Here is a 288,358-nt window from a genome sequence, read left to right as displayed (position 1 = left end):
GACGCCCTTCTCCACAGCAGAGCCTATCGCACTGTACAATGAGTGGGGAGGAACGCCCCCTCCCCTCCTGATAATACTTGTCTATGGACGAACACTGTGAGAGAGAGGGAGCGTTCCTCCCCGCTCATACTGCACAGTGCTATAGGCGCTGCTGTGGAGAAGGACGTTCTTGACTGACTGTCAGGAACACCCTTCTGACCAGCACCTAAAGCTCTTTACCTGGGGCACAGATCGGGAAAGCCGATAGTGCACTGAATTCAGCGCACTGTCGGCTTTCCAGCAGTATATAACACCACATGTGCCCAAATCCATGAAAGGTCCTCTTTAAATACTGTAAAACGCTTACACATTAGGCATCCCTGTGTCCAAAAATGTCCGCTCTACACATCTATAAAAATATTTTTTCCCATTCTGTAAATGTCATAGCGGGGGGAAAAAAGTCAAGGGGAAAAAGTAGAGTGCCAAAACGCTGGTTTTTGTTTTGTTTTTTTTTTTCAATGCTTTGCCTCTGATAACAATTTGAATAAAAAGTGATCAAAACAATAGCAATTCCCCAAAATGGTATAACTGAAAAGTACACCCAACCCCACAAAAAAAAGACACCCTATGCATCCCCATACATGGAAATATATAAAAAAAAAAGTTACGCTTGTCAGAATATGGCGCAGTTTTGGATTTTTAAAGGGGAAAAATGTAAATAAAACCATATAAATTTGTTATCCTCAGTATTGTACTGAGACATACAGTAGAATACAGGTGACATGTCACTTTGGCTGCACAGTGAATGCTGTAAAAATGAATCCCGTAAGAAAATCGCACAAATGCATTTTTTTTCTTCAAATCCCCCCATTCTGAATATTTTTCCAGCTTCCCAGTACATTGTACAGAATAATAAATGGCGGCATCACAAACAAAAATTTGTCCCACAAAGATGAAGACCTCATATGGCCTTGAGAGCGGAGAAATAAAAAAGTTGTGGATTTGGAAAGGGGGGGGGAAGAGTCAAAAATGAAAAATTAAAAAATCAAAAAATGCCATCAGCAGGAAGGGGTTAAAGGGGTTTTCCGTTTTTGCCTGGACAACACCTTTTAATATACAGACTACCCTTCGTCTTGATAGTGTTAAACCCCCTTTAACGTTTTTTTTCCTCGTCTAGAAACGAGCTGTAATGTTATGCTGTGCATGTAAATTCAAGATATAATTTATTCTCCAATAATTAGTTTACGATGTTGCTATTTAAATGGTGCGATGTTTAGTTATTTTTAGTTTAGATAGGGGTTACCGACTGCTAAGACCATTATGTGAGAAGAATTTATATATACGGTATATGCATATTGTATGATTTCTGATCCTATAAAATATTAGAAATGTGAAGCAGACCTCCCCTTTTAAATGAAACCAGTCAGCAAGTTTTGGACACTAAACCACCAACCAATATGTCCTTTTGCACTGGTGGTGGGGTTTTTTGTTGTTTTTTTTTGCCTCTAACATTCGGATAGAAGATGCTGTCCATGTCGGGCTCCTCTTCGGTGCTTCTGTGGGAAAGTCTTAGTCAGTACAACTGTTTTCTTTCTCTCTGACTTCAGTAAAAGGAAAATGTTCGTTGTTGTACCGTGTTAGCCAGTGGGTTGGAAATATAACTATGAACTATTCAACCAATTCCATCCCACCATCAACCTGACGCTCAATCACTCCTTCTCGGAAATAAACTTCCTAGACACAGTCATCAAGATGCAGGACAACAAAATTGAGACATCACTGTATCGGAAGCCGATTGACCGACCAACCTACCTAGGATGGGATAGCTTTCATCCGAAACACATAAAGAACTCCATTGTATACAGCCAGGCCATCGCATATGTTCTAACCCTGCAGATAGAGAAGAACACCTCGGAGTCCTCAGAGACACATTCTTGAGGCAGGGTTACCATCCAAGAACAATTGATAACCAAATCACCAGAGCCACTAGGATACCAAGATCGGAGTTATTAAGATACAACACCAAAAAGGAGAACAATCGAGTGCCCCTGGTTGTCACATATAACCCACACCTGGAGACGCTGAGAGGTATCACACGCAAACTACATCCACTACTGCAAAAAGACAACTGTCTAACATCCATATTTCCAGGTCCCCCTCTCCTATGCTACAGACAGCCACCAAACCTCAGGAATATGGTGGTCAGTAGCTCATTATCATCCCCAACTAACACAGGAACATTTCCATGTGGAAATAAGAGGTGAAAAACCTGCCCCCACATACTGACCACTGACAGGATAGAGATACCAAACTCGAACAAGGAATATAAAATTCCAGGTGCCTTCACCTGCAGCACTTCCAATGTAGTGTATTTAATTATGTGTACCAAATGTTCCACTGATAATCTGTATGTTGGAGAGATCGGACAGCAGCTTAGAACGTGTATGAACTCACATCGCCATACAATTAAAGAACAAAGGATTGACCTTCCTGTGTCAAAACATTTTTGCAGTGGGGATCACAACATTACCAATGACATGAAAATTCTGGTTTTGAGAGGGAATTTCAGATCAAAGAGAGAACGGCGTATACATGAGTATAAGTTCATGACACTGCTTCAGACACTAGTGTGGACTTAATGCATCACAGGGGTTCATGTCTTTTTACAGTAACCTGTGAACTGATAAGGACCTGTAAGTGTTTACATTGTCTCTACCAATTACTAACAACCCCCCCCCCCCTTCCTCCTGAACTCTAACACCTTTTGCGCCTGCTCTGTATATATATATATATATATATATATATATATGCATCCTTCAAAAATGTTTTTAAATTTACTTTGAGAAAGGAGCCAAGCGTTCCGAAACGTTAGCCATTTGTCATCATTATGAGTTAGCCATTAAAAAGGTATCAACTACTGAAGATTGCCAAGTTTTCGTGTTTTTTATATCTCTAACTTCAGGAATAGGAGTCTGCAGTGTGGCTTTATGGATCAAGTACTTGATGTTAATGTTATTTTATGAGCTCTTTCCTTATGCATATTTCTTTTTTGTAGTGCTCCTTGCAAAATGTATTTTCTCAGTTTGGTCCTCTCTACTCAATGAAGCTGTTACCAAATGCTAGTGTGGCAGAGCCAGGTTACTATGCTGTCATCAAATACTTCTCATCCCAAAGTGCCAAGAGTGCACAGGCCACATGTGACAAGAAGAATCTTTTCCAGGATACTCCTGTGAAGGTAAATTGGTGGTGGTTTACACTCTGACACTCTTCACTCCTACATAATCATCTCATGGTTGTTATATATTTAGAATATTATATCTGACATGATAAATGTTAGGCACAGTTCACATCTGTGTTCGGTAATCCGTTCGGGAAGTCTGCATGGGGGCCCCCTCCCGAATGGAATATCGACCATATTGACGAGCGGTGAGCAGTGAAAGCACATGGACCCCATAGACTATAATGGGTCTCCGCACGAGTCATGCGGAGAGGAAAGTAGCTCATGAAGTTCTTTCTTTCCGCATGTTCCGTGCGGAAAGCACATGGACCCTATTATATTCTATTGGGTCCATGTGCTTTCAAAAGCTCATCCCTTGACAATGCGTCCAGTAGTCCATTCGGGGGGTCCTCATGCAGACTCCCCGAAAGGATTATTGAACGTAGATGTGAACCAGACCTTCTATATATACACAGTATTTTTAGAGATAGAGATATTTCTATATATATATATAATCATAACAGCATATAGTTTGCAATCCATAGAAAGCCTGTACATCAACCTGTAGTCTAAGGATCTGCAGTAAAGAAGATTGCAAATTCCACCTTCTTCCTAGAATGATCTAGCATGTAATGCAAATATTTACCTATAGTTACCTATACATATATAGATGTAGTTTGCAAAAATGCTGAGCACTTGTATAAATGCATTACATTTATTTTCTCAATTCCTGGATTTCTGGTCTGAATTATAATCCAGAGCGCCATTCACTATTCTGATGGCTGTCATTAAAACGTGTTAACGAGTTTGTTGACAGACTCCCCAACAGTTTACCTAAGTCCCTGTAGTAGCTCATTTGCATATCCATGAAACACATTTATTAATTAATGTAGTGTAGAGGGGTACTTTGTTTTTCCCCAAATCAGCTCACTGGTGTAAATATCTCTTCTCAGAATCGGATCACCAGAGCTAGTTCTGTCTAGACAGCTCAGCTAAATATTTGCAATGCTGAGAGCTTTGGGCTGTTTAGCCTGCAGAACTGTGAATGCAGCTCTGGAGTATAATGCCAGCTATTACTGAAGATCAGTGCATGATAAGTAATGTTGTATTGCTCTGCATTTAAACAGAGTAGCGAGTGCAACACTTGAGTATAATACAGGACCAGTACAGGTTAAGAAATGTAATTTACGGAAGTCTGCTTTTTCCTGTACGTAGGTGCAAATGTGCGTCAAGCAAAAAGGATTTCCATATAAGTCTCTGGAACTGTACAGCCACAAATGTCAGGAGCTGGCCAACTACTACCTGGGGTTTAATGGCTGGTCCAAAAGGATAATTGCTGTGAGTAATTGCTAACCTACTTGTATTATACAGGCAACTCATTTATATGAATGGACATTGTAATGCTTGGGTTTCTCTGCTTCCGATACTGCAAGGTCTCCACTGCTTGCTGGTGGTCAGTTGTTAGTTTAGTACTTCACAATCTACTTTCCTGTCTGCATAACGTGCGGAGATCTCTTGGCAAGCATACAGACTCCATTATAGTCTATGGGGTCCGTGTGCTTTCACTGCATACCGCTTGCAAATGCGTTCGGTAGTCCATTCGGGGGTTCCCATGCAGACTCCGCGAACGGATTACCAAACGCAGATGTGAACTAAGGGTAAGCCCTACAATTCTCATCCATTTTATTTACATGGTCTAGTTCAGATCTGCATGGCTTTGAGTGCTGTCCCCAGTATGTGGAATTTTCTACTGTTTGACATTATACATTAGTTAGTATCTATTAGTACTAGTATCTATTTATTTTTGTTCCTTTTTTATTTATGCAGATTTTGCTGTGTTTCTTTCGATGGCTCGGAATTGATACATTAGAAAGAAGTACAAGTCCTTCCTATATATTTACCATTCATTTTAAGTCCACTGCTGGATTGGGCTCAAAAACAAGTTCTGCAAAAGAAAAATCTTCACTGAAACTTCATGGGGGGGTTAAGACTGTTATTTCCTATTTCAGTCTTGATCCATTTCCCCACTGTAGCAAGTTGCATCTGCATTAAGAATATCCAGCCTTTTAATAATTCATGTGTTCCACAGAAGGTCTCATGTGCCAGAAATGAAATCTACACTAGTCAGGGCCCAAATTAAATGTAGGTCAATCTCGTTTTCTGGTGTGGTGTGAAATGCAGTTTATTGTGGATCACTTACTGACCGGGGATGTGATCCTGCATCTTTATTTATATTTCCCTTGCCAATACAAAATCCTGGTCCTCTATACAAAATGAATCTGCCAGAAACTGGAGAGATACAGGCTGCATACCACTACTCTAGCAAAATCATCTAATACAGGCAGAGGTCACAAATGCATTTTATTTCATGGGGTTAGTGGAATATGTGCATGGAGAGCTGTTGATGTGGATCCCATCCACATAGCAATGCATTCTAAAAAGGATATCTGGAGATGTTATCCAGCTTTTCTAGGCTCTCAAAGGACTAGTATGCCTTTTTTATGCAGTCATAATCCTTCATTCCAATATTGCAATACAGTTATGAAAATTTGCCACTTAGGTGGATAACAACTGACTTTATTGGTTGTTTTTCAGCTTTTCCAAAATTTTTTGAAGTTAGTGATACGAGGATGTATATGAACTAGTGATGCTCGTCCATTGCTCCATACAGCTCCCCAGGTCTACATTCTATTGACTGAGCCCCCATCAGTCTACATTTATCACTTACCTAGTGTTTCTGGCTTGACTACCCTGTCCGTGTGTGGATGGAGAAATTGAGTAAATGCAGAATAATTTCTTTTTTTTTTTTTTTATGTTCAGCTACAGAATATCTCTGGCTTGGATGATGACTCTGAGGAAGAATCAGAAAAACATCAGACAAAACTAAGATACTTATGTGTTGTGGAAGTGACCATTCCTCAACATGGAGTTAGCAGCAGAGGTGTTGGAGTTGCAGAAGCAAGAATTGAGAAACCGAATGGTTAGTGTTAATAATTGTGGACTGTATACATAGAAATTCTTTTTGATATCTGGGATTGGGGTTAAAGGAAGTCTGCCACCAGTGAAATACCGTATTTTCCGGACTATAAGGCGCACATAAAAACCTACGATTTCCTCAGAAATCGTAAGTGCCGCTTCCATACATACATAAAAGGCACCGTAAAAGTTATATTAAACAACCCCCCCGTTTTAAAATAAAACCCTGAAACAGAATGTGAAACTTACCGAACGGTGCAGGGTGGGCGGGCATTCAGGCCTCCTCTTCCTCCGATGTTCCGTCCTCCTCCTCCGGCGCTCGCGAACTGATAATGGCCTGGGCGCATGCGCAGTATCATAGTGCTTCTACTACGGCTACTGCGCATGCGCCCAGGCCATTATCAGTTCGCGAGCGCCGGAGGAGGAGGAGGGAACATCGGAGGAAGAGGAGGCCTGAATGCCCGCCCACCCTGCACCGTTCGGTAAGTTTCACATTCTGTTTCAGGGTTTTATTTTAAAACGGGGGGGGGTAGTTTAATATAACTTTTACGGTGGGGCTCTATCAGCATGATTTTGCTGATAGAGCCCCTTTAACTCCTCGCCTGCCGAGCGCTTCCAATAGAAGCGGCTGGCACGTGGGGGGTTAAGCGGCCGCTGGCAAAGTCTGCGTGCCGCCGCTTTCAATAACATATAAGGCGCACCGGACTGCGGCTTATAGTCCGGTGCGCCCTATATATGAACCGAGATGGACTATAAGGCGCTCATGGGCAATGCGCCTTATAGTCCAGTGCGCCTTATAGTTCGTAAAATACGGTAGGTTACAGTGGTTGTCTGTGTAAACATTTTATATTTTAAATTGGTTGGGGGAGGGGAAAAATATCATACACTCCCCCGCCCCCTTTATAATTGCAGATTGCTGAATTTTTTTTAAAACCATAACTAAAATAAATAAAATGTGTTTCAGGGATATGCAAATGAGCTACAACAGCATATCAGAGCCTAGATGGGCTTCTTTCCCAAGGCTGCCTTCCACAGTGCCTTGAAAAATTATTCATATCATTTGAACTGCCGTTTAGGCGCTCTCCATCCAATCTGGCTGAGCTTAAGCTGTTTTGCAAAGAAGAATTGGCAAAAATCTCAGTCTCAAGATGCACAAAAGAAAACCCATAAGACTTGCACCACAAGGTGGCTCTACAAAGTCTTGATATGCCGAAGCTAAAGACTTTTTCACGTCATGTCTGTTTGTTTGATTAAAATTTTCATTCCAGTTCACAATTATCTGCTACTTTGTGTTGGCTATCATTTAAAATCTCATTAAAATACATTTAATTTTGTGGTTGTAAGTTGAAAGTTCAAGGGGGTATGAATACTTTTGCAAGGCACTGTTGATGTTCTGTTGATGTCTTAGTAATTGTATTCAATACAGCAAATGACTGTGATTCCAGATAGATAGATGGATAGTTGTGCTGTAGCTTGTGTTAAGTGGTTTAAGTCACACTTGTAGCTTTATAATTGCAGGTGGCTCCATTGTATTTATGTATGTATGTATGTATGTATGTATTTTTCAGATCCACTGGAATTGATATCAAAGTCTGGGAAAGCACAGAAGTATTGTGAGCAAAGGGCTGTGTCTAATGCCTTCCAGAAGATCCTGTTGGTTGTTTTTGGTAATGATTATTACATTCCTTTTTAGATCTTTAACATTGTATAATTTTAATTAGGTTCTCAATAAAGAAATTGATGGCTTATCACTAAATTATACCACTAATGCCCAATATATGGGTTCTAGTGTAGGCACAGTGACCCCAGCACCAGTCACTTGAATAGAGTGACTGCAGTGCTGGAAAGTACTGGGCCCATTGTCTCTTCTTGTCATTTCCCAGAGATCATATGGTTGTCCTTTAAAAGGAGCCTGTCACCTGGTTGATTCGTATTTAAACAAGGCTCTATTCAGATCACTTTTTTTTTTTTTTTTTTCTCAGATGGAGAAAAACTGCCCTATCCCTGGGCTCTCCTGCATGTAAACCCTTTTTCCTCATGACATGACAATTTGGAGTGACTAAACTGCCCTCAGTTACCCAGATACCTCATTTACATATTGTTAAAAAGAAAATCTCAGTGACTGAGGCACATGTTATCATAGGAAGAATGTTGTTACATTCACCCTGGTGACAGACTCCCTGTAAATCTCCATATAACCCATGTTGTAGCTATGACGTCAGTCCTTACTGTTAATGTTAGAAGTATTAAGAGGGCTCCCTTGAGGGAATTTATTTTTTTCCACATTGGTAATGGAAGGGTATTGCCCCACTCTTCTTGGTACCTGTGAGACATGAGAAGGCTATGAAGTTACATTATTAACCCTGACCAGAAACTAGTACAATTGCACAGCTTTTATGTGTCTGTCTTTCACTTTAGATGGTGGTAAAGTTGCTGTTGAATATGTTCCGTGTGAAGATGATACAGTGGACTGTCTAACAGAAGAAGAACTTCAAGGGCTTATTCAGGTATGAAAGTGTATCACATCTTCTGTATTCATCATTAAAATACTTATGTTTTTACCTGTGTCATAATGATTTATGTCCTGTATGCACAGCAGCATGGAATAGAAGTCAAAGCATCAAATACAACTGTAGCTCAGATGAGGTGAACTCCTAGCTTCATAATCACTTTTAATGGCTCAAACATGGCTGTGTCAATAAGCCCATAATCTGACTGTGACTGTTCCATGTTACCTGTGAATCACTTAAACATTGCTTTAGCTTAATTCGTGTCGTCTTCTCTGCCCATTTTGTAATTCAACGTTTCCTAATTGTTGTACGTGTTCTGTGTTGCAGGTAAATGATTTCACTTGGACTCCACTGGATCCAGGAGATGAAGATGAAGAAGACTGGGCAGAACTCACCTTTCATGAGGACAGTTTGGTAGATTTATAAGTGTTTCACCTTTCCATAATTTATTATAACTTTTTTTTTTTTTAACAAAGTAATTTTTCTTGAAATTTTTACTAAAGAATGTGGTACAAACAAATAGACACATACAATATGAAATATTAATCCAAGCAACAATGAAATGTATCAAACAAAGGAGAGAATGGGGGGGAGATAAGGGCAGGGAGTCACAGACCAAGAAGGATACAGTAGGAGTTCCAAGACGACCCATAATTTATTTTTGTAATTTGTATTTACGTTAAAAGTGTAATATTGTTTTGTAAAATGTATTTTTGTGCAATTTTTTTTTGTCTTCTTAATAAAATAATACATTCTACTCCTTGATTGTAGAAGTCAGTGTACTGGCAGAAGCTACAGAAACTACCTGTCCCATCGTGTCTTGCCAGGCAGTACATAGCTAGGTATCACCGATTCACCTAAATAAATCGGATGTTGGAGAGCCACATATGCTTGCTTTAAAGGGATTCTATCTATGCTATTTTTTATGTCCTTAACATGTAGGATTAGCCTTAAGAAAGGGTATTCTTCTCCTATCTTTAGATGTCTTCTCTGCGCCGCCATTCGGTTGAAATCCCGGTTTTCTTGTGTATGCAAATGAGTTCTCTCACAGGACTGGGAGCGGTCCCCTGTGCTCAAACAGCACTGGGGGCATCCCCAATGATGCGAGAGAACTCTCCAGCGCCGCCTCTATCTTCACCTGGAACGGCCTTTCCCTGCGTCGTCTTCCGGTGCTGGCTTCAAACTTCTAGGCATGCGCTGTCGGCTCTGCCATCAGGCCTTGGGCAGAGCAGACTGCACATGCCCATGGTAATTTTCCTGTGGCCGCTTACCCAGTAAACTGGTGCAAGTGGCCATTTTCTTGTGGCTGCTTTCACATTAAGCTGGGGTAAGCGGACACAAGAAAATGACTGTGGGCATGCGCAACCAGCTCTGCCCGAGGCCCAACGGCAGAGCCGACTGCGCATGCCTAGACGTTTGAAACAAGGGCCGGGAGAAGCCATTCCAGGTGAAGATAGAGGCGGTGCTGGAGAGATCTCTCGCAGCATTGGAGACTCCCCCAGTGCTGTGAGAGAACTCTTTCATACAGAAAAAAAAACAGGATTTCTACCGAACAGCGGTGTGGAGGAGGCATCTAAAGGTAGGAGAATAATAGCCTTTTTTAAAGGGGCTCTATCACTGGGAAAAGTCATTTTTATCTAAACACATGCTTGCATAGGCTTTAGAAAGTCTATTCCACACTTACCTTTTGTATGTAGATTGCTTCAGTGGTCTCTGAATAAGTCCGTTTTTATTCATATGCTAATGAGCCTCCAGCCAGTACAGGAAGTTCCCAGCAGCCTCCTCTCTCCCATTATCTTCTATGTGTGTGAAGCAAACAGGAAGCGAGTCATCAGCAGCAGCAGGAGCCGTCTCCCATAGAAGACAATAGGAGAGGTGTGCACCTTCTATCGTGCACTAGTCTAATTAGCATATGAATATAAACGGACTTATTCAGAAACCAGTGAGGCAATCTATATACTAAAGGTAAGTGTGAAATAGACTTTCTAAGGGCTATGCAAAGGTGTGATTAGTTAAAAATGACTTTTCCTATTGATAGAGCCCCTATTCCTACGTGTTAGGGACAAAAAAATAACATTTTATTGATAGAATCCCTTTAAGCGCAGGAAAGGCTGTAGACCAGACCTGGGCAATGTGCGGCCCGCGGGCCACATCCGGCCTTCTGACTACTTCTATTTGGCCCGCATAGCTTGTGGCAGTTCGTTCAAGGACCTGAGATGATGTCATAACAGCTTATCACCAGGATAGGCTGTGACTCGTTAGTGGGCGGAGCCACACGGGACTGTGTGCTTGCTGCTGGCAATGGAGGCTGCTGGATGATAGAGAGAAGAGACAGCATGTGTGAGCAAGAGGGGGGAACTAGGGGCAGATGTAGGGGGGCAGTTACACTGACTGCACATGGAGGGGGGACATTAAACTAGGGGGGTCATTCCACATCAAGTGATCCAAATAGGAATATTTTTTTTACCTGACGTCTTTAGATTTTTTTTATCTTTATTTTTTATGAATTACAACTTAAGTTAATTACAAATAAAAAGTTTTGAATTTTTTTCTTCATCAGTTAATTTTTTATAGACTTCTAAAGTTTTGAAAAAGTGTGAATTTTGGCCTGGTATGGCTTTACATTTTTTAACATATCTTGGGCTAGAATTAAGATAAATAGGTGGGAGAAGCATCATTTTTCTCAGAGCGGTACCGGCTTTCATTTGATATGTCACAAGACGATGTTTCTTTATATTTTGTTTTGGAGAAATCAAATTCAAAATTTTGATGCGCAATTGTGAAAAAAACGTATGTTTTAAAATTGTAAAAAAAAATGCATTTGTGTTACTTGTGTTCTTGGTTATATTTGTACAGGTTTTCAACTTGGGACCAAATTGGGATCAATTTTTATTTATTTTTTTAAGCCTTGAATCATCTGATTTTATGTTTGTGTGGCTTCTTCCTTTTTTCTTTTCAAATTACAACTTGCTGAATTCAACATTTATATGCAACAATAAAAAAACATAAAAAACAAATACTGTAAGTGCCAGAACAAATACATCTTATCATCAGAACACAGCTTGTTCAGCATTTTCAACCTGAATGCATTGAACAAACCGAAAGAAAAACGCTGCTCATATCCTCAAGTGCGATTTTCTAAATAGTCTCATCCTAATTATATGTTAACAAGAGTACAAGAACCAATATTCATAACACCTATTTCTACATGTAACAATTGTTTTTTTTATTATATCACTAAACATGTAATTTATTAAGAAAAATAGTCCAGTAGATAAATCCTCATTCTATAAAATATGAACTAATCAAACAATTAATAGGACATTTTTAAACTACTGGCCTTTTATCATCAATTTGTCCTTTCTAGTGAGTGAAATGTAATCTTGTCCATAAGCGCTTACTAGCAATGGCCATTTCCTTTTGTGTCAAAGAGTATGTACGGCCTGTCATGGTGTTAGGCTCCACCTGAGTTAATATCTCATTTTTGTTGACTTGTAAAATGTCTGGTTTTCTTGGATACACAAAGGATGGTGCTGGACCAGAAGGATGCAAAAAAGTCAATTTTATGTCTTCATTTTCACAATCTTTGGAGAGTACAGTAGCCAGCCACCAGCGCCGATCATATTCACAGGTCACATAACCAGTTATGTCATCCATTGCCAATCTTGTGCCGCCTTCTACCACTTCATGGACTTCACTGTCCACAGGCTGAACAGATCTGAATTCAAGATTTTCGGAATGACACTGTAATAGTTATAGTTTAAAATATTATCCCATCGCGATCCCAACTTGAATTTTGGTACAGATGTGGCTAAGGGCATAGCAGGCCCATGTGCATTTTTTTGAAATTTTTAAATAAAACGTTTTTTTCGGAAATGCGTTTTAAAATTTTGCGTTTGCGTTCACATGGGTAAAATATCAACAAAGATACTCTTGTGACATATTAGGTGAAAGCCTGTATAGTTCTGAGTAGAATGGCGTTTATTTTGTTTCTCTATCTTTTTTCTAGCCTAAGTTATGAGGAGAAATGTAAAGGCAGGCAACACAGAAATTCACACTTTTTCTGAACTTTGAAAATCAATTAAAAATCCAAAAAAATTTCTAGAATTTTTTTTTCTTCACATTTTGCATTCTCTGACACACTATTACCAAATAACAAAATCTCAAAAGAATTAAAAATATAGAGGGAAAAATCATTGGTTCACTTGACACGGAATGACCCAGGGGGCAAATGGAGGGTGATATTTAAACTGGGGCAGCTGGAGGAGGATTTTAAACCATGGGGGATAGCTGGAGGGGGACATGTCTGCCTCTAGTTGCCCCCAGTTTAATGTCCCCCTCCAACTATCCCCACTGTTTAAAGTAGCCCCTCCAGCTGCTCCAGTTTAATGCCCCCTCTAGTTTCTGCTAGTTTATACTGGGGCACCAGGAGAGGGACTTAATACTGTGGGACATTTGGAGGGGAACATTATAATGTGGAGACATATAATGTGCGGGTGACTTTAGGAGGATTATACTTTGTGGGGGCACTTGAAAAGATGATTGAGAATGGGTGGAGTCAGCGTAGAAGTGGGTGGAGCTAAATTTGCCACGGCGTGCATGGCCCTCTAGAATAGTTACAATTTCTCATGTGGCCTCATGGGAAAATTTAATTGCCCACCCCTGCTGTATACTGTGCTTTATGCAGCAACATGCGTGTCACAGGCAATGTGCAAACTAGTGCACTGAGTTGTTGCTATTCAATGGATGAAGCACATTCTGCCTGATTATTGTATCAGTATAATCAACAGTGATGTACAGACATAATTACAGGTGAGGAATCATATGGTAAAGCTAGTTTTATTGGCATTTCCTTTAAGCTACTGTGTGTCCCTGACTATAAAGTACGAGTCTCAGACACAGCTGGTAAGCGTCGGTGCCCTGTCTTTGCTTATCCTTTGTCGCATATAGTGATTTCTGAAATATGTACTCTTGCAGTAGGAGTGTACATATGTTTTACTTCAGATATGTAGCTTCACCTCTTGTTGTTGATACTTTAATGAATTCACAAATTCTGCATCTTATTATTTTATTTTACAATGTACAAAGACCTTTAAGAGACAAGGCAAAATACATCAAGAACAAATATTCTTTGGTCCGTGTATGTAACAGTAACATCACATAATTTCCAATTTTCCCCAAGCAATGAATGATAAAATGCAGCACATTTTTAGGTAACTTGTAAAAAGGCAGCCATTTTCAGTATTCATTTCATGATTCATTTAAACCATACAGTTGCTCTCCACAAACCTTCGGCACTTCATCACTTTTAGGTAAGTCTCCACCTTGTGCATGTCTTTCTTGAAGCAGGACAGGAGACCATAATTTTTAATCCGTGCCTCATCATCAGTGTCAGGATGGGGGTCAAACTTGTCGTAGGTGAAAGTCAGTAGGCCGTAATTGCGTGCGTTTCCGTCATCTAGTTCCTGATGGTACCAAAAAGATGGCTCATTACATTGAAAATAAGTCCATACTGTTGCCGTTAGATAAAAAATATATATAATTTTTTTTTTTTTGCCGTAAAGACAAATTCAGCCACATTTGGAATTAGAATATTGGCTTATTGGAGGACACAACTGAATTTTAAGGGGTTTTTCAATTGCAGGGTTTCTGATGCTTGTTTCTAATAAAGACTGATCAAGAAACTGTTCTAGTCCTCATCTGGTCTCAGCAACTGAAACCAATATGCAGAGAGGGAGAGAAGACAATATAGGTGGCCATGGACAGAGTCATAGGCTGACCACTAGAGCTAGACATAGAGGTGGTCTGTAACCTAGACAACAAGTGTAAACACTGAAGAGGCCTAATGAGCAGTATTTGGCAAAGAGACCAACATAGATGAAGCAATGTCATGGAAACACTTGTTAGCTTAAACTACATGTTGATGTAGGATGCTGGAGACTGGGAATACCTGGTTTAAGGAATTAAATAGACCCATAAGTAAGAAATATTGAAAAGAAAGTTGAAATGTGAGCTTACTTTTATCTAGAGCAGGTTAGATTTCTTTGGCAACGTCAGCTCTGATTTCAAAATATTGTATGTTTTTGACATCCCCAATATGGATGGGGGATGACTTTTTAATATGATTTATAGCTTTAATCTTGTATGCGGTTGGAAGGTCTACATACAGCAAGAACCTTTCATGCTTCTGAAGAATGCAAGTTTATAATCAACAAATGTTAGATTTCCTGCCATCTCAACTTTTAGTGGAAGGGCTCAACTTTGTGTATTTTATTAAAAATGGTAAGTTGGAAATTTGAGAAAAATTTGGTAAATTTGAAGTTTCTGAATCTGGTCAATTGTGAAATATGCAATATCTGATAGCTTGGCAATTGGATAAGGGTTGGAAGGTGCTGAGGAAGATATTTTTTTGAATTTTCTCCTTTAATAGTTTACTTTAACTCCTTTAGTAATCGCAACTTCATTCTTTAGATGCCACATGGTACCAGAGCGAGCAGACTTCTTTTCCCCAATCTAATGAAGACACCCCCCCCATTCCTTGGTCTGTCTGTAGTATAGGTCATTAGGCTGTGCCAGAGGCTTGGCCTTAAACAGGGTGTCAGTTTGATGCAGACAGAATAATACACTGAATTGTATTATGTGAGCAATTAAAAGATCATAAAATCAAGTGACATATAAGACAACTCTGAAAATAAGCCACTGTTGAAGTTCATTCAAAAAAATGTCTAGGCAACACATAAAATAAATAGAATACAGCAGGACAGATACAGCAGATGCTTCATTAGGGAATGCAGAGAACACTGAAAGAATCGGGCACTGACTTTATATCTGTATAATAGCACTACGGGTTGTCTACTGGTAGTTCTGGGCTTTCACACATAGTTCGGGTAGTCTCGCTAGCATGACTCCGTTACGGCTGCTTCCATTCACCGAAGCCAGCCAACTACTACACTTAGCTAAGAGGAACGCTGCAGCAATAGCACGGGACCTAACTGGTGACATGACTTTGAGTGACGCAGATCTATGCGTGTCATTCACCATTGGCCTTTGCAGACTCCAAATTGTTTTGGGTGTAAAGGGGTCTGGTGAGTGGATTGTTCTCCATGACAAAAAGAAGGCATCTCCTGAAATAAACCCTAACCCATCTTTCAGAGCGAAAAAAAAAAGAACCTATCTTACTTTGGAGAAACACTGTTCTGGGGGGTTATTTTTGAAGAAATGTTGTGGAAATTAGGGTTGCAGATTTGATATATATTTATTTTATTCCCCCCCCCCCCCCCAGTTGTTTTGTGGAGGATTCTGGTTTATCTATCATGCAAAAAGCTGAACAATTCATTTATTGCAGGTCAAAATTATTGGTCATAAGTAACTTATATGGGTGTTACACTCTCAAATGATGGGTCGTGGAAACCGTTTTGGTTGTAAACTTTGTGAAAAGCTTCCCCCCCCTCTCCTTGTGGCACTATATGTGGAGCCCTGGTGTTTTACAGTACCTGCACAGTGGATAATTCCATCTTCACATTGCAGAAAAAAATCCACAGCAGAAAAGCTGCGTCTTCAAAAATGCTAGCATTTTTTTAAAAATTGCAGCATGTCAATTATACCTGTGGAAATGCAGGTATAATAAGGGCAGGAAGTCTCTTTTTTATTTATTTATTTTGCGCAACTTGGTGCCTTAGCCTCAAAGTATTATTCTTTATATTAAAAGTTGAAACGCATATAAAGTAAATTGGGGGGGTTTGCAGCAATTTCATTTGAGTACTCCAAACGGACTACATGGGCTGGCATTGAGTGAGTGAGGTGGGACTGTTTTGGATTTTAAAAAATAAAGGATTATTCACTTTTTCAATATAGTTTGCATTTTATGCATGATGCTAATAATAAATTCTATACTTTACAGCATTCCTTGAGCCATGATGAAGGATTTCCCAGAAAACTGCAACAAGATTAGATGTCATTTTATAGTAGGGAAAGCAAACTGCTGCCTGAAACCCGCTCTGCAAAGCAGCAAATAAAAATAAAATCTAGTCTTGGAAAAAAAAATCTGGAATACTTTACCCACCACTACATAAAGAGTCTTTGAGGCAGCAATAGCATTAGGGGTTCTTTAGCAGTGGAAACATTTTTCAGGGGCTTCATGCAGCAATGTGGTTGGGAATGGCTGCGTTTACAGGCTCTTCATTTTTTCCTACAGTTTCTAGTTATCACTTGCACTTGCTAACCAGAAGAGGTCAGTCTTCAGTCATACAGAATGTTTTAGCTTACCCTCATGAGAGCATACAGGCCTTCCTCCAGGTCTCTCAGTTTCTCATAGACCGCATTCCCAAACACTTGGTTAGTAAACAGTTTATTCAGCGATTGCACTGGTGTCATCCAAGACTGAATGAGGGTGAGGGAGAATCGGAGGAGGTCCATGTCCTGTAATAAGTGGAACATGGTTGTGTGGTTATGGTGGGAGACTACCCAACATTCACATTGTTTAGATACATATGCAGCAGAGTAAACAACTTACTGATTTCTGGTGGGTGTTGTCCTTGTCAGTTGGGGCTGGAATGGTTTCTGAGTAGCAGAACATTGCGTAGGAGTTTTTATTTGAGTATCTCTTATCTTCACGGATGAAGGTTCGTTCCTAGAAGACAGCAGCAAAATATTCAAGAGGGCAATAAACCAGAACGATGTCAGAAGTAGCTTACAGTTGTGGGGTCTAGGACAGCTTTATGGTCCTATTAAGCATGATCCATGTTTGACACTTTTTTCTATTTTCTTATTGTATAACAATTACAATGGTAACTTAATTTATGTATAAAGAAGCAAAGAACTTGAAGGGATTTACCCAGGGGCATAACTATATTAAAATGTTTACAATTTTTAAGATTTCCTCTAATCCTCTTAGGGCTCGTTCACACGAGACAAGAGGGGGCGGATTTTGGCGCTGAATCCACGTCAGAATCCGCCTCCTCACAATAGAGGTCTATGCGGACCGCTAGCTTACTTTTTTCCGTGAATGGTATGTTCCCGCTGATGGAAAAAAGATGTGAGTTGCCCTTTCTTCAGGCGGATTCTGATTTTTTTTGGTATTTTGTCTCCCCAAAAATGTAATGAAAAGGAATCATAAAAACAGACATGCCACAAAATGGTTTAAATTAAAGGGGTTCTATCATTGTGCATGTCTCTCCTGTTCGGCCACAGGCTGACGGACATGCTCAGTCGGTGCTTTTGAACGAAGAGAAGAGCATGAGAGAAGAAGCGGAGAAGAACATGATGGCCGTCACTGGAGAGTTTTCAAGCACACTGAGGACACCCCCAGTTCTGTTTGAGCGCTGGGGACGCCCCCACTGCTGCAAGAAAACTCATTTGCATAAGGAAGAAAGAAGAAATTTCTAAGGAAAGGTGACGCGGATCAGAATAATAAGGGTAAGAGAAGAATAGCCTTTCTTAAGGCTATTCCTATGTGCATATACTTTAAAAAGGGATTCTAGTGATAGAATCCCTTTAAAACTACAATTTGCACAGCTCCATATACAAAAATCTAAAAAGAAAATGTCAGACTATGGCAAGGAAAACAAATTTTGATTTTCTCTTTCAGTTTTAAAAAAAAAAAAAAAAACACCTAAAAACTATATATGATCACTATGACTGTACTGATCAACAGAATGCAGATAATTCTGTCACTTTGACTACACAACGAATGGCGTAAAAACAAAACCTGTAGGGAAGTGGTGCAGCTGCTGTTATTTTTGTTTTCTATATTTTCATACATATGGTTGACAGTAAAAAAATAAATAAATTGGCCAGGTTCTGAAAGGGTTAACGACAGCTGCTGTCAAAGAAAATGTTACATACATTTGCATAGTTTTTAAGCCTCATTTCAAGATAAACTTTTGGTTTTCTGTGTATTTTGGCAGTGTTGTTTGTTTAGCACACAAAACACTATAAAGAAGTGATATGTTAACTTCTTTATGTATGTACAGCACAAATAGAAATCATTGGACAGTGTTGGTGTGTTTTAGCATGTAATATACACCAAAATACACATGTAGAATTGCTGTAAGGCAGGGTTCACACTCCGTTGGATTCAGTTATGAAGCTATCCGTTTAACCCCTTAGAGACACAGCCCAAAAGTGACTTAAGGACCAGGCCTCTTTTTTCAAATCTGACAGGTGTCACTTTAAATGGCGATAACTTTGAGACGCTTTAACTTACACAAGTGATTCTGAGATTGTTTTTTCGTAACACATTGTACTTCATGTCAGTAGTAAATTTTCGTTGATATGTTTTGTCTTTAATTATGAAAAAATAGGAAATTTGGTGAAAATTTTGAAAAAAATGCAGTTTTCAAACTTTGAAATTGCAAGCCTTTCAAATAGAAAGTCATACTACCCGAATTTTTTCATAAATATAATTAACCATGTCTCTGATTTATGTAGCAATCAAATTTTAAGCACCCTTTCATTTTTTTCAGATATTATAAGGCTTACAAGTCAAGCAGTAATTTTCCAAATTTTCAAGAAAATTTCCAAAACACATTTTTCAAGGGACCAGTTCAGTTCTGAAGGGAACTTGAAAGGCCTCTCTAATAAAACCCCCCAAAAGTCACCCCATTCTAAAAACTGCACTCCTGAAAGAATCTAAAACAGCAGTTAGAAAGTTTCTTAACCCTTTCAGCATTTCACAACAATTAAAACAAAATGGAGGTCAAATTTACATTTTTCAATTTCTGTCACTAATATATTCATTTAGCCCTAGAATTTACACATTTACTAAGGTTTAAAGGAGAAACTGCACCCCACATTTTGTTACACAATTTCTCCCGAACACGACAATACCCCATATGTGCTGGTACCCTAATATACGGGCACACGGTCGCTCTCAGAGCGGATGGAGCACTAATTGGATTTTGTAGGCCAGATTTTGCTAGAATATTTTTCAGGCGCCATGCCCCGATTGCAAAGCCCCCAAGGTGCCAAAACAGTGGAAAACCCCAAAATGTCACCCCATTTTGGAAACTAGACCCCTCAAGGAATTTATCAAGGGGTATAGTGAGCACTTGGACCCTACAGGTGTTTCACAGATTTTTTTACCATTGAGATGTGAAAATGAAAAATTACTTTTTTTTATAATAAAATGTCACTGTAGCCCCAAATTTTTCATCTTCACAAAGGGTTAAAGGAGAAACTGCACCCCACATTTTGTTACACAATTTCTCCTGAACACGACAATACCCCGTATGTGCTGGTACCCTAATGTACGGGCACACGGTCGCTCTCAGAACGGATGGAGCGCTAATTGGATTTTGTAGGCCAGATTTTACTAGAATACTTTTCAGGCACCATGTCCCTTTTGCAGAGCCCCCAATGTGCCAAAACAGTGGAAACCCCCAAAATGTCACCCCATTTTGGAAACTATACCCCTCAAGGAATTTACCAAGGGGTTTAGTGAGCCCTTTGACCCTACAGGAGTGTAACAGAATTGGCCCAACAAAAGGAAAAGTGACATTTTTTGCTATAAAATGTAGCTTTAACCCCAAATTATGCATTTCCACAAGGGGTTAAAAAAGAAAATGCACCCCACAAATTGTCAAGCACTTTGCCCCAACTACAGAAATGCCCCACATGTGGATGTAAAGTGATGTATGGGCACACTGTAAAGTCCGGAGCTGAAGGATCGCTATTGGGATTTTGGAGGGCAAATTTAGCTGAAATCTGTTTCAGGCACCATGTTGCATTTGGAGAGCCCCTGAAGTGCTAGAACAGTGGAACCCCCCCCCCCCCCCCCCCAAAACGACCCCATTTTGAAAACTAGACCCCTCAAGGAATTTATCAAGGGGTTTAGTGAGCACTTGGACCCTACAGGTGTTTCACAGATTTTTTTACCATTGAGATGTGAAAATGAAAAATTACTTTTTTTCCAATAAATCGTCCATTTAGCGCCATATTTTTAATTTTTGCAAGTAGTTAGAGAATTAAGAGCCCCCCACAGTTTGTTACACAATTTCCCCTGAACACGGCAATACCCCATATGGGATCATAATCTGCTGTATGGGTACATGTTGGGGCTCAGAATGGAAAGAGGGCTATTTGGATTTTGGAGGGCATATATTGCTGGAATAGTTTTGAGGTGCCATGTCGCATTTGCTGAGCCCCTAAAGTATCAATACAATAGAAACCCCTCAAAAGTGACCCCATTTTAGAAACTACACCCGTCAAGGAATGTATCAAGTGGTATTATGATTTTGAGACTAAAAATGCTTCCCAAAAATTGAAATTTTTAAAGAAATATGCCATTTCGGTGCCCAATGCATTGCACCCACTTTGTGTTGTCAGAGACCTGCACTCCTAAAACTATTAAGTGGGCGATCCCGAGGGGCAAAAAAATTATATATGTGGGTGTAAACTGCTGCTTGGGCGCACAGCAGGGCTCAGAAGGGAAGGAGCACTGCACTTTTTAGCTTTTGGGGTACAGATTTAGAGGGACTTCCTGGGCGCCATGTTGTTTTTGCAGAGCCCTGGAGGTGCCAGTAAACTGGAATTCCCCAAGAAGTGACCCCATTTTGTAGGGGAAATTTTAGAGTCTCTGCAAAAGTGCCATGGCATCCAAAAACCAAACCGTCTAAGTCTGTGCTCCAAAAACCAAATAACCTTCTTCCCTTCTGTGTCTGGCTGGGCCCTAATATCAGTTTATACCCACATATGACATTACGTACGTTATCCGGGGTACACCAGTGTCATATATGTGCCCTAATATCAGTTTATACTCACATATGACATTACCCCGGTTACACCAGTGTCATACATGTGGCATAAACTGCAGTTTGGGCACACAGCAGGGGGCAGAAGGGAAGGAGCGCGATGCGGCTTTTGGAGTACAGATTCAGATGTTTGGTATCTAGACGCCATGTCATGTTTGTAGAGCCTGTAAGGTACCAGAAAAGTGGATTCCCCAAAGGAGTGACCGCAGTTTGAAAACTGCACCCCTAAAAGAATTTATCAGGGGGTGTAGTGTAGTATTAGTATCCCGGACGTGACTGCACAGCGGATGGCGAAGAGGGAATATATAAGCGGTGCGGAGAACATTGCAGACACCAAATTCCCTACTGTACCCCCAGTAGCTCCTATGATTGGGGGAGTCACACTGGGATCACTTTGGGGGTCACTTCTGGTATATTTTCCCTCATAAGCTGTAAATATAGGGTGTCCCCTGATATTCGCTTGCACAGCTTATACATTCCCTGCCTGCCGCACCCAGTTGTGTTCTAATGATTTGGCGATTTTGCGTGATTTTGTCTTCACATTGGTAGAGGCTATATTTTCTTTATTTTTCTGCTGACGTGGCCATATAAGGGCTTGTTGTTTGCGGGATGCGATGTATTTTGTAATGACACCATCTTGGGGTGCCTAAAACTTACTGATTACATTTTATTAACTCTTTTTTTGCTGGATTTAAAAGAGAAAAAATCAATTCTGGTATTGAGTTTTACCTTTTACATTTTTCGCCATGCAGCGTACAGTATAAGTAACATGTGACCTTTATTCTGCGGGTTGGTACGGTTACGGCAATACCTCATTTATGTTATTTTTTTATGCGATACTAAGTCTGCAGAACAAAAACACATTTGGGGACATAAATCAGTGATTTTTGCATCGCCATCTTCTGAGAGGCGTAACATTTTTATTTTTCGCTTGACAGTGTTGGTTGAGGGCTTATTTTTTGCGGGACAACCTGTGCATTTTATTGGTACTATTTTGGGGTGCATATGACTTTTTGATCACTTTATAGCACATTTTGTAAGGTGAGATGGCGAAAAATCAGTACTTCCGGCGGGTTTTTTCCGTTATTTTTTACCGCCGTTCACTGTGTACATTAAATATTGTTTCAGTTTTGTTGTACAGGTTGTTACGGACGCGACAATACCAAATATGTATTGTTTTTGTTAATTTTTTGTGTTTTTTTTACATAATTCATTTTTTATAGAAAAAAGGGATTTTTGGGACTTTATAACTTTATTAATTGTTTTCAAATACTTTATTTTTTTTTTTACACTTTTTTTTTTACTTGTTCTTGTGTCCCTATGGGACACATGGATCAGTGAAGATTGCATCACTGATTCTCTACTCTAGACTGAGACACAGGCTGCAGTGACAGCCTGCACGTGTCTCACTCTAGACACAGGAAGTGAGCTGTGCGGACGGGACAGCTCACTTCCAGAAGACGCCGGGAGCATCACCAGGTAAGTGAGTGCTCAGGGCTGTCTGGGGTCACTAACCAGACCCCAGACTACGTATTACAGATACCGGCACCCCCCGATCTCGGTCCGGGGGGTGCCGGCGGGGGGGGGGGGGGAGAGATCGCGGCACCCTTTGTTTGCGGTGGTCATGTTTGACCATCGCAATCAAAGGGTTAAAACCTCCGATCGGTAAAAGTACCGACCGGAGGTTATGGAAAAGGGTGATAGCTGTCAGTAACAGCTATCACTCAGTTCCGATTCCGCCCGCTCAGCTAGTGAGCGGGCGGAATCACCATGACGTAATATTACTTCATGGTGCGCGAAGTACCTCGCGTCCATGACGTAATAGTACGTCAAAGGTCGCTAAGGGGTTAAAAAAACAAAACCTCATAACTATCATAATGGACACAAATGGACAGTAACTGATGGCTATCAGTTACTGTCTGTTATGTCTGTTGCCCATAGACTTCAATAATAATGGACATTTTTTTTTCTAACGGACAGAAAAGTCCTGCATGTAGGATTTTTTTGTCCACTGGTCAAAAATGGACTTGGGTGTAAACGGACACAGATGGACACAAAATAAAATCTCACTGAAATTAATGAAAATTTTAACGGATTTCTGACGGTTCAGCTAGTGTCTGTTGCTAAAATCTTGTAACGGACACTGCTGGCAGTCACCAATGGTAGTGTGAACGCTTCCTAAATAACTAACCCATCACTGCTTCCAATACTAAATATTGGAAGTAAACATTACTTTTTTGCAATTAGCTACAATCCTTAAATTGACCCTCTAGGATTCCCTTACTAAGGCTCCTTTGCTTCAATAAATTTGCAGCAAATACTTGATGATCAACTTTTTTTCCTTGCTAATGGTTTATTGGGTGATAGATTGATGTTTAAACATAGGTCTACCTGGAGAGGCCGAGCTTCAGGGGAAAGGAGAAAGCAGAAGCCTAAAGCAATGAGGAGAAAGTCTGGAAAAAATCCTCTATCTCCGACTCTATGAGCTAAAAGGTAGTCAACAATGAGGAAAGTAAACCGCAGGTAGTGGTCACTGACTAGCATTTATTTTTGAGGATTGCTGCTTTAACAATGCAAATTGTAGAGTACTTACATAGTCTCTGTATGTATCTGCCACCACCTGGTGAATATACTGTGCCCTGATGACGGCATTATTGAGTAGACTGGCCAGGGGTATCTGGGGAAAAGCACTGAAACCCGGTGGGCTTTGAAGGCACACGATGAGCAACAATCCAAGAGAGGAGCATAGTCCTAGAAATAAAAGGCAATGGATGTTACCATGAGATTAAATCAAATAACCCCTGGGCTGTTCTTGGTATTTCAGCTTAACCCCTTTCTCTTAAATAGAACTAAGCTTCAATTCCAGAACAAGCCATGGACAAGAGTTGACACTTGTTTCTAGAAGACAGCAGCCATGTTTTTCTAGCAGTGCCGCAAAATTCTACCTGAAGACATACCTGAAGCCATCACTTGCTGTTTTTGGGCAGTTGCTGTAGAGGTCTGGAGGTCTTCTTGAGTGTGAGGACTCGGTCAGGTTTTAGCCATTTTATATAGGTGAAGTGATTAATAGGCATAATGTTTCTATGACGGTCAGGTCACAACTGGTACACGTATGAAATATTTCTCATGTGACAATTTAATATGGATAAAACAGTGTGACATTTCTCTCCGAACAAACATCTATATGGATTGACCTGTAATAGTAATTCTTTAAAGCTCATATTACCGGTTGGATTATATCATTGATAGAGAGTAGGCTTTGGATGAATACTATGTGGACAATCGACTAAGAATCGCTCATTCCAGAGTGATCTATTAATGCATTAAGTGACACCTATATGTTGGGTATTAAATAGGCAGATATCCATCTGGCCTTTGACTACACATCCGCTCTGAATATTAAAGAAGGGGACAGACGTACAGGGAAAAACATAGATGCTGCAGGAGACCTTACTCTCACCCCAAACCTATTTGTTGTTGACAAGCCTCCGTGTACTGCTCTCACACTTTACTATTCATTTTTTTTATTGTGTTTTATTTTGTAATTGATCCATTAGAATATAAAACTATTAGGCTGAGGCCGCATGTTGCGGAAACGCAGCTTTTTTGTTTTGCAGATTTTGCTGTTTGGGTTTTTTTTTTTATTCAAAGAAGAATGGCTACAAAAGTAATATGAAATATATAGGATGGTCTTATACTTTTATGTTCTGCTCAATCCACTTCTACATTTCAGTAAGAAAACCGCAGCAAAATATGCAAGAAAAAAAAAGCTGCCTCGTGGGGCCTCGACATAAATGTTTGGTGACTCTTTTCATTCTCCTTTCCCAACTTCTTTTTATTCTCTGGCGACATAGATAAGTGAGGGCTTATTCTTGAGTGTCCCATTGTACTTTTTTTTTTTTTTTTTATGTAGATTGTGAGCCCATATAGGGCTCACAATGTACATGTTTTTTCCTATCGGTATGTCTTTGTAGAATGAGAGGAAATCCCTGCAAACACAGGGAGAACATACAAACTCCTTGCAGATGCTGTTCCTGGCAGGATTCGAACCCAGGACTCCAGCGCTGCAGTGCTAACCACTGAGCCACCGTGTTGCCTCAGTCTATTTGTACTTTCATTTGGCACCATGGTACTATTTGAGGTATATATGCTTTGATAAGATTTATAAAGGTTTTTTGTCGATGTGGCCAAAATACATTGCATTTTATATATACTGTGCGTGATATATCTCTCTATATTATAAAAATGAATTCTTGTCCGTCCGTCCGTCCCTCCCTCCGTCCCTCCATCCGTCCCTCCCTCCGTCCGTCCGTCCCTCCGTCCCTCCCTCTGTCCCTCCGTCCCTCCCTCCCCTTACAGCCTTCACGGAAGGAAGAACAGAGCCTTTCCCATCTTACGCGGCGCCACAGAGATCCTTATCTAGACGGATCTTCTACTCTCCCAGCTGCCGGCGGTTCAGATTCCAGGTTGCTGACACAGTCTCAGGGACTAACTCGCAAGAGTTCGGGCGACCTTAGCCAGGTCGTCCCTAGACCAGGGTGCCTTCCACTATCTTATCAAAAGATGAGGTCTCCCCGAGGTGGATCTGATGGCCACCTCAAGCAGCACCGTAATAGAGGTACACTGCTCCCCTGTCCGGGAGGACAGTCCTCTGGTGCTGTATGCCCTGTCAATACCTGGGAGGTACAAACGGAAGAGTGTTTACCCTCCTCGACGGATGATTCTGAAGGTGTTGACGAAACTCAGGCAGGACCAGAGCTTGGCAAGGAGCACGCCATTCTGGTCAAAAAGGGCATGGTTCACCGTCTTCACCCCCATGAGGCGGAGGAACAACTGGAGGCTTCCAGCAGTGCAAAATCTGGTAATCCAGAACAGTCGGCCATATCAAGGCCTGGACAGATTCAACCTCACTGCCTGGAGGTCAGCCAGCCTGTAGCTGGCGAAAGAGGATTATCCCAAGGAGTGCTAAGAACTTTGGCGCACTCAAGAGCGGAGTCAACTAACCAGAGCTATCGGAGGGTCACCCGGATTTTCCAGAACTGGAGTTCAAGTAACCAGCGCGACCCTAATAGAAATGCAGTCTTGGAGTTCCTACAAGATGGCCTGGAGAAGGGGCTGGCACCTGCCACCCTAAAGGTCCAAGTCTCAGCTCTGTCCGCTCTCTTGGAGACCAGGTTAGCACTAGATCCTCTGATTAAGCAATTTTTAAGAGGGGCTACTAGACTTCGTCCTCAAGTGCAGCCGCCGGTCCCTAGTTGGGACCTAGCCGCAGTTTTACATGGGCTTTGTGTGCCCCCCTTCGAGCCCCTATCTGAGGTGGATTTGAAGTACCTAACATACAAAATAACTTTCCTCCTGGCAATAACCTCCGCCAAGAGGGTCGGTGAGCTTCAGGCCTTAGCAGTCTCTGAGCCATTTATAACCTTCTTTCCAGACAGAGTACAACTGAGGTTGTCCCAGGATTTTTGCCAAAGGTACCCACTCCTCAGAATATCAACCAGGCAATTGTCTTACCAGCCTTTTTTCCCTCTCCCACCTCGGAGTGGAAGGAGAGGATGCACAAGTTGGACTTGGTGAGAGCCTTGCAGATATATCTAGAGCACACTGCGTCCTTTCGGAAATCGGAGAATTGCTGATCAACGTGTTCGGCCACACTAAAGGTACCAAAGCATCCAAACCAACTCTATCAAGATGGATTAGAGAAGCCATTATCTGCTCCCTACGTGCTCAGGACCTCCCGGTACCAGACCTTATCCGTGCCCATGCTACCCGAGCAGTAGCAACATCATGGGCCGAGAGACGTTCCCTTTCCTTGGAGCAGATATGTGCAGCGGCTTCTTGGAGTTCTCAGCTAACTTTCGCCAAGCATTATAGACTTGAGTGGCGAACAGTGGAGTCCACAGCATTTGGACACTCGGTGTTGGCATCAGCCTGCTAGAATCACCCGCCCTAGGGTAAAGTGATACTTGCTAAATCCCCAGTTGTGCTGCTGTTGGCGTAGGGGGAACGAAAGATTGTGAATGACAATCTGTTTTCCCTTAGCCCAAACAGCAGCACAAGGCTCCCTCCCTATGCTGTATTTGTACTTTACGTATACTATGTCAGATTACTCCTGTAAAATATATGTCAAAACTGTACTTGTTACTAACACAAAGGGGAGTTGGTCTTCCGACCTCTTATAGGGGTTGATTGCTGTTAGGTAATTAAATATTCCACCTGTCCTAACAGCTCATAGGGGCAGGAATATCCCCAGTTGTGCTGCTGTTTGGGCTAAGTGAAAACAGATTGTCATTCACAATCTTTCGTTCAGACCGAGCCTTCTGAGTTTTTTCTTTGTATCAATCATGGCAGTAAACCCTGTGCATTGGGATTATATGAAGGCGATATTGCTTCAGTGGGTTAAACCACAAACTCATTTAGTAAACACTTACAGCAACAAACAGATGGGTCCTTGACCTGAAAGTTTTATAATTGGATTTTACATAAAAGAAGCATTTCCACATAATTTTATTGTTATTTTATTCTTATGTATTTATTACACGCTCATGTCTATACAGCAGGGAGCTTATTCACAGCACCATATTAATTCAAGAGCAAACAACTTTTTCTTCCTTGATCCGGTGCCAGTATTTTCTGCACTTTGCACAAGGTTTATTAATATGTTACTGGTAACACATCTGCACAATCCATTTGCTTTCCTCTAAATGCGAATGATGCCATAAATATAATAGAATAAAGTATACCAAGAGATTAACTTTATTAACAAAGCTTTAGGTCTATAGTCTGCGCCCTACGGCTATCAAATGGTGTTGAAGCGATTTCCAGCCTGCCATGACAGTTTGTGCTGCAGTTTCATTCCCACTCAAAAGTCATTGGTTCTAGATCACTGCAATGGCTATGACATTGTAAAGGGGTTCCCGTCCTTCATTATATGGCTTATGTATTGTATAAATGGAGTCTACACCACTAAAATAGCTTTTAAACCACATATATGATGTTATAGGAGCTGTGGGATTGGTAAATCTTGCTGCCAAGAAAATCAACTTTTGATCTATATGAGAATGATCTATTTGGTGCACCTAAGTGTTGCTGTGTCTGTAGTTCACCTGGCATGGACTGTACACTGTGACATAAAAAGGTATGCTGACTATGCCACTAACCTCCCCTATAGCTGCATATAGGTGGCTCAGTAGTGATAGCCTAATCTTCCATAAACTGTCATTGAGATAAAAACCCTGTAAAGTTTCTTCCACTTTGATCCCATCGCCTTTCAGTTTGGCGCTCTGTGTCAAATTTAGATGTGTTTTGAGCTACCTAAAACTTCCTCTTCTCACACAGTACTCAGCACAGGGACTAGGATGGACATGGTCAAAGTAAAGTGGCTACCATGCTTTACTAACCCTTGAGGTCTGTTTACTTTGGGCATTGATTGCCACATTTCCCATGCCTTTGACAACCCATTTCAAAATTTCCTGATGGGCATTCTGTGTTAGTAAAGGATTTCTTTACTAGAGTCCACTATCGGTTAGTCAGAGTTCATAGTGGCTAAAGGGAGCACCTCTGGAGGACCCATCAGATCTGTATATTACACTGACCGACCACTGATATCAATGGGGCACCATTTAGTGGCACCACAGAAGAACTGAGCACCCCTGGCAGGTTTCTTTGCCATTTACTTCTGATACAAATAGGACAACCTGTGATCAGTCTGTTTTCCGTGGAGACTTTTAAAAAACGGATTGTCAAAAGCAGAGAACCTTCTTAAGATGGATTTCCCCTTTAAGCAATTGTAATATCGATACAAGCAAAATATGTGAACATAACAAATATATATATAGTACAGACAGGATTTTCATAGGTGGTACATGTAAAAGATTATACATTCCTAAAGCTTAATACACATCAGTCGCACCTAACCCAAGGGGTAGAGATAAAGCAGGACAAGATCTCACTGGTCTTCTCTTGGAATGATCTGGTGGATCACTAACAAAGTAATCTGTTTCTGCTGTAGGTTTGTGAGATTTCATTGCTGTGCAATGTTCACATTCAGGGTTTGGATTCCAACCAGAGCATTGTGGTCTTGTGGAGTATTTCTGATTCTTGGTGACTGGTAACCCACCATTTAGCTATGTCCAACACTGTATCTCTCCTACTCAAGGCACGGGTGCTCTCCCTCCATCGTCTTAGCTGCAAGGACTCGTACATTTTGGATGTCCTCATAGGTCGCTGTCTGATATGCCTCTAGCCCCTGTTTAATAGAGAAAACATTCTTGGTTACACATACTACATATGTCTGCAGCAAATAATATGACGTAGCACGGGTGTAGACAACCGTTAGCACTCTAGTAGTCGTATAACTACAACTCACAGTGTGAATACTTGGTTGCTATTCTTGGAACTCCCAAGGAGGTGAATTAACCCCTTAAGGACCAGGCCATTTTTTGGTTTCGCATTTTCGTTTTTCCCTCCTCACATTTCAAGAGCCATAACTTTTTCATTTTTCAGTTCACAGAGTCACATGATAGCTTATTGTTTGCGGGACAAATTGTACTTTGTAATGGCACCATTCAATATGCTGTGCAATGTACTGGGAAGCTGGAAAAAAATTCAGAATGAGGCGCAATTGGAGAAAAAATGCATTTGCGCCATTTTCTTATGGGTTTAATTTTTACAGCATTCACTGTTTGGTACAAATGACATGTTACCTGTGTTCTACGTGTCAGTACAAACGCGGTGATACCAAATTTATATAGTATTTGAAATTTTTTGATACTTTTAAAAAAATGATAAACTTTGCAAAATAGAAAAAAAAATTTGTGTCATCATGTTCTAACACCTGTAACTTTTTCATATTTCCATGTATGGAGCTGGTTGTGGTGTCTTTTTATGCGGGACAAGATGACATTTCTATTGATACCATTTGGGGAAAGATCCGATGGTTTGATCACTTTTTATTCAATTTTTTATAGGAGGCAAAGTGTTGAAAAAAACGCTTTTTGGCTGTTTTTATTTTTTTTGCCGCTACGCCGTTCGCAGTACGGGATAAATGTTTTAATATTCTAATAGTTCAGGCATTTTGGAGCGCAGGGATACCTAATATGTTTATGTTTAATGTTCTTTAATTACTTTTATAGCTGATCTAGGGAAAGGGGGGTGATTTGAACTTTTATATTTTTTTTTATTTTTTTAATACTTTTAAAAACTTTTTTTTTTCTTCTGTTACATTTATGATCAGACCCCTTAGGTACCTTGAAACCTAGGGAGTCTGATCGCTCATACTATTCACTGCAATACTACAGTATTGCAGTGAATAGGAAAATCGCAGCACTTCTATTAGACGATGCCTCTGGCATCGTCTAATAGATCTAGTGCAGAGACAAGCCTGGAAGCCTTCAATAGGCTTCCGGCTGTCATAGCAACCGATCACCGCCCTCTTGTGACGTTCAGGAGGGCGGCGATCGGCAAAACATGGTGGCACCCATGCCGCCGGCGCCGTTTACACACTGCGGTCACGTTTGACCGCAGTGTGTAAAGGGTTAACAGCAGCGATCGGCTCGGGCACCGACCGCTGCTGTTAGTGGCAGGTCCTGGCTGTATTATACAGCCGGCATCTGCCGTGTATGGAGCGAGCTCAGCGTGTGAGCTCGCTCCATACATCCCCATGCGACCCATGACGTACAGTTACGTCAAGGGTCGCTAAGGGGTTAAGCTCGTGTGATACTGACATTATTTTGGTATATACGTTTTTTCATGGTTATGTTTTGGCTGCCATATGCAGGTATCGGCAGTGGATTTTACTGCAAATCTGCATGTATTACATAAAACTAAATACTTTGGATAATGCTGCATGAATAGCGGAGTCCTCCAGGGGCCGAATTATTAACCCCCCTTTTTCTGATTGTTATAACTTGGCCATCATGATATTTTACTGTATTCTTACATTTAAACTAGGGCTGTTTCACACGACTGTGATCAGGTTCAGAAATACAGTCCATGTGTTGGCCATATTTCCCTTTCCAACCGCACATTGTATGAATAGAACTATTTTTATTTATTTTTTTGCATGCTTGTATTGCGCGTTCAGGGTAGACATTCAGCAACAGATGAAAAGAAGTATATCCAGCTGTCTTTTGGTAGTGTGCCATGTTTCCCCGAAAGTAGGACACCCCCGAAAGTAAGGCATGTGGGGGGGGGGGGTTCTGTTGAATTGCGGAATATAAGGAACCCCCCGAAAATAAGGCATGTCCGGCAGTGGTGGGCAGGGCTTAGCAGAACTTTGGGGCAGGGCTTAGCAGAGCTTTTGTGGGCGGGGCTTAGCAATCCCCACTTCACTGACACAGAAGCAGCTCTGTGTGCACAGCAAAGCTGGCTGCCTCTGCTGTTGTGTCCACTGTCCCAGCTCATTCCAGAGGCAGCAGCTGGCTTTCCTGTGCACACGGAGCTGCTGCTGTGTCAGTGAAGTCGGGATCGCTAAGCCCTGCCCCCGAAGCCTCGCTAAACCCCGCCTACCACTGCTGGGACAAACAGCAGCACCAGCGCTGCTAGGAAGATGGGAAAGGTAAGTATGATACCTTCCCCCCTCCCTCCCCTACACTACCTACAACCGGCAGTCATGCCGGCGCTCCACTAAGGAAGTGTCGGCATGACTGCCGGTTGTAATAAGACATCCCCCGAAAATAACACAGGTCCTATATTTAGGGCGACAATTTAATATAAGACACTGTCTTATTTTCAGGGAAACACGGTATGTATACAATCGTAGCATTAATGTATAGTGCTGAAGTATAATACCTACCTCATATGTATGGTCCTCGATCTTCAAACTGCGTTTTTTGTTCTGTAACATAAGTAAAATTAGTATTATTAGTGCTGACTATAGACTATAACATGTTGGATTATCATCATCTATACTGTTTGGGAATGATATTGTCTCAATAGTGGATGGCCTGTTGAGTATCTCATCTGTTTATAATTTAAAGGGGTTCATGACTTTATCATTGGTAGTCATTGTGAGGGGCATCCTACAGAAAAATGAAGGTTCGATAGCTCTCCTGTACTTATATAAGCAGTAAGTGCCTAAGGTCCTTTAGTAGAGAAGTCTTGGAAGATGGATTCTAATCAAACACTTAAGATAAGTCCCTCTATGCGGTTTGATCACTCATACAATATGCTACAATACGTCTTTGTTATTAGACTTCTATCTTCTGTCAATACAACCAATCAATGCTTTGACATTAAAGGCAACTTCATGTTTTTTTCTGATCTGAATTTAGCTTATTGTAGAACATCATGGTTATCTAAGGTATATTCTGTATTTTTCAGTAAATTATTGAATGGGATGTCAAATTAAGCAGTTGTATACCATTATCCATATTTGACTTACCATCTTTCTTAGGAGTGTTATGGGTATCACTAAAAAGAGCACAATGAGGATTGTCTGAATCACTATGATGGCATCTTTCATTGTATTTCTTGACTTTGCAGTTTCTATGTTCCCATAACCTGCGAATAAAGCATTTTTATTTTTCATTTTTGTTCTCTGTTTATAACTTTGCTATATTCTGGTTTTCTCTACTGCAGTGAAGGTGACCAAAGCCCAATCCCATAAATATAAAACAGCAGACACTGCTACTAGGTATCACCACGCCATTCAATATTAGCACTGTATTAGAAGCAAGGGATACTGGGACCTATAGTAGAATAGGGGACAGATGTGGTCACATGGATGCTCCGCTGAGAAATCTCCTATTACATGATTGGTCTAGAAGAGAGTAGGAACTGATGAGATGGATAGAATCCAGTGATCATTGTCCTTAGCTCAGTTTCCCAGATAAGATTTCATTATTTTCTTTATTTTTGCACAATGTAAGCACAAGAATGAGCTGCAATAGTCAACAATGGCATTGGAAAAGGGCGGCTCTGTCTCTGAACTATTAGCCAATCCTATATATATATATATATATATATATATATATATATATATATATATATGTGTGTGTGTTTTGGTGACTTGGATATAACATGTATAATGAAGATGATATGCAAAAAATATTTTATTGGGAGCCAAATGTTACTTTGTAGAGGCATATGGGGAAAACAGACTTTTGAAGAAACATTCAGCAGAATTCTGATAATTTTCTTGATAGTTTCAAGCAGTCCCCATCATGTGCCTTACATGTACCCATCCACAGCCTCCTACTAATATGAGATTGAACCGAGTTATTTTCGATTAAAATAGGAAACTGCTAGACCTTGAAGCGCTGTTTTCACCGTCACTGGGTAAACCCACAAACCTGCAAAAATAGCTAAACATTTATTTTTGGCGGGCAGTTTCCAAAACCATCATGTGGTGTCTATCTTGACAGTAGAAAAACAAGGTTTGTGTTTCTGAATGTACCTCCTAAAATCCTCAAAACAAAGGGGCCCTTCTGCTTTAAGAATCCCATAACTCTGAGCTATGCTGATGGAAGCTCCATTATTATCCTTACCAGTGGCGTAACTACCACCATAGCAGCGGTAGCAGCTGCCACAGGGCCCGGGACATTAGGGGCCCGGTGACAGCTGCTACCGCTGCTATCATTATTCTCGGAGGTCTTTTCGGACCCCCGAGTATAATGATCGGGGCCCCCTGTTGGTGGAATACTTTCCACCAACAGTGGGCCCCGAAGCTGCAGCAACGGCTGAGACACAGGAGCTGCAGCTCTGGCTCCTGTCAGCGCTTCAGGACGCTCCCCCTCTCTCCCCCCTCCCTTTCTCTGCTGTCCTCTGCCCACCAATGAGAGGAGGAGGCGGGGCTTATCCCTGCCGTCCAGCACAGAAGAGAAGAGGAAGAAGCTGCTCTAGGAAAATGAAACTGAAGCTACACAGGTACGTACTGGGGTTACTTATTACTATCAGGCATTTGGGGGGATTACTTGTGTTTTAGTAACTCCATGTGCCTCATAGTAATAGCAGTTAACCCCATCATCTCCCTCACATTAACCCCTGTTTGCCTCACCATAAGAGTTACTGATATGTGAGACATTTGGGGGTAATAGTAATGAAGATACTTTATTATTACCTCCATGTCTCTCACATATCAGTAACTCTTATGTGAGGTACACAAAGGTTAATGTGAGGGAGATGATGGGATTAACTGCTATTAATATGAGGCACATGGAGTTACTAAATTGTAATGCACAGGACCAGATTTTTTTTTATCCACAATTTGTCCTGGTATAGCGGTCAGCGGTGACAGTATTTAGTCCTGTAGGGGCCACTAAGGGACATAATACTGTGTGCAGGGGGCCACTATTGGGCATAATACTGTGTGCAGGGGCCACTAAGGGACATAATACTGTGTGCAGGGGCCACTATGGGACATAATAGAGCGCGCAGGAATGCGTAGGAGGGACTCGGTCGAGATCTTCGGTGTCGGGGGGGCCCCATGTCAAAAGTTCGCCACGGGGCCCCGCCATTCCTAGTTACGCCACTGATCCTTACTTATATAGTGCCATCATATTCCACAGTGCTTTACAGATATTGTCAGTCACTGTCCCATATAGGGCTCACCATCTACATTCCCTATCAGTATGTCTTTGGTGTGTGGGAGGAATCCCACGCAAACACTGGGAGAACATACAAACTTCTTGCAGATGTTGCCTTTGGCAGAATTTGAACCCAGGACTCCAGTACTGCAAGGCTGCAGTGCTAACCACTGAGCCACCGTGCTGCCCATTGCTTTAATGCTCATGGATCCCACCAATGCAATCTGCTGTCATGTCTCCACTGTTAATTTCGTAATTAGGCACATCCTCTGCCCTCCATGTGCTGTCATTTCTCTGGGCTGTTGTAGATTTGTGCTAGAATTTTCACCAGTATCAGATGTAAATTATAGTATTCTTTTTCTTGCCACAGTCCCTCCAGCTAAACTCCACCCCTGATTCGCTCACATACCAGAATATAGTCATAGGAACGCAAATGCTCCAAAAATTACAGATTTTGGTGTAGAAACAGCCATGTGCCAAAATGTAAGAATTTTATTGTATGTTTTATGCTATAAACCTTTCACCAAGAAAACCAGTGAAATACAATGTAAGGGCTCGTTCACATCAGCGTTGTGAACTCCGTTCTGCAGGTTTCCGTTTCCTGCCTAAAACAGAGGCAGGAGACGGAAACCTGCAGGAGTCTCTCTCACCCATTCATTTGAATGGGTGAGAGAGATGTCCGGCCGTGAGCGGCGGTGAGCGTTTTATGCTCTCCGCCGCGAAACCAGGTTTTATAATCCGGACACAGAGTCGGACATGCAGTACTCTGTGTCCGGATAAAAAAAATCCAGTTTCGCGGCGGAGAGCATAAAACGCTCACCGCCGCTCACGGCCGGACCCGGTCTGTGCTTTCCATTTTCAGGCATGCAGAATACTGAAAGCACAGAACGGAAAGAAGAACGCAGGTGTGAACCTAGCGTAAATCTGAAATAAATTGAAATGCTGCAGAGATTAAAATCCGCTGTGCACTGTACACTGTCACTGTCAGTGGTGTAACTAGGAATGGCAGGGACCCGTGGCGAACTTTTGACATGGGGCACCCCCTTGGCCGACCATTCCTCCTCCCCACATTCCTGCTTGCACTATTATGCGCCATAGTGGCCCTTGCACACAGTATTATGCCCCATAATGGCCCCTGCACACAGTATTATTTCCCCTTGTGGCCTTTGCAAACAGTATTACACCCCATAGTGTCCCCTGCACAAAGTATTATGCCCCATTGTGGACTCCCATGAACAACTGTTATACTCAGGGGTGTTTTCAGACCCCTGAGTATATTAATCAGAGACCCAGAGAATGATACAAACATAAAAAACACTGTTACTTACCTATCTCTGGCTCCGGTGTGGTCCCTGCTTACAGGACATCATACAAGTAGACCTGAAGCCTGCCTGGAGCCAGGACAGGTATATAAATAGAGCTTGTTACTGGATGGAGTTACTCCAGACCGTAACAGCCTATTAAAAAAAAAAAAAATTACAGCGGCAGTGGCTGTCGCCAGGCCCCCTAATGATCCAGGCCCTATGGCAGCCACTACCGCTGCTACCCCAACTGTTACGCCCCTGGTCAATGTATAATATTGATGATTTTAATGTGCTTGTAAACTAAAAGTTTTTTGTTTTTTTTCCATGTATTAGGCCTGGCCATTTTTAACTGAAATCAGAAACACGATTGATAGAACATTTTACTTTACGATTATATTAGGAGACTACTTATTTTATAAGTGACTCTCCCTATTAATATGACCCGCCATACTGCTAAATTTTGACTTAGATTATTATCCACATATATGCAATCTTTACTATATAACGTACAGTTACTGACATACATTTTAGTCTTTGGCAGTGTGATACAAGATGGCATGGATACAAAATAATAAAAATAATTGATGTGAGGAAATCTATAGCAATTAATTCAGCTCATTTTTTATTTTTTATTTTTTTTTTTGTAATTGGTTGCCCGGCTCCAATATAGAAATGTATGTTTTTTAAAGATACATTTCTAATCCACCAAAGTGTCTATTTTCTTGTTATTATGAAAGATACAGAATAAATTAAGATCACATAAACCATACAACTTTTATGGCTGTATGACTGCTATAAAGAACAGGAAACTGACTTGTTATATCACCTATGATATGTTTGTTTGGCAGGACATGGCTGGTGTAGAGACAGTAAGAATATAGTTATTAGCTAGTTAGTTGAGGCCAGTGGTTGGCTGTATCAGTCACGTGAACGATGTACATGACATTGTTGCTACAGGGCTGGAATGGACAAGCAGTGGGGACATTAGCCTTATGTACTCTCCATATACAATACATGTAATAGCCCCCATAGAAGGTGTCTGATAACATTCACATTGTGCACTTACCCAATATCATCAGCTCTGTTCCGCAAGTTGTCTGCTTTAACCCGCTACTTGTATTATAGTTACAGAAGTAGATTCCAGTGTCTTTTTTTTGCACATCTTTAATGGTCATCCGGTTTTCTTGAAGAATAATGCGAGGCTCTGGTTCTACATAACTTAACAGGGAGCCATTTTGATGTCCACGATACCAGGAGACTGTACAGCCTTCATGGGATTTCCATACACAACCACAATGTATATTCACAGTCCGACCTTTTTTTACAGCAACAAAGCGAGGGTTCTGTAGCACCATACCTAGAATAACAAAGTAGGACTCCATTAAACAGCATTGCTAGTATTTGCGATGAATCACCTGGTGAGGCTTATTATACTGAAGGAATAATGTATATTACAATTATATCTCTAGAATATTCTTACGCTAGGTTCACACCTGCATTCGCATTTCCTTTCGGAGCGTCTGCCTGGGGACCCTTTGAATGGAAACCTAATTCACTTAAAAAAGCAGTTACCCTTGGAAATCCATGGACCCCATAGACTGTAATGGGGTCTGCTGGAAAGAGCGGACAAATGCAGACAGAGGAGTCCTGCTTGCAGGAATTTTCTCTCCATATTTTCTCAAGTGTAATGGGAACGGAATCCCAAAATGGAGACTGAGCTCTAAGGTGAACCTAGCCTTATTATGTCACATACTGAATGGTAAGGAATCTAATGACGCACAATAAACCCACTGGAATTATGAGCAATGCCTGAAATAACACTATACAGGAAATAAATATTGTAGTAGGCTATATGTACACTTGCTGCTTTTAGAACTATTTTAAGGCATGGTTTTGCATGAAAAAAAAAAAAATCTAAAAGTTGCAAGTGAATAACCTCATACATAAATTAGATGTGTACAAACATATATATCACATGACGCAGAGGTAGATATATAGACAATGACCCAGATTTACTAATGCTTAACCTGTAAACTTAGAAAGGCAGTCTGAAAGTAATCCAGATTTATCACAAAGGTGCATTTTGGTGCGTTATGAAGCTTTGTGTGGCGTAAAACAGCTGTCACCTCTGCCACTATCCTGGGACACTTGTAACATCGTGTCCTAGGACATGCTATATGCGTCTCCCTCCATATAAGAGTTTATGCTAAATAGATAAGAGTAGATATGAGATAGATGTATAGAATATTAGATAGGAGATAAATATGAGTTAGATAGATATTAAATAGATAAATGGGAGAATTAGGGATGAAATTGGTATTTAATAGATGAGTAGGAGATTGATTGATATAAAATAGATATACCATAAGAGAGATATGAGAAAGACAGGTTGATATTTCGGTATTTGATAGCTAAATAGGAGATGAGATTGAAAGATAGGCATTAGATAAATAAGTATATGTGAACTAGAAATGTAATAGATATATTGCAGATAGAACAATATGCAGTAGCTATAAGTTAGACATTAGTTAGATGTAAGAGCTAGATAGATATAAGCTCGACATGAGATGGTTAGATGGGGAGATGGATAGATATTAGATAAATAAGTGACAAATCTCTGAAATTATCAAATGGATAGATAGACATAAACAGGAGATAGGTAGATGTGAGCATAGATCAATATTTATCATTATTTTTGTTTATTCATATAGCACCATTAGTTCCATGGTGCTTTACATTTGGGGGTTACATACAATACACAAAATATACAGGTAGATATAATACTAACAGTGATCAACTGACACAGTGGGGTAGAGTTCCCTGCCCACGAGGGCTTACAATCTATGAGGGAAGAGGGATAGAGACAGAAGGTGAGGGGAGAGGCTGTACAGATGGCGGTGTGGTGACAATAGTGTTATTGGAGGTTGTAGGCCTTCCTGAATAGGCGAGTCTTCAGGGCCTTCTTGAAGTCTGTGATTGTTGGGGTCAGTCTTATGTGTCTTGGTAGGGAGTTCCAGAGTATGGAATATTTAACAGATTTATAGGAGTTAGATAAATATGAGGTAGATACAATATAAATATTAGATATGGCAGTTAAATAGATATAAGGTACATAAGAGATGTGTAGAAAAATGGATGGATATTAGAAAATAGGAGATAGATATGAGATAGAAAGATTAGATCATAAAGTTGTTGGAAAAAGGTATATGTGATAGAGATCAAATTATATAGATATATAGGAGACAGATAAGGGTTACATTATCAGACAGGTGTTAGACACATTGTATATATATATGAAGATATATAAATATAAGTGATATAAGTGATATCTTCATTGCCAGAAAGCACATTGATGTTCTATTTCACTTATATTTTTAACCAGTCATAAAATACCTAATTGGAAACTTCTTTATGCAAACTACTATTAATCTGGAAAGCATGTTCAATGTGCATTGTAAGAATAGAATCAAAGCCTAATGCTGGAATCACATGTGCACTTTATGACGTCAAAGCCAGAAATATAGTAATGTGCAAAAGTTATAGGCACATGTTAAACAATACTGCAAAGAAGAATGCTTTCATAAAAGAAGTGTTAATATGGTAGTTTATTTTTGTCAAATTACAGAATGAATTAAATGAGCAAAAGGGAAATCTAGATCACATCAATATTCAGTATGGCCATCCTTTATTGTCAAAACAGCATCAATTCTTCTAGGCACACTTACACACAGTTTTTGAAGGGATGCGACAGGGAGGTACCTGGAGAAATAAGCCCAGATCTTCTATAGATGTAAGTTTGCTCAAATCCTTCTCTCTCTTCACATAATCCCAGACAGACTGAATGATGATCGAGGTTCAGTGGGGGCCAGATCATCACTTCCTAGACTCTTCCAAGTGGTGGCTACCACAACTATTGATGTGATTTTAGATTTCTCATTTGTCCATTAACTTCATTTTGTTATGTGATAAAAATAAACTATTAACACTTCTATGTTTTACGTATTGGAGCATTGGTACTTGGTACAGTATTTTTCCACTCTTGCCTAAAACCTTTGCACAGTGCTGGAAATACAAAGAGGGAAAAGAAAAATGAAAAGATGTATTTGTAGCCATTTTTTTTAACTCAGATGGTTGGAGAAGGAGAGAAAAGTCGGCTAAATCTGCAAAGATTAGTAGGACAGTCCGACTGTCTAATGTACGAGGGGCCTCCTGACTTCCCTTGAAATGATGTTGTCAGGGAAAAGAAGAATGAAGCATCTTGAATTTCAGTGTCCAATCTTCTTGTTCTCCCCTTAAAGAGGAGTCTGTCAGCTAGTTACTTCACTCTTCAAATGGAAAATAGATGTTCTATGGAACTAAGCATGAACAGAGGAGCGGAAGGGGAAGATGGAGCAACTCAGAGGCTGCTTGATAGATCCAATCACATGACCCGGGGTTGGGTTGGGGTTGAGGATGCAACTGTAAAAACCCTGGTGAACCTGTTTAATTTCAATGTATCATTAGAATTGCTGGTGTTTGTTGGATTATACAGAACTGTCTATCCCATACCACTAAAGGGAGCTAAGGAGTTTACTGTATATTGATTTCTAGTTAATCCAATGCAGTAAGCTCCTAAATTTCCCCTAGTGGAAAGGCACCAGAATTCCCCAACATTAATTAATTAAAGTTAATGAAAAATGTACCTGGTTTTTCCGTACTGTTATTTCCTGTACAACATCCCTGGTCTGCAAACAGAAGAAAAAGTTGATGTTAAAGGAACACAAAACATAGGTCTAAGGTAGAGTTCGCACTACTGTTGGATTCCGTTCAGAAGGTGTCCATTTAAAAAATTAAAAAAAATAAAAAATTAAAAAAATGGACACCTATCATAACTGACACAAACGGACAGTTACTGATGGCTATCAGTTACTGTCCATTGCCCATAGACTTCAATGTTAAAAGAAACTAACGGAGACTTGCTGTCCGTTTTTTTCAAATGCATGTAGGATATTTTTGCCCGCTTGAAAAAACGGATACGGGTGTAAACGGACACAAACGGACACTAATGAAGACCAATGGACACAAGATAAAATCCCATTAAAATGAATGGAAATTTCAGACAGACGAGCTAGGGTCCATTGCTAAAATCTTTTACAGACAATAGCCACGGACACTGCTGACGGAAACCAACAGTAGTGTGAACACCCCCTTACTCTTGGAAACCAATGATATATGGGTTGACTTCACAGGAATATCATATTTAGCTAACATTTACATGAGTCATCCATTGGGGATAACCATTAAAAGATATTTCTGCAGTTAGTGGAAAGTCCAGTGTCATGGGGCAGATTTACTAATCCAGTCTCATATGTAGACTGCGCACACTGAAGAAGAGACAGTCTGAAAATGTGCCAGATTTATCACAGTGGCTCATGCTGGTTGAGAAACTGAGTGGCTCCTTATACTGTCTAGCCTAAAGCTGGCCATTCACATTAGATATTGGACTGATAATGTGGCATATTTTAGACTGTCTGATATCGGTTTGTCACACACAAATCTACAACAGTCTGACTCATACAATAACCAAAAATCTGTCGTGGTGGATTTTTTGCCGCTGTGATAGATCAGAACAACAGACAGAAAGATGTCAGTGTGAATTTAGCCTAACTTAAAGCTTAGGAATGCAAATGTCTTTACTTTCTATCACTAAATTGGAGAAGCTTGTGAAATTAGATCACAGAGGGACATTTTCCACTTATCAGGAAAAAGAAACCTATATATAGGCTAAAACATAACTTTCATTTAAATAAATGGCCAAAATGATCTACCCCATGTTGGTGTATTATACACCAACAAATATGGAAAAAGTGTATATGCACATATATCCATATTAATAACCTGATACGGTATGTATTAAAGAAGTCCTGTTAGGATGGAGACTCTATCATAGGAGAGTCTTGGTCTGTCACCTCAATCCAAAGTCACTACAATAAATATATATTATCAATGACCAAGATGGGGATCATGTAGTCTCTCTATTTGTTAATAAACTTGTATACATGGGAATAATTGCTGATTATAATTAGAATGTGGACATCAATATTAGTCCATAGTCCACAGTCAAAGTGATTCCTTCTAAATATACTTATTGTTATTATTTGTATCTTCTTTGGTGTAGAATACACCACCAGGGTGGATATTTTGGGCTTTTTTTAAATAATTTATCTTAATAAAAGTTCTGTTTTAGCCTATATATAGGATCTGTAACTTGTAAAATTAGATGGCAAGTTTTCTAGGTACGGTATGAAAGAACGACAGTGTATCTTTATGTCTTCCATTGAACACCATGTTAAGGTTAAATGGACTTTGCCACAAACATAACCATATTTACATTTGTAGACAATTAAAAGTTGAACTTGCAGAGTTTTAAAGATTTTTAGTGGTAACAACATGATTTCCTTTTTTTTTTTTTTTTTTTTTTTCCCCAGCAGGATTCTCTTTACAAGCAGGCAGTGATAACCCATCCACAATAAGCAAATCTAACTAGAGCTGGAGCATGGCAAGCTTCTGCATTCTTTCCATTAGTGACCTATCAAGACAACAGATGTCACCATTGAGATAGCTGGAGAAAAATCTATAAACTGAATTTTTTTTAAATTACTTATATTTGCAAAAATGTTTCATTTTCATTTGTCTACAAATGTAACAATTGTTATGATCATGGACATAGCCCTTTAATTAACAATATAATGTTGCATAAAGTTTGCAAATGTGCTGTTTTAACTGTAATGATCTGACATATAGCATGTGTATAGTGGAGCTGCCTCTATTTTTCTGGTAGTCCAAAATTTGTGGTCAAATATTTTCAAAAATAATGGAGAGATTCTCTCAGAGATACAATTGTTAAATTCTGCAATGTGAATGAATTTGAGTCACTTTATGGGGCAACACGGTGGCTCAGTGGTTCGCACTACAGCCTTGCAGCGCTAGAGTCCTGGGTTTGAATCCCACCAGGTACAACATCTGCAAGGAATTTGTATGTTCTCCCCATGTTGCGTGGATTTCCTCCCATTCTACAAAGACATACTGATAGGGGGGAAAAAATGTACATTGTGACCCCTATATGGGACTCATAATCTGCGAAAAAAAAAGAATTTCAGTCACTTGGAAAGACAGTAGAGCTCCCAGGCATATCTATTGCAATCCTACTATGATCTGTACAAAACAGAACTACAATATTGATGCAAGTCTTGTTACAGGTTTCAAATGGCTGGACAACTTCCTGATATAGTGAACCAGTCTGAGATCACCATAAAATTCTGTTTTCTGTTGAGTAAAAATGTGGACAGCCTGGCTCTTGTTCCATACATACATGGAGGAAAATGGTGCTGAATTTAGTGTGGAATCCACATCAGATTCAGTGCTGAAACAAAAGCCTCCCATTGACTTCAATGGGTCCTTTTTTTTCCAGAACAGAAAAAGGAACCCAATGAAGTCAATGGGAGGCTTTTTTTAGAGCGTTGGATCTGATGCGGATTCCACACCAAATTCAGTGCCATTTTCCTCCGTGTGAATGCACCCTTAGGCTGAGGCCCCACGTTGCGGAAATGCAGCTGTTTTTGTTAGATTTTGTTCAGGTTTTTTTGAGCCAAAGTCAGGAGAGAATTGTGCAGAAGGGAGAAGTATAAGAAGCTTCCTATATATTTCTCATTCCTTTTGTGGTCACTCGTAGGTTTGGCTCAAAAAAACGCAGCAAAATCTGCAACAAAAGAAGCTGCGTTTCTGCAAATTGGAGCCTCAGCCTTACAAGGATATTTCTGCAGCATGTGCATTCATTTTGGCAAGCCCTATGGAGATATATGGGTCATTTGCAGGCATTTCAACAACAAATCTGCCCCATGGGAACAATGCCCTTAAAGCTGCGGAATTGTACCTGAACACAAGTTGACATGAATAAGTGCTTTAAGGTTTACTATGTGTTCTTTGTATTTTAGGTATTAAGATACTGGTTTATCTAGCTCCTGCAAATCTAATGCTCACATATAGAAATCTCTTATCTTTCTTCAGCTTATAGAAACTGGAGTCAAACTGAGATCCACTTTTTAAGGCATTGTCCACTTTTATTACCATTTTCCATCTTATATAGAAAGAAAATCTAGCTACATTCTTAATTCTGCTGATTGTTATTGGAAATAGCCAAAACGTTTGTACATAGACAATCTTGACAACATAACGGAGCTTCCATAATTTGGGGTGACAGTCAGAAAATCCGAATACTATAAGACTACACTTCCCAAAATAAATATTACCAGGGCTAGTTCGATGTAGATATTGAACAAGATGGAATATTGGGAGAATTCAGCTCAGAATTGTAAATGCAGCTCTGGAATATAAAAGCAGTCTACAAATGAGGATTGCTACAAGATAGTAATATAGTAATTACCACTTTAGGCTGTGGTCCCACATTGTGGAAACACAGCTTTTTTTGAGCCAAAGCCAGCAGTGACCTTGGAAAGTAATGGGAAATATAATGGAAGTTTTATATGTTTCCTTTCTATTAAATCCACTCCTGACTTTGGCTCAAAAAAACACAAAAAATGTAGCATTTTCTCAATGTGGGACCTTAATCTTAGGCTATGACCCCATGTTGCGGAAAGGTAGCTTTTTTGTTGCAGATTTTGTTGCGGTTTTTTGAGCCAAAGCCAAGAGTGGATTGAGGAAAATGTGGAAGCATAAGTATTTCCTAGATATTCTCTATTCCTTTTGTAGCCATTCTTGGCTTTCACTAAAAAAACGCAACGCAACAAAATCTGCAACAAAAAAAGCTGCATTTCTATTTATATCCATATCCATATTAAAATGTAAGGTATAATACTATGAACTTGTCCTAAAACATCCCTTACTGAAAATTGCAAAAATTTGCCCAATGTCCTCCTGCCCAGCAATAAACATGTATATTAATTGTAGACATGTTTATGTCCCGTTGCGCTGTCAGACTTCGAGATATGGCCCCCCCTTCTGCTTCCTCTTTCACACAGATGTGCAGGAAAAAGGTATTTTCACAGAAAATTCACTATATGAGCGTGTAAACAAGACGGTTCTATGCAAACCGGTCTCACACAAAAGAAAGAATTTCTCCCCCAAAAAACAACATTTAACAATAGGATTTTTAAAAATACTTTTATAGTTTTTAGGGATTTATTTGCTTGCAGCACAGTTAGTTTTACTTTGGGGTCTAAAGATGGTATACGTGCTTTCTGGTGTACAGAATATCCAGACATATGATTTTAGTAGAATAGTAAATAACAAGTTACTTGTTCTATAGATTTCATTATAAATCGTTATCAGATTTCACCTACCTAATAGCAGGGCAGCTATGCAGAGAGCGCACAGTACGATCTCTCTCGTAGTCATCTTCAGACATAAAGCAATAACACAAACACTATGCACAGCGGATCTTGGGAGCAGACAGATTCTCATGAGGGTGGGCTAGGGGGCATTATGCAAATAGTCCAGGGCAGGGGCTTCCTCTCAGTAACTGATGGCCCATCAGAAACCAAGTCAATTTACCTAGAGGTATCTGAGCAGAACAGATTCCTTCAAGCACAGGTCTTCTTATGTAACAATTATATATTGAAAGTGTTGTATATTAGTGCCACGGAAATATTAGCAATATTATCAGCTACCTTATAATGTACCGGACAAATTCTAAGAATCGCTGAGTTTTCCTGTGTCATGGTCACTTAACAGTTACTTCAGTGGTGGTTTTCTGCAGAATTTTACAGTTGTATTGTAACATCTCTGCCTGTTCGGGCCCCTGCGCCACCCTCTGCCGTGCGCATACCTGCTCTTACTGTACCTGTTGCTTATACTATTATACCTGACCTTTGGCTTTTCTCATTGACTATTCTCTTTACTCCGATTTGGCACTGCATCGCTCTCCTGTTACCGAACCCTGGCTAGCTGACCTCCCTTTGTTGTTGTTCGTCTTGTCTGCGTTTTGTGTTTCACGTATTCAGGGAGGGTTTGTCCTCGTGGTTGTCGCCTATTACCTAGGATAGGGCCTGGCAATAGGAAGGGAAAGCGGGGGGCTTCAGCTTAGGGCTCACTGTCTCTTGTGCCCCTCCCAGGGTTTAACTGTTCTGGGAATTGCTGTCTTAGCAATTCCATTACATAATAACAAGCCCAAAAACCTACATCCATTGCTTCCCTACAGACAGCATGGATCCTATTCAGTGCTTTGCAGCCAAGTTGGAAGGTTTGACCGGCCTGGTAGCTGAGCTTGCTAAACAGGTTCAGACCCTAACTGAGGCTGCTGCATCATCCCCAGCTGTTTTGGCACCTTACAAGGTCAAGATGTTACTCCCAGATCGTTTCTCAGGGGACCGTGAAAAATTTGAGACGTTCAGGGAGTCTTGTCGCTTGTATTTTCGGATTAATCCACATGTGACGCAGGCCCAAATGGTGGGAGTGGTTATATCTCTGCTACAGGGGGACCCACAAGCTTGGGCCCTTAAACTCCCTGCTGAGGCTGAGGAGTGGGTTGATGTGGAAAATTTTTTTAAGTCCCTGGGCTCTATCTATGCTGAGCCAGACCACATTGCGCTTGCGGAATCTCAACTCCTCACCATGCGGCAGGGAAAACGCTCTGCAGAGGAGTATTGCGCAGAGTTCCGTAAGTACAGTGTAACTGCAGGTTGGTGTGAGTCAGCGCTAAAGGCTCACTTTAAAAAAGGTTTGTGTGACCGTGTTAAGGAGCTCTGGGTTGGTCACCCAGATCCCCCGACACTTGAGAAAGCCATGACTTTGGCGGTCCGTATTGACCGCAAGATCCGAGAAAATTTAAAAGAGAGAGTAGGGTCTGTTGCTTCCAAGTTTTCTGTCTCTTCCTCTCTCTCCTCTGAAAAACCTACCTTTCCTCCCATCACTTCTGGTGAGGAACCCATGCAACTGGGAGCTATGGACACCAAGACACGACGAGAGCATCGTCTCAGGAATAACCTGTGCCTGTACTGTGGTTCCTCTGGTCATGTCATCCGAGACTGCTCTATCAGACCCTTGTCACCTGCGAAAAGACTTCAGTGCCTGAGTGGTAATCAGAAGAACCACTCAGGCAACCAGGTATTTGGGGGGAATAACAATAAGATGTTGTTATCTGTGTCTCTGTCCTCTGGAGACAGATCTGTTTCTGGCAAGGCCCTAGTTGACCCTGGGTCTGCAGCAAATTTTGTTAAATATTCAGTTGTTGAATCTTTGGGCATTGAGCTTTTGCCACTGGACTCGCCTATGTCTGTTACTGGAGCGGATTCTACTCCACTGGCCAGGGGTAAAGTCAGTTTTAAAACCCCCTTGATCTCTTTGCAAGTGGGTTCTTCACATTCAGAGGTCATAAGCCTTTTTGTTATGGAGAATCTCTCTGCTGATGTTATTTTGGGGTTCCCCTGGCTGAAGCTCCATAACCCTATTTTGGATTGGGGTAAAAAGGAGTTGGTAAAGTGGGGAGATCAGTGCTCATCCCACTGTATTGCTTTACATTCTGTAGATTGTGTCAGTGAGGAGAAGGTCTCAGCTACCAAAAGTTGGGAGCGCCCCTCCGGTATTAAAACCTGGTGGTATCAGAAACGCCGGATGAATAAAAAATGTTTGCCTGGTTCTCAAGCATCTGTGGTTCAAGCAAAACCAAAATACAAGGCAGGGAAAACTCAGAATCCCTCTAGAGCTGGTTTGTCTGGTGAGGGTCCGGTGGCCCCTCATAAAAGGGGGGTACTGTAACATCTCTGCCTGTTCGGGCCCCTGCGCCACCCTCTGCCGTGCGCATACCTGCTCTTACTGTACCTGTTGCTTATACTATTATACCTGACCTTTGGCTTTTCTCATTGACTATTCTCTTTACTCCGATTTGGCACTGCATCGCTCTCCTGTTACCGAACCCTGGCTAGCTGACCTCCCTTTGTTGTTGTTCGTCTTGTCTGCGTTTTGTGTTTCACGTATTCAGGGAGGGTTTGTCCTCGTGGTTGTCGCCTATTACCTAGGATAGGGCCTGGCAATAGGAAGGGAAAGCGGGGGGCTTCAGCTTAGGGCTCACTGTCTCTTGTGCCCCTCCCAGGGTTTAACCGTTCTGGGAATTGCTGTCTTAGCAATTCCATTACATGTATCATATAGGAAAGCTTGTAATAGGATTAGTTCTGAGCATGGCCCTTGATCCAAATACTGGGGCCCCAGTGGAGGGTAAAGGGGCAGACATGCAGAAGTAACTTTATTCCAGCAAGTGGTGAGATTACTGCCACAGAGCGGCACAGAACATGAGGGACATCTCCAATGAAGGAACAACCTTCGTTCCAGTGGTCCCAAGCAAAGCTGGTACAAGTCTGGATGCGGATCACCACTCTTTACAGCCTTAACCAGATTTCAGGCACTAGTATGGCTTATTGGCTTGCTTGCTGCACTTGGCAAGGCAGTCAGGTATAACTTTCTATTGCTCACTGCATATTAGTCTACAGAGTATAAGGCAGACCCATAAAGACATTTAGACTTCCATAAACATTGCTAGACACTCGGCATGTTCAGTGCCCACTGCCCACCTCATAATGTAGTAAAATCTATCTTAATTCAAGTGCTGGTTCTATTTATTGGGCATTTGGATATCACATACATTGTACAGGGCAGTTATACTGATATAAGTACAGCCTCATTATAAGACTGGTTTCACACACAGTATTTTGCTGAATACAGCATGGGGGTATTTACTAAGACTGGAGTTCTATACAGCAGTCTTAATCCATTCCTCTGTTGGCACAAACTGTCCCTGAATTATCATGAGGTTTTGGCCTCTTAATAACTCAGACACCTTTCAATGCAACAGAATGAAATCTATGTGTGTCAGAAACTAGTGTAGACTTCAGGTATAACTCATTCCGGCTCATTCTCAAGCTTTTTGGCAAGAGTGACAGTAAAATTGTCAGGCCAACGGGTCTCTCTACTAGCCCACCTTGCTCATCTTTATGGCATTTTTAAGTACATTTTATTATTATTTTTTTGCATTTGTTTTGTGAAGCCAGATATTATTAGTGAAATATAAGGTGTGCTTTGGTGGATTTTTTTCCCCACAATCTTCCATGTCTGGGTATATTTTAATTAGATCTTATAGAATACCATGAAGATGTTCAAAAATGCTGATATATAAAAGTGTTTGTGAACCAGAACTCAGCGGATCAACCCAGCCCTGCAGATAGGTTTAGGGCCCTTTCACACGGGGCAAAATGGCGCTGTTTATGGCACTGAATTTACCACTAGAGATGACCAAGTAGTATTCGATCAAATACTACTATTGGATCGAATACTCGTATCGGTCGAATACCACGCGGGAAAAATCCCATTGAATTCAATGCAAAAACCTCCTCGTGCTCCTCGTCCTGCTACTTCCGGAACTTGGAGGATCCAAGGTGTCGAACTTTGGTTTCCATGGAAACTGGAACAACGTTCCTGTTTTTTCCCATAGACTATAATAGTATTCGATATTCGAACGAATACTACTCGCTCATCTCTATTTACCACGCTTAAAAAAATTCATCCCATTGATTTCAATGGCTGCCGCCCTCTTTTTTCTACAATACAGTAAATTCCGTGCGTAGAAAAAAGCGAGTGGCACCCATTGAAATCAATGTGATGCGTTTTATACACATGGTAAATTCAGCGCCATAAACAGTGTCATTATGCCCCGTGTGAAAGGGCCCTTAGGCTGCCAGAATCAAACACTTGTCCCCTTTGTGAATTGCTGCCTCCATTGCTAAGACATTGCTGTTTTAGCCAATGACCTTTTGGGAACTAGTGTGATGGCATTGCTCTGAAGCAGTGAATTCCCTCATTGCTCCAAACAGCTCATCTGCATAATGACAAAACAATTCAACCCTGAGTGATTCAGGTGACCCTAACCTATCTATCTGCAGGGCAGGATTGCAATGACAGACTCCTATCTCATGAATGATTTTTTTGCTGTTCCAAAAAAAAAAGAAAAAAAATCCATGGATCAGTGAAGTACATCTTTAATAGTCTCAGCAATGCAAGGACCAGGAAAATAAACGCGCACAGATAAGGTGATGCTGGAAAATAAAGAAGACGACATCTTTTTTTGCAGACCAAAAAAAAATTAAACATTGGATGGCACACGAGATTGGACACGGAGATCAAAAACGGAAATACACTGGGATATATAATATCCTTTTTTTTTTTAGCCCTCGAAACGAATTACTCGTGTGAAAGCCGCCTACAGTAAATGTGTTATTTACAGACATATCAATGGAATCTGTTTTACTAAAGACGGTGTGTTCCAGAGATTACAACCACGAAAAATAAAGAGAAATACAGATCAGCCAAATTAAATCATTAGATAAGCATCGCGCCTATTTTTTGAACATTGTCATGGTACTGTATCTACATTATATGGATCACAGATTTATATTGCCATTTGTATAGAAGTCTTATTGCTTTAGCAGGTGCTGCTTGGCATTGTGCACCACTATTTATACATAAGTGTACCTCCAGTTATAAAGACTGTTTCATAAATTCATAGTACAGGTGTATATAAGAAACTTTTTAATATATCTTATTAAAGAAATATATTTTCTTCTCCACATTCAGGCAAGTAGAAAAGGGGGGGGGGGGGTAGAAAAGTCACTCCAATAATTGCTATTGTTATACTCTGCTATTCCCAACATTGTAATACTGCAAGGTTAGCAGATAAGCTGGCAGGAGAATCCTACCTAATGTAGCCCTAGAATATATATGATATATAATCTACTTATTTATAATGTAAGTGCTATTAAATAATTTTTTGTGATTTAATGTTATTTTCTTTATATTGACAAGCTTTCAAGTGATTTTTAACAATAATATTAAACCATTTTCAGTAATGCACAGTTTTGCATTTTTCTTCTTTCAGGCAGAACTGTTTGTCCCGATACATGATGTTTTATTGAATACTGTGAGCCATTTACTATGGGTTAGAGGAAGTGATACTGACATTAGTGTAATTTTACATAGGACAAATGCAATTTAAGCTGTGCTTAAATATTGAATAGCAATGGGGCACCTCTACCCCAGGCTTCCTATACACATTCTAGCTGGGTCATGCATTTGGATGAGATATAGGCAGAGCTATATTCATGATTCCATGTATCCAGGGATTAGACAGGATGAATTTAGTAAACATGGCCTTATAAGGTGAACATGGAAATATCTTGGATCCTGGCAGTGTTTGTCAAATGTTTTTGTTATAAAATAGATGTATTTAGTTATAGAGAAATGTTCTAATTGAATAATGTCTGTAAAGAATACCCCCCCCCCCCCCAACTGCAAGACGGACCGAATGTATTTCGCACTATGTGGCAACTTTAGTCCCATCTACCTCCACTTTGATTCTGCCCATTCTTATCTATTACTCTTTGTGCCCCCCCCCCCTTCCCCAACAGTATAACACCCCTATACCCTGGCATTGTTTGTCCCCACATTATAATGTGTCACTCCAGGTGCACCTACAGTACAAAGTCCTTCTCCTGGTCTACCCACAGTTTAATATCCCCCTCTAGCTGCCACCAGTATAAAGTCCCATTTCAGTTGCACCCACAGTATAAAGTCCCTCTGCTGGTGCACCCATAGTATAATGTCCCCCTCCATCTGCCTCCACAGTTTAATGTCCTCCTCTAGCTGCCACCAGTATAAAGTCCCATTTCAGCTGCACCCACAGTATAAAGTCCCTCTGCTGGTGCACCCATAGTATATTGTCCCCCTCCATCTGCCTCCACAGTTTAATGTCCTCCTCTAGCTGCCTCCACAGTATAAAGCCCCCTGCTGTTGTCCTCACAGTACAAAGTCCTTCTCCATGTCCCCCCACAGTATCATACAAACATTAAAAAAAAAAACAAGTAATACTCACCTGTCCCTGTCCCTCTGCTATTCATATCTGGTCTTAGAGGCTTCAGAGAGCAGAAAGTGCAATGTACAGTAAGTGACGTCACTACATCGCACCCGCTGTGCCCAGAGCAGAGACAGGGGTTGAATAGTGAAGTAGGGAGTGGAACCAGATGAGTTGAAGTCAGGACTTATTCCTGCTGAATGGGACATCACCTGGAATCTGGGCTGGTTGGAAGGTATGGTAAATTGTTTGTTGTTTTGTGCCATGTACACATGTATACAGTACTGTGCAAAAGAAGGAGGCAGGTGAGGAAAAAAATGCTGCAAAGCAAGAATTCACTCAACTCAAACATAATAGGGTTAATAGTTTATTTTTGTAAATTAACAAAATGAATGGGAGTCTGTCAGCAGGAAAATTGTTATCAAACTAAGGACAGTACCTTGTAGGGTGGCCTCTACGCTGTTCTAAGATACCTGTTATTATTCTGCAATGCAGCTCCATTTTCATAAAAATCAGGATTTTATTCTATATAAATCAGCTGAAAGGGGCTTTAGGGGAGTTTCTTCTCTTGTTGGGGTTCACTCTCTGCTAGAGATAATATCTCCAGCTCTTCCCCCACTGCTTGAATTTCCCACTTTGTCTCACATTGTCCATCATTAGGGGCATTTAAAGCAAAGAGCAAAGTCACGATGGGAGAAGAAACGTACCTAAAGGCCTTTCCAGCTAATCTGCATAACATTAATCCAATGACTTTCATGAAAATGGAGCTGGAATGTTATATAAGAAAGGCATAGTAGCGGCCCTACAAGGTACTAGATCTACTAGGTACTAGGTCATTAGATTACTACCAATTTTCCTGCTGACAGACACCTTTTAAATGAATGAATAAAAGAGTAATCTAACTCACATCAATATTTGGAAGTGATGATCTGGCCCCCCACAGAGCACTGAGCTCAGCTTCATCCAGTCTGTCTGAGTTCCGTCAAGAGACAGAAGGATTTGATCAAGCCTATATCCACAGAGAATCAGTACTTAGTTCTCCAAAATGTTTAGAACAATGTCGTTGCCAAGTTCCTTGAAATACTGTGTGCAAGACAACATGATATACAAATGTGAAGAACAATCCTTTGATGTCACTATCAGTTAGGTAGCTAATCCTAGCAGATCATTTCTACGGGACCCGTTTTATGCTGAGGTCTCATGTTGCAGAAAGGCAGCTTCTTTTGTTGCAGATTTTGCTGCATTTTTTTGAGTCAAACCTAGGAGTGGCTAAAAAAGGAATGGGGAATATATAGGAAGTTCCTATACTTCTGCCATCTGCTCAATCCACTCCTGACTTTGGCTCAAAAAACTGCAACAAAATCTGTACCAAAAAAAGCTGCGTTTCTGCAACATGAGACCTCAGTCTAAATTAGGTTGTCTGGGGAGTTAAATTGACCTTTGTTCCATCACTAGTTTCTTCATACTGGACTAGGGGGCTCTGGGGCAGTTCCGATCCCAGGTCAGGTGACCATAAGCAGATCCGGATCACTCTGCATTCTCCCTTCTCTCCTTATTTATTTGTGCTATGGGGCTGACTGACTATAGTAAAGCTAGGCCACGAGCGAAGAGGCAGTATGATCTGGGAAACAGAACATGGTTCTGATGACAAGACCTGGGGTCGAAAATCACTCTGGAACCCCCTGGTCCAGCATGAAGAAACTGAAGAAAGGAAGGAAAATTTAACCCCCTGGCCAACCCTTTTATTGTATCTATGTTGGCCCCCTGCTGCCTGGGACTGACAATATGGCTTTACGGAATAATGATTTAAAATTTTGTCTTTTGTTATTTTAAATAAAATATGTTATCCATTTTTTTCTTCAAAAACTACATAGAAAAGACATTGATTGAAAGTCTTGATATATAACGTCATTATTATATTGATTTATTAACATTTGTTAGGTGGTTGTTACTGATTTCTGTGAAAATGGTGAGTTTGCTACAATGTATTAAATTTGAAGTCCACAGAGCATTACCTACCATTGCCTAACCTAGTTATGTAATGAAGATGAATTATTGTATAATGTAAAATACTACATCTGTTCTATATACTCTGCTCAGGAAATGCAGTGTCTTTGGATTGCAGAGCTCCCGATTTATAAGAGTCAGTGACAGACCAGAACTGTCCATCAGCTTCCTCCACTGAAAAAACAGTGCATTTGGGTATCTAGAGTATGTGCAGTATGAGGAGGCCACTGGACCAGACTGGTCATCTGTTCCCATTACAAAATAGGATCTGTGTGCAGTCTGAGGAGGAGGCAGTACTTCTGAATGGGAGACAGTAACACTACATTTATTACAGTTATTTTGGGTGCCTGACATGCTACTTGTGCTCTCTGTCAGACAAGGGGGCGTGATTCAGAGCTCCAATCAGAGGCATCCAGTGTCAGAGCTCAGAATCACACCCCTTGTCTGCTCCTGCCTGACACCGCCCTCCTGACATAATAGAGAATAAATAACTTATCAGGCACCAAAACTAACTGCACTTGTTGCTCTCCTTTCATCTGCCTTTCTATAAGACTGCCAAGCCTCTTGTTGGTCAACTGTCCCAGGAAGATATACATCAAAAATAACACGCTACCAGCTTTCCAATGAATAATTTATTAGAATTTGTATAATATACAAGAATTAATCTCTATGATTTCATTTCCTTTATTTACGCTTCCAGCACTAGACAGGAATATGTACAGGCATACGATGTGAACTTATATAGCACTGGAATTTACTTTACATACATTGAAATGTAAACATACGGTTAATAAATTGCTATAGGCATCACAAATTGCACAGAGTGGCTTATAAATTATTCACTTAAGACTTGGCTGTGCAAGTTAGTGTCGCTAGTTTTCCTCATATTATCTACAGTAAGTTTAAGAAATGTTGGCAGCCAGACTGAGGCCTGGTCCACATCTGCGTTCGGTATTCTGTTTGTGGAGTCCGCATGGGGACTCCCTGAACGGAATACTGAACGCACTGACAAGCGGTGAGCAATGAGAACACACGGACCCCATAAACTATAATGGGGTCCATGTGTTTTCTGTGCTGTGTCTGCACGAGTCATGCGGGGAGGACGGAAGTTCATGAAGTTCTTTTCTCTCCGCATGACTCATGTGGACACAGCACAGAAAACACATGGACCCCATTATAGTCTATGGGGTCCGCGTGCTTTCATAAGCTCACCACTTGTCAATGCGTTCAGTATTCCGTTTGAGGGGTCCGCATGCGGACTCCCCGAATGGAATACAGAACGTAGATGAGAACCAGGCCTAATTCCAAAGTTAATATATATTCCTTGTGATAGCTGTATTATTGCTTAACTGATGAAATTTATGGTAAAATGTTAAGCTAGTGTCCCATTTATTGGTTGAAACTTTCCCCAAGTTTAAGGTTGAGGAATTAGTATTGAATATTACCAGGATGAATGTTGGATGTTCCTGCCTTTGTGGCCTGTATTCAAGATGTAGGGAAGTGACATACAGAAGACTAACAGAGGGGAGGAGAAAGGGAGCAAAAATGAGACTGGGTATATGAGAGTAGGTGACTGGGTGACGAAAATGAATTCTCTATAGGTTATAATAGGAAAAGCAGGTGTAGTGCATAAACCTAGGACTAGGAAGTAGGGCTCTCATCTGTACGCTGCCTTATGTAAGTAGTTTAATACCCTAGCATGAAGATTGCACAACTACTAAGCAGAAGCTTGACACATTGGGACATGGCATTGTGTTGGGGATGTCGCATCCAGTATAAATATAATATAAATAATCTGAATATTTCACAGTTCAGCAGCCACATATACTGACATTTTTGTCCACTTATAGATCTGTTATAATGGATGAATGACACTCAGTCCTTCCAATATGACAGATTTTTTTTTCTGAAATTAAAAAAAAAAAAAAAAACAAAGTTAAAAAAGTGAAACCAAATTTTAAGAGCTTGAAAGACATCACAGATAAATTGATATTTAAAAGCATAGAAATCTCCTTTTTCAAGGAGGAAAAATAAAAGTTGGATGTAAACTACTTTCTCAGTATCTGTCTTGCTACTGTTGTAATGGACATCTATAGTTCTTCTGTAGTTCTTGATGTTTCATAATGCTCAGAGTGGATACAGGCTCTTCATATGAACTACAGTATATCCATCTTTCTTGCTTGTAGTGTTGGCCAAGACTTCAGCATATGGGGCCGAGGGTAAGACTTGCGAGTTCTATACTAGGCCTTCATCAATCATAAGAAACCAAAATCATACTGGTAATCCCTTAGTACTCTGGCACCTTCTTGTTCATGGAACATGAATTACTGCCACTACCAGACCTTGATACCAAAGGACAGATAAACTTCTGCAGACGACTGTTTCAGAGATGTAACGTTCAGCTCTTTACCAATGTCACTTTCTGGTATGAGATGAGAACAGGGAACAAAAAAACCAAATGTTGGCCAAGCTACTGTGTCCAAGCTGGGGAATTACCAGAAACATGCATGATACTTTGGCGTTAGTCAATGATTCTGGTAAGTGCTAATTCAGTTTGCGCATCTTCAGCCCAAAGCCTTGGCAGAACATGCCAGCAGGAAGCGTACAAGCCACACAAAGCAATTACCAAATAACCAGCCACTGATAAAGGGATTGCATTTTGCTTCTTTAACATTTTAAATTTGGTTTATTTAATAATATATCTATTGGGAATCTCAATATGTGTCATCCTACTTGGAGCCGTCATACTTTTCAGTGCAGCACTGCTCACTGCCTTTGCCTTAAGGTTGCCATGTTAGGGCTCTGAGACGCTGAGACAACTAGAGTGCTGCCTCATTCTCCAATTCTGAATAATGTCGGTGCATTTAAACCTTGCATTGAGACTACCCCGGGGTCTGATACTGATTTTACTTAGGTTTGTGTTCTATGATATTACCTGTTTATCTCCAGATTTCCTGGTACTGATATTTGGCTTGTTCTTCTGGGTCTTTCCTTTGTTCCTGATTTAACTATTTCTGTGACCTTCTGGATTTGACCCAGCTTGTTACACTCTGCTCTAGGTTTGCTGGTCTGGTATTTGTCTGCACGTACATCTATTTTCTTACACTAGCTTTGCTCTGACAACCTAGATCCCTGCCATAAACCATAAAGATAAGAACCTGGGTCCTGTGAATTGTTTACATGTTTATACTAATAAGCCTCTTCTCCTCATCCCCCTCCCTCCTGAAATCCTATCCCTATGTGTCCTGTTGTACGTAAATATGCAGCCTTCAGAAATTGTTCTTAGTTATATCTGAAGAAGAAACCAAAGAGCTTCGAAACGTTATATTCTGTCATCATTATGAGTTAGCCATTAAGGTATCATCTACTGAAGACTATCAAGTTTTTTGTTTTTTTATATTTCATACCCACTGGCTAACACGGTACAAAAACAAACATTTTCTTCTTTATATTTATACAATTTGTCATCAATCCTGACACGACTGGTTTAGTTAATACTTGTTTCCTCATGTAATACCAATTCTGGATTATCTTTTCTTCCTCTGTTATCCCCCCCAAATTTTTGCATATTTTTTTGGCTGATAACTATAGGAGCCACTATGGGATATTATACTTTGTAAATAGACAAGATACTGTGAGGAGGGCTGCCTTGGGACATTATGCTGTATCGAGGTCACTATGGAACATTATACTGTATGAAGGGGCCACTATGGGACATTATGCTATGTGGAGGGCTGCTTTGAGACATTATACTCTATGGAGGTCACTATGGAACATTATACTGTGCACTATGGGACATTATTCTGAAAGGGGCTTTTCAGGAATTGGACAACCTCCAGAGAGGCCAGGGGCAGGTGGCGGTGGCTAAAGTCACTAGCACTTACTATATGGGGGATTGTAAAGGGGGCACTTACCACATGTATCTTGTGTAAGTAAAAGAGGAAGAAAACTGTCAGACAATAAGGAGGCAATATACAGTGTGTCTGAGTAAAGCGGGGGTTTAAAGCCATGTGGGAGCCTATAAAGAGAGCTTTATACTATGTGGGTACTGATAAAGGGGGCGTTATACCATATGGAGATAAGGAAAGGGGGTACTACTGTATACCGTGTGGGGGCAGGGGGAAGCCCAGTCTTTGCTAGTTATACCCGTGCTATGGGGAATACAATTATTTACTAAAACAAGCACATTAGGAGCGGTATTAGGCCCCCTTTAAATGGGTTTCAAGTTTTAAACAGCCTGTTGTCTTTATTAGTTGCTAATGGATATGACTATGAATACAGGTACTTTCTATGATGTGGCAATAGCCAGAAAACTCAGCCATGAATACCATGTTGTTGTCTGGTTATCAGCCAGGAACACTGTATATATGAGCAGATAACCTGTCCACAATATGGAAATTATGGCTGGGTTTCAGAAAAAAGTTCTTGCAGTCATGGTCATATCCATTGTTAAGTGATCATAACAAAACAATGTCACCATTAAAATGATTTTTTAAATTAATTTAATTTGCAAATATAAATACTTTTAATTGTCTATAGATATGGTTATGTTCATGGGAAAAATCCTTTAACTCTTAAGGGCCCGTTGACACGGACACAGAGGGGGCGGATTATGGCGTGGAATCCACGTCATAATCCGTGCCCTCACAATGGTGGTCTATGGAGACTACTCGCGATCCTTTTTCCGTGAGTGGCAACATGCCGGACTAGACCCATTCATTTTGGGCCTACTCCGGAGCAGGATGCCGCAACTGACAGTCGCGGCAAATGTATTTTGGTCCCGATTTTGACGCGGCTTCCCGTGTCAAAATCAGGACCAAAATACTCTATTATGCGCACGTGTATACTAAGCCTTAGACTATGAATGGAGCTTGGAGTTGTGTATCATTATACTGAAGTTCTAAGCAGAAGCATAACTCCTGGGCCCCAATGCAAAAACTATATTCTCTATTTTGTTGGCAACTGTCTACTTCCACATGAATAACACACCCCAATGGAGAGACAACAGCTCTGCATAGTTTGACTCTATTGACTCATTTCACTATAACAGTGGATTTGATTTTTCGATATGAAAATACAAATAAATATCCAAATATATGTTTGAAACAGTCAACAGACCTGTTGACTAACACACCACTTGCAGCTTTGTTGTTATAGGGGGCGTTCACATTTCAGGGGGCGTTCAGTTCCTAGGACTAAGACCCGGCAGGTGGACATGGGCGCAAGTGTGAACGCCCTAATGTTGCACATTATTCTCACATTAGATTTCTGTATAGAGGCCAAAAGCAGATATCAATGCATGTTGGGAAATTTCAGATCTGAAGCCTACGTATGCAGTGACAAATGCAATGAACACATCCCTGTGGAATCTGTAATGTGGCGGCCTGCAAATATTAACATAAAATAGTGTTTTGCACAGCAGATTTTCTTTTCTGATGTTCTCAGACTTCTCTGTTTGTTATTAAATGCCTCACATTTCCCTCTGGGGGTTACAGCCATGCAGATGAGGTCTGCAAACAAGAAGCTAGAATCATCTGAAGATCTGCGTTTCATTTTTTATGCTTTACAACAGCGAGAGCAACCAGACCCCACCAAAACATCAAAGCAGCCATCATCCAAAATCATGCTCTGAGCACTCACATTGTTTCCACTGTATGATACCAACGTCAAGGCTTATTACTAGAATGGAAAAAGGAAAGTACAGGCTCAATGATGACAGGTGTGGCTGTATGCAATGCTTGATCATTTTCCATAAACACCGTAAATTAGGCAAATAATGTGTATAAATATACGTATATACGTCTGCACTGACCGTGTCAGGCTGGATAATGTCCATCCTTGAACACCATTTAGAGTCATTTAACTCATAGGTCAACAATGGTGTGATCTATGAGTTAATATATATTTACAGTGGTTAGATTTCTGTTTTTGTGACACCATGCTCAAACTATAAAGTTCTGCCATCTTCGGACCCAGCTAGTGCAGGTAGACAGAATTTAGGCATTATCCCAATTAACAATTGCCTATCTTCAGGATTGGTGATAAGTGTCTGACTGCTGAGACTGCTATTGATCATGTGAACAGGTTTCCCATGTACCCACCTGGTGAATAGATCACATCACTGCACCTCCTTTCAGACTCTATGCAACTGCTGGAGATACCAGAGTACAACAACCATCAATCCATTGTAATAAGGGACATTGGAACAAACCCTGTCCTTGTGATTTGTGGGGATCCAGATAGTGAGGCCCCCCAGCAATCAGACACTTATCACCTATCACGAGAATAGATGGCATGGTCGGACAACCCCTTTAATTTTTTGTCCTGGCATGGCATTTGGAGCGATGTTTCTGAAAAACCTGAACTTAGTCCCTTATAAAGATATATGAAGAAACCATTCAGCACATAATGTTTGAGCTAATAAAAAGAAGGTATTAAAAGTCAGAAAAAAAATTTCTCTCGATAAAATATATAGTAGCCCCCTAGTGCTCTTCACATGCCCTCAATTTCATTACAATGCAGTAGAACAACATCCTATAAGAAGACACCTTCACTATATATTATGGGTATCTTTTACTTATGCTGTTTTGTGACGTTTTTCCAAATCAGGTGACAGCTGCATGTTGGAGGGGGAAGGGGGAAGGTTAGAGTTGCCATATTTGCATTATTTTTTATGCACATGTATTTTTGCTAACTGTTGTCAGGTGAAAAATATGTCATTTATTAAATATGTTACACAACCTTGAACACTATACTGTATTCAGTGCAGGGCCTGAGAGGATGGTAAAGGACAGGAACGCCAGTAAGTGGATTTGGGAGTCAGGTCTTGCACAAAACATAGCACTGTGTGTCAGATTTGCTTGAGATGTTCCTTTAGAGATATTGTATGGTAAACCAATGATGGCCATCTCTGCATTGGAAAACATTATCCCATTGGGTGCTGTATAGAAGTATAGGGCAACTGTCAAAAATATTAATATATAAATAATAAATTAAAAATAAATAATTTTTCCTGTACAAAGACACCTACAGGTGCATATTTTTAAATAGGTATGATATGTATAGGTTGGATGTCACATTCAGAGGGGAAAAAAATAAAATTTTAGTGCTAAATTTGAATAAAAGGAACATTTGAGATATAAAATGTAAACCGTTCCTTTCTGTCTGTCACCTACAGCACCCCTTATATTAAGCTGCTATTTCTACATAAACATATATTCTCCTCCAGTTTACTGCTGATATAAAATGGAAGCCCTTCCTCATTTCTTCAATTGTATGGCTACACATTTGACTCCCTTACATCACTGCTGCGTGAAAATCTGTTGCTTGAATGTGGACGCTGTGTTCCATTGGTTCCTCCTTCTTCGAGATATTGTCCATAGGCAGAGTTTATTCTATCTGCTACCAAACCTTCTGTCTCTGGAGGGGCGTCAGCCGTTGCGTCGAAATCCTGGCTGTGACGGTAGACATAGGAAGCATGCTTTACTGAACGCTTCAGGAGATGCCTACGGAAAGCCCTTTGGATTTTGATGGCACAAACTTCTTCCTGTTTTCTTTTTAAAGTGGTAGTGATAGGTTCATAAGACACTTTAGAAGGGTTGGCTGCCATAAATTTCTCTTCCATTGAGGCTTTTAGAGCATCCATTTCTCCCGAATCCCCCAACACTTCTTTAGTCAGTGCAAATAAAATGTCCAAGCAGTGTATCTTATCTCCAGTTACCATTGGAAGGTCCAGAGTAATCAGCTTAATTTTGTTGGGTTTTGGAATTCTTAAGGGGTCTTGTAAGGTATCTACAAAGTCTGACATTCTGCTATATTCAACAAACTGAGTTGCATCAGGATCAAATTTCTCCCACGTTTCGTAAAACATCTCAAAATCATCCTCACACAAGGGTTCACCGCTTTCTTCTGTGGCCACATTGAAGTTCTCCAAGATAATAGCAATGTACATATTAACGACAATCAAAAAGGAGACTATGATATAGCTACAGAAGAAGATAATGCCCATAGATGGATTTCCACAGTCTCCACGGACAGCTGTTCCAGGGTTCTCCGCATGAGGATCACAATCTGGTGGGCCACTGTTTAGAATTGGATTCAGAAGTCCATCCCATCCAGCTGAGGTGGTAATCTCAAACAAGCAAATAATACTATTCCCAAATGTCTCAAAGTTAAACATATCATCAATGCCAGATTCCTTCTTCACATAGGCAAAGTTAGACATTCCAAATATGGAGTAGATGAACATAACTAAGAACAAGAGCAGACCAATATTGAATAGGGCCGGGAGGGACATCATCAGGGCAAAAAGAAGCGTTCGGATTCCCTTAGCCCCTTTAATGAGACGTAGAACTCTTCCAATTCTGGCAAGTCGGATCACTCTGAAAAGTGTTGGTGAGACAAAGTACTCTGCTATGAGATCGGAGAGGACAATGCCTAGAAAGAAACAAAACCAGTCACAAGGAAATATTGACTTTATTATAAGCGATTCTTTAGTCTTCCCCCATTAAAACTCAATCCCTCAGTATATGCGTGTCAGACACTTGACAATTTTCTTTTTCTTACTGGGGTTTAGTCATCTATATTGCATTAATATGCACGTGCTATAATAGAAGTCAACCCTTTGTATAAAACCAATAAAAAGATATTTGAATAGAAAAATTTCACCGTAATAAATTGTAATAAAATAATAATCCCCATCCTGAAATGTTTAGTAAATAATATCAAAAATTCAAAGATAACACACATATTTAATATTGAAACGCCCATAATGACCCGATATAATACAACCCTAATATTAATTTCCCTGCACAGTGAACCACCTAAAAAAAAAAGCCTGTGTAGACGCATCAGTTTGTTTTAGCAGATCTGTTAATGGATCTTTTAACTGGATGGCAACAACATGATGTAAATGTAGCCTAATACATTATCCCTGTGTCATTCACCGCTGATGTTAAAGTCCAACTTTATATACTGTATAAGATTACAATTCATGTACTGATACTTACCAGCTATAGAAATGATGACCACCACAAAATCAAAAATATTCCATCCAATAGTGAAGAAGTAATATCTCAGAGCGAACATTTTAAGGACACATTCGGTAGTGAAGATGACAATAAACACCAGGTTGATCTGGAAGAGTATATTTACTTTCTCTTGACTTTGGTCATCTGTCTCAACCATCATTGTAATCATGTTGAGGCAAATCAAGATCATAATAAAAATGTCAAAGGCTTGCTTGGAGATAAAGTCGAAGACAAGTCCTTGTATCGGATTCTAGATCACGTAGACAGAAAGCGGAAAAGGTAAAAACATAAAGTAAGTAAAGAAGGTAAAGGAAGCATATAACTCAAACATTACTTGTCCCATGTGTTATATATGGTGTGCAAAGAAATCCATATTTTGCAAATACTGATAAGAAATTTGAATACGCAGAGACATTTAGATTTACAATAGTCTTACAAAGAAAGAAGCAGAGTGGTGCACTTACTGATACCACAGAAGGTGCTATCCAAAAGCAGACTTAGCATCTAGAGTGCAAGATCCATCAGCAGGGGTGGAAAAGGGTTTTCCCACAAACAAAATATAAGAGTGCGAGTATCTTGTGTGCTCCCCATTAGAATGGAGAAATGGTTGTGGGAGTGAGTGTGTTGCCACTCCATTCATTTCTGTGGGACAGCCTGTGATAGTCAATTCTTGTAATTGTTTTCTCTTCAACAGTCCTATAGAGAAAAATGGAGTGGCAACCAGGACAGTGGGGCAGATTTACTAGGATCTAGGTAGGTTTTAGCACTTTTCTCTCCACATGATTCGTGCGGAAACCAAATCACACGAACCTCTTTATAGTCTATGGATGACCGCTTTTTAATGTGTATAGGTTTCTGCTCAGGGGGTCCCCAAGTGGACTCCTTGAACAGAAACCGGAGTGCTAATGTGAAGCGGGCCTGACAAAAAATACGCTACAATTTAGCACAATTTTTGGGCAACTTAAGTCCTGCTCACTTGTTGGAAAATGCACAGAAACTCTCAGGATATGTGTAAGGCATTTACGTCACTTTTGTAAATTGTTTTCCTCTCTGGGGGACCTGCATGTCACCACATAACATAGACAGCCCACTGGCGATGTATAGGAATAAATCACTTGTATAGGGGGTTGAAGCCTCTGGTAAACTTACTTGTAATAACATAAGATTTTCCCAAACACTTAACCCTTTTAACATTAGCTTTGGCTGATGGTCTATTTTACCTCTGGTCTAGGGATTGGTTTCACCGGCTTCTTTGAACCCAGTTTTTTCATGGCATTGTAGTATTTTTTCTGCTCCTCAGTCATGAAGATATCTTTTCCTCCAAAGTATAAGAGAAAGACATGTTTGTTATTTGTAGTTTTGTACATTTCATATAAATCCAGTCGTCATTCACTGGATACTATTTTATATTAGCACTTTTGTAGCATTACATTTATATAATACTTATCTTTTTCTTTTGCTGGTTGAAATTGTCTATGATGACACCAATGAAAAGGTTTAAAGTGAAGAAAGACCCGAAAATGATGAATATCACAAAGTACAGATACATGTACAGGTTGATTTCATACTGGGGTTGTTCCTCAACCTTTAACATAGAAGGAACAATAATCAGTTATTACACGAGGAGATACTGCATATACTGTATGTTTGATAGAAGGGACAATAATCAGTTATTATATGAGGAGATACTGCATATACTGTATGTTTGATAGAACAATAATCAGATATTATATGATACATTCTGTTCATCTATTGTAAAGGCCATAATCATAGGTGGGCTTTCCTTTATTTACTTACATTCCTTGAGTCCACAGCCGCATACATGATATCCATCCAACCTTTAAATGTCGCCTACATAGAGAAACAAAAAGTATTTAAGATATAAAAATGGGAATTAGGAAATTAAAAAAATAGGGCAAGATTCACACTTTCCCATTCGTATGGCAGCACTGCTCCTATAATAAGAGACAAGTGTCGAACATGATAGTTTTACTAAACAGATTGTCCTTTAGGCTAAGGCCCCACAGGATGTCCCGCAGTAAAAAGGTGCTGCGGGAAAAAACGAGGCAGCAACGCACACAAGGTCTCACAGCGATTTAGACAAAAAGCTTGCAGAGGTTTCCTCTTCAGACTTTCTGTTCAATGATACCTAAGGGGAAACCGCCGGCGTTTCCATAAGTATAATTGACATACTGCGATTTCCAAAAACAGTTTTGGAAATTGTGGCGTGTCCCTAGAATCCCATCCACTTTGCTCTGACTGTAAAACGCTGAGATTTTTCCCACGGGCATTTATGTTCCGTGGAGCCTTGACTTTAGGCCGGGACCACACGTTGTGAAAATACCTCAGTTTGGCCGTGGTATTTTACAGCACCTGCAAACTGGATGGGATTCAGTCTAATCTCATCCACACATTGCAGAAAAATATCCACAGCAGAAATGTTGTGGTTGCAAATTGTAGCAAGTTAATTATATCTAGGAAAACGCCGGTATTTTCCATATAGGTATACTAAATAATAACTTTGTGGAATTTCTGTGTAAAGCGCATTGGAAAATTCCAAGATGTGTTTCCACCGCAGTCTTTTCCGTATCGCTTTGTGGCTGTGGCTCGCTACGTGCAGCCTTAACCTAAGAGAGTTTTCACTGTATCTGTAAGATTTGGAGAGGTTGCTGAAAAAAATGTAAAAGGTTGTAGAAGCAATGAGCAGGCACCGCACCCTTTTAAAAAAGTTAAGTGAAAGTTGTATGTATGCAAATGGGGAGACCTCTGAGAAGCTTAATGGGACCTGTGACATTGAAAACGTAGTCTTAGGGGGAATTCACACGTAGTAAAGTGGAGTGCAATCTGGCACGTATACGCATGTCAGCAATTTGTGCGTTCAAAAAGATCCCATTGATTTCAATGGAAGTTACGAAAGTATACGCCGCGTAATTTTGCGCCCGTAATTTTACGTGCCAGATTGCGCTGCACTTTACTACGTGTGAATTCCCCCTTACACTGGGTTCACACCAGCATCTGGACTGCATTATCAGGTTTCCATCTTCTGCATGCAGAAGATGGAAACCTGTCATGCAGAGTCTGGCTGTGAGCGCCGGTGAGCATTTTATGCTCTCCGCGGCTAAACCGTTTTTTTTTAAAAACCGGACACAGAGTACTGCATGTCCGACTCTTTGTCCGGTTTAAAACAAACGGTTTCGCCGCGGAGAGCATAAAACGCTCACCGGTGCTTACGGCCGGACACTTTTCAATCCCATTCAAATGAATGGGTTTGAAAAGATGCCGGCAGGTTTCCGTCTCCTGCCCAGTTTTGTGCAGGAAACGGAAACCTGAAGAACAGAGTGCTGGGCGCAGATGTGAATGAGCCCTTACCTGTAGGCAGCATCTAATAGAGCAGGAGGAGCTGAGCAAAGTAATACATATAGTTTTGTTGGACAAGATTTAGTACAATTCTTATGCATGGAGTCTCTTATATATTATTATTATCTTATTACTAATATAAAGCCAGCTACATTATCAGCTACAGCCCATGAACAAGAGTAATGTTATTGTTGTAGACAGTACAGAACTTACAGCCTTCCATAGACAAATGTTTCTTGGTTATACCATGGATATGTATCTTAAAGTAATAGTAAGTTTCTCACCACTTGCAATAGTGACAAATATCCAAGACCCACATTGTCAAAATTCACTTTGACATTAACCCATCGCACTTCTTCAGTGTAATTTAAAGCCATGCAGTCTGAGCGATTGTTCACCACAGAAATATCAAAAAGTTCCGAAGTTGTTGTGTTGATACATCGATAATATTTTCCAGCAAACAGGTTGACTCCCATTATACTGAAGATCAACCAGAAGATTAGACAAACCAGCAGCACATTCATGATGGAAGGAATGGCGCCCACCAAGGCATTGACCACAACCTTAAAGACACAGAAGAGAGAGAAAGTCATAGTCACCACTATGTTCTTAAGGAATTCACGGCTCAGATAATTGCTGTGTGGTGTGAAATTAGCATGAAGTACTGTGTATACTTACCCTCATGCCCTCAAATCTAGACAATGCTCTTAGTGGTCTGAGAGCTCTCAATGTTCTTAGGGACTTGATGGCGCCAAGTTCAGAATAACCCAACCAGTTGGCAGTCAAACTGATCAAAGACACCTACAAATAAGTTATATATATTATTTTTCAAAAGACAACAAGCCATCAGGAAGGCAAACAATGAATGTATCACTACTTGCTTTATTATTTACATATACTCTAATTCTAGAGTTACAGACATACAGTTAAAGTTGGGGGTATTTAATGTTTGGCACATGGAGGTTCCATAGTGTACCCAGCAATACAAAATACAGAAGGATAGGGTAGTGCAAAAATGCAGTAACTTTCTTTAAATATACAATAATCTAGCGACATACATAAATTAATACATTTTAGCATGTCTAGATAGTTTCAGTCAGCAATGCTGCTCATATTGTCTTGAGAACATTAAAACATAAAGCGCATTACAATGTAAGCTAATAAGATCAGGGACATGGGAGGATGACACCCATCTTAATTTATTCACTTCATTGCTTACACTGCGTTTCCATAACCACAGCCTGGTGATGAGTTTATCTCCTTGGTCTACAAGTGACATAGCTCCCTGCTCTCAGGGGGGAGGGGGGCTGAGTGTACGGGAGCGAGCTTGTATTTCTGAGCTGTTTATCTCTCTACACCACACAAGTGACTGTAGCTCCTTGCTCTCAGATAGGGGAGCTGAGTGCTCCGTGCTTGTATTTCTGAACTCTTTATCTTCTGCTCTCCCAGTTATCAGTCGGTTAATTGAATTTGGCTGATAACGGCGGAGATTTGGAGTCCGCTACCTCTGTATGTAAACACAGACCTAAAATGGAGTTTATTGCAAACTGACTCAAATCCAGCTCTGCTACATCAGCTTCATATTGTGCATCTTCCAGTGCTACTGTGCTAATTTATTTACAACCATCCCTCATTACTGACTGCAAACATACTGCTATGAAGAGAAATAGCAGAGCTTTGCCTGGGAAACAGCAAGTGAAACCCCGCCCACCAATGTACCGAGAAAACCAGGCAATGAAGAGGCCAAGCCAGTTGGGAATACCCCTTTAAGCTTTTCATAAAGGATTATAGTATTTACACTACAAATAATCACAGATATCTCAAGATTAAGGATTTGCTATATCAATCGCCATACAGTAAAATGATTTGCGCTAGATTAAAGAGGACCTTTCACGTCCTCGGGCACATGTGGTGTAATACACGACTAGAAAGCCGACAGTGCACTGAATTCAGTGCACTATTGGCTTTCCTGTTCTGTTCCCCCAGTGAAGAGCTATCAGTGCCGTTAACGTAGCTCTTCAGTATCAAAAGGGCATTTCTGACAGTCTGTCAGGAGTGCTCCTTCTCACGGTAGCATCTATTGTGCTGTACTGTGAGAGAGGGTGTTCCTTACCGCCCAGCGATGATGCTGATACTGCTTGTCCATAGACTAGTACTGGGGGCACGTTCCTCACCACTCAGCATCATCGCTGGGCGGTAAGGAAAGCCCCCTCTAGCAGTATAGCGCAATAGACGCTACTGTGAGGAAGGGCGTTCCTGATAGACTGTCTGAAATGCCCTTCTAACACTGAAGAGCGACAATAACGGCACCGATAGCTCTTCAGTGGGGGCACAGAACAGGAAAGCTGATTCAGTGCATTGTTGGCTTTCTAGTGGTGTATTACACTGCATATGCCCAAGGATGTGAAAGGTCCTCTTTAAATTGTGAGCGGGACATATAAATAGGCTTAATGCCCAGCTAATAAACTGCTGGGAGTCTTGGACACGTTGCGCCTATAATGTCAGTAACTACATGAGCAATTCTATTTTAGTAGACATCTGCCAGTCACCTTCACGCAGGGTTTCACTGCACATCGGCCATATTTGTTCTGTTACACTAGAATGATAACCTCCTCCCATCACAACATACATGGCAATTTCACATCCAAAATAAATAATTACATTTTACAATTGTAATAGGACATGTTTTTTCCACAACTCACAGTATTTTATTGATGTGATATGATTGGATTAATGTCTTACTGATCAATCTATGTGTATCTGTTGAGTGTGTGTATATATGTATGTATATATGTATCTATCACTATCGACCATGTATCTACTACTGTTCATTCTAAGCTCTTATTGAAATACTTACATCCACAATGAGGAAATCCAGCCAGCACCAAGCATTGGTGAAATAGACTTTGAAGCCATAGGCCACCCACTTCAACAACATTTCGATCACAAATATGTAGCTGAAGACTTTATCAGCATATTCTAATATAGTTTTGATAACTCTTCTTTGCTCAATGTAAATATCCTCAAAAGCCTGTAAATATAAAGAAGTATTTGAGTTTAGTTGGGAGGTGTCACTTATGATTCAATGGTCCTTGAATAAATCAGCACATGCTTTCCTAATCCCTTCAAGGCAAAAAGAAAAATCTGAGTAGTTACCAAGGCTCCGCTACTGAGCAGGATCATGAAGATAATGAAAGTTTCAAACCAGTTATGTTCAACTATCTTGAAACAGGTCTTCCGAATGTTCCACCAAAGCTTTCCCTTATCAGTTTTGATGTCAACGTAGAGACATGGAAATCTTTTCACGCAAGCTGAAAAATAGAAGAATATTTATCAATATAGATAGATGTATCCCAATTTAGACAGATGTCTTATGACTAGAGATGAGCGAACACTAAAATGTTCGAGGTTCGAAATTCGATTCGAACAGCCGCTCAATGTTCGTGTGTTCGAACGGGTTTCGAACCCCATTATAGTCTATGGGGAACAGATACTCGTTAAGGGGGAAACCCAAATCCGTGTCTGGAGGGTCACCAAGTCCACTATGACACCCCAGGAAATGATGCCAACACCTCTGGAATGACACTGGGACAGCAGGGGAAGCATGTCTGGGGGCATCTAACACACCAAAGACCCTCTATTACCCCAACATCACAGCCTAACAACTACATACTTTACACACTCAATACCACCTCTCTGACAGTAGGAAAACACCTTGAAACATGTGTATTTGGCACTTGCAGTGAGGAGAGCTTGTCACCAGCAGTGAATTTGGCCCTTGTAGTAAGTTGAGGTTGGCACCATCATTTGTTTTGAAAATCAGGGTGGATTGAGCCTCTAAACAGCCAAGTTTTGGGAAATTCATGGTGGAGGGAGCCTCTAAAAAACCCAGTTTGGACCAATTCATGGTGGAGGGAGCCTCTAAACAGCCCAGTTTGGGCAAATTCATGGTGGAGGGAGCCTCTAAAAACCCCAGTTTGGACCAATTCATGGTGGAGGGAGCCTCTAAAAAACCCAGTTTGGACCAATTCATGGTGGAGGGAGCCTCTAACCAGCCCAGTTTGGGCAAATTCATGGTGGAGGGAGCCTCTAAAAAACCCAGTTTGGACCAATTCATGGTGGAGGGAGCCTCTAACCAGCCCAGTTTGGGCAAATTCATGGTGGAGGGAGCCTCTAAAAAACCCAGTTTGGACCAATTCATGGTGGAGGGAGCCTCTAACCAGCCCAGTTTGGGCAAATTCATGGTGGAGGGAGCCTCTAAAAAACCCAGTTTGGGCAAATTCATGGTGGAGGGAGCCTCTAAACAGCCCAGTTTGGGCAAATTCATGGTGGAGGGAGCCTCTAACCAGCCCAGTTTGGACCAATTAATGGTGGAGGGAGCCTCTAACCAGCCCAGTTTGGGCAAATTCATGGTGGAGGGAGCCTCTAAACAGCCCAGTTTGGACCAATTCATGGTGGAGGGAGCCTCTAAAAAACCCAGTTTGGACCAATTCATGGTGGAGGGAGCCTCTAAACAGCCCAGTTTGGGCAAATTCATGGTGGAGGGAGCCTCTAACCAGCCCAGTTTGGACCAATTCATGGTGGAGGGAGCCTCTAACCAGCCCAGTTTGGGCAAATTCATGGTGGAGGGAGCCTCTAAACAGCCCAGTTTGGACCAATTCATGGTGGAGGGAGCCTCTAAAAAACCCAGTTTGGACCAATTCATGGTGGAGGGAGCCTCTAAACAGCCCAGTTTGGGCAAATTCATGGTGGAGGGAGCCTCTAACCAGCCCAGTTTGGACCAATTAATGGTGGAGGGAGCCTCTAAACAGCCAAGTTTTGGGAAATTCATGGTGGAGGGAGCCTCTAACCAGCCCAGTTTGGACCAATTCATGGTGGAGGGAGCCTCTAAACAGCCCAGTTTGGGCAAATTCATGGTGGAGGGAGCCTCTAACCAGCCCAGTTTGGGCAAATTCATGGTGGAGGGAGCCTCTAACCAGCCCAGTTTGGACCAATTAATGGTGGAGGGAGCCTCTAAACAGCCAAGTTTGGACCAATTCATGGTGGAGGGAGCCTCTAACCAGCCCAGTTTGGGCAAATTCATGGTGGAGGGAGCCTCTAAACAGCCCAGTTTGGGCACATTCATGGTGGAGGGAGCCTCTAACCAGCCCAGTTTGGACCAATTAATGGTGGAGGGAGCCGCTAAACAGCCCAGTTTGGACCAATTCATGGTGGAGGGAGCCTCTAAAAACCCCAGTTTGGACCAATTCATGGTGGAGGGAGCCTCTAAAAAACCCAGTTTGGACCAATTCATGGTGGAGGGAGCCTCTAACCAGCCCAGTTTGGACCAATTAATGGTGGAGGGAGCCTCTAACCAGCCCAGTTTGGACCAATTAATGGTGGAGGGAGCCGCTAAACAGCCCAGTTTGGACCAATTCATGGTGGAGGGAGCCTCTAACCAGCCCAGTTTGGGCAAATTCATGGTGGAGGGAGCCTCTAAACAGCCCAGTTTGGGCACATTCATGGTGGAGGGAGCCTCTAACCAGCCCAGTTTGGACCAATTAATGGTGGAGGGAGCCGCTAAACAGCCCAGTTTGGACCAATTCATGGTGGAGGGAGCCTCTAAAAACCCCAGTTTGGACCAATTCATGGTGGAGGGAGCCTCTAAAAAACCCAGTTTGGACCAATTCATGGTGGAGGGAGCCTCTAACCAGCCCAGTTTGGACCAATTAATGGTGGAGGGAGCCTCTAACCAGCCCAGTTTGGACCAATTAATGGTGGAGGGAGCCGCTAAACAGCCCAGTTTGGACCAATTCATGGTGGAGGGAGCCTCTAAACAGCCAAGTTTGGACCAATTAATGGTGGAGGGAGCCTCTAAACAGCCAAGTTTGGACCAATTAATGGTGGAGGGAGCCGCTAAACAGCCCAGTTTGGACCAATTCATGGTGGAGGGAGCCTCTAACCAGCCCAGTTTGGACCAATTAATGGTGGAGGGAGCCTCTAAACAGCCAAGTTTGGACCAATTAATGGTGGAGGGAGCCTCTAACCAGCCCAGTTTGGACCAATTAATGGTGGAGGGAGCCTCTAAACAGCCAAGTTTGGACCAATTAATGGTGGAGGGAGCCGCTAAACAGCCCAGTTTGGACCAATTAATGGTGGAGGGAGCCTCTAAACAGCCAAGTTTTGGGAAATTCATGGTGGAGGGAGCCTCTAACCAGCCCAGTTTGGACCAATTCATGGTGGAGGGAGCCTCTAAACAGCCCAGTTTGGGCAAATTCATGGTGGAGGGAGCCTCTAAACAGCCAAGTTTGGACCAATTAATGGTGGAGGGAGCCGCTAAACAGCCCAGTTTGGACCAATTAATGGTGGAGGGAGCCTCTAAACAGCCAAGTTTTGGGAAATTCATGGTGGAGGGAGCCTCTAACCAGCCCAGTTTGGACCAATTCATGGTGGAGGGAGCCTCTAAACAGCCCAGTTTGGGCAAATTCATGGTGGAGGGAGCCTCTAACCAGCCCAGTTTGGGCAAATTCATGGTGGAGGGAGCCTCTAACCAGCCCAGTTTGGACCAATTAATGGTGGAGGGAGCCTCTAAACAGCCAAGTTTGGACCAATTCATGGTGGAGGGAGCCTCTAAAAACCCCAGTTTGGACCAATTCATGGTGGAGGGAGCCTCTAACCAGCCCAGTTTGGGCAAATTAATGGTGGAGGGAGCCTCTAACCAGCCCAGTTTGGACCAATTAATGGTGGAGGGAGCCTCTAAACAGCCAAGTTTGGACCAATTAATGGTGGAGGGAGCCGCTAAACAGCCCAGTTTGGACCAATTCATGGTGGAGGGAGCCTCTAACCAGCCCAGTTTGGACCAATTAATGGTGGAGGGAGCCTCTAAACAGCCAAGTTTGGACCAATTAATGGTGGAGGGAGCCTCTAACCAGCCCAGTTTGGACCAATTAATGGTGGAGGGAGCCTCTAAACAGCCAAGTTTGGACCAATTAATGGTGGAGGGAGCCGCTAAACAGCCCAGTTTGGACCAATTCATGGTGGAGGGAGCCTCTAAAAACCCCAGTTTGGACCAATTCATGGTGGAGGGAGCCTCTAAACAGCCCAGTTTGGGCAAATTCATGGTGGAGGGAGCCTCTAACCAGCAGAGTTGGTGGAAATCAGGGTGGAGGGAGCCTCTAACCAGCAGAGTTGGGGGAAATCAGGGTGGAGGGAGCCTAGTATTAGCAGAATTGTGCAACGCTTATGGTGGATGAGTATGAGGATGCGGAGGAATTGGAGAGGTTGAGTACAGACATGGAGTTTCATGTTGGGGTGCTTTACACAGGTGGGCACAAAAATGACGGCTCTACCCAGTGGTGGTTCATTTTTATCAAAGTGAGCCGGTCGGCACTCTCAGCTGACAGACGGGTGCGCTTGTCAGTGATGATGCCACCGGCTGCACTGAACACCCTCTCAGATAGGACGCTGGCGGCAGGACAGGACAGCACCTCCAAGGCATATAGGGCAAGTTCAAGCCACAGGTCCAACTTCGACACCCAATACGTGTAGGGCGCAGAGGGGTTGGAGAGGACAGGGCTGTGGTCGGAAAGGTATTCCCGCAACATGCGCCTATACTTCTCACGCCTGGTGACACTAGGACCCTCCGTGGCGGCACTTTGGCGAGGGGGTGCCATCAAGGTGTCCCAGACCTTAGACAGTGTGCCCCTCGTTTGTGTGGACCGGTGAGAACTTGGTTGCCTACTGGAGGAACTGCCCTCCCTGCCGCCAACGTCACATGCTGGAAACATCTCCATCATATTCTGCACCAATTGCCTGTGGCAAGCATTGATGCGATTGGCCCTCCCCTCTACCGGAATAAAAGACGAGATGTTGTTTTTATACCGGGGGTCAAGGATAGCAAAGATCCAGTACTGGTTGTCCTCCATGATTTTGACAATACGCTTGTCGGTTGTAAAGCACCCCAACATGAACTCAGCCATGTCTGCCACAGTGTTAGTTGGCATGACTCCTCTGGCCCCACCGGAAAGTTCAATCTCCATTTCCTCCTCATCCTCCATGTCTACCCATCCGCGCTGCAACAATGGGACGATTCGAAGTTGCCCGGAAGCCTCCTGTATCACCATCACATCATCGGACAACTCTTCTTCCTCCTCCTCCTCCTCCTCCATTAAACGCAGTGAAGCGGACAGATGTGTGGACCTACTCTCCAGCTGTGACGGATCGGATGCTATCCCTAACTCCTCTGTGTGATCTGAGTTATCCCTGATGTCAATCAGGGATTCTCTCAGAACACACAAGAGCGGGATTGTAAGGCTCACCATCGCATCCTCAGAGCTCACCCTCCTTGTGGACTCCTCAAAGACCCGTAGGATGTCACAAAGGTCTCTCATCCATGGCCACTCATGGATGTGAAACTGAGGCAGCTGACTTTGTGGCACCCTAGGGTTTTGTAGCTGGTATTCCATCAAAGGTCTCTGCTGCTCAACCACTCTATTCAACATCTGAAACGTTGAGTTCCAGCGTGTGGGGACGTCGCACAAAAGCCGGTGTTGTGGCACATGCAGGCGTTGCTGGAGAGATTTTAAGCTAGCAGCGGCTACTGTCGACTTGCGAAAGTGGGCGCACATGCGCCGCACTTTCACCAGTAGCTCTGGAACATTGGGGTAGCTCTTTAGGAAACGTTGCACCACTAGGTTGAAGACGTGGGCCAGGCATGGAACATGTTGGAGTCCGGCAAGCTCCAGAGCTGCTACCAGGTTCCGGCCGTTATCACAAACGACCATGCCTGGGCCCAGGTGCAGCGGCTCAAACCATATTGCCGTCTCATCGAGGAGGGCATCCCTCACCTCGGAGGCAGTGTGCTGTCTGTCCCCCAAGCTGATCAGCTTCAGCACAGCCTGCTGACGTCTACCAACGCCAGTGCTGCAACGTTTCCAACTCGTAGCTGGGGTCAATCTAACAGCGGAGGAGGAGGCGGTGGCGGAGGAGGAGGCGGTGGCGGAGGAGGAGGCGGTAGAGGAGGAGGAGGAGGGGGGTGTTCTTCTCGTGTCCCTGCCAGGAATGTTAGGCGGGGAGACGAGGTACACCGGGCCAGTTTGGGAAGCAGTCCCAGCCTCAACTACATTCACCCAGTGTGCCGTCAGTGAAATGTAGCGTCCCTGTCCGCATGCACTTGTCCACGCGTCGGTGGTCAAGTGGACCTTTGTGCAAAGCGCGGAACTAAGGGCCCGCCTGATGTTGAGTGACACGTGCTGGTGCAAGGCGGGGACGGCACACCGGGAGAAGTAGTGACGGCTAGGGACGGCATAGCGAGGTGCCGCAGTTGCCATCAGGTCCAGGAAGGCGGGAGTTTCAACAAGCCGGAACGCCAACATCTCCTGGGCCAGCAGTTTAGCGATGTTGGCGTTCAAGGCTTGCGCGTGTGGGTGGTTAGCAGTGTATTTCTGCCGCCGCTCCAATGTCTGAGAGATGGTGGGTTGTTGTAAAGAAACGCCTGATGGTGCCTTTGATGGTGCAGGAGAAGGAGATAAGACAGGACCAGGGGAGGATGAGGTAGAAGTCAACAAAGTGGCGGAGGCAGATGAAGTGGTGTCCTGGCTCGTCCTCTGGAGTGCATCGCCAGCACAGTCAGCAGTGGCAGTGGCAGAGGCAGAGGCAGTGGCAGAGGCAGTGGCAGTGGCGTGAACGGCAGGCGGCCTTTGTCCTGCCGTTGCTGCCTGCCACTGATTCCAGTGCTTGGATTCCAAATGACGGCGCATTGAAGTGGTGGACAGGTTGCTCTTCTCAGAGCCCCTAATCAATTTCGAGAGGCAAATTGTGCAGACAACACTATATCTGTCCTCGGCGCATTCCTTGAAAAAACTCGACACCTTCGAGAAACGTGCCCTCGAGGTGGGAGTTTTTCAGGGCTGGGTACGAACTGGAACATCTTGGGAGATTCCGGGTGTGGCCTGGCTTCGCCTAAGCTGCTGACCTCTGCCTCTGCCTCTAGCTACCCTTTTTGGTGCTGCACCTGCCTCAACATCCACACTACTTTCCCCGCTTGACATCCCCCCTGTCCAGGTCGGGTCAGTGTCCTCATCATCCACCACTTCCTCTTCCAACTCCTGTCTCATCTCCTCCTCCCGCACAATGCGCCGGTCAACTGGATGCCCTGACGGCAACTGCGTCACATCATCGTCGATGAGGGTGGGTTGCTGGTCATCCACCACCAAATCGAACGGAGATGGAGGAGACTCTAGTGTTTGAGCATCTGGACACAGATGCTCCTCTGTTAGGTTCATGGAATCGTGACGTGGAGAGGCAGGTTGAGGGACAATGAAAGGAGCGGAGAACAGCTCTGGGGAGCAGGGACAGTTTGGGTTATTGTTCTGTAAAGCTTCGGAATTTTGGGAGGAAGGAAGACAAGACTGTTGGGTAATAGGAGGAGAGGAGGCAGAGTCTGACTGGCTGCTGGACAATGTGCTGTAAGCGTTCTCTGACAGCCATTGCAAGACCTGTTCCTGGTTCTCGGGCCTACTAAGGTTTGTACCCTGCAGTTTAGTTAATGTGGCAAGCAACCCTGGCACTGTGGAGTGGCGCAATGCTTGCTGCCCCACAGGAGTAGGCACGGGACGCCCTGTGGCTTCACTGCTACCTTGCTCCCCAGAACCATTCCCCCGACCTCGCCCACGGCCTCGTCCACGTCCCTTTCCGGGAGCCTTGCGCATTTTGAATTCCTAGTTAGAAATTGGCACTGTATACCAGTAGTAAAAATTGTGGGTGCACGTAACCCCAATATATTCTTTGAATTACCAGTCAGAAACTGGCACTATATGGCAGTAGCAAGAAATGAGGGTATTTGTATTCCCAATATATTCTTTGAATTCCCAGTCAGACAATGGCACTGTATACCAGTAGTAAAAATTGTGGGTGCACGTAACCCCAATATATTCTTTGAATTCCCAGTCAGACACTGGCACTATATGGCAGTAGCAAGAAATGAGGGTATTTGTATTCCCAATATATTCTTTGAATTCCCAGTCAGACAATGGCACTGTATACCAGTAGTAAAAATTGTGGGTGCACGTAACCACAATATATTCTTTGAATTACCAGTCAGAAACTGGCACTATATGGCAGTAGCAAGAAATGAGGGTATTTATAACCCCAATATATTCTTTGAATTCCCAGTCAGACAATGGCACTGTATACCAGTAGTAAAAATTGTGGGTGCACGTAACCCCAATATATTCTTTGAATTACCAGTCAGAAACTGGCACTATATGGCAGTAGCAAGAAATGAGGGTATTTGTATTCCCAATATATTCTTTGAATTCCCAGTCAGACAATGGCACTGTATACCAGTAGTAAAAATTGTGGGTGCACGTAACCCCAATATATTCTTTGAATTCCCAGTCAGACACTGGCACTATATGGCAGTAGCAAGAAATGAGGGTATTTGTATTCCCAATATATTCTTTGAATTCCCAGTCAGACAATGGCACTGTATACCAGTAGTAAAAATTGTGGGTGCACGTAACCACAATATATTCTTTGAATTACCAGTCAGAAACTGGCACTATATGGCAGTAGCAAGAAATGAGGGTATTTGTATTCCCAATATATTCTTTGAATTCCCAGTCAGACAATGGCACTGTATACCAGTAGTAAAAATTGTGGGTGCACGTAACCCCAATATATTCTTTGAATTCCCAGTCAGACAATGGCACTGTATACCAGTAGTAAAAATTGTGGGTGCACGTAACCACAATATATTCTTTGAATTACCAGTCAGAAACTGGCACTATATGGCAGTAGCAAGAAATGAGGGTATTTATAACCCCAATATATTCTTTGAATTCCCAGTCAGACAATGGCACTGTATACCAGTAGTAAAAATTGTGGGTGCACGTAACCCCAATATATTCTTTGAATTCCCAGTCAGACACTGGCACTATATGGCAGTAGCAAGAAATGAGGGTATTTGTATTCCCAATATATTCTTTGAATTCCCAGTCAGACAATGGCACTGTATACCAGTAGTAAAAATTGTGGGTGCACGTAACCACAATATATTCTTTGAATTACCAGTCAGAAACTGGCACTATATGGCAGTAGCAAGAAATGAGGGTATTTGTATTCCCAATATATTCTTTGAATTCCCAGTCAGACAATGGCACTGTATACCAGTAGTAAAAATTGTGGGTGCACGTAACCCCAATATATTCTTTGAATTCCCAGTCAGACACTGGCACTATATGGCAGTAGCAAGAAATGAGGGTATTTGTATTCCCAATATATTCTTTGAATTCCCAGTCAGACAATGGCACTGTATACCAGTAGTAAAAATTGTGGGTGCACGTAACCCCAATATATTCTTTGAATTCCCAGTCAGACACTGGCACTATATGGCAGTAGCAAGAAATGAGGGTATTTGTATTCCCAATATATTCTTTGAATTCCCAGTCAGACAATGGCACTGTATACCAGTAGTAAAAATTGTGGGTGCACGTAACCACAATATATTCTTTGAATTACCAGTCAGAAACTGGCACTATATGGCAGTAGCAAGAAATGAGGGTATTTATAACCCCAATATATTCTTTGAATTCCCAGTCAGACAATGGCACTGTATACCAGTAGTAAAAATTGTGGGTGCACGTAACCCCAATATATTCTTTGAATTACCAGTCAGAAACTGGCACTATATGGCAGTAGCAAGAAATGAGGGTATTTGTATTCCCAATATATTCTTTGAATTCCCAGTCAGACAATGGCACTGTATACCAGTAGTAAAAATTGTGGGTGCACGTAACCCCAATATATTCTTTGAATTCCCAGTCAGACACTGGCACTATATGGCAGTAGCAAGAAATGTGGGTATTTGTATTCCCAATATATTCTTTGAATTCCCAGTCAGACAATGGCACTGTATACCAGTAGTAAAAATTGTGGGTGCACGTAACCACAATATATTCTTTGAATTACCAGTCAGAAACTGGCACTATATGGCAGTAGCAAAAATAGTGGGTGTATATAGCCCCAATTCTATTGCTAGGGGACTTGCAGGGTATTTCTGGGGTGAAGGTGGGGGGGCACACCGTTGGAACGGGTATCGGGGGTATATATCGGGTATACGGGAATACACTGACAGTGTATTCCATTCAGGATCCTGGGAAAGCTGGGTTGCGGCGATTGAGCCCGTCAGTGCCACGTTACACTGACAAGCTTCTCCCTGGAATTTAGCTCTTATAAGAGCTGTTGGTTGTCTTCTCCTTCCTATCCTAGCCTGTCCCTGCCTACCCAGAATCTAACCCCTAGCTAGCTGGACGGAAACCTCCGTCCTCGGTGAATTGCAAGCTCAGAATGACGCGAACCTGGGCGGCGCTGTTCTTTTAAATTAGAGGTCACATGTTTTCGGCAGCCAATGGGTTTTGCCTACTTTTCTCAACGTCACCGGTGTCGTAGTTCCTGTCCCACCTACCCTGTGCTGTTATTGGAGCAAAAAAGGCGCCAGGGAAGGTGGGAGGGGAATCGAGTAATGGCGCACTTTACCACGCGGTGTTCGATTCGATTCGAACATGCCGAACAGCCTAATATCCGATCGAACATGAGTTCGATAGAACACTGTTCGCTCATCTCTACTTATGACTATATCAGGTGGAAATACAGATCAAGTGAGATTTGTGATAAAAGTCTATATATACAGTATATATCCTGCTGATTCCTTAACGATACAAGGTCTTAAATTTGGTGTTATCGCTGTCACAATACTGGTCACTGGAAGTTCAATATGGCATCTCTTGGCAAAGAACTCTCTGAGGATATGAAAAATTGTTCCTGTACATAAAGATGGCCTAGGCTATAGGAAGAATGCCAAGACCCTGAAACTGAGCTGCAGTGCGGTGGCCAAGACCTTACAGCGTTTTAACAAGACAGGTCTCATCCTGATAGACCAAAGAAGTTATCGCTCGTGCTCAGCTTCCTATTCAGAGGTTGTCCTTGCAAAATCGACGTGTGAGGCATACATTGCTGCAGAAGTTAAAGAGGTTAGTGAAATTTCACAGCACACACAGGTATAAGTCTTCATATATCCAGACAAAAATGCATTCTAAAACACTATATCCTTGCACAAAGTCGGGTACCCTCATTACCCTGACATCTTTTGCCTTTTTCATATCATATTTCATTTATGTTGATATTTCAGATTTGCATCTCTCTAAGAAATTGAAATTTATATTATACTATATATGAGGAATAGCATCCCCAAACATAGACTTAAAGGGGTATTCCCACGTCGCATACTTACCCGTCTTCGTTCCTCTAAAATCTTCTGTCTTCCGGCTTTGTCTCGTCATTGGTGGGCGGGGTCACATATGCAAAGCCAAGCGACGAGATGCCGCCGGCCCTGCGTGCGCGCTCATACACCAGTCTACCCTTCACAATGCGAATACAGACCCGACACCCTGCGGGTCTGTATTAGCATTGTGAAGGCTAGACTGGTGTATGAGCTTGCACGCAGGGCCGGCGGCATCTCGCCGCTTGGCTTTGCATATGTGACCCCGGAGCGGAACAGCATCGCTTCTGCCGCTGCTGTCTTCATGCAGGGCAGAAGCATAGCGATGTGCCTGTGCCGGCGTCTAACAGTCCCCATCATCCGCCTATTACAGCGGATGCCGGGGAGTTAGATGCCAGCACAGGTGAAGCCAGCAACATCACTATGCTTCTGCCCTGCATGAAGCCAGCAGCGGCAGAAGCGATGCTGTTATTCCGCTCCTCCGCCCCCCCGCCCCGGAATAGCAGCATCGCTTCTGCCGCGGCTGTCTTCATGCAGGGCAGGCACATAGCAATGTTGCTGGCTTCACCTGTCCCCCAAAGGGTAAACTACCCCCCCTCCAGGCTCGCTCCCGTGTACTTAGCCCCTCCTCCCTCCCCCCTGAGAGCAGCAGATACATCACTTGACTCAGGAGCAGCTAGGTCAGGGCTGTGGCCACAAAACAATGAATAAAGTAAGATAGTGGCCAAACAAAGCAGTTTTGCTGAAGCAGTGTATTTAGGAAAAGTCACATTCACATTTACAAGCATTATAGATAGGATCCTTGTGACGGGACAACCCCTTTAATCCAATAGTTCCATCGTTTTATTTTTATTCATTTTAAGGCAAAATTTGGACTAGTTAAGTATATTAACCCCTTCCCGCTCTTCACGATGACGTCGCTTTAAGCACGGACCCAGGACTAACCAATGGAATTGGAAAATACTCTGACTCTGGTGGCTTATTCCCTCAGATGTCATGATCAATAGTGATCATAGCAACTGAGCGGTTCAGGGGTAAGATAGTCCCCACCCTGCCATGATGAGATCACAGAGTCCAATGAGTTTCCATGGTAGCTAGGAGGTCCCAGGTTCAAGTTCCCTTGTGGGACAGGAAAAAAGTTTAAAAAGTTAAAATAAAGTATAAATAAATTTTAAAAAATTCCCATGTTTGTCCGCACTATCCAAAAATAGTGTTATTTATCTCGTATGGTGAGTGCCAAAAAAAATAATATATATATTGCATTATGTATGTTTGTCACTTCTCTTCCCACCAAAATAATAGTAAAAAGTGATCAAAAAATCATACATACCAAAAATTGGTACCAATAAAATGTACAATAATCACTGTAATGATAGAGTTGCATTTTTTTTTTTTCAAATGGACCCCTCGGAAAAAACGTTAATCAAAACATTATATGTACCCCAAAGTGGGGATACAAATAGAAGTACAACTGGTCATGCAAAGAACAAGCCATTAGATAGTTTTTTTATGTCAACAAAAAAAAAAAAAGTTATGAATTTTTGAAAGTGGGGAAGGAAAATATGAAAAAAGTTGCCGAGTGTTTAGATTCAAACTACCACCATTATCTTTATATACATATAAGAAACAAGAAAAACAGCAGATGGCACAGCTTGTACTTCCCCAATGAAACATATAATAGGAGCAAATATTAACCATCAGTCAGTATCCTCGGAATATGGATAAATATTCAAAGAGCCAAAGGGAACGATGGAGGTGCACAACTTCAGGTCCGACGAAGGGTGGAGCCAAAAGGGAATGATCCGATTGGACAATGTCCGTTACCTAAACCCTACCATGGGAGAAAGGTGAAAGTGAAAGGGGCATGTTATATACTGTTGCAAATCTGATTGGCTATCCCTTTAAGTGACCTTATGGTATAGATCTGATTGGTTGTCTTTCCAGGCTGACACATGTTGTTTCTGATCAAGTGTAATTATAGTTTTGTATTTAAGACCTGTTGCCCGGAGTCCGTGTTATTGCATTTTAGGCTTGAAGAAGCGTGACTGTGAACGCGAAACGGCTGTTGCCTCTTTTTGCCAATAGTGCTATCACTCCCTCCCTTTGGATTTCATTTATGTTTGTACCTAATAAAGGATTTTTTAAAGAAAAGAGAAGACGAATGTCGTCCTTTGGAAAATGAATGGTGAGTGCTCACCCATTTCTATCTTTTCATGGATTTATCTTTATATACACATGTGGACATAATTGTTGGTACCCTTCGTTTAAAGAGGTATTCCCACGTCGCATACTCACCAGTCTTCGATGCTGTAAAGTCTTCTTTCTTCCGGCTTTGTTGTGTCATTGGTGGGCGGGGTTACATATGCAAAGTCGGCGGCGAGAAGTCACCGCTTCTATGCTGCTGGCCCTGCATGTACGCTCCTGATGCAGCTAGGCATCGAACGTACAGCCTTCACAATGCAATACAGACCTGGCATCTGCTGTAATAGAGAGGCAGATGCCGGGGAGTGTAGACGTCGGCACAGGTGCCTGCAACATCACTACGCTCCTGCCCTGCATGAAGCCAGCAGCGGCAGGAGTGATGCTGCTATTCCGCTCCTCCGCCCCCCCTCCCCCTCCCCTCCAGAATAGCAGCATCGCTCCTGCCGCTGCTGGCTTCATGCAGGGCAGGAGCGTAGCGATGTTGCAGGCATCTGTGCCGGCGTCTACACTCCCCGGCATCCGCCTCTCTATTACAGCGGATGCCGGGTCTGTATTGGCGGCCCCTCCCCCCCCAAAATGTAATCAACCCCCCCCCTCCAGGCTCGCTCCCGTGCACTTAGCCCCTCCTCCCTCCCACCTGAGAGCAGCAGATACATCACTTGACTTTTGACCAGATAAGTCACGGGATGTGTCAACAGAGAAATGAATAAAGTAAGATAGTGGAGAAACAAAGCTGTTTTGCTGAAGCAATGTATTTAGGAAAAGTCTTACATTCACATTATCAAGCAGTATAGATAGGACCCTTGTGATGGGACAACCCCGTTAATGAAAGGAAAAACCCATAATGGTCACAGAAATAACTTGAATCTGACAAAAGTAATAACATAAAAAATCCTATGAAAATGAACAAATGAGTCAGATATTACTTTTGGCTTCAACAGAATTAAAAAAAAATAAAACTCATGAAACAGGCCTGGACAGAAATGATGGTTCCCTTAACTTAATATTTTGTTGCACAACCTTTTGATGCAATCGTTGCGATCATACGATTCCTGTAACTGCCAATGAGACTTCTGTACCTCTCAGCAGGTATTCTGGCCCACTCCTCATGAGCAAACTGCTCCAGTTGTCTTGGGTTTGAAGGGTGCCTTTTCCAGACGGCATGTTTCAGCTCCTTCCAAAGATGCTCAATAGGATTTAGGTCAGGGCTCATAGAAGGCCACTTCAGAATAGACCAATGTTTTGGGTCATTATACTGTTGTATGACCTGCGACTGGGATCAAGATTTCTGACACTAGGCAACACATTTCTCTTTAGAATCCCTTGATAGTCTTGAGATTTCATTGTACCCTGCACAGATTCAAGACACCCTGTGCCAGATGCAGCAAAGCAGCCCCAGAACATAACAGAGCCTCCTCCATGTTTCATAGTAGGGAAATTGTTCTTTTCAAGATATGCTTTATTTTTCTGTCTATGAACATAGAGCTGATGTGCCTTGCCAAAACGTTTGATATTCGTCTCATCTATCCAAAGGACATTCTCCCAGAAGCTTTATGGCTTCGTCAACATGTAGTTTGGTTATTATTACTTTTTTCATATTCAAGTTATTTCTGTGACCATTGTGGGTTTTTCTTTCATTAAACTAGGATTACCAACAATTTTGTCCACGTGTGTATCTCTGCATATCAGCCAGTAAGTGCATTAGGGCAAATCTAGTGTGTCAGATTTGATTAACAGACCAAAATAAAGAATTAAAAAAAAAAAATCTAAACAATTTGGGAGTTATTAGCTATTTGTAGGATGTGCTCCTAGGTCAACAAACTTGTACAGTAAAAAAAAAAATATATATTGGACAGAAATTAGAAAGATGCCATATTTATTACTTGGTCATTACTTTTTTCGTTAGGCGGTCAACCACTATTTTCTGAGTTACGCTGGTACTAGCGTTCCCTGGAGACATGAAACTGCATTGCTGTGTAAATCCTCTTGTAAGATAAAAACCCATTACAGAGATAAGAGTCTGTAAATGTGCTAGTTTCTCTTCTCTTTTCTGGAAGGCTGTGTTCACCTGTTCATTGAAGCATATAAAAATATTCCACCAACCCTGACAAACTTATCACCAGAAGTATCCGACATACAGCTGCCAAGAGGAACTAAAAAATCAAGTTCTGTTAACTTACATACAGTAAAAATTATACGTATTTATATTTAATTAAACTGCACCTCTATCTCTTTACTATATATATATATATATATATATATATATATTTATATACTGTATATAGTTAGATTAATATAAATATTAATATGTGCGCCTCCAGCATTGTGTACATACTGTACTTTTAATAGACAGCACAGTGTACGGCCATAACCTTGGGGGTACTTTGATGTAATTATTTCAGTATAGTACTTGGTTTAGGAGTGGTGCAATGATAAACACTACCATAGGAGTCATTGTATTGATCTTTGACTTCAGGCACCCTTTACCTTCAGTCCTCTGTCAGAAACAAGTGCAATTAGGTTCAATAGGTATTTATTGAGAAGCATGATAACTAGAGATGAGCGAACAGTGAAATGTTTGACGTTCGATTTGAGTAGCCGCTCAATACTCGACTGTTCGATCGAACATCGAACCCCATTATAGTCTATAGGGAATAAATACTCGTTTAGGGGGAAACCACTATTCGACTCAGGAGGGTCACCAAGTCCACTATGACACCCCAGGAAATGATGCCAACACCCTGGAATGCAACTGGGACAGCAGGGGAAGCATGTCTGGGGGCATCTAAAATGCCCAAGTCACTGTATTACGTTGGGATCCCTGTCAGCTTGTGATATTCTGGTCCGATCTTAGACTCCGCCTCCTTACAGACGAGCCTCTGGCAGAACCAGCGTTGATTGGCCGAATGCTGTACACTGTATGGCATTTGGCCAATCAACGCTGGTCAATGCATTCCTATGGGAAAAAGTCAGCTCGCGCATATCGCAAGCTGAAAGGGATCCCGACCAGATAGAGCCCCAAAGAACTGTGTGAGTGACATTCCCACCTAAATAAAAGTAATCCCTAGCTAATCCTGCCTGTACATCTATCCCTGTCTCACAGTCACATAGTTCACAGTCTCATATGAACCGGATATTAAATCCACTGTTCGTATAAATTGGAGGTCACCTGAATTAGCCAGCCAATTACATTTTCACCTGGTGTTCGACTCGAATCGAACATCTGATCGAATGTGTATTCAATCGAACGCTGTTTGCTCATCTCTAATGGTAAACTATCATGAAACATTATACAGACATATGAAGGTCCTAAAGAGAACAAATGCCAGTTTTGTAGGTAACAGGAAAGAAAAGGGAGGGAATTACACCAAACAGATGAACAGAGAAAGGGAAAGATGGAGAGGAAATGGGAATCAGGGAAATCCAGTGGCCACTTATCCTGGTAGAGATAGCGGGAAAGAGAGGACAAGAGGAAAGTAAGGAAAAGAGAAAAGAGAAGATATAGAAGCTCTTAAATCCAGCTCGCCCCTAGGCATTAGACAAGTAGCAGCCCATCGCCAGAGGCCTACACCTCAAAGCCCTGGGAAAAACAATGCATTCCAAGGCATCCAAGTAGTGTTAACAGCAGCTTCACTAGTATTGCGTCCACAACCAACTCTTCCATATGTCTAATATGGTTCAATGCTGCCAGCCACATGGCCAAGTCGGGTGCCTCCCCCCCAACCTCCATAATAGGGGAATAAACTGACAGGTCACCATCAGGAAATGTCTCAGAAAATCCTTCTTGATTATTGACAATGGATGGTAAAACAGACAGAATCATCCCCATTTGCAATGTTCTCCACACAAGACAGAGGGGAAACAAACAGCAGGCCTTCCTGATATGAGTGACAAAATGGGAATTATAATGTAAGGTCCCATTTCCATCATTACTTGTAGACTCCCTCACTTCTATGTATACTAGGTTCACAAAGAAGTCTATATAAAAGCTGTATACTGTCCTCTGAATTCTATGTTTCTCATAGGTCAGATCACACGCATTTCAGGAGTGGAGTATCAAATTAGCAAAATATACCTTCTGTAAAGCATTCTTCTGGGCCCTCCTCTTCCTTATGTTCAAAGGCTTCTTCCTCTTCCTCTGGCTCCGGAGGTCTATAATCTGCTGTACTACACACTGAAGAGCCATCATCAAATCTCCTCTAAAGGAAGAAGAACATAAATGACATGAACAAATCTTAAATGGGTATTCCAGTTATAACAGGTTATTGCCCATCTGGATCTCTCTGATGGAGGTCCCACATCTCCTCTCCTCCCATGTTGCAAGACCACAGCCAAAGCTGAAGATTTGCTACAGTTGTATCCAGTCTAGATAATCCTTTGCCTGACCTTGAGACTGATATATTTTACCTACACTGATACATTAACAAACTACTGGAAGTGGTTGTCTGGGATTTACCTTTTCATAGCCGCCTGGTTCATGTAGAATAAAAAGACTTTGCAATATAACATTTATAATTCCTTTGGACACCCATACATTACACAGAAAAACTTCCCACTATGGCTATGTCACATCAGCTGCAGCAGGGAAAGTCTCTGTGCAGTGTACAGGTGTATAGTCTCTGTGCAGTGTACAGATGTAAGTCTCTCTGCAGTGTACAGGTGTACAGTCTCTCTGCAGTGTAGAGGTGTAAGTCTCTCTGCAGTGTACAGGTGTATAGTCTCTGTGCAGTGTACAGGTGTAAGTCTCTCTGCAGTGTACAGTCTTTTTGCAGTGTTCAGGTGTTGTGTACTTTGCACAGACAATGAGGGAGGGCTGGTGGGAAAACATGAGTGCTGTTGCAATGCTTACATGTACTAGGGCACATTTCATTTGTCGTTGGGGGGGAGTAGAATATTTTATTACAAAGTCTTCTTATTTTTCCTATTTTTTTATTCTTGTACAATTGCTTTAGTATACTGTAATTCAGGAGGGGTAATGTCTCTCATTATGGAGAAACTGGTACAGGGACCTATAAGACCATGCAAACCCTGCTGTGAATTCTGGATAAAGAATATGCATATAAGACATTTTTGGCAAAAAAGAGGAATTTGCTCCTAGCACTGCAGGATGGGGACCTCTTCCATCTGGAGCAGTAATACTGTCTTTGGCTATTATTTCCAGATTATGCCCTTAGGTTTCTTTGAAAACCAGGTATTAATCTATAGGGAGCTACCTTATAATAGATGGCGGTAGAAACAAATTCCTCTTTTTCACCAATGAGGTCTTATTTGCAAATTCCTTACCCTAATACATTGTATACAACTATATCAAGCTTTAAGAAGTATGAATGTGAACAGGAATATTCACAGACAGCAAGTGAAGATGTTGAAGTTGCATTTCATTGTACGTAAATTAAATTATTACACGTTTTCTCTTCATGGAAAGTTGCTACTTGGTCCATAGTCATGATCTTAGACAACCTTTTTTCCTCTCTGACCTGCATTATTGACACTGCCCATGATCACAGACCAGACACTGTACATATCACAACTTACGTTGCTCTTCAAGAAGAGGTTCTTTCCTCACCATATGCCATCACTGACAAAAGGAACCATTATGAACTGTCCATGAGTCCACTTTTCTATAGCTATAATATATCCTGTATACATGCTATAAATGCATAATATATCAAATTACCAATGCCATAAGTATTATATGTGCAATAATAAAGATGCCACTAGCATAAATCTTGGCCTGTAGAGTGGACTCTTACCTTGGGCTTTATTGCCATCTCCTCAAACTCTGACTGAGTGCTGATCTCATCTGTATCAGGGACCTCCAGATCTGACTCTTCGGATGCTATGGGCACTTCTATCCTATAGTGCGGGTTGTTAATCAGATTGATATGATCTAACTCAGTCATGATGTATCGTGGCTTTTTCACCAGGCCATCAACAACCGGGCTTTCAGGCTTGGGTTCCTCTTCAGTCTCTATGTGGTTAAGAGCAAAACTCTCTTTATTTACATCCTCATTATTACCCTCATCTTCCTCCTTATTCTTATCTTTCTTCTTAAAGGGTGACAAGGAGAGAGCAGTTTTCTTCACAAAATCAATGCCTCTAGTGATTCTCCCTATGGCAATCTGTAGGTTATTCATCTCCCCGTCATCATCAGAGGCTGTGAGGTTATCAGCACTAAAGGAGCTCAGCAACAAAGCCAAGAACAGGTTCAACACCTAGAAACAGAACCAAAGGCGACGTAGAATTAACAGTTACCATAATGTAAAATGGATCAATATAACATTCTGTCCAACTAGACACTATATAGCAGCACTAACACTTCTGGCCTCCAGATGAACCTATATGCATTTATTGGAATACTTTGAATGATGTATTAATTTAGAATTCATAGGGAACCTGTCAACTCAATTTAAACACCATCAGTGCCCCATAGGACATTTTTTGTATTGTCCAGCAGTGTCCTTATTATGGCCAAGTGCATTCTTATGTAAAATAAAGTTTTTGAGTTAAGAAGGTCCAGAGTTAATGGAGGAAGTCAAGCTCCCCATATCCCAAGTCTGAAGGACCTAGTTTACATAACGAATAAAAGTAATTTTTGGATGATGTAAGAACCGTCCTCCAACAATAAAAATGTTATTCCATATGGGAATTAAGTCCAGGTCAAATGATAAAGAGCTAATAGGAGAAGTTAACCTCTGCATACCCAACCTGGTGACTTGCCTGACCTGGCAGTTGTGGTGAAGGGCTGAAGGACAACAGTCACAACCGAGGGACTGTGATTGGGCATGGAAAGTTTGACTTCTAACCTGAGATCTCCATCATCTTATTTATGCATTATCTCCAAATAGAGACTTATCAAGCACAATGAATAGAGCATCACTGAAAATGTATGAGGTGACTAGCTGGTCCATGCGTTGTGTCTGATATTGCATTTCAACTCCATGTAAGGTTGAGGCCCCACGTTGTGGAAATGCAGATTTTTTTGTTGCAGCTTTTGGTGTAGTTTTTTTTTTTTGAGCCAATGCCAGGAGTGGATTAAGCAGAAGAGAGAAGTATAAGAGCTTCCTATATATTTTACATTCCTTTTGCAGCAAAATCTGAAAAAAAAGCTGTGTTTCCATAACATGGGGCCTCAACATAATACTGAGAGACCAAACAGAGCCCATGAACAAGCATAGTGCATTTTTTTTTTAGTTTTTTTTTTTTTTATATAATCTTAGACAATGTGACAAGACTATATTTCCTTGTGATTTATGTATGGACTGCTGGCCACAAGGAGATATCATAGAAGACTTAACTAGTACAACTGATATTTGATGCAGAGACTTAAATAGCTCCTTTATATAAGTATGTCGTCTCCCCATTTCTGCAATATCTGCATTATACTCTTGGGCACCTTCCTCCAGTTTGCTATTTTCTATGCGGGCAGGATTACCTTGCTACTTGAGTTGCTTCCCTTAAATCCTATTATAACTTTAGAGCAATGCTGGAGGAAATGTCTGGGAACTTAGAATAGAGCTTAACTAATGGTTTGTCCAGCTGCCAAGGTTTTACTATTGCGCTCTCAGGTCTGTTGGAACCTGGGATCCTGCACATCAATTCTCAGCAAACAGTCAGTTCCCGACATCTTTAGTTGTATACAGATGACCAAACTGTCATAAATGATATATTCTCATTCTCAAGTGCTATATAGAATCATCATAATGTATTGTACATAGACATAGAGACCTTTATCCTACAATGTTGAAAAATTGCAATAAGGTTAAGTGGATATTGTCACTCTTTAGGAAGAGACCACCATATAGGTGTGTGGAGACTTATCAAGCCATTTGCGCTCCACTGTGAGGGATCATGGGAAGAATATGCAAATCTGTCTTCCATGAAGTTAATATAGGGAGACAGTGCCTCAGTCATGCAGCCCACAAGGGGGCCCTTAATAAGTCATAGTCAAGCTTTCTGTGTGGTTGGTCGGTCTCTGTGCCCAATGAGTGTTGGGTTCAGGGGCTACTGATCCCTCTACAATCTCTATAACAATGCTGTTGCTTCTTTGTGCCCTCCATATGACTAGGCTTCTAACATACGAACTATGAAGAACTGCTACAGGAATTCTTGTGATTTTGGACAAAGTCCTTCTTTCTGTTGTCTATAGATAGTCTTTATAAAGGTAGCAATGTATTGATCTATGTGTGATGACACATGGTCTATAAACATGTGTATTGTGGACTTGCATGGTGTGAAACATCATATTCTCCACTTAATGTAATGGTTGTATGAGAGTTGTTATGGAACATGGCAAAATTATTTCAATCTATGATATAAAAACCTCTGAGTATATTAACGGTGCAGTATAGCACGGTAAAGGCTTACATGCAGTAATAAATACATATAACTCACCACTAAGTTACCGACCACCATGACCATCATGAATACAACGAGACACATGGCTTGTCCCGCCACCTCCATACAGTCCCACATGGTCTCGATCCACTCCCCACACAATATTCGGAAAACAATGAGGAAGGAGTGAAAGAAATCATGCATGTGCCACCGTGGAAGAACGCAGTCCGAGTTGATCTTGCAAACACATTCTTTATAGCTCTTCCCAAAGAGTTGCATTCCCACCACAGCAAAGATGAAGACAATGATGGCCAAGACCAGTGTGAGGTTCCCAAGGGCACCCACCGAATTACCAATAATTTTGATGAGCATGTTCAATGTTGGCCATGATTTTGCAAGCTTGAAAACCCTAAGCTAGAAGGATAAAACATAAGGAAATTATTATAAATCAGAATAAACATATTCATAATGAATGAAAGCGCTTTATGCTAATGATACAAGCCTAAACCAGCCCAGGAAATAAGGAGCAAAGCATGTTCATTTATTAACATAATAAGAAAAGGTCATGGTCAGCCTTAACACCGTGTTGTTTTATTGGTCCATTATTGTGCGGTATATACTGTAATTTCATTATAGCAGTTGGTGCTAAGTCTACTTCAGGCACAATGCTTATATAGACATGATGTTAAGAGATACAAATCTGTTTGGCCAAAGCTGAAACTAGGGTAATATTACTAAAAAAATAAATATTTGTGGCTTGCGTTGCGTTATTGTATTCCAATCCCAGAACAAAGATCTCTGTCAATGGTCATCTTTACCTCCTCATTTCAATTAACTCATTGATATCCCTAGTCACTCCTCTTGTTTTCTATGGAACCATTAGCTTAGTACATTAAATCTAATAAGCAGGATAGAGCCTTCAAGATCAATAGGGGTGATAGGGGTGAAGAAAAGAAAATCTGCTTTTATTCGGATAATGTTTTGATCTTTAATCTTATTCAATGTCCCTTTTGGAGGTGATGGGTATATTCTGGAGTTGGTATCTACTATGGAGAAATCTTTCACATGTTCCCTGGTTGAAACCATAACTGATTTAGGGCTGAAATTTGGGTCTCAAGGAACTTAAACCTAAGGATAATTGTAACTAGTTCCCAGCTCATGCCGTACTATTATGTCAGCGGTGGGAACTTGTTCCCATGAACTAATGTAATATTACATCATGAAGATGGTGTGGGCTCAGGAGTTTAACCAGAGCCATCGGGAGCGGATGCCGGCTGTGACACATAGCTGATATTTTCCTGTAATGATGAAAACACCTTAGATACCACTATCAGTAATGAATGTGGTATCTCTGTGGTATCTTTACATGTCCCCCCCCCCCATTGGAACCCCTACAATGCGATCATTGCCTATGCTATAAGTGTAATACTCTATAAGCATAATGTAGATGTAAAAATGTTGTAAAGTATGAAATAAAACATAAAACAATAAATAACAATGATAAAAAAGGCCATGCTTGGTATGGGTGCATCGGTAATAATTCATACTACATAAATAGAATGTTATTATTCCCTAAAGGTGAATGCTGCAAAAAATAAAAATTGTTGTTTTTTGGCTACATTGTCTCAAAATAAATAAATAAAATAAAATGCGTAAAAGATGATAAAGAAAATCACATATAACTCAAAATGGTACCAATAGAAACAACAGATGTTACTATAAAAAAGCATTTGCACATCTCAAATGAAAAATAATAAGAAAAAATTACTAAAAGGTGATCAAAAAGTTTCCAAAAATGATGGAATACAAAATTACAACTCGCAAAAAAAATAAAGCCTCATATGTCTCTCAACATTAAAGGGGCTCTATCATTGGGAAAAGTCATTTTTAAAGGGATTCTACCACTAAAACACATTTTTTTCTAGTTACCACGTCGGAATAGCCTTTAAAAAGGCTATTCGTCTCTTACCTGTGGAAGTGCTCTCCGCCGCGCCGTTCGTTCAAAATACCGGTTTGTGCCGGTATGCTAATTAGTTCTCTCGCAGCGATGGGGGCGCCCCCATCGCAGGAGCAGCGATGGGGGCGTCCCCATTGCAGCTCGAAAACCGACCGCAGCGCCGCCTCTCTGGTCTTCGGTGTCCTCCCCTTGCTTCTTCAGCGTACTGTTGGACGCCTGCGCAGTACGCTCTGTTCGGCGAAGATTGCCGAACGTACTGCGCATGCGCGAAATTGCGGTGCCCGCACTATGGCTGGGGCCGCAATTTCGCACATGCGCAGTACGTTCGGCAATCTTCGCCGAACAGAGCGTACTGCGCAGGCGTCCGACAGTACGCTGAAGAAGCAAGGGGAGGACACCGAAGATCAGAGAGGCGGCGCTGCGGTCGGTTTTCGAGCTGCAATGGGGACGCCCCCATCGCTGCGAGAGAACTAATTAGCATACCGGTACAAACCGGTATTTTGAACGAACGGCGCGGCGGAGAGCACTTACACAGGTAAGAGACGAATAGCCTTTTTAAAGGCTATTCCGACGTGGTAACTAGAAAAAAATGTGTTTTAGTGGTAGAATCCCTTTAACTAAGCACATACTTGCAGAGCCTTTAGAAAGGCTATTCCACACCTACCTTTTGTATGTTAATCCCGACAGTAGTTTTTGAATGAGCCCGATTTTATCCATATGCTAGTTAGCCTCCAGCGGGCACCGGAAGTCTCAACGAGCTCTGTCTCTCTGCTGTGTGTGCAGCACAGGCTGCTGCTGCCGACTCATCAAAGACATTTTTAACTAATCACATCCTTGCATAGCCTTTAGAAAGGCTATTCCACACCTACCTTTTGTATGTTAATTGCTTCAGTGGTTTTTGAATAAGTCCGTTTTCTTTCATATGCTAATTAGCCTCTAGCCAGCACAGGAAGTTCACAGCAGCACTCATCTCTGCTATTCTCTCCTATCTGTTTGTGCAAGCAGGAAGTCACCATCATCATCATCAGCAGCAGCCTGTGCTGTATACACCCATAGGAAAAAATAGCAAAGAGGGTGCACAATGGTGCACCAAAAGTCTAATTAGCATGTGAATAAAAACAGACTTATTCAAAAACCACTGAGGTGATTTACATACTAAAGGTAGGTGTGGAATAGCCTTTCTAAGGGCTGTGCAAGGATGTGCTTAGTTAAAAATGACTTTTCTCAATGATAGAGCCCCTTTAATTCCTGAACAACCAGGAGAGCTGAAATTAGCGACCTTGTAGGCCCCAGGAAGAGACTCGTGACATCACTTGCCCTTCCCTGAGGCCGTTGATTGGTCTCAGTTGTAACATGTGGCAGGAACTTCTGCTACATGTCAGCACGGATCGAGAAGATAGGACTGCGCAGGGAGGCACTGGAGCACCGTGGAAAGGTGAGTGTGATTATTTTATTTTTTACAATGCCCCGTTTGATCTAATAAATGGGTTGTTCATTTCTGCCTGTACAATCACTTTAAATATGAAACTAGGCCATGTCCATAATGGGTTAAATATTCAGTCTCCCTTAAGATTAGATGAAATTAAATTGACTTCCAGAAGTTAACCAATGAAAGAGAACTATAGGGGGTGGGATACATTTACAGAGTCAATATGAGTTAGGATAGCTTTAATAAAAATGATTATCCTCCCACATATCCTTCAAGTTCTGACTCAATGACCTATTTGGATCCCGGGAAATATTTTAGTTTTAACTTCTCTGGCAAGGGAAAAGGCCTAGATCTAAATATAGATTTATTACATATCCTGTGTTGGAGGGAGGTTTAGCACCTCCTAATTTTAGGTTGTATTATTTAGCCGCTCAATCTACTTTTTATATAGAATGGAGTAATGACCCGTTTTCTTGCTATCTCATTCATCTCGCTACAGATTTCAGGCTTGATGGGTAAAGTTGAGTTTTTAGAGTCAAGTCACCTTATAAAAATCTCTCAATTGTTGCTGTTCAAATGCATAGGATTTGGTAGGCGACCAAAGAATTAAAAGGTATAAAGAGACAATTCAATAGGAATAATATAGATTTGGCTGAGTTGGGAGAATTCAATGCTTCAGGCTTTTGTTATTGTATTTCACAACTTTTTGTTGATGGAGCTTGTCTTTACGGTAAAAGCAGTGCGACTATGGACTATGGTAAAGGATGATAACCTGTAGACGCCTGGATGCCCTTCTTGAAAGTAAGAATATCAGAGCATATCAGAGGTTAATGGAGCTAGAAATCTGGAACAGGATCTTGATGCAAAGACTTGATCCAAATGCCATATTTCGAGTTGCGAAGGAATTTTTTTCCAACCTCATGGAGGGTTTTGCCTTCCTTTGAATCAACCGGTTAGGTTTATAGGTTGGACTTAAAGGACGTGTCTTTATTCAACCTTATGAACTATGTTATTATGTTACTCAATGGTTAGTTATAAATAGATGGATGGGTTTGAGGTCAACATCTAAATGCCCAAAAGGTTATTTAGATAACACATATCTTTCTCCTTCATACTGGAGATGCAATAAATTATGACATTATTGGAAACTGATTCTAGATCAGTTGTCAGCAACCTTCGGCTCTCCAGCTGCTGTGAAACTACAACTCCCAGCATGCTCCATTCACGTCCATAGCATTTCCAAGAACAGCAGAGCAAGTATGCATGCTGGGAGTTGTAGTTTTACAACAGCTGAGGGTTACTGACCCCTGATTTAGATTATATTAATTGGATATATAAAACAAATTTGATTGATCCACAACAGTTTATTATGTGTGATAGTAACAGTTAGTAATATTCCAAGAGATATGTGAGTAGAGGAGCTTCTGGGGTGGGAGGGGGTGGTTGACTGGTTGGATTTTTGCATTGAAATTCTTTGTGTGTTTTTGAACTGAAATACAAGGCATTAAACAAAAAGGGGAAAAAACCCCACAAACATTTCATATTGGGTTCATAACCTACCAGACGGAAGGAACGTAACACAGACAGGCCTTCCACATTGGCCAGCCCAAGTTCCACCAAGCTCAGGGTGACTATTATGCTATCAAAGATGTTCCATCCAACCTGGAAGTAGTAATATGGATCCAAGGCAATGACCTTGAAGAACATTTCAGCTGCGAAAATTCCAGTGAAAACCTGTAAAAGAAGTGTAGTGATGGGCAATGGGTGATATGGTGGCAGGATTTATAAAACTTAATAAACATTATTAGATTTTAGGATTGATTTTAAAATCCGATTTATGATAATTTTCCAATCCATCCTGATCGTGAAATTTGCTCGATCGCCGATCGGGATCCGATCTTCCCTGATCCCGAATCTTGAGATTTCAAAATCCAATTTCTAATCATTTTCCAACCGATCATGAAATTTTCTTGATCGCTCAACCCTAATTATTAGGGTACAGGCACATGGTCATGTACATTGTCAGTGTTCTAGCTGTGACTTTCATGCCTAGCACAATGACATTCATTTGTATGGCACCATACACATAGCTGTGTATTACCAAGGGCCAGTGTATCCATGTAAAATATATATAGGAAATATAGCAGAAAAATGTTTTTTGTAACCTAAATCAGACCAATAGACCTTAGCAAAAAAACCAAAATGGTCTTTTTTCATTTACTTTAGGTTGCAATTCAAAGGAAGGAAACAAAATTGAAGCTCACCAAAAAGCCTGGATATTTTTATTTTTATACAGGTATGTATATGGATATTTTCTAAAGAAGCATTTGACAGAAATTCTTTATAGCTTTGTTTACTGTGCAATCTATAATCTGGCCACTAGAGGGCTAAGTGGGCTAAACTTCTCTTTGCTGAGCTCATGAAGACAAGACTGAGCAGCAATATGAGACTTTGGCCACAGCTAAAAGGCGCATTAGGTCGCACAGCATGAAGAACACAGTGTTGCTGTCATTTAATGAGTGTCAGTGCAACGCAAAAAATAATACACTTGTGATGCAAAAGTTTTGCGAGAGTCAAAATATGCATGAATTTTTGGTGTTACATCTTACAAGACCGCTAACACAGCTAACACACCCAGGGCCTTGGCATTTTTGCGGTTTGCATTGTTGAGGTAGAGGATAAATATGCCTCTCCCCTATGCAATCCTAACCCACCTGTTGAATTACACCTGTTGCAATACAACAGTAATCCACCTTGTGGTTCCCAGGGGTCAGTGGCGTAACTAGGAATGGCGGGGCCCCGTGGCGAACTTTTGACATGGACCCCCCTCTTCCTGACCGACACCGAAGACCTTGACCGACCGACCCCCCCCCCCTCCCACGCCGCATTCCTGCGCGCTCTATTATGTCCCTCAGTGGCCCCTGCACACAGTATTACGCCCCACTGTGGCCCCTGCACACAGGATTATGCCCCATAATGAACACCCATGAACAATTATTATACTCTGGGGTATTTTCAGACCCCAGAGTATAAGAATCGGAGACCGAGGGGAGATACAGACATAAAAAAAAAAGTTACTTACCTGTCTACGGCTCCGCTGCAGTCTTTGGTGGTGTTGGCCATCTTTAATAACGTACGGATGTCATATGACATTTCATGCCCTCCCTCCATCTGCCCCCAGTTTCATGTCCTCCCTCCATCTGCCCCCAGTTTCATGCACCCCTCATCTCTACCCCCATTTTCATGTCCTCCCCTCCATCTCTGCCCCTAGGTTACTGTTGCTCCTCAATTGCTCCACACCACACATACATACATACACACTCACACACAGACACACACTCTCCATTCTGCATCTCACATCCCCCTCCCCTTCAGTACAATACAATACACAGAGCACTCCCTGACTACTATTAGACAGTCATTAGTAACAGCAATTGCAGGCAAGTCTGAATACAAACAATGTGTGGAGTACTGATCCATCTACTGACACTGACCTCCCCCTCCTCCTAATACACAGATATCAGGACACTGACCTCCCCCTCCTCCTCATACACAGATATCAGGACACTGACCTCCCCCTCCTCCTCATACACAGATATCAGGACACTGTCCTCTCCCCTCCTCCAGACCAAACATATATACACACTCACACACAGACACACACACACTCCATTCTGCATCTCACATTACCCCTCCCGCTCCGTACCTAGCACCACATCTCTCCTTCTCTTCATCTCTTGCAGGACTGCACGGGCTATAAAGACACACCCACCTAGTCATGTGACGGATGACGTCACACAAGGTCCTTTATCTACAGGTCCTACAAGCTTTTCCCCGATCTTATCGCAGTTACAACAGTTTGTCTGTGATAAGAGCGGGGGTAGCAGCCAGGGGTAGCTGTCACCAGTCCCCTAATGTCCCGGGCCCTGTGGCAGCTGCCTCTGCTGCTATGGTGGTAGTTACGCCACTGCCAGGGGTGTAGTTATAGGGGGTTCAGAGGTCCCTAGCTCCTGGGTCCTAGAACTTAAAGAGGTCCAAAAGGTCCCTCTGCCACATAAAATACTGTATACCATTATTCTGAATGGTACATGTCAGATAGGGGCCCCCTAACTCATACTAAGAGTCACGGAATGCAGTGCTACCTACTGAATCTACAGCATACTAGACAGAAAGCTCAGACTGACCCACCAGGGTACTGGTGAATCCACTGGGGAGCCCTGTGCCTTTACCTATCCCTATTCCTGCCCATGGCTTCCTCCAATTCCTCTTCAGCCTTCACGGGTCCTCATGCGCCGTACATTACATTGGAATATGATGTACGGCACATAGGCCCCCTGAAGGGTGAAGAGGAGGCAGAGAAGGCAGGAACATGGATCAGTAAGTGAATAGCACAGGGTTGGAGGCAGCCAGTTCTCTCCGCTTCTTCCATCTGATTGTATCTTTAACTGGGTAGAAGTGGCTCCCAATCCAGTTCTGCAACTGGTAGTGCAGGAAACCACAGGACTGTGGTCTACAAGTTGCATGGGATAAGAAATAAGTATCGGTACTTACATGTCTGCTCTCCGGTCCTGATCCTTCCTGCTCCAGGTGCACTGTTGTGTCGCCATGTGCGCCTGAAGCAGGAAGCAGAGAAACAGGGGGGACCTGGGAGCAGGAAGGTAAGTGATGAGCGAATTCTGCTGTACAGTGGTCCATTCAGTGGGCTCACCATACAGTTGTCCATTCCCTTGTCCCCCCCACCTCCATTCTTTCAAAAAAGGCCATCATGTTGCCCTGTATCACCAATAAAATCCATAATATCATTCATTTTGACACCCTCTACCCCCAATGATTTTATCATTAAACAATGGGCACTTACCAGGTTTCCCACATTAAGCACAGCCTCAAACTGTTCAGACATTGGATAATGTTCCATAGCCATGAAGAGTGTGTTGAGAACAATACAAATAGTAATCCCAAGGTCCACAAAAGGATCCATGACCACAAACCGTACACACTCCTTGAACTGTACCCAGAGTTTACAGCAGTCCCAAATCAAAACAGTATTGGCAAACTTGTACCACCAAGGCGGACATTTCTGCTGAGCTTCTTCTAGTTCTGCAGGAAGGAAGACATTGAGATAGATTAACAACATATAAATAGATACCTGATGTGAACATTGTGTGTGTCAACAGATTATTTCCCAAGTTTTTCCTTACTAATTGTTCTTAGAGGGGTCTGGGTGAAGTATACAGTCCTATGAAAAAGTTTGGGTACCCCTATTAATCTTAATCATTTTTAGTTCTAAATATTTTGGTGTTTGCAACAGCCATTTCAGTTCCATATATCTAATAACTGATGGACACAGTAATATTTCAGGATTGAAATGAGGTTTATTGTATTAACAGAAAATGTGCAATATGCATTAAACCAAAATTTGACCGGTGCAAAAGTATGGGCACCTCAACAGAAAAGTGACATTAATATTTAGTAGATCCTCCTTTTGCAAAGATAACATCCTCTAATCGCTTCCTGTAGCTTTTAATCAGTTCCTGGATCCTGGATGAAGGTATTTTGGACCATTCCTCTTTACAAAACAATACAAGTTCAGTTAAGTTTGATGGTCGCCGAGCATGGACAGTCCGCTCTCAAATGATCTGAAAACAAAGATTGTTCAACATAGTTGTTCAGGGGAAAGATACAAAAAGTTGTCTCAGAGATTTAACCTGTCAGTTTCCACTGTGAGGAACATAGTAAGGTAATGGAAGACCACAGGGACAGTTTTTGTTAAGCCCAGAAGTGGCAGGCCAAGATAAATATCAGAAAAGCAGAGAAGAAGAATGGTGAGAACAGTCAAGGACAATCCACAGATCACCTCCAAAGAGCTGCAGCATCATCTTGCTGCAGATGGTGTCACTGTGCATCAGCCAACAATACAGCGCACTTTGCACAAGGAGAAGCTGTATGGGAGAGTGATGAGAAAGAAGCCGTTTCTGCAAGCATGCCACAAACAGAGTCGCCTGAGGTATGCAAAAGCACATTTGGACAAGGCAGCTTCATTTTGGAAGAAGGTCCTGTGGACTGATGAAACAAAGATTGAGTTGTTTGGTCATACAAAAAGGCGTTATGCATGGCGTCCAAAAAAAACAGCATTCCAAGAAAAACACTTGCTACCCACTGTAAAATTTGGTGGAGGTTCCATCATGCTTTGGGGCTGTCTGGCCAATGCCGGCACCGGGAATCTTGTTAAAGTTGAGGGTCGCATGGATTCCACTCAGTATCAGCAGATTCTTGAGAATATTGTTCAAGAATCAGTGACGAAGTTGAAGTTATGCCGGGGATGGATATTTCAGCAAGACAATGATCCAAAACACCGCTCCAAATCGACTCAGGCATTCATGCAGAGGAACAATTACAATGTTCTGGAATGGCCATCTCAGTCCCCAGACCTGAATATCATTGAACATCTGTGGGATGATTTGAAGCGGGCTGTCCATACTCGGCGACCATCAAACTTAACTGAACTTGAATTGTTTTGTAAAGAGGAATGGTCCAAAATACCTTCATCCAGGATCCAGGAACTGATTAAAAGCTACAGGAAGCGACTAGAGGCTGTTATCTGTGCAAAAGGAGGATCTACTAAATATTAATGTCACTTTTCTGTTGAGGTGCCCATACTTTTGCACCGGTCAAATTTTGGTTTAATGCATGTTACACATTTTCTGTTAGTACAATAAACCTCATTTCAATCCTGAAATATTACTGTGTCCATTGGTTATTAGATATATCAAACTGAAATGGCTGTGGTAAACACCAAAATATTTAGAACTAAAAATGATTAAGATTAATAGGGGTGCCCAAACTTTTTCATAGGACTGTAGTTGTGAGAGCTGCTATAGGGATTCATGTAGGGGTTCGTATTACAATTCTTTAGATCTCACCAATTGGAGTTATTAAAACTGTCCTGTATTTAAAGAGGTATTTCAGTAATTACATGTTTTCTACTATCCACAGGATAGGAGATCAGTGATCAGTGGGAGTCCAACAACTGGAACCCCAAGTGATCACGAGTATAGGGGTGTGCCTTGTATGTATGGAGCTTTTATTCAGCTCTATGGGACTGCTGAAGACAAATTGTGCGCCAATCCATAGTTTAATATAATACCCATAAGTATATGGTTGTTGCATGAGATTAAAGGGTTAGTACAGTTATCGAAGAACATGGCTGATTCTTATAAAAGCATTGCCACACCCGTCTACAGGTTGTTTCTGGTATTGCAGCTCAGAGCCATTAAAGTGAATCGGGCTAAACTGCAGTACCGCATACATTCAGTGGACAGTTGTGGCAAGCAGACATGTTTCTCTATACCTGAACAACCCCTTTATTACCACCAAACTTTCTATCAGTCTTGAATTAAAATGAGTTGAAACTGCATTACCAGACACAGGCTAAGGACACAAGGGGGCAGTGATTCTAGATTGTTTATAGATCTATGATGACCTCTTTCAATGACCTCTGCAAACCAAAGATTGGTACAACCAAATTACTGGATATCAGAAGCAAAGAAATACTTGACACACACAGGGAGGTTTGGCTTTTTGGTGATAGGTTATTCTTCCACAGTTATCTTGGGTACAGAAAGAGTTAATCCCAATCCATTTCATGTATGACAAACCATGATTTACAAACTGTATATGTAGTGCGAAATGCCATAGGGATATTGCGACCACTCTATATTGTGTGTGTATATATATATATATATATATATATATATATATATATATATATATATATAATATTATTTATATTTTGCTATAACAAAGTCTTACATTTTGCCTCAAGTCATATTTGTGCTAACATTTGCTACTTTTTCCTTATGTGGTGTTGAATATGTTTGTTTCCAAAAAGTCAACGTATTGTAGTAATGATACCTTTGTAGGTATATTTGCTCCTTCATAAGGCAGTTTACTATTTTTTCCTCTACTTTTTCCCTACGGACAGAGACAAATCTGTCAAATCTACCTACTCTAAAGACAGAAAATAGTGCAAACAGCAGGTATAGAGGCTATTTTCGGTCCTTCTGACAGCCTATAGTGTGACCTTTCACATAAATTTGGCGCAATTCACTCCAACAGAGTAATTGCCCCTAAATTTCTAGGTATAAGACAGCAGTGTGTTAAATACCTTCCCATTGCACAGACCTTCTATCATGGCTTCGGAGACAACACTAACAGAACTGCCTGTTCTCTTTTCCATTTTTGGTTCCTCCAAATACACCTTATGTTTCTTCTCCTGATCAGTCTTTACTGAGCTGGCCTGTGAATGAGAAGACATGTTCTTATATGGACACTCAAAATCACAAGTATCTAGATACCCTATATACAAATCTGTAGTAAATAAAATATATACCTCTCTACATAGTCCAGTATTATTAGCTCTGACTGGACAATGTCAGACCCCCACCCCAAACTGGTAATACCCACTGTCAATTTATTCAGAAACAGAGGAATAACAGAGGAACGGCATAAACGAAGATAAAAAGTTTCAGAATTATTCTGAATGCAAGTATTTATTAAATCTCATTTTAAGTGAGCTGACGTGTTCTCTCTACGGTTCTATGTCCCAATACATGATTATTATCTCTGCACCCCCTATCACTACACCCCTGCTGAGACACAGAGCCAATGACAGCTTTCCCCAACTAGAAAGTGCTAGTCAATAAACTATTTCCACAAATAGGGACACTTAATTTTCCCTAACACTGAAATTTCCCCACTGTATGACTATTAAAGGATTATCTTATCTTATCTTAATGGGACTCACATCTTCTTCTACAGGACCAACCGTCTCTATCACCACTCGAGGTATCACTCGTCCATTGCAGTCCAACTTCTCTTTGTCATCTTCAGCTAGATCTAGTTCTGTTGATTTTTTTAATTCTTCGTTGACAAGTCCCACAGAGGCCATGCTGGCTTTCTGAAACAGAAAATATTAATATGGACGCTAGATATCAATGTATGCAAGGTAAAGTAACATAGATTAGTACAAAGACTGTTTAAGACCCCCACTAGAGATGAGCGAACACTAAAATGTTCGATGTTCGAAATTCGATTCGAACAGCCGCTCAATGTTCGTGTGTTCGAACGGGTTTCGAACCCCATTATAGTCTATGGGGAACAGATACTCGTTAAGGGGGAAACCCAAATCCGTGTCTGGAGGGTCACCAAGTCCACTATGACACCCCAGGAAATGATGCCAACACCTCTGGAATGACACTGGGACAGCAGGGGAAGCATGTCTGGGGGCATCTAACACACCAAAGACCCTCTATTACCCCAACATCACAGCCTAACAACTACACACTTTACACATTCCAAAAAACCTCTATCAAAGTGGGAAAATACCTGGAAACCTTCTTTACTCCCCAAATGGATGGACACAAACCCCAATTTAAGCTCAACAAACAGTAACAACCACCCCTTTAAATCACGTTCCCCATGACAACCACGGATGGAATAGACAATGGGAAATCCAAAAGCCCTCACCCTTAACTGTCATTTTGAGTGTGTGTGTGTGTGTGTGTGTGTGTGTGTGTGATGTGGTCAGACCTTCCAAAATTCACTTTTCTAGCCCTTAACATGAGCCCTTCCAAACAAAGTTACAGGACCTTAAGCTGAGCTACCAGCAGAGATTGAGGCCCTTGGCATGAGTAGAGCCTTGCACCAGCAGTGTTTTTGGCACTTAGGGTGAGTTGAGCCTTGTACCAGCGTGTGTCCCTTAACATCAGGTGGGCCCTAAGTTCTGCGCTTTGCACAAAAGTTCCACATTAACTAGGCTGAATGGTACAAAGATTAGTAGGCCCGAGAACCAGGAACAGGTCTTGCAATTGCTGTCGGATAACGCTTAAAGCACATTGTCCACCAGCCAGTCAGCCTCTACCTCCTCTTACCCAACAGTCTTGTCCTCCTTCCACCCAAAATTCCCAATCTTCCCAGAACAATAACCCCAACTGTCCCTGCTCCCCAGAGCTGTTCTCCCTTCCTTTGACTGTACCGCAACCTGCCCCTCCATTTCGCGATTCCACGGACCTAACAGACGAGTATCTGTGTCCAGATGCTCAAACACTAGAGTCTCCTCCATTCCATCTCCGGTGGATTTGGTGGTGGATGACCAGCAACCCACCCTCATCGACGACGATGAGACGCAGTTGCTGTCAGGGCAGCCAGTTGACATGCGCATTGTGCAGGAGGAGGAGGCGAGACAGGAGTTGGAAGAGGAGGTGGTGGACGACGAGGACACCGACCCCACCTGGACAAGGCGGATGTCAAGCTGGGAAAGTAGTGTGGATGTTGAGGCAGGTGCAGCACCAAAAAGGGTAGCTAGAGGCAGAGACATGTCCAGAGGCAGAGGTCAGCTGCTTTGCCGAAGCCAGGCCAGACCCGGAATGTCCGAAGATGTTCCCTTTTGTACCCAGCCCAGAAAAACTCCCCCATCGAGGGCACGTTTCTTGAAGGTGTAGAGTTTTTTCAAGGAATGCACCGAGGACAGATATAGTGTCGTCTACACAATTTGCCTCTCGAAATCAACTAGGGGCCCTGAGAAGAGCAACCTGTCCACCACTTCAATGCACCGTCATTTGGAATCCAAGCAATGGAATCAGTGGCAGGCAGCAACGGCAGGACAAACGTCGCCCGCCGTTCATGCCACTGCCTCTGCTCACAGTGCTGGCGATGCACTCCAGAGGACGAGCCAGGACATCACTTCATCTGCATCCGCCACTTTGTTGACTTCTCCCTCATCCTCCCCTGTTTCTGTCTTATCTCCTTCTCCTGCACCATCAAAGGCACCATCAGGCGCTTCTTTACAACAACCCACCATCTCTCAGACATTGGAGCGCCGGCAGAAATACACCGCTAACCACCCACCCACGCAAGCCTAGAATGCCAACATCGCTAAACTGCTGGCCCAGGAGAGGTTGGCGTTCCGGCTTGTTGAAACTCCCGCCTTCCCGGACCTGATGGCAACTGTGGCACCTCACTATGCCGTCCCTAGCCATCACAACTTCTCCCGGTGTGGCGTCCCCGCCTTGCACCAGCACGTGTCATTCAACATCAGGTGGGCCCTTAGTTCCGAGCTTTGCTGCAAGGTCCACTTGACCACCGACACTTGGACAAGCGCCTGTGGTCAGGGATGCTGCTTATCTTTAAGGACAGGCAGGGTGAATGTGGTGGAGTCTGGTCCCGGGGTGCAAACTGAGGTACCCTATCTCCTCTCCCAGGCCAAAATTCATGGCAGGAGTAGACTGAAACCCTACGACGCTGCAACCTCCACCCCAGCTACTAGCGGCAAACGCTAAAACACTGGTGTGGGGAGACGTCAGCAGGCGGTGCTGAAGCTCATCAGCTTGGGGGACAGACAGCACAGTGCCTCCGAGGTCAGGGATGCCATCCTGGCTGAGATGGCATTTTTTTTTCCCTGCTACACCTGGGGCCTGGCATTTTTACGCCTGTGATAATGGCTGGAACCTGGTAGCGGCTCTGGAGCTTGCCAGCCTCCAACACGTTCCATGTTTGGCCCACGTCTAACCTAGTGGTGCAAAGTTTTTTGAAAACATACCCAAATGTACCGAAGCTACTGTTGAAAATGCGGCGCTTGTGCGCCCACTTTTGCAAGTGCACAGGAGTCGCTGCTAGCCTAAAAACACTCTAGCAAGGCCTACATCTGTCCAAACACAGGCTGTTGTCCGTCATTCACACACGCTGAAACCCTACAATACCATATCTTGAGCAGGGTGTGTGAGCTGCACAGACCTTTGATGGAGTTCCATCTACAAAACCCAAGGGTTCCTCAAAGTCAGCTCCCAAAGTTTCTGCACCATGAGTTTCCAGGGGTGGCAGAGTTATGGCTAGGGGCAGAGGCATGGATAGGGATGATGTCTAGGGGCAAAAGCAGTGTGGATGTGGAGACAAGCTAAGCAGGAAAAACTGGGGGTACAAGCTAAGGCATGGACTGGGGTGATGTCTAGGGGCAAAAGCAGTGTGGATGTGGAGGCAAGCTAAGCAGGAAAAACTGGGGGTACAAGCTAAGGCATGGACTGGGGTGATGTCTAGGGGCAAAAGCAGTGTGGATGTGGAGGCAAGCTAAGCAGCAAAAACTGGGGGTACAAGCTAAGGCATGGACTGGGGTGATGTCTAGGGGCAAAAGCAGTGTGGATGTGGAGGCAAGCTATGCAGCAAAAACTGGGGGTACAAGCTAAGGCATGGACTGGGGTGATGTCTAGGGGCAAAAGCAGTGTGGATGTGGAGGCAAGCTAAGCAGGGAAAAAGGTGGCTAGAGGCAAAGGGATGTCCAGAGGCAGAAGACAGCTGCATGACAGAAGCTAGACCTGAGCCAGCAAGACCCAAGATGCCCTCTTTTCTAGCTTCCTTAGAAAAATTCCCCCATCGAGGCCACGTTCCTCGCTGGGGGAGATCATTTCTAAATGTATAGGTCGAGGACAAACTGAGTGTGGTTTACACACTTTGCAATGCGACTCCCCATCTCCCAGGCCTTTCATTCCAGGCTAAAGTACAGCACAACCCACCCACATGCCCAAGGCTTCAATGGCCTCATCTCAAAAATTCTGGCCCAGGAGATGTTGGGGTCCCAGCTTGTGGACACTCTGCCCTTTTTGGGCCTGCTGGCTACTGCGCCACCTCACTGTGCCGTCCACACCAGCACTTTTCCCCAAACATGAGGCGGTCCCTAAGTTCAGCGCTTTGCCCAAAAGATCCACGTGACCAGCTACGAATGGACAAGTCCATGCGGACAGGGACGCTACCTTTCAATCTTGGCACAGTGGTTGAATGTACTTGAGGCATGGACCGGGTCGCAAAATGTGGTGGACTGACTTGTCTCCCCACACAACATTCCTGGGAGGAGGGCTGAAACACCACCCTCCTCCGCTGTTAAATTGACCCCAGCTACGAGCTGGAAACGCTGCAACACTGGTGTGGGGAGACGTCAGCGGGCCGTGCTGAAGCTCATCAGCTTGGGGGCCAGACAGCACACTGCCTACAAAGTGAGTCATGCCATCCTCGATGAGACGGCAATGTGGTTTTTGCCACTGCACCTGGGCCCAGGCATGTTGTCATGTGTGATAATGGCCGTAACCTGGGATTGGCTCTGTAGCTTGGCAGCCTGCAACATATTCCATGCCTGGGCCACGTTTTTAACTCATTGCTGCTAATCTTTTGAAAAAGGTACCCCAATGTTCCTGAGCTACTGGTGAAAGTGTGGCGCTTGTGCGGATAGTTTTCAAAGTCTATAGTTGCCGCTGCTAGCCTCTATGCACTCCTACAACGCCTGTACCTGCTGGAACAACGGCTGTTGTGCGACGTCTCCACACTGCTGGCACTAAACAGGTCATGTGTTGAGCAGAGTGTGTGAGCAGCACAGACCTTTGATGTAGTTCCAACTCCAAAACCCTCGGGTTCGTCAAAGTCAACTCCCTCAGTTGCTCAACCATGAGTGGCCATGGGTGGCAGACTTATGTGAAATCCCATCCCATCCATTGCACTGGACACGAAACATTAGCATGCGCTCAGCACAACTTCGGATATGGCAGCTGCGTTAAGCAGGGTGCAGGGTACAACACAGACCGGGCCCGAGCACCAGGAACAGGTGTTAGAAATACTGCAGCATCCGCCATTTCCTTCCAATTTTGGGGTTTTGGACCCGCCACCGACTTGTCTGGACCTAAGTGGGGATCATGAGACACAGTTGCCATCAGGGCAAGCTGTGGTCATGTGCGGTTTGCAGTAAGGGGCCAGTGCGCAATTGGAAGAGGAGTTGGTGGATGACGAGGCCACCGACCCCACATGGACAGGGGTGATGTCTAGGGGCTAAAGCAGTGTAGCTGTAGAGGGAAGCTAAATCAACAAAAAACCTGGGTAGAAGCAAAGGCATAAACTGGGGTGATGTTTAGGGGCTAAAGCAGTGTAGATGTGGAGGGAAGCTAATTCAACAAAAAAAAAAAACAGGGTAGAAGCAAAGGCATAAACTGGGGTGATGTTTAGGGGCTAAAGCAGTGTAGATGTGGAGGGAAGCTAATTCAACAAAAAAAACAGGGTAGAAGCAAAGGCATAAACTGGGGTGATGTTTAGGGGTGAAAGCAGTGTAGATGTGGAGGGAAGCTAAGCAGCAAAAACAGTGGGTAGAAGCAAAGGCATGCAAAACTCTACCCTGTTGGAAGACTTATTCCTAGGTCTGGAACACGTTAATGGCCCCCCTGGACAAATTACTGCCACTCAGGGGCCTAGTGTCACCAGGAGGGACAAGTATAGGCGCATGTTGTGGGAATACCTGGCCGACACCAGCTCTGTCCTCTCCGATCCCTCTGTGCTCTACAGCCTACACTTATTTTCTCATCTCTTTTTTCTGCACTGCACATCTCTTGCCTGCTTCCTTTGGGATCTTACAAGTGGTGGTCCACTTCCAAAGATGGTAATTTCACTAGACAGTGTAACGGGAGTAGCTGAGGGATCGCTGTCTTAACCACTTTTTGGCACAAAATTAACTTCCAAAGCCAAATATGGTGCAAGTATATGATGTAAGGACACCTACACACCTATCTCTGACACATTGGGGAGTTCACCCTCATGCGCCCTTTTGGCCTGCACCATCATGCGCCTCTTCCCAGCCACTCCACATTTCCCAAGCTTTTCATTGCAGGCAGAAGTACAACACAACCCACCCCCATGCCCAAGCCTTTAACAGCCTCATCGATAAACTGCTGGCCCTGGAGATGTTGGTGTTTGTTTATGCTTCTGGAGACCCAGGCCTTCCGTCAGCAGATGGCAGCTGGGGCACCTCCCTATGCTGGGCCTAGCCGTTACTACTTCTCTTGGTGTGCTGTCCCTGCCTTGCGCCTGCATGTGTCCCATAACATCAGTCGGGCCCAGAGCTCTGCGCTTTGCTGCAAGGTCCACTTGACCACCGACACATGGACAAGCGCCTGTGGTCAGGGATGCTGCAGTGCTTATCTTTAATGACAGGCAGGGTGAATGTGGTGGAGTCTGGTCCCCGGTGCAAACTGGGGTGGCCTATCTCCTCTCCCAGGCCAAAATTCATGGCAGGAGTAGACTGAAACCCTACGATGCTGCAACCTCCACCCCAGCTACTAGCGGAAAACACTGTAACACTGGCGTGGGGCGATGTCAGCAGGCCGTGCTGAAACTGATCAGCTTGGGGGACAGACAGCACAGTGCCTCCGAGGTCAGGGATGCCATCCTGGCTGAGATGGCATTTTTTTTTCCCTGCTACACCTGGGGCCTGGCATTTTTGCGCCTGTGATAATGGCTGGAACCTGGTAGCAGATCTGGAGCTTGCCAGACTCAAACACGGTCCACACATGGCCCACGTTTTCCAACTTGTTGGTGCCATGTTTCTTTGAAACCTACACCATTGTGCCTGATATACAGGTCAAAGTGGGGCCATTTTCGTAAGTGAGAACTAGCCTCTGCTAGGCAGAAAACATTCAGAGCACACTCCTCTCATCTTCGCACCGTTGGCTGGCGGAGGAAGACGAGGGGGTTGGAGTGGCATCTGATGTCCCTGTCCCACACGAGGCTAGAGGGTGCACTTCAGTGCATCCCATTGCTTCACCACAAATGGTGTGAAGGGGAGTGGAAAATGGAGGAAATGGAGAGTGACCCTTACAGTTGGGGCCAGCAAAGGCATGCCAAGTAACACACTGGCACACACGGCTGACTTCATCTTGGGTTGCTTTTCAACACATATTTCACATCATGAAGAACAAATAATATTGGATTTTTACAAGCCTCGAACCCCGGTCTAGGTCTAATGTCTGTTCCTTTCTTATATTAGGGGAGAGGGAAAAAAAATTACTTCAGTGATACGTTTAGCGTACATAGACTGACTATTAATGTGTATCCCACTTAGTGTTGTTAGGGTTACACACCGTCACAACCTGGCTAAAGCTTCTATAGCTGTTAATAAAGTCAACATAACTTTACGGTATCCAAAAAGACAGCTGGTACCGACAGAGAGCAAGACAAATGTCAACCAAAGCTGTGAGCTCTGAACACCCACAGTGACTTTGGCGTCATCATCATTATAAGGGAGCGGGTGGTAATAAATAACTTGGCAGTGCCTAAAACCCAAAAAGCTTATACAACTATATTTACATTAAGATACACAAATGACACTTTTCAGTAGCATGTCATGAGACAAGCTGATAAGATCTTCCTTTGTGCAGTGCTATTTGAAAGTTAAACGCTGCCTTTATTTTAATTCTGGAGAAGGTGCAGACATTAGATTTAGAACATGTTGTCTTCATTGTCCAAATCCTCTATATAGGTAACGTGTTTTTCGGGCCGAGCTGTCTGGGAACGAGCTGGTGCAGCACTGACAACCTGGGTGAATATGGCAAGAGCCTGAGATGTAGGGTGAATGAATCCCCAAATTATTTGGGGAATTTCCACTCAGAAACTGGCACTATATACCAGTAGCAAAAATTGTGGGTGCACGTAACCCCAATATATTCTTTGAATTCCCAGTGAGACAATGGCACTATATACCAGTAGCAAAAATTGTGGGTGCACATAACCCCCATATATTCTTTGAATTCCCAGTCAGACAATGGCACTATATACCAGTAGCAAAAATTGTGGGTGCACATAACCCCAATATATTCTTTGAATTCCCAGTGAGACAATGGCACTATATAGCAGTAGCAAAAATTGTGGGTGCACGTAACCCCCATATATTCTTTGAATTCCCAGTCAGACAATGGCACTATATAGCAGTAGCAAAAATTGTGGGTGCACATGACCCCAATATATTCTTTGAATTACCAGTCAGAAACTGGCACTATATAGCAGTAGCAAAAATTGTGGGTGCACATAACCCCAATATATTCTTTGAATTCCCAGTGAGACAATGGCACTATATACCAGTAGCAAAAATTGTGGGTGCACGTAACCCCAATATATTCTTTGAATTACCAGTCAGAAACTGGCACTATATAGCAGTAGCAAAAATTGTGGGTGCACGTAACCCCCATATATTCTTTGAATTCCCAGTCAGACAATGGCACTATATACCAGTAGCAAAAATTGTGGGTGCACATAACCCCCATATATTCTTTGAATTCCCAGTGAGACAATGGCACTATATACCAGTAGCAAAAATTGTGGGTGCACGTAACCCCAATATATTCTTTGAATTACCAGTCAGAAACTGGCACTATATAGCAGTAGCAAAAATTGTGGGTGCACGTAACCCCCATATATTCTTTGAATTCCCAGTCAGACAATGGCACTATATACCAGTAGCAAAAATTGTGGGTGCACATAACCCCCATATATTCTTTGAATTCCCAGTCAGACAATGGCACTATATACCAGTAGCAAAAATTGTGGGTGCACATAACCCCAATATATTCTTTGAATTACCAGTCAGAAACTGGCACTATATAGCAGTAGCAAAAATTGTGGGTGCACATAACCCCAATATATTCTTTGAATTCCCAGTGAGACAATGGCACTATATACCAGTAGCAAAAATTGTGGGTGCACGTAACCCCAATATATTCTTTGAATTACCAGTCAGAAACTGGCACTATATAGCAGTAGCAAAAATTGTGGGTGCACGTAACCCCCATATATTCTTTGAATTCCCAGTCAGACAATGGCACTATATACCAGTAGCAAAAATTGTGGGTGCACATAACCCCCATATATTCTTTGAATTCCCAGTCAGAAACTGGCACTATATAGCAGTAGCAAAAATTGTGGGTGCACATAACCCCCATATATTCTTTGAATTCCCAGTCAGACAATGGCACTATATACCAGTAGCAAAAATTGTGGGTGCACGTAACCCCAATATATTCTTTGAATTACCAGTCAGAAACTGGCACTATATAGCAGTAGCAAAAATTGTGGGTGCACGTAACCCCCATATATTCTTTGAATTCCCAGTCAGACAATGGCACTATATAGCAGTAGCAAAAATTGTGGGTGCACATAACCCCAATATATTCTTTGAATTACCAGTCAGAAACTGGCACTATATAGCAGTAGCAAAAATTGTGGGTGCACATAACCCCCATATATTCTTTGAATTCCCAGTCAGACAATGGCACTATATACCAATAGCAAAAATTGTGGGTGCACATAACCCCCATATATTCTTTGAATTCCCAGTCAGACAATGGCACTATATACCAGTAGCAAAAATTGTGGGTGCACGTAACCCCAATATATTCTTTGAATTACCAGTCAGAAACTGGCACTATATAGCAGTAGCAAAAATTGTGGGTGCACATAACCCCCATATATTCTTTGAATTCCCAGTCAGACAATGGCACTATATACCAGTAGCAAAAATTGTGGGTGCACGTAACCCCAATATATTCTTTGAATTACCAGTCAGAAACTGGCACTATATAGCAGTAGCAAAAATTGTGGGTGCACGTAACCCCCATATATTCTTTGAATTCCCAGTCAGACAATGGCACTATATAGCAGTAGCAAAAATTGTGGGTGCACATAACCCCAATATATTCTTTGAATTACCAGTCAGAAACTGGCACTATATAGCAGTAGCAAAAATTGTGGGTGCACATAACCCCAATATATTCTTTGAATTCCCAGTGAGACAATGGCACTATATACCAGTAGCAAAAATTGTGGGTGCACGTAACCCCAATATATTCTTTGAATTACCAGTCAGAAACTGGCACTATATAGCAGTAGCAAAAATTGTGGGTGCACGTAACCCCCATATATTCTTTGAATTCCCAGTCAGACAATGGCACTATATACCAGTAGCAAAAATTGTGGGTGCACATAACCCCCATATATTCTTTGAATTCCCAGTCAGACAATGGCACTATATACCAGTAGCAAAAATTGTGGGTGCACGTAACCCCAATATATTCTTTGAATTACCAGTCAGAAACTGGCACTATATAGTAGTAGCAAAAATTGTGGGTGCACATAACCCCCATATATTCTTTGAATTCCCAGTCAGACAATGGCACTATATACCAGTAGCAAAAATTGTGGGTGCACGTAACCCCAATATATTCTTTGAATTACCAGTCAGAAACTGGCACTATATAGCAGTAGCAAAAATTGTGGGTGCACGTAACCCCCATATATTCTTTGAATTCCCAGTCAGACAATGGCACTATATACCAGTAGCAAAAATTGTGGGTGCACATAACCCCAATATATTCTTTGAATTCCCAGTGAGACAATGGCACTATATACCAGTAGCAAAAATTGTGGGTGCACATAACCCCCATATATTCTTTGAATTCCCAGTCAGACAATGGCACTATATACCAGTAGCAAAAATTGTGGGTGCACGTAACCCCAATATATTCTTTGAATTACCAGTCAGAAACTGGCACTATATAGCAGTAGCAAAAATTGTGGGTGCACATAACCCCAATATATTCTTTGAATTCCCAGTCAGACAATGGCACTATATAGCAGTAGCAAAAATTGTGGGTGCACGTAACCCCCATATATTCTTTGAATTCCCAGTCAGACAATGGCACTATATACCAGTAGCAAAAATTGTGGGTGCACGTAACCCCAATATATTCTTTGAATTCCCAGTGAGACAATGGCACTATATACCAGTAGCAAAAATTGTGGGTGCACGTAACCCCCATATATTCTTTGAATTCCCAGTGAGACAATGGCACTATATACCAGTAGCAAAAATTGTGGGTGTATATAGCCCCAATTCTATTGCTAGGGGACTTGCAGGGTATTTCTGAGGTGAAGGTGGGGGGGGCACACCGTTGGAACGGGGATTTGGGGTGTATATATGGGGTATACGGGAATACACTGTCAGTGTGTTCCATTCAGGATCCTGGGAAAGCTGGGTTGCGGCGATTGAGCCCGTCAGTGCCACGTTACACTGACAAGCTTCTCCCTGGAATTGAAGTGATATGTAAGCCCAATATATTCTTTGAATTCCCAGTCAGACAATGGCACTATATGGCAGTAGCAAAAATAGTGGGTGTATATAGCCCCAATTCTATTGCTAGGGGACTTGCAGGGTATTTCTGGGGTGAAGGTGGGGGGGCACACCGTTGGAACGGGTATCGGGGGTATATATCGGGTATACGGGAATACACTGTCAGTGTATTCCATTCAGGATCCGCGGAAAGCTGGGTTGCGGCGATTGAGCCCGTCAGTGCCACGTTACACTGACAAGCTTCTCCCTGGAATTTAGCTCTTATAAGAGCTGTTGGTTGTCTTTTCCTTCCTATCCTAGCCTGTCCCTGCCTACCCAGAATCTAAGCCCTAGCTAAATGGATGGAAACCTCCGTCCCCGGTGAATTGCAAGCTCAGAATGACGCGAACCTGGGCGGCGCTGTTCTTTTAAATTAGGGGTCACATGTTTTCGGCAGCCAATGGGTTTTGCCTACTTTTTTCAACTTCACCGGTGTCGTAGTTCCTGTCCCACCTACCCTGCGCTGTTATTGGAGCAAAAAAGGCGCCAGGGAAGGTGGGAGGGGAATCGAGTAATGGCGCACTTTACCACGCGGTGTTCGATTCGATTCGAACATGCCGAACAGCCTAATATCCGATCGAACATGAGTTTGATAGAACACTGTTCGCTCATCTCTAACCCCCACAGTTTGGGAGATAGAGCACTGAATGGAATACCTACCGTAGATGTGAACCAGGCCTTATATATTTAGCAAAGCGTTGGCGACTTTTATACATTATGTGCCTCAGCACATAGTGACCTTACTCTGTAACTTTGATGTAGTCTTCTACTTTGTGGCTGAGGCATTGTGATTCCTAAATTCCTCCACTTTTCAATAATATGACTCACAGAAGATCATAAAATATCTAGGAGGCAAGGAATTTGACAAATGGACTTGTTGCAGTAGTGTCATCCTATTGCAGCGGTGTCATCCTAATGCAGCGGTGTCATCCTAATGCAGCGATGTCATCCTAATGCAGCGGTGTCATCCTAATGCAGCGGTGTCATCCTATTGCAACGGTGTCATCCTAATGCAGCGGTGTCATCCTATTGCATCGGTGTCATCCTATTGCAGCGGTGTCATCCTATTGCAACGGTGTCATCCTAATGCAGCGGTGTCATCCTATTGCAGCGGTGTCATCCTATTGCAGCGGTGTCACCCTATTGAAGCAGTGTCATCCTATTGCAGCGGTGTCATCCTATTGCAGCGGTGTCACCCTATTGAAGCAGTGTCATCCTATTGCAGCGGTGTCATCCTATTGCAGCGGTGTCATCCTATTGAAGCGGTGTCATCCTAATGCAGCGGTGTCATCCTATTGCAACGGTGTCATCCTATTGAAGCAGTGTCATCCTATTGCAGCAGTATCATCCTATTGAAGCAGTGTCATCCTATTGAAGCGGTGTCATCCTATTGCAGCGGTGTCATCCTATTGAAGCAGTGTCATCCTATTGCAGCGGTGTCATCCTATTACAGTTCCATGCTGGAAGTCATTGAGCTCTTTAACAATTCTTTCACAAATGTCTGTAATGGCAGACTGCATGGCTAGGTGTTGGATTTTATACACCTACAGCGTTGGGACTGACTGAAACACCTAAATTCAAAGAAAAGGAGGTGTGCCTAATACTTTTCTTCATGTAGTGTACATCATGAGGTTTTTATGACGTATCTATTAAAAAAAGGTCATTAAACCTATGGATGATGAATACCATCTGTTACAGTCTATGCCCAATAGTGGCAATTCAGTCCATAATCTTTACCAGCATCCACTGTAACTGATATGTGATGAAAAGCTATTATAAATCTTATGACATATACATTTAGCAGCCACCTGTCACCCATAGGATAACAAATACATTTGTTGTATATATTTTTTGAACAAATAGAAATTTGGACATTGGGCCCTCTTAACTTTATGGAAGTTATACGATCCATGCTGTTAAAAGGAGTTTTCATACTGAGCCCCTATCCACAAGATAGGTCATCAGTATGTGATGTGTGGGAGTCTCACAGCTAAACCCTGCACAGATTAGTTGTTCTGGCAGCCTCCAGACACAAGATGATACAGTGGATGGGGTGCCTGTGTAGGTTGCTCCTATTAAAGTAATAGGAACAACGCAGCAGCCCTATCCACTGGTTCTGGAGAATTGCAGAGCTCCAGTCACCTGCATCGGCTTCTGGCACATGAAGGCTGTCCGAACAGCTGATCTGTGTGGGGTTTGGGTGTTGGACACCCAAAGATCACATACTGATGACCTATCCTCTAGATCAGGGGTAGGCAACCTTCGGCACTCCAGCTGTTGAAAAACTACAACTCCCAGCATGCATACTTGCTCTGCTGTTCTTGGAACTCCTATGGAAGTGAATGGAGCATGTTGGAAGTTGTAGTTTCACAGTAACTGGCGTTCCAAAGATTGCTGATCCCTGCTCTAGATGAGATATTCACTTAGGTCCAGAAAACCCCTTTAATGTATGCCAAGGCTAATGAATGCTCGCCTCTTCCCTGTACAATAGTTCGGACCCACAGGATAAAGCTCTTGGGTCATTTTCTCGTATGGTATCCAACCAAAGCTATTACAGAATATTTTTCAGGCCTTAGGTCTATATTTAGAGTGGATTATGCAGGTGAACTGTGATACTTAGTAACAGAGGCAAGGATCTTGAGAGGCGATACTGCTAAGGACGCCTTAGGGACCGAGGATTATAGAGAAGTATTTAATGTAGGTGAAGAATCCTGCCTGCAGAACTAACAATCAGAGGCACTGAAGAAAATGATCTCCAGAATCCCAAGTGTATTCTTGAAGTCTTGCTGTTTCTGAGTATCATACTTCTTATGATTCTTGCTCACTGCTGTGTTGGCTGTTTTACCAAGTTGTGCAAGCGTAAATACGAGAAGGATCAGCTCATCAGATTACAGTTATATGAAAGGTCACAGGAGCACTGTACATTACTACTTCTAGCAGTAATAACACTTTGTGCACTGCGCAGGCTGCTGTCACTACAGAACATTACACTGACAAAACACTCCAATTTCTAGTGCAGCTGCAGGGTGGAATAGCTCATACACTAGAAGTCTACGAAGTGCCTTCTCCGGCATACAGTCCTCTCAAGTTCATGGTGGCTATAACTATGGGAATGCTAAACTACTTCAAGGGTGCATGCACTGAAGAGGCAACCCATATGGCTATTGAAACCCAAAAGGGCAGGAAATTTACCCATTTTACTGGATAGTGAGAGCTATAAAAGGCACGTAGTCTCCATAGGTGCTGCAATCTGCTGCAATCTCAACAAACAAGAAGGTAGATGTGAAAATGGAATGGTACACCAAGAGCTGTCCTCTCAGGTAGTTGGGAATGTGGTTGCATCAGACAATTTATGTTGGTCATCTCCAATTTTCCATGTATTTAAATAACACTAAAGGACTTCAGAAAGTGGCTGAACAGACATCTTTATAGACTTTCTCTCAGTGGTCTCCACATTGCCTCTTCCTCCTTTCTTACAGTATGTCACATGCAACTAACATGAGAACATAGGTCACTTTCTCCCACAAGATCAACACACTAGTCTTCTGCTGTTATCGGTCCCGGGATAGAAATAGCTATATTTTATTCCATTTGTTACTTCTTCAAAACAGGCAAAAAACATTAGATGAATTGGTAACCTAAGATACCAACCAAATGACCTAAATATTATACTTCAGAGTTGCATATGTACGAGTGTAAAAAACATAAGCCAACTAACCTTCTATAATGCAGCAACAAAGCTTTTTTTTCCCCTAACATACAGGGTGTGCGGAAAGTAAGTACACAAAATGAAAGGGTGAACTTTAGCCGGTATATAAAGCGATTTTTATTAATGAACATGTGACCGGAAATGCACCATTGTGGCACTACAGGTAGACCGAGATGTTGGTTTTCTATCCCTCGCTGCGCCATGTAAAGGGGAAATGAAGAAGAGAAAGCGCTTTATTGGGAAATCAGTTTAATCACTGTTACTTATTACAATTGCTCGAAGTGCTGCCGCCTGTCTCAATGCAAGCAGTTCAATGTCGGGAGATGGATTAACACATCTGTTCACAGACTCCTGGCGTGGCCCTTACCGCAACAAACGCAGCCTGGATACGGTTCACGAGCTCTTTGCGGATTGGCACAGGCGTTGCGTACACAATGGACTTGACATGTCCCCACAAGAAAAAATCTTCTTTGTTTCTCCTTTTACATGGAGCTACGAGGGATAGAAAACCGTCATCTCGGTCTACCAGCAGCGCCACAACGGTGCATTTCCGGTCACATGCTCATTAATAAAAACGCTTCATATATCAGCTAATGTCCACCCTTTTATTTTATGTACTTACTTTCCGGACAACCCGTATAGGATAACAGTACACTGCAGATACTAAATCAGCAAAGGATTGCGGGAAGATTTGAACTATGAAATTTGTAGGATTGTAATCTAATCTTTCCTAAATTTTTTGAACTCCCAGATGCCGAGCTTCCCCTTGATGTTAGGGTATACGTATCACTTGTGTTACATACTGACCCTTTGACCCTGCTCTTCTTGATGTTTCTTTAGCTGCTCCAGCATGTCTTGGAATTCTTTTTCCTTTTCTAAGGCTTCCTGTATGGTGGCTTCATTCTGTTCGGCATAAGCCATGGCCACCACAGCCAGAATGAGGTTGATGAGATAGAATGAGCCCAGGAATATCACCAACACAAAGAAAACCATGTAGGTTTTACCCGCAGCTCTCAGGGTCTAGAAGGAAAAACAAAGTGATTGTATTGTATCAGCTGTATTGAAGAAGAAAAGTACCTAACGCTGGGTTCACATCTGCGCCCAGTTTCTGTTTTTTGGATTCGTTTGAGGACCAGAAAAACAGAAAACCCAAACCGCTTAAAAAGCAGTTACCCACGGAAACCTGTGGATCCATTATAATAAAATTGAGTCCGCTGGGATTCCGCCCCAAAAATGCAGGACTTTTCTCTCTGGATTTTTCAAGCGGATTCGGGGGCGGAATCCTCAAATGGAATCTGGGCACATATGTGAACCTAGTCGTACTTGTTGCTCTCCAACCTGAGGCTCTCTAGCTGTTACAAAACTACAACTCTCAGCAATCCCCTGTCAGCTGAAGGATGTCAGGATGCTGAAGGATGTCATGGCATGCTTGGAATTGCCCGGTTGGAGACTACTGACCTCCACCTATAGCAATGTGAATACGTCTGGTTCTATGCAGTCTGGAGGCACCATACAAAGGCATTCTAGTTCAGAAACATGGCATCACCCTGACTACTGTTTATAGCTAGGAGTATTAGGAGAATTATACCAGCTGAAACAGGTTCTCCCAGTAGTCCTGAGTCATCAGCCTGAAGAGTGCCAGGAAAGCCCAGTTGAAAGAGTCGTAGCTGGTGTACCCATAATTTGGATTTCTTCCAGTCTTCATACATGTATAACTTTCTGGGCATTTCCTGTTGGTAGAAGGTACACTCATAATCCATGGTCAGAGTTCCAAAAAGACAACTAAACCACAAAAACAGCTGTACGTGTCCTCAGTAATGCAAAAGAATATTAAACTTTTTCCAGTTAAAGCTTACATAAGGAAGTATAGTAAAGCTAAGTGTAGCTCAACACCATCTGTCATATGTGAAAGTGACTTGCAACCCACAAAAGTTGGTGACTACTGCCCTATGACATGTGATGCAACATGCAGAGTAGTTCTGTATAGAGATTTTCATGTAATATATGAGGAAAAAGCACCTAATGGCCTGTTATAAAATACAACAGCTAAACACAAGTAAATCTAAGGCCCCACGTAATAGCAAAAAAGCGCTGAGGGAAAACCATGGCGGTAACACATCACGGTTTTTCCTGCAACACTTTTTACAGAAAAAGGTTTTCTCTGCAGACTTTCAGCTTCCAGTATAGCTATAGGGAAATCACTAGCATTTCTATAAGTATAGAGGAAGGTAGTGTGTGGTGGCCACAGGTATAGTGAGGCAGGCGCGAGATATGGCAGCTGCCATCAGCTCATGATCTGGTAGGTAAATTCACTGCTGTATCAGGATGTGGTGTAGATACCAAAATAATAGGAGATACCAGAATAATAGGCTGAGCTGAATGGTAGAAAAAGCCAAGTGACGAGTCAGAATTAAGCCTTACTTGGCAATGCGTCTCAACAGAAAGATATTGTTCTAATGTTAAGTGTGTTGCCAAAGAAAGCTTAATTCAGTCTCATCAGTGGGATTTCACTGTCAATGGCATTCATTATAAATGGATCAGCCAGGATTCATAAAATTTGAAGCTTTGATCTCTGCATGAACTAATTAAAGCAAAAATGAGAATTTAATAATAAGTCAATTAAGATAATTTACTAAGTCACATGTAGCCAACATGAAAAAATATAAAGCAGACATTGAAACATTCACAAATATAGAGGTATGCTACTACTGATATTAAGGTGTTGTACGAGATTAGACAAAAACTGATGCTGCCTTCTAGAAACAGCGCCACTTCTGCCTATGGGCTGGGTCTGGTACTGCAGCTCATACCATTGATGTGAATGGTGCTAAGCTGTAACTCCAGACCCTTGCCACAGACAAGAGTGATGATGTTTTTGGAAGAAAGTAGCGGTGTCTGTTTAATCCTCTACAACTCTCTTAACTGCATTTCTTGTCCACAGAATGAAAATAAATGACACTCACCCAGCATCACTGCTGTTCCCACACAGAAGAGCATCCAGTGCTCCATCCAAGAAGTAAAAGTTAGCTAGATTGACGTAGAAAAATTAAGAATAAATGTACTTGAGAACCTGACATCGCTTATTAAATAATACTTATCTTTAGAGTCTTTGTTCACTTTGCATATCATTATACAGTTTACATATACACGACATCTTTTGCTATTACTATTCTTATAGAAGACCTTTCACCACCTCCAGTCTTTCTATAGATGTCACTGATTCCAGCACAGTTGGCATAATTTCTCTAGCCCCCACCATTACTGAGCAATCAGTGCTCCTATATGCTTATTATAGTCACAACACAGTAATCGGACATCTGCCTGGTAACGAGCTGTGCACCTGTGTGTCCATCACATGACAATGAACTGTACATCACATGACCATGGACCATAAATCACATGACCATGGTCAGAATTTTATCCACTAGAAGTAACAGAATGAATGACAGCAAGCAGCAATCTAGAAAGCCGTATGGAATTAACACAGAAAATATGTAGGAAAATCGTGTAACTTTTTATTATACAAACAATAACATTTGTCTCTCAATATTAGTCTGAAAGTGGACAACCCCTTTAAGTTCCTGTTAGAAATGAGCGAACACCGTTCAATCGAATAGATATTCGATCGAATATCAGGCCGTTTGAGGTATTCGATTACAGTCAAATACCACGGGGCAAACGCACTAAAAATTCGTATCCCCTCCCACCTTCCCAGGCGCGTTTTTTGCACCATTAACTGTGCAGGGGAGGTGGGACAGGAACTACGACAACAGAGGCATCGAAAAAAAATTGGAAAAAGTAATTGGCTGGCTAAATCAGGTGACCTCCAATTTATACGAATGGTGGATTTAACATTCGGTTAATTTGAGACTGTGAACTATGTGACTGTGAGTCAGGGATAGATGTACAGGCAGGGTTAGCTAGGGATTACCTTTATTTAGGGGGGAATGTTACTCACCCAGCTCATTGGGGCTCTATCTGGTCGGGATCCCTGTCAGCTTGCGATATGCGCGAGCTGACATTTTCCCATAGGAATGCATTGACCAGCGTTGATTGGCCGAATGCCATACAGAGTACAGCATTCGGCCAAGCAACGCTGGTTCTGCCGGAGGAGGTGGAGTCTAAGATCGGTCCACAGCAGTTTCCATTGTGGTCCGATCTCAGATGTAGCAGAGCTGACACAGCTCTGCTAAACTGGAAAAGCAGCAGAGCTCAGCACACACACCAGAGATGCAGCAGAGCTGAGTGTGCGCTGAACCCTGCTGCATCTCAGATGTAGCAGAGCTGAGTGTGCAGCAGGGTTCAGTGCACACTCAGCTCTGCTACATCTCTGATGCAACAGAGCTGAGTGTGCAGTAGGGTTCAGCGCACACTCAGCTCTGCTACATCTCGGGTGTAGCAGAACGCAGCGCACACTCAGCTTTGCTGCATCTCCGGTGTAGCCGAGCTGAGCGCATGGCCAGCTCTGCTTCATCTCCAGTGTAGCAGAGCTGGCCGTGCGCTGAGCTCGGCTGCATCTCTGTTGTACAGAGTACAGCATTCGGCCAATCAACGCTGGTTCTGCTGGAGGAGGCGGCGCATAAGCTCGGTCCACAGCAGTCTGCATTCTGGGCCGATCTTATACTCCGCCTCCACACAGACGAGCCTCCGGCAGAACCAGCGTTGATTGGCCGAATGCTGTACTCTGTATGGCATTCGGCCAATTAACATTGGTCAATGCTTTCCTATGGGAAAAAGTCAGCTCCCGCATATCGCAAGCTGACAGGGATCCCGACGTAATACAGTGACTTGGGCATGTTAGATGCCCCCAGACATGCTTCCCCTGCTGTCCCAGTTGCATTCCAGGGTGTTGGCATCATTTCCTGGGGTGTCATAGTGGACTTGGTGACTCTCCTTAGTCGAATGGTGGGATCCCCTGAAATGAGTATTTTTTCCCCATAGACTATAATGGGGTTTGATATTCGTTCGAATAGTCAAATATTGAGGGGCTATTCGAAACGAATCTCGAATATTTGACTGTTCCCTCATCTCTAGCTCCTATTATTCAGTGCAACAGCAGTCTAACGTTAACATGACTAAATTGTGAAAGATCATATGTAACGTTCATGAATTGACACTAAATTTGTCATTTCACTTACACTCATCATTGAGGTAGTCAGTCCAGTCTATGGATATGTTGGTGAACTTCTCAGTGTCATTGTATAAAGTTACGTTTTCCATAGAACTTATGGTCAAGTTTCTGTAATATTCGTAGGCATCCTCGGTGGGTGGCCAGAGGACACACTTCTGTCTCAGATTTCCCATAAATAGCTGAAGACCAATTAGTGCAAAGACAGCCAAACAGAAAACGGTGAGAATCATCACATCTGCCAATTTTTTCACAGACTGAATGAGGGCTCCAACAATCGTCTTCAAGCCTGGAACAGGTAAAGTAGACTATTTGTTATCTTTAACATACCCCATATTAATCATGTAAGAGGCTGCGGTGGAGATATAAGATCTTGCGAATGAATGAGAAATATGACCATATAGACTAATCATTATGTGGGAATGAAATATATCAAATCTGCACATCAGTATGAAGTATACATATTTGTCTCCATGTTCATGGTGTCTTAGTACTGCTGAGATGCAGCGCTGAAGTCTTGGCAGGGACATAAAATAATCGTACTCCAATCCTACTAATATTATAAATGTGAAAGTTTGTGTGTTTGGATGTTTGGATGTTTGTGAGTTTGGATGTTTGTTCCTCAATCACGCTAAAACGCCTGGACGGATTTGCGTGCAATTTTCCACAAACATAGTTTTCCCTTAGGATTGAGTCACAGGCTACTTTTGGTGCCACTAAACAACATGGCTTCCTAGCAGGAGACTCACAAAAGCAGGACTCCTAGCCCCAGCTATAGACTCACACACACTGCCTGGCATTTCCTGCCTCAACCTGCCTGCACACTCCTTACTGTCACCTCAGGAGTAGCCCTCACTCTACTCACTCACATTTACATATAGCTTTCCACTATATAACAGATCACATTGTCTGTATCACTACATACACAATACAACACATCACATTGTAATTACATGTATCTCCTATCACTGCTATATACAGTACCTGATACATATATACTCCTGTACACAGGCTGTATATACTATATAATTACATGTATTACCTATCACTGCTATATACAGTACCTGATACATATATACTCCTGTACACAGACTGTATATACTATATAATTACATGTATCTCCTATCACTGCTATATACAGTACCTGATACATATATACTCCTGTACACAGGCTGTATATACTATATAATTACATATATTACCTATCACTGCTATATACAGTGCCTGATACATATATACTCCTGTACACAGGCTGTATATACTATATAATTACATGTATCTCCTATCATTGCTATATACAGTGCCTGATACATATATACTCCTGTACACAGGCTTTATATACTATATAATTACATGTATCTCCTATCACTGCTATATACAGTGCCTGATACATATATACTCCTGTACACAGGCTGTATATACTATATAATTACATGTATCTCCTATCACTGCTATATACAGTGCCTGATACATATATACTCCTGTACACAGGCTGTATATACTATATAATTACATGTATTACCTATCACTGCTATATACAGAGCCTGATACATATATACTCCTGTACACAGGCTTTATATACTATATAATTACATGTATCTCCTATCACTGCTATATACAGCGCCTGATACATATATACTCCTGTACACAGGCTGTATATACTATATAATTACATGTATTACCTATCACTGCTATATACAGTGCCTGATACATATATACTCCTGTACACAGGCTGTATATACTATATAATTACATGTATCTCCTATCACTGCTATATACAGTGCCTGATACATATATACTCCTGTACACAGGCTGTATATACTATATAATTACATGTATCTCCTATCACTGCTATATACAGTGCCTGATACATATATACTCCTGTACACAGGCTGTATATACTATATAATTACATGTATTACCTATCACTGCTATATACAGTACCTGATACATATATACTCCTGTACACAGGCTGTATATACTATATAATTACATGTATCTTCTATCACTGCTATATACAGTACCTGATACATATATACCCCTATACACAGGCTGTATATACTATATAATTACATGTATCTCCTATCACTGCTATATACAGTGCCTGATGCATATATACTCCTGTACACAGACTGTATATACTATATATCACATGTATCTCCTATCACTGCTATATACAGTACCTGATGCATATATACTCCTGTACACAGGCTGTATATACTATATAATTACATGTATCTCCTATCACTGCTATATACAGTGCCTGATACATATATACTCCTGTACACAGGCTGTATATACTATATAATTACATGTATCTCCTATCACTGCTATATACAGTGCCTGATACATATATACTCCTGTACACAGACTGTATATACTATATAATTACATGTATCTCCTATCACTGCTATATACAGTACCTGATACATATATACTCCTGTACACAGACTGTATATACTATATATTACATGTATCTCCTATCACTGCTATATACAGTACCTGATACATATATACTCCTGTACACAGGCTGTATATACTATATAATTACATGTATTACCTATCACTGCTATATACAGTGCCTGATACATATATACTCCTGTACACAGGCTTTATATACTATATAATTACATGTATCTCCTATCACTGCTATATACAACGCCTGATACATATATACCCCTGTACACAGGCTGTATATACTATATAATTACATGTATTACCTATCACTGCTATATACAGAGCCTGATACATATATACTCCTGTACACAGGCTGTATATACTATATAATTACATGTATCTCTTATCACTGCTATATACAGAGCCTGATACATATATACTCCTGTACACAGGCTGTATATACTATATAATTACATGTATCTCCTATCACTGCTATATACAGAGCCTGATACATATATACTCCTGTACACAGGCTGTATATACTATATAATTACATGTATCTCCTATCACTGCTATATACAGTGCTGATACATATATACTCCTGTACACAGGCTGTATATACTATATAATTACATGTATTATCTATCACTGCTATATACAGTACCTGATACATATATACTCCTGTACACAGGCTGTATAACACATCACATTGTCTGTATCACAACATACACAATATAACACATCAAATCACATTTGCTAGCCCACCAAACTTTTTAAAGCACTTTTACAGTTTCACACGTCTGTGTCCGCCCAATTCTCAAATCACCGCAGACGAAGTCGCGGGTAAAAAGCTAGTGATAAATATTCGGTCCCTTTCAGGTGCTGCCTGGCATCACCACACTACCAATTGGAAGAGAAGGTCCTGTGCTCCCATTCTGTTTTCAGGATATGAATACTTTTTTCACTTTACTAAACTTGCAGATTGTAAACTCCATTGGGAACAGGGACTGATATGAGGAATATAGGAATATATGTACCCCAGTATATGGTTTAGAGTATGGTTGGTTAAACCATTGGTCATGATGTACAAGATAAAACCATCCCGATTACCCTTCCCCAGCTTATCCTATTAGGAGCATGTTTATTTTTGGTAAATGAGTCACAGTGCATTGACATAGTATAGACTTGTCTATATATCAGTATCCTACTACAATGTACATATACAGTATGATAGTAAGCACTACACTATTTCTAGATGGTCACATTGTACAAGTCTCCTTCCATGTGAAGAGAACAGATGCCACATGGTGTCTCTGTTTCATGCTGCTTAGCCACTATGATCACATACGCTGCGTATCTAATCATGCTATGCTCCCTTGGGTTCTCTCCATAGCCAAGCCTTTTGGATCTCATCCCTGGTTGCCTTGTTCTGAAGAAAATATGAATCCAGCCACATCCGCTTTGCCATGCTGCATTTGTCCTAGATCTAGCATATGTAACTAGGGAATTATATTATTACAGTGAGTGAGGATGGCCATCATTGTACAACACTGTGATATAGGCTGGTGCTATATAAACAACAAGACAGTAAGACATTTCTGGCATCTTACTAGATAAAATAGAGACACGGTCAAAGTCTAATTGAGGGCTATGATTAAGCGCCGGAGGTTATAGGGGGTCAGGGAAGTAAGGAAACAAACATGGACAATTTGCGTAAATGATACTAGAGACAACCGGCTTGGAGGTGTGAATCTGTGAAACTGACACTAACAGCTTGGTGTTAACCATTTAATGACAGTAGATATCACAAGTTATAAAGTACCAACTGGAGTAAAACGCGGCTTGTAACAGCATCTATAGAAAGCTTGTATACGTGCAGCATAGTGTTGTATGGACCCCTTATACAGAGCCTATAGAAATCTATGTTGTACCATGTCACATTATGGAGGTGTGCGCTCCTATGAGCAATTTATGTAGGGAACTGTATGCCACATGGATGAAGGCATGGCACCGCATGGAGTGTTTATAGGATACCTCCCAACTATCAAAGGGCTGTAAGGGAAAGAATGTGATAATTTAGTCCCACCCACTTATGATTTGACTCCACCCATTCCCATCCATTTCTCTTTGCCCTCTCGACAGTGTAATGCCTCTATAATCACCCTGATATAGTATGCCCCCACATTATAATGTCTCCCTCCAGCTGCCCCCTACATAATAAAATATATAAATACAGTATAAAATCCCTCTCCTGGTGTGCCTAGGAGAATAATGTATATAACAAGTAATAAATAAAGTATAATGTCCAGCTCCAAGTGCCCCACAGTTTATTGTCCCCCTCCTGTCTGCCTCCCGAGTCCCACAGCTCAATGTCCTTCTCTAGTTACCCCACAGTGTAATGTCCCCCTCAAGTTGCCTGATAAAATAGTGTCCCCTACAGCTACCACCACAGTATAATGCCCCCCTTCAGCTTCCGCCACAGTGTAATGTCCCCCTGCAGTTGGCCCCAGAGTATTATGTCCCCTTACAGTATCAAACATAGAAAAATACTAATACTCGCCTCGCCCTATTCTCCTGCTGGTCCCCTTTTCTGTCTCTGGTCTGAAACATTCAGGGAGCAGCAGAAACAATGTAAGTGACATCACTTATATCGCGCCTACTGCTCTTCGAGCAGAGACAGGGTCCGAATAATAAAGCAGGGACCCCCTACATCACCATTATATGCAGCCCATTTGTGTCCTCCTGATGCAGCTTAGTTGTAGTCGGGACATTTGTCCCACTGACTGGGACAGTGGGACAGAACCTGGGATCCAGGACTGTCCTGCTGGATCTAGGATGGTTGGGAGGCATGCTATATTTCACAATACAGAACCATAGAGACTCTGTGTGTCACCATACACATTCCTGGCTATGAAGTGTACATGAGGCCATTAGGTGGTCACCACTGGAATTATCAACAAAATGTCTTGTAAAGGCTAATAAAACATTAAAGCTTTTTAAGTAAAAGTAGGATAAAAAAATGATACAAACCTGGAATTACAGTGATTGTTTTAAGTGCACGAAGGACACGGAATGTCCTGAGAGCTGACACATTTCCCAGATCTACAAACTCTGTGGTATAACTAAAAAAATAACAATAAAACATGAGCATACGCTAAGTTTTTTTTTGACACAATGGAAATCAATACCAAGCAGCCATAATCTGTGCACTTGCTAGGTCATGCAGATTAGATAAGAAACAAACCAAGGTAGGCCTCAGAGCCATGTGTGGGCAGATGTACAGCACCATGCACAGTCTCTACAGCAGCACCAGGGCCATTGTGTGCAGTACTACTGTATATTATAGTATTATTCTGAGGCTCAAGCCCCATGTAGTGAGCCACAGTCAAAAAACATTGTGGAAAAGAAAGTGGCAAAAACATGTTTTTTTTTCACACAGTGTTTTCAAACAAAGTCTGCAGAGTTTTCCACTGCGAACTTTCAGCCCCTATTATACCTATATGGAAAGTGCCAGCATTTCCGTAGGTACATAATTGACGTGCCTTGATTTTCTTCACAGCCTTTCCACTGTGGATATTTTTCTGCAATGTTTGGATGGGATTAGCCAGAATCTCATCCACTTTGCAGATACTGTGCAATGCAGCGTTTTTTGCCACTGCATTTTCTCCATGCCCAAAATGTTGCCTTTTCGCAACGTAGGGCCCTGGCCTTAAAGGGATTCCATCAGATCCAAAATGCCTCTGGATCAAAAACTGTGCTGTGTAGAGGCCTTTAAGAAAAGAAGAATCATACAGTTGTGGCCACAAGCCAATGAAGCAATACAAGTCAAGTCTTTTTATGGATATGAAATCATCCTTCAAGTGCATTGTGAGGGGACCTGATTTACCAGATTTGCTTACGGAATTTTTTAAATGCTCTGTATCTCCTCTGGAATCAGTGCCCAGTGTCTCTCCTGTAGCCATTACTGATATTTTCAGCCTCTGTCCCTATCATGCTTCTCTGTAGGCAAATTTGTGAAATCAAACTCCGCCCCCGATGCAATTGCACGCTGATTTGCATGTATAAAAAAAATCAGTGTACAGAGCTGTCTGCTTCTTGCTCCATACACTGTATAGATTCAGGACAAGCATCTGAACAGAGTACCTGATTGATAGGCATAGGTTCCCTGTCTAGTTGCTGGTTTTCTCATCTGTTTAGGATTTTTTCTAGTCTCCTTAGAGTGATCCAATTTTATCAGGGACAGTAACTGTACATAGGGGTTTCTAACAGAAATCTGTTTTGGGACAGTGAGGGTTGGTGATCTCTGTTGTTAGGGTCAACATTAAGGATTAACATAAACATTAACATAACATAACATAACATAAACATTAACATAAACATTAACATCTAGGAAAAGTTTCAGGGCTAACTAGTTAGGCTTTGTTTATCGTCCATTTGTCATGTAACAATACCACCATCATCTGACTACTGTCACCATTACCCATTTATTCCATGATCTGGCTACTGAGTCATCCTATTACCATTCCAGTCATCTATTGGTAAGTTCCCATTTTCTCGTATATATTTTCCACAGTTAGTATGTATGGTCAAACTCATTTTTTGTACTATCCCATTGTTGTAAAATTCAGCCCTACTTTAAGTTATGAATTATTAACTAAGAAAAAACTATTATAATACAACATATTGGATGCATAAACAACAATATTAATAACATATAATATCAACAGAGAGCGATTAGTTGAAAAAAACAGCAAGTCAGTAAAATGTATTATCTGGGTGAGCAAGTTAGTGACCACAACAGTGTCTACCTTCCACTTACGCCATTACAATGACACAAAAATCCAGCCAGTTCCATGGGTCCCTGAGGAATGTAAAGCTGTCGATGCAAAACCCTCGGGCAAAGATCTTTATCAAAGACTCAAAAGTGTAAATGCCTGTAAATGTGTACCTAGAATTTATAAATGAAGAAATATAGCTAGTTTCTGGCAAATTACATCAGACATTTAAAAAAAATATCGGTATCTTCAGACTCCAGACTATAATATGTGGACGCCTAGGAGAAGTGATCAAAACACAACAAATATTGTTACTCACCTCCTCTGGACCCAGGCGTGGCTCACTGTTCTCTTCAGTGGTGCTCCCTGATTGGTCCTCGGTGGTCGAGTGGGTTACGATGGCGTCATTATACGTCTCTGACATCAGACAGAAGTGCTGAAGAGAACAGGGAGTCGCGCCGTAGTCCAGGGGAGGTGAGTAACATTGTTTGTTGTGTTTGACCACATCTCCTGGGCGTCCACTTATTATACTCTGGCAAGATGCAGCCCTGCTTGGACCACTTTTGGTAGGTTTTTACTATTTCATACCCCACAAGACATACTGTTTTGGGGATGCTCTCACCAATTGCCTAATCATCACAATTTGTCTCTTGTCAAGGTTGCTCAGATCCTTGTTCATTTTTCCTGCATCCAACATATCAGCTTTATGAAATATCTATAGAGGCTGGGTTCACACTATGCTTGAAATTAAAGCTATTTTCAATGCAGCTCATTTCACTATACATTTCAGTTGAGTAACACATTTTAACCAGTTCAGTTGATAGCATTAGTTTACAGCTGAAAAGCGTACCGTGGTAACATATATTACTCATTACTGCAATTAAAAAAGCATGGTGTTCTTAATTAAAAATCCACATATAAACCCAGCTTTACTTGCTGGTCACGGTGCAGCAATCACATTTGGATGTCAATGAAAATACAATTATACTATATAATGATGCACTCATTGGCGGTCACATATGGGCAGGGTATTGGCGGCATGTAACTGCCGCACCATGAGCATGCACCCTGAAGATAACCAATATTATCCGTCTTATGGTTTTAGAGTACCGTATAACCAATATATAAAAGACTAGACATAAAGTAGACAAAGTAGATAAATATTACTTACTCCACATTTTTGGCCCAAGGTGGCGGTTCACTCATTGTCATGAAAACGCAATTTGTTAAAATTGTTATCATAATAAAAAAACTGAATATTGTGAAGATAAGTTAAGGAAATTTAAGCTAACATACGCACCATACGAACCGGTGGCTCTGGTCATGCCTGAGAGGATTCTAGAAACCAATGGCTGGGATGGTGAATTACCTATGACCTTCTTTCTTCCTGTCTGTCACTATTCATTATAATAGGCCCTGGTTTCAAAGACATTTTTGCTACAGTTACCACATGTGACGTACTTGTCTGTCTATTGCTATTGGCCCCAACCAGTAGCTAGGGAGCGGTATCTAGCTCTCAATTCCCATCGCTGTGACTTGCAAAGGAAGCCCTCAGTTATGGTCACATAGGCACCACTGTGTACACTAGCAATACTGTAGTGTATATAGTGCACATCCTTATTCTTAGCAGTGCTAATTTGGATAGTATAATATATACTGCACTGAAATTGCAACACCAAGAAGGACAAGTTATACGGTTACGCACATGAGGATGTAGCAGATGTCACTAAGATCTACAAATCATCCAATTGTAAAGCACCTAACTCCAATCTGTGGCAAGTGGGGGAACATAAAAGTCAGATTGAAACCAAAGTTTTTTGCTACAAGAAACCTCAAAAATTAGACGAAATGATGGTGGGTGATTGTGTCATGCCTCCGGTCTATCGAGGTGCCAGTAAGGTGGCAGAATTGAGAGACTCTGGTTTATCATATCATTTTTGGTTGGGGAATGATGAAGAATTGGATTAATAACAATATGTGCCAGGAGGTAATCCTTTGCATGGACCGACCATCCGAATGGGGCATAGTGATGCACTCTGTCCAGCAAATGAAATTGGATGTTACATCACAAGCGTAAGGCAGCAAGCAGTGTGACCATGAACTATCAGAAGGTGTTTGCACAACGTCGCAGGTACCTTTCAGTCTTAATTTCAGGTACACAAAAAGCTCAGTGTTTCATTGATTTGGTTGTGGAACCAGTGGTATAGCCATTTTTCCAAAGTGTCTAAGTTGCCCTTTTTCACCAGGACAACATCAGGCCGCATGTTGCTTGTGCTTCTTTGAGCAACCAGCATGGCCTATACATACTACCATGGCCTGCAGCATCTCTGGATTGGTCTCCCATTCAGCACATCTGGGACATTATTGGTGGACAATTGCAATGGGAACTGACAGCAGGCAATCTTGAGGATTTGCATGCCCAAGTACATTCAACATGTCATAATATTCATCCAAGAACCATTAATAACCTCATTGATAGCATGCAAAGGCAGATAAGAACATTTATGGTGTTGTGCTTACATTCAATGCTAAATTAGTCAAGTTTTTAAAAATATTTTGTTTCAATTTTTGATTTTTATCATTTGTATATCATTAACCCCTTCCCGACATGCGCCGTAATAGTACGGCGCTGCAGGGAAGGGCTTCCCACAAACCGCCGTACTATTACTGCGGATGCATGGTGCGCACACAGAAACTGTGTGCGCACACCATGCACAGCGGGTGACAGCCGTAATACACGGCTGACTATGCCCTGTAACACCCGCGGTCGGAACCGGGTCCGATCGCGGGTGTTAACCCCTGATATGCCGGCGGTCAACATGACCACCGGCACTTCCGGGGTTACAGTGTAATATGGTGCAGATCGGAACCCCCCGCGCCGGTTTCGGGGGGTGCCGGTGTTCGTAGGGGGCAGCCCGGGGTCTGATCAGTGACCCCGGGTCTGCCCCTTCACTTACCCCGTCCTCGCACCTGGCTGATCCTGCCGTAAATGAAGCTGTCAGCCTGTGCGTCTACACAGGCTGACAGCTTCCTATACTCTGCAATACACGTGTAACACGTGTATTGCAGCTACATCTAGTGAAGCAATGATCAGCCGATCACTGCTTCAATCCCCCATGGGGACAGAAAAAAAAAGTTTGAAAAAAGTAAAAATAAAAAAGTTTAAATAAGTTTAAAATAAAATAGAAATAAATAAAGACCCAAAAATCCCTTTTTCCCCATATAAAATGTTTTATTATGTAAAATAAAGAAAAATAGAAAAAAACATTACATATTTGGTATCACCGCGTCCGTAATAACCTGAACAATAGAATTAAAACATTATTTAACCCGAACGGCAAATGGCGTAAAAAAAACCCCGTAGAAAACCGCACAAAATAATGATTATTCACCACCTTTCCCTTACAAAATGTTCAATAAAAAGTAATCAAATGGTCAGATGAAAACCAAAATGGTACCAATAAAAAGAAGAGGTCTTCCCGCAAAAAATAAGCCCTCAACCAGCTTTGTCTAGCGAAAAATAAAAACGGTATGCCTTTCAGAAGATGGCGATTCAAAAATAATTGATTTTTTTCCCTAAATTGAATTTTATTCTGCACAAATAGCAACGCATTAAAAAATCATATAAATCAGGTATCGCCATAACCGTACCGACCCGCAGAATAAAGGTAACATGTTACTTATAGTGTACGCTGCACGGGAAAAAAAATAAATGCTAAAAAGCAATGGCAGAATTGATGTTTCCTTTTACATCCCATCCAGAAAGAGTTAATAAAATGTAGTCAATAAGTTACAGGCACCAAAATGGTGGCATTGAGAAGTACATCTAATACCGCAAACACCAAGCCCTCATATGGCCACATTGCCAGAAAATAAAAATCTAGCTTGTACAATGTGAAGACAAAAACCCCAAAAGTCGCCAAATCATTAGGACGTAAGTGGCTGCGACTAGAAGGAAATGTATAAGCTGTGCGAGCGTTTTCAGGGGACACCCCATATTTAGAGCTTATGAGAGAGAATACACCAGCGCTGATCCCCCAGAATGCCCCTCTTCCCTATCCGTGTCATAGGAGCTAGTGGGAAGATAGAATGGGATTTGGTGTACCCAATTTACTCCGCACAGCTTACATATTCACTTCGGGGTTACTAATGCTCACTACATCACTTGATGAATTCTTTGAGGGGTGCGGTTTTCAAAATGGGGTCACTTTCTAGAGGTTTCCACTGTTTTGACACCTCAAGGGCTTTGTAAACGCGACATGGCTCCTGAAACTGATCGCAGCCAGATCTGCCCTCTAAAAGCTCCTTGGCGCGCCTTCCCTTCTGCGTCTCGCTGTGCGTCCATATATTAGTTTACACCCACAAGTGGGGTACTATGGTAGTCGGGAGAACTTGCCTAACAAATTGTGGGATGCGTTTTCTCCTTTAATCCCTTGTGAATGTGCAAATTCTAGGGCTAAACGAAAATATTAGTAAAGTAAAATCAAATTTGAAAATTTCACCTCCATTTTGTATTAATTCCTGTTAAGCACTTATAGGGTTAAATTACTAGGCATATGTTGTTTTGGCTTATTTAAGGGGTGCAGTTTTGAAAATGGGGTGATTTATTGGGGGCTTTAATACAAGGGTCTTTCAAAAGCCCTTCATAACTGGATTAGTCCCTTAAAAAATGGGTTTTGAAAATTTCTTGAAAATTTTGAATATTGTTGTTTCACTTGTAAACCTTATAATGTCCGTAAAAATTAAAAGGGCGACTAAAGTTTGATGCCGACATAAAGCAGAGATCTGGGACATGAGATTTATGATATAATTTTGGCGGTCTGACTATCTGTATGCAATGCACATCATTTCAAACTTTATAAAATGCATATTTTTCAAAATTTTCACCAAATTTCCTATTTTTTCATAATTATACACAAAACATATCAACCAAAATTTACTAACATGAAGTACAATGTGTTACGAAAAAACAATCTTAAAATCACTTTGGTAAATTAAAGCGTTCCAAAGTTATTGCCACATAAAGTGACACATGTCAGTTTTGAAAAATGGAGCTTGGTCAGGAAGTCAAAAAGTGCCATCGGCGGGAAGGGGTTAACATGTCTATCTATCCTATGATTTCCAGAATTTTAAGACTCTAACTTCTTGGTGTTGCAATTTTAATGCTGAAGAGTTCAGTTAATTGTGAGGGTTGATCTCATGCCCATTGTTCTGCGTCATTCATCTTTCCTAACATTTGAAAACCTCTAGTCAATACTAGGGGCATGTCAAAGGTTCGACTTGGTCTTCTCAAGAAAGATTCGTAAAGTAGTGCACTATATGCACTAAAATCTTTGTCAATATATTCTTATCTCCTATTACTAAAACTTATGTTGTCATTTTGGTTGTGTCAGTTTGACCAGAAAAAATAATGCATATGTCATAACCTTTGTCTTTATCCAGCATATCAACCCCGCCCCACAGATATGGAGACAGGTAGGGTCACCTGAATCAAAGTATTTTTCCTATGTGAATCTGCGCCTCTGTTGCCAAGATATTATGTTTTTGTCAATATGCAAATGAGTTCTTTTGGATCAATAAGGGCATTGTGATCACGCCAAAGAGGTAAGTGGCAACACTAAAGAGTTCATTTGCATACTAAAATATCTGGGCAATGGAGGCACAGAGTCACAAAGGGAAAACAGTGTTTGATTCAGGTGACTCTAGTCAATCTGCAGGGCTAGGCTATATGCTGAGGTCTAATGAAAAAGTCCCTTTAAATTTCTAATCTCAAGTAAGGGTTCGTTCACATCTGCGCCCGACATGCCATTATGCAGGTTTCCGTTTCCTGCATAAAACAGAGGCAGGAGATGGAAACCTGCAGGAGTCTTTCTCACCCATCATTTGAATGGGTGAGAAAGCTGTCCGGCCGTGAGCGGCGGTGAGCGTTTTATGCTCTCCGCCACGAAACCGGGTTTTTTAATCCGGACACAGAGTCGGACATGCAGTACTCTGTGTCCGGATTTAAAAAACCCCATGCATGCAGAAGACGGAAAGCACAGAACTGAGACCAGAACGCAGGTGTGAACCTAGCGTAACCCCTAAGATAAGTGACTCCTCTAAAGTACATATATAACTACATTAGTGGATACCATGATATTAACACAACAGACCACCACTTATTTCATAAAGGATATGAGTGAATCAGCACTTTAATAGCTCCCGTTCTGAATGGGTTAAAAGGGTCAAGCAGGTACAAGGCTTTGGTGGCGGTAAACCGAAATATTGCTTTGCTCTTATTCAAGACAATGAATGTCTGTGGGAAGATAAAACAAGTTGAGACATGGAAGCAATTTTGTGTAGCTATTGTTCAGAAAGCAAAATAATAGGACTACAATGATGGCAATTTTCACATGTGATACTCCATGAAGACATGAGCAATGTCAAAGGGGTGTTCCAGGTCATATTTTAACAGCATAGAAAGGCTTAAAATAACACATAATTTATACTTTACTGTCTGTTCAGTCGGGGATCCTGCGGTCTCTGTGCATCCATCTGGACACATTATAAGCCACTGATTGAGTGACACTGTGCGGGCCTATGGCCAGGAAGACTGGAAAAACGAATGGAGACTCCCTACTGGATCCACGGCTGATCGAACAGGTAAGTATATAGTATTTGTTATTATTATTTAATACAATTTTTATTGTTTTTTGCAAATATTGTACATAACAGAGTATAAAGTTGTCAATAAGATAGTATGATAGTTATTAGTATTAGTATATAATATAGTATTAGCTATTAGTTATAGTAAATAGTTTTTTTAAGCCTCTGTATGATGTAAAAATATGACCTGGAGCACAGCTTTAATACAAGAAGTAAACATATACATATTGACCTCATGTTATCTAATGATAAGATGCATGCGGAAGGCCAGGAGACTGTACAAGAGCATCCTTTGGATATCTCTTCTTGGAAATGTTCTGTGATGGAGCTACACTTTGCTACTGGAAATCCCACTACCAGTGAGGTGCCAGTTTCAGAGAGCGTGTATATAAGAAAGTTGCTAGTGGGATATGTGAATACCTGTCCATAATGAGGTATACAGGGGTACAATATGCCCACCCCAGACTTTATCCCAACCACAACCCAAAAACAAGTACGGTAATCTGCAAATTGAACTATCTATGCTTTTGGGCCCTATTGTGGCTGACCATTATCACTGGAAACCAAGGCCCAACTAAGCATCCTGCCGGCCAAGGTAACACAGCCTCCAATCATTTAGGATCTCAATTCCTTGAAAAAGAGGTAAAGTATTAGAAAAGCATTACTGCTTATTTCCAAATAAAAGTCACTAATAGGCTGAAAATTCGCCAGCTTCAATCGCTTGAGGGTCCGGAGAAATTGTTCAAGACTCTCGGACTTTAGAGTGATGGCCAGAGACCTACAAGGGAGATTTAAACATAGGAGATATCCTGATACGGTCCTTAAACGGGCTTACCACCATGCTCTTACAGTCGATAGGGCCGAATTATTGAATTCTCGTGTTAAGTATAAACTGGACAATGAAATGAGGATTGTGGCTACATATGATAGTGCTGCTGATGAAATGAGACGCATTATCACAGAGTCCTGGGATATCCTGAAAAGTGATCCCCTGGTGAAACCTATGGTGGGGGATAGGCCAGGCTTGTCATTCAGAAGAGGTCCTAATCTGAGAGATGAGGTAGTCCATAGTCATCTGGGTCCAGTGAGATCAGATGGAACGTGGTTAGACCAGGCTTCTAATAGGACCCCTGGTTGCTTTGCCTGTGGTTCGTGTAAAACATGTTGTTCTATTCAGAAAGGTGGCCACTTTAAGAGCACTAGTACCGATCGGCAGTATAAGATCAATCAATTCATCAACTGTAAAACCAGTGGGGTTATTTATTTGATCATGTGTTCCTGTGGGCTACAATATGTAGGTAAAATCACTAGGGAACTCCGGAGGAGAGTCAGAGAGCACATCAACAACATTTTGAGACATGACGACATTCCTGTGTCTAAACATGTGTGGCAAGTACATGGTGGGGACGAAAAAAATCTTAAATTTCAGGGTATCAAAGTTGTTTTGAAACCTCTTAGGGGAGGTGACTTCGACCGAAAGGTGGAACAGAGGGAATCCAGGTGGATTTATGTATTAAATACCGTGACTCCTAATGGGTTAAATGACCATATTTCCTTTGTCTCGTTTTTATAACAGTAGATAGGTTTTTTTAACTCCAACCACTGAGTGGATATTTACACCAATAGACTGGGGCAGGATGCTCTCTCTTTTCTCTTATTGAGGGGTGGGGGCCCTATCTACACTTTATTGATTTACAATAGTTTCTCCCATTGCCACATTTAGTGTCCTATCCATTGGTGGAGTCAATCTGTTTACCGCTCCTTGTGTATTGGTATTGTGTGTCATTGGTTGTTTACCCCTAAATAGGGAGTGGTTATTTTCACCCATTAGTTTAGTTAGGGTGTTTCTTTCCTTTAGGGGGAGTGGGGATTCGTTATCCCCACTTGATTGATTTTTATAAGTCCCCCCTACATATGGTGGGGTGAATATTACCTACTTGCTCACCGTTCCTCTACATATTCCCCCGTATTCTCTTGCACTGAGTCTAGGCTCCGGTATTAACAGTATTGGTATGATCCTATGCCTTGCCCCTCTGGGTATTGGTATATAGTATGTAATGGTGATAATGATTCTGTCGGTATGTCCGGTGCGACTGGGCTTGTTCCTGCGTTGGTTGATCTATTTGTGATGAAGCCATGGCAGTCTAAGTGAGTGGCGAGTAAGTTTGTGCTTCTAAGTCCTGATAGAGGTAAACAACGCGATTGCGGATCAGATGTTACTAAGGGACGCTATACCGTATCCATAGCAGTATTGTAGACACGCCCAGAGTAGGCGTATGTTGTGAGGCATCACTAGGGGGCGTAGGGATTCTTACTGGGCGCTCCCTTGACAGGGCGTGGCCTGGGGTATATCTACCCGGGCTGGCTGTGAGACGGATGCGGCTGTTCATTATAGCCGACCGTCTGCAGGCACGACACGCTCGCTCTGTTTGTAGACTATAGCATATTATTATGATCTACATTTAGCTATATTTTTGACCTCTGATGAACTGGTTTATCCAGTTGAAACGCGTCAGGCTTCTACTATCTCTGTGTGAATTATGTTATATGTGCTAGGTCATTCTTTGACCATTACTGCGTGGTTCAGTGATTAGGGTTAGTTATGGGGGCACAATCTATCTGCCCTCAAGCTTAGTGGTTGACTGGTGCTCCCCTACTTATGGGTTCCAGTTGGCTTTTTGTATGTGTGTATGATACTATGATGGGCATGATGTGTGTGTGCACGGACTCCTAATACTATCGGTTGGATTGTTCGTTTATTAAGCACACTATCTACCTGCTGAGGTTTCCTTACACAATTACATGCTCACTAATCACTGACCGTCTAGCCCTATAATTGAGGCTGGTGAATTTTCAGCCTATTAGTGACTTTTAAATTTTAATATTACTAATAAAAGTTATATTTTAGTGTACTAGTTTTTGATGTTTTGGCCCCTTAAATAAGTACACATACTATTTATCATTTATTCTTAATCGTTTTGACATTACTTCCAAATAAAACACTACACTTGTCAAGCTGAGCTGCAATACCGCAAACAACCTGTGGACAGGAGTGGTGGTGGTTTTGGAAGAAAACAGACATGTTATTCTAATCCTGGACAACCTCTTTAAGTAAAAATAAAAGTCCAATATAAAGGAAATTCCACATTCTAACTCCACAAAATCAAAGTAACCAGTTGCAGAAGATTCACGTTACCTTTTGGTTACTGTAAAAAGAATCCAAGTCTTCTAGGGGGACCCCAATCAACTCCGGAGGTGGATCACCATAGATAAGTGGTAGATTCTTCCCGGCCTCCAAGCCATTGTTGGGTTTGCGTACTTCATCTTCAAGAACCTCAATCTGTTTGGCTTTCCGAATCTGTTCTTCCTCAATTCGCTTTTCTATTTTTGCAAGGGTCTCTTTGGTAAATCGCCGCAGGCTGTCAGGGCCGGGAGGGAGCATTTTGCCGGCCATATTGTCATTCTGTATTTATGAGAGATGTAATATGGCGTGCCTGCCTGAGAATCTAAAACCTACAAGAAGAAGAATAATGTATCAGAGGAGCTGCAGTAAGTAGGACAGAGAATTGCACTTATAAACAAAACACAATACAAGGAAAATAAAAATCGATAAAAAAGTGGTAGACTAGTAATAACCATTTGTATGGGATCCCTAACATGGCCCTGACTATATGCATGACAGAAAGTTCAGCAAAAGGTGCACTTCATATACTGTAAATTGGAATCTATGCCTTCTGAGCATCGTATATGGAAAATTTTGACCATGTGTAGATGGCAGGGGTGTTGCTTTAGATGGTACAGACATAGAGGGTACAGTTGTACCCAAAAGCTATGACACATAGGCAGCCCCTAATGTTATTAATAGCACATGGTAGATGGGTGCTTTGTTACATATCTTGCATAAGGCCCAGGACATTCAAGTTATACCTTTACTGCATAAAATATAACTACCTTTTAATATAGGAAAAAATATAGATGATGTAGTAACAGGACTTTCATCAATCGTGGAAATACTAAAGAATGAATTTTCTAAATGTAGAATATTGTAGAGGTGGGAAGAGAAATAGAATATATGTAGATTGATAGCAGAAATCAGAAGTAATTATTCAGAATGGTCGTCTCATATGGACAACCCCTTGCTCATAAAGGGGGTCCTGTGTGGTCATTCGTTATGATGGTCATGTGCCATGACAGAGCCTATAGAATGGGGCTGACTTAGATCCTAAATCTGGTTTCTGAGCAGACATGGCTTGAGCATGTAGGTATTAGGAGAGTTCATGCCCAGACAGAGCCATTGCACCTTTGATCAATTACAGCACTTCTTACAGTAGTCATATAAGACTTACAATATGGAAATATCCCCATAAACTGTTGTCTCAGGTGCCATGAAGATTACTGGTTGTTGTCATTTTTGGCTCCTTGGGCCCCATGTTATAACCTTTCACCCGTGTAGGATATTTAGTGAGGTATAAATCAGTTTGTACCCTTCACTGGTCTCATAGTCACACACAGACAGGAAAACTGAGGACCTCTTAGCACTGGGCTGCTCTGAAGCGATTCCAGGCACAAGGCTGACTTCTCAGCTGCCATCCTAGATCACCCATATGGGGGGTCAGGTTTCGGCAGCCTGATGACTCTGTTCATTCCTTGTGAAGAAGGAATGATGCATAAAGCAAGAGACGCTTAAGGAGGGCAGGGATAGTAAAAGAGAGCACAAACTAACATCCGGGGTTCCCAAAGCAGCCCTCCCTCTTCTGCATACTCCGTCCCATTCCCTACTATTTTGCACACCTAAAAATGCCCTCGCTTCCGCTTCTAACTAAATTCAATCTGGAGCTGGAATTACCCTTTCTCCTGTCGGCTGGATTAGCTGTGAACTGATACCTTCCTTTAAACATTATAAAGCATGTGGACTAGTGCCAGTCCTTTGACCTGTTTCCTCCAAGCTGCTCTTGGAACAAATTTCATCTTCAAAGTTTTTTTTTTTCTTTTAAGACTTTTAAGTCTTTTACGACTGTGATCATCAACGTACACTGTTCAGAATATAATTTAATGGAGAAATACACATAGTTGGCTGAGTGGACTGGGTAACATGCCAAATCATATGAAAAGTAGTGTACTATTACCGTTCATACAAGGGTTGTCACCAGGAAGCTATAACAGCAGAGGGAGGATGATTCTCCCTTCTCTGCCGTCCCCCACAGCACACAGCATAGACCAATGCAAAACTGCATGCGGGTTCCCATATACAATAGGAACTAGACGTTATTGCAACGTTCGCATGCCCAATTGTTATTTCTATGACACAACTATGTGTACTTTATATATGTTTACAATGAAGGCTACCCTACCCCAGCTGCTAATAGATCTGAGGACCACACAGAGACTATATGCTTGGGACTCTTGTGATTCCCAAGGGAGTCTGTCATTAGGATATTAAACTGGCAATAACGTTAGATGGGTCAGGCTCACCTCTATGTAACACTTTTATCCCTATGAAAATCCCTGTCTCCCTCAACAAGATATTAATTTAATTTCAGGCTGAGGCCCTACATTGGGGAAATGCAGCTTTTTTGTTGCATATTTGTTTTTTTGAGCCATGGTTACAAAAGGAATGGGAAATATATAGAAAGCATCTTTATTTCTACTTCTACATTTTGCTCAATCTACTCCTGACTACAACCCCCCCCCCCAAAACATAGCAAAACAGGGGCGGATCCAGGGCTGGGCGAGCCGGGCAACCGAGTATAATAATCGGATCCCCAGGGGAGGTGAGGGAACATAATAAACAATGTTACTTACCTCTCCGGGATCCGATGTTAATCCTAGCTGGCTTCGGGCCTATATGGTAATGTCCAGACATCTGGTATATTACCATATAGACCCGAAGCCTGTGCTAGCAGTAACATATAGGCCCGAAGCCTGCTAGAATTAAAGAGGACCTTTCATGGGTTTGGGCAAAGGTAGTTCTATATACCGCTAAAAAGCCGACAGTGCGCTGAATTCAGCGCACTTCAGCTTTCCAGCGGTATATAGAATTGCCTTTGCCCAAACCCATGAAAGGTCCTCTTTAACATCGGATCCCAGAGAGGTGAGTAACAGTGTTTATTATGTTCTCTCATCTCCCCTGGGGCTCCGATTATTATACTCGGGGGTCTGAAAAGACCCCTGAGTATAATAATAGAGCTTGAAGGGTCCACTGTGGCCCCTGTAACCTCTATTATGCCCCACAGCGGCCCCCCTGCAATCTCTATTATGCCCCACAGTCTATTGTGCCACTGTGGGGCATAATATAGGCTGCAGGGGCCGCTGTGGTATATATATATATATATATATATATATATATATATATATATGGGTTGGGTGGCTGGAGAAGTGAGGAGTCAAAGATGTCTGTGTTTCAAACTTTACAGAGTCAAGTCACAGCTGAAAGAAGTGATCATGGCGGTCCAAAGGGAAGAGACGGAAAATGTGGGGAGACGTCTCCTGTGAGTATTACTGTATTTTATTTATTGTAATGTCAGAATGTTATGGCAGAAAATATGAATCGCATTTGAAAAACGCATTTTTAGGGCTAATTTTTTTAAAAAATCCTGGGGGGGGACCCTCACACCCCCCAGAACCCCCAGTAAGTAGGGCCCCACCAAAGTCAATTGCCCAGAGCCCCGCAAAGCCTGGATCCGCCACTGTAGCAAAATTTGCAATAAAAGAAAAGCTGTGTTTCTGCAATGTGGGGTCTCAGCCTCACAATATGCAAATCAGTGGTCTGGAGCACCGAGAGCAGCTCCGTTGTTACAAGCTGCTATTCCCACACTGCTCTAATAACACGAATGCAAAAATACAGAACCAGGGGAGAGTTCAGCATAGCTCCATGACCCTGTCACTCCAACAAGGGAGGGGTGAAGGAGGGTGTATTAGAGCAGTGTGGAGTATAACAATTAGTAGGTTGGAGCAACGGAGCCGCCCTCAGTGCTCATTTGCATATTGTGAAATAGCAGGAAACAGGAATTTTCTTGGAAAAAAGGTGTTACATTCAGATGAGCCTGACCTAGCTAATGGTGTTGCTGGTTTAATGTTTCACACTGGTGACAGACTCCCATTGATGGAAGGAATTGTCACTCAGTTTTACTTGAGTCCTCAATAGCAAATCTACCATCTACCAACCAACTCAAGGGGAGGATTCACCATTCGGGGGGATTATGAAAAACTAGATGAACAGTAATATTGGTAATCATCCAGTTTCCCTAGAAACAGCCAAAAGGCTAAGGCCACACCTTATAGAAATGCAGCTAAAAACTGATGCAGAAAAATGCTGGAAAAACGCGGTGGGAAAAAACGCACTCGTACGTTCTTTCTTCATTGTGTTTTGTTTCTTTCTGCAGTATTTCTGCAATTAAATGATGCTACCTTTTTGCTGCATAGAGGTCAATGGAATGAGAGAAGGTAAAATGATGCTGCATGTTTCAATAATGCATTGTGCACAGATTAAATAAAATCTCGTTCCCCTTGCTGGGACTGTAAACACATTTTTTCCAATGCGTTTCCTCAACAGCCCAACAATGTGTTTCTTAAAAGCATTGTTCCAAACAGGGAAAGACTGGGTCTCATAGCAAACTTTTTTCTTGTACCCCCCACCCCCACACAACATAGTGCTATAGAGCCTCCTTTCCTGGCTCCCACACAGAATAATGCCCCATTTATACATACAATAATATTCCAAAGTGGCCATCAGACAGTGTAATATCCCACTGCAGCCCCTCCAAACAGTATAATGTCCCATAGTAGCCCCTTCACAAAGTATTATGTCCCATCGATGCCATTTTTTTCCCAAGAAAATTCCTGCCTCCGTTGCCAAGATATAAATTTATTTCACAATACACAAGTTTGCAATCTGGAGCACTGAGGGCGGCTCCATTGCTCCTACTTGCTAGCTGTTAGGGTCCATTCACACAGAAGGAAATGGTGAGGAATTTGGTGTGGAATTTCAGCGCTGAAAAAAAGTCTCCTATTGTTCTGCTCACTAAAGAGAGATGGCTCCTCTGACTACTGAATGGCTTCTTAAATAAATGCCATCTTCCATGTGTAGACAGTCAGACACTCCTCATTTTATCCTAATATTATTCTTCTTTTTTCTGGGTATAACGTTATGTACATGTTTGTAATTAATGATATCATATTTTTGCAGCGATCTATGTTTTATTTTAGTTTATTTTATATGTTTGTTTGTGTTGTGTTCTCAATCTATGGACATGCATTAGCAATACATGACCATGTGTGGCTTAACTGGGAGGTTACCTCTTCCATCCACACCGGTCTGCAATTTAACACTTTTTTGTCTGCCCATATATTGAGCAACCATTCAATTCACATTAGGCTACGACTAAGACACATCATGTGTCGAAACGCGTCAGTCAGTGTCTGCTAGCGTTCGCTAGCTATTCAATGTAGCTCACTGCACAGTATATCCTGTTTTTTCAGGGGTTGCTTAAGAGACACTTGTGGATTTTTAAACTTATTTTTCTATTAAAAGTTATTTTTTATGAAAAGGACGTTTATGCTGGAGTTTTATATCTTAAGAAGTTCCTAATATTATGACCTCTTGGCTGCTATTAGCCACAGGACGTCATAATATTAGGTTAAAATGAGGCCCATTCTGAGTTAGCCCTGTAGGGGGCGGGCTTATCCACATATGGGGGCAGGATTTTCCATTAAGGGGGTGGCTTTTTTTCATTAAGGGGTGGGGGGTTCAGCAAGATGTTGGCCCCCAACCAGGAGCTGATTCCTCTCATTTGCCTCAAAGAGCTGGCACATAGAACTGGCTCATTCACGAACGACTCATAACTAGTGGTGCTGTTATTAAATAGTGCACAGAGCTGAAAGGCAGGTTCCATTCAAATCAATAGAAGCTGACTTACAGTAGTCACTAACCGCCCATATACAGTGGATGAAGCGGTCTGCTTTCAGCTCTGTGTACTGTATAGTTACAACACTGCAGTTACTTATATCAGTTGATCCCACCAATCTGATAATGATGGCTTATCCTAAGGATAGGTAATTAATTATTTATTCCTGGAAATCGCCTTTTAACATCGCTATAAAAAAAATCAGGTACGCTGCACAGAAATCAATTTTTATGTTTGGCTGGAAAGTAGTTGTCCCATTAAATGCAAATCTTCCCTATCCACAGGACAGGGGTAAGTGTCACATTGCCTGTTTTAACTGCTGGGTCCCCAAGCAACCAGGGGAATGGGGAACTGAAACTTTGACTGACTTTTACACTGATTTTGACCCAATGATCTTCTAAAATCGTGGCCTTCACTTTATGGCACATTTCCCCTGAAGATGCTTCGACAGAACACCCTGAAAGTGGGTCATTTTCAGGTGCATCATCACTATATGCAGCAATCATCCTTTCATGGATTTCTTAAGGACTCTTCTCTTCCTTTTTAAAGAATTTAATCACAGAACAATGTCCAAAATTCCACAATTTCTTTGTAGAGCTGCAATGTACTGCACTTGCCATCCTGTCACTTCCAGTGCTTTCATCCGACTGAACTGCTACTGTGTGTGTGGCATGTCTAGATATGTCTCAAACTGCACAGACACTTACATACAGAAGTGGATAACCTACTGAAAACACCTTGTAGAATAGATTATTACATCCTCATGTGATAGATACTTTCCCTCTATATGGCAATTGACTTTCCTATTTTATACAATCAACCTTGACCTCTCTGGAGGAACCCTAAATCCACGCCCAAACCCTATTCTTTCTTCTCTACCCCTCTTCCCACGCCTTTTTTTATTTCTTTCCCTATTTTTCTTTGATCAGCTACAGATTCCAGTGCATTGTTCATTGGATCTCTTACAACCATACAGAACTCTTCCTCCATCAGGTCCATTTCTCCTGGCCTACTTGAAGGAACATTGGTATTTCATACCCCATACTGAACGTACTGTTTTGTTTATAATTGGTCTATATTGCTAAGGCTGGGTCAGAGTGTTTGAGTCTCCATTGCAGAAACCGCTCAAAATTGGTGGAGAGAAAATTCCTCCATCTCTGCAGATCTCCGTGGGTAACTGCTGTTTTAGCAGTCCAGCTCTCTGTTGTTTGGGTTCCCCTGGCACACCTGAACATCGGAGTCTGCAGTGTTGAGCCTAGCATTATCTATATATTGTATGCCACACTTTTACTTACACACTGAGAAAATAATTTAAAAAAATCAGTTCCAGTGTACATGTATCAGCTTGACACTTAAACATGATTTTCTGCAGCATAAAGCTTTCCAATACACAAGTCCATTTTGGTAATAAACCATGAGAAGAGTGCCACATGGATTGATGTTTTTATCTGTACATATTACCCACCAAAAAGCACAGACCACAATATATAAGACCACTGTCAGTCATGGTGTACAGACCCCACTGTAGATCAGATCCCAGTACAGACCATAAATGGATCTTATTCTGCTCGGAGGGAACATAAGAGGTGTCTATTTGGGGTGATAACATCTTGTGGGGAGAACATGGCATCAGTCAACTTTGCCAATAGTTGGTCAAAGTAATAAGTTGGAAGGAGATTACAGGGCAAACCTTGTTTATAGGTGAATAGTAGTTATGCAAGTTACTATAAGGCATATATACGCGCGTAATACATTGAAAGCAATAGGGAAAAAAGCCTCCCATTGATTTCAATGGGGAGTGCACGTATGCCGGCTCCCATTCAAGTCAATGGGAGCTGCTTTTTACGCGCTCATTCTGAACGTGTTTTTACGATCAGAATGAGCGCAGCGTTACATCGTGTGAAGGCTCCCTTACAAAAGAGAAGATGGCTAAGGGAGAAGTCAACATGAAACATCTCTTTGTTTCACATTTACTCTGGTAAACTGCCCTTTAGGTGGCCATACATATGAAATAAATATCAGAAGTAATAGTTAATACATTTCTATGGTTTCCTTTCTGTAGAAGTGGTCTGCAAATTATGACGCCTTTCCTATATATATATATATATATATATATATATATATATATATATATATATTTCCTGCTGCTTTTGGCCCTCTTCAATGACGCCACTACGTTGGTTACGCCAGCATCATTATGTGTTGCAATTCGGTCTGACCAACGTGACATCTGTGACATCACTACAGAGGCCCAAAGACAGCATGTAATTGCTCCAGAGCCCATGAGAAGTGAGTAACATTGGTTTTTAAGTTCGCTCACCTCCCCATGACCTCCAATTATTATAATAGCAGTATTTGTTGGGGTTCCTTCTCACGATTGCCTCTGCTTCCCTTTCTGCCCACTAGGGGCTCCATGCATTTAATATCACATCACTGGGTTGCATGGGGTACCCTGGAGTTAAGTCGGTATGTAAATAGGACCTTTACCTGCTGGGGTAAAAGCATGGCCCCACTGGGCCCCCTAAGGTAGCGGACCTCATAACAGCCGACAGTGGTTCTTACGCCACTGTATACAATGGAGGTGTAACAGTAATCACTAGTTTGAATGCAGATCACATCAGCCAGAAATGCCCCAGTTTATATGAATACAATGAATAAGTAATTTTATTAAATTCAGTGTTGGGGCTAGTTCACACAGGGAGCGGTGGGGCAGATTTTGGCACCGAGAGTAATGCGGGGAGCCGCATCACTCTCGGGTCAAAACCTGCCTGCCACGACTGTCGCAGTCGCGGCTTCCCCCTCCGGAGTCGGCTCAAATGAATAGGCCGATTCCAGAGGTTGTTGCCGCCAGGCAGACACCGCGGCTCAACGAGCCGCAGAATCCGCCTGAAGAAAGGGCAGCTCACTTTTTTTGTCCGCTAGTGGAAAAAAGAACGCTAGCGGTCTCCATAGACCACCATTGTGAGGGGGCGGATTATGACGTGGATTACGTGCCATAATCCGCCCCTCTGTGCCCGTGTGAACAGGCCCTTGCTATTCATACTATTTGGAGGAACAAACTTTTAGGCTAAGGCCCCATGTAGCGAGCCGCAGCGAGAAAGCACTGTGGGAAAAACCATGGCGGAAAAGCATTGCTGTTTTTCCGGCAGACTTTCTGCATCAATTATACCTATAGGGAAACTTCCAGCGTAGGTATAATTGACATGCTGAAATCTCCAAAATTTAAAAAACGTGAGGGTTTTGGAAATTGCAGCATTTCCACTGTGGTAATTTTCTGCAATGTGTGAATGGAATTGTTCCCCTTGTTTTCCAATATCTCAGCATAGACTACCCCACTTGTGCCTCTATAACAATACACCAGTAATCATTAGCTTTAGGCCTATGCAGCTGCATAGGATACACCAATGGTATGTCCCCTCCTGCTTTAAAGGTAACATGTGAATATGTTGCAAACAACTCAAGGAAAAAGTTGTAGCAAGTATTAAAACAAAGTATAAAACCACAAGCAAAATAATTAGAAGGCTGATATTAACATGGAAAAAAACATTACATGGGACATGCTGCAATATTTTAGATACTGATATTGTCTACGGTATAATATGTCACTGCCACTTCTCTAAGAATTCCTCCCAGACAATAAGAAGACAGATGTTTATTTCATTATAGACTCCAATAGTGAGCAGAAATGTGAAAATCCAATTAGCCGACGTGTACAGAGAGCGTAAGACATAGTACAATCTAAGAACAGGTGCCTGTATCACCCATATCATCATCATCTGAGTAGCATTTCTTAACGTCAACCCAGGCTCTATTTATAGCCTCGGAGACGAGTTTGATGTACAGTGTGGTCAAACAGGTGCTACTTGGTATGAGCGAGAAAAAAAATCTCAACCTATCCATAATTCAGTTCATGTTAAGGTGTTCAGTAACCTTGTAAATAGCATTATTTCCTAAATGAATGCTTAAGCATGACATTCAGGCTTAATTGTACAGTGCTGCGGAATATGTTGGCGCTATATAAATAACATTTATTATTGTTATTAATTGTGTAATACAAGATAGCATTGCTATCTAATATAAGTTTACTTTACACTATACGTGTATATATATATATATATATATATATATATATATATATATATATATATATATATATATACACTCACCGGCCACTTTATTAGGTACACCATGCTAGTAACGGGTTGGACCCCTTTTGCCTTCAGAACTGCCTCAATTCTTCGTGGCATAGATTCAACAAGGTGCTGGAAGCATTCCTCAGAGATTTTGGTCCATATTGACATGATGGCATCACACAGTTGCCGCAGATTTGTCGGCTGCACATCCATGATGCGAATCTCCCGTTCCACCACATCCCAAAGATGCTCTATTGGATTGAGATCTGGTGACTGTGGAGGCCATTGGAGTACAGTGAACTCATTGTCATGTTCAAGAAACCAGTCTGAGATGATTCCAGCTTTATGACATGGCGCATTATCCTGCTGAAAGTAGCCATCAGATGTTGGGTACATTGTGGTCATAAAGGGATGGACATGGTCAGCAACAATACTCAGGTAGGCTTTGGCGTTGCAACGATGCTCAATTGGTACCAAGGGGCCCAAAGAGTGCCAAGAAAATATTCCCCACACCATGACACCACCACCACCAGCCTGAACCGTTGATACAAGGCAGGATGGATCCATGCTTTCATGTTGTTGACGCCAAATTCTGACCCTACCATCCGAATGTTGCAGCAGAAATCGAGACTCATCAGACCAGGCAACATTTTTCCAATCTTCAATTGTCCAATTTCGATGAGCTTGTGCAAATTGTAGCCTCAGTTTCCTGTTCTTAGCTGAAAGGAGTGGCACCCGGTGTGGTCTTCTGCTGCTGTAGCCCATCTGCCTCAAAGTTCGACGTACTGTGTGTTCAGAGATGCTCTTCTGGCTACCTTGGTTGTAACGGGTGGCTATTTGAGTCACTGTTGCCTTTCTATCAGCTCGAACCAGTCTGGCCATTCTCCTCTGACCTCTGGCATCAACAACGCATTTCCGCCCACAGAACTGCCGCTCACTGGATGTTTTTTCTTTTTCGGACCATTCTCTGTAAACCCTAGAGATGGTTGTGCGTGAAAATCCCAGTAGATCAGCAGTTTCTGAAATACTTAGACCAGCCCTTCTGGCACCAACAACCATGCCACGTTCAAAGGCACTCAAATCACCTTTCTTCCCCATACTGATGCTCGGTTTGAACTGCAGGAGATTGTCTTGACCATGTCTACATGCCTAAATGCACTGAGTTGCCGCCATGTGATTGGCTGATTAGAAATTAAGTGTTAACGAGCAGTTGGACAGGTGTACCGAATAAAGTGGCCGGTGAGTGTATATACACAGTATATGTATATATATATGCTAATTAACTCCTTGAAATGAACAATAAAGCTACCGCCAAATATAAAATCACTTGTCATTAATGAATAGTACAGGTGAATGCAAGAAACAGAATAAATCTTATTATCTTATCCATTTATAAGACTGCTCTTCTTCTTATCTTGACTCAGCGCACATAGAAGTCTATGGAAAGTTTAGGGGGAGGAGGATTCTGCTGCTGGATAGTTAAGTATTGCCTTATTCTGTGTAGCGATAGATTCTTATCCTTAAAGAGAGTATTGTCAGAAGCAGGGGCAGCAGCTGCCATAGGGCCCGGGTTATTAGGGTTCCCGCCGGCAGCCACTATCGCTGCAGATTTTTTAATTTTTTTTTAATAGGCCGTTACCTGCAGCAGGTAACGGGCTCTATTTACTTATTGATCCTGTCTCCTGCTCATGGCCACCAGAACTTCCCCTTCTGTGGAGGCCGCTGTGAGCAGTAGCCAGGATCAGTAAGTAAAAAGTTCCAAAGTTCGCCATGGGCCCCACCATTCCTAGCTATGCTACTGGTCAGAAGCGCTCTATGTAGACAAGCTTAGCAGCTTCAGCTATTTGTGTGTCTTTAAGCTTTTCCTATTCATGCGTACTATTCATTTATGAAAATTGTTTTATAATCAGAGATATGCTTTAATATAGTCAATTTGGACTGGAGCTCTATCATGCCCTCGAGATCTGTTAGGTTTGAGGTTTACATGCAATTGCTAGTGTATTATCATGCCACTTAGCTCAAACTTTAGGATTTATTTATAAAGTCATTGTCAAGTTCAAGCAAATAAATGTTATTGTTATACAATTTTCCAATATACTTTCTGTATCAATTCCTCACAGTTGTCTAGATCTCTGCTTGCTGTGATTTATTGTTTGCTTCCAGTAGATAAGAATTAGTCCATGGGAATGTGACATACATACAGGTTCACAGCTCATTACAGTCCCGTGCTCCTGGGTGTCCATTACATGACCAACAACTGATTTTTATTCGCTGGAAGCAAATAATAAATCACAGCAAGCAGAGATCTAGAAAACTGTGAGGAATTGATACAGGATGTGTATTGGAAAACCATATAATTTTTCAAATGTATTGTTCTCAGATTAGCCATTGTGTGCAACTAAATTCCTTCAAAGACCAACTGGCTTTGAACAATATTAATATTATTATGACATTTGTATAAATCATCCATACAATTTAAAGAGGATTTTCAAGATAAACAAATTGATGAACAGTCCTTAGGATTGGTCATCGGTATCTGATTGGTGCGGGTCAGTTGTGCAAAGTGGCAGTAAAGAAGAGCCTCTTGTTGCATGAGGCAAAATGAGCCCCTCGCTTCATGCGGTAGATTGAAGCTTCTTTTAGGGGCAGCACTAGTGGCGCCTCTACTGTACCTGGTTGCTGTTGCTTTCTGTAGCAGCAGAGCCAGAAGCCATTTCCCATCCTCCATTGCTCCGGTACTAAATGTAGACAAGGCAGTACTGTTTATGGCTACTCTCCCTCAAGCCAAGAGAAACCCTGAACTTCCACCCAAATTTCTTTGCTCTTCTACCACAGACGGCAGCCATCATATCCACTTGTTGGTACCATAATCCCTCCAGACATGTAGCACAGTACTGCTCTTCTTGTACCTAGAGAGGAATCCTCTAATATTACAGACGCCTGGAGAGTTGGGGGTAAGAGTTGCGGCTCACTCCTGCTGCAAGGAGCGCAGTAGTGTGTTACAAGTTTGGAGGGATGATAGTGCCAACAAGTGGATAAAATGGCTTCCTTTTATGTGTTTGGGTGATGGATCCTGAAGGAGAAGATGATATGACGGGAAGGGTAAATATAATGGGGAGAGAAATGTAGAGGGAAGAGTAAATAATGAGAAAGAGTAAATGTAGGAGGGGTGAATAATATTTGGTAGAGAGATTGGACAGGGGTTAGAAAGATAATACAGTGAGGGGTTTATATAATATATACTGAGGGAGTGGAAAAGCTGATATTCAGGAACTGAGCCCACTCCATATGCACCAAGTGCTGACAGTCACGAGTGTGCCAATTCCAGCTTTAAATTCCATGGTTAATAACAACCATAGCATCTAAGCTGTTACATTACCTGGGCACTGCCATCTTTGGACTAATTGGCACTCAAGTTAGGTCTCAGTGGGTGCCAATCATCACAGCCAAGAGCATATTGAAGGCTCTCAAGCTTGTCACTATAGAATTTCTACAGGCAGGATGTAATAGAAGGGCAGTAGTCTGACAATATACTGCCAGACAGAAGTCAATGGGGTTGTGCTGCAAAGGCAAGCATATTCCCTGTGCAATTTACACCACTGTGCTCTGTATTCAGTGAAGAGTCCGCAATCTTTAACTGATCGAGGCAGTGTCTTCATACAGCTGATTCCAGGTCCCGAATCCCCGCTATCATCATGTAAGTTGTGGAAAACCCCTTTAGGCTAAGGCCCCAAGGGACAACCCGCAGCAATAAAGTGCTATGGGAAAAAAAGTGGAGGCAACGCATCACGGTTCTTCCCACACCGCTTTAAACAGAAAGTTTGCAGAGTTTTTCTCCGCAGACTTTCTGTTACAATTATATCTATGGGGAAACTGCTGGCGTTGCTGTGGATATAATTGACATGCTGTGATTTCCAAAACCACACTGGTTTTGTAAATTGCGGCGTGTCTGCTCTGCGATTTTTACCGCATAGTGGGCATGGGATTCGTTAGAATCCCAGCCACTTTTCTTGCACTGTAAAATGCCACAATTTTTCCTGCGGGCAAATTGTGGCATTTTCGGCCTTTGGGGCCCCAGCCTTAAGGTTAAGGGCGAGTTCACACCGAGTTAACGTGTGCGCATTCTGGCACATATACACGTGTCAGAATGTGAGCACTCAAAACAGATCTCATTCATTTCAATGTTACGGGTGTATAACGTGCATAATTTTGCGCGCGTATTTTTGCGACCGCAAAATTATGTGCTTTATACGCCCGTAGCAATACATTGAAATGAATGGGATCTGTTTTGAGCCCTCACATTCTGACATGTGTAGACGTGCCAGAATGTGCGCAGGTTAACTTTGTGTGAACTCGCCCTAAGGTCTCATGTAACAAACTGCAGCTAATAATCACTGGGGAAAAAAATGCAGTGAAAAAAACACTGCGTTTTTCTTTCCTCATTAAATCAATATCTCCTTCACTTTGCTGGTACAGTAAAACGCAGCAGGCCAAAAAGTTGTGTTTTTGCAATGTGGGGCATTATCATAACCCTATAGTCACACAGATGTGCAATGCAAGTGAATGGGGGCTATTCACATGATTGGTATTTTGATGGTTCATTGTGACAGACATCAAAATAAAGGTCATGGTCTAGTTTAGTCGGCTATGAAAAATTAATGATTTTCATGGCTGTTTTCACCCATGATCATGTGAATGAAAGCTCCGAGTATAGAGCTGAATTTTAAACCTGTATTGTTGTTCCTTATGCCTCAAACTTGTTATAGAGATACATGGTGGTAACCTTTTTAATGAACCGCACATAAAGTGCCCTTTATTGTTTTAGGGTCTTACATAAGAAAAGAGTCCAGAACATGAAAATTCCACATTGACATGAGCCATTGTAAAATATCATAAGTCCTTAGCATGTGTGGCACAGACCATCCATTGATAGGATTCATCAGAATACAGGCTGCCCTTACTTCTATCTCCCAAAGATTGTGCACTAGTTTCCTATACAGAGACCAAGGCAGAAGGCCCTTCAATACAAGGGATGTAATCCACACTTAAGATATCTCAGTTATGCTCAGAATTCTGCATGTTGTCTCAGCACCTCCTGGAATCAGGATTATCTGCGGGAGGCAGTTGATACTACACAGAAGTCCCCTCTTCTCACCTCATGTCACAAACCCACAGTCTATCATGAGTACATTCCTGTCATTGTCAATATCCTACACGGTGCGATCAATCTGCCACAATCTCCAAGTAGATGATTAAGCAATAGCTAACTAAAGAGTCATGATATCCCGTAGCATATTATAGAATACAGAGGTTGTGTGTATACACCCATACTGTGAGCAGTATATATTATGTCAGTGGGTATATCATGTTTGCAGCAAAAAATTAATGTAATGCCCTGCCACAAAGTAATATGTCAGCGTGCTGGGGCCGAATTTAAAGCTCTGGCATCTCAGTCACAGGTGTGTTCTTTTTAGAGACTGGCACTGGTGCCCTTTAGTGCCCATCTCAAATGTTCCCTATGAGAGCATCACTTGTGAGAACATCTTATTCAGGGTTATTCATGCAGCAGAGGAAAAATTATAAAAACTGTCTTAAAGAAAAACTATCCTAGTTACCCATATGAATACTCAGTTCTCATTTCTTATGAAGGCTGGGCTGTGATTAGTTTCTATGGGCAGCTAAAATAGTGTTTCCTTAAAGTGTCCAGTTTAAAAAAAACTTTTCACAAATGAATAATACAGGTGAAAATAAGAAACTTTGTAAAATACCATATTAAGGAGATCTGTTTCCATCAGCACTTATTAAGTTGTTATCCTGCTCCTTTACCTTCAGTCTGACTGCCTGTTTACAGTATATTCAGAGCCGTTTTAACACATCGGTGGGCTCTGTGCAAAGATTTAAAGGGGCTCTATCAGCAAAATCATGCTGCTAGAGCCCCACATATGCGTGCATAGCCTTTAAAAAGGCTATTCAGGCACTGTAAAAGTTAAATTAAACTACCCCCCCCCCCCCCCCGTTTTAAAATAATAACTTAAAAAAGAATGTGATCTACTTACGGAACGTGCACGCTGGGCGGGCATTCAGGGTGTGTCTTCATCTTCTTCCCCGCCTCTTCTTCCTCCGATGTCTTCGGGTGCCGTCCTCCTCCGTCGCTTGCTCGCGGACACTGATAAAAAAAAATAGCCCGGGCGCATGCGCAGTAGCCGTAGTAGAAGCCGCGTGCTACTGCGCATGCGCCCGGGCTATTTTTTTTTATCAGTGTCCGCGAGCAAGCGCCGGAGGAGGACGGCACCCGAAGACATCAGAGGAAGAAGAGGCAGGGAAGAAGAAGACGGCGCACCCTGAATGCCCGCCCAGGGTGCACGTTCCGTAAGTAGAGCACATTCTTTTTTAAGTTATTATTTTAAAACGGGGGGGTAGTTTAATTTAACTTTTACAGTGCCTGAATAGCCTTTTTAAAGGCTATGCACGCATATGTGGGGCTCTAGCAGCATGATTTTGCTGATAGAGCCCCTTTAATACATGGGACCCCCCATCACCATCACTTAGAAATACTTAACTTGAGCTAATTATAATGCCCCCTCAATAGCTCCCAGATAGTATAATGCCCCTTAGTGGGTCTCACACAGTATAATGCCTCCCTAGTAGCCCCATACAATATAATGCCCCTCATAATGTCCCTTTCCAGGTTGCCCCCACATTTTCATGTCCCCCTCCAGATTACCCCCCAGCTTCATGTTCCCTTACCCCCCTGGTTGCCCCCACAGTGTCATGTGTCCCACCAAGTTGCCCCCACAGTATCATGTCCACCATTTCCCAGGTTTCCCTCGCAGTATCATGTCTCCCAACCACTCAGGTTGCCCCAATACTATCATGTCCCCCCACCCCTCAGGTTGCCCCACAGTATCATGCCCTCAACTGTATATATCAAAGAGAAAAACAAACTTAATACTCACCTTTCCCTGTTCCTCCATTCACTCCTTTCTGATCCTGGAGTCTTTAATGAGTAACAGGTGCAATGTAAATGACACCACTACATCACGCCTCCTCCTTCCAGGACACCTGGAGTAAAGACAGGTCTGGAGGGTGAAGCAGGGAGAGGATGGCTCCTTACTTCATCACTGGCTTCAACTCATAAGTGTCCTTTGGACGCTGATGAGTTGGTGCAGCAAGTACCCACTGCCCTGGACAGCAGGACAGCAAATGCAGGACTGTCCCACTGTCCAAAAGGGGCCCCGGCTACCATAGGACCTGGTGCAAGTACACTGTTGACCCTATGGTTTAAGTGGCCCTGTGTATATCCATCTTCATATTCAGCTTCACACATACAGCTCTATGGAAGTAGAAGGAAAGAGTGGAATTCTCCTGCCGACTAGTTAATTGATTTGTTGCCTCATTCTGAGCACTCACAGGCTCTTATCTACAACCTAGAAGTGTTAAAATAGTTTAGAATAGCAGAGTGAAGAAACAGGAATTATTTGAGTGTCCATTCTATCTTTAATAAGATATATTACAAATTTTCCTACATGAACCTGTACTATTCATTCATGAGAGGTTGATTATAAATGGAGGTACGCCTTAAAGGGAATCTGTCACCAGGGTGAAGCATATTAAACCAGAAACACATTTAGCTAGATCAGACTGAATATAATGTCTTTTTCCCAATGAAAATTCAGACTTTCTTTTGAAGAGATATTTATTTATTTCAGAATACATTTCAAATCTGTACTCTGCATACCCAGTACACTCTTGTAGCTCTATGTGGCTGAGTAGCTCATAGCTACAATAGCGTACTGGGCATACACAGTACGCTTGATCCTTGTGAAATCCAAGATGGCGTACTAAACATGCACAGTATGCTCAGCTGCGGCCCAAAGTGGCTGAGTGTTCAGCCCATGCATAGAAATCAGAGCTGTAAGTGACACAGCTAGGAAGAAGGGAGAGGGAAAGCACATAACAGAAGGAAAAGGAGGCGTGCTATTTTTTTGCTGTTCCGTCTCCGATAAAAATTTTAATAAAAAGTGATCAACGCAATGGACATTCCCCAAAATGTTATAACTAAAAAGTACATCTGTCCCCGCAAAAAAGACACCCTATGCATCTCCGTACATGGAAATTTTAAAAAAGTTACAGGTGTTTTTTTTAAAACATGTTTTTAAAAGCTTTAGATTGTTATTAAGGGGCAAAATGTAAATAAAACTATATAAATTTGTTGTCCCCGGAATCGTACCGAACCATAGAATATACAGTAGGTGACATGACATTTTGGCTGCAAATTAAACGCCGTAAAACCGAAGCCCGTTAGAAAGTCTCCCAAATTTTTCTCCAATTCTGCCCCATTCTGCATTTTTTGCCAGTTTCCCAGTAGAATAATAAATAGTACCATTATGAAGAACATTGGTCCAAACATTAAACCCTAATATGGATCTGTGAATAGAAAAATAATGAACTTATGAGGTTTGAAAGGCAGGGAATCAAAAAACGAAAATCGAAAAAAGTCTCCGACGTGAAGGGGTTAAAGCCAACATTGGGAATTGAGTTACACATTACACATATAGCTAAAGTTTCTTGTAATGCTTCTCCAATTGAATCCAACTATAAAACAACCATGATGGTCTGGTTGCAGCTTCAACACATGTGCTTTCCTAACTCAGTGCTTTATTGTGATAATAATGTTATGCATATTTTGTGGACTTGTCTGAAGGTGTGATGTGCAAGTTCCATATTAGAGTCTGTAATGTCACATATTCATTAATTGGAGGATCTTAGAAAGTCTATTCTAAATGTTTAAACCCCTAAAGTTACCGAGCAGTCCATATCTTGCATAATGGTAGATGCCACATTTAGAATGTCTAGATCTCGTAGCCTCATATTGAACTTTGTATCAATAGTGATACTGAATGCAGTGGATGGTAGATGTATGACATACAGGGAGAGACAGAATGTGAAATAACAGCGAACAGAAAAGAAGCAATACAGAACTATCCCTATTTGGGTTTAAGCCAGCAAAAAGCCAGGACAGAATAACAGCACACTAACTGACCAAATCCAACTTAGAAGGAAGTTCTGATCCAACAATATATTGGAACTACCAATTCCAGAATATACAGAAGACTCATTGAACAAAACAAGAACATAACAACAGAACCTGGAATTAAATACACATGGCCAAACAATATGGCTGGCAACCGGAATGGAGCAAAGCCTGAATACAAATAGACTCAACCATCAGCAACTCTGCTGTAATCAACCAAGCCTATGTGACAATAACCAAATCCAGATTGAGATGCAAAGTGGAACTGCACAAATAAAGTAAAGATCTAAATTCTTGGTCTGAAGCATTTCACATCAGTTTCAGATAGTTCCAATAGTGATACCTGTTTGAGTTATGAAATCGACAACTCTGAAAAAGATCCTTTACTACTCCACCATGAAAAAGCCCTAAATTCAAGTCCTAGATCAGGACTCTTAATGGAGCTAACAATTTGGTTGTATTTATACGACTGAGTCCAGCAAGTAAAACATGGTGTCCATGGTGTGCAGACTGTATTTCCCAGACTGAACTTGGCTTTGTGTGTTGTAGCCTTGGTGGTTCAAGGTTGAACTTTCCTTGACTGGAGTATGTATGGATGGAAAATGTTAGGAAACCCTTCTTTATAGTGAAATATAACCAAGTAATTGCTCACTTTTAAGATTCTTTTTTCACTTTGTAATTTCTGCACAACCTAGCACAGTACAAGACCTGATGAAACAAGATCACAATGGGTTGTCACTTGTCTAGAAGTGAGGCCATTCATGTAGTAAGACATCTGTTCCACCCAGTGACACATAGGTCAGTAATTGGTCTGTGATACAAGTAATTAACTCACAACTGTTGTTCCTTGTGGATTTAAGCTGAGGGTCCCGCGGAATGACGGGCATGTACCACAGGCAGGTGTCTCTCTGTAAACCCGCCAGATCTTTTCACATGCCATGTTACCCCTGCTGTGTCTGAAAGAGGCCAAGGATGTAAACAAGTGGATATAACACCTCTCTTAGGGCAGGGTCAATAGATCTCTAATCCCGGAACTGTCTTTGGCAGCTAATAAAATGAACAAATACAATTTTGGGGGATATTTAGGAGAATTACTTCCTTTAAAGAGACAGATACAGAAAATTGGGAGTAATTAGTAAAACTTGTAAACCAAGACTAAGAGGACATTGCACAATTTTATTTTATGCATAGACTGCCTGTAGAGATCTTTCCTTCAATGTCTGAATATGAACAGCTTATCACATAATAATTCCCCATAGAATGTGATTAACACCTACATAAGAGTCTGTGTTCTTGTTTGATGTCAGGAATTGTGTAGTGGTAACAGGAAACAGAGATATTGATAGAAACGCGATACAACAGAGCTGAAAATGGCATTTAAAGCTTTGAACTACATTGAATGTGGATGATAAGGCTCTGTTCACATCTGCATACACTGAATCTACTATACACAAAGACCAAGACATGGTGCTGGATCCATTATCTTTTAGCACTATATTTCTATCAAAAACATCTGAATCTGCAAAGGCTACATTGTAAGCATAGAAAAGAGAATAGAAACTGAATGTGGTCATTGATTTTTGATGGCATGCTTATTGTGTTACATTTATAACATGCACTCCACACAAAAAACACCAACAAGAATAGGTCCAAACAGCAACGAACCAAAGAGAGATTGTAGTACTTTCTATACCTCATTGGAGATCGTAATGAATAATCTGGCTTCCACAAAAGACAAACGCAAATATCGATAAAAACACTATGAAAAACATATTTAATCACTCTCATGCTGGGACAGCACAATTTTATACCAGACCTTGTCAGACATCATGGGCCTGGAAAGCTGTTTTCTTGGGTAACCCTTATGAACCTAGTTTATGCATCAATAGGGGCACATAGGATACCAAGCTAAAAAAAAATGGGGTTTTATAAATGTAGTTTATTCAGTTGTGGTTTATGTAAATTTGCAGATGAGAAGAAAACCCTTTTCTTCCACTCAGTAATATAGTTTATTCAATCAGATCTTTCATTAAAGAGTGTCTATCATCAGAACCCAGCACATTAACCCAGCCCTGCAGATAGGTTACTGTCACCTGACTCAAACAGTGTTTCCCCCTTGTGAATTGGTGCCTTGGTTATTGAGATATCACTGTTTTGTGAGATGTAAATGAGTTCTTTGGAGCAATAAGGTTGCTCCTAAGAGATAAGCACCAAAGATATTATTGCTCCAAAGAGTGCATTTGTTGCCAAAAATAGCAATATCTTTGCAACAGATTCACAAGGGAAAAATGCTGTTTGATTTAAGTGACCCTAACCTATCTATCTGCAGGGCTGGGTTTATATGCTGGGTTCTGATGACAGATTCCCCTTAACTGTAATAGTAGACACATGTAACTCATGTAACTTCAGTAGGTGGGTCGCACCACCAGCAAACCGAAAGTTAGAATAGAGAAACATGCAGTGAAATAACTACAGTCTTGTGGGCTCTGGTGCAAACTTTTGTCCGGGGAACCCTACCCCTTTCCTCCAGCAAATTTTTGATATTGACTGTTTACAGGTGCTGCAGCGGTATCCATGAAATTCTGCACTGAAATTCACTTTCTGTTCCATCTTTTATTGGTTTCTTTCACTGCTTTTTATTAAAGTACGGGATCTAATAATGCAGAATAGCTGAGACTGGGGAGGTGTCACTTAGAGCTACCCCGAGCATCTACGATGTTCTGCTGCATATTCTGATTTCTGGCACATAATGTGGGACTGTCTCATAGTCAGAAATTTTCGGATGGACATTGTGGGTCTCCTGTCAGAAATTCTAGATTCATCTGTTCCACTCACCCCAGTTGTATGCCTCTTGGTATACTAGTTAAGGAGATATGGCAGAATCATCTCAGAACCTTTTTATGGGAATCCCTATTTCTAGCTAGAAAAGCTATTGCCTTTGTTGTGGAGCGGCACACTGGCCTGTCTGCTGGTGTAATGATCTGGGGAGCCATTACATACAAAAGGGAGTAACCCCTTAGCAGTGATATGATTGAAAAAGACAGCTCAGCTATATGTGCAGGACATCTTGCAGCCACATGTGTTGTCCTTTATGGCAGGACAGTCAAATGCCATTTTTCAGCAGGATATAGGTCACCGAGACATAGCACATCCTTAACTTTCAAGTCACCAAATTTGTCACCACTTATAGGACCAGCTTAGATTCCAGCTTCGGTAATGTACATGTCCAACTTTTTCTCAACTAAATCTAAGGCTAAAGGCAACATGCCTGGTTGTAAGACTTATTCCAGTTGAGCACTTACGGGTCCATTTTTGACAACCTACAAGTGTGCAGGATCTTCAGGCCCAGCCAGGGCCGCCGATAGGCCAGTATTACTGGTACTGGCGTCAGGGGCCCGGCCAAATTGAAAACTGGTGGGGGCCCGGCTTTGGCCCGCCACCGTGTGCCGGCCCCCTGGCACCTGTACCAGTCATTCAGGGCCGGCGTCAGCGCAGGGCATAGTTGGGCAAGTGCCGGGGCCCACAGAGCCTCTTGGGGCCCCCGGCACTTGCCCGCCCCAGCACTTGCCGGTCCCGACTTCAGCTGATCGGTGTCCGACGGACGCCGATGAGCTGAATACTTACGCGATTAAAGCAGGAGCTGTGACAGTTCAGCTCCTGGTTTAAACACTGCTGTCCGGCTTCGGCGTCTGTAGGCACGATGTGATGACGTCATCACATCGCACCTAAATTATTTCAGTGGCGTGAGAGCGGAGCGGCGGGTGACACGAAGCGATGGAAGAGGTAAGTGAAGGGGCCCATGAAACAGGGGGGCAAATGGAGGGGAGGGGGGGAACGGCATGGCACGGCACGGCACTGTGGAAGATGAAGGGGGTGGGGAGAGCATGGCATGATACTGGGGCATATGAAGGGGGGGGAGAATGGCATGATACTGGGGCAGATGAAGGGGGTGGGGAGAGAATGGCATGACACTGGGGCAGATGTAGGGGGGAGAATGGCATGACACTGGGATGAAGGGGGGGGAATGGCATGACACTGGGGCAGATGAAGGGGGTGGGGAGAGAATGGCATGACACTGGGGCAGATGTAGGGGGGAGAATGGCATGACACTGGGATGAAGGGGGGGGGAATGGCATGACACTGGGGCAGATGAAGGGGGGGGGAATGGCATGACACTGGGGCAGATGAAGGGGGGGAGAATGGCATGACACTGGGGCAGATGAAGGGGGGAGAATGGCATGACACTGGGGCAGATGAAGGGGGTGGGGAGAGAATGGCATGACACTGGGGCAGATGAAGGGGGTGGGGAGAGAATGGCATAACACTGGTGCAGATGAAGGGGGTGGGGAGAGAATGGCATGACACTGGGGCAGATGAAGTGGGGGGGGAGAACGGCATGACAATGGGGCAGATGAAGTGGGGGGAGAATGGCATGACACTGGGGCAGATGAAGGGGGGGGAGAATGGCATGACACTGGGGCAGATGAGGGGGGAACGGCATGACAATGGGGCAGACGGGGGGACATGAAACTGTGGGCAGTTGAAAGGGGGAGAACAGCATGAAACTGGGGACAGAGATGGAGGGGGGACATGAAACTAGGGGCAGAGGAAGGGTATATATGAAACTGGGGGAGAGATGGAGGGGGGTATATAATTTACAGGTGACTGTAGGAGGATTATACTGTGTGGGAGCACATGAAAAATGAATGGGCGGAGTCAGCAGAAAAGTGGACGGGGCTAAATTTGTCGCCCGGGGGGGGGGGGGAGGGTGCAGACACGTAGGCTGTATGGGGCCCCAAAATTCCTGATGGCAGCCCTGGGCCCAGCTGCAACATCTGAGCGTGAAAGGGCTGCGGGATAGCATATGAAACCTGTATACCAGCATGCTAAACAGCGTACTAGAACCTAATTTTGAAAAGCTTGTCCATAAATTTCAAAACTCAGGAAGGAAGCCGGGGAAGGGGGAAAAAAACTTATCTACCTGTCCACGATGCTCTGATGCCTGTCCCGCCGTCCGACCCAGCGCGTGTATGTAAGTGATGTCACTGGTTCCTTTTCCGTGGCACTCTGTACTGGACAGCGGCGGCAGACACTGAAGCCCCAGGTACAGGTGAGTATGATTTTTTTTATGTTTCACCTTGCCGACCTACTCTAAGAGTTCTGAAATTCATAGACAACCCCTTTAACTGTACAGTTTTCCCCAATAAACTTATCCTTTCATTCCAATATCGTAGTTACTTACATCATTACATATATAAAGTTTCATAACATTCCAACAACTCCTTCTTAGTTCTTAATTTTTTTAAGCATTAAGCAGTACAATCAATAATACAGTGAACATATATCTCTCTATTTATCTATATATCTATATACATAACTATATTATTGTCCTAAATAGTGACCCTCTATAACATTTTAATCACAATGACATAAAAGGTGGATGTGAACATGAACTGTTTCATAAGGTTTGAACTATCTGAAGCACTGACTTAGGGGCTCCCATAACATACTACTTCTTAAGACCGTAGACCATGTGACATAATCTGTGGCGTTTCACAGTCCCTGAAAAGTAGATGGAATTTTAGTAAATCCCATCCACAGCTTGCAGAAAAATATGCACAGCGGAAATGCTGCAATTTCCAAACCCACTGCGGTCTTGGAAATCACAGCATGTCAATTACACCTACGAAAATGATAGCAGTTTCCCTATAGGTATGATCAAAGCAGAACGTCTGCAAAGGAAACCTGCCGCTGCAGTTTTTCTCACAGCGCTTTTTCACTGCAGCCTGCTAAGTGGGGCCTTAGACTTACAGTGTTGGCCAAAAGAATTGCACCCCTGCAATTCTGTCAGATAATACTCATGTTCTTCCAGAAAATGATTGCAATCAGAAATTCTTTGGTATTATTATCTTTATTTAATTTGTCTTCAATGCAAAACCACAAAAAGAATTGTTAAAGCCAAATTGGATATAATTCCAAACATAAAAAAGGGGGTGGACAAAAGTATTGGCACTGTTTGAAAAATCATGTGATGCTTCTCTAATTTGTGTAATTAGCAGCACCTGTTACTTACCTGAGGCACCTAACAGGTGGTGGCAATAACTAAATCCCACTTGCAGCCAGTTGAAATGGATTAAAGTTGACTCAACCTCTGTCCTATGTCCTTGTGTGTACCACATTGAGCATGGAGAAAAGAAAGAAGACCAAAGAACTGTCTGAAGACTTGAGAAGCAAAATTGTGAGGAAGCATGAGCAATCTCAAGGCTACAAGTCCATCTACAAAGACCTGAATGTTCCTGTGTCTACCATGCGCAGTGTTATCAAGAAGTTTAAAGCCCATGGCACTGTGGCTAAACTCCCTAGATGTGGACGGAAAAGAAAAATTGCCGAGAGATTTCAACGCAAGATTGTGCGGATGGTGGATAAAGAACCTCGACTAACATCCAAACAAGTTCAAGCTGCCCTGCAGTCTGAGGGTACAACAGTGTCAACCCGTACTATCCATCGGCGTCTGAATGAAAAGTGACTGTATGGTAGGATACCCAGGAAGACCCCACTTCTTACCCAGAGACATAAAAAAGCCAGGCTGGAGTTTGCCAAAACCTACCTGAGAAAGCCAAAAATGTTTTGGAAGAATGTTCTCTGGTCAGTTGAGACAAAAGTAGAGCTTTTTGGGAAAAGGCATCAACATAGAGTTTACAGGGAAGAAAAAGAGGCCTTCAAAGAAAAGAACACGGTCCCTACATTCAAACATGGCGGAGGTTCCCTTATGTTTTTGGGTTGCTTTGCTGCCTCTGGCACTGGACTGCTTGACCGTGTGCATGGCATTATGAAGTCTGAAAACTACCAACAAATTTTGCAGCATAATGTAGGGCCCAGTGTGAGAAAACTGGGTCTCCCTCAGGGGTCATGGGTCTTCCAGCAGGACAATGACCCAAAACACACTTCAAAACGCACTAGAAAATGGTTTGAGAGAAAGCACTGGAGACTTGTAAAGTGGCAGCAATGAGTCCAGACCTGAATCCCATAGAACACCTGTGGAGAGATCTCTTGATGGCAGTTTGGAGAAGGCCCCCTTCAAATCTCAGGGACCTGGAGCAGTTTGCCAAAGAAGAATGGTCTAAAATTCCAACAGAGCATTGTAAGAAACTCATTGATGGTTACCGGAAGCGGTTGTCCGCAGTTATTTTGTGTAAAGGTTGTGCTACCAAGTATTAGGCTGAGGGGGCCAATACTTCTGTCCAGCCCATTTTTGGAGTTTTGTGTAAAATGATCAATGATTTGCCTGAATTTTTTTTCATTCTCTTTTGTGTTTTTTCATTGCAAGCAAAATAAATAAAGATATTAATACCAAAGAGTTTGTGCTTGCAATTATTTTCTGGAAGAAACTGAGTATTATCTGACAGAATTGCAGGGGTGCCAATACTTTTGGCCAACACTGTAAGTGGTTTACACCAAATGGAGCTTGGACATGACCAGAAACAGTAAATCACAACAAATCACAACAACACATTACACTTTTCCCATTTTTCCATAGATCCCATTTCTATAAGAGATAAAGTATAACTTTACACTGCCACATGTCTGCGCTCTTACTGAAGTCATCTAAAAACGGACCTCATGTAATAATTCTACTATAAATATAGCTTCATTTCCAGACGTGTCACAATTTTCTTGGAATAAACAACATCATAACAGCAGTCATGTAGCAACTCCTGCTGAATATTGGGGTCTACTCCTTATAATGTATGCTACATGTTTTATGGCACAGCTGCAGTCTCCTGTTAGCAGCTGATCTCTACAGGTCTGACTCCTAGTATCGCAGCGTATAATATTTTATGAGCTAAGATGTTGCTAAAAGGTACAGATGCAGCACTGTTTAACTTGACTTTCTGCAGCGTGATAACTTTCTGTGTCATGATATATTTTCACAGATATTAATACTGTATTGCAAAATCATATACAACCAGTGGATATTTTTTCAATCCTGGAAACCACTTTAAACTAATGGGTTTCACCTTTTATAGCATGTCTTCTTTAATATCTAGAATGCAAGTCGTATGCTGGATATACGTTTCAGATTTGTTTCTTGCTCCTCGGATCCTCCTTAGTGCATGACCTCTTGTTCTAGTACTTGAACTCGGAGAGAAATTGCACAGATCAGATATCGTTTTGGTTGCTAGAACACTGAGATATGTTTTCCCACTTCTGTGGCCAATATTCTCACCATACTTCTATTCTAAAAGGTTGCTGAGTATATTAATATTGAAGTCCCAGTTGCCACAGGTCATTGTTTTTTTCATCTAAAATGTCATTTTATTTTGTCGGTAAGGCGAAGGTGCCATGATGTGGACACGCAGCGTTTTTTTGTTGCAGATTTTGCTGTGTTTTTATGAGCCAAAGTCAGGAGTGACTCGAAAAGGAATGGGAAAAATAAAGGAAGTTCTTACATGTTTCCTTTTCTGTTGCAGATTTTGTTGCGTTTTTTTGAGCCAAAACCGGGAGTGGATTGAGCAGACGATAGAAGTATAAAAACTTCCTGTATATTTCCCATTTCTTTTGTAGCCTTTCTTGGTTTTGGCTCAAAAAAAACGCAACAAAATCTGCAACAAAAAAAGCTGCGGCTGAGGCCCCACATTGTAGATGCACAGCTTTTTCAGCTTTTTTCAGCTAAGTCAAGGGTGGCTTAAAAAGGAAAGGGAAATATAAAGGAAGCACTTTGGCTTAAGGCCCCGCGTAGCGTCCCACAGTAAAAATAAAAACGCATTGAATCGCATTTCTTCTCATAAGGTTCTGCACAGAAAGTTCGCAAAGGTTTCCTCCGCCGCCATTTCGATAGGTATAATTGACATGTTACGATTTCCAAAACCAGGACAGTTTTAGAGATCAAAGTGTGTCTACTGTCCATATTTTACTGCAAATTGGGGATTTGCTAGGACTGTGACTGTAAAATGCCGCTTTCGTTTCCGTGTTTACTCCACGTAGGGTCCTGGCCTTAGACCCTTCTTTTAAATCCACTCCTGACGTTGGCTAAAAAAACCCGTAGCAAAATCTTCAATAAAAAACGCTGTGTTACCGCAATGTGGGACTTTAGCCTAAATCCCATTGTTTTCATTGGGAGTCAGTAACATACACCCTTTGCTACTTTATTCAGTATGTGGAACAATGTGGTCACTTTTGGAGAGATTACTAAATCTGCCAAACACCAATAGGTTCCATATGATTAGAAGGCTACAAGAAGACAAAAATAAACATGTCAAAATCCAAACATGTTTTTGACATGTTTCTGCACCAGGTTTAATTCTGCTTTCATAAAACACTGAACATCCTCCACTTTCCTGTTTGATCCACTTCTGCAGTGTTGGACTGAGATACCTTGGACCTACTAGATAAAATCATTCTGGGGGCCCACCCTCCAACAACCCCTAGGAAATAGACCAAAGTACCCTTCATATTTGGGTGCCTTGTAAGATAATCCTTTAATAGTCCCACTGTGGGGAAATTTCAGTGTGTTACAGCAGCATGGTAATACAGATATTGGACTATTATTGTGTTACAGCTTGGGCCCAATGGAGGATTCTGCTACTCTGGTTGGCCAGTCCAACATTGCACTTCTGTGAGGCAGATTTACCAATCTTGTCTAATATTTACACTTTAGAACGTCATTGATCAAAGTGGTCAGTCATAAAAATACCATGAACTATTTGTGACAGCCGATGGCAGACTGCAGACATATAGTAGTCAATTACTGCTACATGATTGTCAGTGGCTTTCAGCCTTTGCAATGCAAAGCTTCCTGGAAAACCATGGCTTGGCATATTAGGGTAAGTTTATTTTTTGGTCCGGAAAAAAAACGTGTAGCCGCGGCTGAAAGTCGGTGCACTGCCCTGGCATCCAGTCGCGCACTCCGCTCCGGATTAGGCCCAATGGAGGGAGGAGGGAGTGTCTTCAGGCCGAATTGCGAGGCTAAACGGCCTGAAGAATGAGCATCTCACTTCTGATTTCAATGGGAGTCGTCTTTTTGGTCAGGATTTTGAGGCAAATACGGCCTCAAAATCCTGACCAAAAAACCTCTGTGAACTTACCCTTGGGGAGTTTTTTGTTGCATGTTGGGCCACTGTGGGATGTGTGCAGGGGACATCCTGCAGTGGATCTAACATGGCTGTACCCTCAAACTCGTAATAAATGTGGTGCAAGTATAATGGTGTATGGCAGTTTTTTTGGGGGTTTTTAACCTCAAATTGAGACAGAATTCGGATGCATATAGGTTAGTAACACATATCTGTCCCAAACTCCCACATACACAAGTCCTTATAGTTGATAGAGAGGAATAAGCCTTGGCCAGAATCCATAGGCAATGACTTTTCTGCAAAGAAAATCCAAAATCCCTGAAAATCTGTTATCAGGGAGGGTGTGTTGGTCCCTATGACAATCTTGTAATGTGTATGGGCATCTTTAGTTTCTGACAACACATAAAATGTATAGAGGGAGATGCATACTGTAATGTGCACCAAAAAAAAAAAAAAAATACATGCTGTGTGCCATATTTATCAAGCATTTTAGACACATTTTAGACAGTTTAATGACTTGATCTTGATCAAAAAGAGCAATATTTAAGATGTAACACTGTGTGCTAAAAACGAATCTTCAAAACTGCACAAAAATCTTGGCACATCTTTGACTGATATAAAGCCAACTAATACACAGTTATGCTAGACAGTCTATCAATATGCCAGATAAATCACAGAGCATTAGACACTTTGGTAAATCTGGTGCATATTAAATCTGTCTAGTTGTCATCAGTAACTTTATAATAGGAAATGCCATAAGCAGCAGCAGGAGTAAAGGCTTATTCACATGACAGTGAATAACGGATGTATGATGGCTGCTTTTGCAATATCCATCATACGTCTGTTTTCAGTACACAATTTATTCAATCCAGTGTGTGTTTTTCACAGCATTAAAAATTCGACATGCATTATCTTTGTCCATATAATACCATGACATTGACAAACCATGTGAATAAACTTATTGTATTTCATGGGCTCTATGTTGGCCATGTGACGGCTATTTCAAAAACAGACATTGCAAGGCCATTATTCACTGTCATGTGAATAAGCACTGCCCATGCACTTGAGCTGACATATATGGCCATTTTTCACTGTCAATAGGTCCATGAAAAGTGGCACATTCGTGTCCATAAGGCCTAAGTCTACAGTCTATAATGATACCAAGCACCATTCCTGGCTACAATACCTACAGCAAAAGTCACTCGTCTGTGGTTCTACTGAACTGAGCTTAGAGCATCATACACAAGTGGCTATAGGTTACACCAGCTGGCAACTGGTATTTCCTCAAGCACATTTCAGCTCCAGTTTTTGATCCGAGTCCACAAGGGAAGCTAACGCTCTTTATAAAACAAATGTCCTTTATTGCCGAATAGATACACTCAAGGTAAAAACACAAAGTGACAGCTTTTAGTGCTGTCTGGGGCACAGGGGGTAGCAGTTGCACCAAAACCCTTGCGTTTGAGTTGAAAGGCCTTTCTGCTACAAACCCCCCCCCCACACACACACCAGTATAATAAATGGCACATTGTAGGCCGTGTAATACATTTTGCATTGAGGCCTAGGAGCATACTGTTACATCTGTACCAGAGGCAGTCCATATATAAAATACAGTAACATGTTTTGTAACTAATTTGCTGCCAACATGCATAACATTTCTAATATATCACATGGTGTATCATTTAAAGAACAGACTAAAAACCACTCATTTCATTTAAGGTAATACTCTGCATCTTGGATGTGAAAATGGACGAATTGATTCATTTGTAATGGCTATTGTGCATTCATTTCCATTAATCCATGTTGCATCTGTTTTTAATGACTGATAAAAACAAATTTTATTGGCACTTTTTTTACCCAACCCACTAATCCATTTTTTACAGATGAAATTCAGGGATCAATTCACTTTTAACTGACCATTTTTATGTCGTCAAAGAACCCAGACATGGATACACTTCATTCTCTCTCATTGTCATGTGAATGGTCATGTCAGTAAGCCTTGACAGTGTATTATTTGTGAATTGAAGTGCAATATTATTTGAGCTCTATGTGTCAGTATTAGGTTATATACACGCAATATTTATTGCAGAAAATTTCAATAATTCTTCATTTAGATAAATGGGACATTTGCTGAAATGTCTGGGAGAAATCTGCCACTTAAAAGTGTAGCCTAATGTGGTCTCTTCAAGGCAGTATTAGTTGGCTATTGCATAATATGTTGCTACTTGGACTTGGCCCTGTCCTCTTTATACCTCACTCAAATTCAGCATCTTCCATACCACCTCCTCACTGTGCCTGCTTTCTGTAGTTATCCCTTAAATTACTGCTCTGGGACTCCTCCTGTTCTCCATCTACACCCTTGCCTTGACCAACTCATAGAAACCTATGGTTTTCAATACCATTGTTACGCTGATGACAGATATGTTTCTCTGGCGCAGACATGACAAGGGCATTGCCAAGTCGTCACTTTCTTAAATAAAACCAAGAGACAGTATCGGAATAAATCGGTCACCGCAGCCGTTCTTTATTAATAACATACAAACATAAATTAAACATCTTTAATCTAAAGTGCCAAAACCCCTGTTAACTCTAACTTCCAAAAACTACCATAATCATAATGTCCGACAAAGGAGGTCCTCAAAGCCCCAAACCCATTAAATCCAGAATGTATCCCTATGTATATTTCATATATACATATATCCTCCCAATTTTGCACCAGGAGTATTACCCCCAGCCATAGGCCACCAGCTCGGGGGCACCTTAACATCTTAAATTTCATGGTGCTCGCTATCCTTGCTATATATCCAAATTAAATTCAACCCAACTTACCAAAATGGCCTTGAGGAGTCCAGCCCCTACCGTGGGGCCCTCCCCACCACAACCATTTCTTAATCTCCAGCTTCGAGGACCCTCTGCCCAGCTACTGCGACAATAATTCCTTAACATGAAATCCAAACAATAAACAAAAAAGGGGGGTGGGTTGGTGACTGGTTGGGGGCTGTTAATCTGTCCATCTTTCCCCCTGACTGACACCAATGTTCCCGCTCAAAGCTTTTATACCTCACTCCCCCCCTTCTCTTCTTCCCCCCTTGTCATCGCACACTCTCATCTCAGCTTACACTAACGGCCACTGTTAACCCTTTCCTTGCCATTGTCTTTCTCCTCCTATCATCCCTGTCTTGTAGGCCTACCTTTTAAAGGCATAGCCTTTCTAGTCTGGCCTTTCTGGACCACTTTGTTGCCCAAAGTTCTAGCGTACCTAGCAGCCGTAACCTCCTTTCCCTCCTTCTTCTTTCTCAAACTCAACATGGAGAAAATGAAGTTCATCATCTTCTCTCCACCTTGCACAGTCTCCCTACGTGACCCCTCTGTCCAAATGAATGGTGCCACACATTTGCCTGGAGGTGACGTGTGATTCTACCATATCCTTCAAGACTCACATCTAAGCACTCAACACATCCTGCCACCTCCAATTCAAGAATATTATTAAATCTGCTCCTTGCTCACCCCTTACACTAATGCTAATCCATGCCCTTTTGCTTGCCTCATTAAACTACCGTAACACCCTCCCAGGAAATGCCCTTGCCCCTCAAGAGGACTCTGAAGACTTATCTCTTCATGGGACTTACAACCTTCAATAGCCATCACACTACCATCTGAGCAGCTTCTATCCTCATCGACTGTCTCTATCCACCTTTCCTCATAGATTGTTAGCTCTTGTCGACAGGACCCTTTATCCTACTGACCAGATTATCACTGTTAGGCCTTGTTCACATCTGCGTTTTGTATTCTGTTCGGGGAGACCCTCAGAAACGTAATAATACTACTTAGTGGCCCCGAGGGATGTAGTAATACTCGCTAGTTGCCACCAGGCAAGTAATAATCTTCTTCAGTAGTCCCCAAATCTTTTTATTAGGTGTCTGGGAGCCAGTGGGGAGCATTAAAAAAATAAAAATCAGCATTTCAGCATTGAATTACATGGTCACATGTGCGGTCCTATTCCTGTCTTATTTTGCGGCCCTTGCTTCAATGGCTCCTATTCATTTAATGAAAGGGGCCGCAGAAGCACCGCCAGTGCATGGGTGGCACATGGGTGACATCCGAGTGTCCCCCATGCACCGGCCAAACCTTTAATTAATGGGTGACTGAAAGAGCATCTGCAAACAACCTTAGACTAGATTCACATGACCAAGGTGAAAAATGACCATGAAAAACACATTTTTCATGACCATCTTACACCTGAGGGACATCTGTTATCATAAATCCCCCATACATTTCAATATATTGAGGGATCCATGAAAACGGACAAAAATAGGACATGACCTATACGGTCATACGAATAGCCCCCATTCACTGACATTGAATATAATGCTGCCGTGTGATATCCGTCGCCTAACTCTTCAAAGAGAGGATCTGTAAGCAGCGGCTAAGTGTGTATTATAAGTCATATTGTACCCCCTCCTATATTTTATAAAAAGTATAAGGTTTCTGTGACTTGTACGAGTAAACTTAGCTTCCTTTCTTGGTTCTACTTTGTAACGGTACTCCTTGGTCACTTTTTTGGTAAACTATTTGGTCATACCTATAAATTTATAGAAGTGAACATTATCTCTTATAAAACACTGGTTGTTACACATAACCCTAATAAAGTATATATATATATATATATATATATATATATATATATACACACACACACACACACACACACACATATATAACAATGTGATACTTATACCAGCAGAAATATAACTATCCCTATATCCAATTTTCTATATATTTTTCAATCATAGGCCATGTGTCATGTTCATGAACAAATGAACAAAGCAGGAATCACCACAGTGTGACTGGTGGCAGGCCTTTCCACAAAGCTGCAACAATAATTCATAAATCAATATATGATTTGGTCTTCATTATGTTAGAACTAGAAAACAGTTTTCTGCGGGCTTACAAATTAGAAAAAATGTATTACCTGGCAAAACTGAGAAGACGGATCACATTATTAGAAGCAGTTTAGACAGTTTGACAACTTTTTCAATTCCTTTTAAATGACTCCTTTATATCAAGCATAAACGTTGCGGCAACTTTGCTTCATAACATTTTCTACTGCTTTTTTGCAGATCTATATGTTTCCCTGGTTACAGACTACAAACAAACTGGGGCAGAGGAAATGTTCTGCTTCCATTATACCTATATAACCGCTGGCATTTTCGTAAGTATCATTGACATGTTACGTCTCCACTACGTGTATTTTTCAGCAATGTGTGGATGGGATAAATGTATAAAAATATAAGATAGCTCAATGAAACAGATATAATGGGTCACATTTATCAATGTGTTTGCGCCTTAATTTGGTGTGTGCTGAACCTTTTTTGCAGCTTTTTTCACTGATACGCCAGAATTATGAAGTGTTTGTGCCTTTTTTGTACATTAGAATTCCCAATCTGACACTGTGATTTTGGCGAGAAAAGTAGGCCTGACTGCTTTAGGCGCATAATAAGACACAAAATTACACCACTCTGGGAGTCGCCTACGAAATACTGCAGACTACAGGACACACACAAAACTGAGCAAAGTTAGCAGACTTACAGTTACATCATATAAATCATATTCAAATCCTAAAATGCATCACCAACTCAAGTGCATAGTGGCAGGGTGCAGGTTGCATTAAGAATGCAGAGCAGAGTCGCCGCTGGCGGGGAGCAAAGGGTGTGGCAGACCTGGCCAAACTCTTCTTTTAAGAATTGCCTTTTCTTTTTGGATTTTGTGGACCAAGTTCAATCAGAGGAGTTCTCTTCCTGGGGTAGCTGTGGTAGCAGCTGCTACAGTGCCCAGGACATTAGGGGGCCCGGCGGCAGCTACTACTACTGCAGATTTTTTTTTTTAAATAGGCCGTCATTCGTTGGAGTAACTCCAGCAGGTAATGGGCCCTATTTACTTACCGATCCTGGCTCCTGCTCACGGTCACTTGAACTTCCCTTCTGCGGAGGCAGATGTGATCAGGAGAGTGATCGGTAAGTGAGGCCGCGGGCCCATGAACCCCAGAACCACTATCATTATACTCAGGGGTCTTTTCAGGCCCTCGAGTATAATGATCGGATGGCCAGGAGAGATAAGGGAACATAAAAAGCACTGTTACTTACCTCTTCTGGCTCTGGTAGGCTTCAGGCCTACTTGTGTGACGTCCCAGATGTCACGTGAGCTGGGTCCTGTGTCATTAATGTGTTGCGATGCAAGCCCTGGCTCAAGTGACGTCCGGCCCATCATTGAAGATGGCCAGCATCTGCAGGGAGTGCGCTGGAGCCAGGGAGAGGTAAGTAAAAGTGTTTTATATGTTTGTATCCTCCCCCAGGTCTCCGATTATTATACTCTGGGGTCTGTAAAGACCCCTGAGTATAATAATTGTTCATGGGTGGTCCACTAAGGAGCATAATTTTGTGTGAAAGGGCAACTATCAGGAATAATACTGTGTGCAGGGGCCACTATGGGAATAATACTGTGTGCAGGGGCCACTATGGGATATAATACTGTGTGCAGGGGCCACTATGGGATATAATACTATGCGCAGGGGTCACTATGGGGCATAGTAGTGCATGCAGGAATGTGGGGGGGTTGGGGTCTTCGGTGGGGGAGTCATGGGGGGGTCTCCATTCCTAGTTACGCCACTGCACTTTTCATTGGACAAGCTGAATGGATTTGAAGACAATTTGTCTGATCCAGAGAAGTCACTTGTTCCTGCTTCTATAAACACTATTCTGTTTTATGTCTGCGCCGTATTTATTATGTAGTTGTGCCTTTTTGATAAATTCTGATCATTGCAAACATCTGAAAAAGAAGTCGCAAGACACATGGCGACAACATGTGCATGGAATTTATCCACAGCTTACGCTCAATTAGTAAATCATGCCAGAAATTGAAAGGGGAACAAAAGGTGCAACTGCATATAATTTTGAGGAAAAGAGGAGCGATTGTTAGATAACCCCCTAGGAATGTGAATAATCAATTCTCTCGGATTTACATAGATTTTAGACACATTATTAGACTAAGGCCCCACTTAGAAAATCACAGTTAGAAAATGCAGCAGAAAAATGCATCGCTTTTTTAATTTCCCTATTAAATATATACTGAAAACCCTCACAATTCCACAGCTAAAATTGACATGCTGGGTTAATTAGATTAGACTTTTCTTAACCTTAAAAAGGATGTGAGTCTCATCTTGGAATACCTTAACATGTTCTTGAGCATGCTTTCTTAGAATTGAATAAACACAGGAGAAGAAGTATCAGTGCTAGGATTGAGTGATCGGAATCGGGAAAGATCGGATCCTGATCAGCGATCAAGCAAATTTCACGATCGCGATTGGCTGGAAAATGACCGAAAATCGGATTTAAAAATGATCCTGAAATCTCAAGATCGGCTCAACCCTACTCATGTATATATCATAAATAGGGTTGAGCGATCGAGATCGGGAAAGATCGGATCCCGATTGGTGATCGAGCAAATTTCACAATCGCGCTGGAAAATGATCGAAAATCGGATTTTAAAAATGATTCTGAAATCTCAAGATCAGCTCAACTCTAATCAGTGCAGAAGGTTTACATGGAAATTTCATCATTTTATTCACCCATTTTCAAAAGGCAACATATTAGATCCTCCATAGAACCACAAAGTGAAACACTGCTAATACCTGTATAAATACTCTCCCACATTAATCAATGAGTAGAGATGAGCGAACACTAAAATGTTCGAGGTTCGAAATTCGATTCGAACAGCCGCTCAATGTTCGTGTGTTCGAACGGGTTTCGAACCCCATTATAGTCTATGGGGAACAGATACTCGTTAAGGGGGAAACCCAAATCCGTGTCTGGAGGGTCACCAAGTCCACTATGACACCCCAGGAAATGATGCCAACACCTCTGGAATGACACTGGGACAGCAGGGGAAGCATGTCTGGGGGCATCTAACACACCAAAGACCCTCTATTACCCCAACATCACAGCCTAACAACTACACACTTTACACACTCAATACCACCTCTCTGACAGTAGGAAAACACCTTGAAACATGTGTATTTGGCACTTGCAGTGAGGAGAGCTTGTCACCAGCAGTGAATTTGGCCCTTGTAGTAAGTTGAGGTTGGCACCAACATTTGTTTTGAAAATCAGGGTGGATTGAGCCTCTAACCAGCAGAGTTTGGGCAAATTCATGGTGGAGGGAGCCTCTAAAAACCCCAGTTTGGACCAATTCATGGTGGAGGGAGCCTCTAAAAACCCCAGTTTGGACCAATTCATGGTGGAGGGAGCCTCTAAAAACCCCAGTTTGGACCAATTCATGATGGAGGGAGCCTCTAAACAGCCCAGTTTGGGCAAATTCATGGTGGAGGGAGCCTCTAAAAACCCCCAGTTTGGACCAATTCATGGTGGAGGGAGCCTCTAAAAAACCCAGTTTGGACCAATTCATGGTGGAGGGAGCCTCTAAACAGCCCAGTTTGGGCAAATTCATGGTGGAGGGAGCCTCTAAACAGCCCAGTTTGGGCAAATTCATGGTGGAGGGAGCCTCTAAAAACCCCAGTTTGGACCAATTCATGGTGGAGGGAGCCTCTAAAAACCCCAGTTTGGACCAATTCATGGTGGAGGGAGCCTCTAAAAACCCCAGTTTGGACCAATTCATGATGGAGGGAGCCTCTAAACAGCCCAGTTTGGGCAAATTCATGGTGGAGGGAGCCTCTAAAAACCCCCAGTTTGGACCAATTCATGGTGGAGGGAGCCTCTAAAAACCCCAGTTTGGACCAATTCATGGTGGAGGGAGCCTCTAAACAGCTCAGTTTGGGCAAATTCATGGTGGAGGGAGCCTCTAAACAGCCCAGTTTGGGCAAATTCATGGTGGAGGGAGCCTCTAAAAACCCCAGTTTGGACCAATTCATGGTGGAGGGAGCCTCTAAAAACCCCAGTTTGGACCAATTCATGGTGGAGGGAGCCTCTAAACAGCCCAGTTTGGACCAATTCATGGTGGAGGGAGCCTCTAAAAACCCCAGTTTGGACCAATTCATGATGGAGGGAGCCTCTAAACAGCCCAGTTTGGGCAAATTCATGGTGGAGGGAGCCTCTAACCAGCCCAGTTTGGACCAATTAATGGTGGAGGGAGCCTCTAAAAACCCCAGTTTGGACCAATTCATGATGGAGGGAGCCTCTAAACAGCCCAGTTTGGACCAATTCATGGTGGAGAGAGCCTCTAAAAACCCCAGTTTGGACCAATTCATGGTGGAGGGAGCCTCTAAACAGGCCAGTTTGGGCAAATTCATGGTGGAGGGAGCCTCTAAACAGCCCAGTTTGGGCAAATTCATGGTGGAGGGAGCCTCTAACCAGCCCAGTTTGGACCAATTCATGGTGGAGGGAGCCTCTAAAAACCCCAGTTTGGACCAATTCATGGTGGAGGGAGCCTCTAAACAGCCCAGTTTGGACCAATTCATGGTGGAGGGAGCCTCTAAAAACCCCAGTTTGGACCAATTCATGGTGGAGGGAGCCGCTAAACAGCCCAGTTTGGACCAATTCATGGTGGAGGGAGCCTCTAACCAGCAGAGTTGGTGGAAATCAGGGTGGAGGGAGCCTCTAACCAGCAGAGTTGTGGGAAAGCAGGGTGGAGGGAGCCTCTAACCAGCAGAGTTGGTGGAAATCAGGGTGGAGGGAGCCTCTAACCAGCAGAGTTGTGGGAAAGCAGGGTGGAGGGAGCCTCTAACCAGCAGAGTTGTGGGAAAGCAGGGTGGAGGGAGCCTCTAACCAGCAGAGTTGTGGGAAAGCAGGGTGGAGGGAGCCTCTAACCAGCAGAGTTGGTGGAAATCAGGGTGGAGGGAGCCTCTAACCAGCAGAGTTGGGGGAAATCAGGGTGGAGGGAGCCTAGTATTAGCAGAATTGTGCAACGCTTATGGTGGATGAGTATGAGGATGCGGAGGAATTGGAGAGGTTGAGTACAGACATGGAGTTTCATGTTGGGGTGCTTTACACAGGTGGGCCCAAAAATGAAGGCTCTATCCAGTGGTGGTTCATTTTTATCAAAGTGAGCTGGTCGGCACTCTCAGCTGACAGACGGGTGCGCTTGTCAGTGATGATGCCACCGGCTGCACTGAACACCCTCTCAGATAGGACGCTGGCGGCAGGACAGGACAGCACCTCCAAGGCATATAGGGCAAGTTCAAGCCACAGGTCCAACTTCGACACCCAATACGTGTAGGGTGCAGAGGGGTCGGAGAGGACAGGGCTGTGGTCGGAAAGGTATTCCCGCAACATGCGCCTATACTTCTCATGCCTGGTGACACTAGGACCCTCCGTGGCGGCACTTTGGCGAGGGGGTGCCATCAAGGTGTCCCAGACCTTAGACAGTGTGCCCCTCGTTTGTGTGGACCGGTGAGAACTTGGTTGCCTACTGGAGGAACTGCCCTCCCTGCCGCCAACGTCACATGCTGGAAACATCTCCATCATATTCTGCACCAATTGCCTGTGGCAAGCATTGATGCGATTGGCCCTCCCCTCTACCGGAATAAAAGACGAGATGTTGTTTTTATACCGGGGGTCAATGACTCCTCTGGCCCCACCGGAAAGTTCAATCTCCATTTCCTCCTCATCCTCCATGTCTACCCATCCGCGCTGCAACAATGGGACGATTCGAAGTTGCCCGGAAGCCTCCTGTATCACCATCACATCATCGGACAACTCTTCTTCCTCCTCCTCCTCCTCCTCCATTAAACGCAGTGAAGCGGACAGATGTGTGGACCTACTCTCCAGCTGTGATGGATCGGATGCTATCCCTAACTCCTCTGTGTGATCTGAGTTATCCCTGATGTCAATCAGGGATTCTCTCAGAACACACAAGAGCGGGATTGTAAGGCTCACCATCGCATCCTCAGAGCTCACCCTCCTTGTGGACTCCTCAAAGACCCATAGGATGTCACAAAGGTCTCTCATCCATGGCCACTCATGGATGTGAAACTGAGGCAGCTGACTTTGTGGCACCCTAGGGTTTTGTAGCTGGTATTCCATCAAAGGTCTCTGCTGCTCAACCACTCTATTCAACATCTGAAACGTTGAGTTCCAGCGTGTGGGGACGTTGCACAAAAGCCGGTGTTGTGGCACATGCAGGCGTTGCTGGAGAGATTTTAAGCTAGCAGCGGCTACTGTCGACTTGCGAAAGTGGGCGCACATGCGCCGCACTTTCACCAGTAGCTCTGGAACATTGGGGTAGCTCTTTAGGAAACGTTGCACCACTAGGTTGAAGACGTGGGCCAGGCATGGAACATGTTGGAGTCCGGCAAGCTCCAGAGCTGCTACCAGGTTCCGGCTGTTATCACAAACGACCATGCCTGGGCCCAGGTGCAGCGGCTCAAACCATATTGCCGTCTCATCGAGGAGGGCATCCCTCACCTTGGAGGCAGTGTGCTGTCTGTCCCCCAAGCTGATCAGCTTCAGCACAGCCTGCTGACGTCTACCAACGCCAGTGCTGCAACGTTTCCAACTCGTAGCTGGGGTCAATCTAACAGCGGAGGAGGAGGCGGTGGCGGAGGAGGAGGCGGTAGAGGAGGAGGAGGAGGGGGGTGTTCTTCTCGTGTCCCTGCCAGGAATGTTAGGCGGGGAGACGAGGTACACCGGGCCAGTTTGGGAAGCAGTCCCAGCCTCAACTACATTCACCCAGTGTGCCGTCAGTGAAATGTAGCGTCCCTGTCCGCATGCACTTGTCCACGCGTCGGTGGTCAAGTGGACCTTTGTGCAAAGCGCGGAACTAAGGGCCCGCCTGATGTTGAGTGACACGTGCTGGTGCAAGGCGGGGACGGCACATCGGGAGAAGTAGTGACGACTAGGGACGGCATAGTGAGGTGCCGCAGTTGCCATCAGGTCCAGGAAGGCGGGAGTTTCAACAAGCCGGAACGCCAACATCTCCTGGGCCAGCAGTTTAGCGATGTTGGCGTTCAAGGCTTGCGCGTGTGGGTGGTTAGCAGTGTATTTCTGCCGCCGCTCCAATGTCTGAGAGATGGTGGGTTGTTGTAAAGAAGCGCCTGATGGTGCCTTTGATGGTGCAGGAGAAGGAGATAAGACAGGAACAGGGGAGGATGAGGGAGAAGTCAACAAAGTGGCGGAGGCAGATGAAGTGGTGTCCTGGCTCGTCCTCTGGAGTGCATCGCCAGCACAGTCAGCAGTGGCAGTGGCAGAGGCAGAGGCAGTGGCAGAGGCAGTGGCAGTGGCGTGAACGGCAGGCGGCCTTTGTCCTGCCGTTGCTGCCTGCCACTGATTCCAGTGCTTGGATTCCAAATGACGGCGCATTGAAGTGGTGGACAGGTTGCTCTTCTCAGAGCCCCTAATCAATTTCGAGAGGCAAATTGTGCAGACAACACTATATCTGTCCTCGGCGCATTCCTTGAAAAAACTCCACACCTTCGAGAAACGTGCCCTCGAGGTGGGAGTTTTTCGGGGCTGGGTACGAACTGGAACATCTTGGGAGATTCCGGGTGTGGCCTGGCTTCGCCTAAGCTGCTGACCTCTGCCTCTGCCTCTAGCTACCCTTTTTGGTGCTGCACCTGCCTCAACATCCACACTACTTTCCCCGCTTGACATCCCCCCTGTCCAGGTCGGGTCAGTGTCCTCATCATCCACCACTTCCTCTTCCAACTCCTGTCTCATCTCCTCCTCCCGCACAATGCGCCGGTCAACTGGATGCCCTGACGGCAACTGCGTCACATCATCGTCGATGAGGGTGGGTTGCTGGTCATCCACCACCAAATCGAACGGAGATGGAGGAGACTCTAGTGTTTTAGCTCTGGACACAGATGCTCCTCTGTTAAGTTCGTGGAATCGTGACGTGGAGAGGCAGGTTGAGGGACAATGAAAGGAGCGGAGAACAGCTCTGGGGAGCAGGGACAGTTGGGGTTATTGTTCTGTGAAGCTTGGGAAATTTGGGAGGAAGGAGGACAAGACTGTTGGGTAATAGGAGGAGAGGAGGCAGAGTCTGACTGGCTGCTGGACAATGTGCTGTAAGCGTTCTCTGACAGCCATTGCAAGACCTGTTCCTGGTTCTCGGGCCTACTAAGGTTTGTACCCTGCAGTTTAGTTAATGTGGCAAGCAACCCTGGCACTGTGGAGTGGCGCAATGCTTGCTGCCCCACAGGAGTAGGCACGGGACGCCCTGTGGCTTCACTGCTACCTTGCTCCCCAGAACCATTCCCCCGACCTCGCCCACGGCCTCGTCCACGTCCCTTTCCGGGAGCCTTGCGCATTTTGAATTCCCAGTTAGAAATTGGCACTATATACCAGTAGCAAAAATTGTGGGTGCACGTAACCCCAATATATTCTTTGAATTCCCAGTCAGACAATGGCACTATATACCAGTAGCAAGAAATGAGGGTATTTATAACCCCAATATATTCTTTGAATTCCCAGTCAGACAATGGCACTATATACCAGTAGCAAGAAATGAGGGTATTTGTAACCCCAATATATTCTTTGAATTCCCAGTCAGACAATGGCACTATATACCAGTAGCAAGAAATGAGGGTATTTGTAACCCCAATATATTCTTTGAATTCCCAGTCAGACAATGGCACTATATACCAGTAGCAAAAATTGTGGGTGCACGTAACCCCAATATATTCTTTGAATTACCAGTCAGAAACTGGCACTATATGGCAGTAGCAAGAAATGAGGGTATTTATAACCCCAATATATTCTTTGAATTCCCAGTCAGACAATGGCACTATATACCAGTAGCAAGAAATGAGGGTATTTGTAACCCCAATATATTCTTTGAATTCCCAGTCAGACAAAGGCACTATATACCAGTAGCAAGAAATGAGGGTATTTGTAACTCCAATATATTCTTTGAATTCCCAGTCAGACAATGGCACTATATACCAGTAGCAAAAATTGTGGGTGCACGTAACCCCAATATATTCTTTGAATTACCAGTCAGAAACTGGCACTATATGGCAGTAGCAAGAAATGAGGGTATTTGTAACCCCAATATATTCTTTGAATTCCCAGTCAGACAATGGCACTATATACCAGTAGCAAGAAATGAGGGTATTTATAACCCCAATATATTCTTTGAATTCCCAGTCAGACAATGGCACTATATACCAGTAGCAAGAAATGAGGGTATTTATAACCCCAATATATTCTTTGAATTACCAGTCAGAAACTGGCACTATATGGCAGTAGCAAGAAATGAGGGTATTTGTAACCCCAATATATTCTTTGAATTCCCAGTCAGACAATGGCACTATATACCAGTAGCAAGAAATGAGGGTATTTGTAACCCCAATATATTCTTTGAATTCCCAGTCAGACAATGGCACTATATACCAGTAGCAAAAATTGTGGGTGCACGTAACCCCAATATATTCTTTGAATTACCAGTCAGAAACTGGCACTATATGGCAGTAGCAAGAAATGAGGGTATTTGTAACCCCAATATATTCTTTGAATTCCCAGTCAGACAATGGCACTATATACCAGTAGCAAGAAATGAGGGTATTTATAACCCCAATATATTCTTTGAATTACCAGTCAGAAACTGGCACTATATGGCAGTAGCAAGAAATGAGGGTATTTATAACCCCAATATATTCTTTGAATTCCCAGTCAGACAATGGCACTATATACCAGTAGCAAGAAATGAGGGTATTTGTAACCCCAATATATTCTTTGAATTCCCAGTCAGACAATGGCACTATATACCAGTAGCAAGAAATGAGGGTATTTGTAACCCCAATATATTCTTTGAATTCCCAGTCAGACAATGGCACTATATACCAGTAGCAAGAAATGAGGGTATTTGTAACCCCAATATATTCTTTGAATTCCCAGTCAGACAATGGCACTATATACCAGTAGCAAGAAATGAGGGTATTTGTAACTCCAATATATTCTTTGAATTCCCAGTCAGACAATGGCACTATATACCAGTAGCAAAAATTGTGGGTGCACGTAACCCCAATATATTCTTTGAATTACCAGTCAGAAACTGGCACTATATGGCAGTAGCAAGAAATGAGGGTATTTGTAACCCCAATATATTCTTTGAATTCCCAGTCAGACAATGGCACTATATACCAGTAGCAAGAAATGAGGGTATTTATAACCCCAATATATTCTTTGAATTACCAGTCAGAAACTGGCACTATATGGCAGTAGCAAGAAATGAGGGTATTTGTAACCCCAATATATTCTTTGAATTCCCAGTCAGACAATTTCACTATATACCAGTAGCAAGAAATGAGGGTATTTATAACCCCAATATATTCTTTGAATTCCCAGTCAGACAATGGCACTATATACCAGTAGCAAGAAATGAGGGTATTTATAACCCCAATATATTCTTTGAATTCCCAGTCAGACAATGGCACTATATACCAGTAGCAAGAAATGAGGGTATTTGTAACCCCAATATATTCTTTGAATTCCCAGTCAGACAATGGCACTATATACCAGTAGCAAGAAATGAGGGTATTTGTAACCCCAATATATTCTTTGAATTCCCAGTCAGACAATGGCACTATATACCAGTAGCAAGAAATGAGGGTATTTGTAACCCCAATATATTCTTTGAATTCCCAGTGAGACAATGGCACTATATACCAGTAGCAAAAATTGTGGGTGCACGTAACCCCAATATATTCTTTGAATTACCAGTCAGAAACTGGCACTATATGGCAGTAGCAAGAAATGAGGGTATTTGTAACCCCAATATATTCTTTGAATTCCCAGTGAGACAATGGCACTATATACCAGTAGCAAAAATTGTGTGTGCACGTAACCCCAATATATTCTTTGAATTACCAGTCAGAAACTGGCACTATATGGCAGTAGCAAGAAATGAGGGTATTTGTAACCCCAATATATTCTTTGAATTCCCAGTCAGACAATGGCACTATATACCAGTAGCAAGAAATGAGGGTATTTGTAACCCCAATATATTCTTTGAATTCCCAGTCAGACAATGGCACTATATACCAGTAGCAAGAAATGAGGGTATTTGTAACCCCAATATATTCTTTGAATTCTCAGTCAGACAATGGCACTATATACCAGTAGCAAAAATTGTGGGTGCACGTAACCCCAATATATTCTTTGAATTCCCAGTGAGACAATGGAACTATATACCAGTAGCAAAAATTGTGGGTGCACGTAACCCCAATATATTTTTTGAATTACCAGTCAGAAACTGGCACTATATGGCAGTAGCAAGAAATGAGGGTATTTGTAACCCCAATATATTCTTTGAATTCCCAGTCAGACAATGGCACTATATACCAGTAGCAAGAAATGAGGGTATTTGTAACCCCAATATATTCTTTGAATTCCCAGTCAGACAATGGCACTATATACCAGTAGCAAGAAATGAGGGTATTTGTAACTCCAATATATTCTTTGAATTCCCAGTCAGACAATGGCACTATATACCAGTAGCAAAAATTGTGGGTGCACGTAACCCCAATATATTCTTTGAATTACCAGTCAGAAACTGGCACTATATGGCAGTAGCAAGAAATGAGGGTATTTGTAACCCCAATATATTCTTTGAATTCCCAGTCAGACAATGGCACTATATACCAGTAGCAAGAAATGAGGGTATTTATAACCCCAATATATTCTTTGAATTACCAGTCAGAAACTGGCACTATATGGCAGTAGCAAGAAATGAGGGTATTTGTAACCCCAATATATTCTTTGAATTCCCAGTCAGACAATTTCACTATATACCAGTAGCAAGAAATGAGGGTATTTATAACCCCAATATATTCTTTGAATTCCCAGTCAGACAATGGCACTATATACCAGTAGCAAGAAATGAGGGTATTTATAACCCCAATATATTCTTTGAATTCCCAGTCAGACAATGGCACTATATACCAGTAGCAAGAAATGAGGGTATTTGTAACCCCAATATATTCTTTGAATTCCCAGTCAGACAATGGCACTATATACCAGTAGCAAGAAATGAGGGTATTTGTAACCCCAATATATTCTTTGAATTCCCAGTCAGACAATGGCACTATATACCAGTAGCAAGAAATGAGGGTATTTGTAACCCCAATATATTCTTTGAATTCCCAGTGAGACAATGGCACTATATACCAGTAGCAAAAATTGTGGGTGCACGTAACCCCAATATATTCTTTGAATTACCAGTCAGAAACTGGCACTATATGGCAGTAGCAAGAAATGAGGGTATTTGTAACCCCAATATATTCTTTGAATTCCCAGTGAGACAATGGCACTATATACCAGTAGCAAAAATTGTGTGTGCACGTAACCCCAATATATTCTTTGAATTACCAGTCAGAAACTGGCACTATATGGCAGTAGCAAGAAATGAGGGTATTTGTAACCCCAATATATTCTTTGAATTCCCAGTCAGACAATGGCACTATATACCAGTAGCAAGAAATGAGGGTATTTGTAACCCCAATATATTCTTTGAATTCCCAGTCAGACAATGGCACTATATACCAGTAGCAAGAAATGAGGGTATTTGTAACCCCAATATATTCTTTGAATTCTCAGTCAGACAATGGCACTATATACCAGTAGCAAAAATTGTGGGTGCACGTAACCCCAATATATTCTTTGAATTCCCAGTGAGACAATGGAACTATATACCAGTAGCAAAAATTGTGGGTGCACGTAACCCCAATATATTTTTTGAATTACCAGTCAGAAACTGGCACTATATGGCAGTAGCAAGAAATGAGGGTATTTGTAACCCCAATATATTCTTTGAATTCCCAGTCAGACAATGGCACTATATACCAGTAGCAAAAATTGTGGGTGCACGTAACCCCAATATATTCTTTGAATTACCAGTCAGAAACTGGCACTATATGGCAGTAGCAAGAAATGAGGGTATTTGTAACCCCAATATATTCTTTGAATTCCCAGTCAGACAATGGCACTATATACCAGTAGCAAAAATTGTGGGTGCACGTAACCCCAATATATTCTTTGAATTACCAGTCAGAAACTGGCACTATATGGCAGTAGCAAGAAATGAGGGTATTTGTAACCCCAATATATTCTTTGAATTCCCAGTCAGACAATGGCACTATATACCAGTAGCAAGAAATGAGGGTATTTATAACCCCAATATATTCTTTGAATTCCCAGTCAGACAATGGCACTATATACCAGTAGCAAGAAATGAGGGTATTTATAACCCCAATATATTCTTTGAATTCCCAGTCAGACAATGGCACTATATACCAGTAGCAAGAAATGAGGGTATTTGTAACCCCAATATATTCTTTGAATTCCCAGTCAGACAATGGCACTATATACCAGTAGCAAGAAATGAGGGTATTTGTAACCCCAATATATTCTTTGAATTCCCAGTCAGACAATGGCACTATATACCAGTAGCAAGAAATGAGGGTATTTGTAACCCCAATATATTCTTTGAATTCCCAGTCAGACAATGGCACTATATACCAGTAGCAAGAAATGAGGGTATTTGTAACCCCAATATATTCTTTGAATTACCAGTCAGACAATGGCACTATATACCAGTAGCAAGAAATGAGGGTATTTGTAACCCCAATATATTCTTTGAATTCCCAGTCAGACAATGGCACTATATACCAGTAGCAAGAAATGAGGGTATTTATAACCCCAATATATTCTTTGAATTACCAGTCAGAAACTGGCACTATATGGCAGTAGCAAGAAATGAGGGTATTTGTAACCCCAATATATTCTTTGAATTCCCAGTCAGACAATGGCACTATATACCAGTAGCAAGAAATGAGGGTATTTATAACCCCAATATATTCTTTGAATTCCCAGTCAGACAATGGCACTATATACCAGTAGCAAGAAATGAGGGTATTTATAACCCCAATATATTCTTTGAATTACCAGTCAGAAACTGGCACTATATACCAGTAGCAAGAAATGAGGGTATTTGTAACCCCAATATATTCTTTGAATTCCCAGTCAGACAATGGCACTATATACCAGTAGCAAGAAATGAGGGTATTTATAACCCCAATATATTCTTTGAATTCCCAGTCAGACAATGGCACTATATACCAGTAGCAAAAATTGTGGGTGCACGTAACCCCAATATATTCTTTGAATTCCCAGTCAGACAATGGCACTATATGGCAGTAGCAAAAATAGTGGGTGTATACTGTATAGCCCCAATTCTATTGCTAGGGGACTTGCAGTGTATTTCTGGGGTGAAGGTGGGGGGGCACACCGTTGGAACGGGTATCGGGGGTATATATCGGGTATACGGGAATACACTGTCAGTGTATTCCATTCAGGATCCTGGGAAAGCTGGGTTGCGGCGATTGAGCCCGTCAGTGCCACGTTACACTGACAAGCTTCTCCCTGGAATTGAAGTTATATGTAAGCCCAATATATTCTTTGAATTCCCAGTGAGACAATGGCACTATATGGCAGTATCAAAAATAGTGGGTGTATATAGCCCCAATTCTATTGCTAGGGGACTTGCAGGGTATTTCTGGGGTGAAGGTGGGGGGGCACACCGTTGGAACGGGTATCGGGGGTATATATCGGGTATACGGGAATACACTGACAGTGTATTCCATTCAGGATCCTGGGAAAGCTGGGTTGCGGCGATTGAGCCCGTCAGTGCCACGTTACACTGACAAGCTTCTCCCTGGAATTTAGCTCTTATAAGAGCTGTTGGTTGTCTTCTCCTTCCTATCCTAGCCTGTCCCTGCCTACCCAGAATCTAACCCCTAGCTAAATGGATGGAAACCTCCGTCCCCGGTGAATTGCAAGCTCAGAATGACGCGAAGCTGGGCGTCGCTGTTCTTTTAAATTAGAGGTCACATGTTTTCGGCAGCCAATGGGTTTTGCCTACTTTTTTCAACGTCACCGGTGTCGTAGTTCCTGTCCCACCTACCCTGCGCTGTTATTGGAGCAAAAAAGGCGCCAGGGAAGGTGGGAGGGGAATCGAGTAATGGCGCACTTTACCACGCGGTGTTCGATTCGATTCGAACATGCCGAACAGCCTAATATCCGATCGAACATGAGTTCGATAGAACACTGTTCGCTCATCTCTATCAATGAGTAATGCAATAGTAATATAATTAATCAAAAAATGAGTGACTGGTGCATATGTTCGTCACAAAGGGAAAGATAAAACATGTATATGTAAACTACATGTTTCTATATGTATATGAAGTGATGCTTGAGATACTTCATGGGATTTTAAAGGGTTTTACTGGGTATAGCTGGAAGGTAGGGAGCATAGATAATGCTAGAAGTTGGGCTGGTTTCAGATGACCGTGTGTTAAAGGGACCATGAATTAAAGGTACAGGTGCACACGGGACACACATGGATGTCACTCGTGGCTGCCCATGCACTGGTCATGCTTCCACAACTTCTTTTATTAAATGAATAGAATCCTCCAAAACAAAGGCTGCAAAATAGGACAGAAATAAATCCTGTTCTATATTTTGCAGCCCGGACTGTCGGCCTGCACACGTGACTGTGTAATTCACGGTCAAGTGTATGGGCCGTAGAAATGAATGGGAAAGTGTGCTATCTAGGAAGCACACGGATATCACACTGATCATGGCCACGGTCATCTGCAAGGGGCCTAAGGGTGCATTCACATGGAGTAATGTGCCACGTGACCTGGCACGTATACGCCGTGGGAGATTTTGAGCGCCGTATATGCTCCCATTGATTTCTATGGGAGCCTGGAACGTATACGCCGCAATATTTTGCGGCCGTGATTATTTTGATAACGCGGCGTATACGATCCAGGCTCCCATGGAAATCAATGGGAGCGTATACGGCACTCAAAATCTCACACGGCGTATACGTGCCAGGTCACGCGGCACGTTACTCCGTGTGAATGCATCCTAACTCTCCCGGCAAAGGCGCAAGCCGGTTAATCTGGCCAACACACGGACCAGCCGAAACTCGGTCATGTGAATGTGCCCTTACACTAGGCAGTATAACAAGGCACCAGATTTATCACTGAGCTTAAGCCAGAGTGAAAAATCTGCTGGAGTTTAAGACTTTACACGACAGTGACGTTTTTGATGACTGTATATGTCTGTCTTTAACAGCCGTTTTTGATGGGTGAGTGCCATCAGTTTTACATCAGGTTGTAACTGTCAGTGGAAAAAAAGCGGATGAATTTCATTGCTTTTACTTTTTTGACCCAACCCACCAATCCGTTTTAGATCAGTTAAAAATTAATCCATCAATTTTTATTGGGTCTGTGTATCCATGAAATTGGACAAAGATAGAGCATGTCAGTTTTTATGACAGTCATTGAAAATGGTCAGTTATAAAAAGCTATGTGAATAGACACATTGCAACCAATGTGTTCTGAAATGGGGCATGCAACATACCCAGCCACAAACAGTTCTTTGCCGATTATAGTACGGGACAGCATATTGTTGGAAGGTAGGGACTCCTAGCAGCATAGATAACTATGATACGTGCAGTCCTGCTTCTGGCATAAGGTGCAGGCTGGTAAATACAGAACACACATGGACGCAGTTTCTCTGGTGAATGATGTTAGGTCTGTCTAAGCTAAGTTTGCACTGTCTAAATCATAGACAAAATGGGGCTGATTTGTTAAGACTGGAGTTTTGTACGACAGTCTTAACAAAGGGCTTGACAGAAGCAAGGCATGCCTGATTTACCAAGCGGGTCCGGCCTTTAATACATCATAATATACCATGCCTGCAATTTCATACAAAGGTTTTTTTTCTCTATTAAATCAAGTTTGTATCATGCAAAAAAATGATTTTAGAATTCTGCAATGGAGTCAGAATTCCTATAATACAGTGCTCTATGGTGGCACCATATGGCAGCATAAGAAATGCTCATAAACTATTGCCTGATATATTCATAATGAATCAAAGTCTGGAAAGTCAGAAGTTGTTTACTATGACAGTCCCAGCCCCTCCCATCTTGACGACTACTTTGTTGCCATAAATCAAGTCCTGTCTCTTTAATGTCAAAAACTTGGCTGGCGGTAGAAGTTCTGTTACGTATTTTCCATGCCCATCTTGTTACCATATTTCTCCTTGTAAGATCTCCTACACAGACCACTCTCCATATTTAATCATCCTCGCATATGTTACATTTTTGACCCTGTATTTTCCTTCAGCTGAACTACAGAAACAGCCAATTGACCACAAAACATCCTATACAAAGCTATTCTGTTAGTGGCATGAATGGTATACTGATACCTTCGGCAACCGAGAACCCTGAACTGCAGTATCTACCTTTGCATATTATCCAGATATTCCTGTTCTTAGTTGGTATACGGAAGATCCTTGAACCTTATTTCTAACATATTGCTCATTATAGGAATATGAAACCTAAAAAGCAAATGTATGTCATATGGAAAAAAATCAACTGGTGGGAATTATGTTTTATGAACATCTCATCCATGAGACAAATGTCTCAGACCTGAGGCAAATGCTTACAAATGTCTCACAGTATACAATGACGATATGGCTAAGAAACTTGTCAATACATTTATTTCTAAAACAAGCAGCACTCCTCAAGAAAACGTATGAAAAATGGCTAAAACTGTTTTTAGAATAATAGTAGTTCCCATATTCATGGACCGACCATAGTACTTCTCAATAGAGTACTATCTATACATGTGCCCACTGTCTTCTTGGCTCTTATCAGTATATAGCATATGAATTACTGCATGGAAGTGTATACAAGTATTTTCTGTGAATTCGTCTCTAGTTGAGTGCCAGAAGATGGACAAGACAGATAATTGGAAAAATGGGATTTACCTTGTCAGATGCACATGAGAAATCTCCAAGAGAGAAGTTTTGTGGCAGAGACTATTCCCAAGTGCGAGAGTGTCGGCCAGAGAGTCCTCACAAGACAGCTGCAGCTGATGTCAGATGATCACGCCTGAAATCTGAGTATCTAACAAACTCTTCAGGTAAAACTTGCCTCTCTCGGGTTTCGGACATTAATTCCCTACTTGGCCAATGATATGACATGCAACTATGTGCAGGGAGCAGGGCTGTGTGGACAATATTGCTGTGTGTCTGGCCATATTATTCTGCTGAGCCCTGTGGGCATGCAAACCAGGCTTTCTATAATAAGTTGTGCACAGGACACTTCAGTGGACGTGGAGAATATAAGATTTCTTGTGCAGTTGAATCTAGTTTTGAAGTTGCCACTGGGAACGATATTGATGTTCAACATGGCCACTTTTAGGCAACTTCTACAACATAAGGTTTGACTCACACATTTTACTTTTCCAAAATTGTGGATATACAAAAAATTGAAGAAAAACTACTAAATGGCTGTAACATGTGATTAAACCCTTAAAGTGTCATTCCCATCTCAAGATTTCATCAAAAGGATGGGAGACCAAAAGTTCTCCTAAGGCCTCCTAGTTAATGAAACACTGGTCACACATGCTCATTGGCACCTCATTAATGAGGCTGACTTGGGGGGCTTTCGGTTCTCCTGATGACTGAGATCTAAGAGATCAGGGGGGTCTAACACCCAGGGCCCTGCTGATCAAGTGTTTAAAGAGACTATGGTGCTTTTGCAAGCACCCTCACCCATTCACTATTTACATTGCCCAGATCTGTTTTATAGTGACTGTGCAAAGTAATTACAGCCTGTGATAATATCATGTCTGCAATAAAATAAATATGTGATGTAAATAATGAAGGGGTCCCACCCAGTATCATATTGTTCACCGTATCCCCCACACAGTATAATATGCTCCATGGGGGCCCCTTACAGTATAAAGTTCAACAGTGGCCTACAGTACAATATGCTCCACAGTGGTCTCCACATGATATAATATTCTCCACAGTGGTCCCCATACAGTGTAATATGCTCCACAGTAGCCCCCAACAAAGTATAATATGCTCCACAGTGGTCCTCTTACAATATAATATGCTCCACAGTGGCCCACACACATTATAATTTGCTACACAGTGGCCCCACACAGTGTAATATGCTACACAGTGGTCACCACACAGTGCAATATGTTCCATAGTGGCCTCTACACAATTTAATGTGCTCCACACAGTATAAAATGCTCTCAAGAGTCCCCCTTAAACCGCTTCAGGCAGCCAGTAACTCCACAATGCTCCTGGCACTTTCAGTTCCTTGTGTGAGAATAGTGTATTACAAATGTTTGTTATTGTCATTGCTACCATTCACTTTTGTCTTCTGCTTCCACTTCCATGCACTGTATATTATCTAATGATGGAGCCTGGCTAGTACATCAGATTCATGTAAGGTTCAGTTATCGTTCCACCAACAATCTGATACTGATGACCTATTTTGTAATTCTTTAATTCACCCCCATGCAAGTAAATGGAGTTTCTGCGGTGAGCGTGCTTATTATTCTTGTGAATTATGCACAGAAAAGATGCAAATTAGTCAGATTGAATGACAATTGATCTATGACACATCTGTGGCAGCCTTGAATTTATGCTGCAGATCCTCAATTAACATACATATTAGATTTGTTATAGTTGTACCGCTGTTTTACAGTAAATTCCCATGGTTTTATAAAGTATGTTTTTCAGCTATGTTGCTTCTTTAGGTAGAGAACATGGTTTCAATCGGTATCAGTTATACAAGTCTCCAGTGTGAGAACTGCAAATTCAAAACCACAGAACTGCACAATAAAACCTGCAGGGACCATATTAATATACACTAAAATAATGATATACTGACAGGCATATTATCTAAGGAATGTCCTTATGGGTGGATTTGGCATTTCTTTGGCCCCAAGCAAACACACACAGTATATTGCCCCCTTTATGCCCTATGCACAATATACTGCCACCTGAATGGAGCAAGGAGAGGTGAATATTAATAACAACTATTACTTGTTGGAATAATTCAATAAGGAACAGCCAATTAAAAAAATGCTGGCCAGTATGTGATCAGTGGGAGGTTTCCCAATCTATGGGGCCCCAAGCAATTGTATGGGTGCACTGTGGGTAAATATGCTTTCTTAGGGTCTATACTGGTAGATGTCATTGAAGAAGGTTTCAGCTTGGAACTTTGTCACTCTCATGGACTTGACCTGTTTGTGTATGAACATGAAGAATTGTAAGAATATCCTCTATGTAATGGTACATTCTCCAGCACCAGCCATTGTAGAGGAAATGCCTAATGGTCAAGGCTTTCCCAGGAGTCTCGGGAAGCAGACCCCTGGTGACCAGATAATTGCCGCAAACCATTTCATAATTTCTTTTGTAAGCATAGCTTCATATTGTAGGATTGCCAGACATGCCATTGGTTTCCAGGGGATGCTCATTGTCAGTGCACAATTACATTGGTTTAGTGCCAGGCCAAAAATACCGGAAACATAATTTAGTGGCCAACACATAAGACAATTGTAAGAACACTGACAGCGTAGCTCCTGAGAAAATCCATGGGCTTTATAACTGGGTCCTCTTATGTACCCTTATATTAATTTTCCTCCCTAATACCCCCTGATACCCCATTTATATTAATACTTACCCCAATGTCCTTTAATGCCTTTCCTATATTAACATTATCCCCAAAGTCCTCTGATGTTGCCCTTATATTAATACTCCCCATAAGTCTCCTGATGTTCACCTGTTTTAATATTTCCACAGTAACCCCTACATTATATTAATAAACTCCCCTTATATACAAAAAAAAAAGAAGAAAATTCTATTCAACTACTTCCAGTCCCTTACTAACCCACACTACCTAAACTTCAAGAGGACAATCCACATTAGGCCTGCAAGGTACACTAAGATAGGGCCACTGGTAGGATGTTGGCACCCCTGCACAGAAGGTGTGATGCAGTGATGTAACTGCGCCACCTGCACCATGACCCAGATAGCACTTCTGTGTTCTTGATGCCTTGTAAGCCAGTCTTAAGGCAGCTTGCAATCTACAGTGTGATAAGGCAGATAACCTATTGCTTTAACCCAGGGTTAAAGAGGAACATTCACGCTTTCTTAGGGAGCATTCTCACTACCGTCTGTGTCCATGACATTTTACATTGATTTAAATGGACATCGGGTGTGTTCTTTTACTGTCCGTAGGTGTCCTTAACTGTCTGTTCCCAAAGATGTCCGACTTTTCAAGCAGACAGCAAAAACCTACATGTCGGGTTTTGCTGTCCGCTTGAAAAGTCGGACATGTTTGGGAACGGACAGTTAAGGACACCCACGGACAGTAAAAGAACGCACCTGGTGTCCATTTAAATCTATGTAAAATGTCATGGACACAGCTAGTGTCCGATGCTAATGTCCGCACAAGATTTTGAACGGACATTAGCAGCGGACACTAGCTGTCGGACACCGACGGTAGTGTGAACGCCCCCTTACATCAGCGGTATTATATACTGCAAAAACGCTTACAGTGCACTGAATCCAACACAATGTTAGCTCTGCCGGTATGCAGTCTGCTGCCAGAGATATAAGTGTTGTCAATTTCAGCACCAATATTCCCTCACTGTCAGAAGGGTGGGCATCACAACCTAATGTGATCGCTGGACTGTGAGCAACATCACCCCTGACAGTACCTATCCATAACCTTGTACTGTCAGGGCCGCATTCCTCACAGCCCAGAGATGACACTGAGCTGTAAGGCCCTTCTGACAGTGGAGAGATATTGGTGCTGAACTAACAGCACTGATGTCTGGCAGCAGGACGCATAACAGCAAAGCTCTCAGCACGCCGAATTCAGCGAAGTGTCAGCTTTCTAGCAGTATATAATACCGCCAATATCAGAGGACACGAAGGGTCATTTTTAAGTACCAGATCTGGGCACCTATTCTCTCCAGCTCTGCAAAGTGGTGGTATTTTTAACAACTGGGTTGGCAGGAAGAGGTGAATCAGCTGCATCTCATCTCTGCACATACATAACCAGAGACTCAGCATGCTTGAAACCCACCTCCCACAATAATACATATATAGTACATGTACTATATGTACTTAATAATGCCTACAAAATGGAACTTGTACATTCATTTTTCACTTCCTGTTATCCCTTTCTCCCTCATAGGGAACTACACAGTCCAGTCATATTAATGTGACCACCGCCTACTTTTGACATCAAAATTAAATAACCAATCACAGAAGGCACGTGTCATCAGCCATCTGGGTACTCTCATCATTGTGGAAGGCATGACGGATCAACACTAGTATGCATCTATCCTTGCGGACCATGTTCACCCCTACATGCGAATTGTTTTTCCTCAGGATGATGGCATCTACCAGCAGGACAATGCGACTTGTCATAAAGCTCGCAGTGTACATGCGTGGCTTGGGGAGCAGCAGGATGAGTTTACCGTACTCTCTTGGCCAGCAAATTACCTGGACTTGAACCCAATCGAGAATCTGTGAGACCACTTCAATCAGGTTGTTAGCGCCATGGATGCTCAACCGCGTAACCTGTAGCATGTAGCCATAAAGTTGGCCTTAGGAATAAAATTTACTGCTGAAACCAATGCATCACAGTCCACAACGCTGGTGGTGTATTTCAGGGATGCAGGTGGTTTCTCTAAATTCACCACCAGCAGATCCCATTAAAGTCTATGGTAATTGCTTTTTAAGCAGACTGAGGTTGCATTTTTTGGGTGCCCAAGTAGACCTGACGAACAGAAATCCAAATGCTAGTGTGAACCTGGTGTAAGATTCTTATACAAACCTGTTTATTGGTCCTTCTAACCATGCACAAAAGTGCCATTGTGATACTACATACAAACCTACAGGTGGTCAATCCTAATAAATATTTTATGAAACGACCTTCATTCCAAAGTCACCAATGTTACTGCGGATATGTGTGTGGATCCGCGTGCCAGTCATTCTGTGCAGTAAAGATCAGCATAATGACTGTTCTATTTAAGCTGCTCACAAATTACTGTAAACTGATTAGAGTTCTCTTATTATTGCCTGATTTCTCTAACAACTCATAATTACATATTATAGATTATATATTCAGGTGAAACAGATCTTGTTGTGTGGGTATTTACACATTCAGGCTGGGGACATAGGGGATAGTCCCACCATGGGATGTTTGTTGCAAAATTTGCAGATTTTCGCCACGTCAGATGCGATGTCCAAGCAGCTAGCTTGGCTTTTAGCCTTTGCATGGCATAAATTGAAGACCGTGGTGGAGAAAGCAGCAATAATTTACACCTTGTGCTTTGTGGGTTTTTTTTTTGCAGTGTGTAGATGAAATTTGTTTAATCCCAACCACTACAATTTTGCTGTACAACGCAGCGGGTTGATCAGTATTTTTCATCAGTACTGTACTTGTAGGTCAAAACTAGGATTGGCGCCTACAAGGAGAAAAAGTGTCATGGAAAGATTTGTACCAGCTATATTTTGAAATACATCTACCTATATCTGAAAGTATCCTTCAGATGGTCCCATGCAGAAGTGTAACTTGAAGATCCATGTATAATCTGTAACACGGCCCCCTTACTATGGGTGGTTCTTGAATCTAGGGAATCAGGGCTCTATTGTGACCACTACCTCTGCACCACCTATAGCTATGACTCTGGTCAATGTACTCTCAAATATTAACTGGGTTTGGTTTTCTAATGAAAATAGCATTAAATCCTATAAACTCCAGACTGTATAAATGGAGAGATTGACAAATGCTGGCATATGTACAAGAACATCAGTGATGTTGATGATGCATTTTAGGCCTCATTGAGATGGGTATATTGTATCGAGACTTCCAATAAATATTCATGAGGACACTTTTTTTTTTTTTTATTACAAAATATAGCTAAGATACAAGGTTGCATGAATTCAAAAGTCTAGCCATAAGCAATTTATACTGTGTAAGGATAAGAATACATGATACTAGTGTGAAGGTTATAATCATGTAATGTATGAAAAACATTGTTATCCTTAAAAGCTGAATGCTAGATATACAGTAGTTGGTTATGCTTGAAACTGGTATAATGTTACATGCTAAGATGGCACCTGCATCCAGGATGGGTGCAAGAAAAACAAATGCTTGGCTTGCTGCCAGAAGACAGCTCCCCAAGGTTACCACGCAGAACCGGGAGTAGTTGGTTATATGTGGAACTGCTTACACTTTTTCTGTTTGATTGAGATGTACCATACCAATCAGGAATGAATATGTAAACTCACGTTGTTGTTATCTCTCTTTCTCTGCTACTATTTAACCCCATGTTTATTTAATAAAGTGCATCAGTGCACACCTCTCTTCACTGCTAAGAGAGGCATTAATACAAACATTTTGTGTCTGGTATCAATACCTTGTCGCTAGCCCTTAGCTCATATCAATTAGGACAACGACAGTTACCCGGAATTATTGGTCAATTAGTCATAAACACGGCTTTGACCTTATCACTGGCATCACCGCATTCAGGCCATACCTGCAGTGACAAATGGCCACACATTGTTTCAGGTTATTAAAGGCATGTACCCATTGGGGTTTCTGACGCGTTGTGGATGTGGGTCTGGCTGCACAGTATATGCTCAACCTCAGTGTCATAATATATTTCAATATTCAATTATTTCAATAATATTCCTTAACCACTTCCGGACCGCCCATAGACTATATACGTCCAGGAAGTGGTTGCCTAGTTCTGACAGGACGTACCTGTACGTCCACCAGAACACAGCAGCTGCACGGAGATCGTGTAGCTGCTTTCACTAGGAGCCGGCTGTAACTTCAGCCGGAGCTCCTAGAGAGATAGCAGGGAAGATTTATTACCTCCCCTGCTATCTCGATCGCTGTGTATACAGCACTCAATGAGCGCTGTATACACAGCCATAAATCAGCTGCCCTCTGACCCGGCAGACACGTGATCCGTCGGGCTCAGTGTCCTGCCAGAGCTGCTGGGTCCTACAGGACTCAGATCAGCTCTGTATACCATGTAGCAGTGTGCAAGAGGTTGGATTTCTCCTGTATCTGAGGTTAAATGTACCAGCCCCAGTTATAGGAGAAATCAGCCTCCAGTACAAAAAAAAAAAGTGATCAGATGTCCCCAAAGGTCTCTTATGACTTTATGGGGACACAATCTGGAAAAAAAATAAAATAAAAATATAATAAAAAAGTTTTTTAAAAAATGTAAATAAAATAATAATAAAAAATAAATAAATAATACGCTAATAAAACGCCGTTATTAAAGGTTATAGCCCCACCCCCGACGACACCATACAAAATAAAAATTACCGTAACGGAGAGGAAAAACTATTTTATAAAGTTTTTCAGTGACACTTTGTGTTATTAAATTTAAAAAAAAAATAAATTGAAAACCAGACACAATTTCCCTCCTATTTTGTTTATATTTTCCCAGATATAAAAAAAATTAAAACACATTCGAAAATAAAGATAACATAAAAATAAAGCCCTATGTGTCCCCGAAAAAAGACGCAAAAATTAGTTGACTGAGACATACGGGAAAAATGTTACAGACCTCAAAACCGCACATACAAAATAAACCTAAAATGTGTCTGGTCCTGGACCACAAATTGGCCCGGTACTGAAGTGGTTAAAAGACATACCATACACTGGACAGGCCACAGAAGACTCTGTTAATCACATGTATGCCGCTTCCTAGTTCTGCAGATGACATCATTATCATTATTATCCTTTAATGCCTCAGCAGCTCTAGACCATGTCATATTATTCTCTGCGACATGTAAGACTGACCCTGCTCTATCTCTACATGAGCATCTGGCCCCTCCACTATTGGACAAAGTTCAGAGAAATGTGGAAATGTGCCGATCACAGGATTCCTGACATCAGATATACCCAGCCTGGCTTATTGGCTTGCTGTGGAAGAACGATACTGACATAAACAAAGAGGGGGAGACTGGATCTTAGAAACATACATGAGAATATGAAGACATATATTTATATCTCTATATATATAATTTTATTTGTATATCTACACACGTAAAATCTTATTCTTGTATTGCAGTCCAGCCTCATTCACTTGAATACTGCAATACCAGACATAGTCTATGGAAAAGGGTGGCGCTATGTCTGGAAAAAAAAGACCCTTTTCCTAATCCTGATATGTTGAAGGTATCTCCAGATTATTGTGTTTTTAAAGAGAAACATCACAGAGACCTCTTTATGTAAGTATATCTAAACTAGTGGGTGCAATGAGCAAGCCCCTCACTCATGTTTATGCAGAAGCCATAAGAGAATACATGTCCTATGTAAAATCTGAGAGCAGCCATCTGACTTGCCCCATTACATCTTCCTTTCCCATAAGGGTTGCAGTACTTTCTGGTGGACGTTACTGTGCTTACTATAATAGTTACTATTGTATCTCCTAGATCAGGAAGCAGCAACCTATGGCGCTCTATTTGGTGTGGAACTACAACTCCAGGCATGCTCAATGGGTTGCTCCAAAAAAAAGCAGAGCAAGTGCTGAAGGTTACCTATCCCTGTTCTAGATAAGTGAAAAGAAAACCACCATTGCAACTATGTTTCTTTATTACAACATAAAACTAAATAATAAAGCAACTTTGTAAGACTTGAATAAAATATTACAGGTTTGTGTTTATAGCTCCTATACAGAGCTATGTGTCTCCATGGCAACAGACTACAAACAAACACTGTGTAAACTGATCCTGCAGTCATACACCTTCCAATACGCCCCTTCCATTTTGTTGATCTACCGATATATACAGTTTATTTATATTCTACTACGGTAGGATTAGATGGTATTAGGTTCATGCTAGTATTCTTATAGTTGAAGCTTTTCTAGCTTTCTCATCGGTATTTCTTGGCTTGATCTCCCATAGCTAGTCTCTCAGCACAGTTTAGATGAACTTGGGTCTCACATATGAATGAAACGTACAAGAAGGATAATAGCACACATAGACAGCAGTCTTCTAGGAGACATGGCTGAGGAGAAGGATATTACGGCCTAAATATAAACAGAGGGAGGATAAGAAGTGCTTCAAGAAATAACCACAAGACTCCAATACAGAAGCCAAAACCCACAAGTACTTTATGAAATGTACTGTGGCATATCCTGCACAGGAACAAACAGAACTACTGAGGAGGTGGCACCAGCCGCCCACCACCCCAGCCTCTGAAATACTGCACACCATAGTATCGCTTGTTTGTTAACCCTTAAGTACCATCACGGTGTCTATCATACACCACTATCATACACTTATCATTATGATAGACTCCTTAAGGGTTAAGTACGTGTCCTATTTTGCAGAAAAATAAAAGACTCAGCGACCAGGGTATCAGTCACCAGTCCTAGAGAAGCTCACAATCTATTCAAGCCGGCAGATAATATTTATAAGGATCATAGCTCTATTTCTATACTGAGCTTCATGTTAACTGTGTTAGGAGTATTTTGTGTCGTGGGTATTGGTGCACACCTTCTGACTTGCTCGCAAGCACTGTTGGTAGGCAGCTTGATTTCCTGGTTAATTAGTCTGTCTTCCCATTTGCACCTGGGAGGAGTGGTCTCTACTCTGTATTTAAACCCATGCCTCCCATGGTTCTGTGCTGAGTGTCGCTTTTACAGAGCTAGGCCTTAGCAGGAGGAGTAGGTGGTTATCTTGGATAGAGGAAGTTCCTTGGTTGGTTTTTGGGAGGTTTTGGGTGAACAAGTTGGTGTGTGTGTTTTCCCTTCTGTGTTCACCAATCCTCCCTCTGTGTATAATTGACTGTGTGAGTGAATTGCCTTATCCTTTGATTTCTACTCAGTTTCCCTGTGTTTGTTTCCTAGTGTATGGTTCCTTCCCATATTGGTTTGGGGAATTCTTTCCTACATGTTTCCTGTGTGCTGCTTGTGTTGTTAGTCAGCGCACACCCTTGTCAGTCCCTGTCAGTAGCAGCTTCACTTGTTCGTTAGGGGTGACCCCCTTTAGTCTCCAGTCCCTAGAGATCTTATAGGGCATTCCTTCTCCCACTTCCCTCTAGGCCTACGGTGTCAGTGAGAGAGGAGCTGTCGGGGTCAGGCTTAGCCTGAGAACAGCCGACCTACACCCGTGAGGCAGGGACCGGGTTAGCTAGTGGGAGTAGTGCAGGGCGAGATTTCCTACTGCTATCCCTTAGCCCCGTTGCAGCTACCTGGACTGACATAACAGTACACTCAGCCGGTTAAGAAAAAAAAAAAAAAAAAAAGGAAAGGTTCGTTTGCATTATGACGGACCTGAAACAGTTGTACCAGGCGGTGCAGCAGATCTCCACTGAGATGGAGGGGATCAAGCTACGAATGGATGCCATCCAAGCTTCTGGCATATCTCAAGTACAGCAGTTGGCTCAACACACAGCCTCTCAGGTGGAGGGCATACAGAGGCAGGTGAGTAGCGCCCCTGTGGGTCGGCCTCTGGAGCCAAAAGTCAGCTTACCTGAACCCTTCCGAGGTAAGAGGTCAGATTTTTTCCGATTTCAAAAGGACTGTCTTTTGTATTTCCGGCTACGGCCGTTTTCCTCCGGTTCTGAGGTACAGAGAGTTGGGATTATTATTACTTTATTGAGAGATGATCCCCTCATCTGGGCACATTCGTTACCAGCCGACTCAGCTTGCTTACTAACTGTAGAGGCGTTTTTCTCCACAATGGGGTTACTGTATGACGACCCAGACAGGGTACGCACGGCTGAGTATAACCTACGACGTTTGGTGCAAGGGGATCACGCTATAGAGAAGTATTGCACAGAGTTTCGTAGGTGGGCAGCAGAAGTACACTGGAATGACCCCGCTCTACTTAGTCAGTTTGAGACAGGGCTCTCGGACCAGGTTAAAGACCATCTAGTTTCTCACCCTGTTCCGGGAGATCTAGATGAGGCCATGCAGCTGGCAATTAGAGTTGGACGGCGCCTCCGGGAGCGTGGAGACAAGAGTCCTGGGGGGGTTAGCCCTCCTCAATTCTCTGTTTTTGGAGAGGACCCGGGGGACCAACCCATGCAGATTGGGGCCACTGTGCGAAGTGCTAGACCCAAGAGTGAAGGGTCCCGCACAGTACGCTGTTTTGTGTGTGGAGGGATGGGACATTTAGCTAGGGTATGCCCCTCCAGAGAATGGTTCGCCAAGGAGGGTAATAACCCCAGGTCTATTGAGAGTAAAGGGAGAAAACCTACTAAGGAGGGAGGTGTGCATATTTCCTGTACTCAGACTGCCGGGTTGACCCTTGATGGATGGGTAAATGGGCAGAAGTGCCGGATTTTGGTTGATTGTGGTTCGGCAGTCAACCTTATTGACTCAGAGTTTTGCGAGCAACTAAGGGTAAGTCCTTTGGTCTTGAAGTCTCAGATACCGGTGTGGGCTATTGATAAGACCCCTCTACAGCAATCTGTCATCTCCAAACAGGTGGAGGGTCTGGAGTTTATTGTGGGTGGCCACAGGGAAGAGATTGACTTGTTCTTGTTATCTAAATTACCAGCACAAGTAGTGTTGGGGTGGCCCTGGCTGAAGCAGCATAACCCTATTATCAACTGGGAGACCGAGACAGTAGTTTCTTGGGGGCATGGGTGTAATGGTCGATGTCTGCCCATATCCGTTATGTCTTTGTCTATAGACAAATTGCCTCAAGAAATATGTGAGTTCAGGGAGGTCTTTGAGGAAAGGGCAGCCAAGACATTACCACCACATCGCACCTATGATTGCTCAATTAAATTTATACCAAATGCAGTGTTACCCAAGACAAGGTTGTACAATCTCACTATTCCGGAGAGGGAGGCGCTCAAAGAGTATATTGAGGGGAGTCTAGAGGTGGGGCATATTCGCCCATCTAAGTCCCCAGTAGCAGTGGGGTTTTTCTTTGTAAAGAAGAAAGATGGAGGGTTGCGCCCTTGTTTGGATTTTAGGGAGATTAATAAAATCACGGTGCGGAATCCCTATCCCATCCCGTTGATCTCGGATCTTTTCAGCCAGATTACGGGAGCTCGCTGGTTTAGTAAAATAGATTTACGTGGGGCGTATAACTTGCTGAGAATCAAGAAGGGGGATGAGTGGAAAACAGCGTTTAACACACCCCTAGGACACTTTGAGAATCTGGTGATGCCTTTCGGTCTAACCAATGCGCCCGCGTTTTTTCAGAATTTTATTAATGATGTACTAAGTGCCGTCATAGGGAGGGGGGTTGTGGTCTATCTGGACGATATACTCATTTACACCCCGGATTTGGAGACTCATTGGGAGAGAGTGAGAGAGGTTTTAAATCTCCTGAGGGTTAACCAATTAAGTGCTAAGCTGGAGAAATGTGTGTTCGCGGTCAATAAATTATGTTTCCTTGGCTATATCCTATCGGACAAGGGGTTCGAGATGGACCCTGAGAAGGTCAGGGCAGTCTTGGAGTGGCCGCGACCTGAGAACCTAAAGGCGGTCCAACGGTTCTTGGGATTCTCCAACTATTATCGCCAGTTTATTAAGGGATTTTCTGAGGTTGTGAAACCTATCTCGGACTTGACTAAGAAGGGGGCTGACTGTGCTAAGTGGTCGCCAGAGGCGCTAGCCGCGTTTGAAGAATTGAAGAAGCGATTCTCCTCCACTCCCATTTTGAGACAGCCGGATGAGAGGTTGGCCTTCCGAGTGGAGGTGGATGCCTCCTCGGTGGGGGTGGGTGCAGTACTTTCTCAGGAGTTCGAGGAGGGTACGCATCCCTGTGCCTTCTTTTCTAAGAAATTCTCTGCCTCTGAACGGAATTATGACATCGGAGATAGGGAACTACTGGCAATAAAACTAGCGTTCGAACATTGGCGTCATTTCCTGGAGGGGGCCAGAAGGCCAGTCCAGGTATTTACCGATCACAAGAATTTGGTTTATCTTGGGTCGGCGAAGAGATTAAATGCACGGCAGGCCAGATGGGCTCTATTTTTTGCGCGGTTCCATTTTACCGTGACTTATGTGCCGGGTTCAAAGAATGTTAAGGCTGATGCTTTATCCCGGTATATGTCGACCGAGGAGGAACGAGAGGCGCCTGCCACTATTCTTGGGGATGGAGTGGTGGTAGCAGTATTGGGCACGAAATTGGAGAAGGCCTTGATCGAAGCGCAACACGCTGCACCTTCCAAGATACCTAGAAACAAGCTGTTTGTCCCAACTACTCTCCGACAAAGTCTCCTGAGGGAGTGTCACGAGTCGGTTCTTGCTGGTCACCCGGGGGTTTCAGAGACCATGAGATTGGTGTCTAGGAATTTTTGGTGGCCAGGGTGGAGTAAGGATGTCTTGCAGTTTGTTCAAAATTGTTCGGTCTGTGCAAGAGCCAAGGCGTCGCATACCCGTCCCCACGGTCTTCTACATCCGTTAGAACCTCCTAAGGCACCTTGGACTCATCTGTCTATGGATTTCATCACGGGCCTTCCAGTGTCTAAGGGTTTCACGGTCATTTGGGTAGTCGTTGACCGCTTCACGAAAATGTGCCATTTGATCCCGTTTTCCAGGCTGCCATGTGCCAAGACACTATCAGGGGCATTTATTAAAGAAATTGTAAGGTTGCATGGTCTTCCTGAGGAGATCGTTTCGGACAGGGGTCCGCAATTTGTGGCTAAATTCTGGCGGGCTTTTTGCAGCAGGTTGGGAGTTACACTGTCGTTTTCCTCCGGGTTTCACCCGGAGTCTAACGGGCAAACAGAGAGGAAGAATCAGGATGTGGAACAGTTTTTGAGGTGTTTTGTTCGAGAGAATCAGAATAATTGGGCTGACTTTCTTCCCCTGGCAGAATTTTCCTTAAATAACCATGATTCCAACGCCACAGGTACCACACCTTTTTTTTGCTCCAGTGGTAGACATCCTGTTTTCGGAGTATTTTCTTCCATTTCGTCCCCAGTTCCGGAGGAGGAGCTATTTTCTAAAAAGCTGCAAGGGGTATGGTCCCGTATCCGAGAGAATCTGGTGCGGGCGTCGCACCAGGCTAAGGTCCAGGCGGATAGGAGGAGAGGAGAGTTGCAGTTCTTCCCTGGTGAGATGGTTTGGTTGTCCACCAAGAATATCAGGTTGAAGGTTCCTAGCAAGAAGCTGAGTCCCAGGTTTGTGGGTCCTTTTAAGATCATCAAGATGGTAAATGAAGTGGCGGCGCAGCTGCAACTACCTAAAAGGTGGAAGATAAACCGGGTGTTCCATGTCTCCTTGTTAAAGAAGGCCAAGAAGGGAACGTCTCCAGTTAAAGTTCCACCAGTTTCTGAGTCCGGGGAGTATGAGATATCCCGAGTTCTGGATAGCAAATATGTTCGGGGGAAGCTACGGTATCTGGTGGCATGGAAGGGATACGGTCCTGAAGATAATTCTTGGGTTCTGGAGTCGGATATGTCAGCCCCCAGACTCGTGGAGAAATTCCACAAGGAGTTCCCGAAGAAGGATGCTCCTAGAGAATCCGGAGTCTTCTCCTTGAGGGGAGGATCCTGTTAGGAGTATTTTGTGTCGTGGGTATTGGTGCACACCTTCTGACTTGCTCGCAAGCACTGTTGGTAGGCAGCTTGATTTCCTGGTTAATTAGTCTGTCTTCCCATTTGCACCTGGGAGGAGTGGTCTCTACTCTGTATTTAAACCCATGCCTCCCATGGTTCTGTGCTGAGTGTCGCTTTTACAGAGCTAGGCCTTAGCAGGAGGAGTAGGTGGTTATCTTGGATAGAGGAAGTTCCTTGGTTGGTTTTTGGGAGGTTTTGGGTGAACAAGTTGGTGTGTGTGTTTTCCCTTCTGTGTTCACCAATCCTCCCTCTGTGTATAATTGACTGTGTGAGTGAATTGCCTTATCCTTTGATTTCTACTCAGTTTCCTTGTGTTTGTTTCCTAGTGTATGGTTCCTTCCCATATTGGTTTGGGGAATTCTTTCCTACATGTTTCCTGTGTGCTGCTTGTGTTGTTAGTCAGCGCACACCCTTGTCAGTCCCTGTCAGTAGCAGCTTCACTTGTTCGTTAGGGGTGACCCCCTTTAGTCTCCAGTCCCTAGAGATCTTATAGGGCATTCCTTCTCCCACTTCCCTCTAGGCCTACGGTGTCAGTGAGAGAGGAGCTGTCGGGGTCAGGCTTAGCCTGAGAACAGCCGACCTACACCCGTGAGGCAGGGACCGGGTTAGCTAGTGGGAGTAGTGCAGGGCGAGATTTCCTACTGCTATCCCTTAGCCCCGTTGCAGCTACCTGGACTGACATAACAAACTGCACTGATATATTGCTATATTGTAAAATTATTGCTCTCCACTAGGGGGAGCTTCAGAGTTCATTGCATACTGCATTATTATTAAAAAGGCCTTGATGGTTCTCATGACATGTGTTAATACATGCTTCCATCAAATAATAATTTTCTTAGAACTCTGAACTGTATCTTTTATTATTATTATTGTTGTTGTTGTTGTTGCTATTATTATTATTATATAGAAATTTAGGAATAAATTGTCAGTTACCAATCCCACAGTTTTGTCATCCTCTTGTCATTGTCCTGTCACTTTGGTGTGAGAGACAGCCTTTTGACAATAGGAATAGTAACATCGTATTCTTACAATTTCAGGAAGACTAGCAGAATTCAAAGTTCCATTGGAAATAGGTTCACAAATATTTGTTTCACTTGGAATGCAATATTTTGTAAAATGGAGGGGTTGTAAACTATATACAGCGAGTACTGGATCTCCCCTTAGGGTTAGTTTACACGGGGCAAGAGGGGGCGGATTTTGGCGCAGAATCCTCCTCAAAATCTACCCCCTCACAATAGAGGTCTATGTAGACCGCTAGCGTGCTTTTTTTCCACTAGCGGTTTATTCTCGCTAGAGGAAAAAAGAAGCGAGCTGCCCTTTCTTAAAGGGATTCTACCGTTAAAAACCTTTTTTCTGTGGATAAGATGTCGGAATAGCCTTTAGAAAGGCTATTCGTCTCTTACCTTTAGATATGATCTTCGCCGCGCCGTTCCTTAGAAATACCGTTTTTTACCAGTATGTAAATTAGTTCTCTCGCAGCGATGGGGGCAGGTCCCAGCGCTGAAAAGGAGATGAGGGCCTCCCCATTGCTACTCGAGAACAGGATCCTGCGACGCCTCTATCTTCTGCTGGATCCTCCCCTTCTTTCCTCGTCTTTCTTCGGTGGCATCACCTCCGACGCCTACGCAGTTGGCTCTGCCAGTGAGACACTAGTAGAGCTGACTGCGCATGCCAGCCGGCAGCCATAGTTCCGAGGCCGCAATTGCGCACATGCGCAGTCGGCTATACTAGTGTCTCACTGGTAGAGCCAACTGCGCAGGCGTCGGAGGTGACGCTGCCGAAGAAAGATGAGGAAAGAAGGGGAGGATCCAGCAGAAGATAGAGGCGTCGCAGGATCCTGTTCTCGAACAGCAGTGGGGACGCCCTCATCGCATTTTCAGCGCTGGGGCCCGCCCCCATTGCTGCGAGAGAACTAATTTACATAGCGGTAAAAAACGGTATTTCTAAGAAACGGTGCGGCTGAGATCACATCTAAAGGTAAGAGACGAATAGCCTTTCTAAAGGCTATTCCGACGTCTTATTCACAGGAAAAAGATTTTTAATGGTAGAATCCCTTTAAGGCGATTTCCGGTCTAGGCCCATTCATTTGGGCCTAATCTGGAGCGGAAAGTCGTGCACTGAACCGGCATCCCGTCACGGCAGCCATGACGGAATATGCACACGCAAAATCCCCGTGTGAACTAGCCCTTAGAGGTGGGTGCAGGCAGATTGAATGTTTTCATTTATCTCTATATTCATGCAGGGAACTTAAAGTTCTGTATCAGGAAAACAAAGCTGTGAACATTATAAAGATAAATTAGGATATTCTTCAGTGCAGAATCCTAAACCTAAAAGGATATTATCGGTGAATATTCGCTATGGGGCTAGTGGATTCTCATTAAAAAAATTCAGAAATGTTATAAAAATGATTCCTACATACTATTCCAACAACTCATGCTTCCTTTTCCGAACTGCTGCCGTTGTTGGCCGCAGGGCTTACATTATGACTGTTATCTGATGGGTTCCATGAGCCCAATGACAGCGAATAGAGGGAGCTGTCATCACTGACGGGCTTATACCCGCTAGCTGCTTAAACAATTATGGGTGTGGGTAATGAAGATGTCTTTTGCTTGGTCTGACTCTGGCCTTAGTTATGAGGCATGTGAAATATATACATACCAAGCCTAATCTCCACTGGCATCTCCAGCATCCCGTCTTTCAGCCATTAGTACAGTCATTTAGATGCTACTTAACACTAAGGGGATACATGTGTTTTTGGGAAACTGCAAGTTTCTAAAAGGTTATTCATGAAGGCTGAATACTTGGTTGGAGACAGATGATTTGGCTAGTACAAGAACCTTTATATAACTTGTACTTATATAAAACAATGCAAGTAAAAGTTATCATACATCAGATCATTTAGTAATTCTTTAGTCAACTAATATATCATTTCAAGAAGCTTTCCGGGACTGTAATATTGTTGGACTATATTCCAGCATCTCCTTCTTAGCCTCCCCAGGAATACCTCTGTATATTTGGTTATGACTAGGGTTGAGCCGATCTTGACTTTTCAGGATCGATTTTGAAATCCGATTTCCGATCATTTTTCATTCGAACCCGATCTCGATCCCAATTCCAATCCCACTGCAAGTCAATGGGATTTTTTTTACTAATCGGAGATCAGATTTTAAAAACAATCCTATTCAATATACAGCATGTACTCAGTGTGAGTATACTCAGTGTGAAGGCTAACATTGTTAGCTTTTCCCACAATGCTTGGCCAGTAGCAAAGTAATCACCGATCTCGATCCCACCTAAAAAGATCGTGTTCGGAATTCCGATCGTGATCGTGAAATTTTCTCGATCGCCAATCGGAATCCGATCTTTTCCGAACACGATCTCTCAACCCTAGTTATGACCTGTGCCTGGTACTGCAGCTCACAAGTGACCGGAACTTCACTACACAACCAGACACAGCGTCAGCCAAAGCTATGGCTCAATATCTGAGTGCAGCAGCCCCTTCATTCTTCTGGGGGTCGCCTCACTGATCAAATATTGATAACCTTTGCTCAGTACAAGCCATCAATGTTACAGTCCTGGAAATATACCATACTATAACAATAACAACACTATACATGAATGCATGGAGTCCTCCTCTCTGTTCTGGCTAAGAGTGAGCACAAGACGACAACATGACCTAACAGAGCCCATAGATAGGACAATTTCTTTAAGCAACTACTTAAATATGTTTCAGTTAAAAATCCTAAAATGGCATATTGTAATATTAACAGATAAGGTTAAGTTCACACTTGTGTTGTATGACTGTTGGGGGATTCTATCCCCTATTCCACTTGAAAAATGCAGAAAGAAAAGTCCTGCAAGCAGAACTTTTCTCTAAGCATTTTAGGTTGGAAACCCGCCGGACCCAATTATAGTCTCTGGGTAATCGCTTTTTAAGCAGTTTGGATTTCCATTTTTCATGTTCCCAAGCAGACCTGAACAACAGAAACCCCAACGCAGTTGTGATCTAGCCTCACCTAGTAGGATAATTAAATAACATATCCTTAAAGGGTTCTCAAAGGTGTAGATATCATAAGCCATATAAGCATCCTGAGTTCAACCTTCATTTTCAGAATGTCCTAGACGTGACATCAGGTTGCACATAGACACATGTCACCGCTGTAAGATCCTCCTTCCATTGAATAATGCTCCTATTAGTCATATTCTGGTAACTTCTAATATAAGATATATCTCCAAACACAGCTGTGGTCTCATAGCCGAGTCCTCTCGCACTGCCACTTGTTGAAAATACGTGCCATCTGTCAGAATAAAAGTAAAACAATTGTGTTATACCTGTTCACACACAGCAGTCACATCATGTGTCATAGTATGTCACTCAAGTTTTTCCATGCACTTACTGCAGAATATGCACCTATCTGGACACACAGAAGCTGATTTATCACAAGGTGGAATTTTTTAAAGTCACTTTTGCTAAAGGCTCCTTTATTGCAACGTGCACCAAATTTGTGCATGATATTTGATAAATTTGGAGAATCTTTTAGTCTAACACTTGTGTCCTAAGATAAGACTTTTTGATGCCAAAATTTTGTCATGCAGAGCTTGATAAACTTCTCTAACATTGCTGAAGAATATGGCTTAATCCTGACCCCTTGTGGTGATAACATGATACTCAATAGAGATTTACTGTGCTGACCCTTATCCCATGTCTTAAGTATCCCGTAGTTTTGTATATAAAATGTGTGAACAGTCAATTAATAAAAACTGCATGCAAATAATAATAAAGATCACCCTTTGGTATCTGCCTTTGGGATTGGTTTAACTACCTGTGCTAGTAGAATGTTTTACCAAGTGAGCATCATTGTCCCTACTGCTATCTCCTGGTAATTAAGTAACGCACAAGGAAGCGCCCTTGTTTTATTCCTTAAAGGGGCTCTATTATTGGGAAAAGACATTTTAGCTAAGTACATCCTTGCATAGCCTTTAGAAAGGCTATTTCACACCTACCTTTTGTATGTAAATTGCCTCAGTAGTTTTTTAATAAGTCTGTTTTATTCATATGCTAATTAGCCTTCTCTGTGCACTCCGGAAGTGTCTGTCTGCACTGTCTGCTCTATGTGAGTGAGAGATGAGTCATCAGCACAGCAGCCTCTCTGCTCTCATACACATAGAGCAGACAGTGCACACAGACACTTCTGGTGCATGGAGAAGACTAATTAGCATATGAATAAAAACAGACTTATTCAAAAACTACTGAGGCAATTTACATACAAAAGTTATGTGTGGAATAGACTTTCTAAAGACTATGCAAGGTTGTGCTTAGCTAAAAATGAATTTTCCCAATGATAGAGCCCTTTTAAGATCAGAGCCATTTTAACACATTGATGAGCCTGTACAAAGGTTTCATTAGTGGGCCCCTCATCACCACAACTTAGAAATACATGACTTGCACAAATTATAATGTCCCCTCAATGGCCCCCTTAGTGGCTCTTCCTAGTTGCCCCATACAATATAATGCCCCTCATAATGTCCCCTTCCAGGTTGCCCGCACAGATTCATGTCCCCCACACTCCTGGTTGCCACCACAGTGTCATGTACCCCCCAGGTTGCCCCCACAGTATCATGTCCTCCCTGTCCCCTGGGTTGTACCCACAGTATCATATCCCCTCACCCAGTTTGCCCCTACAATATCATGTCCCCTCACCCCCCAGGTTTCCCCCACAGTATTATGTCCCTCTACCCCTCAGGTTGCCCCCACAGACAATGTCCCCCCATCCTCCAGGTTGCTGTCTCCACAGTTTCATACTCCCCCTCCCCCACACTGTCATGTCCCCCTCAGGTTGCTCCCACAGTGTCATGCCCCCCAAGGTTGCCCCTACAGTGTCATTTTACCCCAGGTTTCCCCCACAATTTCATGTCCCCTGCTGTATATATCAAAGAAAGAACACACCTTAATACTCACCTTTCCTCGTTTCCCCATTCAGTTCTTTCTCTGGTCCCAGAGTCTTCAAGGAGCAACAGGCATGATATAAGTGACATCACTACATCGCGCCTCCTGCTACCAGGACACCGGGAGCAAAGACAGTGGCCCAGGGGTGAAGCAGGAAGTGGACAGCTCCCTACTTCATCACTGACTTCAACTTCAACCAACGAGTTGAGGCAGCCTGGACCCACTGCTCTAGACAGCAGGAAAAATAAAGGACTGTCCCGCTGTCCAAAGGGAGCCCCCGCTACCATAGGGCCCAGTGCAATTGCACCGTTGGCCCTATGGTTAAAGGGACCCTGCTTAGGATAAGTCATTAGTTGAAGATCAGCATGGTTTGGACTCCTAGGACCTCCACAGATCAGCTGTGATAGATTCTTCAAAGGCCATGTTATGTCACATTTATTGGTCACATGGCCTGTTCACAGCTCAGCCCAAGTTTAAGTGGTATTCCATCTCACAGTATGAAAATAAATTATGAAATAAAATAAAATTTCATCCACTTTCTTGGATACTATGTTTTAAATCTCACTGCACTTTCATAAACTAGTGAAAAATGCAGCATCTTCATTGCATCTTCAGTGCAGCATTTTCCCTATGGGGAAATATATAGGAAGGAGGCAGAAATGAAAAATGGAGTGAAAAAACACAAGTGCTGCATTTCCACTGTGCTTTATGGCAGTGTTTTTTCAGCTGCATTTCCTTACGTGCAACCTTAGTGTTAAACTTTCTTTCTGCTTATTAGAATCTCTTTTTGGGAACCCAGAAGCAACTGTCTAATGTCTGCCACTCTGCACTTAAGGAGGACCTTTCATGTCCTTGGAGACTGGCGGTGTTATATACCACTTCATTGAGGTGAATGTGAGTGCTGACCGCCACCAGTCTTACCCACATTCAGTTTGGCTATGATCAGGTTGAATTTGGAGTGGGAGAAGGGTCCTGCAGGCTTCACTTCATGGAACAACGCCTTTTAGGCCTCTTGGGCATAGTCGGTATTCTGCATCAGTACTTGTATATTAAAAACAGGAGTGGTAGCTACTTACAGAATAAATCTAATTTGTACGTCTTCCATGCTATAAGGTCACTTCTGGATTTGGCTTACAAACACTCAGGAGTAGGGCTGCAGCCTTGCAGCGCTGTGCACAGGCTGCCGGCCCTCTCTTTCCTGCTCTCCCGAGTCCCCTACTAGAGTTGTGCGGGGGTTTCCGGTCTCCTCCTGAGCTGGACAGGGAACTTCCGGGCTTCGGTCTAGTGGCGGGCTGGAGCCTATTTAAGTAGGGCTCTGGCTTCAGACCGCCGCTGGCTATTCAGTTGTACTTTTTTGTCCTAATAGTAAGCGTTCTCTTGTCCTGTTTGCCTGTGCTCTGACCCTCTTGCCTTGACCTCTGACCCTGCCTTTGCCTCCTGATTTTTGTATTGTGCCTGCTCCTATTTATGACCCGGGATTGCCTTTAGACCTCTGTTTCCTGAATACTGATTTTTTTACTGCTCCACCGCTACTGTTACCGACTTGGCCTACTTGACGTTCCCTTTGAATTCCCGACTGTATTGCGTTGCCCTCTAGTTGACGACCCGAACCGTATGACTACACTTTGACTCTCTGCTGCCACCTGCTGACCATCCACCACAGCCTTGTGGATTCTTGAACCTGCACCACTATCTGAAACATCTGCTGGTAAGAGTTCCCAGTGTCTGGCTCTACTGTGATTTGTGATGCGCTGTGTGTTTGGCATTTCGAGATCCGTATCGCTCTGCCCAGCAGTGCTGCCAAGTACATCCCCACCATCTGGGGTCCTGGTGAACACCATTGTGGGGTTCAGTTGGTGCGGCCCAGTGGGCCATTGGACACACAGCACTGTATTAACCATTTTGATCTGTCTATCTAGTGCTGAAGCTCACTTTTGGCTGAGAACTGCATCTGTTGTCCTTACAGATGAGCGAGTACTGTTCGGATCAGCCGATCCGAACAGCACGCACGCATTGAAATGAATGGACGTAGCTGGCACGCGGGGGGTTAAGCGGCCGGCGTCAAAGCGGAAGTACCAGGTGCTTCCATTCATTTCAATGCGTGCGTGCTGTTCGGATCGGCTGATCCGAACAGTACTCGCTCATCTCTAGTTATCCTAACATTAAGCTTAGATTCACAGAACTAATGGTGTACACAGTGAAAAAAAATAGAAGTGGTACCAGTTTACAGATTAACTCTAATTTGCACCTCTTCTATGATGTGAGGTCACGTTTGTTTTTGGTTTACAAACACTAAGCCTACATTCACAGAACTAATGGTGTAAACAATGGAGAAAAATGTTTTCTCACACAAAAATTGGACGTTTCCACAAACCATCAAAAAATCAGTCATATCAATAGCCTCTATTCACATGCATTGAATTTAAAGAGGTTGTCCAGGATAAAAAATTATTTTTTAAACTAGGCCGGGGAAGGTGAACAAAATTTAAAAAAAAATACTGTCCCTGGATTCTCCGGTGTCTCCCAGCGTGGTTCAGATCTGCTGCTCTGCTATCTTATTTTGTGAGAAGCTGCTGGATGTATCACCTGGGACAGGTATGTTTTTTGCTTTTTCACCTTCCCTGGCCTAAAAGAAAACTAAAAAATAACTATCCTGGACAACCCCTTTAATGAGGCTATGTGACAAATGTTAAAAAATGGCCATCACATGGCGGATATACACTGTTGTGTGATTATAGGGTAAGTGTATGCAGATAGCCCCAAAGAAATTATCTTTTTTGATCATTTTTCTGTTGCTATATTTATTTCTGGAAATTTACTTAATACTAACATAAGCTCTTACCTCTTTAGTCCGATAAACCGAAGAGTCGTCTGGTAGAGACTCATAGTCGGAACATAAGGTGGAATCAGCAGATTGAGAAGACGAAGATGTGCTAAACTGTGGCATCAAGGTGGAAATCCAAAGTCTGCTGAGGGAAAGAATCTGTGTTTTATTAATAAAGTAAATAATTTCTCATTAAAAATAAATATCTATATCCCATTATAGTCATTTCATGACTTGCTCACACAGCATAGCATAGTTTTCCATACTTTTGTGAGCAGCATCCTGCAACTTTGTTTCTTACTGATGAAATGAATAGGTTTTTTGGATATATGTTAGGAACTGCAATGGTTTGCACTGCTTACCTAGTTCTCACAGATTTAGAAATTGCCTTAATATCCATTCTTCGCATCATAAAAGGAAGGGACCCAAGGAAGACAGACAGAAGAATACAGCAAGCGACAATGACACATGCAAGCTGGAATGTCGTGAGGGACGATTGACAACATTCTCCACCATAACATAAAGACTTCATCTGCCAGCATCTATAACAAGGAGACATATGGGATAAGAAAAGCTCCCGATTTTATATTATAAGTCTAAAACTTAAACATTTACTGTTAGGGCGGGTTCACACCTGCGCTCGGTCTCCGCTTTGTGGGTTTACATCTTCTGCCAACAGGAGATGGAAACCCGGCAGTCAGTGTCCGCCTGTGAGCGTATTCTGGTCTCCGCGGCGAAACTGGTTTTTTTTTTTAAACCGGACACAAAGTCCTGCATGTCCGACTTTGTGTCCGGTTAAAAAAAAGTGTTTCACCGCGGAGAGCAGAAGACGCTCACGGGCGGACACTTTGCAAACCCATTCAAATAAATGGGTTTGAAAACTGACTGCCGGTTTCCGTATCCTGTCTAGTTTCTCGGGCAGAAGACAGAAATCTGAAAGTGGAGACCGGACGCTGGTGTGAACCCGCCCTTATTGGGTTTTATACTTGCCCTGTTTAATAAGGCTGCCGATTGGACAGGATTATGTAAACACTATGTGAAAGATATCTCTAGAAGGGATGCCTGGTTTAGAATTTTGAGTCAAACCCCCTTTACGCATTAGCCAAAACAGGGAGCATCTACAAACTTCTGGCCTCTTTCAGTATTACATGGCTCCCTTGTGGTATACATGATTTCTTCAGGAAGGACAACCTATGTTCAACTTTTCTTCAGAACATCATTCTAACAAAAATCATGGCCAAAGTAGACTACCCCATTAAGACACAGACTACATCAAACATGATATACAACCTGCACATTGCTCCAATATTTTCCACAATAACACACTGCCCATTCACTCCACAGTAGATGCCACCAATGTCGCACTGGCTTTTGCAAACACCACCATATTCTTTATATCCAGGTTTACAATATATTGGTTCAGGATTATGGTTCATTGCTGCCTCCAGTGGGCTGAATTTCCCATCAAGTAACTCTTTGCTGTCTTGAACTTTGGGTACTCCAAGGTATTTACTGTTAGGAGGATATGGGGAAGTGTTGTATGAAGCAAGTTGTGCAGTTGACACAGGTTGTGTTAGAAGAAAGTCCTGTGTTTCTTGTGTTGTTTGAGTGCTGCCTCTATTTGGGGTCATAGACACAATTTTGTCCTCGCTATCCAAACTCAAGGAATTATGACTCCCACTACCTTCTGTTTGCATGACAATGTCACCATGTGACCAGGGATGTGTCTGATTGTCAACTCTGTAGGGTTCGGTACGTGTTTCACCAGGTTGTATAGTATCTGAGTATATATCTATTATCGGTATGTCCTTTATTGGTACCATTGTTTTCCATAGTGGTGGATTGTCTGGAGAAAGCTCACTATCCCTTACATGAGGAAGGTCTATCACTGAAGATTGTTCTGCACCTTTATTAGGTATATAATTGAAACGTTCATTTGCAATAGTCACTAAGGAGGGCTCTGTTTCTTCCAGGTGACCTTCTATATGACTTAGTTCCTTGGATGTCACCTTCCCTCCACTCTCTGCAAAGAATTTCAGTTTTCTATGTCCAGTGCGATCCAGAGGAACATGTTCTCTTGATCCTTCCCATACGACCTGCTTTAGTGTTTTCTTTTCATCGTTCTTCTGTAAGACACCCATATGTTGAGTATTATAATAGTTTTCCTCTTCAGGTGGATTATATGTTAGGTCTTCCACATTTAACACCTTGCCATCAATCATAGGTGGCAGATCTCCAAATTCCCAGTTCCCTAGTAAAAATTCATTGCTTTGGATTCCCTTATTGGCAGGCTTGACTTTCCTATGCAGTTTTTCTCCTTTTCCTTTTGGTTGCTTCTTTTTCCTAGATTTGGTGAACAGTTCAATTCGTCTGGACCTGAGGTTCTTCCGTTTAACCTCCTTATATCCCTCACCTTCCTCCCTTTCTAGCATTAGTTTTGGCTTTCTGAGTTTATTGGTTCTTCGGGTCTTGTTGGGCTTGTTTGACTGTCCTTTCCTTTTGAAATATTTTTTACGCTCTTTTTCATATTCTCGCTCTTGCTGCCTCTTAATTTGAGGGGTTTGAGGAACCTCGTGATTTGTATTTGGTTTAACTTTAGTTTTCACTGTGTCCTTTCTCCTCTGATTTAGCTTTATGGTGTCACCACTGTTAAGAACTGTTTCGGGTCTGTCCGAACCATTCCTTCTAGATTTGTTTCTAGTTGATGGGCGTAGATGGAGGCTTAGTACTTGTAGGTCAAGGTCCTTTTTTGGGTTATTTAATGGGTATCTCATAAACTCTGTAAGAATATTTCTCTCCTCCAGTATTTCCGTGTGTTCCGCTATCACAAAAAGAAAATGATTTTAAAAAATTAGTTATTAGAAACATCTACATGAACATCAATTTATATGACGCAACATTCCATCCTATGTATTGACAACAATGCCACACTGATCTGCAGGTTATGTATGGTATTACCTCTTAGTCCAAACTACTTTCATGGAGTCTAACTGCAATCCTATCCTATTCTACTAATATTATAAATGTGAATCCTATCCTTCCTATCCTATCCTACTATCCTACTAATATTATAATGTAAAAACGTCTAAACGTATTTGGATGAAATTTGGCACATAGATAGTTTGTAACCTCGATTAAAACATAGGCTACTTTTTATCCCGGTAAATGACATGGCTTCACGACTGTTATGAATTTATATTCACATACTATATTACACTGGTCTTGCAGATAATCTCAGGTCCCAGGTCTGTTATCTCTCTGTGTTAACACTCAGCTAACCCTCAGGCATGTTTAAAATTTGCCAATTTTAAACACGCCGGGAAAAAGAAAATCGAATTTGTTGCAAAATTATAAAACAATGAGAGCTATGAAGGTAGCCAGAAGTCAAAGAGTTCTCCTCAAGTGGAGCTGATGGGGGATCATCAACGCCAACAACACACTCATTATATGGCATCCCAAAGAGCTGCTGAGATGCCAGAGCAATCACATGCACAGTGCGAGGAACATGTTCAGTGGCAGGTCAGCTTGAGAGCTGCTGAAATGCCGGAGCATACGGATCATCGACGCCAACAAGCTCAATATATGGCTTCCCAGCGAGCTGCTGAGATGCCGGAACAATCATGAGCACAGCGCAAGGAACGAGTTCAGCGGCAGGCCAGCTTGACAGCTGCTGAAAGACCGGAGCAGGCAAATCATTGACGCCAGCAATTTGCTGAATAAAGGCGGATCATCGACGACAACAACACGCAGGCGAACTTGTGGGCAGAGGCTAGTACTGCATATATTCGTACCATGGGTAAGGGATGTACTGTCTCTAGAAGAAAGAAGCTATGTTATCCTAATCCAGTACGGCCTTTAAAGGCAGGAAGTATTAAAGAAGCTATAAAAGAATCCAAACTCACAAATTTGATACCTGTCCTGTCCAACTCTCTGACAATCTTTGTTTATAGAGTTGCAGTGATCAACTACCTCATGTCATCAGAGGTTACAAGGGCTAGTCAGTGACATCACTGCTGTAGCAAAACCAAATTCTTTTGAGGTCTTCAAAAACCCCTTTGAATCCTAAATCGCTTTAGTATTTAACAGAATTGTGGGGGGTCTGTCAATTGGACTTTTAGGAACTTACTGTATGACATATCTTAGTAAATTTCTATAGTGTTAATACTACTATGAAATATAAAGTATAGAAGTAAATTCTGTGAATGTCTACTGTTCAAGCAATACTGTACGGTAGCCAGAAGGTGGCAGTGCAGAGCATAATATATAACAGAACAGTTTATATTCTCATGTACAGATTCATTTTTTACATTTTTTTCCTTTTGCGGTACAGCCTGTAGCATAATGTATTAGAGAAGAAATAATGTAAGACTGATACATAGGTTAGTATACAGTAAGCCTTTTTATGAGATACACACTATAAGGGGCCTTTTTTGCGCACAAAAAAAGACGCGCGTTATATGAACATGCCATTGAACTCAATGGCTAACTACATTTTGCACGTGTATTTTTACAAGTGTAAAATGTACAGAATACACGGAGTGTAAACTCCGTGTGAAGGGGCCCTTACAGCCCAATCTTCATTTAAATGGGGCTGAGCTGTAATATCAGACACAGCCTCTAAAAAAGAGTGGCACTGTTCTGTATGAAAAAAAATAATAATAATCAGACTTCTTTTTAGGGTAAAATCCTTATACAGTCATGAATATTTTTCATTATTCTACTACTTTAACTTAAAATAATGTATTTTCTTTCTGATATCTGGCTAATAACCTGAACAAAAAATAACTATGGGGCTCTTAAGGGAATACCCTATTCTGTTGAGAGGTCAGCTCTGCTGTAAATGTCTACTGAATACTGTAGTCTGATCCCCCATTTTTATTGACTTACCTTCTCCAGCAATAAAGAAAATATTTCCGAGGCAGCAAAAGGCAAAACTATGCCAAAACATCTTCCGAAGTAGTGTCCCCCAGTGTCCTGTGCTGCTGTGTGCATCCAGGGTAAGTCATCTCATGTGAAGTCTATGAGGTCTTTATATGTGCAGCATTATAATGGTTCTACTCCCTCTATGTACTTCATCCAACTCTCATCTCTAATTAACATCTCTATTTCAGGCCGTGGGAAATCTAGCTTGTGCCTCCCAGTTATTCAACAGAATGACTTATATGTAAAGATGGAACACTTATGTGTACATTGGATCCTGGGTTGGATAGGTCCATCAGAGTTTGGAGAAACACATATGTTACTATATGTTGTTGGCATTGATGATCCACCTAGATTCAACAAATTGCTACCATCGATGGTTTGCCTGCTCCGGTGTTTCGGCAGCTCTCAAGCTGTCCTGCTGCTGAACTTGTTCATCACACCATGCCTGTGATTGTGTCGGCATCTCAGCAGCTTGTTAGGACGCCATATAATGAGCATGTTGTTGGCATTGTTGATTCGCCTGCTTCGGCGTTTCAGCAGCTGTCAAACTGGTCTGCCGCTGAACTTGTTCCTCGCGCTGTGCCCGTGATTGTTCCGGCATCTCAGCAACTCACTGGGATGCCATATAATGAGCGTGTTGTTGGTGTCGATGATTCGCATGCTCCGGTGTTTCGGCAGCTCTCAAGCTGGCCTGCTGTTGAACTTGTTCCTCGCACCATGCATGTGATTGTTCTGGCATCTTGGCAGCTCGCTGGGATGCCATATAACAAGTGTGTTGTTGGCATCGATGATCCCCCTCAGCTGCGCTTGAGGAGAAGTCTGTTGGCTTCTGGCTACCTTCATAGCTCTTGTTGTTTTAGAATTTTGCAACAAATTAGATTTTCTTTTTCCCCTGGCATGTTTAAATGTAGCAAACTGCCAATTTGGATTAAAGGTGTATAAGGTCTCTTTAATGTAGCCCCCATTGTATGATGTGCCTCTTTTAATATGACCCCCACTGTATAACTCCCCCTTAATTTGAACTTCATTAGATAATAGCCCCCTTATATATTATCAGTGGTTAGCATTGCAGCCTTGCAGCGCTGGAGTCCTAGGTTCGAATCCTGCCAAGGACAACATCTGCAAAGAGTTTGTACGTTCTCCTTGTGTTTGAGTGGGTTTCCTCCGAGTACTCAACCAAAGACATACTGATAGGAAAATGTAGATTGTGGTCCTAATTGGGATAGTGATTGACTTTGTAAAAATGCTGCGGAATATGATGGCGCTATACAAGTAAGCAAACTAAATAAATAAATATATGACCACTTTATAATGCCCTGCTTAATTTGGCTTCCACTGTATAAAGTCCCCCTTAGTATGGTGTCCACATTATAACATCACCTTGAATATATCGTCCACATTGAGCTGTCCACTTCACTATGCTCCCACATTATAATGTCCTCCTCCTCATGTCCTACAGTATCATTATTATTATTGTTTATTTATATAGCACCATTAATTCCATGATTCTTTACATTTGAGGGTTCACATATTGTACACAAAATATACAAAACAAATATAATACTAACAATGACCGACTGGCACAGTGGGGTAGAGGGCCCTGACCGCAAGGGCTTACAATCTATGAGGGAAGAGGGATAGAGACAGAAGGAGAGGGGAGAGGCTGTACAGATGGTGGTGAGGTGATAGTGTAATTGGAGGTTGTAGGCCTTCCTGAATAGATGAGTCTTCAGGGCCTTCTTGAAGCCTGTGATTGTGGGGATCAGTCTTATGTGTCTTGGTAAGGAGTTCCAGAGTATGGGGGATGCACGGGAGAAATCTTGGAGACGGTTGTGTGAGGAGCGGATGAGAGCAGAGCGGAGTAGGAGGTCATTGGAGGATCTGAGGTTACGTGTGGGCAGGTAGCGGGAGATTAGTTCAGATATACAGTCCTATGAAAAAGTTTGGGCACCCCTATTAATCTTAATCATTTTTAGTTCTAAATATTTTGGTGTTTGCAACAGCCATTTCAGTTTGATATATCTAATAACTGATGGACACAGTAATATTTCAGGATTGAAATGAGGTTTATTGTACTAACAGAAAATGCGCAATATGCATTAAACCAAAATTTGACCGGTGCAAAAGTATGGGCACCCTTATCATTTTATTGATTTGAATACTCCTAACTACTTTTTACTGAATTACTGAAGCACAAAATTGGTTTTGTAACCTCAGTGAGCTTTGAACTTCATAGCCAGGTGTATCCAATCATGAGAAAAGGTATTTAAGGTGGCCAATTGCAAGTTGTTCTCCTATTTGAATCTCCTCTGAAGAGTGGCATCATGGGCTACTCAAAACAACTCTCAAATGATCTGAAAACAAAGATTGTTCAACATAGTTGTTCAGCGGAAGGATACAAAAAGCTGTCAGTTAACCTGTCAGTTTCCACTGTGAGGAACATAGTAAGGAAATGGAAGACCACAGGGACAGTTCTTGTTAAGCCCAGAAGTGGCAGGCCAAGAAAAATATCAGAAAGGCAGAGAAGAAGAACGGTGAGAACAGTCAAGGACAATCCACAGACCACCTCCAAAGAGCTGCAGCATCATCTTGCTGCAGATGGTGTCACTGTGCATCGGTCAACTATACAGCGCACTTTGCACAAATAGAAGCTGTATGGGAGAGTGATGAGAAAGAAGCCGTTTCTGCACGTACGCCACAAATAGAGTTGCCTGAGGTATGAAAAAGCACATTTGGACAAGGCAGCTTCATTTTGGAAACAAAAATTGAGTTGTTTGGTTATAAAAAAAGGCGTTATGCATGGCGTCCAAAAAGAAACAGCATTCCAAGAAAAACACATGCTACCCACTGTAAAATTTGGTGGAGGTTCCATCATGCTTTGGGGCTGTGTGGCCAATGCCGGCATCGGGAATCTTGTTAAAGTTGAGGGTCGCATGGATTCCACTCAGTATCAGCAGATTCTTGAGAATAATGTTCAAGAATCAGTGACGAAGTTGAAGTTACGCCGGGGATGGATATTTCAGTAAGACAATGATCCAAAACACCGCTCCAAATCCTCAGGCATTCATGCAGAGGAACAATTACAATGTTCTGGAATGGCCATCCCAGTCCCCAGACCTGAATATCATTGAACATCTGTGGGATGATTTGAAGCGGGCTGTCCATGCTCGGCGACCATCTAACTTAACTGAACTTGAATTGTTTGTCCAAAATACCTTTATCCAGGATCCAGGAACTGATTAAAAGCTACAGGAAGCGACTAGAGGCTGTTATTAGAGATGAGCGAACAGTGTTCTATCGAACACATGTTCGATCGGATATCAGGGTGTTCGCCATGTTCGAATCGAATCGAACACCACGTGGTAAAGTGCGCCAAAATTCGATTCCCCTCCCACCTTCCCTGGCGCCTTTTTTGCACCAATAACAGCGCAGGGGAGGTGGGACAGGAACTACGACACCGGGGGCATTGAAAAAAATTGGAAAAAGTCATTGGCTGCCGAAATCAGGTGACCTCCATTTTAGACGAATAGTGGATTTCAAATCCGGGTCATATGAGAATGTGAACTTTGTGACTATGAGACAGGGATAGCTGTACAGGCAGGGATAGCTAGGGATAACCTTTATTTAGGGGGGAATGTTATTAAAAATAACTTTTTGGGGCTCTATCGGGTGTGTAATTGTGATTTTTGTGAGATAAACTTTTTCCCATAGGGATGCATTGGCCAGCGCTGATTGGCCGAATTCCGTACTCTGGCCAATCAGTGCTGGCCAATGCATTCTATTAGCTTGATGAAGCAGAGTGTGCACAAGGGTTCAAGCGCACCCTCGGCTCTGATGTAGCAGAGCCGAGGCTGCACAAGGGTTCAAGCGCACCCTCGGCTCTGATGTAGGAGAGCCGAGGGTGCACTTGAACCCTTGTGCACCCTCAGCTCTGCTACATCAGAGCCGAGGGTGCGCTTGAACCCTTGTGCACACTCTGCTTCATCAAGCTAATAGAATGCATTGGCCAGCGCTGATTGGCCAGAGTACGGAACTCGACCAATCAGCGCTGGCTCTGCTGGAGGAGGCGGAGTCTAAGATCGCTCCACACCAGTCTCCATTCAGGTCCGACCTTAGACTCCGCCTCCTCCGGCAGAGCCAGCGCTGATTGGCCGAAGGCTGGCCAATGCATTCCTATGCGAATGCAGAGACTTAGCAGTGCTGAGTCAGTTTTGCTCAACTACACATCTGATGCACACTCGGCACTGCTACATCAGATGTAGCAATCTGATGTAGCAGAGCCGAGGGTGCACTAGAACCCCTGTGCAAACTCAGTTCACGCTAATAGAATGCATTGGCCAGCGCTGATTGGCCAATGCATTCTATTAGCCCGATGAAGTAGAGCTGAATGTGTGTGCTAAGCACACACATTCAGCACTGCTTCATCACGCCAATACAATGCATTAGCCAGTGCTGATTGGCCAGAGTACGGAATTCGGCCAATCAGCGCTGGCTCTGCTGGAGGAGGCGGAGTCTAAGGTCGGACCTGAATGGAGACTGGTGTGGAGCGATCTTAGACTCCGCCTCCTCCAGCAGAGCCAGCGCTGATTGGTCGAGTTCCGTACTCTGGCCAATCAGCGCTGGCCAATGCATTCTATTAGCCCGATGAAGTAGAGCTGAATGTGTTTGCTTAGCACACACATTCAGCTCTACTTCATCAGGATAATAGAATACATTGGCCAATCAGCGCTGGCCAATGCATTCTATTAGCTTGATGAAGCAGAGTGTGCACAAGGGTTCAAGCACACCCTCGGCTCTGATGTAGCAGAGCTGAGGGTGCACAAGGGTTCAAGTGCACCCTCGGCTCTCCTACATCAGAGCCGAGGGTGCGCTTGAACCCTTGTGCAGCCTCGGCTCTGCTACATCAGAGCCGAGGGTGCGCTTGAACCCTTGTGCACACTCTGCTTCATCAAGCTAATAGAATGCATTGGCCAGCGCTGATTGGCCAGAGTACGGAATTCGGCCAATCAGCGCTGGCTCTGCTGGAGGAGGCGGAGTCTAAGATCGCTCCACACCAGTCTCCATTCAGGTCCGACCTTAGACTCCGCCTCCTCCAGCAGAGCCAGCGCTGATTGGCCGAATTCCGTACTCTGGCCAATCAGCACTGGCTAATGCATTGTATTGGCTTGATGAAGCAGTGCTGAATGTGTGTGCTTAGCACACACATTCAGCTCTACTTCATCGGGCTAATAGAATGCATTGGCCAGTGCTGATTGGCCGAATTCCGTACTCTGGCCAATCAGCACTGGCTAATGCATTGTATTGGCGTGATGAAGCAGTGCTGAATGTGTGTGCTTAGCACACACATTCAGCTCTACTTCATCGGGCTAATAGAATGCATTGGCCAATCAGCGCTGGCCAATGCATTCTATTAGCGTGAACTGAGTTTGCACAGGGGTTCTAGTGCACCCTCGGCTCTGCTACATCAGATTGCTACATCTGATGTAGCAGTGCCGAGTGTGCATCAGATGTGTAGTTGAGCAAAACTGACTCAGCACTGCTAAGTCTGCATTCGCATAGGAATGCATTGGCCAGCCTTCGGCCAATCAGCGCTGGCTCTGCCGGAGGAGGCGGAGTCTAAGGTCGGACCTGAATGGAGACTGGTGTGGAGCGATCTTAGACTCCGCCTCCTCCAGCAGAGCCAGCGCTGATTGGCCGAATTCCGTACTCTGGCCAATCAGCACTGGCTAATGCATTGTATTGGCGTGATGAAGCAGTGCTGAATGTGTGTGCTTAGCACACACATTCAGCTCTACTTCATCGGGCTAATAGAATGCATTGGCCAATCAGCGCTGGCCAATGCATTCTATTAGCGTGAACTGAGTTTGCACAGGGGTTCTAGTGCACCCTCGGCTCTGCTACATCAGATTGCTACATCTGATGTAGCAGTGCCGAGTGTGCATCAGATGTGTAGTTGAGCAAAACTGACTCAGCACTGCTAAGTCTGCATTCGCATAGGAATGCATTGGCCAGCCTTCGGCCAATCAGCGCTGGCTCTGCCGGAGGAGGCGGAGTCTAAGGTCGGACCTGAATGGAGACTGGTGTGGAGCGATCTTAGACTCCGCCTCCTCCAGCAGAGCCAGCGCTGATTGGTCGAGTTCCGTACTCTGGCCAATCAGCACTGGCCAATGCATTTCTATGGGGAAAAGTTAGCTTGCGAAAATCGCAAACTGACAGGGATTTCCATGAAATAAAGTGACTTTTATGCCCCCAGACATGCTTCCCCTGCTGTCCCAGTGTCATTCCAGGGTGTTGGTATCATTTCCTGGGGTGTCATAGTGGACTTGGTGACCCTCCAGACACGAATTTGGGTTTCCCCCTTAACGAGTTTATGTTCCCCATAGACTATAATGGGGTTCGAAACCCATTCGAACACTCGAACAGTGAGCGGCTGTTCGAATCGAATTTCGAACCTCGAACATTTTAGTGTTCGCTCATCTCTAGCTGTTATCTTTGCAAAAGGAGGATGTACTAAATATTAATGTCACTTTTCTGTTGAGGTGCCCATACTTTTGCACCGGTCAAATTTTGGTTTAATGCATATTGCGCATTTTCTGTTAGTACAATAAACCTCATTTCAATCCTGAAATATTACTGTGTCCATCAGTTATTAGATATATCAAACTGAAATGGCTGTTGCAAATACCAAAATATTTAGAACTAAAAATGATTAAGATTAATAGGGGTGCCCAAACTTTTTCATAGGACTGTATATGGAGGGGACAGGTTGTGGATGGCTTTGTAAGTTAACGTTAGTAGCTTGAATTCTATTCGCTGGGCAATAGGCAGCCATTGAAGGGATTGGCAGAGGGGAGCAGCTGATGAAGAATGGGGGGCGAGGTGTACACATGTACAGTATAATGCAGTATGAACAGAGATTATATTGTGTCGTCAATACGCCTCTCCTGTCTGCTTCCATGCTACCAGGACTACAGACAGAGGCTGTGAGAGAGACAGCTAGAAGATGTTGGATCTCTTGCATAAGTAGACAGACCCTTGCCTGCACAGCCAAGTTCCTCTTCTTTGTGGCTTCGAGATGGGGTTAGAGAACCCTGAAGTTAGATTAGTGGGCATCTATTGAGAATTTATGGCATATTCTGTGGACATATAGGTGTAAATGCCCAGATAAGAATATCCCTTTAAGGGCTCATTTACATGGTTTGTTGCTGATTGCTGGTATAGACAGTTGATTGGCACATTACATGCATCGATCATTGTACTGTATGGGGGTGAATGATCACTCTATTCAGTTTGCAAGCAGGACATTCTCTGATAACACAGGGTTATGTGAAATATAATATATATTGTTATGTCCACATAAAATGAGCGGTCGGCTTGTTGAGTTGATACAGGGTAATGCTTGATAAACACTTTGAGAGCTACAGCATTTTGGCTGGAAGTGTGTAATGATGTTATGTGCAAACCCCTGTGGTATCAGTATCAGTCATGTGACCTTAATATTTCCCTTCTCCCTCTGCTGGGATCCATTCCAGCTCCCATTACTGTGCAGTATTTACATTATTATTTCCCCTAATGGTCAATACCTTCCACTACAGCAGGTGGCGCTATGGAGCCTTAGATCAATGCATAAGACATTCTAGCCGGAGAACACAACTCTATGGTACGGGCAGGAAGTGCAGTGTTACGTCGCCTTCGTCTCTTTGCCGCTTCCGGTCCTGAGTCACGGTGAGGAAGAGTATGGCTCCGCCGGGTGAATACAAGATAGCGGGGGAAGGAGCAGAGCAGGTAGCGATCTTATGCGTGTATTGTGCTGTAGTTCGGTATGTAACTATATCATGGTTCATAGATAAGTATTACCGGTCACATGACGGGCGGCTGTGTTATCTGCCCCAGCCGTGTACCGCACCTTGTACATGCCAGGTACTGAGCAGCTTGTACTGTATACAGCTCTATTAGCACCTACATCTCAGTGGGCATGCTGGAGCTAGTAGTTCCACAGCCTGGCTGTAAGGCACATATCTCTGATTTACAGTTAGGTTATACGACTTGCCTCACTGCTATAGTGTTAAAGGGTTAAACATGACGTATGCCGAGACCACTTTACCTAAGACTCTGCTCACACTGGCATTATGGATCTGCCCCTTCAGGTTTCTTGTAGCCTCTATTGTAGGTTCTGCCAGGGCTGCACATACCAAGATGCAAACATGACAGACCTAGTGAGCCCATTGGGATTCATTGATGTGTGCTGTACAATATAGTCAGCCAAGTGGATGTGACCACAGCTTGTGTCAGTAAAAAGATCTGCTTGAAAACTTCAGATCCCATTTAAGGTTGACAGGTTTTTCTGATATTGATGAGTTATTGTAAGGCCTGTAAAGTGCAAGTGGTGCTCGATACAGGCCGCTGATTAACTACATACATGTTGGGTCCCCACTGATCTAGTATTGATGATCTGTTTTAGGGTCCATTCACAAAGAGTATTTTGGCGCTGACTTTGACACTGAATCCGCCTCAGAATCCACGTGGAAAAAGGAACCCATTGAAGTCAATGGGAGGCTTTTTTTCCCCCACGTGGATTCTGAGGCGGATTCAGTGTCAAAGTCAGTGCCAAAATACTCTTTGTGAATGGACCCTTAAGGCGAGCTTAGCAACTTTCTAATATTGATGTCCTATCCTTAGATCTGCAATAGTTTGACAACAGGAACCCCTGCAGATCAGCTGTGACAGGGACAGCCCAGCTCCTGGTAATGTTTAAATGCTAAAGCCAGGGTGCTCACTCGCTGTAGAAAGTTTAGTTGTGGCTTTAGCTACTGCAGCGCCGCCCCACAGACTTCATTAGGATGGCAATAACTAAAGTCGACTCTACAGTTTGTACATTGAGTGAGCAGCGCAGCCCCGGCATCTAAACATTACCTGAATGTAATAGTCCTTAGGATAAGCCATTAGTATTAGAAAGTGGATAACAGCTTTAATACTTATTTTCTATCCACAGGGTAGGAAATACAGTGTTTGATCTATAGGGGTCTGACTGCTGGGACTGCCACGAGTTTCAGACCTGTTTCTTTCAGTTCCTTCACTCATATGACAACACTTGCTGTGCTTTTCACCCGTTTATCCATGCCACCTCTTATCTCCCTGATTAGTCGTCATAGTATTATGCTCTCACAGACTGTAGAGAGGTACAACTACCTTGCTTTAACCAAGCATCTTGGTTTCTTACATCTAGTCCAGGATTTTGTCGTGGCCTTAGGATATTTATCCTTAAGATGGGACAAAAAAAACCCCAGAAAAACTCCAAATATATCAGCTGTACGGGGCCACTGCCGTTGTCCATCCTAGCTAGACACAGCCTGGATGTTGGAAACAAGTGGTTCTGGTCTCTGTACAGTGGCCAGGTGCTGGTACTGCAACTCAGCTTCCATTGAAGTAAGTAGAAGCAGAACTGCAGTGATGGTGCTCAGATACTATACAGGGCACAAGCTCAACTGCTTCTGACATCTGTGCTGTGTGTAGAACAGGTGATTGTTGCTGGGGCTGTCTATTGGCTTCCACCAATCAGAGGTTTATGGCTTATTCTAAGGATAGTCAAAGAAAAAAAATAATTGCCATCAGCTTTAATATTTAATGAAAATTAATGTGATATCTTCTCCTGTCATGCAGATGGATATGGATGAAACTCGTGGTGGTACTGGCTTACGTCAGTATTATTTGTCAAAGATCGAGGATCTACAGGTAAGACCAGGAACATTCCTGCTCCCTCACAGCTTTTAATGCATTAGTTAATTCTTATGATGTTGTACTGTATGTAGGGCTGGGCAATCAATCAAAAAGTATCCAGAATCAAAAGTCGCTTCGATTAATTGCTGAGAAGTTTCTCACATTGATGATTCCTATTATTTTGTAAATAAAAACTACTTGTTGAGTGTGTTCAGATGACCGTGTGGTATACGGTAACTTATTTATTAGTTGTAGTTTTACCTAGAAACTGAATATTGTGGTCTATCTCTTATAACATAGTTGCACCTGGCAACAGTTTATGCAAATGTTTTCTTCTTTAGTTGGTTGTCAATGAAAAAAGCCAGAACTTAAGACGTCTTCAAGCACAGAGAAATGAGCTCAATGCAAAAGGTAAACAGAAAAAAAAATTACTTATTGGATTCTGTTCATACTGGTGTCAGGACTTCCATTTTTAGGGAATTCATAATAGATAGGGTGGATCTATCATTAACTGTTGAACAAAGACTAACTTCTTCAGATCTGCTTGGGATCTGAAAAACCCTATCTGTTTAAGAAACTGTTACCTGTGGAAACCCTCGGATCCCATAGACTATAATGGGGTCTGCCCTGTTTCTGATTTTATACTGAAAACAGTGGAGGGAAATTGCCTATTTCAAGCAGAATGCAGGATGAGGTCTCTGTATGCTAGTGTGAACCTAGTTTTAGGAAGCCTCTGAGACATATGGAGTCAGCACAACCATCAGTTATTAACTGAGTTTCCAAGTGCCATTTGGAGCATTTGCTCAGATTCTTGGTGCACTTGTATCTAAGGGAATGCTCCAAATAGCGCTCATCTGCATATTTCTGCGTGAACTGTATAACTGATGTTTGCGCAGATATATTTAAAAATATATATATATAATTTTATTTTTTTTAAACCCTCTCCCTTTGCAGACTATGATTTTGTTCTGCTATACTAATCAATCTAGCAGGACTATAATGATAATATTCTCACCTGTGTTAGGTCAGCATAGTATGAGTACAGGTCCGTTGTCCTACTAGCCAAAAATATTTTTGGATAATTGAAACCATCAGACACATAGTGAGTCCCATTGTATCCAGAAGCAGCATGCTCCAACCCACCCCTAGGGCAATGGTTGACAGAAGCTGTTTCTGTAAGTAGGGTGGGGATTTGGTTTGCTCATGAATACACCAAACCTCGTACACACTTCCCACATTTGCAAAAGTCATTGTGCCAGAATTACAATGCAAGTTTCATCAGGCTTTTGGAGTCAAAATTTGCTTCAAGAAGTGAAGAGGATTTTTGTGCCTGCTAAACACTTTTTTTAAACATCAAACAATATATATATATATATATATATATATATATATATATATATATATATATATATATTTTTTTTTTTTTTTTACTTACAAGTGTGTGCACCCATGTAGAGATCCTCTTTGCTAGACACATACCTAATTTCGGAGCAGATGCAGTGACAATTATCCAAGGTTTTTTTCACATTGTGCTCTCTATGTGCAGTGAGTGCTTGCAGTAGGAAAAATCTCAGCATATACTTTTACCAGACCCATAGACTCACATACTGACAGATTTTACATTTGAGCCATATTGTCCTATCCTAAGTTGTATATGCTATACATCAGTCTTATAAAGAAGTTCTTTGGTTTATGCAGTGCGTTTGCTGCGTGAAGAGCTGCAGTTACTCCAGGAACAGGGATCCTACGTTGGAGAAGTGGTGCGAGCCATGGACAAGAAGAAAGTGTTGGTCAAGGTAAATGACTACACCTCACATCATGGATGCCTTGTAGAAAGACTTCATATAACTGACTGACTTGTCATCTTCTAGGTCCATCCCGAGGGGAAGTTTGTAGTAGACATCGACAAAAACATTGATATAAATGATGTGAGTATTCTTTTCAGGAATTCAGATATGGTGGTTTTATGTGTTATAATATATTTAATACTGATCCAAAACATTTTATTAGGTCACCCCAAACTGTAGAGTGGCTTTAAGGAACGACAGTTACACACTGCATAAAATCCTGCCCAATAAGGTGGATCCACTGGTATCGCTGATGATGGTGGAGAAGGTTCCAGATTCCACATATGAAATGATTGGAGGTTTAGACAAGCAGATCAAAGAAATAAAGGAAGTCATCGAACTGCCAGTCAAACACCCTGAGCTGTTTGAGGCCCTAGGAATTGCACAGCCTAAGGTTTGGGACTTTTATCTTTCAGCTTGTCAGTATGAAGGAGTTGTCTTATCTACACAGTGCTTGTCCTATGCCATTTTGATTTAGAGGGTTGTGGATCTCATGCTTAGGATCCTACTCTGAGGCCAATTTCACATGGTCATTATTTGGACAGTAGTTTATATCTATATTGTAATAGTATTTGCCCAAAACTTGAAGTGGAATCTACAAAAAAAAAATTAAACTTGCACATTTTGGGCCAACTCCTGGTTTTGGTTGACAAATGCTGATGTAAAATACTGACCATCTAAAGATGGGCTCCGCCAGAGTGCAGAGCTGTTTAAATCAGATTCTACTATGGTGGGACCACCTATGTATTACATGGTTGCTTTAATTTTTCCCATGGTGAGAACAGCTGGTTGTAATATACATGATGGTATACAGTAGGTTAGATTTTGACGTATAGTAATTCACACGGTTTCCAGCCCCAGATTGAGGTTTTTGGGGTTTTTTTTCTCTCGTCTCCATACTGGACTCCTTACAGACCAGCTGTTACAGCAGCCTCTAAATGCTGGAAGCTGCTAGTGGAGCAGGAGCGCCTGTAGCACCACTCCAATTCAAGTAACAGGAGGAGCAGAGCTGTGCTTCTGGGGAAGTCCAGTGTTGCTCCTATTGAATAGAAGAGCCTGCACACACTTACCATCCATTACCAGCTTCTGGCCCTAAGAGTTATGCTAGAAGAGCTGGTCTGTGCATGGTCTGGCTGTCTGACCCTAAAGATCACTTGCTGATAAAAAGAATCATACTCGCTGATTCCCCAAAAACCTTCAGCCTCTCCCATTCCAATTCTGGTTACTTCTCCAATCTCTCATTATTTCTGGTCACTCTTGACTTTCAGTCCATTCGCAGCCAACTTCATTTATTGTTTTAACCTTCTGAGACATATTTTATTTTTTACGCTGGACAACCCCTTTAAGAATATCTGTCTTGCAGGGAGTACTTCTTTATGGACCTCCAGGTACTGGGAAGACTCTACTGGCCCGTGCTGTGGCACATCATACAGACTGCACATTTATTCGTGTGTCTGGATCTGAACTTGTACAGAAGTTTATTGGGGAGGGTGAGTATCATTTTTCTGAATTATGTTTGTGAGATGACTTCATTGAAATTGCAGGGAAATACCATCACTGTATAAGGACGCATTCAGATGGCCATGGGTTGCCCTTGCACTGCCCCATATATGTTCTGATGAAGGGGTTGTCCCACCACAAACTTTTCTCCTGTTTCACATGTTTCAAGATGTGCACAATACTTTATTCAGCATGAGCCGCTGTAATAAATTTGGCACATCCAGTGTCAAGTCTTCTCTTTGCCAATACTAATGTGAAATGACTGAGTTACTATTACTGCTTGGATTCGTTTGGATAGGTGCATGAATTTTAAACCTTTGGTACATTAATAGGTGCCCGCATGGTGCGAGAACTCTTTGTCATGGCTCGAGAACATGCTCCTTCCATTATCTTCATGGATGAGATTGATTCGATTGGATCTTCACGATTGGAGGGGGGTTCTGGTGGGGACAGTGAAGTGCAGCGTACCATGCTTGAGTTGCTGAACCAGCTTGATGGCTTTGAGGCCACAAAGAATATAAAGGTATGTTATTCCTTGGTACACTACCCTGGTTAAGAATAGTCTGACAATTTAACTTTTATTTTTCTGCCTCCAAATAGTCCTCTCTTCTGACATTTCCTGGATTATAATATTAAAAAATATTTTATTTATGTAGCAAATAAATTGAAGCAAAACTATATATCGGTGAAATGCATATAAAGCAGTTAATGTATACTTAAAGGGGTTGTCCCACGTCGCATACTCACCAGTCTTCGTTGCTATAAATCGTCTGTCTTCCGGCTTTGTTGCGTCATTGGTGGGCGGGGTCACATATGCAAAGCCAAGCGGCGAGATGCCGCTGGCCCTGCATGCGCGCTCATAGACCAGTCTAGCCTTCACAATGCATACAGACCCGACATCCGCCTCTCTCTATTACAGCAGATGTCGGGTCTGTATTCGCATTGTGAAGGCTAGACTGGTGTATGAGTGTGCACGCAGGGCCAGCGGCATCTCGCCGCTGGCTGTGCATATGTGAATACAGACCCGGCATCCGCTGTAATAGAGAGGCAGATGCCGGGGAGGGTTAGACGCCGGCACAGATGCACAGACACCGGCACAGATGCCTGCAACATCGCTATGCTTCTGCCCTGCATGAAGCCAGCAGCGGCAGAAGTGATGCCGTTATTCCGCTCCTCCGCCCCCCCCCCCCCCCCCCTCAAATAGCAGCATCGCTCCTGCCGCTGCTGGCTTCATGCAGGGCAGAAGCATAGTGATGTTGCAGGCACCTGTGTCGGCGTCTGTGCATCTGTGCCGGCGTCTAACCCTCCCCGGCATCCGCGCCTCTATTACAGCGGATGCCGGTCTGCATTGGCGGCCCCTTCCCCCCAAAAGGTAAACTACCCCCCCCCCCCCCTCCAGGCTCGCTCCCGTGCACTTAGCCCCTCCTCCCTCCCCCCTCAGAGCAGCAGATACATCACTTGACTTATGAGCAGATAAGTCAAGGGATGTGTCCCGAAAAAATGAATAAAGTAATATAGCGGCCAAACAAAGCAGTTTTGCTGAAGCAGTGTATTTAGGAAAAGTCTTACATTCACATTAACAAGCAGTATAGATAGGATCCTTGTGATGGGACAACCCCTTTAAAGGGAGGTTGTCATCTCCCTTTAAAAATTAGATATAAAGATAAATACTGTACCTTGTTGGACTCGTGATTAGGTTTTCCAAACTGCCTCTTTTATGTTATACTGCTGCTCCATTACAGAGATATACCGTGTTCTTACGAGTATGTAAATGACCTGCAAAGAGCTTTAGAGTCAGTCATCTGCAGCTTAGGCTTTGGTTAGAGCTTCAGATTCTGCCGCTAATTCCCTCCAGGATCCACCCACCACTAGATTAAGTACAGCACTCACCCATCTTGGCACTCCAAAAGTATTTGGCCTCACCGTACGCCTGGAAGCGCTGCACGATGTACTGTGCTTACAGAAGACTTTCCATTGGCTCCACCAGACTTATTACCATTAAAAGTCAGATTAAACTTTAGCCATGTGGCCCAGCAAAGGATGTGCCGCCTCTATGGTGCAGGGAATATGAAGATTGGTGTTGAATACCCATTTGATCACAGCTCTACTCTTGACTACTTTAACTCCCTTCTTATAGGTCTTTCCCCTTACTAAACTCTCCCCTCTATAGTCTGTTTGGCAGGAGCCAGGCTCATTTATCAGTCTACAGGTCACACCCATGCTGCTGGTCTGTGTCATTCACTGCATATACCACTTACACTCATCACGCTCATGCACAAAGCTCGCCATAATGCTTCATCTCCCTACATATTCTCCCTCATCTCAGTCACTCAACCCACGTTGTCCGTTTGACCTAAGACTACCATTCTCCTGAGCTGCACCACTTCTCTGGAAAGCTCCACCCCAGAGGTTCAGATTAAAGGGATTCTATCATTCAAAATATGTGCTTTTAAATAAAGGCATACAAAGGCTATTCTATTCCTACCTTTGCTTTTCTTCTGCTTGCGCCATTTTTTTAATTGTATAGTTTCAGCTATTATGTTAATGAAACTCACAGAGCACGGGTAAGGGAGGGGGGCGTTCCCCCTATGCTCAAAGCACAGCAAGCGTTGTGCTGTCCCTGGCCTTCCTTCCACCTCTTAGACCTTTCCTCCACGTCCTCTTCCATGTTAATTAGTTGATTTCAGCCTCCTCTTCACTGCATCAGAAGCAGCAACTCTCTTCAGCGGGATTGAAATCCCAAGCATGCGCTGTCAGCTTGGCCTAAAATTGCCACTACGGGTTAGTATTGAGCCGCATGTGTGGGATTTCACTATTGCTGAAGAGGGTTGCTTCTACTGATGCAGTGAAGAGGAGGCTGAAGTCAACTAATATACATGGAAGGGGGCGTGCATGAAAGGTCTGGGAGGTGGAATGAAGGCCAGGGAGGGTATAACTCTGCTGTGCTCTGAGCCTAGAGGGAACGCGCCCCCCCCCCCCCCCCCCCGTGCTCTGTGAGCTTCATTAGCATAATAGCTAAAAACTATATAATTCAAAAATGGCTGTGAGCAGAAGAAAAGCAAAGGTAGGGCTAGAATTGCTTTTCTAAAGGCTATTCCAACGTGGGTTTATTTAAAAAATGCATATTTTGAATGATAGAATCCCTTTAACTCAAAACATCCACGGCTTCAAGCCCTTTCTCAAGACACCTCTCTTTAGGAAGGTCCGTCACAATTCCAAATTAAATGTTTTCGCAGTTAGGCTCCCTAAAATTATCTGTTCTTGCTTCTGCATCTCCCCCATATGATTTGATTTATTACTCGTCAATGTCTAATTTTATTTGTACTTTAACCCTACGATTTGTAAAGTGCTGCAAATATTTTGGTGCTATATAAATAAAATGCATTATTCTTATTATTAATTGTATTCACAGAACCCTTTTGTAACAGACCATCAAACTGTAGAATATATCTTATTTCGGCCTTTTTTTTCCCCCTTTTCCTTGTAAAAATACGCCCGGTCTTAAGACTCCATGTCACTTGTATAGCATATACTACAGCACATTACAGACATTGTCAGCCATTGTACCAAAGAGGGCCCACAATCTAAGTTTTATAGTGACATTATGGCGAGGAGGTTTTATAGCAGTGGCATACGCCATTCTTTGGTCAGATGCGTCTGACACTGAAACATTTGTAGACAATGAAAATAATATAAGTGTCACTTCAGATTTGTCTTCAGCGGACGTTCTCCCTGATGAAATTGACCCTTCAGATGGTGAAGGTGCAGGAACTAGCAGTGCGGCAGCAGACAGTGACACTTTCCCACTAGTTGATGTGCGTTCCCTCCAGTGGGCACCTGCTCCATCTCTTGCCCCTAGAGTGCAACAGTAGATGATTCCCAATTTACCAACATGACCTACTTTAGTTTATTTATAAGCGACGACCTACTCAATGAAATTGTCCTTCAAATTAATTTATACCCTACCCAGTACATAACACAAAAACCTTCATCTGCCCATGCCAAAGATTGGACACCCACAGATCTGGCTGAAATGAAAAAATTTTAGGGCCTCACCCTAAATATGGGTATTGTAAAAAAGCCCTCAATCAGGTCATATTGGTCAAAAAGTCCCGCACAGTCAACCCCAATATATTCGGCAGTCATGTCCAGGCATCGTTACGAATGAATAATGAGGTTCCTTCACTTCAGTGACAATTCACAGGCCCCCCCAAGTGATGATTCAAACCGTGATCGGTTATTCAAACTAAGACCCCTCATAAATTATTTGAACCACTCCTTTTTACAATATTACACTCCAGAGCAAAATGTCAGTGTGGACGAATCCCTCCTTAGCTTTCACGGCAGACTTAGCTTTTGCCAATATCTCCCAAACGGGCAAGATATGGCATAAAGCTATATAAGCTTTGCGAAAGCAGTTCCGGATACACCGCCGCCTTCAGAATATATGAAGGACGAGATAAAAAAATCGATTCCCTGGGATACCCCCTAATTTTCCCATCAGCAGTAAAATAGTGGTGGAGATAATGCAGCCCCTGCTACACAAAGGGTACCACTTGTATTGTGACAACTTTTATTCAGGTGTGGCCCTATTTAGACACTTATATTGTGCAAGCACAGGAGCATGTGGAACCATGCGCAAAAACCCAGCTGGTTTTCTGCAGCAGCTAGTGGGGAAGGGCATACAAAAGGGGGAGTCTTATTCCTATGCTTGTGAAGAGTTGATGGCGGTGAAATACAGAGATCGGAGAGATGTCTATGTGTTGAGCACAATACACCCCACAGGAACGGTGGCAGTGAGGGAAAGAGGGGCCACAGCAGACAAACATAAGCTGATAAGTGTGTCCGAGTACAACAAACACATGGGGGGGTGGGGGGTGGATTTAAGTGATCAGATCTTACAGCCCTATTTGATAAAACGAAAAACAAAAACCTGGTACAAAAAAGTGGCCATTTACCTAATTCAAATTGGAATTGACAATGCCTTTTTACTTTATAAAAAGAAGGGAGGCAGCGACAAATACCTGGATTTCCAGGAAGAAATCATTCACAGCCTCCTTTTTGACCCTCAGGACCCCATAGAGAACCCCCAGGCTGAAAATGTCAAACGACTAACTGAACTATCAGTCTAATTCCCTCAACAACACGAGCTAACTCGCAAAAAAAAATGCCGTGTCTGCACCAAAAATGGGCAACGCAGAGATACCCGTTACCATTGTTCCTCATACCCCTCGCAACCAGGCCTGTGTATTGTTCCTTGTTATGAGAGATACCACACTGTTCTTCATTATTAGAGCTCTTCTTGTATATTCCACTTCTAATTTTGTGATTGCCTCCAAGCCCCATCTTTTGCATAAACCTGCAAATTCCTATTGTTATAAACTCTAAATTCCCTAAATTATACCCCTAGATGAATACATTGGGGAACAAAAATACTAATTACATTTTTTTTTTTTTTTACATCTTTTTCAACATTTCACAAAAAATCTGGATACTCTAAGAAGATGCTAAAGCACTTACTGAATGCCTGCAAACTATTCTAGCAAAATCTGGCCTACAAAACCCAAAATTTGGGGTTAAAGCAACATTTTATAGCAAAAAATGTTTTCCCATTTGCTGGGCCAATTCTTTGAAATACCTGTAGGGTCAAAGTGCTCACTATACCCCTTGATAAATTCCTTGAAGGGTCTAGTTTCCAAAATGGGGTGACATTTCCACTGTTTTGGCACCTTGGGGGCTTTGCAAAAGGGACATGGTGCCTTTAAACTATTTTATCAAAATCTGGCCTACAAAATCAAATTAGCACTCCATCCGTTCTGAGAGCGACCGTGTGCCTGTACATTAGAGTACCAGGACATATGGGGTATTGTCGTGTTCGGGAGAAATTGTGAAACAAAATGTGGGGTGCATTTCCTCTTTTAACCCTTACTACATGTGTAAATTCTAGGACTAAATGAATATATTAGTGATAGAAATTGAAAAATGTAAATTTGACCTCCATTTTGTTTTAATTGCTGTTAAATGCTGAAAGGGTTAACTTTTTAACTGATGTTTTGGATTCTTTCAGGAGTGCAGTTTTGAGAATGGGTGACTTGTGGGTTTTTTTTTTGTTTGTTTTGTTTGTTTTTTTTATTAGAGAGGCCTTTCAATTTCCTTTCAGAACTGATCTGGTCACTTGAAAAATGTGTTTTGGAAATATTCTTGAAAATTTGGAAAATTACTGCTTGACTTGTAAGCCTTCTAATGTCTGAAAAAAATAAAAGGGTGATTAAAATGTGATTGCTACATAAATCAGAGACTTGGTTAATTATATTTATGAAAAAATTGGATAGTATGACTTTCTATTTGAAAGGCTTGCAATTTCAAAGTTTGAAAACCTGCTTTTTTAAAAAAAAAAAAAAAAAAAAAAAAAAAAATTGCCAAATTTCATATTTTTTCATAATCAAAGACAAACATATCGACCAAAATTTACTACTGACATGAAGTACAATGTGTTACGAAAAAACAATCTCAGAATCACTTGTCTAAGATAAAACGTTTCAAAGGTATTGCCATTTAAAGTGACACGTCAGTTTTGAAGAAAAAAAAAAAAGGCCTGGTTTTTAACATACTTTATAGACCCAAGTCCCTGAGGGAACTGTAAAAAAAAAAACTGAATGCCAATAAAATAGCCGTGAAAAACATACCAATTTGTCAGTTTTTCGCGTTCATGGATGTGAATAAAGTCTTTGAAATGTCAATTTCGATATTAGATAATAGATTTTAGTTTTGCTCTCCCTAGGTCTTGAGGAACGTAGATTTGTAGTTTTGATCAAGATTGTTGTCTTTCATCTCGGAGTACTTGCCCTTTAGCTGATGTAGGTGTGTATGGCATAAAATGCATGTTATTGTATTGGACTAATGGATTTTTCCGCCCCGGTGGTTCCTACCAGGTCATCATGGCAACCAACAGAATTGATATATTGGATTCTGCTTTGCTGCGCCCTGGCCGTATTGACAGGAAGATTGAGTTCCCCCCTCCTAATGAAGAGGTAATTATCTGCGCTGTGTGGTCTATGGATTCTGTCCCACTTCTTTTCCTGCTCATTGTAAAGTCAGTCTATTCTATAAACTTTTCTGCTCTTTCTTCAAAATACTCTAGAAACTATTATTTTGCCTTTGGAAACCTGGCCATACATTTCTTGCAGTCTGAACCTCTCTGCCTCATGCTGATATTCCTGTTTCCATACATTCTGTACCGGTTCTTTAGAAGCGGGCAGACCCAGACGGGGACTAGTTACCATTGCCAGTGGCTTTTTTGAGCTCTCATACCTGTTGCATGTCTAAAGTAAAAAAGGCTAGTAGAAGTCAAAGTGCTTTTCTTCACACAGGCCCGTTTGGACATTCTCAAAATCCATTCCCGAAAGATGAACCTGACACGTGGTATCAACCTCCGTAAAATAGCAGAGCTTATGCCTGGAGCTTCAGGAGCTGAGGTGAAGGTAAGAATCCTCATTGGAAGAGGGGCAATCCACTTTTGTAGCTAAAGCTGGAGACGTGTCTCTGCTTTTGGCCCGGCACCCAGGTCCTTGCGGATGACAGATTAATAGGGAGCAGATGGATGTCTGTAAGACAGCCCTACAGTACACAACTCCACCCACTGTCCCAGGACAGAGCACTGGAAAACAGATGTGGACTGTGTTGTGAAATCTCTGCTTACCCCCTGGACATATCTATGTTTAACACCCATATCCAAAGTCTTACACCATGACCACATTTTGGGAGTATTTCTAATGAGAATTTGTGCCAGAAATCTTATGAGCTGCCTTTTTTAATGTTGTTTCCAGGCTTGTGTATTGCGGCGAGTTCTGAGGAATCTATTTTGACCTCTGTAATTCTTAGAAGAGCCCAGTTTAGAGACTTCTTTATTTGCACCCATGTGAAACCGTTGTCCATTTTAACCAATATTGTGTAGAAATGTATTAGTAATGTTGCGTCAGCAGATGTAAAAGGGTTTTCTGAGTGCATTCCCCTATCATCCTGGATAGATTTGCAGGGTGCTGGTAATCTCTCTGCTGCCGCTTCAGATGTCTGTGATGTCACTGACTTTGGTCTACTTCAGTTGCTTTAACATAGAGTAGAGCAGAGTTGGTCATGTGACTGTGAGTTGGTGTCAGAAGAGGGACTCGGCTCCTGGCGGCCTATTTCACTCTACAAATCTAAAAACTGGACCCTCCTCTAGATTAGTAAGCTTCTTATCCAGTGCTGTAAATGCACTGTTAAATACAAATTCTTTGCACATAATCATTTTGATAAATATCCACAGCCAATAAACGATTCTGTATGTGTGTGTGTATATATATACATATATGTATATATGTGTGTGTGTGTGTGTGTGTATATATATATATATATATATATTATAAATTTATTTCTATAAATTCATTTATAATTAATAACCATCATTTTTAATAGATAATATTGTTTTTGATTTTTTTGACATTAAAAGCATTTGCCATTTTAACCATCCTTAGCACTGTTCCCACTTACATGAAATATAGCTGTATGAACTCCATAATGAAATCCTCCCCCTCTGCTGTCAGAGTAAGTGGTGTCTTTTTGCTTTCTTATGATTACAGGGTGTGTGTACAGAGGCGGGTATGTACGCACTGCGTGAAAGAAGGGTACATGTCACACAGGAAGACTTTGAAATGGCAGTGGCAAAGGTAAGATGATGGTTTCTGCTATTCCATGTCTCTGTGTAGACAGAAGACGCGGTAATGCGCTTAATGGTTCGCAGGGAATCGAGAAAAGTGGATGATGGCTTTCTGGTGACTATAGATATTGAGAAAGTTGGTGTTAAAGATTCTGGAAGCCAGTTATAAAACTGGAGCAGTTAAATGAACATTTTGACCTGTTAGGACTTGAAAGTATCAGAAATAGGACTTAACCCTTATTAACCAGATAGTCGCTAAGCATCTAATACAGTGGTCGGACCTCCACCGATCATAAGAACTGGGGACCAGAGTCCCTTTGATGTCAGGCGGTTTTTGTTGTGTCGGCTTGCAGAGAGGAACAAGATGTCGAATTTCCCTGTAGCATGTTCCCTGTGTGTACTCCTGATCTTAGTTGGACCACGAAAACCTAGTTAAAATCTTGAAGAATAGTTTTCTTTGTATTGTAAGAAGGGGTAGAGAAACAACATGTTACTTCTACGCCATTTCTGGTTGTAAAGGATCCCCTCTTGAAGCAACTGTACAACTGTTATGCTGCCCTTTAAGCAAGACTATGGATCTAAACCTAATAAATTTGGTCATAAATGTTTGCTAACAGATGTATCTAATAACACAGCTAATATATTTGTTCGATTTTTAGGTGATGCAGAAAGACAGCGAGAAGAACATGTCTATAAAGAAACTATGGAAATGAACACGCAGTAAAATCTTCCTACCGCAAGCTATTCTCAGCCCTATTGTGTGTTATGTACAGCTGCTGCTAATGTTTTTCATCCTCCAGCCTCCCTTGTGTAGTCATGGCACCCCAGGGCAAACACTTCTAATTTGAGAACTGAGCTGTTATTGTCACCGCTATACTGTAACCAGCAAGGGGGCAGTATCCAAAGGGGAATCGTCTATCACAGAACACCGGTGTTGCTGATCCCATTACCTACACATGCATGTAAAGCCCTTATTTTGTATCTTGGGTGTGTGATCACATGGGGGAGGACTGAAGCAGCAAGCTGGAGTTGTGAGACGTCTTTTCAATTACTAGTGAACAAAATCTAGATTTGTTTTTGTAATATTACCGAAACTGAATCTCTGTGGTCTGTTTTTAATAAAGAACAGAACAAGTTAAAAAAAAGCTTTTATTGTTATTTCTTAACCATTCAACAATTTTGCAAACAACAAAGAAACACTTGGTAATGAAACACATTCGGACCCTGCTCCCACATTGCTGTAAACCGCACATCACTAAGATCACAAGAAATAACTGCAGCCATTTTAATATGTGCCCTTCACCCACTGAGGGAATGGCCATTATCAGGGCCAAGACTTGAGAATGGGGTTATTGAATAGGATTTGGGTAATGTGGCTTCACTACTGGAGTAATAACCTCTACTGTCATAAATATCGAATAACTGCATTCTACAATCCAGAAGTGCTATGGCAAAATGCTATGTTACTAACTAGTCGGTGGATTTTTATTTTTTTTTTGCCTTACAATGGATGTCCTGAGAGAAAAACATGTGCAATATATGTGGTGCAGTTCCATTAATATGCAAGATCCATACAGAGCAGTTTTGTTAGGATATGTTCACATGGTATAGAGATTTCTGCAAATTAAAGTCTGTTCTGTACATCTGAATGGACCTGTTTCTGCAGGATATGCACAGATATTCATAAACTCCATTACAGATGTATAGTGTAACTGCAAAAACTTCAGCCATGTGTGAACACGCTACGAAAAACCAGAGGCGAGATGTTATTTCTACTGGTTTAACAAAGATAAAACTGGCAAAATCTGTGTGTAAGAGATTTATGACCCTTCAAAGCCAGATGTTTTCTGTATTTCATTTAGGATTGGTTCTTGTGGCCTAGTTTAAGTTGGGAAACTAAATCTGTATATTGACCAGATTCACCAGCCCAAACCTGACTCAATCGAAATGTATTGGGCCGATACAGACCACATTTCCAGGCCTGAGCTTTGCCATGTGAAACCATTCATAATATGCCATACACTTTACATTTCAGACAGAAGTCATATTGATGATGTGTCTCTTAGTATGAATGATCATATTAACAAACTGACCAATTAGGGCAAAAATTGATACTTTTTGGCCAACAGTCTGCCAAAAATATTTTAACAAACTAAGGCTAAGTTCACATGTAGTTTTTTTTGGTCAGGATTTTGAGGCCGAATTCGCTTCAAAATCCTGACCAAAAAGACTGCTCCCATTGACTTCAATGAGAGCCGGTCTTTTTTTTTTTTTTCGGGAGCCATTTGTTCCGGCTCCCGGAAAAAAGAATGGACATGCTCATTCTTCAGGCGGATTGTGTCTCAAGAATCCGCCTGAAGACACTCCTGACTAGGCCCATTCATTTGGGCCTAATCCGGATCGCAGGGCCGCGACTGGATGACGGTGGTGTCACTGCTGCCCCGTATTTTAAACCGGAACCCGAAATAGCCTCCGCATCAAATTCCAATCCAAAATACTCCGTCTGAACTCGTGTTCACACAGAGGAATTTACTGTGGATTTGGGGGCAGATTTCACCCCAGAATCTGCCTCCTGTTGTTTTCAATGGGAGGCAGATCGCAGTAGAATGTGGGGAAAAAGAAGCGTCTTGCTCAATCTTGCCGCGGCTGACTCAGGGGTCCACGGCTCGAGACTCCCATTCATCTGGGCCTAATCAGCAGCGGGATGTCGCAACGATATGACGATGCAATGCATAAGAATCCCGTCGTGGCAAAAAATGTCAGCGGTGGGAATTGCTCTTCATTTTCCACCATGTGAACATACCTTAGTCTGCCATTATCCAGCCGCAAATAACTGGTACCATATACATTCAGATGGCTGCCATTTCGGCCAGTGAACATTTACTGTGTATGGACAACTTTGACAATGCCACGACACCCCATAATCTAGTCAACCACTGGTAGATACTCACATTCAAACAATTACTAGTTCCTATATCACAACTTTTCCTGAAAACACATTCACAAGCCTTGTGAAGTTCCTATTTGAACTGGAAGAAAAAAACATTTCATCTGCTTACATCCATAGGACATACCCTGAGAAAATAACAATATGGCTCGACTACTTTTATTTGCAAGGCAACTTCACAGCATCAACCCCACGCACCCTCTTTTATGCTGGATGGTGGGATGGTAAGTTTTATACACAGGTTATTATATGACGCACCAGCAGTATAGGATGCGGTGTTCTCCTTGCAACATGGCTGCTGGTGATTATTCTAGACATAGTAGTGCAAAGGTTTTTATATATTTATATAGCAATTTGCATAATAGGTTATAAAACTGACAGGCAACTTTAGAAGAGAAAAACCAAAACATTCACAACAGTCTCAAAAACTACAAAAATTTTTTAAAAAACACCCTTGTACCAGCATCCCCCACCAGAATATAGTGCAAATGTTACTTTTGCTTGAACTAGTGAACATACATGCAAATTTATTACCGTGAAACTGACTGGAATGCTGCTTTATGGAAGAAACACTGCAGTCTTATAAGGAAGTTCTGTTCATTTCCACAGGGTTATTCCTGAGCTTTTCATGAAAGGACTACTGTTTTGTGAAGATACTGTGTTTGGCACTTAAAGGGGTTGTCAAGGTATAAATGGACAACCCGTTTAAGTTTTAAATTGAACAGGGGCAGTGTAAAAAAAAAAAATCAGTCTCCTTTCCACTAGTCTTCTTGGCATGAGGTGGAAGTCGCAGCCACAAGTGACCACTGAGACCAATCAGTGGAATTCAGGAAGAGACCCGAGAGAAGCCGCCGAAGCAGAAGAAGCGGAACTACTCGGCCGCCCTAGATTCTTTATTTTGGCATAATCAGATGTTGCAGAGTTGAAATTGTAACTACTTGAGGTTGCCATTGTGGTAATTCTCAGGCCTTATTCAGATGACTGCAATATCTGAAAATCCTAAAGCAAGGGTAAGCAACCTTTGGCACTCCAGCTGCTGTAAAACTACAACTCCCAGCATGCATACCTGCTCTGCTGTTTTTGGAACTCCTATGAAAGTGAATGGAGCATGTTGAGAGTTGTAGTTTCACAGCAGTTGGAGTGCCGAAAGCTGCAGACCCCTGTCCTAGGGCTAAACTTAGATCACAATAGAACTATTTATCTTGCCATAGTATTGATGACCATGTTTGGTTTAGCGGTTTTGTCTGTAATGTAGCAGGCGCTTCTGTAAAAATAAAGATGATATAGTGAAGTCATATGAGAATTTCAGCTTTGAAACATCTGTTATTCTGCAGAAATTGTCTCTTAAAACAAAGTTGCAAATGTGGCGTTGCATTGCTACAGCAATCTGGGCCTAAGGTTTCCTCCAATCAGCCTAAAGCTGAGGCCGCACAATGTGGAAAAGCTGCGTTTTTTGTTGCAGATTTTGAGCTAAAGCCAAGACTTCTATTTCTTACTCCTTTATAGGCCACAATCTTCAATAATGCTACTGCCACTGCCATCTGAACAGCTTCGACCCTCACCTACTGTCTCTATATCCCTTTACTTCATAGATTGTAAGCTTTTTCTCCCACATTTGGCCTTGGGTTTTTTCAGGCTTATTAATTGATGACATTTCCTTAGGTCAGCAATATGTCATTTGGGTCTGACATTTGAGACCCCTGCCAATGAGCTATTAGAAGAGCATTTGGGTGAGTGCTGCAGCCTCTTCACAGAAATCGAAGCAATGTACATTTGATATTGCAGCTCAGCCCATTCACTTGAATGGGTCTGAGCTGCCAACAGCCCATGTGACCAATGAACTTGACTTTGTATAACCTGTGTAGCAGCATCAAACAGCTGATTTATAGGGGCACTGAGTGCCAGACCTCCCTCAGATCTTCTATTCTAAGCTTAAGTCATCAATTTATTAAGGCCAGACAACCCCTTTAATGTGACCATATTTTACGGATTGTTTTATGTTCATAAACCGCCATCCTAACTGTAGGTATAGTGAACAGACCTATTTCGGGTCAATAGACCCATGGGTCACGACAGAACTTGTGTCTATAATATGGACCATAAAATAAGGCTTTATTACGGCTGTCTGAAGAAGGCCCCATTTTTCTTGTTTCTCCCTGCATATATTCCTGTTCTGATTGTTACTTTGCATCTCTTCATTATATAATATGTATTTTTTATTAAAATGTGACTCGACACATTTAGTAAGAGGCAGACACAGATAGCTTATGCTGGGTTCACACCAGCGTTCGATCTCCGTTTTCAGGTTTCCGTCTTCTGCATGCAGAAGACGGAAACCTGTCATGCCGAGTCCGGCCGTGAGCGCCGGTGAGAGTTTTATGCGCTCCGCGGCGAAACCGTGTTTTTTTAAACTGGACACAGAGTACTGCATGTCCGACTCTGTGTCCGGTTTAAAAACAAACAGTTTCGCCGCAGAGCGCATAAAACGCTCACCGGCACACACAGCCGGAGACTTTTCAAGCCCATTCAAATGAATGGGCTTGAAACATTCCTGTAGGTTTCCGTCTCCTGCCCCTGTTCTGTGCAGGAAACGGAAACCTGCAGAACGGAGTACGGGCGCAGATGTGAATGAGCCCTTAGGGTCCCTGTGCATTAAAGGCGTTGCCCAGGACTGTGGTAACATGGCTGCTTTCTTCTTCTCAAGAAGTGATATCATGACTGTTTTCACATGGTCATGCTACAGCTCCATACCATTCATTTTAATGGCATGGATAAGTGGCATTGACATGTGGACAACGGACATGCCATGATTAAGAGGATTGTTTAACCTCGAAACGCGTAGGCAATGTTTTGACCCCTGTTTGCAAACTTTTTTAATGGAAGAATGATACATTCTTAAATAAAGGTGAAGTTTTAACCCTACTACTTTCCCTGGATTCCAAGTGCTGGATTATCTTTGTTTGTCTGCCAACGGACATGATGTCGCTTCTTGAGAAGAAGAAAGCAGCCATGTTGTGAGTCCTGGACAACGCCTTGAACTGTTATCGGCCCATTGTTTTCCGATATTTTAGCACAGGAGAGTCCTCTTATATCTCTAACAATCATGTATGCCATTTGCTTAAGATGAAAGGGCCCCCCTGAAGTACTGGGCCCCTGTGCTGTTGCACAGGTTACACCAATGGCATATCAAGCCCTGCATTTAACTCTATATAATGAGGCTTTAATAGCAATTGACATTTCTATATAAACCTGGTGTTTGCTGTTGTGGGGCTACACCCTCAAAGTATGTGACAGGTGTACGTTTATCTTCTAGTAGTAAAATTGTGACGTCCATATGCTAATGCGGCTAACCAGCCGCACAGAACTGAAACATACAGATGAGAATATTTTGTGATTTTTTTGCTTTGGCACTGGCTGATTGACTAAAGCAAAGCATTTATAAAAGTAAAACGAAGGCAGCATATCCCTATCGTACCTGAGAACTGACACACAGTCATTCTAAGGTGACTGGGTACATAACATAAAGATTTATATTAATATTAAGGCACATGGAATGTATAGAAAAACTTGTTCTGGAATGTGTTTAGGTGAGACGAATCCCCAAAACCTGCTCAAGTTCCTGTCTCCTTTGCTGGACCTAAAACAGAAGAAGAGTGAAATGTAAAGGTTGCATGTAAACGTGTCAGTAATTTATTTCCCCAGTAGATATATGGCACATGGAGTATCTAACAGTTCCTAGATCTTCTTATAAAATGTATTTGAATTTTTATTCTTACATTTCTACAGTGGGAAATCATTCCATAACACAAATGATATAATAAAGGGGTGAACAGATGAATATGAGACTTAATATAACAACCAGACCTTAAAGTAAATGTGTCTCCCCACAGCTTCTTGAGCCCATGGTTGCTGGTAAAACTCTGAGCGTCTTTCCTCTTCTGGATTTCCCATCATATCTGTCATAATCTAAGAAGAAATAAAACATACATGTAACAACAGATCTATATTACCCTGTCCTTAAATGTATATAACGGATACAAATACACCTACAAGCAATGTAAGCGAGAAGATTTCTGCAATACCTTAAGGTCTCTGCTTTGGGATTTCAGCCAGTCTTGGATAAATTCCTGTGGATCATTGCTGAAGCTTAGCATGAAATCTCTCTGTGTCTTCAGCTGGTTGATGGATTCGATTGTCTCATGAATCTGAAATGGGTAAAAGTTAGAAAATATATCTCAAAGTCAAACTGCCAAGTAAGGACGAGAAGGAAAGAACAGGTTGTAGTCTGTTATGGATCTTGGTAAAGATTGATTAGTCTAACCTTGGCATCCAGGCTGGCAATCTCCTGTTGGTTTGTAGTAGATGCAAGAAAGTTGCTCATTTGAGATTTTAGAGGGTCATCCACTTCAACCTCAATGTCATAACAGGCAGTCTTCTTCTGATCATTTGGATCCACGCTAAGGAAACGCATGAATAAAACATTATACTGATACAATCAAGTTTATTTCTAAGAAATCATCCAAATTCTTCTAGAAATGGTTATCCGCACTTACCTGATGGTGTGGTTAATTATTATGGGGTCTGGGTGTTGCAAGAGACTTGCCAGCTTCATGGGAATGTCTGAGAATCTCATTCGGATACAGTTAAAGATCTGTGTGAATGAGAAGTGTGAGAAAATCAGACGTGACAGCAAAAAAGATTGAAAATAATAAAGAAGGCTGTAAGTATTATTAAACTTGTGCTATAACAGTATACATTCATATGGTTATATAAGTGTGAAGTAGTAACAGAGGGAAGGAATAGCCTACTGGTCCTCAATGTTTCCTACCTGTCTGAAGTAGCGGTTGCAATTGATGTATTCCTTCTCATGACTGTCTTGCAGCTTGTTATTCTTAATGTACAGCCACAAAGCCTGCATGATGTTGGCACGAGTCTGTGTGTGAACACCGAGCAAACGAGCCAGGCGGGTGTCCAACTTATACTGGGGAGGCTGCCAAAGTAGTATAGAGGGAAAGAAAACGGAAACAACTGTATTCAAATGACATATCTCATTTTCACCTATAAGTAACCAACAAAGCTCACTGACTGAAGGCAATGCCAATGCAAATGAGTCCAACAGGACCAAGCCATCATATACACGCTTTAGGACAAAAGTAGAAAGTCTAATTCAAACCACCCAAACATTTTACAATCCTTAAAAAGTATACTTGTAACTACAGGTAACCACATGGCTAAGCTCTCATTGCCTCAGCTCTTACCTGATGATCCAGCATAAGAAGTAGAGTGCACTTGACATTCACATCCCCTGGGCGCTTTACCTGGAACCCATCTGTCTCCTGTGTGGTTGCCATCCTGTGCCACTGTTAGAGGTTAAGTGAATTAAAGGAAATTAATAATGAATGTGCCACATATTATTATTACTATATGTGTAATACTACTGTTACCATGAAAAAGAGCGAGTATTTATCTGCCCCCTCTTCCAGGCTATTGTATCCATGCTGGATATATTAGTAAGAAGCAGTGGAGAGAGAAAAGAGTGTGAATTTACAATTAGACTACAGAGGTTTATTTGTAGTTGTTTCCAAGGAGTAGGGAATGGCTTAAGGGGAGTTTGTGAGCAGGGAAATTGTAACTAAAGTAATGATAATACCCTTTTTATATACTTTCCAAATTATGCCTTTCTTATTTAGCATTGCAGTTCCTAAATGCTGATTTATTTCCCGCTGACAAACCCCCTTTAATAAAGACAACTTGCAAAGTTGCACCATTTTAGACGCAAATGAACATCTAAAATGCAATACCATGATATGCCTTTCAACATGTTGCTTCTATATATATATATATATATATATATACACACACGCACACACATTAGAGTACGGTACAGTACATGCCAATTCACCAATGTTTATTGGGATTATGTTGAATTTTCAGAAGCAACAGGAGTGGCCCCTGGGAGGTACATAAATGCTTTGATTTTACCAAATGAAATGTTAGTACTAGGAATAACTAGGATATTAGTCCTAGTAAGGAAATGAAGGTGATGGCCTTAGATTTTGGGTTCGGAAAAATATACACTTTGGCTAAAATGTTAGCAGTACGGTAGAGGCTATAACTACATCAATTGCAAAATCTAGATCGCTCACTATAATGGAAGAAACAAGACGCAAGCTTACTTCTGTCTTGTATGTTTACTTTTCAGACAGAAGATAAAATTGTGCATGCAAGATGTCATCTTCTGTTTGAGAAGTAAACAAGACGGAAGAAAGTTTCCCTCTTATTTCTTCTATTATAGTAAATGGTTACAGATACAGACAGAATGTGCTCCATCTGCATCCATCATTATATCATTTTTTCAGCTCTGATCCAATGATGAAATTATACTGAATTTAACCTAGCCTAGGTGCTTGCTATATGTAAATGTTTTACAATTGTGCTACATACGGAAACATAAATAGTAGTGCAACAGACAAACAATGTCCACGCACTGAACACTTCGATGTGTATAAATGTCCTTTAGTCACTTACCTCTACCAAGTGATTATCTGGTCCATAAAGATCTTTGTCCAGTTCAATGACAAGACTTTTAAAGAATGATGAGAACTTCCTTTTTTGCTTGCTGGGCTGTAAATATAGAACTACCGTATAAGATAAGAATAATCTGAATACTGCTATAGCACCACTAGCTGGTGTTCTTCATATCACCCTATCTACTCTATATGGACAAAAGAATTAGACTCTCTTCTTGATCACTATGCAAGCCTTGCACTAGGCTCAGGAGCAGCAGGTACATGATCTCTTAAGTGACACATCACACTCCTCTATCTTGCAGTCTAATGGACAGGTCTTGGTTTGGAGAATATCAGGAGAACATCACCTGCCTGCATTGTGCCAACTGTAAAGTTTGGTGGAGTAGGGGTTTGACCTAGGGTCTTTACTTCCAGTGGAGGGAAATCTTAATTCTTCACCATACCAAGATATTTTATACAATTCTAACTTTGTGAGAGAAGTTGGGGAAGGACCTTTTCTGACTGTGCCTCAGTGAACAAAGCAAGATCCACGAAGGCATGGTTGGGTGACTTTGGTGTGGAGGAACAAGACTGGCCCACATACAGCCCTAATCTCCACTTTATCAAACAGCATTGAGATAAACTAGACTAAAGATTATGAGCCAGGCCCTCTTGTCCAACATTAGTGTCTCAGCACAAATGTTCTCCTGGATGAACGGGCAAAAATTCCCACAGAAAGAGTTCTCAAAAAAATTGAAGCTGCTTTAGTTGCAAAAGGAAGACCAACACCATATTATATCATATGGATTTAGAATGGGATTTGATAAAAGCTCCTGTAGGTATAATGCGTTGATGCCCTAATACTTTTGTCCATATCATCACCATGACTAACGCAGACTTTCAGGAAAATGGGCAAACACACAAATAGCACAAGGTAATATTAACGATAAGATGCGTTTGGAACACACACCCCAGGTTTGACTAAGAAAAATTAATTTTCATACCAATTTAACCTTCCCTGATGGTCAATGAGTAGAGCGGCCTCCTGCAGTGCCTGAGGTATGCCTTGCCTCAGGACATGTGCTATGCAGTGGGTTGTATGCTCAGACAGTACTCTCCATGATAGGATGATGGATTGATTGTCTTCAGCTTCTTCTCTCCTGCACTGATCTGACAGATCGGTGTGGGGCAGGGAAAGATAGAAGTGTGCAGCACAGCCCTCTCATTCATCAGGAAAAGCTCTTTATCAGATCTTCACCTGATCGCTAAGGAAGTGGTCAGGGGGGCTTCACTCTGTTATATCCCCTCCTGATTTTGGACAATAAACAGAAGGCACTTTTTAGCAAGGTTTTTCTCACACTGTTCCATTTCAAGTAGAACTTTAGGAGGTTCTCCAGGCAATGTGGAATGATGGCCTATTCTTAGTATAGGTAATCAATTTCTGATCAGTGAGGGGTCTGACATCCAGCACCCTACCAATCATCTGTTCTCAGCTGCCTCCAGGCACCAGTACTATATAATGGATGAGCCAAAAGCAGATAGCATCTGTCGCCTGTGTAGTGGGAGTGTTGGAGCACTGCAGCTTAGCTCCTATTCACTTTGATGGGAGCTGAGCTGCTGTGATCAGGAACAAACAGTATGCAGTAGATGGAGCTGTCTACTTATGGCGACATCCACTGTATAGTTATGGCGCCTGATATAAAATGCCTGGAAAACCCCTTTGAAGCACAGTGCTTTGTTTCATGACATAATGCGTGCAATACAAAATTTGAGCTGCAACTGGTCACCACTAAGGGAAGGCTCACCAAAAACTTATACAATTCTCACCGATTAGCTGGATGAAGACACCACAATGTATGAGTGAGTGTTGTGACCTTTTCGCTAAATAGCAAGAACAGCGTCATACATATCGTAGAGCCTATGTTTGGTACTGCAGCCTAACCTGAAGCCTTGATCACATCTGCATCGGAAATCCGTTTGGGGAGTCTGAAAGGGGACCCCCTGAACGGACTACCAAACACATTGGCAAGTGAAAGCACATGGAAACATAGACTATAATGGGGTCTGTGAGCTTTCCGCACGGTCTCCGCACGAGTCATGCAGACAGGAAAGTAGATTGTGAACTACTTTTCTGTCCACATGTTCTGTGCGGAGACCATGCAGAAAGCACACGGACCCCATTACAGTCTATGGGGTCTTTGTGCTTTCACTGTACACCACTTACCAATGCGTTCAGTAGTCCGTTCAGGGGGTTCCCCCATGCAGACTCCCCCGAATGGATTACCGGCACAGATGTGAACGAGGCCTTAGATGCTGCTGTGCCATGGAACCAATGAACATGACATCATGTCACCGCATAGGGACTAGACTGTAGCACTTGTGAGCACTGTGGCCTCTTTAAACAGTTCAATGTCCGGGGTCAGACCCCCACCTATATGTCCAGGAAAATCCCTTTAATGGGGGGTTTCCAGTTTGAAAAAATAGCCTTTAGGGCTCTACAGAGTAACAGAACTTGGACACCTAAACACATACTAAAAAGTGTTCGCTCAAAGATTACTGCTCTCATTGTTCATGGCCAATCTTGGAGCAATCACCATAAAAGTTCACAGACAATGAAGAAAAGAGTCACTAAGGATTTGTATTATTAGCAGAATCCTCTGTTCTATTTCTTAATTTTCCATTTAAGGGTTTCTTCCTAGGAAACCCTCATCAGCACTCCACTAAAAGGCTCATACTTACGTCTTCCAGCAATTTCCCTTCAACACGTAGTTCCCAGGAGCTCACTTTCTCACTTTCCTCTCCATCAGGTTTGGCTGGAGTGAAAGTATTGGAAATGTATATCCTCAGCTTTCGTTTTTGCTGTAGAGTAAGAAGTCTGTTAGGTATTGGATTAGGTGAGCTATGAACCTATTACTTCTTTCTTATTTCAGCAACTCATCCAGGAAAGCCATCAAAGACTAAATAACGACTTTGATCATTATACAATTGATTCATGAAGAGAAACATAACAATGCCAGCAAAGGAGCCGAGAATCATAAAGCCACATATCATTCAACATATTAAGACAATGATTCCTGAGCAAAGTAATGGTGTTGTTGAATAAAGCTGATATATAGAATTGATCATGAAAATGGAAAGAAATTTCTAATCTGTCAAGGGCCTTCCATATTAAAGGGGTTCTGAGTAGGGAAAATGTAGTATAATAATAATAATAATAATAGTCCATTTATTCCTTTATCCCTCTAATCCTCCATCCCTATTTCAGTTTACTTGGCTGCAGAGGTGACGTGGCCACATATCCCAAGTGACTGCTATAGCCATTCACTGACCTCAGTGATCTTATGTTGTATATAACTAAGGTGTATACAGCTACATTACCACAAAAGCCATGTAAATTGAGACTATTGATGATACTGGAGTGGAAGCAATAGGCAGCAAGGAAAATAGACAAGCAAGATATGCTTCTTTTGTCATCATTATTATTATCATCATCATCATCATCATCATCATCAATTTTAGAATGAAAATAACAAGGGTACATATCTGCATGATTCGGGACCTGTGCATGTCAAAGAAAATATCGTACTAGTTTATGTGTATCAAATAGTAAAACGAAAGAGATGCATAAGGCGGTGTTCACATTTGCGCCTGTTTTTGGCCAAAATTGCACAAAAACAGATCGGGGACGCCTTGTGTTGCATACGGTCAGTTTCAAAACCCATTCATTTCAATGAGTTTTTAAAAAGCAAACCGCATGTGTCCATATGCAGCCTCTCTGTCATTAAACCGTTTTCTTTTTTTTTTTTTTTGCCCGGACCCAAAGTCCTGCATGTCCGATTTTGTGTCTGTGCAAAAATGCGATTTCACGGTGGAGAGGCTGCATACAGACACCAGTGGTTTGCTTTAAAAACCCATGAAAATGAATGGGTTTTTAAACTGACCGTATGCAAGACGTCCCTGATCTGTTTTTGTGTAATTTCGGCAGAATCACAGCAGGAAGACAGCAGGCACAAGTGTGAACACCCCCTTAGACACACACATGCTGTGGTTCTTTTCTGTAAGGCTGAAGGGTAATAAAGCACACCAGTGTCAACAGCTTTACATAATAAGTTGTTCTAATATTACAAATACTGTATCTAGCATAGTTCTCAGTTTTTTCAGTACCCCATCTCCTCCCCAAACATGGTCGTCACTCATCTTACAGTAAGAGGTTTCTTGATGGCATCCTGGATCTCCATCCTCTTTCTGGCAATTGTCTGATCTAATTTCCGCTCAAAAGCTAAGAGGTCCATATATGCCTGTGACTCTGGGACTAGCTCTCGGATCTACAAAGTAGAAATAAAAGCTTAGAAGATGGAAACATTTATACTGTCCCTTACATAATGGTCATGAAACAGACACAAATTAGAAATTTGCTTTGATTTTTAAAGGGGTATTCAGGAATTATTTCAATAATTTGCAAGATCTCTATATACGTTCAGTGAATGCTGAATACCTATTCTGATCATACATCTAAGTACTTATTCACATGTCTGCAGTTTTTTAACGGACAGCATACAGATCTATTCATACTTCTATTTTTTTATAACAGTGGGTCTGTAAAAAGAAAATACCTATACCTGTCAGTTTTTTCCCCTGGATGCATCACACCCTAAGTAAATCAATGTATCCATGAAAAAAAAAAAAGAAAAACTTACTTGGCTAGATCTCTGGCAAGCGTGGAGGGATCCGAGCAGCAGAGCAGTGCTCCCAGAACTGAATGCCCGCCCCTAAGTGCACCAACTGCCTCATCTGCATATCGCTTCTAAGTCATTTTTTTCCAAATCTATAAAAGCTATGTTATCACTGTATTGTGCTCTGCTACATATAGTGCTATGCTTGGGGGGAGGTGTTAAGACTCTCTTTAAATTGGTAAACTCCTTTTAGAAGTCACAGTAGCCGACAGAAAGTAAGCTAACAGAAACTTACCCTCTGCGGTAAAACTTTATCAGCCATTTTCCTTCTCTTTATTCTAGAAATGCAATAAAGAAACACTGGTTACAGTCTCTAAAATACTAAATAAACTTATATTTAAAGGAATTGTCCACTTATATAATACTGTATTTAAAGGAGTTGTCCACTTTAGATAATCCCTACTTGCTAGAACAAACCCTTGACAATAAGCTGAAAATAACATGTCCCCGTGCTGTGACCCCCAGCTATCATTTATAATCTGTGCAGAACCTGACACTAAATGTTCAATTTCCTTGCAGAGACATCACAATGGAAATGAAGCATTACACAATGTCACTTCAATGCAATGGATCGTCTATATAATAATGCAGAGGACAGCAAAAGACAAGAGGTTTCTAACTTCTCTCTCCTTCAGCCAAAAAAATCAGCATCCTGAACAGTGGGCCCCCTGTATAAGAATTCCACAAAATGGTAAGTTTAGAAATCCAGACAACCCTTTTGTGGTGAACTTGTTATTCAATATACCATCTCTAAATTGCTGATATAGGTTTTTACAGAATTGTAAAAGCAAATGGACACATGGAATAGAGGAGGGAGGGCTAATTTCCTTCACTTGTCTGCAATACCTTTTACTGTACACTGAACTGACAGCATTCTGCAAGATCTCGCAGCTTACAGTGTAAGAAAAGTTGCATCTACTTCTGCTTCCTTGTGTTATAGCTAATAGGATATTATTCACAGACAGCAAGCAGCTTATGGCTGGCTTATACATCTCTCTTTTTCTATGTCAGTGATCTTTTTAGCTGCATCATAAACTGGATTTGCAGTCCAATGTCCATGGTTCTCCTACATCACAGTCACTTGAGCTTTTCTTAGCTATTTTTTTTTTGTGTTTTTCAATGCCTCAATATAGTCCCAATATTGATCAATGTGTAATCACATTGAGCACCTTTGTTGGAAGATGCTATATAGTGAAAGAACGATAAAACCTGGATTAGACATGTCCAATTGAATGTGAAGACTACATGCCCTACATGCTTTTCTATACGCATTAAAAAGTGGTTACCTAAAGGAAACCACATACATTATAATGGGGTCTGTGTGTTTTCTGCACGAAACATGCGGAGAGAAAAGTGCTGCTTGCATGCGGATACCGAGCGTAAATCACACGGACCCCATTATAGACTATGGGGTCCACAGGTTTCCCAGGTAACCGCTTTTTGATGAGTATAGGTTTTTGTTCGGGGAGTCTGCTTAGAATCCCAAATGCAGAAGTGAACCGGGCCTTACGTTCTAGAATATTATTGATTATTTTTTTGGGGGGAACATATTTATTAATCAGTATTTTAGTGTATTTAATAATAAACATTATATTTGTGATATAGGGGACAGCTGCAGTTATGGCTTTTTCTGTCCGATGTAGCTTGCCTGAGATGCCAGGACAGCACGGGTAGTACATGCCATATTTTGACTTTATTTTTTCCTTTATGTTGCAATACTCATTTCAGAGAGTCACATCTGTAGAAAGTTATTATCATTCTGTATAAAACTATGGCAGCATTTTATGGTATATTTGATAACCTATTCCCTTTGAGACTATAAAAATAGACTGTTTACAACTACTTACCCCCTCCTTGGGTTTGGCACAGAAGGATGTCCTTGTGGAGTCATAAGCCTTTTTCTAAATGAGTCCATCAACATAGGGTTCATACCAGGTCGCATGGGGGACCCTGGTCCATATGTAGGGAGCATTGGGGATCCAACTGGCATGCCCGGGACTTGCATTCGAGCACCAGGCATCATACCAGGGCGCTGAAAAATTTTTTTAATTACCATTAGAGAAAGTGCAAATCAGAAAGTTGTGAGGTATAGCCTAAAGATAAAACCATAATAAAAAGTAAAATTGTTTATTTGATTTACATACAGATAATTGGCCATAACGATTGTTCTCAGTCATTCTGGTTGACAAATCTGTGCATCAAAATACATGAAGTCATGCCATCTGTTAAGCGGCTGTAAACTTTTATCTAGGTAAGCTTTGTAAAACAAAGCACGTACAGTTTTTGTAACAAACTGTATTAAAAAAAAATCAGCCACAATAGATTTTAGGGACTTTGTTTATACAAAGAAAGTTGTATACTGTATATATCTGCACCCAAGTAGCTCACCCAGGGACAGGAAGTGCATTGGTGGTCCTGGGCACCAATGCAAAATATGTAATGGGGCCTCCACTTACCATGTGTTACCCCCTGAGGCTCCAAGGCCCGGTAGTGATTGCTACTTCTGCACCCCCTATAAGGGGCCTTTGAATGTAATTATTTCGGCTACTGACCCACAGTGTCTCTTAGCTGGATGGCAAACCCTTGTCTATAACTAGCTGTTCCTGATATATATGTAAATATATATATATACACATATTGAAGAAGCTTAGTGAGGATCGTTCACCACCTCTGCCACGTCCAGCCTATTGCCATGTCCAGCTTCTCGCATCGTCCTTGCTCCACTGATTCCCGCACTGTTATAAATCTATTGTTCCCAAGCAAACTTATTCTCTAGCCCCCACTAACCCCCAAGCAATCAGTACGGTTAATTTGGAGCCTAATAAGCTATTTATACTCTGTACTGTCAGGTGGGCAGTGCCAGGCAGGAGCAGACAAGGGGCCGACAAGGGGCCTGATTTTGACCTCCGACATTGTCAATTTTTAGTTATAGTCACATGTTTCTTCACGGTATAGTATGTTGGTGTATGCATATAGGGTGGTATATTTACGTACATCTATCCTGATCTATATTGGGCTATAAAAGGATAAGAGCATGATAGATTTATATAGATATTATACTTATTATGTCTATAGGATAGGCCTTTCACTAGCAAATAAGTGAATAGTATCTTAGGGGGCGTTCACACTACCGTCGGTGTCCGACATGTAGTGTCCGCTCCTAGTGTCCGCTCAAAATCTGTCACGGACACTAGGAGCGGACACTAGATGTGTCCGTGACACCTGTCATTCACTTGAATGGGCATCGGGTGCGTTCTTTTGCACTCCGTGCCCGTCCTTCCCTGTCCGCAAGTGAAGATGTCCGACTTCTCAAGCGGACAGAAAAACCCTGCATGCATCTACATCTAGTGTCCGCTCCTAGTGTCCGTGACAGATTTTGAGCGGACACTAGGAGCGGACACTACATGTCGGACACCGACGGTAGTGTGAACGCTCCCTTATTGAGAAGCAGACATAAATGGTGTCCTTGTGGTGTCGCTTTACGAGATGAAGAGATTTTATGCCTTGTTATATGCCATACTGCTTTTATACAATTTTTTTATACCTCTTATCATCCATCGTTTTGGAGGATGAAGAGATGCCATGCTCTTTTGCATACAATATTGTCCTTTTATTATATCTATTTATAAGGATAATAAATAATAGTTGGTGAGGATACACATCAGTATGCATGCAGTGGTTGCAGTGGATATAGGAACACCTGCAGCGCCGATAATGCACAGCAGAAGTAGCAATTATCATTGTGCATAGCAATAGAGCATTATCATGTATGGGCACAATGGCTACCGTATGGCTATACTATTATCTGTTAAACCATACGTGTGCCGCGGACGGTGTAATTCGTTATCGATGCATCAATATAGCGATCCATGCTAATTTGCCATGATATACGGTAGATGCATCTTAATTTACAGAGTTACCTTTGTGGTGCGTGATTTTTACCGAGGGTAGATTGTATGAGAACTCCTTCCCTACGTAGATGCTCACTAGCCACCTATTATCCACCTTTGATCACAATATGAAACATCAATGGCCGTGACAGTAGCCTTATACTTTCCTAAGCTCCTGGCATCAGATATCCATGGTAACAGCCTCCCTCTGGTTCACCAATGAGGAAGTAGGGGCGGTGTTGGGATTGACACACTGCCGGTATGCTGCGGAGGAGGTCATCGCTTCATCTTTGATCCTGGATATATATGGATTATGTAAATTGATGGACCTCAAGGCTTAAAGGGGCTCTATCAGCAAAATTATGCTGTACGAGTCCCACATATGCCTGAATAGCCTTTAAAAAGGCTATTCAGGCACCGCTAATCTCATTTTAACCCCCCTCCTTGTTTTAAAATAATACCCTAAAAATGAATATGCAAATGGTCGGTCGTGCACTGTCCGACGTCATCTTGCTGTCACGCCTTCCTCTTCTTTCTTCTTCCAGCGACGCCCTCCTGTCCTGGCTCTTCCTCACCTTGATCTTCTGTTCTTATGGAATGAAGAGGTTCGCTCGCGTAGTTGTAAGGGGAACTTAGAACTACTACAAAAATGGCCCCGAAGCGTGCGCAGTAGCTACTGCGCACTTGCAGAATTTGAATCAAACCCGCCGGAAGAACAGAAGATCAAGGCGGGGAAGAGCCAGGACAGGAAGGCGTCGCTGCAAGAAGAAAGAAGCGGAAGGCATGACAGCAAGATGACGTTGGACGGGTATCATTTACATATTCATTTTTAGTATATTATTTTAAAACGGGGGGTGGGGGTGAAATAAGATTAGCGGTGCCGGAATAGCCTTTTTAAAGGCTATTCAGGCATATGTGGGGCTCATAGAGCATAATTTTGCTGATAAAGCCCCTTTAGCATCAAAGTACTGGTGCCCACCATCAGGGCACCGGGAAGAGAAGTTTTTTGGTTGGAGCCTTTATGCTCTATTGCCCTGAGGAACTTATGATGGTGTTTATCTCCTTGGTGAAACGCGTCGGGTCAGCATATTTAGATTGGAGTAGACTGCACACGTTGGAACCTAAGCTAGTACAACAATATCTGAGGGGCACATTTTTGTAGTGATCCCAGTCCATCTTATTTCCCAACTTTTTTGTAGCCAACAGCGCTTGTAGCTTTTGCCAGTGGTTAAAATATTGAGCTGGCAATGGCTTTGGACCTCAATTACTATAGTGTCGCTGGATGGATGTCTGGATTATATATTTATAGATCCAACTTCCAAGAACTAGTGATACTGTTGGTTGGTTACAAAGAGATTCAGACATCTGGGAGTCATTGTTTATATTTTAATATATCTGGGATTTTTAATGAGAATTAATAAACGTTGAGTTTTGTATTGTTCTTTTGGGACCATTCACCCATCAAAAAACTGTGATAAGGATTGCTAGACACTATGAGTCCATTGTACATTTAACGTTTTACTACTCAGACTGAGCTGACCAAGTAATGCATTAGCGGATTATAATCTAATGATATAAAAGGCTACTGACAGCTTCTGCATATTTTACCAGACCCTCTTTAGTGGACAGTATGACGTTTCGTGAGCCGAATTGGTCTTTGCGTGTCAAGTGACGACCATAATGCATCGCGAGCCTATAGTTCACAGTCCCGTGTATGGTTACAATGTTCCATGCTTCAGAACTACACGTTCCGTGATGCATTGCTTTGATATTTAGGCACCATTTTCCAACTTTACTTACGTCTCACTATTGGAACTGTACAAATCCACGGAAGTTGTTAGTGCTGTAGATGCGATTACTGGATTAATAGTCGAAATGATAATGTATAAAAATAAATGTGAGTTATATGAAATAAGTATATAAGTTACATCATACTGATATCATAGCCGCAAGAACATGCGGTCCTAGCAGCACATACTGTGTTCCCCGCCTGTGTTAGGGTTGTTTGTGTGAGAGCTGATACTATGCACTGCTATGCAAATAGAATCTGAATTATAAATACATAAATGTGATTTATTGCCCCGGGGGCTGAAGACTGTGTCTTCTGAGGGAATTTATAACCACAAATATGTGAAATTTGTAGAGAAATGTGATTTACACATCAGCCTGGCAAGTCTAAAATCCAAATAATGTGATTTACAGTCATAGAGATGGGGATTGTTCTCTGAGATACGTAAATTATAAGGGGAGGAATGTGTGGTATCCTGCCGAGAAGGAAAATCCGCCATATAAACTATAGTCTTGTGTGCTAGCCTCAAATGGAGCCGCATGAGAAAACCTTATTAAAGGGGTTGTCCAGGATTTATTTTTGAACGTCTATCCTTAGGATGTACTATAAACCACATGGGGAATCGGAAGCACTCGGCTCCAGTTCCTGTACAGTGGCCTGGTGTCATCAATGCAGCTAAGATCCCAATGAGCGCTGAGCCCCAGTACCTAGCCACTATATAAGACACAGCCATAAAGTGGGCCCGTACCGCTGATCACGCCAATTTATTTATTTAGCTTACTTATATAGCACCATCAAATTCCACAAACATTGTCCCATATAGGGCTCACAATCTAATGTCCCTATCAGTATGTCTTTGGAGTGTGCAAGGTAACTGGAATACCTGGAGAAAACCCATGCAAACTTGTTGCAAACCTGGAGAGAACATACAAACTTGTTACAGATGTTGTCACTGGACAAATTTGAACCTAGGACTCCAGCGCTGCAAGGCAACAATACTAACTACTGAGCTGCCCAATTATATATTTATGGCCTATCCCTAAGGATAGCCCATAAAAATAAATCCTGGAAACCTCTTTAGAATAGCCACTCAAAATTACAATGAAAAGTGGTCATGTCAAAGAAAATGGCTGGAAACATCAGGTTATTCTCCATCCTTTGGATCAATGAGGCCCAGCCACTTGGAATGCCACTGATCGCAAGAATGGGGGTCCTGAATCTATGTGATTGAGTATGAGCACTACCACTTCATCCACTGGAGAAGATTTATTAACCAACGCTTTCTCTAGGGCACAAGAGGAAAGTAATTATATATAGCTTGAGTCTAGAATGGAGTGGAAGTGTTTTGTGGCTCCAGTAATGTTAGCTGTGTGGTCTTGTGGGTTGTGAATGGTTGAAGTAGAGACTAAATATGCCTCTCCTCTGCACAACCCTAACCCTAATCTGCCTGGTTTAACGCAGACACAGCAGCTAGTACCTCATACTAACAGTAACAGGAGGCAACGCAACATACTGGATCCACTTCATTCTTGTATCTACCATTTTTTAGGATAAAGTACAATGTTACCTGCAGGTTTATAGAACAAATTCAGAGGAACTCTATCCACTCACATAGAGCCCCCCGCACATAGCTCTATTATGTGCATAAGGCTGTAAAATGTCATTATTGGGCACGAAGGAAAACAAGTTGGATGATGGAGAGTATAAAGTTTCAGAAAACGTACGATGCCCCATGAGTCTGGCAATAATTCTTATTTTATTGAAAAACATATCTTGTAGACATGAGGCAGAATTTGCAAGATCTGGATCTCCTGGAATGATATCCCTGGACTCCTCCATAGCCATCTACAAAGAACCTCCTGTGAGGATATGGTCATTGGTCACGTGCCCTATTCACAAGTCCCACTTAAGTGAATGGACTGAACTGTGATATCAAGCATAACCACTGTGCTTGGTTAGTAGTGAAGAGTCCGCAGAGCTCACCTGAATGCTGCAGCCTCTTCAAACAGCTGACTGGCTGGGGGCCTGGTCTAAGCCCCCTGCCAACCTTTAAATAAATACGTTTTCCAGAATAAAAAATAATTTCATATTAGGCCAGGGAAAGAGAAAAAAAATCAAAACATACTCACCTGTCCCGGGTGCACTGGTGTATCCCAGCACAATCCGATCCAGCTGCTGCGCTGTCTTTAGTTGGAAGTCACCGCTGCACTGTGACGTCCTGAGTCTCTTTGCTTAGGTCGTGGTCATGTGCGGCCGGGATTTTCGCCAAAAGAAAACATTGAAGCAGCAGGCCTGGACCGTGCTGGGAGCACGAGTATCAGGAGAGTTTTCTTTTTTTTTTTTTTTTTTTTTTACCTTCCTTGACCTAACATAAAAACATTTTTTTTTTTATCCTGGTCAACCCCTTTAATGACCTGTACTTAAGGATAGGTTATCAATTATTAGCTTGGAAAATCCTTTTAATCCTAGTTTTTGCATTATACGCACATGGGCTTATTTTGGTTGCAAGTTTCTATGAAGACATGGTAGGGATGCCGTAGAGGTGCATTAGCCGTCCATCATATTTTCTAAGAGAATTGGGAAACGGTGCTTCTAGAACATTACTGTAAATCCAGGAAGGTTGTACAGCTCTATACTTAGGGCCCTGCATGCGTATGCATGTACTTTATATGTCATGTCCTGAAACGCGTTGTCTTAAGCTGTCCAATAAAGTAGCCAATATTACTTGACTGATTCTCCCGCCGTACTGTGGTTAGCGTGGAGGAGGCTCGTACCTTGGTTGTTTTGGTTGAGTCTCTGAGCTTGTTCACTATGATGTACTTGTAGTAGTTTGCACTTTGTTAGTTCCATGTTAGCACTGAGCTATGAAGTAGTCCTTGGACTAACACTGCTCCCTCCTACAGCTAGTTGACAGCTTTCTTCCTATTGCCGCGTAAGAACTACTTCCTCACAGCGTGATGCGAGACTGCAGCTTGTAAAATAGAAATTTCACTGAAAGAATTTCACAGAGGAGCACAACACATACACTCCTAGAATCAGCATGTCTGACTCTACCTAAGGCTACATACAGGCGACCGTGTGCGTTGCCAGTGTGTTCTCAGTGGTTTTAACGGATAGCACACTGACCGATTCTTTACTACCGCCTCATCATGTATTATGGTTAAGTTCTTGAGCCCGGAGGCAAAACTCATGACAGGTCCTATTCCTATTCATTTTGCAGTCTGGGTATATTGATTTACAGTACATGTAATGGTCAGCTGAGGGCACAGACGGCACACAAATACTGTCCAGATGCCAACACAGTCAGCGGTTGGTCAGTGTTTTTCATCAGTATTTGTAAGCCAAATCTAAAAGTGGAACCTACTATGAGGTCTCATGCACACGACCAAGTATGCACATTCAGCCTCTTCCAACTTGCCATAGTTATACAGCATAACTACACAGAACGTCTATTGCTTTGATCACTTTTTATTAATTTTTTTTAATCAGAGGCAACACTGCAAAAAAACTGCGGTTCAGCACTTTTGGGTTTTTTTCCCCCCACTATGGCATTCACTGTACGGGAAAAATATTTTTATAAGTTTGTAAACTGGGAGTTTTTGGACACAGGGATATAAAGCAGCCGGCCATACAAATTAATACCAGACAAGCCTTAGAGCCTTCGATAGGCTCCTTGCTGCCATGGCAATAGATCGCCAGCAATCCATCACAAAATGCTTTAATAAGGCGTCTTGGGCGGAGCAGCATGAGCTCCTAAGCTGCCACCATATTTAAATACCCAACATATTCTTACGGCAAATGTCGGGATGGGGATAAAATGGCGTACACAGGGCCTAAATAATCAAAAAGTGCACCTTTTAGGCTGGGTTCACACCTGTGCTGGAGTTTCTGTTGGAGACCCCGCCACAGAAACCACCAAAAATTGGCAGAGAGAAATGCTTTGCACGTAGGACTTTTCTCTCCACGGCTCAAATGGAAATTGGAGGACAACCAGCAGACCACATTATAGTCAATGGTGTCCGTGTGTAACCACCGTTTTAGCATCCCAGCTTTCTATCGTTCAGGCCTCCAGCAGACCCGAACGACAGAGAACCTGGCGCTGATGTCAGCCTAACCTTACATGGACATCTATCTAGACACCCCTTATAATGTTCCCATAGATAACAAAGATAAATAAATCCAAGCTTATGTGATTTATAGTCAAGCATTTGGGAATTCTGTATGTAAACTGGAATTATATCCAAATGTGAATTATGTCTACATAAAAGCAAATTGCATGCAATGATATAGATATTGTACATGTTAATATGAAGATTTATTATCTTAAATTATGGCAACCTTAGACGCAGAATGTTGTAAGGGCTCATTCACATCTGCGCTCAGTCTCCGATCATACAGGTTTTCATTTTCTGCACAGAACTGAGCAGGAGACGGAAAGCTGCATGACTCTTTCATACCCATTCATCTGAATGGGTTTGAAAGGTGTCCGGCGTGAGCGGCAGTGAGCGTTTTATGCTCTCCGCGGCGAAACCGTTTTTTTAAAAACCAGACACAGAGTCGAACATGCAGTACTCTGTGTTCGGTTTTAAAAAAACGGTTTCGTGGCGGAGAGCATAAAACGCTCACCGGCGCTCAAGGCCGGACCCGGTCTGACAGGTTTCCGTCTTCTGCATGCAGAAGACGGAAACCTGAAAACGGAGTCCGGGCGCTAGTGTGAAGCCAGCGTAAAAGGTATTTTGGAATGTTTTATTAAAATTAGGAATTCTGTCAAATAAAAGCTATCTCTGCAAGGGCTTATTCATACATCTGGTTATCACAGTCCTATTGATTTCCTTTAGGCTAGAAACACATGAGGCGAATTTGTAGTGGGTTATTCTGCATATCCAAACACTGCAGAAAAAAGTGTCAGATTTTGGACAGGCAGCTGTTTTCTTTATGGCTGTCACAAGGATGTTTTTAGAAAACACTGGGGGGCATTTATCAAGCTTTATATCTTCTAATTCCACCCCCTTCTTTTTTTTAAGTGTATACACACAAGTTCTATTGTTGCATATAATTTAGTAAATTAATCAGATTACTGAGGGTTAAGAACAAACAAAAAAACATTATGAAAAAATCTTATGAAAAACACCCAAAAAATATATTTGACCCACAACTACCACCAAAAAAAGCCCCCCCAAAAAATACAGTAAATGTGCAGAAGAAGCATTGGCGTGTTTTAAAAAGTCTTTTTTTACGCAAAAAACCCCCCAAGACAAAAGAAAAAAAAGGCTCTATTCCCACGATGTTACACGTCACTGATTCTGACACGTAAACTTGTGTCAGAGTCAGCGCTGCAAAACAGAATCCCTTTGCCTTCAATGGGTTCCGTTTAGCGCGCGTAACACATTGAAATCAATGGGAGATTTTGGCTTTGGCTCAAAAAAAATGCAACAAAATCTGAAACAAAAAAAGTTCGTTTCCGCAACGTGAGGCTTTAACCTTAGTAGGCTTTAGCCTTAGTAAATGCTACAATTTCCACACCATTGCAATTTTCTATTCCGCTACCAATGCACTTTTTCCGCAAGCACTTTTTTCCCCCTATGTTGCAGAAATGCAGTGTTTTTTGTTGCAGATTTTGCTGTGTTTTTTTGAGCCAAAAGTGGAATTAACAGGAGGGAATCATCTAAAAACTTCCTATATATTTCCGATTCCTTTTCAAGCCACTCCTTACTTTGACTCAAAAAAACGCACCGAACTCTGCAATGGAAAACACTGCGTTTCCGCAACATGGGACCTTAGTCTTAATCTCCAATGTATAGTGCATGCTGTAGATTTGCAAAATACCATTCACTTTTATTGTACTGCACTTTGGTGATGATTTTTGAGGAGTATTTTGCTTCGGAAATCTAAATATCTGCCAAATCTGTAGATTAAGGCTGGGTTCACATGGGGTCACACAGTCCTGCACAGAGGTCTTTTTCTCTGCCGTTTTCAGTTTTGAAACGGCAGACACTCGTCGTACTCCATTATAGGCCCCCAAGGCCCTAGTGTGAACCTAGTGTAAGAAATGAAGCAGTTGCTAAATATGAAACCATATTCACAGCACATGGTCTTATTGATCTCAAGGCTACGTCCCCATGTTTAGAAACGCAGCGTTTTTTGGCTGCTCCGGAAATACAACGGAAACAAACACTGTTTTACAGTATCTTCAAAGTGAATGAGATTTCATTTAATCTCACCCACACTTTATAGAAGCCTTAGGCCGCGTTCAAACTGGGTTTTTTGGACCGGATTTTGACACGGAATCCGTGTCAGAATCTGGCTCAAAAAACCGCCTCCGATTGATTTCAATGGGTTCCTTTTTCACAAGTGGTTTGTTCCCTTTCTTGACACAGATTCAGCTGCGGACGTCGATGGCACGACACTCCCAACCGACTAGGCCCATTCATTTGGGCCTAATCCGGAGCAGAATGCCGTGACTGGATGCCGATGCACTGTATACACTGCACCGGCATCCAGTCACGGCTAGCTGTTTTTTAGACCGAATTCTGAGGCGGCCCCCGCCTCAAAAAAACAAAATACCGCATGTGAACCCAGCCTAAGGCCTCCTGCACACAATTGTAGTGGTTTTAACTGTTTGTGAATACTGATCCACAACAAACATGTCAACAAAGACTTGTACGATTCCCTACACTGCTCTGTTCCATAAATGTGGTCACAAATAGGACATGTTTCACATTTTGCAGTCCTTGAATATGGCACAGAGACACAGCCACAAAAATTGCCCAGTGGCGGCACACACTCGTGTACAGGAGGCCTAAGTCTAAAATGCAGACACAAAAAATGGGCATGTGAAGAAGACCTATAAATCCAGTTTCTAAATATCAAATACATATAAATACATCTGATGCAAAGCATTTACTCATATGCCCGTGTGCTAGAATCGTACAATATGTACCAGGCAATGCAAATGATGTGACAAGCCGCTCTACATGTGTACAGATTGACCATGTTAAATAGGAAATCAGTACCTGCGGAGGATAATTAGCTATGTGATAGGAACCTGACAGTACATCAGACCCCTGTAATTTACACTGCCTAGCTCCGTGCCCCTATAGGAGAGAGGTGAAAGTGCTCATTATAATCAGACTGCTGGACGAATATAACTAACAAGCATTACTTCTGACTGCATGAAATACATACAACCGTAATGGATATGTTTGCATTTTCAATTTTATTTTTAATTTCCTATAGTGCAGCGATTTCACCTAAAACCTTTTGGTGGGATTTACAAATAGCATTTTGTTAGATCTTTTTATAGCCCTTTTTGTGACATATTTTAGTTTACATTTAGCAAGCTTTTTTCTACGTCTGTGTGATGGAGTCCTAAGAACACAACTGAATTTTCTGAAAATAAGCCAATGCTTTGAATTTCAGTAGAAATACGATGCCGAGAAGTTCACACAGTCGCAAATCCGCATGCTGGTTAGCCCCTGTATAATGGAACTTATCCACATGTTGCTACTCGATGCATTTTCTGGGCAAAACTGCATCAAGAATTGACATGTTCTTTTACTCCATGTTGTAGATGTCAAATTCCACATGCACAAAAAGCAGCAGCATGTGAACTAAGTCTGTAATTACCAAGTACTGTGAGTACTGCAATGTGTTATACATATCAATTCTTAATCCTACTAATATTATTATATTATATTATAAATATTACATATATATGTGAAAGTTTGTGTGTTTCAAGTTTGTTTCTCAATTACGCAAAAATGGCTGAACGGATTTGAATGAAGTTTGGCACATAGTTTGTAACCTCAATTAAAACATAGGCTATTTTTATCCCAGTAAATGACATGGCTTCACGACTGTTATGAATTTATGTTCACATACTATATTACACTGTTCTTGGCAGCAGCTTATCTCAGGTTCTGATAAAGCCAGGTCTGATATCTCTCTATGTATACACACAGCTAACCCTCAGTCCATTATCTATATTCATTTGCATATTATCTGATCTGCTCCAGGCAGTGCTGACACACTGGATGGGAGAACTCCTTTAATCCAAATTGGCAGTTTACTACTTTTAAACATGCTGGGAAAAAGAAAATCTAATTTGTTGCAAAATTTTAAAACGACAGCTATGAAGGTAGCCAGAAGTCAACAGAGTTCTCCTGTAGCTGAGGGGGATCATTGGCGCCAACAACACGCTTATTATATGGCGTCCCAGTGAGCTGCTTAGATGCCAGAACAATCACGGGCACAGCACAAGGAATTCAGCGGCAGTCCAGCTTGACAGCTTAAACGCCAGAGCAGGCGGATTATTAACACCAACAACACGCTCATTATATGGCTTCCCAGAGAGCTGCTGAGATGCCAGAACAATCACAGGTACAGCGTGAGAAATTAGTTCAGCGGCAGTCCAGCTTGACAGCTGCCGAAACGCCGGAGCAGGCGGATCATCAATACCAACAACACGCTCATTATACGGAATTCCCAGCGAGCTGCTGAGATGCTGGAACAATCACAGGCACGGCGCGAGGAACAAGTTCAGCAGCAGGACAGCTTATGAGCTGCTGAAACGTCAGAGCAGGCAAACCATTGAAGGCAGCAATTTGCTGAATATAGGCAGATCATCGACGCCATCAACATCGGCGGATCATCGACACCAACAACACGCAGACGAAGTCGTGGGCAGAGGCTAGTAGATAATATTTTCTACACAGGATACATGATGAAAATCAGCCATGTGAACCAGTGACATAGCTATAGGGGGTGCAGCAGTAGCAGTCTCTAGCTGAGAGGCCCCAAAGGTCCCTCTGCCAAATAATATATACCACTACTTCAAAAGGCACAAGGTAGGTAGGGGCCCCATTACAGATTTTGCACTGGAGCCTCAGATATTCAATTTTTGCCTCTGATGTGAACATGCCCTTAAACTGTATGTATTGGGTTTGCTGCCAATATTTTCTAAAACAACAGAAATGACTTCCGTGATGGGTGCTGTGTGGGTGCTATGTTTCTAAGGAGACTAGCTCTGTAATGGTGAGACATAGCTCTGCACAATTTTATTTTTATGTTGGCTTTAAACTGTATGGGTACTCTATCATGGCTGTGTGCAAAAATAAGCCATAGTACGATCATTTACTTGTGTCTTTTAGAGCAGTTTTCATGAGTTTTACTCATTCACTTTGTGTTCTGCTTTCGGGCATGTTTGAAAGGCCTTTCTTTTCTTTACTTCTCCTTGTGAGCCTTCCTCCCTCCTCTTCCCTTGCTCTCTCCACTCCCCTAGACCAGGTGCGCTGTTTACACGCCTCACCTAGCTGGAAAGACCAGATTCCTCTCCAAAGGCTGAGCAGTGCATGCTGGGAGTGTCTGTTACACTTAACGCTTCTATTGCTAACGTGGGAGGGAAAGCAGACAAACAAGGCCAAGGTGTAGTGGAAGATGTTACTGAGTATAAGCCATAACTCTCACTTCCTCTTCCTTCATTATAGAAGTACTATATCATTTAATAGCACATATTCATGTAACACATACACACTCTGCATATAACGTGTATGTCCTTGGCCAGTGCATGCTAAACTGACTTCCTTTCTTACTTGTTGCAGCGTTGCAAATGTTAATCTTGTGGTTGGCCTGTGTCATGCGGTAGTCATATGGCACTGTTGCTTGTGAGCCGGGGAGGGGGAGGTATTAGTTTAGGGAAAGTGAAAGATACCATGGTGGAATGTTTTATCTAAAAGCAAATTCTTCTTAATATAAAGTGCAGTATCTGAGACAACATGCACTCATTAACCCATTTAACCCCAGGCGGTTTCCTTTGCTAGCACTAAGTAACCTATAGTGCATCAGGAACAGGGGGGGGGTGGCACACTCCGTATGCTACACAAATGAATGAATAGGCTGAATATGTCTTCAGGGTTTAGAGGTGAAGTGGGAACTTGCAGCGCTATATAGATATTCTGACTTAGCCCTAAAAGTGATCACATTTGGTGCAACAATTGTAGGACACTGGGAGCTTTACTTTGCAAAAGCTGAGCAATGGCTAGTTGGAGACACTGGTGTCCATGATGGAACACGGGGATAGTTAGAGTGGCCACACAATACTGTGTTTATAGATCCATGCATACTTGTCGCACAGTGTTTGTTACTTGATGTTGGCAATCTAAAGGTGGCCATTTGTGAACTTGGGAATTCATACGCAATACATCAACAAAGTAAAACTGGAATCCCTCTTTAGTACATCACTTTCCACGTCTCCTCCTTTCCTTTACCTACAGTGTCTTTAAGTCATTCAACACCAGTGGTGTAGACAAGTCGAGACACAGCAGTCAGACAAAGGCCTAGTCAGTATCACTGCTCGGCAGGCATATTATAATGTGCTGCCTTCTAGCTCTTGGCTTTTTGGGTAATCCCGCATCAAAGGGCACACCCTGGATAGCCCCAGTCCCAGTATATAGGAACTGTTGTTTTAGGCTTAAAAACAAGTTAGTTATGTCTCATTGAGGGTTAAATTGCTGTGGAGTTAAAAGGGGTTAAATCACTTAAATTTCTGCTTACACCGAAGAATGTTAATTAAAAGCGTCTCTGATGCAGAAAATGTTTAGCAATTAAAAGTTACTTTTTATCAGTCTTGATGTAATTAGGGAATTTTAGGATAGGGTATAATTGGAGCGAGTACGGAGGTTTCACTACTGTATGCAGTGCTATTGAAGGAAGCGGTGTATAAAAGGCTGGACTATTAAAAGCTAAGCTTGTCAAAAGGTTTGGCAGTGCACAAGCAAAAAATACAAGTGTGTTAGTGCAAAGGTCTATTAGACGAACACCACACTCTCAGCAGACGATCTAATGTGCATAGCGTGTGTCTAAATAGCAAATACCAGGGGAAAAAAGAATCAAGTGTATTGGATTTCACCATGAACAAACCTTCTTGTTCTCATGAGAGATAAGCTGCGACATGAGGTGTCGAACCACATCCTTGTCTCCACTGAAAATACATGCATGCTCGCCTAAGCAAAGCATGCATATGTATTGGGGATTGGAAGGAACAAATGTCTGAATGAATGTTTGGGAAAAGTGCTTAGCCCAGGAATTTAGTTAGGCCTCAGTTCTAAGGTACCCTTGATTACCGAAAAACGTTTTGCTCTACGCAATAAAAATCTACACTTTGCACATCTGACGTGTGACGTTCCATCTTTGCTGGCCTCAGTTCTAAGGCACACCCCTAATGCACTTCTCCTTTTCTCTGGCAGCAGCAGGCAAAAGGGCGTTATTCTGAGCTATTCAGTTAGAGGTGGGCAAGGTCATAGCGCCCAGAATCACAGTCCCTTGCCTGAGATTGCCCACCTGACAGTACAGAGCCTTATTATCATATCAGGCACCAAAACTAACAGCAATGATTGCTCAAGATCAGTGATTGCTAGAGAAATAATTGTAAACGCACTGGAGTATTTAGAGATGAGCTAAGAACTGGAGTTGGTGAAAGGTCCTCTTGGACAGACTAAGCCTGATACCCGGGAAATTGGTATAGTATAAGCAATCTGAACACAACCATGAGACTGAGGCCTAAAGCACTTCGGCTTTATTCAGCAGTGTGTGGATGTGATTTATTTAAGTCCCATGCGCTACCCTGGCACTGTAAGTGGTAATGGATTAGCCCTCCAATACGCCACATGTGGCCCTGACCTTGGCGTAGATTCACATAATGTTTTGAAGTTTTTTTGACCTTGAATTTTTTGACAGTTTTCATATTTTGTTTTTTTAACACTTGTTGAAATGGTCTACGTATACCCCTGCTACCTCTTGTGTCACCTTTTACTTTATAGATTGTAAGCTCTTGTGCGCAAGACCCTCACTACCATTGTGTGAACTGTGTAAAATGTATCATTATTATTATCCATTCAGTGGCCAAAAGTCACGGGAAGGCGTGTCCCAGTGCCAGTTGTTTTAGATATAATGCTCAAACAGTGTGCCGCAATGCAGACTATGGCGCTAGTGTCGTCAGGATATCTGAGCAGTCTGATGCAGACAGGTGTCTCATGAACATGGCAGCACATTATGAGTTAAGTGACTTTGAACGTGGGATGATAATCAGTGCAAGACGCATGGGGCACAGCATTTTGGAGAGTGGCCGGGAATTTGGGTTTCCGAGGTCAACAGTGTCTTGGGTGGAACTGCAATATCGCAGAGACAATGTTGGCAGCCGTGTAATCCGGCACACCGGTCGACCATGAGTGTTCGATGAACGGACGTCACCTCCACAGAGTAGTAAGGGACTCTCGATTGTCTATTGTGGGTCAAATCGCCGCCGATTTGAATGTGGAGCGCCAGGACCCCATTTCCACCAGGACTGTACACTGAGAACTGCACCACATAGGCTTCAACAGTCGACGCCCGACCCGTGTCCCTTTGCTGACGTGGCAACACAGAGCTCGAAGACTGGCACGGGCCCGCGACCGTCGTCATTAGACCATGGAACATTGGCGGCATGTGGCATGGTCTGATAAATCTCGGTTCCAGTTGAACAGAGCCGATGGGCGTGTGAAAGTGTGGCGTATGCCCCATGAAGCCATGGATACTGCATGCCAACAGGGACGTGTCCAGGCATGAGGTGGCTCCGTCATGGTCTCTGCCATATTCACATGGTCGCAATTGGACCCCATTATCTGAGTGCAAGGATCAATGACCGGTGCTCGATACGTGCAACCTATGGTAGACCATCTGCAACCCTTTCTGGTGTTGGAGTTCCCTGATGGGGATGCTACATACAAACAGGACAATGCAACATGTCATCGCTCGGTGGCACAGGAGTGGCTTAATGAACACACCAGTGATCTCACGACCTTTGATTGGCCTGCCCGCTTGCCTGAACTCAACCCCATAGAGCATTTATGGGATGCTGTGGATACCAGTGTCCACTCCATGAACCCAGTGCCAACTACACAGGACCAATTGTGGGCTGCAGTGCAGACTGCGTGGATCAGTATCCCTCCAGAACTCTTCCAACACCTCGTGGAGTCTATGCCTCATCGTCTTGCTGCAGTTATCAGGGCTCGAGGAGGGGTGACTCGCTATTAACGGCGCGTCTAGTATCTTCCCATGAGTTTTGGCCACTCAGTGTAATATAGTGGAGATTGTTTTGGGGGTTTTTTATCCACAGAAATATCTCTTCTTTCTAACAATGTCCAGTGAGAGGGTAAGGGCTGTTTCACATAACCGTGTTTGGGCTGGGAAAAATGGTTTGTGTACTGGCCCAGAATGTGCTGGCCCGTAAAACAGCTCGGCTGAACTGAACTCAGCATGTCAGAGAATGTTCAGCACAGCGGTGTTCAGACAGATAAATCTGTATAGTACATGGACCATATTTTCTGGCCCCAATATGCAATCTTATGTTATGTTTATGCAATTCTTTCACTCTGATTTTGGCATGTTTTCTGCTTCAGAATCAGCATGAAAAAATGCTTTCTACCTCCCATTGTTTCTGATGTGAAACCTTGTAGTAGTTCATAGGTTGCAAGTTTCCCACAACCTGAACTGAATTCCCATGTTGCGGTAAGGCCCCGTTCCCACGGAGTAACGCGCCGCTCATTTAGACACGTAAGCACGTGTCAGAGCGAGGCGTTACAAAACAGATCCCATTGACTTCAATGGGTGCCGACTTATGGCCGCTACACATTGAAATCAATGGGTTATAAAGCCTCCCATTAATTTCAGTGGAGCCATAAGCCGACACCCATTGAAGTCAATGGGATCTGTTTTGAAGAGCCTCGCTCTGACACATGTTTATAGGTCTAAATGAGTGGCGCGTTACTCCGTGGGAATGGAGCCTAAAACAGCAGAATAACCCATCTTGTTTCAGCGTTGAACAGAGTACTAAAACATGGCACGTGACCATACTCAGATTACCCTTCTTAAATGGGGCTAACAAGCACTCGGACCCCTAGCAGTCACAAAAACCACAGAGGCTCACCCACAGGTTTCATGCAAAATACATGGAGTAGTCAAATTGTTGTTTTTTTAGTGTGAACAGACCCTTAGAAGACCACTGCTGTAAATAATTATGCATCTTTTGGATGGAAAAGTTTTACATTAAGGCCCATTTACATCTGCTAGTATTGTACTCAGCATTTCTAAGCCAAAATCATCAGTGTACATAAACTATCATGGAAGCTTACAGATTCAGTGTCGTGCTAGATTCAGTAATGGGTAGTTAGGGTAGTTCCACATAACTGTGATCTCATAGTCGACCGTGATTAAATGACACGGGTAGCACCCCGGCCATGCTTCTGCAGGCCATTCATTCAATGAGTGAGAGTCATGGAAGAACGGTTGCAAAACCGGACAGGAATAGGACCTGTTCTGAGTTTTGTGGCCTGGACTGTCGGTCCACACACGGGACCGTGTAATTTACAGTTAAGTGCGTGGGCCAACAGTAATGAATGGGTCAGTGTGCTACCTGGTAAAAACCCAGCTAGAACACTGACCCACGCAAGGGGCGTTAGGTTAGTTAGTTTTCCCAGCCTGAACAGTATAAAGGGAGCGGGACTCCTTGCAGTATATCTATCTATGATGTTAGAATCCTCTGCCTCCTGTTGCGGTTTTGGAAATTGAAGCATGCCAATTATACCTATGGAAATGCCAGCGGTTTCCCTATAGGTATAACTAAAACAGAAAGTCAGCAGAGTAAACATCTACAGACTTTCTGTAAAAAGCGCTGCGGGAAAAACTATGATGCGGTGTCACAGCGTTTTTTTCTCGCAAGGTTTTTCTATTGCAGCCCGCAACGTGGGGCCATAGCCTCATAGGTGGAACTAAGTCGTCAGAAGTAGTAGAAGTCGAGAGCAGCTGTCAAAAACCAACATATACATTTTTGATGGCTGTTTTGCATTTGCGTGGCATGTTTTTTTTAATCAAATCCTCATATAGATAAGTCTATTGAATGATCTATGTATATTGACAGAAATAGGACATGTTCTACTGTGACTAACTGTTCATGTAGTCCATTAACAAAAATTGTGTGAACAGGCCCATAGGCTTACATTGGTCTTAAATTAGCCAGAGGTGGAGTTCTCCATGATGTTTTCACCTGTCATCTGTAGGATAGGTATTGGAAAGTACTCAGTAGTTCTAGGTCACAGTATTAAAGAAGTGGCTTGTTTTTAATATCTAGAACAGTGCAGACATTCGTGTTACTAAGGCCGGAGGGTCCATTCACACGGAGTAAACGCGCGCTCATTTTGACAAAAATACACGTGTAAAAATAAGACTCCCATTGACTTCAATGACATGTAAAAAAACACGTCAAAATACATGTGTAAAATGTCATTGAAGTCAATGGGAGTCTTATTTTTACACGTGTATTCTTTACACGTGTATTTTGCCAAAATGAGCGTGCGTTTACTCCGTTTGAATGGACCCTAATACACATGGCAAAGAGCTTGCATGTCGGCACCTGGAGCCTTGTGCTATGTAGCGGTATGCCATACCATATCCACTTGGGTTTTCCGCCCTAGTAATAATGCTTTACATGGCATCTGATGGAGCGCTTTATATTCATATGGCCCAAGTATACAATTTTTTTTTCTCAACCTATCAGAATATCCAGTACAAGTTATTTGATAGTACATAAACCTGACCTGAAAAAAGTGGTATCATCATATACAGTAGTCTGGATTATAATACATGCAAGTCAAGGATAGAGAACCTTCATAAAGAAAGCCCTTCCGCCAAAAAAATCTATATCTTAATATTCTTCTTCTGATCAGGTGAAATCCCATATATGTCTCAGCTCTGTGCTAACAGTAGTGGATTATCAGACATCTCTGGATTTCAGATGTTGGATATGAGGCGTCTCACTATTTTGGGGTCTTGTGTAGCTGTCAATATACTTTGCGCTGCTGATCTGGATACTAACAAGCTGTAAGGAACTTGCTGGTACATTCTTGCAGTAATACACAAAAGTAAGATAATATAGTAATATCTAGGATTACTAATATTTTCATCTTACCTGGTAAGGTCCTGGCGGACTCCTGTACAGTCCTGGGTTTGGACCCCGCATCATATTCATTAGGCTTCCAGGTGGTAAAGGTGGACCTCTGGAGGACATGAAGAGGGGACAATGCCCTTAGTGAGGCTGTGTTCACACGGTGCGTCTGCGGCAGCCTTTGTGTAGATGTGAGACCTCTATATATAGCGGGGCTTCTTGTATTCTTCCTGCCCCATACAGCGTGTGCTGTACTGTAAGATATGTTATATACCCTTCTTAGGGTAGCATGCAGGATATGTCCAGCACAGTGCAGCTTCCTCGTGCGTCTTCTCAGTACTCAGGCACCTCCTTTGTACAAGTCTTGTGCAATATAGAGCTGTACAACCTCCTTGGGCTTCCTCTTGTGGGAAACTTTAGTGCTGTGTATAGCTGGCCTCGTCCTATGTGCTCGAGTATACTGCAGCCTCCAGTGTGTATACAGTCCAGCCTCATGTGTATACCTCCTCCACAGTGCAGCCTCCCCCACTGTGTATCTGGTACTGTGCTGAGTCTTCTTACTGCTCTTGGTCTCATAGGAAGTTATTGGAAGGCTTTTCTGTTGGTGTCATCACTTCCAGAGAGCTGTTTTGCAACAAACCTCCCATCTCATCTCTGCCCTCCCTGTTTCACCCCTTTCCTCCTCTTCTTATCTCTCCCCTCCCTTCAGCTTCTCCTCCTTCTGTCATCTCCTCCCTTTCTATCCTCTTCAATCATCCCCAACCCTCTCTCCACCCTCACCCCCTCTTGCTGCCACTCCTCCCCTTTATTTGCCCTGTGTGTGTCTGTTGTATGTCACTTGTGCAGTTTTTCTTTTCTTTGCACTTATCTTCTAGCAGCCTCCTCCTTCCAGCTCTGCCCTGCCCCTTACTGGTGTCCTGCCTGATCTGGCACTGCAATCTGACTCTACGCCCTGTCCCTGCCCTCTCACCCCCTTCTGTGTCCCCTCCCCTGTTTTCTGTTCCATGTGCTTTGCAGACTTTGATCTGTTGTGTCCTCTCCTCTTTGCCGCTGGTTCAGATGGTAGAGTCATGCATGCTTCCTCCCTGGTCTATGTGCTACTAGTAATATACTACTAGATATATACTTATATACTTAGCCAATAGTGCAGATAGATCAGTCGTTTCCCAGGATGGATAGATCTGCTCAGATTGTGCCACATCACAGCTGATCATGCTTTAATGGCACATTTCTGTATTCTCCCCATCTATTCACACAGTAATATTTTTCTCGCATAAAGATATAGCAGAGCACAATCCTCAGAGTCTGTTAGTTGTTTGCAAGCTTATTCCACCTCAAAATTCTCCTGCAACATACTATAGTGTGAACATATCCTTAAACAGTCGAGGTTGATGTGAATAAATGCCTTTTACCGCCTCTGTTGCTGAGATATTAGTTTTTCCTGCTGTGCTATTGAGCTATTTGGTGTCACCATTTCTCTTATTGCACCTATGACCTATACTTTCCAGTGCCCAGTCCCTCTATCTCTGCCTGATGCTGTCAATCATAGCAAATAAGTAGCATTTCGGCGCTCCCCATTTTACGTTTTCACCCTATTAATATACTGACATAGCATCTAGCCAATGGCAGTGTGAGACAGGTTGTAAAATTCATTTAAAAAATCTCACATTTATTAATTGAGCTGACTTTCGGTTTTAGTTATTTGGCAATTAGTTGACCAGCCCTAACTCAGGCTAGGTTCACACCAGCCCTTGAACTCCGTTCAGGTTTTCCATCCCTGATCCCACTTAGAGGGTCTTTCATGTCCTCAGGCACATGCAGTTTTATATACACCGCACTGTCGGCTGAAATCAGCACACTGTTGGCTTTCCCGTTATGTGGCCTGGGACAAGAGATATCGGTGCCATTACTGATCTCTGCCCACTGTCAGGAGGGCATTCCTTCTGCCCCCACTGACTGTATTCGTCCATAGATTAGTACTCGGAGGCGTTCTTCACAGACTAGAGTCATTGCTGGGCAGTAAGGAACGTGCCGTCTGACAGTACAGAGCTATGGAAGAGTATTATCAGGGGGGCGTTCCTCACATCCCAGCTAGACTGTCAGGAACGCCCTTTATACAGTTGGCAGAGATCGGTAACGGCACCGATATCTCTTGCCCTGGGGCACATAACGGGAAAGCCTACTGTGCACTGAATTCAGTGCACTGTTGGGTTTCTAGCAGTAAATAAAACCTCATGTACCCAAGGACATGAAAGGTCCTCTTTAGAAAATGGGGAGAGAAAAGTCCTGCAAGCAAAACTTTTTTCCAATGTACGAGGTATTGGACTGAATTCTGCACTCAGCGGGAGTCTAGAATTTTTTCTACTTCATATTCTAGTTCCCCTTGAATCACCACCGGCTCAGGTGGACTGGGCGAAGGAAGGACGGGCGAAACATATTTCTTCAAGAGCAACTTATGAAAGACATTGTGGATACGGAAAGTATTAGGAAGTTGTAATTTAAAAGAAACTGGATTAATACGTTCTGTGATGACATAAGGCCCAATATAACGCGGCGCAAATTTCCCTGAGGGAACTCTAAGACGCAAATTCTTGGAGGACAACCAAACTCGATCTCCCACCCTGTATTCTGGACATGATATTCCCGTCTAGCCTTGGTATCCAGCGCTCCCAGCTGCATAGGCTCGTCCCCAGGGGTGACAGGAGGAGAATTAGATTTTTTAACAGGAAGAGAGTGATAGACAGAAGGTTTAACAGAATCAGACCCTACCCTCTCTTTACGTCTGTCCTGGAGTCTCCGGTCAATGCGAACAGCTAGGGTCATGGCCTGTTCTAAGGTGGAGGGATCCGGGTGACCTACCCAAACATCTTTAACTGAGTCATTGAGACCTTGTTTAAAGAGAGCCCTCAACGCTGCATCACACCAACCTGTGGTTATACTAAGTTTCCGAAATTCAGAGCAATAAAGTTCAGCGGAACGTTTACCCTGCCGGAGGGTAAGAAGTTGTGACTCAGCAAGTCCAGTTTGGTCCAGCTCTGTGTAAATGGCCCCCAAAGATTTGAAAAACTTTTCTAAATCTGTCCACTCCTCTGCCTCGGGGGGAAGTTTAAGGGCCCAAGTCTGTGGATCCCCCTGTAAGAGAGAGATGACCACCCCCACCATCTGAGCCTGAGATGCATGAGGGTTGACATGAAAGTATAACATGCATGACTCCCGAAATGTCTCAAATTTCCCTCGATCCCCAGAAAAACGATCCGGGAGTAACATTTTAACCCTGGGAAGGGAAATGACATTAGTAGGTGTAGCAGCAGCCTCTGCTTGTTTTTGGGAGAGGTTGTGTACCTGATTAGCCAATTCAGACACCAAACCTGCTAAACCCTCCATCCGAGATACCAGGTCTTGCACAGAAGCCATAGTATGAGGGAGAAAAAAAAAGTTTTTTTTTTTTTTTTTTTATGGGCTTGTTATTATGTTAGGGAACCCTGGAACAGGGACACAAGAGACAGTGAGCCCTAAGCTTATGTCCCCCGCTCTCCCTTCCTATTGCCAGGCCCTATCCTACATAATAGGTGGCAACCACGAAGACGTTCCCTCCCTGAGTATGTGACACACAAAACGCAGACAAGACGAACAACAACAATGGGAAGTCAACTTAGCCAAGGGTCGGTAACAGTCGGGCAATACAGTACCAAATCGGAGTCCAAAAAGAGAAGTCAGTGAGGAAAGCTAAAGGTCAAGTATAATAGAGTAATCAGAACAGAGACAGTAAGAGCAGCTATGCGCACAGCAATAACAAGCACTGGTGTGACTGGGAGCCAAGGCTATATAGGGAGGAAGAACCCGCCAATGGAGTTGACAGGACGGCAGGCTGTCAATCACAGGGCAAGGTCAGATTAACCATTAGAGGATCAGAACCAACTGAAGGTGAAGGAGATGGTGTGGTGGGAAATCAATTACCAAAGAAAGAGGCATAGGGCGGTGTTCAGACAGTGCAAAGAGAAACCAACAGAATAAATTACAACCGAACACATCTCCTGCGCTGCAGCGTGCGGCCGGATGATGACGCCAACGCCTGGATGGGCAAAGATGTTACAGGTTGGCTTTCCATTTTTCAAGTCACCAAGTGGACCCAAAGAACGAAAAGCTGAACAGGGGTCCCAGTGGTCGTGTCCTCCAGAGAGCAGACACTTCAACACCTGTGGAAAATCTCTTTAGGCGCAGAAAAAAATGCAGGGTTTTATAGTCACAGCAAAGACTAGCAAATCCCATCCTCACTTTGCGGAAAAATACGCACAGCGGACATGCTGCAATTTCCAAAACAGTTGCAGTTTTGGAAATTGCAGCTTGTCAATTATACCTACAGAAATGCCGGCGGTTTCCCTATAGGTATAATTGTGTCAGAAAGTCTGCAGAGGAGTGAAAAGCGCTACACCCCTACTATAACTTTAGGCAGATATAACTGTTGAAGATTTGGGAGCAGGTTCTGCCCCTGAATCCGCAGCAGATTCTACTCCGAATATGCCTACCATTGTTTTCAATGTGATGAAGAGATGGCTGGAGGACTTGGAAAAAAATCAGCACTGTGCTCGAGCTTGCTGGGGATTCTGTGGCTCATTCTGGCTGTGGATTTTCACAGTTCACATCTGCGTTCGGCAAATCCGTTTGAGATCAGTATTTAACATCTTCAAAAACTGATCTGGACCTTCAAACGGTCCAGATTAAAACTGTGTCAGGGCTGGTTCATACCTGTGTCCGGTCTCCGCTTTGCAGGTTTCAGTCTTCTGCCCGAGAAACTGGACAGGAGACGGAAACCGGCAGTCACTTTTCAAACCCATTCATTAGAGTGGGTTTGCAAAGTGAGCGCCTGTGAGCGTCTTCTGGTCTCCGCGTCAAAACTTTTTTTTTTTTTAACCGGACACAAAGTCGGACATGCGAGACTTTGTTTCTGGTTAAAAAAAAACCAAAAAACTGTTTCGCCGAGGAGGCCAGAAGACGCTCCCGGGCGGACACTGACTGCCGGGTTTCCGTCTCCTGTCAAGGTTTCTTGGGCAGAAGATGGAAACCCACAAAGCAAAGACCGGGCGCTGGTGTGAACACGCCCTCAGTATGTAATCAATCAGTTTTTTTTTTTCTTCCTCCTTCATTCTGAACATGCACAAAACAGACACAAATCGATTGCTATCGATATGTAATCAGGGCTCGTTCACATCTGCGCCCAGGTCTCCGTTCTGCAGGTTTCCGTTTCCTGCATAAAACAGAGGCAGGATACGGAAACCTGCAGGATTCTTTCTCACCCACTCATTTGAATGGGTGAGAAAACTGTGCGGCGGTGAGCGTTTTATGCTCTCCGCCGCGAAACCGGGTTTTATAATCCGGACACAGAGTTGGACATGCAATACTCTGTGTCCGGATTTTTAAAAAAATGGTTTCGCGGCGGAGAGCATAAAACGCTCACGGCCGGACCCGGTCTGTGGTTTCCGTCTTCTGGCATGCAGAAGACGGAAACCACAGAACGGAGACCCTGAACGCAGGTGTGAACCTAGCATCAGTATGTAATCCATTTTCCATAGACCTCAATGTTAAAACAAAACGAATTAGTTGCTGTCCGTCTGGAATCCTTATTTTCAGTACGGAGACAAAGTCCTGCAATTTCTACTTTTCTCTCCGCGCAAAAAAACTGAAACCAGATGGAAATGGCACAAATTGATACATGTGGATTACTTTTAAAACCCATTGAAATCAATGGGGTTTCATCTGGACAGTTTGAAATCAGATTTGGAAGATATCAAACACTGATTTTGAATGGATTTGCTGAATGCAGATGTGAACCAGGCCTCAGGAGTCACTGCCGATTAGGCTCATTCATCTGGGCCTAAACAGCAGAGGAAAGCCGCTACCGAATGCCAAATATATGGCAGTGGAAAATTCCTCTTTATTGTCTGCCGTGTGAACGTAGCCTTAGGAGCTATCACTTCACTTCATTATGGAAAGGTTGTTTCCTCACCTTCTTTACAGTTCTTCCGTAAACCGTTAGAGGCAGTTAGAAAACAGGAAGTAGCTGACGCGAAACTTGTGGTTCTTAGTGTTCTATTAAATTGTTCAAGTTTAACATCTCTGTGTTTAAAAATAAAGAAAGAAATGTGAGCTGGCACATCGTAAACTGGAGCGCAGATTTGTTGTGACCATATACTTCACTTCTGCTGTTGACGGGTCCACAAAACAGGCAGATTGCAGCATATGTTAGGAACAAGGCTTCTGATTTCTCACTAACAAATACTTAATCAGTAGGATGCCAAAACATCTGTTAGCTGGTAATTACAGTGAAGGTATACGCCGCTGCTGCCGGATCACAATAAGCTAAGAATAATCTACTAGGGTCTGTTCACATGATGCGGCTGCGTGGCAGGGAAAGTCATTTGCTATTTACTAATCACCACTTGGGCTTGTCAAGAAACGGCAGCAAAATAGGGTGAAAAAACATGCGTTTTATACGCTGCAGGTCATTTTTATGTAGCTTGCTTTATATGGCTGCCTTCACACGGAGTTTACGCTCCGCTCATTCAGAAACGTAAACTCGTTCAGAGAGAGCGGTGTAAAACAGATCCCATTGCCTTCTATGGGTGCCGGCATACGCGCGTATCACATTGAAAGCAATAGTTAAAAAAGCCTCCCATTGATTTCAATGGGTAGTACGCGTAAGCCGGCACCCATTGAAGTCAATGAGATGTTTTTTACGCTGCTCACTCTGAACGAGTTTACATTCAGAATGAGCGAGCGTAGACTCCGTGTGAAGGCTCCCTATAACTGTTTTTAGGGGGTTTATTGGTTTTATCACAGTCTTTTGCCACATAATTTTCAAACCTTTGTGTGTATAATCTCTAAAAGCACAGCATGCCTAATTATATTTTTGAGGGATTTTTTTTTCCATTTTTATAGTTTGAAAAAGTATTTATTGAAATATTGCATGGACATAAAACATTCGTATCCGCAAGGTAATGTTAACAGAACTACAAAACTGCATAAATAAAAGACATCAGAAATACACTATGGGACAACTGTTAAGCCTCCAAAATCAATAGAAACTTGACATAAAATACAAAGAGGGAAAAACAATATGAGGCTAAGTCCCCACGCGATGACCCGTTTGTTGTAAAACAGTTCTCTGGAAGTGATGAGACCAACAGAAAAGCCTTCTAATAACTTCCTATGAGACTTATAAAGCGCTGCAGGAAAAGCTGCGGTTCTTCCTGCAGCACTTTAAACAGAAATTTGGCAGAGTTTTCCTCAGCTGACTTTCTGTTACAATTATATCTATGGAGAAACCGACGGTGTTTCCCTAGATATAATTGACATGCTGCTATTTCCAAAACCACCCATTTCCGCTGCGGGAAAATCATGACGTTTCTGGCTCGTAGGGCCCCGGCCTTACTGTCTAAGTCTAAAGCCCCACTTTGCGAAAATCTAGCTTTTTTTGTTGCAGATTTTGTTGTGTTTTTTTGAGCCAAAGCCAGGAGTGGATTGAGCAGAACATAGAGATATAAGAAACTTCCTATATATTTTCCATTCCTTTTGTAGCCATTCTTGGCTTTTGCTCAATAAAACTCAACAAAATCTGCAACAAAAAAACCTGCATTTCCACAACGTGGGGCCTTAACCTAAAACCAACATGGGAGAACTAAGGGTAAGTTCACACAGGGTTTTTTTGACCGGATTTTGATGTGGAGGCCACCTCAGAATCCTGTCCAAAAACGACTAGCCACAACTGGATGCCGGTGCAGTGCATACAATGCACCGGCATCCAGACGGACACTCCGCTCCGGATTAGGCCCAAATGAATGGACCTAGTCGGGAGGGAGTGTCTTCAGGCGGATGCCGTGAGGCGAATCTGCCTGAGAGAATGAGCATCTCACTTCTTTTTTCGGGAGCTGGAACAAACGGCTCCCGGTAAAAAGAACTGACCGTCTCCCATTGGTTTCATTACGCATAATCTAAGGTAACAATCAGAGCTGAAGGCAATACGGTAGTCCTGGGATACCAGACATGTCAACCCAGGGATTCCAAACCTTACCATAAAGTGGGGAGCATTGGAGATGGAGGCGTTAATATTTTCATTAGTATTATGGTATCAATTGTTTGTTCTTTTTATTTCTTTTTTATGCTGCTGTAAGTGTATTTTTGCTGCACAATGTTTTAATGTTTTATCATACAGTTTTAAAATAAAAAAAGGGAATTTTTGTACCAAGATGCTGCACCAAAACCAAAAGTAGGCGGAACGAATATTTATGTTTATGAGGTATGGTAAAGTTTGTAGTATCAGAGGGCCCTCTAATGGCTACAATTGGTTATGCTTTTCTTTTTTAATGTAATTTTTGAAGCTATTGCATATATATGGGCATCCGTTTTGTTTTCAGTTTATGATGGCTGAGTGTCATCGGTTTTTACATCAGTTTTTAATGGGCTGAAAAAAAAAAGGATAAATTTCATTGGTTTTTCAATTTTGACCAAACCCAGACGTCAACCTGTTTTACACCCGTTGGATAAACATACAGCATGTCCTGTGACTTTACAAGTGGCCAAATAGTGACTGCAGCATTCACATACCTTACAGGCATCTGGTGCCAGCAGTATGGCATGTGACTGCTGCGAGCCCTGATTGGCTGCTACTGGCTGGTCGTAAATAAAACACATTAGGACAGTTGGAAAGGGTGAGTACAGTGGGGTTTTTTTGTTTTGTTTTTTAAATACCATTTGTATACATTTTTATAATTTTTTTTTTTAAAGATGGATAGTTCCTTTTGGATTGGGGTCAGAGAGTCCGGATTTCTATTGATCTTGCATAATTGTAGGCTCACTCTGTACTAGTCTGTGATATCTGTCAATTGCAAGTGTTGAACTTGCTATAGTGAGGAAGCTCCCAATTGTATGGCCCTTATATTCTTTAATGGAGGGCATCAGAGAAAAACTTTGGACATATCAGCAAAAATTTGTCTGAAATTCTCAGGCAAAATAAGGCTAGGTTCACACATGCACAATTATCTACGTTCAGGATTTCCTTCCCTGAATCCATTTAAAAGCAGGACTTTTCTCTTTGCATTTTTCTGCCCTTTTTAGGACCCCACTACAATCTATGGGGTCCTCTGGTAACTACTTCTTTAAGTGAGTTAGGTTTCCGTTCTGGGGTTCCCCAAGCAGACCCACCAAACAGAAACCCGAATGCAGGTGTGAGCCTAGTATAAATGATACACATATTACTGAATTCAATTTGGTATCTAAAACATTCTGAAATATCTAAGAGTCCATTCACATCAGCGTTCGGGTTCCCGTTGGGGGGAGTCCACATTAAAAAGCGGTTGTCTTAGGAAACCACATAGACCCTATAGACAATAATGAGGTCTGTGTGGTTCCTGTACGTAACATGCAGAGACCACACGGACCCCATTATAGCCTAGGGCCTGAAGTCAATGAAGAGGCTGGTAACAGTGCCACTGGTAGACTAGGGTAAGTAGAGGAGTAAATGCCAGCTAATGTAGTGGCGTGGTTATTGTCTTTGGTGGTCTAAAATTAGTGAGAATAGCTTCTTTTATCTCAGTTCCTGACTTTATGGAACATTTTGTTATGCTGTCACACGTAGTTAGCAGTGCTCATTGATAGAGGTAACTCTTTCCTGTAGGGGTACCTCTAGACATATAAGCCCCTTTGGGACAAGGGGTGGCAAAAGCTTTTCTTCTGATCAGCTGGAAACCTAACATTTCTTCATTAAACTTTTCCTTGACTGTAGCTTTGCCTTGAGAGTGTTAATACCTTCTAGATACACTGTTTCGGTGGACAGTTGCCATGACGACTGACTGCATTGTTATTCCTCTCCAAATTTAAATCTCTTTTACCCAATAGACATTTACGATTTATAATCCAAAATCCTTCATGAAGGTAAAAAAAATGAACAAATTATTGCAAACTGTCAGCGATCCATCAAGGTCAACTCTTAGGACCAGTAGAGCAGAGCAGTAGAATTAAAAAGGAATATTCGTCTACCTGTCTACCCTTGTGCTTTCTTCTCAGTGGCTTCTTACACTTCATGCTTGTGCTGCTGTCCTTTGTCATTGTGGTTAAGATTGACCATTTTCATTTTG

The 288,358-nt window shown here is 42.4% G+C and overlaps 6 protein-coding genes across 6 annotated transcripts in view; 2 read left to right on the top strand and 4 right to left on the bottom strand.

Annotated features, from left to right (window-relative positions):
* RDM1 (RAD52 motif containing 1) overlaps nucleotides 1-9,123 on the top strand; it is a 10,186-nt gene extending 1,063 nt beyond the window's left edge. The window contains exons 2-7 of the mRNA XM_075278649.1: nucleotides 3,035-3,214; nucleotides 4,412-4,534; nucleotides 6,017-6,176; nucleotides 7,741-7,839; nucleotides 8,591-8,679; nucleotides 9,010-9,123. Of these exons, the coding sequence (XP_075134750.1) occupies nucleotides 3,035-3,214; nucleotides 4,412-4,534; nucleotides 6,017-6,176; nucleotides 7,741-7,839; nucleotides 8,591-8,679; nucleotides 9,010-9,108 (750 nt within the window). The 3' untranslated portion in view covers nucleotides 9,109-9,123. The remainder of the gene's footprint in view (nucleotides 1-3,034; nucleotides 3,215-4,411; nucleotides 4,535-6,016; nucleotides 6,177-7,740; nucleotides 7,840-8,590; nucleotides 8,680-9,009) is intronic.
* Nucleotides 9,124-13,943: 4,820 nt separating this feature from the next.
* Nucleotides 13,944-24,186, bottom strand: LOC142208560 (somatotropin; the record flags this gene model as incomplete). Its single annotated transcript, XM_075277155.1, has 4 exons — nucleotides 13,944-14,147; nucleotides 16,948-17,100; nucleotides 17,195-17,311; nucleotides 24,025-24,186. Coding segments are annotated over 4 exons (636 nt in total), but the record flags the coding sequence as incomplete, so codon positions are not given.
* A 5,394-nt stretch (nucleotides 24,187-29,580) lies between these two features.
* CD79B (CD79b molecule) lies at nucleotides 29,581-45,654 on the bottom strand. Its single transcript, XM_075277154.1, has 6 exons — nucleotides 45,600-45,654; nucleotides 40,944-40,985; nucleotides 37,328-37,618; nucleotides 32,815-32,933; nucleotides 32,227-32,268; nucleotides 29,581-29,679 (listed from the first exon to the last, which is right to left on the bottom strand). Exons 1-6 carry the CDS (start codon nucleotides 45,652-45,654, stop codon nucleotides 29,581-29,583), a joined length of 648 nt encoding a protein of 215 aa, XP_075133255.1.
* A 9,116-nt stretch (nucleotides 45,655-54,770) lies between these two features.
* Nucleotides 54,771-192,432, bottom strand: LOC142208541 (sodium channel protein type 4 subunit alpha-like). The gene is made up of 28 exons (XM_075277133.1): nucleotides 192,327-192,432; nucleotides 140,596-140,912; nucleotides 136,932-137,049; nucleotides 131,926-132,016; nucleotides 130,799-130,927; nucleotides 129,010-129,101; nucleotides 123,593-123,871; nucleotides 121,418-121,481; nucleotides 120,043-120,184; nucleotides 119,262-119,474; nucleotides 103,529-103,681; nucleotides 102,907-103,021; nucleotides 99,584-99,822; nucleotides 96,286-96,459; nucleotides 91,397-91,753; nucleotides 88,756-89,217; nucleotides 87,078-87,201; nucleotides 69,700-69,854; nucleotides 69,401-69,574; nucleotides 67,222-67,344; nucleotides 66,828-67,106; nucleotides 64,984-65,037; nucleotides 64,634-64,771; nucleotides 64,407-64,511; nucleotides 63,166-63,436; nucleotides 61,458-62,593; nucleotides 59,798-59,836; nucleotides 54,771-56,579 (listed from the first exon to the last, which is right to left on the bottom strand). The coding sequence occupies exons 2-27, from the start codon at nucleotides 140,851-140,853 to the stop codon at nucleotides 59,834-59,836; spliced, it is 5,448 nt and encodes a 1,815-aa protein (XP_075133234.1). The 5' UTR covers nucleotides 140,854-140,912; nucleotides 192,327-192,432; the 3' UTR covers nucleotides 54,771-56,579; nucleotides 59,798-59,833.
* A 35,857-nt stretch (nucleotides 192,433-228,289) lies between these two features.
* PSMC5 (proteasome 26S subunit, ATPase 5) lies at nucleotides 228,290-243,532 on the top strand. Its single transcript, XM_075277113.1, has 12 exons — nucleotides 228,290-228,413; nucleotides 230,289-230,360; nucleotides 230,687-230,756; nucleotides 232,044-232,141; nucleotides 232,217-232,273; nucleotides 232,356-232,586; nucleotides 233,556-233,682; nucleotides 234,025-234,215; nucleotides 240,625-240,723; nucleotides 241,063-241,173; nucleotides 242,311-242,397; nucleotides 243,047-243,532. Exons 1-12 carry the CDS (start codon nucleotides 228,366-228,368, stop codon nucleotides 243,098-243,100), a joined length of 1,245 nt encoding a protein of 414 aa, XP_075133214.1. The 5' UTR covers nucleotides 228,290-228,365; the 3' UTR covers nucleotides 243,101-243,532.
* Nucleotides 243,533-247,878: 4,346 nt separating this feature from the next.
* On the bottom strand, nucleotides 247,879-278,907 carry SMARCD2 (SWI/SNF related BAF chromatin remodeling complex subunit D2). Its single transcript, XM_075277143.1, has 13 exons — nucleotides 278,253-278,907; nucleotides 258,424-258,608; nucleotides 256,812-256,854; nucleotides 256,046-256,168; nucleotides 254,583-254,702; nucleotides 251,863-251,958; nucleotides 250,593-250,694; nucleotides 250,163-250,324; nucleotides 249,888-249,985; nucleotides 249,656-249,791; nucleotides 249,417-249,539; nucleotides 249,199-249,300; nucleotides 247,879-248,971 (listed from the first exon to the last, which is right to left on the bottom strand). Exons 1-13 carry the CDS (start codon nucleotides 278,349-278,351, stop codon nucleotides 248,918-248,920), a joined length of 1,443 nt encoding a protein of 480 aa, XP_075133244.1. The 5' UTR covers nucleotides 278,352-278,907; the 3' UTR covers nucleotides 247,879-248,917.
* Nucleotides 278,908-288,358: the final 9,451 nt, after the last annotated feature.

The sequence above is a fragment of the Leptodactylus fuscus genome, chromosome 6 (genome assembly GCF_031893055.1).
Source record: "Leptodactylus fuscus isolate aLepFus1 chromosome 6, aLepFus1.hap2, whole genome shotgun sequence".
Classification (NCBI taxonomy): Eukaryota; Metazoa; Chordata; class Amphibia; order Anura; family Leptodactylidae; genus Leptodactylus; species Leptodactylus fuscus.
The sequence above is the reverse complement of the archived record's forward strand: the minus strand, read 5'-3'. Positions and strand labels throughout refer to the sequence as shown.

Coding starts and splice junctions, on each gene's coding strand:
- LOC142208541 (XM_075277133.1), bottom strand. CDS start 140,853: ATGGCCGGCAAAATGCTCCCTCCCGGCCCTGACAGCCTGCGGCGATTT. Junction 103,682..119,261: donor AAGAAGAGCAGGGTCAAAGG/GTCAGTATGTAA, acceptor TTTCTGTTTCAG/AAAGCCAGCATGGCCTCTGT. Junction 67,107..67,221: donor CTAGATTTGAGGGCATGAGG/GTAAGTATACAC, acceptor TGTGTCTTTAAG/GTTGTGGTCAATGCCTTGGT.
- SMARCD2 (XM_075277143.1), bottom strand. CDS start 278,351: ATGTCCTCCAGAGGTCCACCTTTACCACCTGGAAGCCTAATGAATATG. Junction 250,695..251,862: donor CAGATAATCACTTGGTAGAG/GTAAGTGACTAA, acceptor AACCTCTAACAG/TGGCACAGGATGGCAACCAC. Junction 249,792..249,887: donor ATAATTAACCACACCATCAG/GTAAGTGCGGAT, acceptor GCGTTTCCTTAG/CGTGGATCCAAATGATCAGA.
- PSMC5 (XM_075277113.1), top strand. CDS start 228,366: ATGGCTCCGCCGGGTGAATACAAGATAGCGGGGGAAGGAGCAGAGCAG. Junction 240,724..241,062: donor TCCCCCCTCCTAATGAAGAG/GTAATTATCTGC, acceptor TTCTTCACACAG/GCCCGTTTGGACATTCTCAA. Junction 242,398..243,046: donor TTGAAATGGCAGTGGCAAAG/GTAAGATGATGG, acceptor TTCGATTTTTAG/GTGATGCAGAAAGACAGCGA.
- CD79B (XM_075277154.1), bottom strand. CDS start 45,654: ATGACTACGAGAGAGATCGTACTGTGCGCTCTCTGCATAGCTGCCCTG. Junction 40,986..45,599: donor CATAGCTGCCCTGCTATTAG/GTAGGTGAAATC, acceptor TTCTGTTTGCAG/ACCAGGGATGTTGTACAGGA. Junction 32,269..32,814: donor TAACACTCCTAAGAAAGATG/GTAAGTCAAATA, acceptor CTTATGTTACAG/AACAAAAAACGCAGTTTGAA.